This window comes from Rousettus aegyptiacus, unplaced genomic scaffold (assembly GCF_014176215.1).
Source record: "Rousettus aegyptiacus isolate mRouAeg1 unplaced genomic scaffold, mRouAeg1.p scaffold_m13_p_14, whole genome shotgun sequence".
NCBI lineage: Eukaryota > Metazoa > Chordata > Mammalia > Chiroptera > Pteropodidae > Rousettus > Rousettus aegyptiacus.
Genome location: NW_023416289.1, coordinates 57,387,282 through 57,675,639, shown reverse-complemented (window position 1 = coordinate 57,675,639; position 288,358 = coordinate 57,387,282).

Sequence of the window (288,358 nt, the reverse complement as noted above, 5' to 3'; positions counted from 1 at the left end):
ATTGTACTTAATCATAAAACTCTAATTGATGTTCTCTGCAGACAATGGTCGTGTGTGGGAACAAGCAATCAGGTATTTTATAGACTTTAGGCTCGCCGAAGGAATTTTTTTCCCTCTTTCTGAGAGGACCATTTCTGTACTGATGCCCTAGAGCAAGCCTAAGGCGTGAGGACACTTGCCATTTAATTTAGACTTTCTGTGACATTCCCAACACAGAACACTGATGTCAGACCAGGCCATTCTTGGACAGGCCCCAACGGTCACCAGCCACAAAAAGCCAATCGCTGGCATTTAAAAGCTAGTCAGAAAGCTTGATGTTCTAGACATGCTGGCTCCAGCTCCATCTACAAAACTTTAAGCACCACTTGCTGAAAGTATGGAAAAACCATCTCCAGTCTTTATCCATTCAGAAGGTTGTTACTTTTTTTTTTTTTTTTTTTAATAATAACTCACAAGCCAATCAACTGGAACCAGGCAAAGAGCCAGCATCCTCCATTCAGAGTCTGTCTTCAGAGGAAAAACAGTTAACTGGAATCCGGAGAAAAAATCAGTTTTTATGCAAGAGGGGCACATGAATATTGATTCGTTTGAACCAAAAAGAGAACTACTAAATGAGTCTTTTTTAAAAAAAACGCGCCCTGAGGTTTGGGGACCCGTTGCCACTTTGCAAAACTTAACACTTCTGAATGAGCGTTCACTTGGACGGGCAGAGGGCACAGAAAATAAATACACAAACAAAGGCCTATGGGGAAGCCACGAGCCCAACAGAAAGAAAGAAAGTCGATATCTGTTTTTGCTCCTTTCAAAGAAAATGCGAATAAAATTTACTCTAGCTGTAAATGTCCAAAATAATCAAAGGGCAACCCAATGGCTAAAGAGAACTCAGTTGACCCCGCTGCACGGATGGGGTGGTGTAAAAGGCTTTAGTTAAAACGGATGAATGTGTCAAAGTTCAGGTTTTTATCTGAGCTTGAGGGGCCTTGCGTCACGCAGGAACCGTCGAGAAGAAAGATGCGTCCTCAAGGCGGTCCACACTTCCTCTCCCATTTCTCTTAGCTTCGGAGCCAAGGACCTCCTTTCTCTCTGCTGTAAAACTCACGTCGGTAAAGAATCGTTTTTATTCTCACTCATTTGTAGTCGGCAGGGAATTTTGCGACTGAGCTTTGAGAGAACGAGTCTAGAAATGGAAGGAATTGTGACCCACTTAGCTTGAAAATAGTGAAATGATATTCTCAGTCACCTTCCCTCTGCCTCTCTCTCTCTCTGTCTCATTCTGTCTCTCTCTGTCTCTCTGTCTCTGTATGTCTCTCTCTCTGTCTCTCTCACTCTCTGTCTCTCTCTCTCTCTTTGTCTCTCTGTCTCTCTCTCCTATCTGCATTTCTGTCTCTCATTTTCTCTCCAGGATTTATCTTAGCTTTGGATGGCTAGCTGACCATGTCTCAGTCCTCCACCACATTTTAAAGGATGCTGTCGACCTTTTTGTCAGGGATTGGGGAAAACATTAGGAAGTTTCCAGAGAAACTGGACAACATGCAGGCCCCGCTTTCTGTGGGGGTCATGCCACAGACCAGACAGAAGGACAGCTCCAACCTAGCATGCCGATTCTGAGGTCGAGTCCACTCTTTGCTTATTGATCCCCTAAAATGTAAGCCTGTGAGGTTTAAATTGCTCTGTCGAGGGGAATTTGATTTTGTATAGTGTATCAACTTTAAAAATATATATATATATATATATATATATATATAATTCTTGTTCATTATAAAAGCAAAAGAACATTAAAGAAAATTTTAAAAACAAAGAGAAAATAAAGATCACTCATAATGCCATAGTACTTTATAATGAATGACAATAAAATGTGTATTTTTTTTTACATTTAGGCTTTTTCTTCATTTTGGAGTGTCCAGTTGCATTTTTCTCTAAATAAAATGATGCTCATTTTATATGATTTTTTAAAAATCCAGTAAAAACTAAAGGGATTTATAAATCTAGACATTGTTCCTTCCAAAATCATTCAGCCATGTAGCCAGAGACTTCGTTCAGGTTTCTCATTTGTCACTCTTCGAGAAGGTTCCTGACCAGTCGTAGGAAGCAGTAGACCTCTTAGCTCCCTGGACCCCACCCCACCGCCAACCCACTATTTTTTTTCTGACACTGGCCTCCCCCTGATACACCAAATGCACTACATGTTGGTTTGTTGTCTGTCTAATAGAATGTAAGCACACGCACTTTCACATTTCTAGTTAAAATTCAGATTCAAATTCAACAGTGGTTTCCAAATGCTGAGAACTCACAATTATCATCATCAGCAGCAGCATCTTCATCATCTTCATCATCATCATCATCACCTTCATCATCTTCATCATCTTCTTCATCATCATCATTTTTAAAGTCATTTTTCGAACATTTTTTAGATTCACAGCAAAATTGAGGGGAAAGTACAGAGATTTTCATAGACCCCGACCCCCTCCCACATCCGCAGCCTCCCCGATTTCAAACATCCCCCACCAGAGTGGCCCATTCGTTCCAAATGACAAACCTATATTGACACGTCACCCAGAGTACACAGTTTATATTAGTGTTCACTGTAGAGTGTTGTACATCCTATGGGTTGAGACAAATGTATAGTGATTTATAGCCTTCATTATGGTATACGGAGTATTTTCACTGCCCCAGAAATTCTCTCTGCCATCCTGTTCATTCATCCCTCACTCCTAACTCCTGGCAACCACTGATCTCTTAACTGTCTCTAGAATTTTTTCTTCTTCTTGTCATGTAGTTGGAATCATACAATTTGTAGCCTTTCCGGATCACCTTCTTTCAGTTAATAATATGCATTTACGCTTCCTCTACGTCTTTTTATGGCTAGATAGCTCATCTCTTTTCAGTGCTGAATAATATTCCACTATCTGGATGTACCACAGCTGATTTATCCATTCACCTACTGGAGGACATCTTGGCACCTTCCAAGTTTTGAAAATTACAAATAAAGCTGCTCCTAACAGCCAAGTGCAGATTTTTGTATGGACACAGTTTTCAACTCCTTTGGGTAAATACCAATGAGTGTGATAGTTGGACCATATGGTGAGAGTCTGTTTAGTTACATGAGAAACTACCATGGTATTGTGAGTGTGACAGACTTTGGCCATTCTAATAGTTGTGCGGCGGCATCTCATTTTGTTTTAATTTACATTTCTCTAATTGCATATGATATGGGGCATTTTTTCATATACTTATTTGCCATCTGTATCTTCTTTGGTGACTTGTCTGTTAAGATCATCTGCTTATTTTTTAACCAGATCATTTGTTTTCTTATTATTGAGTTGTGAGAATTCCTTGTGTAAAGTAACAGTCTTTTATCAAATGTGTCTTCTGTGGAGATTTTTCTCCAAGACTGTGGCTTGTCTCCTCATTCTCCTGACATTGTCTTTCCCAGAGCGAAAGTTTTTAATTTTAATGAAGTCCAGCTTATCAATTATTTCTTTCATGGACTGTGCCTTTGGTGTGGGATCTAAAAAATTCATCGCCATACCCAAGGTCATCTAGGTTTTCCCTTGTTATCTTCTGGGAGATTTATAGTTTTCCCTTTTACACTTAGGACGATGATCCATTTTGAGTTAATTTTTCGTAAAGGGTCACAGTTATTACTTTATCCAGTAGCTCCCTAAGAATACAATTGAGATATTAAAATTAAGAGATTCACGATTCCGTAGATTACCATGAAATGGAACACGTGTCGTTCATTTAGTTCACTCATTCCGCAGGCATTTTCTGAATACCTATCGGATGCTCGAGGCTTTCCAAATGAAAACAACCATTTTCTTTTTCTTCCTGAAGATGAGTGACCAGTACCGGTCAAAGGTGACAGAAAGGCCAGACAAGATGATGTGGCACCAGAAATTAACTTAGACAAAATGGTGGAGTGACGAGTTTCAGAATTGGCTGTAATTAGCCACAGCTGGGTCGTCACCTTTTTTCAGAGTATGTGAGAGGCACGTAACGAAGAAAGGAGGCAAGAAGTAGGCACCAGATAGACGAGAGCCAACTCTGAAGGATCGAGCAAACGAGGCAAGAATATTATCTAAACTCCTTGTCAGGCCGCCCCTCTGGGAAGTCTCCCTTAAGCCTCCTTCTGTCATAATCCGTCACGTGCCTCTGTAACAGTATCCCTGCCTCTGGTCCATACTCCATCACCGCATCTCTTTCCTGCCTGATAAGGATCAGCTTCCTGTTTTCTGCTGCCCACCATGCCTTCCGCCTAACTCTCAAAAGTCTGTGACATCAGGAATCCGTACAACATCTCTGGAGCCCAGCACCTGTCACAAGCAGAAGGCTTTATACCATCACGGGAGGAGTGGACAAACGAACTAACGATCAGTGAACATGGACCTAGAGGTCGGCAGCTCATGAGAGGAGGATGTCATCAGTGGCCACGTGATGGTTATAACTGAAACAGAACTCTGCCATGAATGTTTCAAAGCAGAATGTCATATTAGGATATATTAGGAGAAGCATAATGTCCAGAAATGTGGAGGTTATTATACATTGACCTCTGGTGGATGGCTGTCGGTTCCGAGTATCGTATTTCAGTTGGAATATCAATTAAGTAGAACATAAGCAGATTGAAAAGGACCTGGAAACATCCATCATATGGAGAGTTTTCTCACTGTACCTGTTTGACGTCTCATATGAGTAGAAGCATACAAGATCTGTCCTTTTGTGTCTGGCTTTCACCTAGAATAACGTTCATCCACGTTGTGGCATGTGTCAGGGAGATAGGCAGGTTTTTCTTTTTCCATTTTTATTTTTTTCCCTTTTTTAAAGGAAAATAGCAAAAGGGTTAGAATAAATCACTCCGTCCTCCAAAATAATGAGCTATGCCATCTGACCTGCTGCAATAACTAATGAGTACTTGGGGATAAGGTGTGTGACGGGAACAGGAGACTTATCTCATTGTCCCCAGGTGTCTATTCACCCTAAATGTCCATCTTCTGGTGGGCCTTTATTTTTTAAAAGCTACATCCCCTGCTGAGTCATTGACGTGGGCAAAAAGAGAGAAAGAGAGAGAGACTCTGGGGCTTGAAGAAGAGCGAGCATCCCGTTCAGACATCATTCTCCTCGGTGTTTGTGAGCGAGCGCGGCTGATACGCGAGGTCCACGCATCCATATGTCTCCAAATTTTGCTTGTGTGCTTGTTGAAAGCACGCAATTAGAGTCATGGCACTCCTTTTGAAATGGCCCGCTTCCCGAGGAGAAGAAGAAAGGGAAGAGAAGGGAAAAACCTTAATGAAGCAGGAGAGGGGCCAGACGCAAGGTGGGAGCTGGCCGTCGAGGTGGCATTCTCCCGTGCACACCCACAGGCAGGCCCCGTCGCCTGCCAAGTCCGCTTTCTCTCCTGGCGGGCCACCTGGAGAAAGGGGCAAGAAACGCTGGCACCAGGAAGAGTCTGCTCGCGTTTCCTCCTGCTCTCTCGGGCATCGTTTTCCCCAAGGTTTGGACACCAGGGAAATATGCCACATTGAGATGCAAAGCGCCAGGCAGAGCTGACATTTTTATCATCCCAAATTCCTAAATGACTTCTTCGGGAAGATAACAGCCAAATAAAGCAGCCAGTCACCTCTGAAATTATATTCTTTCTTCGTTATGCTGCCACGCGGAGTGAGCTCTTCTTGAAAGCAGGAGGGGAAGAGGCTTCGGCTTTATTCAGAAAGCGAAGATTGCTTTGGCATTTGCCCAGGTCAAAAGGGTTTCGTGCACGCCGCGCTTATCCGTCCTTCCGTCTTCTCCTTCCCATCCAGCTCCCGCCCTCCCATGGGAACTGGGTGGCCGATGGCTGGGGACATGGGGCAGGACACCTCAATCTTTCCAAGTCAAAGAGGCTTTCCCAGAGGAGCTGCCTTCTCACCTGAGACCTGAAAGATGAGAAGGAGGAATCTAGAAAAGAAGAATGGATGATGAAGACAAGAGATGGGGGGGAAAAAAGCCAAACAGACAAAAAAAAAAAAAACTGAAACAGCCCATAACAGGAGTGCTTGACGCACAGCTCGGGACATTTGGCAATTTCTGGGCTCATTTTTGGTTGTCTCGGCGGAAGAGGTGGTGTGGGTCAGAAGGCAGAGAGGCTAATAAACATCCCACAGTACACAGGGCAGTCCCACAGCAAAGAATCATCCAGAATTATCTAGCAACACAGAGGCTGAGAAATCCTGGGCTAAGAGCAAGACCGCGGGCTGGGTCTAGTCTCTACACTCTCTTTGTTACTCATTCATTCTTGGGTTTTAAAGGCTTTTAGGAAGTGTGTTTCATGTACCATTTCGGGGTATCAGGGTATTTTGTCATTCAATCTTCAAACCTTTTATTGGGGGGGGGGGGGGTGGACAGTTAAAGAGGGGGCTGAAATGAGAGACTCAGAGCCTCCCATGTCTTAGACCAAGCTATCGCTTCCCATATTTTCACTCCGAGAAACATAAACGAGACTGGAGATCTCATCAAAAATGATTAAAAGAAACCTCACAGATTACCAAGCTAGATAAATATGGGGTTATCCAAGTAAAGCAAATAAGGTTAAAACTCCTCAGATTTCGTTTGAGTATGGAGATTATTTTGGTTACATCATCCACACGAAGACACTGATACATAGTTCCTGGCTTATTCTTCAGCTCTCATCAGCATTAATATAAGAATAAGAGTGTCATCCAGATTCTAAGTCCACTAAGAACATTGGGACCGATGGCGGGAAGTAGTGACATGCGTGGTGTGGGCACTAAGATGTGACAGAAAATCCCCCTTGCTCTTTCCTATCTCGACAATCCATACAACCGTTTAACAAAGGGGGCCGAATCGCTTTTGGAAAATCTTCTTATAAAGTGTGAATATCTAATATCCCAGGCATGGGGTCAGTTAATATATTCTAGCATACGCGAAGGAATTTGCTAAATACTCACAGCACTGGGTAACACTTAATTTTACTATTGCATATTTATGAAATTAATGATGTCACACTCACCAACGCTCCTGAGTTTAACTCTGGATGATGGTATTTGATCCTGTGGGAACACGCAGTTAATAAGTCCAGAATTAAATGCGAGAGGAGTCTAAAATTTTGAGGCGGTGACAGAGAGAGAGACGAATATAGATAGAGACCAATTCGTTTATTCTACACGGGAGGTTAGTGAGAAGAAAGTAAAAAAGCATATTGGTGTTTTTTCTCAACGTGCCAGCTAAAGCTTCATTTTTATAGAAATGACCCATGGCCACCGTCATGATTAAGGAGTTACCAACTCCCAAATTCTCTAACTGCGAGGATTTCCGGTTTCCTTTACCTACTGTAGACTCCATAACACATTTTAGTATCTGAGATACAATTGTATGTATATTCAAAATAGGATAGAAAGAAAGAAAAAAATCCTTTGTAGCTTGTCCACGTTTTGTTAGCCAGAAAGAAGGATTTTAACATACTATTATTAAAAATATTACAATTGGTTACAGGTCACAGATCTGTAGTGTCATTAGCAGCCTGTTAGAAAACGTTAAAGTTTTTCTCATTTTAACGTGGATCAGGGATGGCAAATACAATTCATCAATGGATGGGCCCTGACTGCTGGGAGGTGGGCTGGAGAAGCTGTTGAGCTGGATACACATGGACCAGAAGTCCTTGTCCACCTCTGCCACAGGTATGGAAGAAAGAAATGGTGGCACAAATGTTACGTAATTGCTGTCAGCTCAGAATAATTTCTAGTGATTAAACAGCGAAGTTCTGCAAAAGAGCCTCAAGAACTATTCTTTAGCTATGTATAGTGCTTGTGAATATATCTTTGTGTGACATAGAAAACATAGTTTTCAATATTGTATGATACAGATAGGTCTTATGTAATACACATATAAGGTATGTTATGTAAAGTAGTATAATTTATTCGTTTGCTGCATTTACTTACATTTTAGTTGCAAAAAAAACACAAAACTTACTTTGAATTTTGACAAAACCCACATTTACTTCCCCGAACATGCACACACACACACGCACACACACACACGCACACGCACACGGGGATTTCTGTGCTATTATAAAGCGAGTTTGATTGGGACACTTCAGGTTTTTATAATAGGTAATTAACGCCCAAGAAACTTGCCGTGACCTTTCAGGATGTAATTGACTAACGCACATTCATAACGACTGTGCCTACACCAGGTAAAGGCAACGTGGCAGTGAATCTTCAAAAAACGCAGCCCGAAAGCTATCAATTCAGGGACAGGAGCCACACAGCAGAGCCGATGCAAACAGCCGGAGCACCAAGCACCGTGGACGAGCCTTTGATCAAAAACGACTTTGCAGAAATGTGTTACGCCAACAAAATTTCCACCGAAGCCAGTGCCTTAGGCTTTAGTAGAACTGTCAGGAAGCTTACTGACGCCTTGAGAGAGCTGGATGGGAGAGAAGGACTGAGAGCGAGGTCTTATCTGTCCTTCGTAATTCTGCGAACGAGACAATCCTTACCTGGAAAATCCACCGAAATACGGAGCCTTGCTCTGGGCTTATTCCGGCTGATACGCATTATACTATATATACAGAACCAAACTTCTCTACATTTGCATATACCGTGTGTTAACATTTTCATTTAAAAATGTGCTTTACTATTAGGGTAAAAGCTGCTGCATCTCAATTATTTGATAAACTTAAAAGGTATTCTTTAAAAGGCTTGTGTACACATATCCATACCAAAAAATAAAAAATAAATAAAAAAGTGCGGCTTGTAATTGTGTGGCTAACTTAGCACAGAGTTTAATATTTAAATTGTTAATCAAATCCTAAAATAATGACCATAATGCTAATTAATAAGAAGAATTCTGTAAAATATTTTAAGTCCTACAATGGGGTCCTTCATCTTATGCTGCTAATAGGTGACATTTGGGAGAGTGTGACCAAATTATGGCTCCGTCCCTGCCTTCCTATTTTGTATCTTTCAGTGCTAACATTTTCCCCTCGACTACTAATCTAGTTATTAAACAGACCCAGCCATCCCAGCTCTTCCAAAAAAAAAAAAAAAAGAAAAAAACAATGTGGCAGACGATCGAGGTGGTGCCGAGCGGGCTGATGACTTTATACGCCGCGTCCCCGCGTCCCTGCTCGGTGACCCACAAATCTCCTTTGATATGGCAGGCAGCAGAAAGCACTTGAAAGGATCAGAAGAGGGGCCGGATGAAGCCATCATGTGACAGGAATCCTAAGACTGCTGCGAAAGGGGAAAAAAAATAATAATAATAAACGAGGACAGGGAAGGAGCGCGCGTCGCGGGCGCGGCTGATGGAGACGTCGGGGGCGCCCGGGCGACCCGCACGGCCACCGAGGACGCGCGGGCCGGCGCGCGCCAGGCCCGGCCGGGACGCAATCTTCGAGAAATTAAAGAAATCTCCATGGAAATTAGCATGAAACATTTTCTAATCTGCCGCTTTTCACTGCCGACAAGGGTCACTGGTTTAGCTTCCCTCTTACTTTATTATTCCCCAGCCATCCCCCCTCCCGCTGGCTTCTTGATACCCTTCCATTCCGCCCTGTCCCTATTGTCGCCTTCCCGGGACTCTTACTTAACCCTTTTCGACCAACCGCCCCGAAAAAGGAATATTATTATTGCTGCTGTTGTTATTGTTCATATCACTACGGTCGCTGCTGCTGACGCCGGGACTGCCCCTGCTCTCACGCCACCGCGACTGTGACTCTTGCTGATGTCACCACCACCGGCAGGGGGCGGAGTGAGCCTCAGAGCTCGCGCGGGCCCAGGCCTTTCCGATCCCTGATCAATGGAGTCCCGCCTGATCAGTTTCCTTTCCAAATCCAGCTGCCGGGCGGGCCGTGGCGCGCTCCCCCGATGTCCTCGCGGTGTTCCGTGGGTCTGTCGCGTGCTGTCACCGTCTAACAGGGTGGGGTGTCCCATTAGTGTGTGGGGGCCCCCGGGTGGTTCGCAATTGGGCCGCAAGGGAGGACAGCGCGCTTAAGTGTGTGTGTGTGTGTGTGTGTGTGTGTGCGCGCGCGCGCATGCGCCACTTAATTTCTTAGCCACGTGGCTTGATGTCTTTGAGCCTCTTTACTCAGCTTGATGTATTTTTATAAGGTGTGAGGAGCATTAAGGGATGTGTTGGGGATGCAAGCTCATGGGCGCAAACGAACCCCCCCCCCCCCGAAAAGTACTGGCATTAGGAGTGAGACCCTCACCCGCCCCACAATTTAAAAAAAAAAAAAATTGGATGTAGACTATTAAGATGTGAAAATCACTTATTTAGGTCTCTTATTCATTAAACGTCTCTAAATGCAGCCTTTGAGCATCAGGACTCAACTTCCATAAAATAAACTTAAAAAGAACAAGGAAAAAGGAACATGTATTGAGTGCTCCAAGGTGCTGAGTATCTTTACAGATACTATCTCATTTAATCCCTGCCTGACTCAGTTACAACGAGTTATTCGCAGTCAGAGGCTTAGCCGTCATTTATTCATCTCTGTGTTACTGGTGTCTCAGATTTTTCCTAACACATAGTAGAAGCCTCCGTTACTAACAAGTGTCCCCTGGGTCTCAGTACCACACTAAGAAGCAAATGCGTCTTTTTTCTTTTCTCTTTTCTTTTCTTTCCTTTCCTTTCCTTTCCTTTTTTTTGATTTTTAAGTCTTTAATACTTTATTTTTTAAATTATAGTTAACATATGATACTATATTAATTTCAGGTGTACAACATAGGGATTAGACATTTACATTATTTACAAAGTGGTCACCCTGATAAATTCAGTACTTATCTGACACCTTACATTGTTATTACAATACTATTGACTATAGTCCTTATTCTACACTTTGTAACCCCAAAACTATTTTGTAGCTACCCATCTGTACTTCTTAATTCCTTCCCCTTTCCACCCCCTGCCCATGTGGCAACCATCAAAACGTTCTCTGCATCCATGAGTTTGTTTCTGTTTGTTGGTTTATTTTGTTCTTTAGATTCCACATATAAGTGAAATTACATGGTATTTGTCTTTCTCTGTCTGACTTATTTCACTCAGCGCAACACCCTCTAAGTCCATCCGTGTCGTTGCAGATGGCAAGATTTCATTCTTGTTTATGCCTGAGTAATATTCCATTGTATATACGCATCACCTCTTCTTCTCTATACTCATCCGTTGATGGACACCCAGGTGGCCTCCATACCTTGACTATTGTAAATAATGCATAATGAACATATGGATGCACATGTCCCTTCATAGTAGCGTTTTGGGTTTCTTCGAATAAATACCCCATGGGGATAACTGGGTCTCGTTGCCTCTTGTTAAAAAGAGACAAAGTCTTTGTTTTAAAGTCTATTTTGTCTGGTGTAAGTATTGCTACCTAGCTCTTTTGTTTGTTTCCCTTCTCATGAAACATCTTTTCCATTACTCTACTTTCCGTCTTTGTGTATCTTTCAATCTGAAGCGGGTCTCTTGCACGCAGCACATGTAAGGATCTTGTTTGCTTATCCATTCGGCTACCTTGTCTTTTGATTATAGCATCTAATCCATTTATACTTAGAGTAATTTTTGATAGATATGTAGTTATCATTTTATTATTCATATTTTGATCTTTTTTTCTTTTTTCTTCAAGAAGTGCCTCCAACATTTCCTGTAATATTGGTTTGGTGGTGATAAACTCCTTTAGCTTTTTCTTATCTGCGAAGTTCTTTTCTATCCTTCGATTTTAAATGAAAGCTTTGCTGGGTAGAGTAATCTTGGTTGTAGGTTCTTGCTTTTTCATACCTTTAAATATTTCGTGCCAATCCCTCCTTACCTGCAAAGTTTCTTTTAAGGAACCAGCTGACAATCTTATGGGCGATCCCTCGTAGGTAACTAATTGCTTTTCTCTTGTTGCTTTTAAGATTCTCTCTTTGTTTTTAGCTTCAACATTTTAATTAAAAATGTGTCTTTGGGTTCATCTTATTTGGGACTCTCTGCACTTCCTGGGACTGTACGTCTATTTCCTGAACCAGGATAGGGACGTTTTCAGTCATTATTTCTTGAAATAGGTTGTTGATTCCTTATTCTCTGTCTTCTCCTTCTTGTACCCCTTTGATGAAAGTGCTAGATGTTGTCCCAAAGGCCCCTTAGAGTAACTTCCTAATTTTCTCTACAGTGTATACCTTTCAATTTTGTGAATCTAATTCTGCTCTTAATCACTGCTTCTCTCTTTTTTTCTTTTTTGAGAGTTCAATTTGCAAATATATGCTTTCAAGAGCCACTTCCTTCTTTATGCTTTTTTTTGAGATGCATCTCACATGTCTTGAGATGGTGCATTTTATTATCATTCAGCAGAAAATATTTTCTGATATCCATCATGAATACCTTGAACCATGGTTTCAGTAGAAATGTATTGATAAATGTCAAGTATTAGAGCCTTTCCTGTTTTCCTTTTTATTGATTTTCAGTGTCATTATGCCGTGCTTAAAGAATATATTCTTTGTGATTTTAATCCTTAGAAATTTAAATCAAGACTTACTTTATGGCTCATAATACGGTCTGAAATCACGTGCAGATTTATATGTATGTAAATAAGGTCAATAATCATGTGATTAATATATTCTTTCTAATTTTGTCTGTTTTTTTTCTCAGTTGCTGGACAAAGCAGTTAAAAATCACACATTATAAATAATGTATTTCTCCTTTTAGTTTTATCAATTTCTTTCTTTCTTTCTTTCTTTCTTTCTTTCTTTCTTTCTTTCTTTTTTTTTTTATTGAGGCTACAGTTTTAGGTGGAAGTGATCAAGTCCAAACCTCACTTTAAGTCTTAGTTTAAGACTAGTCTATTTCTCATTCACCTTGACACAGTGCTAGTCAATAGAAATATAAATCCAATAGCACATTTACAAAGTACACAGAGAAAGGGCGAAATAGTTTTGTTATTTCCTTATTTATATATTTAAATATATTTCCTTAACACATCATGAATGTAAAATTTTTAATGAGCTATTTAATATTTCTTTTGTACTAAGACTTTAATATCTAAAGTGTATTTTACCTTTATATAGAACTCGACTTGGACTAGGTACACTTTATATGCGTGATAGCATTTTAGCTGTGGCTACTGTATTGAACGATGATGTTATAGCTCTTTGATGGTCCCAATGAAGCTTTGGAGTGTTCATCATGTCCCTTTTCCTCTGGAGGTTCCTGACTTCCGATTTCATCTTCTCAACTTACTGAAACTTCCATAAACTCTGTTTAGCTTTCTCGACTTTCAACTACTACTTTATGTTTGACTTTTAGCTTCCCAGTTGTGGATCATCAAATGCCTTGATGGGAAATGTGGAATAGAATTTCAAGTCCACCTGAACCTGCTTAATTCTTTCTGGCATCTTGGTCTCTCAAACCTTGGCTGCCTGGGCAGCATGGAATTCCGAGGTCCTGTGTCCTCTGTCTTATAAGACTACCAATCCTCAGCTCAGAGTTCTACCTTCTCCCCACTGCTTTCCACTTAATTTTTTAGTCTCTTGGACCTGTGTCGCTTACTGATTGGCAAATGACTTAAGTAGGAAACATCGTAGACGATCAGGCTCATCGCTATGCACTTTCTTCTTTTCCCAAAACCCAGCGTGAAACTGCTGTCTGCTTTGGTAACAGTCCAATGATGCGACAGATTTCTTGTCCTCATCGTTGTTATTGGTGGTGGTGGTGTATTTAATTCAGCTTTTCTAGTTATTTTTGGTATCGGGTTTCATCTGCACCCAGGTCATTCACCACCACTTTTCAGATTTTATTCTACATTGCTAACTTTTAAAACTGATTCAAATATGTCACGGTTAGCACAGTAGTAATTTTACTCTGTATTTAGAAATGTAGCAGGTATTACTTTGATCAATTTTTACAACGTGAGAAATTGTCATGCTTGCTGTTTTTTTCTTTGAAAAAGACAGATGCCTCTGGTGTAAAATGTACAGATATGTGAGTACATGCCACAGAACCAATACTTATTAAGACACACACACTTACGGAGGTAGATGTCACACTCATTGGTCCACCGAGATGAGAACAAGTGAATTTCAGGCTTGAATCAATACTGATATCCAGAATCCCGACAGGAAATCGCGAGAAAAAAAAATAAAAATAAAATAATTTCTAACATAAAGATAATTTATAGAAAATATTCTAAGGAAGGAAAGAATATTGGAATCTTCTTGCAGCTGATATCTGCTCTAAAATGTGAACAATTATATTTCATCCATACATAAGTCAACATGTTGTTTTAAATACACAAGACTAGTATATTCGAATTCGATGAGGGCTTCTCTGGGATAAAAATAAATCGACATGTCTAACACAAGAAAACATTTGAATTTTGTATTGATGGCACTGATGTGAATTCCTAGGTCAGGCAGGAGCTTCCCAGTATGGGTGTGAGTAGTTATTTAAACTTACCCATTGTCTTCCTAGTGTGTTAAAAGTATACATCAATAAATATCCTGCTTCTTCCTAAGATCGCCTTAGTTTATTTCATCGGGTCGTCTAGTCACTACCACACTAAAAATATATTCACTTGCCTAGAAAATATCTATCTGGACACCAGACAGTCCCTGAACTATTCCTCTTTATTCCGCTTTGATTTCTTCTGCCAAACTGGTGAACCTCACAGGTGAGGTCAGCAAGCCCCAGAAGGGAAGGTCTTACAGCTCTTACAAAGATAGATAGACTCTGCTCGAAGGATAATCGAGCACGTTTAGGAGAGGGGAGTGGGGACGTCTAGCGACATGAAAGCATAAGGCCCTCCCACTTTGTCTCTCATGCCCCAAAACGTAGTGACTGAGCATTGTCCTTATGACGCCATGTACGATCTTTAACTGTGTTCTTATCTCCTACATCTCTCCCCGCCGCCCTTCCGCTTCTCAGGTGTATTCAACTTCCACTCTATACTATAGATGCGCCATATTGTTCCCCCTTCCTAAATCCCCAAACCCCTCCAGTGAGTGAGCCCTGCCTACCTCCAAAACCCCAGCATCGAGTTAATTTCCCTGGGCATGTATTCTCAGACCCTTTGGATCACACCGAATGTTTATGTTTGTAATTATTTTTAAACGATTCTCGTTCATCGATCGGTGAGGGCATGGTTGACATCTTTGTCGCGTAACTTTTCATCCCCCAGAAAGGAAAGGAAGTCAGTGGAAAAAAAAAACCCTTCCCAAGGTTCTAGGAACTTTTGTAAATTATTTCTTACGAAAAATATATTCTGACTTCTAAATAAACAAATCTGGATAGGAATTTAGAGCAGGAAGGGATTTTTAAGAAACTAATTCATATAATCACTTCACCTTACTGATAATGAAATCAAGACCCCGAAAGCAGCAACCCTTCCTGCTAGAGCTAATATTATACGCTCTATATTATGTTAATGACGATGATGAAAATAACGTCAGTATCCAAGCCATCTCAGTCAATGGCAGGTTAGGCCATGACGCAGAATTCCCGTAGCATTCCAGAATGTTCTCAGTGGTTCTAGGCAATGCAAAAGTTCTCAGGTTTGAGGGGATTTGCTTTTCTATTAGAATAGAATCAATATGACTCCTATAACTGTATCACTTTAACTTACATACAGTGGAATAGAAATTTTAGTTTCTTTTGGCAAGGAAGACATTTATTAAATCAGTTAGGATGTTTTAGCCGCAAGTACTGAAAAACTAAGAAAATGTGGTTTACATAATAATGACTTTCATATATTACATAATAATCAGTCCAAGGGTGAGGCTGGTCCGGGATAATTCTCTGGCTTGATGACGTAATACGTGAGTGTTTTGTCTTCCTGCTTTGCAAGCTTGACTGACTGGCCCTTATCCTCGTGACCTATTTTTTTGGTTTTAATATGACCACAGCAGTTCCAAGCACCATATTCTCACACGCACACACAAAAACTCCCAAAGGCAGTAAACCTTTCTTCTGTTTTTAACAGCAAGAGAAACTGCCTCGGAATTTCTCCGGAAGTCACGTTGGCCAAAGCTGTGTCACAAGCTCACTTCTTAAACAGTTGTTGGCAAAAGGGTCATAGAATTACCGTGGCTAAGTCAGACCAATCAGCGTTTTCTTCCTTGCTTTGGAGCAGGGCACTGTTTCTAGTGAAGCAGGTGCGTCTGTGAAGATCAGGTGATTGTCTAATTGGAATTTAACAGGGACGATGTGACATATTTTCGACATCAAATTTTACACAAAGCTTGAACGATAGTATTTCAACTTCCTTCTGAAGTCTTCATTGCTGGTGGAGTACATCCAATTGCTAAACATTTTGTGAGATTGAACGCTAATTATTCAGAACTCGCAAACCGTATCTGTTAAACCATGTAAAATTAAATGCGATTTTTTGGCGTTACTCGCCCAACAGCTAGTTCTGGGATGCCGTGTTTGAAGGACAAAGACCAACTATTTATATGAAACTAATCAATACGGGAACACATCCAGAGAATCTGACTGTATCGCATCAGATGAAATTAGTATGCCAGGAGCACAAAATGTCATAAAAACAGAAGACTCAACTTCACGAGGGACTTATTAGCAGTCAGACATAGCACACCGCCCTGCACAGACATATGCTGTCTATGCCGAGAATTTGTGATGCTATCTTAATGAACAGAGGAAGAACTCACTTTGAATCTGTAAAGTTTGCCACCAAGTTGAATAATGACACTCACTATTAGGAGAGAAGAAAAAAAAAAAAGAACTCTGAAATTTTTCACGTTTCTTTCTCATATAAAAACATTATTTCTCTCCCCAATCTTCCTCCTGACACATAACCATTATACTCCCTATCAAATAAATAGATAAAAATATTAATTTCCTCCACGTCTGTTCTAGTCTATAAATGGCCGCGTCTATTTATAGTCCTGCTGGTTGGTCTCTTGGGCTGCAAGCCGACTCAGGGATGAGGTCCCACGTCGGTTTATTTAGTCTACATCACACTTAACACAGTGTCACGTGCAGAAAAGTGTTTTGTGATGAATACCAGGAACCTTATTGTGAAAGGTGAAATTAAAATGAATCGTAGACTGGTTTAAGTTAAATAAACATAGCTCCTCATTCAGGGGAAAAATACTATTACAGGAAAAATATGTTCTTGCCATTATCTTCTCATGAATGCCAGTAGTGGATATTGGGTTGAATAATGGAAATAAAAATGAAATATATATATATGTGTGTGTATATATATGTGTGTGTGTGTGTGTGTATGTATATGTGTGTGTATAAAATGATGACAGCAATAAGTTTATATTTTGTTATAAATATACATAAGACTGTACATCTAAATACACATGTATAACTGTACACACATATACATATATAAAAATATACAGGTGTTAACAAAATACAAGAAGTGTTTGAAATCTATATTAAATGTCTATTTTAGTAAGGAAAAGTGATGCAATGTATCTTAGAAGGGTTTCAATGTCAGTATCCAGTTACCAGATCCCTAGCTGGTCCTTCTAGGATGTTATATAGTTTTGTATTTTAAGGTCACTCTTAATGGTCGGTAACCGGACATCCGTTAGTGGGCGTGGCCCGAATGGTCTTAGCAGAGGGGAAGACCATGTTTTGAAGCCATCCTGGGCATTTAACCTTGTAAATGGCCACTTGAAATATATAACTCAAGCAAGAGAAGGATAGTATGAGAAAACTACTACTGATTATTATTAAAAGCCTCCTCTGCCCTGGGCATGACCTTCGATAAGCCTTCCAAAATAACCTCCCAAACTATGATTTTTTACTGAAGGGCACATGCCTACTCTGTAAATCCCCTTGATTGCCAGACTTGCCCTTCCAATCCCTTGATGCATGGACCAACTATTAAGCAGATCAGTGGATCCCGAGAAAATTCTCTGGTGGTAAGACCTTGGATTTTTGTGGGATTCGTCTCCAGACTTAGGACCTGCATGTGTCCTGCTGAGACATTCAAAATACCCGGTACCTCTTCCTCTCCGGGTGCTGACCATACAACGCCACCTAACAAAATGGCCTTCGGGATGCTGAGACAGTCCAGGGCCCCAGAAACTAACTTGGACACGGTTTGAACCAAGAGACAAGACAGTGAGGATATATAGCTGGCTGTCCTCTTTTTTTCAGGCAAACCTCTGCTGAGGATTTCTGCTTATTAGGAGAGAGAGAAAAACACATTCCCAAATCTACAAATGCACCGCAGCTACCAGCAAGTGTGCTCAGTTTCCCCCAGCTGAGAAACCACAGCAGTTGCCATTGGAGTCAAATCTATTTCATTGAAGATAATTAACGCTCATTCTGTGAGGTTCATCATTTCCTGCCCCTCCACGATTGGAGAGAGAAGCGGAGTTATATTAGAAATCACCACTCCTGCATTTCTCAGATCTTTGATGGGGGCAGTAATCACTCTTTGAAGGAAAAGATTCCTTAGGGATGGGATATTGCTTTTCATTTAGTATTTCATTAAGAGCAAAAAGTTCCACGATGGTGTCGTAATAACCTTTACTTTATGGGTCAGAAAAGCTAGTGGGGGTTTTGCCAGTACGTGTGTGAGTGTGAGTGTGTGTGTGTGTGTGTGTGTTGTATTTCAAATATAGAATTTAAATTTCAAATATATGCTACACAATTAGGAAAGAAAAAACAGAATGGTTTTGTGGTCCATTAAGCCAAATATTGATTTATTATCTGATATCCATAAGCCACCACTCCATCTAATGGACCACAGTGATAGTTTGGGGTTTTAGGAGCAATAGTATTTGCATTGAGTTAGTATCTGCTAACCCACAAAAGGTCTGGATGTCTCCCATTTTCCAGTGGTAAATGGCTCCATATCCCTTTGAGGAAGAAGTGGAGAAGAATCACACAGTACATACTTGGATGTTATTATAGGGTCCAACCATGATGCTATCTGCCTCCATGCCATTCAAGGAATAGTAGGTCCAGGACCTGATTTAGATATCGACATTTGGTTTACAATAACAAATCTATACCATAGTTTCTCAATTTTGGTCTAAGTTCCCCCAGACATGAAGCTCCACCCTCTCGCAACATACACGACCTATTATACAGATCTTTTAGGAAATTTCTAGTGACATCTGCTTTGTCCTAAAGGATCTCATGCTGATTAATTAAGGCCAAAGGTTCTTGAGGGTCTGTTTATCACACTGGCCTTTTTATTCTGGAGATTAAGTGAGAACATTTGCTTTTGTTCTTCTACGACCCTCCTAACCCCTGAAACTATGAATCTATTTCAAGTACAATTTCACAAGCATCTTGAATCTCAAACAAATGACCAATAAGCATGTTTCGTAGATGTTGGTGGTCTCGTAACAATATTTTTCTCGGCGTCTTAGTAGAGATTGTCTTCTGGTGTTTCTCGGGGGATACGGTCAGAAAGTGATTCTGGACTAACTCTGGTTTTCTCATCCCACAGTGTCAAGGTTTGTGTGGCTTTTCGTCTGTTTTCTGTCTTTTAAGTGCTGCTCACCTCTGAGTTCCAGGTTTTAGATTTTAGGCGCCCATCCAAGCCATCAATTAAAATCACTCCCAGGGAATCTAGCCAACATACTGGACTCCTATCAATCAATTTGCTCAAATCAAAAGTCATGATCTTCATTTTAAAAACAAGCTCAGATCTATTTCTACATGCATTTCCCAGATTTTGGTCAACATGAATTAGTAAAGCTATATATACATATATTTTAATGTGAAAGCGTTCTCATAAAGGTTTGATTTTGTAATTTTCTCCAGAAGTATTCTGGAATATAATGCTTGCTACCTCTGGGGAGGCAAGAAAGGTTTAGGAATACTCAGAATAAGTGTCTTAGAAGAATGAACTACTTTTAAGGAAAATGACTTAAGCAAGAGAGTTACGTAAAATGCTTTCATGCATCAGCGACAGTCTGATCAACAAGGAAAGAGGTTCTGAGGGAGTTGCAAGGTCTCTGAATCTCCTCACTTTTAATTTTATTTTTTACCAAGCTTTCCCAATTTTGCTGATCGTCGTACGGATCTAAGATCTGGTGAAGCTTTGCCTTTAACTGATACTATCATACAATGTCTGCAAATCAAACACTAAATTTAGGTTACGGCTACCTAAATTTATGTCAACACAAGATCAAACGAGAGATGAGGGATTCTTCTGGTCTCCATAGGTGAGAAATCGAGGCACAGTGTGGCTGAGCTGGTTCCCTGCTCTGATGTTCACGAGTCAAGGTGTCGCCATGGCTGCATTTATTTCTGGACGTTTTGAGGAGTAATCTGCTTTTAAGTTTATTCAGGTTATTGGGAGGATTCAGTTCTATTTGGTTTTAGGGCTGATGTTCCCATTTCCTCGTTGAAGTAATGTGGGTCATTCTCAGCTTCTTAAAGGTTACTAGCATTGTCTAGCTCATGGGCCCCTAGCTCCATCATTAAAGCTAAAAGTAGCAGTAGGGTCCTTATATGCTTAGAATCTCTGCCATCTCTTCTACCACATCTTGCCTCTGCTCCTCTTTTCTACCTTACTTATATGATTTTTCTGCCATCTTCTTCTGTTTTTTTAAGGAGTCACGTGATTTCACTGAGTCCATCCTGACAAATCGAGGTAATCTCTATACTCAAAGGTCAGTTCCTTAATTAGCACCTGCGTTCCGTCTGCAAACTCCCTCACAGTAACACCTATATATGAGTGTCTGAGTGTTTAACTAAGGGATGGAGATCTTGGAGAACGACTTTGAAATTCTGCCCATCAGTCATCCTTCCATCGGATACAAAATGCTGGGGAAGAGCATACGATGTAGCAAAGCGACATCTCGCATGCCTTGGCCTTAGCCCCCAGGGACTGGACAGAAATGGGATCCGGCGATGGGAACCTCTATAGTGAGGCCTTGTATTTTAGTTACTTTACCAGAACCAGGGTTATCAATGCAGGAAACAAATGGGTTCAAATGCCAAGTGCTCCTTCGTGGCGAAATGATGTCCATATTGGAAGCAAAATTCCTTTCGTTCTTTGAATTGATGCATTTATTATTTTAAGTATGTGAGTGAAATTAAACCATTAAATCTGCATCCTTCAAAGATACTTCTATTAATGCTAATCGACTAATCGAGGAACAATCTGCACAAATTTTCTTAATTAGCACTTAGCTCCCCAAATATTCTTTTTCGATGAATAATTTATCACTTAAATGTGTTTTAAAGTCAAACAAAGGCCTGAAACATAAAAGTTTGGTGCTTCTTTTACATTTCCTTTTGACTTGATCCTGCGTAAGTATGTGATACAATTGTCAGGCTCTCCAGGAAAATAATAATTTCTGCAGGAATCGCAATGGTAGAAAATTCTCATCAAGTACACTCACTTAAACAGGTAAATTCATAAGTCATTCAAAGAAAGCATGACAAATACAAAAACATCTTTTTTTTCTTTATTAGGATAATTGTACTTGACTGGAAGATGAAAGTCAGCTACTTGATGTTTGCTTTTTAGTTTAAGAGGGAGGGAGTGTGGACTGGAGTACCTCTAAGTCTACTTTGAAGTTCTATAAGGCCATTTCGCTGCCAGGAGTAGTCCTTGCCTAATGTGACAGTCACACCATGCGGTTGAATCTTGTCTAATATCTGGTGTAGGCATATATATGTATAATTCCTTCACCCAGCAATTGAAAAACAAAAACAAGAAGAATTTCACTGAGATGTCAGTAAAAACGGTGTAATAGAGACATCCAAAATTCTGTACCACTACAAAAGCAGCAAATAATCTGGCAAAAAAAAAAAATTGTCAAATCCATCTTTTCCGACTCTGGAATCCAATCAAAAGCTTAAAATAACCAGGGGGACTTTTAATCAAGAAAAACCAACCAATTCTTGGTCGTAGAGCTTTATGGCATCTTAGTGTACCTAGTGTTACCACCCGCCCCCGTTCCCAGCTTCATGGCACTCTTGAAAACAATCGTCCACATTCCTGGTATAGGCTCCTATGTTTTATTGTGTTATTTTATTTTTATAATTTAGAGACCTAAGGAAATGGCTCCTTCTTCTAAAGTAAACTCTTTAGACTCTTTCCGCTTCAAAAGACCAAAGGAATGTTTCATCTGCTTTGGTACCGCTTCCAATAATTTTGGGGGGTGGGAAATCAGACACCTGTTTTCAGAATAGAATAGTTTTAGAGGAGAAACTGATATCAATCCCTCACCACTTACAAAATCTATTAAATGTTTAATAAAATAGTTTAAACGATTTTTTAAAATAGATGCACCTGAAAGAAAGTTAAAGAAATCTGAGGTCGCGAGTGAGAAAGGAACATAGATTAATGACAGAAACTAGCAATAAAGCAAGCTGTTATCTTGAGGATATATAACGATGCCAGAGCATCAGTGGCAAGAAGTGACTGCAGACGATACCCTAAAATTATGCATTGACGGATTCTACATAAAGGGGGACCCCCAGCTCAGTCTCACCCTCAGAAAAAAAAAATCACTCTCTAGAATTATTTTGATTCTATAAGACCTCCAGTTGCGTAAGGAGTCTGATTTCTGAATCGCCATGCAAACATGCACAGAGGACCCCCTACCAGGATGACACCAGCTCAGGTCTGGGAAGAACACGAAGCTTCAGAAAAACCTAAGTTTTCTCAGGGAATTTACTTTGCCATGAGGAAACCACAAATCAATAACTAAAACAGAAGTTAAAATAAAATCTGGCTCACAAGAGACCACACATCTTACAGTCGAAGCAGAATAAGGAGGAATAGATCACAGCCACAGCAACCAGAGACTCCATAAGTCGATGGCAATTGCACCTGGGGATTTTAGGAACGCCGTGAGGACAGGCGTGGAGTTATGAGTGTGCATGTTAGACGACGGAGGTTGTAAGTGGTGGAATTGATCAAATTTGGTAGGCGATGAAGCCAGAGGAGTTAGGGACTGGATTGCAGGAGGCTCTGAATGTCATTTTAATGCATTTCAACTCAAATTCTGTGCCAGCCCCTGAAGGCTGTGATGATCAGCAAAATGTCAATTGACTTAGAGTTTAGGGAGAGAACTAGGGCAGCCCTGTGAATGGCGGACTTGAAGATCTGGTTAATGAAGAATAGTTAATAAGATACAGGTTTATTCATGTGATTGATTGGATATGGACTTCTTCGTGGGGAGCTTTTGAATGGCTTTTTCCCATTTCATTTCCCCAAAGTTCTGTTTTGGCTCAGAAACCTATTTGAATATCAATAGAGTTTATTTGTTTGTTTGTTTCAAAACTATAATGATTTTTCAGATAAATACATACAAAATTCAACAAGAATTCTAAGATAGTAAATAAGTGATATAATCTGGTTTCTTAATATTGGCTTCAGGTGACCAGAAAATGTGCTTCCCACTGATGACAATTTACATCTTAAGAAGTATTTGATTTTGGAGAAGGGGAGAGCTGGTTACAAAGAGCATGAACTGCAAGTTAATGATGAAAAATACCAAAAAAGAAAGAGAGAGAGAGAGACAGAGACAGAGACAGAGACAGAGAGACAGAGAGAGAGAGAGAGAGAGACAGAGAGACAGAGAGACAGAGAGACAGAGAGACAGAGAGACAGAGAAAAGGAGGGAGTGGGAGAGAGGGGAGGAGGGAGGGCCGGGGAGAGAGAGAGACAGAGACAGAGACAGAGACAGAGAGACAGAGAGAGAAAAGGAAGGAAGGAAGGAAGGAAGGAAGGAAGGAAGGAAGGAAGGAAGGAAGGAAGGAAGGAAGGAAGGAAAGAAAGAAAGAAAGAAAGAGAGAAAGAAAGAAAGAAAGAAAGAAAGAAAGAAAGAAAGAAAGAAAGAAAGAAAGAAAGAAAAGAGACATTTAAGAGTTTAAGTAATATGCACATTTTAGATATTAGGGTTTGTCATTTCTACAATGTATTTAATAGATTGGAAAGATCTAAAAACAAATTCCCCACGTTGAGCAGAAGAAGTCATAACAAAGCCTTTTCAAATAGAGAGCCAGCGTTAATCAGCTGTGACTTTGCTTAGTCGTTTAGAGTGCAGGTGGAGTGGGGATCGCAGCCCGTACAGAGACCAGCCAGTCAGGAACAACCTACTGAGCACATCGGCAGGAAGTGTCTTTCCCCAGAGACTCGTTATTTGATGATTGAAAAAGAATGTCTAGACATCAAATGGGTTTTGGACAGTTTAAGGTACTAAAGTATTTTCCTGGGGAAAAATTTGATATTAGAGACAGATCATAGAGTTATACAATGGTGGAACAGAATAAAAGATGAGTGATGCCCAGCTCCTAAGATATTATATGTCCCTTTAGCGATGTATATTTGCATTTTCCCCAATAGTCTCATAAATGGAATTTGGTAGCATGTTTGTCAGAGGTCTTTTCCGGGCAGTAGAATTACACTATTGCATTATCGTTACTGTTTATGCAAAGTAAGAGTCTCTGCAATCAAATCCCAATAAAAAGTTAAGGGAAATGTTCGCATGATTGGACCCAGTCATGCTCCTCTAATTGCCCATCTAATCATTCTTTAAAGGAAGAAGCCAGTTCAGTTCCTACAAGCTATGGGGTCAGGGATGAGACGCACCAGCAGAGGTTCAGACCCATGAGTTACCCTGACCAAGGGTCATGTGACATGCTGACATTGTCGTCCTCTCCCTCGGCCGTGCTGCCTCCCATCGTGGCTCTGGTTGTCAGGACAAAACGTCTGCCATGTCGATAAGACCGGAATGTCAAATAAACAAACGCCTAGTAAATCAGAAGACCTACCATTTTTCCGGCTTCACCAATACTTGTCACATTTGGGGGGAAAATAAATAATGTGTTTTGCATGCCCTGGTTGGGACTGAAACTATAATTTGGCTGCTTCAGTAGAATGAGTTCTCTTCCTCCGAAAATCTAAGGGCTTCCTGTGTTTTCGTTTTGTTTTGTTTTGTTTTTTCTTTTTGTTTTTATTAAATGGGAAGGGAGAGATTTTGTGGTACACGTGTGTTTGCAGGGCTAGGCTAATGAAGGAGGCAGGTATAAGTAATGGAGGGTCGACATGACGTTTGTCCCATCCCTTAATTTTCCCCTTTGTACGTCAGCCTGACAGAATGCTTCTGAGCTCTTATAAAGAGGTGCCTTGGGACAGATAGGAGAATTTGAGGAGTTACTTCCGTTGGGTGAATTCCGGCTACAAATAGTTCTTCCTCAAACATTTCAATGACGATGTGTGGTAGAAAGCTGAGGAAACCCATTTTCTCCAATCACCTTGCCAATGAGCGTGGTGAATGTTGACGCTTCAAGCTATCAGGTGGCCATTCTTGGCTTAGCAAGGTTCTCATGGGGCCCCTAAGACCAAAGACTGTGCAAGTAGCCAGGGAACAAGTATTCTCTCCCTAGACTTTGAAGGTTGGGAAAGATCTAAAAATGGTTTTACACTGACGAATCTTAATGGTTAAAAGTCAGGTGTAAATTTTAAAATTTTGATACCATGAGCCCTATTCAGCAGAAAAATGCATGTATTTTAAAAATATATTAGGAAGATGACTGAGATTTTGATTTTGCCGAAGAATGTTCATGAACTTACTTGAGGTAAATTAGAAATGGAAGCTATACCCAGAAAGCCACCGTAAGAGAGATGATTTGGGGAATAAAGAAATATAATGACTGTGAACTTCATCTGTATGTATTTTTATCTATGGCTTTTGATCTCTATGGCAGCTCAATTAAGCTGGCACAATTATCCCTGTTTTTGGTTAGTGAAACTAACGTGGAGAAAAGCAGAATTGACAATCTGGTCCCAAGTCCACGTTACGCCAAGGCGAGTGCCACTGAAGGTGACCACCACATCTCATATGAGGTTCCACGGTGACCACCAAAAGATCCAAGGGTTGGCTCCACGCTGGATATGACGTGTCACCGTCACACTGAATCAGAGTTGACCCCAGCTTGTCTCAGGGGATAGAGATGAGACGGGAAGTAGCCGAGTCATCTACAGCAATCGTTAAGAAAAATGTTCGTTGAAGATACTTCCTACAGGTCTGTGTCATTGGACTGCCTTCACACTTGCCAGGAGTTAGTTGTAATTTTTACTTTTGTTCCTCGATATGAAAAAAACAAAAACAAAAACACCTTACCTCGGAGTGAGGGGAGGATGGAATTATAACAGGTTTGCCAGACAAACACAGTTCCACATAACGCAGGACAAGCATTTTCATTCGAGATTGATCGCGTCTGCTTAACTCCAAACCTCTCCATCCCACAAACGATCAGATGATTTTACGCTTATTGCACTCACCAGAATTTCCGTGCTAGCCTCGAACTGGCCCACGTGCAAGTCAGCGATTTGATGTTTCGATTGTGCGTCTCACTCTGACATGTTTGTTCCCGTCCACGTGAAACCTGGGTAAATTCCAACTAGCCTAGAATTATCAAAAACCATCTCCTAATCTACTTACCGTTATTAATCATAAACCTTGCAAAAGATATAGTGTCACGAAAGCAAAAACTCCAGAATCCTTTATTAACTTTATAGTATTTTCTGAAATAATATTGAACTCTAACAAGCATCTGCATATGGGCCATATTAAATTCCAAATTGTAGCGTTCCTCTCAATATTTCAGAGTATTTCCGGTCTTTTTCCTTTGGATTCCCTCTGTGACGGCATTCACAGTTCATATCAACAGCGTTTTGAGATTCGATGCCATTCTCACTTTTGAAATGCCTTTTTTTTCCCTTTAAATCTCATCCATTTGATCCATAACCTTATCAAGCGAGAGCCGATTATCAAAATGATATTAATTACAGAGACCTAAACGAACAGTATTAGTACCGAGCATCCAACAGAGCCATCGACCTGCGGATTTCAAAGACTGCTCGTATAACTCATTGGTAAGTTCAGATTATATAAAGACGATAAAGAAATAAACGTAGAGGCACGTATACAATGCTCAGCAGCAAATATTCCTATGTCAATATAGACCTTGAAAATATAAACTCTTCTCAATGTTGCGTCCTAGAGCAATGTTTTCTATTTTTTCTACTTAGTTCCATTTCCCCCCACACCCCCGTCAAAAGGAAAAGAATCACAGGCAATGTCAGGAGACCTGACTTCTGGACTCAGCTTTATCTAAATACTTGCTGTTTCATCCGGGCTCTGCGGCTTAATCTCGCTGACCCTCAGTTTCTCAAGAAAAATGAGAAGGTTGCATAAGATCAGTGTTTCTTTAACTGTTATCAACAGAACCAAATGCATGGGTCTATTCCTGTCCCTCCAGAGTTGATGAAAAGAAGGAAATGAATCAAGAGCCTGAAGAGGTATGGGTTGAAAAAATCCTTTATTAACTTTCTTTAACAGCATTTATATTAAAGTTTAATATAAGATCCTACTGGAACATTGGGTTCCAACGCTAAAAAATTCTGTGATACTCTGAATTAGATGCCATCGAGTGACAAAATCCCTGTGGTCCCAATATCTTCTGGGTGTCGACACGTCAGTGCATGCATCCTAGTAGAGACGAAATTATAGAGAATGGAACACAGTCCTGCTCTTCAAGAACAATGTCACTTCATCAAAAAGGGCTGGGGACAGTGAGACTGTATGAGTGAGCTCGAAGCATCACGACTGTTTTCAGGTGTTGACAGATCCTAACCTGAAGTGAAACCGGCCAAGGAAGAAGCGATGTAAGATGGGGAGGACCTTTCTTGGAGACCCAAGCTGGGAACTAAGCATTAAGTACACTCAGTGGGATTTTTGTTCTTTTTCTGAAAGGCAATCTTGTAGCATTCTGAATTTTTCTTCAAGATTTTATGAGGCTGTTTCCTTCTCCCCAATATCAGGATTCCTTCGCGGGTCCAAAAATGGATTTTCCACACATTTCTAAGTATGTCCGACGCTCTCCACAAACAGCGTGACACCTAATTTGAGCTTCTTAGCACACTGCTGCCCGTTTCAGGCCGATGTAAACAGTCTAAGGTAATAACCGTGTTTCAGAATGTGAAGCACTAATCATTTTATTTTAATTTAATCCCGATTCTCCATTTTTCTTAGCTTTCACTCCGATTCATCTTCAACTGGCTGATGTGGAAGTAACTCTCATCTACCCATCTTCCTAACGTATCTCCTGCAGTCCCAGTAATGGCCATCGTCACCATATTGCTTAGCCCCGAAATCATCTCTCTCAGTGGCTTTCTGGGTAGAGCCCCCATTTTTAATTTACCCCAAGTTGCTACATTTAGAGTCACTTTGTCCCTTTGGGTAGCAATTTGGGGATTTATTTATTTATTTATCTATTTATTTATTTATTTCACTCTGAAAGAACTCAGAATAACCTGCAGTAGCTGAATGAGATATGAGTGCTTTCTCATCATATCTGTTCTGATGGTTCTCAGATTCCAGACTAGGGAGCGTCTTGAAAAGCAAAATATAGGGAGAGCGTAGAACAGGAATTTGATGTAGAGAGAGGTGGCGTTGGAGACCTGAGTGGGCTGAGGAACCATTGGAGAACTCAGCAGAATGAGTAAAGAACCTTCTAGAAAGATTTGGAAGACCAGTAAAAAGAGAACAGAGCTCTTAAGGTAACTACCAGAATGGTGAATTAAAGGTCCTGCAGCCCAGCGACACCAGCATGGGCTCCGGAGAGGTTTGTGTATCTTGGTTGGAAGGAGAGACAGGGCAGGTCACCAGGACTTTGCGTGTGACAAGGACTCACTGAAGACCGACATGTGAGAACATAGGCATGTGGGTCTTCGGAACTCGCATCAGGGGCAGAGGGGAGGGGAGGTTGGACTTCAGTTTCAGCTAAATGGTTTTCTCCTCATCTCTGTGGGTAGCTTCTAGAATGGCATGGAAGCTGAGGAGTAAGCACAGCTCTTGTCTCAGATGTCCCCATGGCCACAGACGTGACAGTAACTTCAGATAAGGAGAGGAGTTTTGCACCCTGAGTTTGATATGATACGGCGGGTTCCATATTCAAAATACTCTCAGATTTGCTGGGAGTCAGAAGCAATGCCCTCAATGATAGTTAATTACACAGAGGGATTCATGCAAGATTGCGTAGATTATAGTCATACTTGTAAATAAGCATTTAACTGCACGGCGTGAAGGGAGAATTCCTTCGCAAGTTTCTTTGCACATAATTGGAAGAAGACGAGATGATGTGGGGAACACTCAAGATATATTGTTAGGTGGGAAAACAGGTTATAAAAGAGTAACGTAGTATGAGCCCAAATTGTCCAAGAATGTAGGTTGTGCACACGTAAACACACACGATTCTATGCAGTTATTTACATTTATTAGCTGTGGATTCAAGAAAGAAACCCATGTCAGAGATGGTTCTTTCTTAGTGGTGAGATTATTCTATTATGGATATGTATTATTACTATTATTATTATTATTATTATTAGAAAACATAATGTGACATTTATGACATTTATATGTCGTAGATTCATGAGCTAGCTGTGCTGAGAAAGAAGTAGCTTAAAAATACTGTCACTTTCCCAACTCACTTCTTAAGAAGATTTTTCTGGATATGTTGAGGTTTATTTATTCAAATACTTCTACATTCACATCACTTCCTTCCCCCAGAGGACTGGAGATAGAAAAAATAAATTACCCACATAAACGTTAAAATCCCCCAAAACACACATAATCATTTATCAAGTGCTACTTGAGAAAAAAAAAAATACATAGCAAGTAGAAACAAAACTTAGTTCTGAGTTTCCTAGTAGCCACAGCAAACAGAGATAAGAGTGTCAGAGAACAGTTTTTTTGTATCAAGCAATATATCAATTCAAGAAACGTGAACCATTTCTCGCTCTGACTTTATCATGGAACAGGGGCTGGGGGAGGGAGAGACATTGTGAAAATGTGAATGGAATCTCTCGAATGAAGGGCGGATACAGAGAGAGAGAATGTCAGATGAACAATTCTGGAATGTCATCTATTTGAATTGACGTGCCAGTCCAACAAAGGGTTTTCTTGGCTGTTTACTAAGTGCATGGTTCTTTGTTACTCACCCACAATAAAAATGTATCTCTTTCCCTGATAGAGTGAGTACTGTGTCAAATGCTTAAATTAAGCATTTGTCTGTAGACCAGACTCCAGGGGTCTGAATCCCATTTCTATCATTCATTACCTTGGGTAACTTATCCAATGCCTCTGATTTCTGTGTCGTTACTTATGAAATGGCAACAGTAACAGAATCTTGATCACAGGGGTGAAACGTCATGGTTCACGTTATGTGTCAACTTGATTAGCCACAGAGTTGTCAGATTAAACGTTATTTTGGGGAGGGTCTATGAACGTTTTTCAGATGAGATTAGCATTGAATCGGTGGTCGCGGTAGAGTAGATCGCCTCCTCCAGTGTGGGTGGGCCTCGTCACATCAGTTGAAGGCTTGACTAGAATAAAAGGTGGGAAAAGCAGAAATTTGCCCGTGTCTGTTTCCCGAATGCCTGCGTGAGCTGGGGCATCTCATCTCATCTATGACCCTCCGCACTTGCACTGAATCGCACCCCAGCTTTTCTGGGTCTCCGGCTTGCCGACGGCCGGTTGTGGGACCTCTGCGTCTCCATAATCACATAAGCTGCTTTCGCATAATAAACCTCTTTTTTATGTCCTACTGTTTCTCTGGAGAACCCTAATTAAAAAATGATAATTTGCTTAGACTATAACAAGCGCTGTATAAATGACCTACACTCAATCTTGATTTCCCAGATATTTTGACCATGGGTTTTTTTTTTTTCCTAAAACCGACCCAACGGCAATTTAAGAAGTGTTTTAAAAGGTTATGTTGAACTTCCCTACACCTCCTGTCATTGTGGTCGACACACCTCCTTGCTGGGCTCCTTTCTCAAGGAGCCAATGGCCATCGCGACCATGTTTGTCTCCCAACACACACACACATGCACACATGTGTGCGCATGCTCTCTCTCTCTCCCTCTCTCTCTCTCGCTCTTTCTCTGCCTGTCTCCCTGTTTCTGTCTCTGTCTTTCTCTCTCTCTTCCTGATTCTCTGGAAAGAGGAGTCAAACATTTTGAGAATTCACCATGGAGGGTTTTTTGCGCCACTAAAAATCAGGGGTTCCAAAGGAAAGTATAGACTTTCATTTCTTTCCCATTGACCTGGGTTCTTGGCCTTTACGCCCCAAACTCTGATCCTAGCTAATGAAATTCAGAGTAGTTACACGGCAGAAGGATTCCTCTGAAAATGAATCCACAAGCCCGTGTGTGCGGAGTGTGGCTGTGGGTGGGTGTGTGTATTCATAGGTGAGATGGTGGATCATAATCACCCCATAATTTTTGCAAAGGGGCACTCTCAGCGTGATCGTCGTTCTGGTCAGTCTGCATTCCACCTCGGGTGGTCCACTAATGGATGAAAGAATCAACGTTTATCGTAAACGAGACCCCATCTGTTCTCTTGGGTTTTTTTCTCCCCATTCATCTACCGTTCAATTAAAATTCCAAAACACTGTTTCCAATGTTTAGAAGTAAAAGACAGTGAAATTGTCTCCATTTTCGAGATGCCAAAACTGAGGCTCAGTGGCGAGGTGATCGTCATTGCTCATCGTAGCTGCTATAATTGTACAGCCACAGGAACTGTCCCCAACATGCATATGTGGGAACCAAGCTGTTCTGAGAATCCACTGACCTGGGTCCTGGCCACTGATGTGACATAAATTACCCATGAGAGCTTGGGACCCTATTTTATTTTATCTTTGTAGATTTTAGCTTTCTTCTCTGTAATTATTGGGGAGAAAGTAGGACAACCGATTACTCAGATTTAGAACTTCCCATTTATATGATTTTTTACATCTGGGATATTCTTTCTACGTTCTTTTTTTTTTCTTTTTAAATTTGTTCTCTGACTTAATGTTTTGACCTTGATCCCAGTTTCGTTAATGGACATTTATATTAATACATTAACATTTTTTTATTAATTAGTTCAATATTTCAAATAACAGGAGAGACATTTCATGTAGGCTAAAAATATCATATTAATAAACAATTAACATCATCCATTACATCACCATTCAAGAATATCCACCCAACAACATGGACGTATTCTTGAAAGAAAACATATTAAGAGGAATTGGAGTTAAAAAAAAAAAAATGACTCGGTATTCAGCCAAGATTAAAGATAAACCCTGTTTTTTGTTTTCTGTTATTTTTTTTTTCTGAGTGATCCTACACGGGTGGCCTGCAGAAGCCATATTTCAAATCATAGGAAATTACAGCTTAGCAAGTGTTCTCGCCACATGGGCTCAAATAAAAATTTCCGAAGACTCCAGATCGACCCACAGGCAGGAAAGGAATTGGAAGTGCCCTGAAAGGGACACCTGTCCGTTACACCAGGATGACTTCCGTGGTCCTTCCTCCCTCCCCAGATCTCCACGCGATGTTTCATAATTGAGACACCACCCATTAAATCCACACGATCTGTGTGCGAGCCGTGAGTTCTGTCTGCTTCAGAACTCAGCGGACTGCCCACCTCAGGGGTCAGAACCAGCCTCCCTTTTGCACTTCTTTCTTTAGTGGACGAGGGAGAGGACGATGCGATATATTTCTGCGGTGGATTGAGACAAACCACCTTTTTTCCTTCCTAAAATATTTTTTTCCTAAATATTTTCAGTTTAAACTTTTTGATATTTCCCCCACTTCACTTGTTATGGTCACTATTTTTTTAAATCTTTGTGTTTTCCTGAATCAAATGGCTATGTAGGTCTTTTCTAAATTTATTTAAAATTTTTCATCCCTATTCTGAAATTCCTTTCTAAGTATGATACACACCAAAAATCATCATCATCATCACCATCACCATCTTCGTCATCATCATATCATCTCCTTATTTAAAGTCAAGGACCATGATAATATTTTATCTTTCACATAAAAAAAAAGCTGTTTTTAAATTGTTTTTTAATTTCTGTCAAATATAATTTAGGCTCAATCAGCACTCAGAATCTATGTCGCCAATTAGACTACAGAATGTTCTATAATGTGAAAAAAAAAAATTCACAGGCACAGAGACACACAACATGGAAGGACTCTGTGTAATAAAAGAAACGTAATTGATGCACCCTTCAATCTCTGGCATTGATTTCTATTTATTATTACAAACTCTTCAAAACACAAAGATGAGATGTCAACATATTATCCTGGAAGCACAGACTTGAAGAAAGCATTACCTGCATGACTTACTTCATAAAATTTGTTTATCAGAATCGGAGTTTCACATTCGTTTCAAAGGACTTTGAAGTCAGAGGGAAGAAAAGACGATTTAAGTTTTTTTTTGTCTTCTGTCCCCTTAACACTTTACTTTTGAGATTTACCAAACTTCAGTTCCATAGATACCTTCTTGACAACCAGGAGTCTTAGTGATACGAGTGAAGTGGAGAATCTGAGTTTTCCTTTACTTCCCCTTGGGCAGGGTAGAGCCGTGCGCCATACACTTTCATCAGGCACAACTAGCTGACTTTGAAAATTTCTCCTGAGGAACGATGATCAGCAAACCCTTCTTACATTCATCTAATTTCCAAGCCTTGATGTGACATGTGAAGTAAGAAGAAAGTGACAACAAAAATCAATGTGTCTAAATAGTCTCGCTTCGAAACCTACCTGTCACTGGCTTAACTCAGAAATTGGGTGGGATATTAGATCAGATATCTTTTTATTTTATTATTTTGATTTTGTGTGTGTGTGTGTGTGTGTGGTTGTTTTGATTTGTTTTTTTTCTTCAGAATTTCTTTTAGCACCTGCAGAGAGAAAAAGTCGAAAATACTCTCCTTAGCTTGCACAGAGGGGAATGTGCTTTATTGAAAAGAATTCGAAATTGTAAATAGCGTCTGCCCATCCTTGTACTGGGGGTTCATTCTCTTCTACGTTAACATACTTGTAGTTAAAAGGGGTCCCCACACCAGCGTGGGATCAAGGGTTTTAAAAAATATTAACTGAAAATAAACCTTGAGGAAGTTAAGATGTACTTTAAGTTATAAAAGTATCACCTTTTGGAGATTATGGCTCTATAACTGATAGTTTTACCATTGGAATTTAGAGATAGGAGAAAATTAATATTAAACTGAATTTCAAACACATTTATCTTCTATTTGATTTTTATAGAAAAATGATGTAAAAGTACATATTTCTGTAAACTGGCTATCAATTATTTCTCTATTTTACATAACATTTTCCTTGTCATTAAGTCTCTAAATAGAAAGATAATATATAATGCAAAGCTGAACTAGTTTTCAGAAAATTAATTACCTTGCTTCGATCTAAAACAGGAATTCAGATTTACTCTATATTATAAAGTTTAAAAAATACTTAAATGCTTTTCTGAATAAAAGACATCCTTTCACTAAAACAGCCACCATATCAAGAAAAAATTTGTAATCTTAACTATAAACATATTGTGATCTTTTATGGGTCCTTTTTGAAAAATATAGCACTTGCCAAAAAAAATTACAAAGATGATTGTCTATTTTTAAACAAAGCAATAAAAGCCATTCAGTCTCCTATTCACACATAAATGCATTTTCTTTTCAAAAGATATTTACCCTTTAAGGGGACATTTTTAACCTCGTGACACCATAAAATTCCATGCATGCAAAGTTATTTGTTTTTATTTTTCTGACATTCATTCTTGATCAGATATTTTCCATGGGCTTCATCGTGTTATTCAACTAAAGGCATAGTTTTAATAGTTTACTTTAATTCCTTGATTAATAGGAGACGTTCTGTTTTAAAATAATATTAGTGTTGGCGTTTGGTAATGAATTACAGAAGCTGAGCAGACAGGTTTTTTGTGTTGTTTTTTTTTTTTGGTGCCTTTTTGAATTTCAAAACGTGTTGGACTGCTAGTATTTGTTTCAGTCTACCAAGTTTTAACACTATCTAAACATTAAATGAACTTACGAGAAGGAGATATGGGGAGAAAGGGTTCAGGTGAAGACTCAAGATTTTCAGCCCTGTGATCATAAGTTCTGGAGTCAGAACCAAATGCATCTTGTGTGGGGGACCCGGGCCACAGCCAGGGCCGCTAACAGCTAATTTTAAAAGAATGAAGTGGCAATAGTTACAGATTTGCTACCTTTGCAATCTAACTAACAGTGGCATTCGCCCAATAAAGAGGTACTTACCATGAAATTTTTCTGTTACATCAGACCTATTACATTAAAAAACATAATTGGCCGTTGAAGATTTTTCCTTCAAAACTAATGACATAAATGGCTGACCTGTAAGTTGAAGTGCTTTCTTGGAAGAGAAAAATAAACCAATAGACTAATACTTCATATAATACTTGGAAAGTACTTCATAAAGTTGTTTTTTATTTTTTTATTTTTTTGAACTCTTGGATAGGTTCACGATTTACAATCTTTAAACTAAGAGAAAAAGGACGATGTGAATATTTAATATGAGAGTCGCATGATTTGTTTTATCACAGTTTGTAAACAACTAGACCCGTTAGAGTCTAATACCAGAGATAAAAAAGAAAAAAGTGTGTTTTTTGGGGAGGAGGGGAGCTGAAGATGCGCAACGTAGAACAAAGACAGATCAAAGTTTCTGCAACTTGAAAAAATACATTTCCACCATCAGCGATCAAACGACAATTAATATTTGAGAACTATCATCTGGAACACAATCTCGGTTGTTGTTGATTTTTGTGTGTGTGAAATTGACAGAATAACTTATTCTCCATCGCGGTCTAAGTGGTACTTATAAAACACACTGAGGCGTGGCACTGTTTTTGACATATTGAGGGTCAATTGTGTGAAGAACCAAGCAACGATCCCATCAAACAGCAGTAAATGGAGGTCTTTGTCTTTAAGTTATGAATAATGTGTACACATTTGATCTTGACAGCCAGAAATCCTGCAGGTTTCCTAGCACAAGACAGATGGCAGTGTAACCAAACTAGACTCTCCCTCCTTCCCTCTGGGCCTAACTCCTATTATCCACTTGTAAATTAACCTGTCAATTTATCAATCAACACCATCTTGATTCTCCCCTGTTCCACAGCCCAGTCTTGCAGTGAATTTACCTCGTAAAATAGCTGGGAGCCCGCGTTTGTTGGTATTGTGAATGAGTTTATTATCACTTTGATGGCTGCTATGAATCACAAATGCTGCTGAGAGGCTGATAAGAAAAAAGTACATGCACACATTAACAGGGCTGAAACTATTTTAGAGATAAAAGATGGAGTAACTGTGATAGCAAATCATTTAAATTGAAAAAAAAAAAGCCTAAAAATTGGATGTGTGTGTGTGTGTGTGTGTGTGTGCACGCGCACATGTGTGTTGAGCAAGCCCTTGCTTAAAGAAATACAACGGCCAGAAATAACTGGACTTTCATTTGTACTTTTCAAAAAAAAGAGGTGTCTGCGTAATGACATTGCGGGACAGCAGGGTGACTGGAATATCTTTTAGGACGACTGCTTTATTTAATGATCTAAGTGCAAACTAGAAAACCCCAGCCTCGTCCAAAATAACCAGTGGGCCAGGTTTACTTTTCAGATGTTTTCTTAAAGTTTCAGAACTTAAAAAAAAAAAAAGAAAAGGAAACCAAAATCCAAAGCGTATGTGTGTCTATTTACATATATACACATATCGCTTTTTTTGAGTAACATACAAAAGTATAGCAATATCTAGTACATAAATGAGGCTGTTTCGTAAATTTAACACATTAATAAACAATTAACGTTAAAATGCTGATTATTTTGCTTTCACCTCTTGTCATTGAAATAGTTACTTATTCAAAACCTAAAAACAATGAAGTCATTTTAACTTGGAAATTCTTTTACAAATGCTAAGTATAAAATATGTTCAGTTACAAAATTGTAAACCTTATTTTATGTTTTAAAATATCATCTTAATATTAATCAGTGTTTTTATAGAATACACAGTGTCCTCTTTTGATGATCAGCATCTATATTATTATATTATCTCAGATAATATTTATACATTAACTATAAAGTTAATCATATAGGTAACTTTACAACAATTTTCGTCATTTGTAACAAGTGAATAAAACATAATACTAAACTTTTTAGATTCACGTAGGTCTGTTTTCTTTAAAAACGACATGTGATATTTTATTAATGTATGTTTTATTTAAAGCACAGTTGGAATATTTCTTGCAATAGTTCCGATTCGGTGAATAGCTTTTGTTGGAAAAGTTTCTGTATATGCTTCTAAATACGAACAACAATCATATTACAAGAAAATAGAAAGTTACAAGTAATATCATTTTAATATATAACATGTAAGTCATTTGTAGGTGATTTTAAAATATGAAGATTTCTTGCTAATGTTATTTAGGCAAAACATCATGAAATATATTAGAATGCATGACATACAAAGTTCTCAAACTTATAAATCAGAAAAAAAAAGAAACCAGTTGTTGAATGGGAAACACTTTGGCAGAGTTAACACAATGCATAAAAAAAAGGAATATTCCCTGACCATTATTACACCGAATATGTCATCAGTAGAAAAGTGATAAAAACGAAACTATTTGTTAGAATGCAATTTAGAGATCCTGATACGTTGTCCATTTTATTCCGTTTATAATTAAGATAGTGTTTAAATCTGAAATGAATTCTATATATGCATGTTCAATAGGCTACGGCACAACAATAAGAAAAGAATCACGTCTCATTTTATCGTAAATTGTGTAATAAGCGATAAGGTAAAAACTAGGGCTAAAATCCTTCCAGCAAAAATGAAACAGAGCGACCTCAATTGCCCTAATTCATTCTGCTTTTCCCTCTCTTTTTTTTTTTAAGTCTCTTCATTTTCCCTCTGTTCACATTATTAGCTTACACATGAGTGCATTATTAGACAATAACAAAGCGAAACAGGGAGACTTCCAAGGAGAGGGAATATAGGTTCCTCGCACAGCTGAAAGGTATTCTCATTCCATTTGTTAGGAGTTGCAAAAATAGTTTTATAGCCAGCGAGGGACAATGACCTTCTCTTTCAACAAGCTTGGTGGTTGGTCTTTTGATGGAGAAACTGGGGGATACAACATCTGGTAATTTGTGTTACTGAGCTTAGCTGAGGTCTTAACGATGTAAGCAGATTATTCTCGAAGAAGAACAAAAAAAATTCCGGAAGACTCAATGGACTATTTAAAGTTATTAGGCAGTGCATTCTAGCACTTCAAAACTCTTTTCTGATTCATTTTCCCTTTAAAGCTATGCCTCTGAAGCATTTTTTTTTTTTTTTTGAGGTCTACCTCCTTGCAAGACCAGTTGACTTTTTTGGTGGTCTACAACTGTTTTGTCATTCACGCAGGCCTTCTTCTTTTTTTTTTTTTTTCCACCCCAGCAGAAATGATTCCTCTGCTGATCAAATTTTCTCTTTCAGAACATTAGGTAACCCTTTTCCACCCTCAGGAGTCGTTGCTGACCAGAGGGGTCGAGCTATGCCAAATAGCAACAGACAAGACAAAAAAAAAGGAAAAAATGTTAGCAGGAACGAGACGATAAGAAAATGATCCACCCATCCAGGGATCCAGGCAAAAAAATAAATAGAAGTTGGTACTGAGTAGACGCAGTGAGCTCTTTCTCCCACATGCATTGTATTAAAACCGAATCTGAAATTGTGTTTCTTACTCTGATAGAAATGATTCGGGGTCCGTGTAATACATTTGTGTCGCCCCTTGCAGGAAAAAAAAAAATGTGATTAATAGTGCAAGACTTATAAAGATTCTTAGGGCTCAAAATTTAATTTTCTAAACTGGAGTAAGCCCACAGATAAATATTAAGTCGAACATTCAAGTTTATCTGACTTAAGTCTAGCTAAGAAATATTACCGTGACTTTAAGTTTTATCTCAAACTAGGACCAAATCAAAGTCCAGAACACAAAAGGCAGACTCAGGCTGTAACCCACCTGGAAACTGGGGGTCTGGGACCCATTGGGCCTGCCTGTCCCTCTTCCGCCCACCCAATAAGAGGCTCATGTGCAAACACAGACTCTGTGATCAGAGCGTTGCTTTACAGTTAGGAAATAAATAACATTACACACCATCTTCAATCTCTCCCGTGCCCACAATTCTTCTGATTGGCAGCACCTCGGCTTAGAACACTATTTCTTCAAGTGAAAGGGCTCGCAGAGTATTAAATGCAGTACACTAAAGGGAGGGAGGAATTAAAAAAAAAGAAGGAGGGAAGGAAGGAAAAAGGGGAGGAAAGGAAAGGAAAGAGAAAGGAAAGGAAAGGAAAAAAAAAACTCACCAACATTTGCATACTTGGATTAAGTGTTTATCTTAGAAAAGAACACCAAACAATTTGTAATCTTAAAATATCTACTCAATAAAAACTAAAGTTAGCAGAATTTCCGTGATCATTTAGGCAAACGGCTGTTGACACTAAGTGTAACATCCCACATTGCAATACTTTCCACACGTCGTCTGGACTTTTTGGAGTTGCGAGGAACAGGAGAGGCCTGGGACACGTGCGTGGGACACGATTTCAGCCCAGATTCTTTTTAAGAACGTCATAGATTCGATATGTTCGCATTTTATATGTTACCTTCAGATTGCTGCATTCTCACTATGTCGTGTACGAACCATTTCGAACTAAGGGTCCCATTAAATAAAAGAGACATTATCTTCATTCTAACATGCTTTAAAGCCTTGCTCTTTTAATAAGACAAACACTTAGATAAATGTTTTTCAAATTGAGCTAAAAGCTATCCCGGTCATTTCAATTTGATCAGTTTTTTGTCCAGCATTGTGTTTGAACTGACACTATTTGAAATTCCCAGGAATGGTTGGCCTCTTCATATACTCAATTTACCTCCGTATTCAATAGTTTTTTTTTTTTAATTAACAGTGATTTACTGAAGTTCACTATTTTGTCCTCTCAGTACCAAAATTCATAATGCTTCACATTAACAAAGTCAAGTGTACTTTGAGCATTTCGTGCTTATTCTTCGATCACAACTGCCAGTGTCAAAGTCAGAGCACAAAAAAAAATATATTCGGTTGCAGTTATAAGGGCAACTATATAATCAGAGTATTGACAGATAAGCAATTGCAAAAAAAAAAAAAAACCCAAACAAAAAAAAAAACATTAAAACAAAGAAACCGATGAGATCACAAAAAGTGTCCTCTTCAAACTAAGCTAGCTCCGTTCACAAAAAGTTATGCTCACTTAGCAAATTAAAGTTTTTGCCTCACTTGGATTGATTTTTTTTTTGTATTAAAATTTGGAGCCCCTCCTCATCTTAATAGCCAATATCGTTATTTATTTCTTCATTTCTGAATCAGCAATGGGTCTCTGCTTCAGTGACAGAAGCCAGTTTGTGATCTGGTGAATTGTGCTAAACTAACATGGATTCCATCATGGGATGTTTACTTTTTTTTGTATGTTTTCCATCACTCTCTGCACATATCGGTTTCTTCACTAGACTCCTCTAGCCCAGGAACTTATCATCTTTGATTGATTTCTATCCTTGGCTCTATCAATAGCTACTTAGATCAGTGGTCACGTTCCTCTCCTGTTTTGTTCCATTCTGAATCCACCTTGCTACGTCTCTCCTGAGAATCCCACTTCTCAATTGTACCTACTTTCTTAACCATGTCTTTGCATTTCTAACGGGCCTGAGGTACCACTTGGATGTTATCAGTATCCTGCTCAATGTCTTCAACTAGCCAGTGAGAACAATCTAAATCCTTGGGCTAATCTTTAAGAGTATTTCCAATCCAGGTGTCTCTCTCAGTTTCTCTAGCAGGAAGATCAAATAGCGGAAAAGGCAGGGGACTGAGATTCAGAAAACCCAAATTTGAATCCTAGCCTATTATCAAGCCACTCTGTCCCATGGGGTAAGTCACTTAGCCTCACCGGACTTCAGTTTCCACACACCAAAAGTTGACAGCTAGTGGTCCAGACACCAGATGTCTCTTTTGCTCCAAATGATCTTCTTCACTCTTTTGCTTTATCTGTGTTTGGTTCTGTGGTCATCCAATGTGTACCTATATGTCATCTATAAAAGAGGGGTAATGGCACCCATCACACCATGTTCTCGGAGGGTTAAATTAGATGATATACATGAAAGCCCAAGGCTGGTGCTTGTCGAGGAGAAATTCTCCATAAAATTCAGTTAAATCTGAGACTGAATCACTTGACTACATCCGTCCTCTGAGTGTAGTTGTGTAGATAACTACAGATGAGTCTTGTCATTATTCACTTCTGGACTTTACTCCCACGTCTTCTTAGATTACTCTCCCTCCCTTCTCTGCCCAGAGAAATCTTATTTACTCATCCTTCAAGACCAAACCTAAATGTACTCTCTCTCCATAAATCATTTCCTGAACTCGCAAAGAGGCAGTGATCTCCAACAGGGCAGTAACCCTCTTGGGCATAGACTCTTCACATCCAACAGGAAACTTGAGATCTCAAAAATTCGAATCTCAGAAACAATGGTGGTACTAATCAGAGAATCAGAGAGAAATCTGAAATTCATGAATTCCCACTCTAATACATGGTTCTAACCATACTTTGGATTTCTATTTTACAGTATGTTTATAAGAGATGCCTTTTATCACACCTGGATTTTTTCTGTTGATGATCATGACAATTTGTATCTTCAGTATCAATAGCTTTTAACTCTCCTGTTTTATAGGTGAAAAAGGTGAAGCTTAGATGTGATTTTTTGCTAATAAGCAGCGAAGACAAAACTCGAACGTGGTTGCCAGACCATCGTTTTACTTTTTCTTCCATTAGTGCAGAGAGATTCCCGTCTGTCATCACCAGAAGCGAGGACACACTTACAGGGTTCGATTCAGCCAACCCCTGTTGAATCTTTGTGTGACAGGTACTGATCTAGAACTTGAAGGATGCATGTAAAGCCAGTAAACACTCGAGAAGCTATCTTCCAGGAAGTTTTGCCAAGCAAAGATTCTTTTCTGTGGGAGAAGCTCCAAGAGCACAGTGGTCCTTCAGTGATAAGGACAATAGTTTCCACATAAAACAAAGTATTCCACATCTAATTCAATTAGTCCAAAAATTTAAAGCTACAAGGCTGCCATGGTCCTTCAGTGCAAAGCCCAATAGTTTTTACATAAAACAAAGACGTATTACAAATCTAAGTCAATTAGTCCAAAAATTTCAGGCCATTAGCTGCAGAAACCTGATGTAGCTGTACTCTCAAGAGAATAATTTGGCAGTGAGATACCACCCACCATGAACCGAGATAATTATCCAGATCCCTGAACTGGAAAAAAAAAAAGTACTAGTGGATGCCAAAACTTATGAAGCAACTCTCATCAAGGGTATCTGAGCATTTGCATGCCTACATTCTACTACCCCAGGGATTGCAATTACAAACATCAAGGCATGGAAGAAATTCTCACTCACCATGCCAACTAGCAAAAGCAAGAACCGGGGCCACGAGTCTATCCAGGGCTAGATTCTTTCTTCCTTCTTCCCTTTGTCCTGTCAGCTCGCTCATCTCAAAGCAACAGGTCAGCGTTCAGAGGCCAGAGAAGGCCATGACATTGGCCTCTAAAGGATGCTGTTTGTTTGGACTCTGATTTGTTAGCAAATGCTAATCTCACATTTTCCAAAATTCGACAGCAACTAGGACTGCGTAAATAGAAAATGATTACAAATGGTTAGGAAAATTTATATTTTCATACATTTCATATATTAACAGACAATCAAGATTGTTATAAAACTCCACTTTTATAATATTTATTTGATACTATACAGTCCCTAAACAATATAATTTCCTAAATGCTGTACCATTCTTCTTGACTTTCAAGACGGAAGAACTCCTCGATTGAAAACTTACAGATTAGTTTTCATTTATTTTTTATCACAATATGCTTCCTTGAGCTTTTCAAAGGAAACTGTCAATTTTGGACAGGAACTAGATCATCTGCTCCCAGTACGGAAAGCATTTCTTAAATAATTCATGGCAAAAAAAAAAAAAAATTACCCTACTTTTGTGATATGAAAATGCCTTGTTCCTTTTCTTGGCTCGTAAGTAGATTCATCAGGTTGTCTGTTTTGGGTTTTGGTATTCAAAAGGAGGAAAGCCTTCTGAAATTTGAATCACAGTTCACATCCCTCCCGAGTACTTAAGTGCACACCCACACACACAACTTTTTCCATAAACACCACATGCTCAAGCACACATTCAAATGAGCTCTTTCCTACCAAGAGAGCAGGGCTATAGGATATGCATCACCACAGACAAGCACTGCTTGCTTTTTCGCAAGATGTGGTATACCACAGGGTTTCTTCAGCAGGTATCAGAAATAGAACGCCGGCTCTTTTAACTGCATAATTTGTCTTTCTTCATTCATACGCCCTCATTCTTCATTCCTAGGGCAATCTAAATCCTCCATTTTGCTTAGAAAACGCAGGTCCTAAATTTCAATCAGATAGTTGAATCTAACACTCATTAAGGACTCATCCGTGTTTCTTTCTGTCCAGCACTGGATGGCTTTTCATGGGTTGACCTCGATGTTCGTCAGCGATGATATATACGGTCTCGGGTTGGACTGGACGTATTGTTTGCTGCGAGAGTAGTGAGCTGAGTTTCTTTCGTTCAAAAATTCCTCTTCTCTACAAGTCAGAAAATTCTAAAATGATCAAGCATGCTACATTCATATTTCTTTAAACATAATTATGTATGTATTTATAATGGATAAAATTTCCTTTTGTTGACATTTGCTATATTCACGTCTAAAGATATCCAAAGCTTCGCATCCTAGGGCAATCAGTGATGGGGGAGAGATTACTATGATGATCTTCGTAGCTTCTCTGTTCTTCCCAACAGGGGCACACGTAATTGGTTCTGCTAAGAAAAAGGAGGAATGTGGGAAACTCATAATGAAACCGGAAGGGGATGTTTCCCCATGTAAATATCAGTAGGGAAAATCCGTCTACGTTCTAAAATGGAAAGTATAACTTGCTATGGAATCTTCACGGGGCCCTAAGACAGATGTTTCTCATCAGTAAACCCTTTCACTATTAGATTTGTGAGGACCTGTTAAGGACAGCTTTGGGAATTTCTGTGCGAGGGGTGGCGAGTGATCAAGTTTAAGTCAATTAAACTAAGTCCGCCAAAGCCGTCCTCTACGCGTAGTGCCAAACTCTCCTGTGAACAAGCAGACTTCGCTTTGTGTCTACACAGCAGGAAAAATATGCAAGCGCTTCCACAAACAACAATAAGAAAACCTTGGCTCTCGTTTACATCATAAGAAAGAAAACTCACTTCAAAATCAAGCGTGTGCCTTGAAATGAATTTCACTTCGCGTTCTGTAAGTGACCGCTCACTCGGGTTTGAAAATAGTTCAATAGCCTCTGAGAAATGATAGGAAGATTTGCTATCATGGTTTAATCCCTCACTTGCAAACAATTTTGAAAATGATAGGCCTGAAGAAATTGCCTGTTTGGCCTGTAAGACCAAAATTAGCTCAAAAATTTTTTGTGTTAGAGATCTTAAATATGAAGTTATACTAATTATTCTCTTTTAATATTTTTTTAATTTTTCTATCACAGTTGACATACAATACTAATTTAGTTCCATATGTACAACATAGGGACTAGACATTTACATAACTTATAAGGTGATCACCCCAATAAATCTACTACCCATCTGATACCATGCATATTTACTACAATATTATTGACTATATTCCCTGTCCTGTACTTTATATCCCACGACTGTATTGTAACCACCAATTTGTGTTTCTTAATCGCTTCTGCATTTTTATCATTCCTCCTCCCCACTTCCATCTGGCAAACTATCAAAACGTTCTCTGTATTTATGAGATTGTTTGTTTTGTTTGTTCATTAATTTTGTTTTTGTTTTTTTTTTTAGATTCCACATATAAATGAAATCGTATGGTATTTGTCTCTTCCTGTCTGACTTATTTCACTCAGCATAATATCCTCTAGGTCCATCCATGTCATTGCAGATGGCAAGATTTCATTCTTTTTTATGGCTGAGTAATATTCCGTTATACGTATGTACTACCTCTTCTTTACCCATCAATCCACTGATGGACACCCAGGTTGCCTCCATATCTTGGCTATTGTAAATAATGCTGCATTTAATCCATTTATATTTAGAGTAATTGTTAATAGATATGTAGTTATTGCCATTTTATTATTCGTACTTTTGATCTTTTGATTTTTTTCTTCTTTTTAAAGAAGTCCCTTTAACATTTTTTATAATACTGGTTTGGTGGAGATAAACTCCTTTAGCTTTTTCTTGTCTGGGAAGCTCTTTATCTGTCCTTCGATTCTCAATGATAGCTTTGCTGGGTAGAGTAATCTTGGTCGTAGGCCCTTGCTTTTTATTACTTCGAATATTACGTGCCAATTCCTTTGGCCTGCCAAGTTCTCTTGAGAAATCAGCTGACAGTCTATGGAAGCTCCCATGTAGGTAACTAATTGCGTTTCTCTTGCTGCTTTAAGATTCTCTGTTTGTCTTAAACCTTTGGCATTTTAATCTTGATGAGTCTTGGTGTGGGCCTGTTAGGTTCATCTCACTTGGGACTCTCTGAGCTTCCTGGTCTTCTACGTCTATTTTCTTCTCCAGGTGAGGGAAGTTTTCATCAGTATTTCTTCAAATGGGTTCTCATTATCTTGCTCTCTCTCTTCTCCTTCTGGTACCCTAATGATGCAAACAAATATCGATACCCATGATGTTGTCCTTTAAACTACTCTCAGTTTTTTAGATTCTTTTTTCTCGTTGCTGTTCTGATTGGGTGTTTTCTGCTACCTTATCTTCTGAATCTCTGATCCAATCCTCCGCTTCATCTAATCTACCGTGGATTCTCACTAATATAATTTTCATTTCATTTATTGCGTTTTCCATTTCTGACTGGTTCTTTTTTATCTTTTATATCTCCATGTTTTCTATATTTATGTTAAAGTTCTCATTGAGATCGTCGAGCATCCTTATAACTGGTGTTTTGAACTCTGCATCCGGTAGATTGCTTATCTCCATTTTGTTTAATTCTTTTTTCTAGAACTTTGTTCTGTTCTGTTATTTTGGACATGTTTTGTTTGTCTCATTTTGGCTGCCTCCCTGTGTTTATTTCTATGTATTAGGCAGAGTTACTGTATCTACCGGTCTTGGTAGCATGACCTTATGAAGTAGGTGTCCTGTGGGACCCAGTGGCACAGTCTCCCTGGTCACCTGGCTAGGTGCTACAGGTGTGTCCCTTGTGTGGGCTGTTTGTGCCCTCTTGTTGTAGTTGAGCCTTGATTGCAATTGGCATATCAATGGGAGGGATCGATCCTTGGGTCGATTGGTTGTTGATTGGTGAGGGGCTGACCAACTGCCCAAAATGCCCTCAGGGAGTGTTGTTCGTGGAGGTGGATGCTTGGTGCTCTGGTGTGGTGTGAAGCTGGCCACCAGGTGTGCTGCTTGTTCCCTGCCTGGGGCCGTTTGGTATGAGCTACAAAGTGATCTGTTAATGGCCGCCACTTGTGCTGGGCTTGGTGCCTGCAGGAGGCTAAGCTGCAAACCGAGGCTGGCTGCTGCTAATGCTGGGCTCAGGGCTGCTCAGCAAGAGGTACGGGGCACGCCGAGGCCAGATGCTGCTGGTTTGGCGTTTGTGAACCTTTGAGAGCATTTAGGAAAGTCCACAACATAAGCCAAGAAAAGCCATGGGAAGCGGCTTGGGTGGGCCAGCAGATTGGGTGGGGGGGGATCTCAGGGAATCACCTGGGCAGGGTGACCCGTGTTAGCCATGTTGATGGAGATTCACATGGCGCCACCTCCGTCTGTATGCTGGTCGGGTAGAGGGCTCAACGGAGGAACAATGGCTTCTACCAGCACTCCTGTGTGGAGAAAGCTGCCCCTCTAGCCCTCGCCCTGAAGCCAGACAACTCAGTTCCTCCCTGTGTGTGCCTGGCACCTTTTGAGCAGCTTCCCCGGCGCTGGAGCTCAGAGCGAGCGAATTCATCAACAGGTAAGCCTATGTGCGGGCCCTTTAAGAGCCCAACTGGGACTGTGGCTGCCCTTTGTGTCACTCGGCCACAATCTCTGCTGGATTTCATAGCCAGCGCTTGTGGGCTTGGGCCTCTTCCTGATGCTGGAACCCTGGGCTGTGTAACCCGATGTGGGACTGGGACCCCTCACTTCTCCAGGGGGACCTCCATAGCTGAGATTTCTCTCCAGATTTTTAACCGCCGCATGTGGGGTGGGACCTGCTCGTTCGGCGACTCCGCTCCCCCTACCAGTCTCATCGTGGCTTCTTCTGTATGTCCTTAGTTATAGCTCAGCTGAACTTCAGGTGGTTCTCAGTGTTGGTTGTTCTGTAGGTTTGATGTGGTCGTGGGAGGAGGCAAGCACAGCATCTACCTACTCCACCGTCTTGACTGGAAGCCAACTTATAACCGTTCTTAATAGGATTTTTTAACTAAGCACATACTCATTCTTTTAACTACCATTTACTGATCATCAGCCATGTGCCAGGCAGCAGTCTGAGTACTGACAATGCATGGCTGCTATCTCTGAGAGGCTTGCTATCTATCGTGGGAGACAAATGGAGATAGAATTAGTCCAGTGAAGAAGATCCAGATCATAAAGAACATTTTGTGATGGGTTAAGAGGATCTTGAGTCAAATGAATACATTCCAACAGTGGAGAAGTTACTCAGAATCATCTTTAGACAAATCGTTCTAGTTCCAGTGTGGGCAGTGGATCTCTAGATACCCAAGCTGAAGGCGGGAGGTCTATAAAAGGTGATGGCAGTTGCTGATCAAGGATGAGCTGTGACTTAAGGGGTGGGCAGTGAGAAGGAGAGGAAACAGTTTTGAGAGGAAAGAAAGGGGAAGGCTTAATGGTATGGTCAGAGATCACGCAGAAAGAGTTGAGAAGATGAGACTAGAATCATTTCTGCAATTAGGTGGAAGATGTCGTTTATCAAGATACAAAGTAAAGAGGGGAGACTCCTAGTTCAAATTGGGGCATGGGGGAGATTTCTAGTCCTGTATGTGGATGATAAGTTTGTCCTTAGCAGATCATTCCTGGGCAATGACACGGATGGGACTTCATCAGTGTCTTGTAGGGTGGCCGAAGCCGTGGGTGCAGATGAGTTCATTCAGGGATCCTATTTAGAATACTTTGTGGAGTATAATGGCGTAGGAGACAGACTCAGAATCAGATGGCCAGGGTTGATGTTAACATGTCTACTCCGACGTTTGCTTGTCGCAAAACTGGAAGCAGTCATTTGACATTCCAGAGCCTCAGTTTTCCTATCCATTAGGAGATATAATAATATCCATTCCTAGCATTCCAGGGAGAAATAATTCATATAAAATATCAGTGCATAGTGAGTGGTTAATGGATGTGAACTATTATTATTGTCGTTGTTGCTATTGTTATAATAATAATGACCAGAGAACAAAGGACGGAGCTTATATAATATTAACATTTAAAACACAAAGCGATGACCACAGGTTGAGGTTCAATATGAAGACAAATTTTGCTAAGTGAATAGAGTATATGATCGATCCTTTTTTGTACATTCAATTCTAGATCCGATTCAGCCATCCATCCCACGCCACCCAAATGCTCTGCTTTATTCTCGGGCAGATTAATTGTACAGTCATTTTGGCTTATTTCTTTGGCAATATAGAAACCACATTTAGCCTATCTCAGTTAAACGCCAGCTTATACAGAGATATCACCTTCTGGTGGTCGCACACAGTTTACTGTCACCACGATTTCCTGGCGTTCCTGGTGAGTGGCGAGCAGTTGTTTTGCTTGAGGGAGTGGGAAGAAAGATGGCCTTTTTCTAGCTCTGTAAACATGATTGCCTCAGTTTCCTCATCTGTAAACTTGGGACAGTAACAGCCGCCTACCTCGACAATCATCAATAGTAAATTAAGTAACACCTAAGTGACTAATAAATAACACATGTAGAGTGCTGGACTCAGAATGAATAGTCAAAAAATATTAGACCCATTTTTTTTTCAATAGCTATAATTGCAAGCATCTCTCAAAACCAACAATGTGTATGAAAACATGCTATACTCTATAGACATTCAAATGTTCAAACAGTTTTACACAGATTTAAGCTTCCTTGGTTTAAAATTTCCCAGTGACGTGAACTCCATTTTGCCAGGGGGAGTTCATTCGACCGTCTTCTTTCTGTCAATGGAAAGTTGTTCTTTCAAGAAAAAGAAATCTCCATTACCCTGCTCTTTTGGAAATAACTAGAGTAGCCCCCAAATGATGCAAGATGACAAATCTGGACCCATGGGTATGAGCCACTACTTGTGTCAACAAACACTGCCAGTTACGTGGCAAAGAAGGTTGGCACACTTGTGCTAAGGGCTAGTGGAGAAAGCGGCCATCATATTAAAAACCTTGGCTAAGCAGGGCCAGACTCTCTCTTGAGAAATGGATTGTGCAACAGAGAAAGGTATTTCTGTCGCGAAAGCAATTATATGCAACCTATTCCTTTAGAGAAATGGTTAACTTCTTTTCAAAAATGCCAGAAAGTCGAAGTAGAATAAAGTGGAGACAAAGAGAAGAGTAAAATGCGTTTGAAAAGCCTGCAGTTTGTTCACTAAGCAATTAAAATTCCTCTGCGATGTCCAGATGTAGAATAGCATAATGAGTGCACCTCAGAAATGACTTCCTGTGCATTGTCTCGCCGCTTTCTGGTCTCCATTTCCAGAGAGATGGACCTAAAGACGTTTATGAAATGTTTTTTTTTCTTTACAAAGAACATTCATTCAAAAGACACCCGTGTGATGAACATGGATTGAGTGGCAACTGTTTGACAGACGTGGCTGTAGTCGGGTTTCAAATAAGAAGGTGTCCTTCTCCTCAAGGATCACAATGTACCAGGAGAGACAGATGTGCGCAGAATCCTTAATTAAATAAAATTTAATTAAACACGTGCACACGCCGAGATGGTTTATCTCAATGTTTTTCTGCTAGAACATAAAAATCAGACTTCCAACAAAAGTGTATCTTATCTCACCACTGGTTGAAAAACAGAAGTTTGCATGTAATAAGGCAGACACCCTTCCATCTCCACATTCGGAAGGGTGTTGCGGCTCGAAACAGCAACCATCTTTTACATATGTTCCCTTAAAATAAAGACACGTTTGGCCCCGTCGTGTTCCATTTTCCACTTTGCTTCTTACAGATCGGAAAGCACTGGATTCGAACTAAAAAAACTGGTCCAAAAGTATCGCATTAGATAGAAAACTTTTGGAGCAGAAGAACACAGGCGCATTGGGGAAAAAATCAAAAAACAAAAACAAACAAACAAAAAACATAAAAAACACGGTCCCAGAAGCCAGAGGACGTGCTTTTATGTCACTCAGACTCCTCCAGTGTCTGGTCCATTGTTTTCAAAGTGCTGGAGAACAATAGTGAGGGTCCAGGGACCCAGAGCGTGTACTAAAAAGAATGTCCCTTGAACTATACTGACAAGCTGACCCCATGCCTCCAGCATCAGGCTTGGTGGCTCTCAGCCTAGGTCATAGGTAGTAAGTGCCCCCTCACCTGGACAGCCCCACCCCCCTAATAAGGAGAAGAAATCGATTTCTCCAAAAATAATTCATCATTACTCAGATGCTTACCAAATGTGCTTCTTCACCAAATCGATCGTATTGTTGCTAACTGCGATAAAAACTAGGGGTGCAGGGGTACCTCCAAAAGGGGGGTATCATTTGAAAATCCATTTTCACAGCTGTGAGTCTGAAACAGCCCTCCAGTGAATAAACATTCAGTATCATTGTATTCAAGGCGAGCATTCTTTTCTTGTGAAATATCTTATTGTGAGCTTCTTTGGACTTCAAGGCTAGAGCCTCTTAACTTTGAGAATTTGCACATCGTTTACTTTTTTTTTTTTTTCCAAACTAATGAAAAACAGAAACAAAAACAAAAAGCCGGAAGGCCACTCCGTTTTGATAGGTGTGCTCTGCTCACCCGTCCCCTCCCCCACCCCGACTCCCAATGCGGCAAACACAGGGGTGAAGACTGCTTTCTGGGGTATCTCGGGTACCTCTTAATTTTTATCATTTTTTTTTTTTTTTGGACAAAGAACACAAGGAAAATTGCATCTTTCATTTTCGAATAATGCTAGAAGGTTTCTGCGCATACCTCCGACGGGAGCCAATCAGGGCCTGTTAACAACAAGAAACCCAGTGATCTGGGGATATTTAACGCGCATTGGCCCTGGGAGAAGGAGGACTCTTTCATTTCGCATACTTTGTCACCGCCATGGAGCTGGCTGACATAATGGACTTTCACAAGGAGCTAGCTGAAGCAATTGGCAATTAAGTGGTTTGAAGGGGGTGCTTCTGGGCTGCCGTGAAAGGCTTCAGGTGTGAAACGCTTGTTTTCAAGAGCACTGAACAAAATGTCTGGTTGCTTTCAGCGCTCCCCTCGTCCTTCCAGAGGGAAAGGGGGGGACGCCAGGGGGGAGCAAGGACACTCAAGAGCAATTTGCCATTCAACGTCTGAATGGCAGGCGCTTTCTTCCCCCCCTACCCCCCCAAATCCTTGTGCGGCTGGCGAGGGGGGCAGATTGTAATGGCAAAAAACAGCTCTCGGTACAATGGTAGATGAAGAGAGAGGCAGGAAAAATGAGGCCAGGCAGAATAGACGCCTGAATGAAGGGAAGACAGCTTGATTGTTAATTGTGGGTAAATGTGTTGGGAGAGTATAAGGGTTCATGGACTACTTTAAAGCTATACCCAAGCAATAAGTACAGAGAGTAGGGACGTAAGGAGACGGTCCTGACCCTTTTAAGGGGCTATAGTCGTACATCTGGCCCACTTGAAAAAGTAAATTGAGAACTCTTCCAAAAGGTAGGCGAATGCATATGCGTGTTCGAATCCCATCGCTTACAAGGAATGAAAAAAAAAAAAATCTGGCAACTCCAATGCACACACAACGTGCACTAAAAAGTCGACACTGTTCTTTCAGAGTATTAGTCAATAGGACAAAGATAATATGCAATAAGGAGGCTGTCGAACAGATAAATATTTAAAATATGACTTTTCCTGAAGAATGCAGCCCTCTATTCTAAGATAAAATATATTTGCACTAAAGCTAGCACAAGGGGAAAAGAAACTTCAAACGTTCTTCATGAAGGATATTGTTCCCTTAGTTCTGTTTCATGTCACTTTTCCTAGTGTGACCTTTACTTCCAACATATTGATTTTTTCCTAACCCAGCCTCGCTTTGCAGAAAAAAGGGGTATTGAGTCTTTGAGCTGCTTACATATCACTATTGTACATGCATCTTTAAAGGTGAAGGAGCATCTTTCAGGAGATGACTGTCTGACTGACAATGTGATTAGGATTGTTTGAGGACTTTTCCTTTTAAATGTGGGAGGCCGCATGTATCAGTGTGGGAAAACAGACAGAGGCAGGCTCGAATCGCGTTGTCTTTTAAATGTTTCTCAAAGAGTTCCAGTTTTGCTCTAAGCGATGGTGTCTCAGATAAAGTATGTGCTACATAAAATTTAATTTCGTCGATCAAAACTGGAATTCAGTAATTTTCTGAGGATTTCTTTTCCAGAGACATACTTTTTTTTTTTTTTTTATCTGAAACGTAATATCAGAGTTCTCTAGGATAGGCTTTTTTATTTTATTTTTTCAGCATTCTGGTTTCCAAGTGGAGACATTCGTAAAATAGAATTTCACTAAATGCTATACCGTGAGGCTGAATTTTTGGCTCGTCCCATTGTAACCGTGTTATCACTGATGCACAAATATAGTAAGCAGTTAAAACTGGGTCTTCCATTCCCCTTCTCTCAATATAACTATTAAAATCATTTGAGATGCTGAAAAATTCTGGAAATTACTTGACAGGAGCTACTCAGTCCTTTCTGTGGCCAGATAAGACGTAAAAGGAAATGAGCCACCTCTCCTTTGTCCGATGCCATTCTAGAAAACTGTTATGACCACGTCAGTTCCAGAGCCCTCTTGTGCTGTGGATGGACTAAAAGATATTGCACAAAAGAAAAAAACATTGTTTTGTCTTTTTTTTTTCTCTGAGACCTTGTAAGAAACCTAATTCAAGCATTCAGTACAGATTCCCTTCATCCGAGATATTGTCCTTGGCAAGTTGGATGAATCGTTTGCGTCTAAGTTTTCAAACACACTCTGTGGTCTACTTATGGTACCGTTTTATTGTCTGGCCTTCCTCCCTGGTCCCACTTTAAGCCCTGTTCATTCATATTTGCCTCCTCATACTTTTTCCTCTCCATCATTTCATCTCCAGTACCTTGAACCGGGCCAATACATAATAAAAAGCCTCAATAAAAGATGGCAGACAGAAACTGATAGTTGCCAGAGAGGACGGGATGCAGGGTGGTTGAAAAAGGAGGGAACTATAGTCCCTAATAGTGTGATAAGTTTTCACGGTGACAGATGAGGATTAGCCTTAGTGTGGAGATCATGTCATAAGCTCTATAAATGTCAAATCACCATGTCGTGCACCTAAAACTAATATAATGTCATATATCAACTACACTTCAATTGAAAAATCAAATAAATACATAAAAATAAAGCAATGGTTAAAAAAAAAGATGACGAACAGAAAAGCTTTGGAACCCTGTTGACACTTAAGTCTCCTCATTTTGAGGAAAATGTAGTCTCAGACTCCCAGACCATGTAGATGTAAAGCCAACAGTTCTTCACAGTTGTTCCAGAGTCTGCCTTTTTTGAGTCAAAATTGAAGAGAGAAAAAAAAACGAAGCTTTTCTTTTCTTTCGTTTTAATTTTTTTCCATGTCACCCTCCACTCTAGACCCTAATGCCTTCCAGTTTACCCTAGGAGAAACAAAAACTGTAACTCCATTCTGGAAATTCAGTTTGCTTAGGGAAATTGTTCAAAACACGACTAAAATATCGCCCTGGGTCGAGCCAGAATCTCTGCGTGGAGAATTCCTCTTGGAACGAACGTTAAGACACTTTCTAAATAGTTTTCTTATTTCAATGGCACACCTGCTCTTCTGTCGTAATGCAGCTCATGCGTCTTTTACTTGTCTTTGTTTAGGCAATTACTAAAGTTTACAAATACTCCTTAAAATATAATTACTGTGGATTTGCCAAGGAAGTACCACGGGCTCTGTGCAACAGTTTTTGAATTGTGTTATTTTCATGGAACTGTATTAGTTTCATTTGAAATCATTATTCCTTGTTCCCACTGGAGCTCAGCAACAAAATTGGAAATGGTGGAAATTATGTCAATATTTTTTTTTCCTGAATTTACAATGACTTTTTTTTTTTTTACTTCCAAATCTCAACCCACGATCTTATTAGCGCTTAGTCACAGAAGAGTAGGAACAACCATGGCCTGTATTAGATGACAAAAAAGCATCATCTCAGGCATTGCCACTTGGTCTTGACGTCTGTGTCAAGTTGCCATTTACGCGTCCTATTAGTGACATTTCACTTCTCTTGTGTTATTATCTTTAGAAGTTCTGCGCCTTTGCTTCCTGTCGACACCTACCTATCAGATCAAAATCGATTATTTATCACTGTGGTCAGCACACAGGACGCCACACTTAATTTATCTTCAGCGTCCTTTTCCTCATGTATTAAATGGGTATAAAAGTGATTCACATAAAGTACTCAATGCACAAGAAGACTCTCCATACCCGTTAGCTATTTATAGTTTCACAGTCTCATCCTAGCTGACGATTTCAGCATTTCCTCTGCAGCATTCAGAACGCAGCAGAAGCAAATATCCCATTTTAATATTCATGTCAATAGAGTTTTCCATTTATAGTCTGAATATGAGATTATGAAATGGAAAATCCATTCAGAAGAGTGCATTACCAGAACCAACATTTTTAAACACCAACTCAACTATCAAAGTACTCTCACACTCGAGTTTCAGTAAAAAGGAGGAAGACGCCATCGCTCCCACAGGACTCTGAGCTCCAGTATTGTAACTTTGAAGCCAAGTACAAAGGCTTAGCGAAGGGTGACAGCGTATACCTCCCCACGTGGGGCCACACAGGGACAGATGCTTTGCATATCACACTTATTGCTTGCTTATTCTTACCCCTCTAGGCATTTAAATGTGTCAGGGAATTCTTTTTTTTTTTTTTTTACTAGCCTTTTATTTAAATGCATAATCAGAACAGTTACCAAGGAAGAGCTGGTGAGAGAGAGAAAAAAATAGTTCTAGAGTCTTTTATTGATCTAACAGCTGCTTCCTGAGCTCTGAAGTTTTCACCCCTCGGTGCCAAAGTGCCCGAGTCTATTATTTGCAAATTAATAAGCTGTAGAAAGCGAGGCAAGGCTGAAGCAAAAGGACTTGGGCAGTTTCAAATCTGGTACCCGATGCTGAGAATTTAATTCAAGAAACTTCAAAAGCATAAGAGATCCGAAACTTTCTTTGCATCTTCTCCTGGGCCCTGTGCATTTTCTCTCCACTTTTCACTCTACCCTCTAACTGAAATGACCCCCAAGTCTTTCGTTTCAATCCCAACCTCTCCTCCAAACTCGGACCCATATTTCCAGCTACCTTACATGTGGACAACCTTGAAACACATCAACTCATTTCTCCTCTTACATTTGCTCAGTGACCAAAATGGACGCAGACCACCAGTCTAGAAAACTCACTTGTCTTCGAAGTGTCTTTTTTCCTTCTCTGTGTATCACACGCTGACCCAACACTCACAGATGGCTTGAAATACCATGGAGTTGGGGAGGGAAGAAGTAAGGAAAGAAACAGGAGGGAGGGAGGAAGGAAGGGGAGAAATGGAGGAGGAAGAAAGGCAAGAAGGAAAGAAGGCAGGCATCGGAAGTGTTTTATGTACTCTGAATGTTGACCGTGGAATGCAAACGACGACCATTGCGACAGAAACACGTTTCCCTCTCCTGGAGCCTTCCGTCGCTCTCTCGTTCCCAGGGAGGCCACAAGCTGCTGCCTTACAGTGGTGTCCCCCAATTAATTAGCATTTTTGGCCCCACCATCATTCAGCTGGACGAGCATTCCCTTACAATTGATTGTCGCCTGGAAGTGGCTTTCACAGCTGGGCCACAGATCTCCCCGCCCAGGGATCCTGGAACCGGGCTGCTGGGCAGCCAGGTTCGGCCGTAATTAATATTTCTGGAACTGTAATTCAGCAGCCTCGGGAACTGTGCCGTACCAGCGGCGAACCAGGTGGAAGAGGATTTATCGCTGGAAAACGGGTGACCCAGCTGTACAGACCCGGGTGACAAGAGAGCTCAGAGACAGTCACCCTCCGCCACCCGTAATATGAGAGCAACGAAGGGCAGGGAAGACAGAGAAGGGACGAGGGGACACAGCCGTGACTTATGGTCTAAGGCCACGGAGGGCAGGAAGGCAGGACAGTCGCTGGCGTTTGGGGCTGGGCTCCCCGCTTTTCTCCCTGGCCACCTGCCCGTGCTCACCACCGGCCTTTCCCCTTGCAAGCCGGAGCTCCCCAACAGAACATGGACGGGTGTACAGATAGAAAGACCTCGTGACAGATTTCATGTGACGCCTTTGACCTACGGAGGAACAGAACGAGGCCCAGAGAGCGTCAATGGCTGGTGCTTGGGCCAGTGAGTGGAACGCATGTGACAGCTTTCCAGGGACACAGGCCTGGGCTGGAATCCCTTCTTCACCGCTCGGGGATTGTGACATGTTAGGGGAAGGGTGTTGACTCACTGTGTGGGGTTTTTTTTAGGAGAAACACACACACACACACACACACACACACACACACACACACACACACACAGGTCTGCCCATAATCATCGGCCGTTGTCAGAATTATTTGCTGACATTCTTCTGTGGGTCATTCTTGTTACCTTCCACGCTTACAAGCTATGTGAGCTGAATTATGGAACCTCTTTGAGCTTCCGTCTCACAGCAATTAAATGAAGACACAATTAAATGAAGAGTCACTGTCCTCCCAAAGTTACTGCGAAGCACGTGCGGCTTACTTCGGCCAGGCAAAGTACTCGTGACGGTGCCAGGCGCAGAGAAAGCTCTCACTGAATTTGCTTCTTCACGTCCTTTGCTAAACAGAGTTTCTCATTAGAGAAGTCCGACCTCATCCCTTGCAAATTTTGAATATTTCGAGCCCCCTTCAGGCCCAAGTCTGAGTCCTGAAGTGGACATCTGTGGTCCCTCATGACCTGACGCCCAGATCCTTCTGTAGCTTCATATTTTGACAGTCCTTTGGGGGCTTCTCACCGCCCCCCGCACACAGACTTACCTCTTGCCTTCTAGCCGGCCTCTCCCTCTGTACCATTTCTCCATACGTGGGTCCCGCTGTCTGAAATTCCTTTCTTTTCCTTTCCTCGGCGATCACCTACTTACCTACTTGACTGCCACTCACTTCCCACGTGTAGATGCCCCCACACCATTCGTGGGCTGTGCCCCCAGGACATGGCCCCATTGTAGGACTTCCAAGCCGGTGAGAACCCCGGCTTTCCCGCCAGTCACCTGCCCAAACTAGGGCCATTTCAGGACAGGAATGTGACATTTATCTTGGTGTCCCCAGTCCCTAGCCCAGCTTAGTGAAGATTGAATAACTCACATTGAATCATGAAAATAAGAACACGGCATATGCATTGAGCAGAAGCCTTGCACAATTTAAGGACTCAACAAATACGTTCAATGGGCGAGTGACTAAAGGAGTGAGCAACGAGATAGTATTTATTTTGAGCTCCCTACCTCCCACATGCCACGGCAACCATCTAAATCACCAGCCTTTTTTATTCTCCTGCGGCCCCAGCCTTCAAACCAAGCCACCCAGCTGGCTGCCAACCTGGGACATGTCACATTCTGCCCTCACTGCTCCTATAGCCACATGGACAGCCACTAGGCCGGTCTCTCGATACTTGCCACCGATTCCTGAACTTGTTTTGGATCAGTTCCTACCTCGTGCTCCATCTAGAACAGCCTGAACCTTCCCTAGCGTCATCAGGTCCCTTGACCCCACAGGGGGTATCGACACCTCCTTGGGCAACCATCTTTGATCTCCTGCACTATCTACAAACACACCTACAGCTATATCCATCCATCTCTGTCCATCTCTATATCCATCCACCTCCAGAGTATGGCTGACTCCTACATCTCCATTTCTGGTCCAAGACCTGCCCTCTGTTGGGAGGCTGAAATATCCAGCCATCAATTTCTCTACCAATCAGGCTGTCCGCAGACAATTCAGACAGCGCGGCAACAACCAAACTCGCCATTCTTTCCCCTAAGCCGCCTTCTTCTTATCTGATTACCGTCTCGGTGGCCCGAGGCAGCCGCTCTCTTGTGTATCTTTACAGAGCATCAATGGCTGGTTTCTGCCGACCTCACTTGCCAGACGTGTCTTGAATCGGGGGCCTCTTTCCGGTTCTTTATCGTTTCTCACAGGGACAGCTGCCAGAGGTTTTGTGGGTCTCCCCCCCAGTCTGTCCACCTCGATTTCGCCCTCCATCTCTCCCCACCAGAGCAAGGCATCTCCAGCTCAAACCTGACCACATTGCTCCATTTATAATCAATCCGGAAGTGGTTTCTCCAGGATCTGTAGGGCAGAGGGCTGAATCCTTCACGGGGCGCTCAGAACTTCCCGAGAGGAAGCCCTTTCTACTAATTCTCCTGCTCCGTTTGCCGAAGCATCCATCGTCCCTTCACAAGCCACGCTGCTGTCCTACCTGCCTGTGTCAGCCCAAGCTGTGCCTCAACTCTCCCCCCCACCCCCCGCCCAACTCCCAACTCCCCAGGTGTACCAGGAAGTAGATTTCTTACAATGGGTTCTTGACTCATCGCTTAGGCACACCCTCCCCTAGAAAAATCCTGAGTTCTCTCCAGATTTTTACCTTCCGTTTCCAGATGGTTTGGTTGCATATTCTCTGGTCCCATAATGCTTTGTGCACTGCTTTATTATTTTAAGTACCACATGGAACTTCTCCTTCTCTCTCTCTCTCTCTTTCTCTCTCTCTCTCACCTTCCATCTTTCCCCCCATCTGTAGCTCCTTGGGAACAGGAGCTGTTCTATTTGCATCTTTGTTCCCCTGCCACCTAGCGTAGCTCAATAAATGTCAGGAGACTGCAATGTTCCCGTAGTTTTTGATGACAATAGAGATGACGTGAAAATATTCGCACGATCTATGTGGCCCACTCAGTAGAGTCCGTCTCTATGGCGGAGTCATTGGTGGGGGTTTAAATGAAATCCACACCCTTCATCCTCCGTCATATCACGTGCCGGTTGGAATCCACCACATTTAAAGTGCTCGAGAGCCACACGTGTCCAGTGGCTATGACACTGGGTGGCGCAGTGCTCAGGGCCGTCATCAAAATGATGGGGAACAGCGTGTAAAGAAACACACGGGCACTCACACGTAAAGGCGCGTCAAACATTTGCTTATTTCTCCCCGCCTATCATACTAATATTAAAAAGTGATGATATTATTTTCCTCTTGGTAGAAAACTATGAAGGAGGAAGATATTTGTAAAATGTTTTAAACTGGAAGAAAAAAAAACATACAGTTAAAATGTGTGATGTTTGTCGCCTCGATGAATGAAACCAACAGGAAAAGAATGAAAGGAAATGCAGGTGTGATGACCATCCCCGCCCCTTACGTTCCTGGCATTGGTATGACACAGTGGAGGGAAGGGACAGTCCCCACTGAAGGAAGGAGCCAGCCTTCTGACGTGATGGCTCTGGCTGCACGGTGGCCCTCACGACTCTCTTCCTTCACTCCTAAAGGAATAAGGGGCATAAAAACCTCGGAGTGTTGTTTAAGCCACATAACAAATGTTTTCTTCCCACAAATCTTGTTTTCCTCGCAGCGAGGAAACGAGGTCTCTAACGCCAACCACAAATTGTAACCCAAGGTTGGGGAAAATATCCAGGAAGAAAAGCGGAAGGTCTCAAATAGGTTGAAACAAAGAGAGGCCAAGGGCAGGTGGGTAGAAATTAATCTTATTAGGATCGTATATCACGAGGGTGTCAGGTGTGAAAGCAAACGAATGGCCTGTGTTTATCTGAGCTAAACCTTGCGGTTCACCCAAACGCTCACTTCCCGGACCGTTTTTTTTTTTTACCTGTAATAAATCGCCCAAGTCTTCCTACGGCGTTGATAATAAAGTGCGTTTAGGTGCAGTTCGAGATTTCATGCCGGGTTTTCGATGCGACCAACCTCTCCCACTTTTTTTCTCTCTCTCTCCATTTTTCTCTCCCTCTCCTCTTTATCACAGCTGATTCGCAAAGCCTTTTGGAAAGATGAAGTAGGTAGAAATCAAAATAAATGGATTCTATTAAAACCGGCAATGCATCAACTGCTTGATAAAGTGATTAATAAACAGCTTAGGATGGTGATTGATTAAACTCTTTAATCAAAGTGCTAAAGTGACTTAATGTGGAGAGTTTCAACCTGTTCGAAGTATACATTTTCCTGGCCCGAGGTTCACAGTTGTTTATGTAACTTTTCTGAAGTGATGCCTTAGGTCTAACCTTTTGAGAGCCGGACTCTGGAATGTGTGAGGATTATAAAGTATCATCAACTACGTTAGCTGCTGAAATGTGGCCATGAATTACAGGAGCCTTTCACTAGGCAACAAGTCATTTTTCAGAATTTTGGACGTTGTGATCCAGAAGGTTCTTTGACTGCATCCCTTCATAACTCTTTAAGCCTTTGGATATAAAGCAAGAAGAAGCAGGTTTTCGAAGTCCCTGTCATTTATATTTCATTGTCTCTTTTTCTCCTTTATTGTGTAAGGGCAAAACGTTGATGATTTGGGAGGAAGTTTATTCTTACCCTGAAGAGAGTTTTAAATTCGTTACGATGGGTATATGTCATCCAATGCATATAATTCTCAGCATCGGGCGTCATTTTTGACACAATTGATCATCCGCTCATCAATTTAATAAGCCATTGGACTCTCGAAAGTTTGCAACACCCAAACAGACTTTTTCATGACATGGTCCCTAAAAATTATATAAAAACATTTAAAGAGTTGAGCTTGGGGAGTATATTAAGGGAGCAGACTGTGGCCATGCATTAATGGGGGGACATTCGTGACCCAGACTGTGTGTATGTAACAAAGGCAATTGAAGGAATTTATTTAATTCAAGACAAAAGATATATTACTTCATGTGATGCACAGTACTGAGCACTGTATGGTTGTCAAAACAAAAATAATAGTGAGGTTCTTATTATGTAATGAAGGAGATTATATGGATGGAGAAAGTGTTTGTTCGAATAACTTAGAAAGACAGTTCTTGTTTTGAAAGATTGGCGAAGGCAAAGAAGGGTAGGGAAGTTTGGGAAAGGTTCAAAAATACCATTGCAGTTGATCTGGTTTTGAAAGACGAACAGAAATCAGACAGGGAGCTAGGTGCCTGACAGCGGGGCTCTTAGATTTAAACATGATTCCTCAGAGGTGGGTAAGCATATTTAGGGGTCACTAAGTAGCCCCGTTTGTCTAGAATGCAGAGTTCAGTGGGACATGAGGTGGCAAGGGTGAGTTGACATCATTCTGGAAAGGTTCTCAAAGTGTCCACCAAAGGATTTTCAAAGAAGAATAGACGGTCCCCAAAGCAGAGGAATAGGCTGCTTAATGGTTAGATCACGATGCTAGGACGCCTAGACCTAAATCCGAAATGACCTTGGACGAGTCCTTAAGCTACACATGCCTTAGTTTTCTCATTTTTAATTGTCGATAATAAGAGTATCTGCTTCACAGAGCTGCTGTGTGATGATGAGGGTTTAAATTGTACAGAGCTTGACGAATACTGCCTAATAGTAAGTGCTCGATAATGATCTTATGGCTATTGCTAATGCAGATCTGAGAATTAGAAGTGCACTTGAGGAAATGTAAACGTATAGGCCTTTCTTTAAAGACCACTTGGGGAGAGGAAATACAGCTCGGTACTGTTAAGCGCATTTACATCGTTGTGCATTTTATCTCTTGAACTCTCACCATCTATCAAAACTAAAATCGTGTCCTTATCAAACACCAGCACCCCATTTTCTCCTCCTCTCGGCCCCTGACACCACGATTCTACTTTCTGTCTCTATGAATTTGACTCTTTCCGGTACATCCTAAAAGTGGAATCGTGCAATAATCTTAGTTTTGCGACTGGTTTATTTCACTGAGCCTAAGATCCTCTAAGTTCACCTCATCATAGCAGGTGTCAAGGTCGCTTTCCTTCTGAAGGTCCAGTAATAGTCCACTGTATGGATAGGATGTGAGTTTTCCCTCCGTCTATCTGTGGACACTGGAATCGCTTCTACCTTTCGGCTACCGTGAATAATGGTGCCATCCACACGAAGGTATAAATCTCTGTTTGCGTCACTGCCTTCAATCCCTTTGGGCATACGCCCAGGAGTGGAATTGCAGAGTCTTGTGGTAATTCTATTTATTTATTTATTTTTTTAGAAACTACCATATCGTTTTTCATACTATTTCACATTCCCACTGACATCTCATGGGAGTTCTAATTTCTCCACGTCCTCACCAACGCTCGTTATCTCCTGTCGTTTCTGTTCGTTTGTATTTTGTAGTAGACATCCTAATGGAAGTGAGGCGACATCTGTGTGTGATTTGACTTCCACCCCCCTAATGATAACTGATGATGAGCATCTTCCTATGTATGGGGACACTTTCACATTGTCCACCGATGGATGCTCTAAGAACCGCCAACACCCGTCCATTTGCCCTAGATTGAGAAATCTGATGCTGAGAGGCCGTTTAGAGAGGTCTCCACCATCGAGGGCTAAGCCACCTTTTCGCCTTTGCTGCAGTCTGGCCCTCACAGGCTGGACTCTGGGAATGTCTGACAGGGTCTTGTTCTATCCACATGCCCTATACTCCCTCGCCTCTCTCTCTTTCTACATAGTTTTCTTAGACTGAAATGCCTTTTGTCTAAATCTTACTGTGTCTTCAGACTCAAACATCCTCCCTACTCTCGTGTTAGTCTGGGTCCAAATTTTAGAGAGCTAAATCACCCTCGCCTCTGTTTCTCGTAGCATCAGTTCTGTTCTGAGACATTTGCCTCATGGGACTGTGAGCTCATTGGTGTCCCAGGGCCTGTCTGCTTCATGAGCAGAGGGACAAGGCTGTGTAGACGGGAAAGGCATGAGCCCAGGTACGGGACGAGGAGGGCGACTCGGTGTCAGTAAAAATAATGGCTGTGGGATTTACGTTCCTACAAAAGTAACGAGGCTTTGTAGAAATTTAAGAAACTGCACAGGGCTGGACTTCTGAATTCTTCAGAGGCTGGAAATCTCACCAGTGAGACCAGGCTTCGCATAAGAAATTTTCAATAGCTCAATTGAAACCCAGGAGTGAAGAGCGGAGGGACTCATGGCTTACAGAAAAAGCTTACAGCGCGCCTAGCAGTGTCTCAGAAGCGTCGATAAAACTTTAAAATCAATATGTTGATGAAGTGCCAGCCAGAAAACATCATGAAATCGGCTGACGTTGTCACAGGGCTCTATGTCCCCTCTCCCATCACTGTCCCCACGTATCTGGACAGCATCAAATCTTCAGAACCTCTGCAGTTCTTTATGGAAAAGGCAACAGAAATTCTATTTTTATAGATCGTATTTAAAAGTACAGGTGATGGGGTAATTAGGAGGAAAGTTTAGAAAACACAAGAAAACCTTAGGAACATCAGAAGCTGTCCAGAGGTTAGCACAAATAGCAATTAAGAGCGACCCAAGTGTTTTCTGTTCATATTATTTTGGCATAAGTGAGACAATTGTCAATATATACTTTGACATATTTCTTTATTAATGAAGCAACTGTATTGCCTCACGTTGATGAAAACGCTCTGCTAACACCACTTTTAATGGCTGCATAAGTTCCCTTTTAACGTAGCTTATTACAATCCCTCCTATTCTTGGACATTTGAATTGTTTCCTGTATTAAACTGAATATTCGTGTACATGAAACTTTTCAAAATGTTTTGGGTTGTTTCTTTATTACAGTGACATGAAGATAATTTGTGCCCACTTAACAGAACCATTTTGAGGATTCTGAGATCTGTGTAAAGATGCCTTCCGTACATTTTTATACATCCTGAAATCTGACAATAAAGAATAGAAATTTATTTTATTATTGATAGAATAATTAAAAAGTTGGTAATAACGGGGTCGAAATCAGGGAACCAAAGTTTATTCTGGCCACTGTATATGACTAAATTATCATAAAACCTACTTCAGCAAATTTTTTTTATACCACAAACCTTTTTAAAGTCTCTCTTTTTCTGGAATACTGTAAGGATATTATAATTAATTATAATTCTACTCATTATATGATATATGAAGGTGCGCACGCACATGTACTAGTAATTACCCCAAACCATACTGCCAATATTTCAATTTAAATATTATTAGACCATTCTAAATTCCACAAAATACTGATGTGACATATTACTTATGATCTGGAAGGACAAACCCAAATGACAGTCATCTAAAGTTTATACAAACGCAGAAAATTTTTTTTAATAATTGAAATACAGCCTTTTAGTTAAATTGAAAATGAGTTCTCAAAAATGTTTTGTCAACTCAATTTTAATAAATGTAATAAAGTACCCTTAAGTCATTAATTTTTATAAGTAATTTTATTATTTTATAAAATTACCTTCTTCAAGCCTCTAAATTTGAATGTGTATTCCTGCCAGTGTCTACAAAGAGGCTGTTTTTTAAAGATATTTTAACCCTTTTATTCGGAGTTTGGAAAGGCTATATTTTTAGCATCTTCAGCTCTTGAGTGTATTAGTTCATCCTGTTTTCCTCTAATGCACCATAGATGAAGCATGAAAATCACCTATTAGGCGGCTGTCATAACAATGAGTGATAGACAATTTCTAGTGGAAAGAATATTGTCTGTTTAATTGAAATGTAACAGCAAGTAAAACCACAACAAAGCGGACCCTTAAAATTCACCGATGATCCCCAGTGCTCAATGGTGAGGAACGGTTCTGAAAATAAAGAGATATTCAGAATTGTTTAGTCGAAGAGAGTGCCTTATGAGGCTTCTGCTTTTAGGCTGAGGTTACCAGAATGGGAATTACCTTTACTGAAAATAAATCACACTGTTTTCTTTGCAAGGCGGCTCAATTTAGCTGTTTAATCTGAGACAAATGACAGATTGAAGAGCAGAGGAAAAACTCTCCGGTTCATCAGGTTTAGAAAAGTAAGAAAGATATTTTATCCATGTTCAGTGTTTCTATCTGATAATCCGTTGTATACACTGTAATTTCAGAGTAATTTGAAGCATACAAAGTCTTACAAATAGGTGTTTCTTAAAGCAGCGTAGAGAAGGCAATGGCCTAAGGTATTTGTTTAGAAATAATACGTTTTTGTTTTTTGTTTTTACTGTCAGGTTTAATAACTTGACCAAAATATATATGTACATATTTTCTCAGACAGTTTTCCAAAGGAAAGGGTCATGCAATTTCAGTGACTGGCCACATAATGTATTCTGCTTGGTCAAGATAAAAAACTTGCTGAGGTAGAAAAAAAAAATAAGTCATTTAGAAAACCATGCGTACTTTAAACTAAGACTACCCAAAAGTAATAAAAATATAAATCTTTATTTTGTTTAACTCTTATCACATGTCTATAAACTCTAAACATAAATGGTACATAGATACAATTCAGAGAAATGTAACAACCGAAATATATTTAATTTAATAAAGAAATAACTAATGCTTAACAGAGAACAGTGAATCTTCCTATGATTAGAAAATCTACTAACACGTTTTAAAAATAGGTAATGCAATCGAATTATTATAACTCCCCACAGAGATATATTTTGGATGCAATACTATGATTTGAACTAGCAAAACACAAAAAAAAGGTATGTTGTTTTAACTGAAGTCTGTAATTCTGTGACATAAAGTTTAGTAATTGACACACAGGAAGGGTCCAATGGGGGAAATATGCTTCGAAGACGCATGAGAAATAGCCTGAGAAAACACTACACTAAGAATCAAAATTTTATAAACAAAATGTCACCCGGCTCCTCTTCATTAGTGACAATATTGCTGATTGGACCCGGTGAGCAGGAAGTAGCAAACACCCTAGATAACTTATTGAGATGTACAAACCAGAAAGGAAGAAAGGAAGATCATGAATATTCATGAGCCTTCCACCTTGGTGAAGTTTCTGGATGCATAATGATTTGGAACGTGATGGAACGCCTTGCTGAGTGGAAGGTAGTTGCTACATCTTACACGGCATGGCAGATTTCTTCGGGTTTTAAGGGCAATATTAGTGTGCTCCTGCAACCCATTTATTAAGTAATCTATAAAGTGGCCAGTTTTTAAAGAGACTCAGGAAAAAAGAAAACACTTCGTTGCCCTGTCTACAATACAGACTGCTCTGGTAAATCATTCTTGTGACCCAGAAAAGCCTTCAGTCTTCTGTGTATCTGAGACCACGGACCTCAGTAGTAAGCTTAACACAGATATTTGAATTAAACCTATTGGGATGATGTTGGTTAATAAAATGATGTGGTTTTCAAATGTACGATTCAATAATACATCATCTGTGTGTTGCATTGTGTATTATACAATAATCATGTTACATAATAATGTTAAAATGCAGTATATTTTATTGTATGAGAAATTATGTCAACATGTATAATTTCTGCATAATTTAATGAGCAAATATTTTACAAATGACCAATGCGTGCTGTCACGTAAAGTCACGTGTGAGTCAAGCATCCATTCTAAGTGCAAGACACATTGACTATTTTCAGGTAACAAGTATATTAATATGATTTAAATTCTACTTAGGTAGAATTTAATGGTAACTAATTAAATTAAAGTAGATGGTAATCTCTGCAGTATACATATGACGTTATTCTTGAATTGTACACTTCAAACCATTTTATTAACCAATGTTATCCCAGTAGGTTTAATTGTAGAAATGTGTATCTTATAAATAAGTTAATAATAAAAAATAAAAACTACCACTTGTCGAGATGGGGTGTAATATCAAAGAATATCCACCATTATCTAATAGAAATGCAAAAACTCCCTTCCCCTTCCAGCTAACTGCCATTGTAAAGCTAAGTATTCTTCATATACTTCAGCAATAGGAACATATTACAGCAGATAATCTCAAAGGCAGATATGAAGTCCCAGCCGTCTTCCGTTAAGACGAACACTAACCAAGATTTGCAAAAATGAGAAAACCAGTGTGACTCTTTCGATTTTTTGTTTTTCCATTAAAAATGTTAGATATGTTAGCATGTGATGAGTGCAATAGTGTTATTTTTAAATCATTTAATAAACATTTAAAAACAATTTCTAATGTAAATATTCGTAGATACACCCCTCACTGAACCTAAGCCCTCTGGAATGAATTTTCAATATGTTTTAAGAAGGAAACGGGCTGGGACATCAAAAATTTCAGAACCGCTGAGCTGCGCGATTGTAGCACCATAAAAATATAAATACTTATTTAAATCGGGCAGTAGTGCTATCAATCAACAGGAATCTTTTTTTTTATTGATTTCTCTGTCAAATTCAGAAGTAAACATTCAACTCGAAGTAGGAATGGTGTAAGACTCCATTGGTGTAAAGCTGAATTGTGATAATCTGGAAGTTTTGATGAGATTTTATTGCTCGTTGGTATGCATTTTAAAAATACGTGAGAGTTTTCTTTTTTTCAGAGGTTACCTTTAGAGGCTTTTGATGTTTTACCCAGCTTTTTTAGTCTGCATATGCATGTGCTTTCATCTGTACATTATTTCCACAAATGAGAAGTTCACACATAGCAACAGTGGCTCAGCACTTCTTAATTTATCTTTTGAGTTATTTAAAAATCAGACTGATTGCATTATAGGCTTATTACAATTCACCATTTCAGAGAGATCCACGCAAAGGGAAATTTCTTTCCCAATATCATGAAGTCACTCTACAGCCAGGAGTTCAAATAACTTCTTCATCTATCTTTAAAGAAATTCGACTAATTATTGCGATCCAACCAAACTGTGAATTCACCTCTAAAAATAGCCCTTTTGGTGGCTGTATTAGTTAAGATAAAGCAATCCTTGCACATGTATATGTTCAAGGCTAACGAGAAGTGCCATCTGCAGAACTGGGATATTTTCACACTTCTCTCTATTATACAAAACAATAAACCCTCTCCAGCTGATTTCTCTCATTGTGAAATGCAAATTGCCTATAAAAGTCCTCAGGGTGTGAGAAGACACTTATCAAACAGACATTACACATGCATTCATAGAAACTCTGCAGCCTCGCTCTATTTTAGCTGCAGTAAGGACCAAAAAACATAGGTGCGAGCCTGTTCTGTGTCGCTAGAATAATTATGGCCTGAAGTAGCTACTCTTGGCTAAGACAGCTAGATAACCCCTCTGCTCCCACTAACTTTGGACCTACTAGCAAGAGAAGTAAAATCTTCAGAACGGAAGAAAACAAAACACATTACTCGTGAGGTTTAAACGACTATTCTAAATCATTAATCTAGTCTTTACCTAAATCTAGTCTCTAGCTACATTTCACACGTGACACCCTCAACCTTACACACTCTCTGCCACTTATGCCTCACTGGAGATTTGCACATTCCCCCATGTGACAAATAGATGGGTGGTAAGAGGTAACGCGAGTTCCATGCCGTTAATGAACTTGAAGAATCCACATGAACTTTCATCTAGAAATTCACTGCTGCCCGTGGTGCATGAAGAGCCAAACAGGAAAAAAATAATAATAATCATAACGTTTTACAAAAATGTGTTCAAGCCTTGTATAGGGAGAAAAAATAATCTGCAAAGGCTTAGGATAAATTTTAAATGGAAAACACAACAAAGTTATTAAAATGTTGAAATAAAATTAGCCGAGGATGTTTTAGGAGATGAAATCTTAAAAACCAATAATTTAACATGTGACTCATTTTTATATTTTCCATGATGCTTAGGTCTTAGAGATTATAGGCAATGAAAATATACTTTGGTATGTTTTTACTAAATAAATACCATAAATAAAAATCTTTTGAAAAATACAATAGAAATGCTTTATTAAAACAAACTGGAAAAAAGTTATGGTTTAGATGAAACATTTGAATTCTGCTGAGGAAAATATTGGGCGTAATTACATCTCATCATGAGATTTCATTTGTTTTCAAAGGACCATTTGTAAAATTTGAATTTGCATACCAGCAAGCTACATTTTTACAAACCTTCCCCTGAAATTCAAGTCCCTTGTTCTACCAGAGAAGCAATTAGAACCAATCATTTTTAATGCATCATAAATAATCTTCACACTTGCTGTTAAGTTAATTAATATAATCGCTAAAGCCAAATGCAACAAAATGAAGCTTATTTTGCAAACATGCAAAACGTTCTGACTCACTGCCCCACCACCAAGATCAAGTGACATTTTACTAACTACGTTTTCAAAGTTGAGTCCAAATTTTATCTTTTAGAAAGAGTTACCAGAAGTAGCACAATGTTGATGGGTGTTCAAAATGATTCGCCATTAGAAGTGACGATGATGCGTCTTGTTACTCAGATAACATTCGGGGAACTGGTCCCAACGCAAAGTTAGAGGACTTGGTTCTTAAATATATAAATGATAACATAGTTAAGGCACTATAATGCATGTTCGTTTATACCTCATCTCTACCGATAAGGATTCGAGGCAGTTAACAAGCACTCATCTTAGCAAGATAAAGATAGATAAGTTAGAAAATCACGACAAAGGCAGAAAAAGTCCTACCACCACCGGGCTTCTTACACATCTGCAGACCGAAATGACACATTAGAGTGTGGCGTTTTCATACTCTGCCTCCCAACCAGGAAGTGCTTGCACCGATCAGTCTTCCCAATAGTTCCATCCTCTAGGTCAACACACTTTTCAGTGTTTGCCTGATTGGGAGACATCGCAAAGGGAGACAGACGACCTGAAACAACCAGGTCCCAGAAGTCACCCAGCTCACCCCATCTCTCAAGGTGCCTGTCCCCTCTTCATCCGCATGCTTCCTTTCTGATGTCCCATACCTGCCCGCTGGCCCAACCCCCCATCACTCCACTCACATTCCTTGTAAACCATTATGATTTCTTCAGTCTTGGGTCTTTTCCTTGGTTATCGCCCACTCAGACAGCTTGACCCGAGATGCCTATGCATTACCCCGGAACCGCTGAGCTGGTCCATACTTCATTTTCCAGTTTTTTCTATCCATTGATGTGGTAGCTGCAAATTAGTAGCCAAAGAACCATTTTACAGAAATCGTCAACGATGCCATTTTCTCCGACTCTGACACATGTTGAAACATGTCCTCTGACAAGATGCTTTTCCTTTCCATGGAGTAAAGGCAGACACAGAATTTCTGAGAATAGGTAGCAGTAGAAAGAAGGATAATCACATTTTTCACCTCCTAATGCCTAAATGATAGTAACAATAGACAGTAATAATAAGAAAACACTTCCCGAATATAGCCAAATCAGGAAAGGAACATATAGAAAGCTAAAAAGGTAAAGTGATGAATGAAACAGATGATTCTAGTGCAATTTGAGAAAGAGGAGTATGGTGCCTGTCTCCAACCCATCTCCCAGAAATGCTACCATTATATAGTGTTTTTGACTTTTGCAATCTGGACTTAAGCTAAAATTGAAGAAACTATGGACTGTGGGCAGGCCTTGAAAAAATTAGTTGCTTATCTGAATGGTACATTATCTCCTGCATATGAAATTATTTGCTCAGAAACAGAGCTTGGTTAAATATTAAACTTAAGGATCAAGAAAGAAATATTCAATTATCCAGGCAAAAATAGCGAAGCAATTATAAAAGGAAAACGATGGATCAGAATGGCCTTATACAGTTGATACACATACATACCCAGACACCTGTATGCATGTGTATATACTTATGTACATATGTGTATGTGTGTATATATGCATATATATTCAATGCCAGTTAATAATGGAGCAATGTCTACAAAGTCTTGAGAAAAAGTTTGCCCCCCCCCAATTTTAAAACCAAAGAAAGAATTTGCCTTTCAAATATAAAATATAAATATAATTATCTTTCAAATGTGAAAGCATCGATCAGATGAACTAGGTAGAAAAATATCACATCACTAACTCTTCCTTAAATAATTAGTCGACATTGAAAACCAAAGAAGAAATAAAACAACTTTGGAAGTTGTGATACAATTGCTACGGATGTGATTATCAGGACAATAGATAGTGCCTCAGATAATCCTGATGGAAGAAAAATTACCTTTAAAAAGTATATCTAGGTAAATTTCTCTTTGAGTATAAGGATTTTTGCAATTATGTGAAAGCTCAAGTAAACAGCCCCTGTGAGACCTCAACAACAACAAAATCGAACCTGCCAAGCGACAAAACTCAGTTAAGTACAAGATTAAGCAATAATCAAAAGTGAGCCTTGAACCAATTCATGGGTAGAATTAAGGTTAAACAACTGCGAATAGTATAGCTATAGAACAGAATCCAAATACTATTCATCTGGAAAATATAAAAATAATTCTGTAACTAATAGAAGCGAGAGATGAGGGAAGAAAACTTCTCTTAAATATGACAATATGAAAATGTTCCTTTCAGGACAGGAGACGAAGGGCCCATCATGGTATGAAACATGGTATGAAAATATGGCTTCAACCTCTTTTATGTTTTCTTTTCTCTGTGTGTTTCTTCTGTCTCCTTAGAGATTTCCTGTAAGAAGTAATGAAAATTATGAAATAGGGACATATAAAGTCTGCAAATTTCTTTAGTTTCTTCTTCTTCTGTTAACTTCAAGAAAAATGAAGTTTAATAATTTTTATTATAATGGAGAAGTAACGTGAAAACATTTTTATAAAATCATTTCTGTCTGTATACTACTGTATCTAAGAATCAACATATAAATACGTATGAAATAATATTTATCTAATTATGGCAATATCTAAAAGATGGGCTTTGGGGTGATTTCCTTTTTTTTTTGTTTTTATTATTTTTGGTACTTAGAAATATCATTTAAGCTTGAAGTGCTTTTCAAAATCAATGAAATAACTTTTTTAAAGAGAAGACAAATGTAAGAATTAAGGTAAAAGCTTTGGACTTTTGCAGTATGCCTTTATGTTGCTGGACTTTAGAGTTATTTTTTTAAAACCTGAATTTCTGCTAAGCTCTACTTAGGTATCCAGTGAAGCCTGAAAATAATAAAATTTAGTAGAGGAAACTTTTAGGCACCAGCCGCTGTTTCCGAAACAGATATGGTAACACACACACAAAAGGGCAGATTTTAGCTGTCAAAACAAGGCATTGTAATTACTTTCTCATGTTTTGATTCTCCCTTGTATTACGATCGTGCACCTCTGTGTTTCCTGTCATCTTAATGTTAACTGGTAACCTCCATCTTCTCAACCATTAGTCTGTCCTCCAACCCCCCTCATTCCCTCGTGACTTTCACATCTAGTGGTTTTATTTCCCTGACTCCGTGTAGGCAAGATTTACACTCACCGGCTAAGTTCTGCTTTTTGTTCCAAGCATTAGTTTTTCCTAAATCCTTTTTTTTTTTTTTTTTTTTTTTTTTGCGTCTAGTAATGCACAAAGCATACCAATGCTGCCTGCAAGGTAATTTGACCCATTGTCGTACTGGTTCTGAGCCCTGTGGAAAAAAGATACACACAAAGCGAATCGCATTTCTCAGATACAAGAACTTATCAGTCCTTGGAAATACATGTATTCTAAACAGTACAGTTTTATATATTTTTAAAACTCGGGAAGCCATTCTGGTTGTACAGAAAAGCATTTGACTATTAATTTTCCAAATGGTTTTCCGAAGACAGTTATCTGATGTTAAAACATTTGAAACGATACAACGAATAAATTGGGAGAGAGAGCTCATGCAGTAGAATATCAGATTGACCTGGGTTTGATTTGGGGCTTTGTCACTTGCTAATCTGGAATCTTGGAGAAATCATTTGAACGCCTCCGAGCCTCAGTTTCCCCACCTATAGAATGGAGACAATGACACAGTCACTCCTCGCATAATGACGTTTTGCTCAACAATGGACTGTATATACAACAGTGCTCCCACAAGCTTATAATGGAGCTGAAAAATTCCTATCGCCTCGCGACACCAAAATTTCATAGAGCAGCATGTTACAATTGCCCAGAGTGCCCAGAGCAGGGACATGCTATATTTGTTTGTGGCCCACGAGCGATAGGCTAGACCATGTAGCCTAGGCATATAGCAGGCTGTACCATCTAAGTCTGTGTGGCTGCGCTCTGCCATATTTGCACAATGATGACAATCACCTAAGGATACGTTTCTTGGGCCTGGGTAAGCAAGGCGTGGCTGCGCCCATCGGTGAGAACTATCATCGTGACTCCAGGTATCCGGTGCTCTGATCCTTAAGCTCGTGGAGTCTGTGTGTCTTCCTCCCTCAGAGCAAGATGCACCATGAATCTCCTGGTCCTCAACCATGCTCAAGCCATGGTTGTCTGAACAGAAAATAACAAATTATCACCAAGGAGAAAAATTTACTATTTTGGGGAGAAATGTTTAACGACGGCATGGCATCCGTTTTATAAAATTTCATTCAGATGGCAGGCGATGCGTCTCGTAACTGAAACATGACTTCTTGTTCTCCAGCTGCCTCGTCACTGTTTCTTTATTACTCCTTATCCTAAATTCGCTTCCACCACATCAGAAATAATTTCCCCCCGGCCAGGTTTTAAATCAAGAAGACGCATCAGTGCACACTGATCTGAGGTGATGATGTTATTTTAAATGCAGAGGACCGCAAATAAATGACTCGAAAATGTTAAATCCAGTTCAAGTTCTTGTCACATCGCAAGAAACACATCTTCCGAACCCAATTAATTTGGGAAGTAAGACATCATCCAGTCCACTACGGTGTGACGTGTCGTGACTGCCTTGATGAATAATGCAGGAAAACGCAAACTTCTCCAGGGCGTCCTTCGCTGAGGAGTCAAAAGAGAAGATAAGGTTTGAAACCCGTAGCTCGTCAGACTTTTTTCCCAAAGGAACGCAGTTTGCAACGAGGGCCTGGAGGGGCAGCCGGTCTCTGAGCTGGGCCATGGCAGGGCTGTCTTGCCGGTCATTCCCTATGTGTCGTAGTTTGTGCCTGTGGCCGGAGCCTGTCCCTTGGCTGGAATTCTTCTGTACTTTGGTTCCCTTTTGTTCCGATGGCACTTCGCCCAACGGTACTTGACAATGAGTGATGCTCTCAAACCCTGCTCTTTCACACCCTGTGGGTGACCTATAACTCTTCATGGGTAACCTCTGACCTGGGGACTGACAGTTTGATTTATTGTCCGGTGTTATGATTTATGAGTATCTTCTCAGAATAATTAACGGACAACAGGTGGCGGCATAATAATTTTGATTACCCAGCGGTTCATGAAACCACGACAAAGGTGACTTCATTTTCTGAATACGGGAGGGACAACAATTAGAAATTAGACAAAGAAGTGCTTTTATGCCAGAGTTTTTGGTCTTTTGTCTGTCACACAGAAGACTTATTTAGGAGGCCCGCATTCTTCTTAGACATCAGGCAGTAGTAGGAACTTCCATTCTGTGAATGTAAGAAGACACTTTTCATCGCCGTATGGGTAAAATTATTTTTCTTTCTTTGGTGAAGTCTTGATTAATTGAGTTATGTCAAACCTGTCACCCACGTCATCTTTCAGCATCCCGTTTTTGACAATGGCCATTGCCCAGAGAAGAATTGATGGTCAAAGGAAGTTTGGGAAAGCATTGAACGTTTTGTAAGGCATTTTAGCATAATCCAACCAACCGTCCTTCTAAATATTTCTTCCTAAGTACGCAAGGAAAACAACGAAAACGCTCAAAACTTATTTTTATTTTAAAGCCTACAATTAGGAATCTATGGGGGTGTTTTAAGTAGTGTATTATTATGGTCTGCATTTGTGTTTACTTCCTCCTCCGCCGTCGGTTTCGTGATATTTTTCTTTAACTGACACTTCATCCCTTTTCTTCGAGCCGAGGTGTCATTCTGACTATAGATCTTATTATAGACACCTCAGCGTCCTGAGGATTTACCTTTTTTCCCCCTCATAAACCTGTAGCACACTTAAGCAAGCACCTACCTCTAAGACGGCCTAATGCCATTTATATAATACTAAAGAAAAATCGAATCAGGTGAGATTTATTCCTCACGGTTCTCGATTTAATCTCTGCCAAAAATGGACCTAAGTGTGGCCAGTGGAACTGAAGTCCCCAGGCCTCTGAATATGTAACAATCCTGCCTCCCGCCCAGAAGCTGGGTGCTCAAAGCCCTCCCATGAAATACAGTTTCACGATAGCGATAGTACAGGCTTATCATTTTAATTGACTCTGTGACATATAAAAATATTCCTACGATCCTGCTTTACATTATAGTTTAATAACAGCTTAACACACATCTATGAAACATTCATTCCTGTTACATTCCAATTTTAAAATATCTGATGGAGAGCCCGGTTAATAGATCAAAGAGGGTTCCTGGAATATTAAAGGTCCTTCGATGAAGGTAGGATTCGCCAAAGTAAGACGCAATTACCATGAGCTTTGCAGATTTTTAGGGGTTTTATTGTTTGTTTGTTTGTTTGTTTTAATTCATAAAGATTCCTTGAACCAAGATATGGTCAATATAAGAGCGATTTTGTGGCTTTTTTTTTTTCCCCCTCCTCCTCCTGCTCTTGCAAGCTCCATGAACCACAATGGGAACACAGTCATATTTTTGAAGAAAAAGAACAGAAATAGCAGATTTCCATATTTACATTTAAAGGACTGTAGTGATAAAGCCTGCACGTTCAGGTAATAATACCCCAGTAAACTAAGTAAATGCCCCATTTGAGCAATAGGTCCCCCTGCCCCCCTCAGCTTTGGAGGGCAAGCTGGGGACAGAGTTTACTCCGAAAACATGACACATGCGCGAATCACGAGGGAACGTCGGCGTTTTGCTCCCCATCAATTTTTAAATTAATTATCTGGAAGCAAGCCGCGGTTAATTTTGGCCATAGACGTTCCGATGAGACGCTCCGACCCCTTTTGCCTTTTGGCTTCTTCTGTACAACCCCGGTGACACTCAGGGTCACCCTTGACACCAAGTCACAGCCCTGCTGGCCTGTCTTCCCTACTCAGCAATCCTTTTGTTGCGACGGGACGCTCGCCCACTTCCGTCCTCCTCTGAGAAACGCCGCCCTCCCCTTGCACCCCAAGCCGCCTCTGCACGAAACTTATTTCCCAGGGGGAAAAAAAAAAAAAGCAAAACTCCCCCTCCGTTTGGCGCCGTTACTCGTGTTTTCCAAACTTTACACCGCAGCATCGTCCCATATGTTTGTGCAGCGCCCGGGAAGATTTCTTTAGAAAGCGCTGATGCTAATTATAAATTTAATTTGCATTTTAATTAGAATGGTAGCAAATTAAAAGCGTGGCAGCTGGAGAATTTTGAACGCTTTGCGGAGATTTGGGGTCGGTATCTCTCGTTTTTGACTCTGCAGCCTTTCCATTTGTCTCTTGCTATCTTTCCTTCGCACGAGCACGCTGGTGATTTTTCTGCCCTCGTTCCTCAGTCTCTCTCTCTCTCTCTCTCTCTCTCTCTCTGTCTCTCTTTCTTTCTCTCTCTGTCTCTCTGTCTCTGTTTCTTTCTTTCTCTCTCTCCCTCTCTCTCTCTGTCTCTCTTTCTTTCTCTCTCTGTCTCTCTCTGTTTCTTTCTCTCTCTCTCTCTCTCTCTCTCTCTCTCTCTCTCTCTCTCTCTCTCTCTCTCTCATTCCTCTTCTTTATATATTTTTTCCAGTTGTCCACCCCTTCCCACCCAAGGATCAGGCTATGAATTGTTCCTCTTTTGCGCTGATAAACGGTGTGGGCTTGGGCTTCTCTGGTGACAGCGTACGGTGGGCAGCAGGGACAGAGTGGCCATTTAGAGTTTTTCAAAGTCCCTTCTAGGGTCGCTCTACATCCGTCATTACAGGTGGAAACCTAACATTTTCTCTCCTCGAATAAGGGGGGCTGTGTATAGTCCTTCGGCCTCTACGTACCCCACATTTTGGGGTGAATGACCGGAGGTTGTGACTGCAGGTCTTTGGCGCCTTGATAAAATAGCCATCAGGCATTCCGCCTCTCCGCCCGCACCGGGGAGAGGAAGCCACGTGGCGTTTCCCTTCGGGCCGGAGCCTCGTGCTGCGGGCCCGCGAGTCGGCGGGGCGGCGGGGGCTGCGGTCGCCGCGCCTCCCGATCGGGCTGCGCGCATGTCTGTTCCCGGCGCTCCCGCGAGCGCGGCCCGTCATGCCTGTCATCTTCCCTATGCTGCGTCTCCATGGTCACTTTCCCTCCTTCTGTTCGCTTCCCCCGCGGTGTCCTTGCTCGATAATTTTCATTAATTGATTGACAGCTCTGATAGACCCAACTAACCTCTAGCCCACTCTCATGTCTGTTTTTAAATAAGTACTTGTGCGTCCGATGACCTTGTCGCCTCATCAGCTATCAGAAAATGAGCATGCAGATATGGAAGAGGTTGATTAGCAAAATAAGCCATGGATCTCGTTTCTGGCTGACGCCCACGGCGGGCGGGCACAATGAAGCCGTGCCATTTTGCATGTCCCGGAGTAGCAAAAAAATAAAATCAAATAAAATAAGAAGTAAGCGAGAAGCAGGCGACGCTGAATCTCGCCAGGGTCCGTCGTGCTGTCACCTGGAAGGACGACGAGTAGGAAGGTGTCTCCTGTGTCCCTCAGCCTCTTGGGGAAAGGAAGGCTCCTTCCCATCACCCACATCGCTGGCCTCATTAAACCGTGAAAGCAAACAGTTAAGTTTGGGAGAATTATTCATCGTAATAGGAAGACACAAGCAGCTTGTTGCTAGTGAATTCTGTGTGTGTGTGTGTGTGTGTGTGTGTGTGTGTGTGTGTGTTACTTCCTTTCCCCTCTATATTCTTGATTTTGGGGTAAACTGGACATATCACCAGCCATTAAGACCTATGGTTAGCATGTAATTAGCTTCACGATGCTCATCTATATAATAAACAGAAAAAGACACTTCGATATCATCTAGATCCCAGCACTTTCATTATTAACTAAAATAATAGAAGACAAGGAAGCAAGCCATGTCTGATACTATCAAAATCCTCATTTTGATCTGTTTTAAATATGCTGAGTTTTACCTGAAAAGTCATATCTTGCGATCAGACCGAAATGGAATGAGATCGAATTGCTTAGTAATAAGAAATCACATTTTTTCACACTCACACACACACACACTCAAACTCATGCAAATGATTAAATGTATGTTTTAATTTCAAATAAAATTTAGTTGCTATTGCAACTCACTTTACTCAATTGGACAAATATTTATTTTATACCTTTCATGTAAAGGGCCTTGAACGTGATTTAAAAGCAACTTACATCACAGGTGCTAATAAAGGTGGAATTTCCCGAAGGAGGAATTATTATATAAATATCATATATAAGTTACACCAAGTTTTGGAAGCTGAAGAGAGTCGAAACACCAAACAATCTTATTTGTCGATTGGCTTGACTGAGGTAATTTTGAAGATAAGGCCAGCCACAAAATTCAGTTCTTTAAAATTTGCATCCAAGAGAGTTAGAGAAGGAGCTATAACTAACACTTTCTTTAAGTCGAGGGGCAAATTGATAGCTTATGCCAAAAGAAACATTTTAATAGTGATGTCAGAGGTGTCCTAGACTGCCACAGTTTGGTTTTCTAAAATCTAAACCACGTCGTAAAAAACAAAAACAAAAAAAAATGTATTCTATCTCTAAGTTAAACAGCTTTGATGAAAAATAATTTTGTTTCTTCAATTTGTAATTCTCACTTGTGGGAGAGTTAAACCTCAAACTTTAAAAAGCAGGAGTGTTTGTGCGAAGCTGGCATTTTTAAAATGTTAATAAGTATATTGCCATCAAAGAGTAATTGTTGAAAATAGTGGGTAATGGTATGCAAAACGGTGGCCGTGACTTACCCTAATTAAGGGACACCATTACAGGACAAAATAGTGAAAATAAAAGTTATAATTTTCGTGCCCCCAGAGCGTCCGCCACTTGCCTTGTTCTGAGCCAAAACGTGCCCACTGAGGTTCAAAAAACTGTACCTGTCAATTTCCTGGCTTTAAAAGGAAACGCACCTTTTCAGTGGCATTTCGAAATGGACAAAACAGTTTTCCGAGATAAATCTTTTTCATTGCCACTTGGAAAGGTTTAGTTTTCCTTTGCGTCATTTTCTCTTTCTTTCTTTTTCTTTCTTTTCTTTTTTTTTTTTTTTTGCAGCTGTACAAAAACACTTTCATTAACCCAAGAATGGATTATTTTGGAGTGCTAATTAATTGATTCTTCAAAAATGCCAATTGACACACTCGCAGGCAAAACCTGATCTAAGCAAGTATGTTAATGAAGCTATTGTACGTACGGTTCTGTGTGAATATCGGACCATCTGAGATGAGGGGAACTTTGCCATGACGCTCCTGGCCCTCTCGTGGGCAGCTAATTAATATGAGCAGAATATGACAGTTGTACTTGTACGTTCGTACCGCCTGACAATAACTCTATAAAATTACATTTCAGCTAAAGAATGGAAACAGTGTTAAATACCATTATTTGCCTTCCTTTGATGTCTCAGAGTCATTATAGAAGCAATTACAGCAGTTTCTCTGTCTTGTCTATGGGGTATTTATTATCTGTATCTGTCTGGATCCTTTGCCAGGCAGAGAGTATATGGCATATTAAAGACAAGGGAATTCAGCCACAATTATCAGGATGGGAACAGAGAAAGAAACAAAATCAGAGTTTTGCAGATGATTCTGCTGGAAAACAGTAATTTAATATTAAAGTCTCGTGATCTGGAGGGAACTTGCAGGCTCTTTTTTATTTAAATTAAAAAAAAAAATTCTCCAGGTTCACGAGACTCATGAATCTGAGCAAAATTAATTAAAAGCAATAGGGAAATGGAAAACACAAAAACAAAAGGAAAAAGGGAAGAAAAAAAAAACCACTCGGGGCAGCAGCAGAAAACATATTTTCCTTCTTAATTACAAGTGAACGGTCTGGTCTGCCTTTTCCACCGGCTCTGTGCTAACTGGTACAATGCACAAGATGGATTTTTCTTTCCCCACATTAAAAAAAAAGAAAAAATTACCCGTGGTGTTTTTTCACACACAGAGCGCCAGGCGCCAGTTTTCAGGTCCCCTCCAAGATTGTCCCCACATCACTGGAATCTGGTGTGACTCAGACGCATCCGTGTGTATCAGCTGAACTCTCTATCAGAGAAAGGTGTCTTTGGACTTCAAAGGACGTTTGTGATTGACAAGCAAGGTATGGACGCCGACTGCCCCGTGGAGGAGTTTTTTCTCCGGGGCAGTGTCTGAGGACCGGCCTCCATATGATTTAATTCAGAGGATATTGATTATGCGCGCTCCCTATGTGTTCAGCATTCTGCAAATGCAGCAGAGAATGAACTGGAAAAGACACGGGGGGCAAGGTCTCTGCCCGTGAGGAAAGAAGGAGAGGGAGCCCAGCCGTTTCTGAGCCAAGCAGTGGGCAAAGCCCCACGACCAGACAAGGTGGCTTCTGTTGTCACCGTTTAGAGATGGGCAGACCAGGAAGCCGGAAAGCGAGGTGATTTGTCCAATGTCACACAGTCGAACGGCGGAGTGAGGCGTCAGGCTCAGCTTCTGTCTGGCTCCAGTGTCTTTGTCTCCCCACTGGTTTATACCCTGCCCTCCAGAATTCTTCACTAAGACACGAAAATAATCTCCTATGTGATGAAGATGAAAGATAGACTTTGGGAATAGGAAATTACTACAGAGATATGTATTTATTAATACTGCTGATCCGAGGAAGAATGATACGTGTCAGGTTGAGACGGGATAAACAAGAACATTGAAGAGATTGGCCAGTTGGAATGAAGGGCCAGTATCCCTGGCACGCCGTGTCCCTAAAGCTTTGTCCGACAGGGCCGCGCGTGTCCCCAGGAGAGCACAACACCTTTGGGTGGGAGCAGCGCCCACAAAGATGCTGCCCGGAGAGAACCTAGAACACTCGACGTACAACGGTCAAGAGTTAGACAATCTCAGCTACAATGAATGGTTCTCTTTTTCTCCTCCTCCTCCTCCACCTGCTACTGCCTTTTTTTTTTTTTTTTGACAAGTGCATTGGAGAAGTCGATCCGCAGTCCACCCTAACTTCCGTCTCCACTGACAAACATAAACTCGTTACAAGTACTGCAAAAGTAGTCACCTGCCAAGACGTTTAACCGAGGGCTGAACTGGACGGGGGGCTGAGCGTGGACGTGAGATGACGTCACCTACTGTCCAGGAAAATACGTTTACTTGAAAGGAGGGTCCCTGGCAACATTTGTCCCGCTGTAACCGGGTCTTGGCGGAGTCCATGATGCTGATGATACTAATACGTACAAAAACTCCACATCTGAATTGAACCAGTCCACTCTTTTTTCTCTAGAATGGAAAAAAAGTGTATATTTTTCAAGTATGTGACTCAGATATTTGTGTTAATCCATATATCAAAGTCGTGACCACGTGTGAGGAGGGGACATCGTTTGTTTAGGCAGTAGAGTGAGACACACCTGAGTTCAAAATCAAATTCTTCCATCTCTGGGCATCTCGGGATTTCTTCCTTCTACGGAAATGTCACTTGCTGTCCCGGGTTACTAAGTAAAATAAAACCAATGAATTATCTATGGCCTGTATCTGTCCCATACAGGGCGCCAAATACACATTAGCGCTCTTTGTCACTTTTTAAGTTGGCATATTAATTTTTTTCTAGTAGAGGAAGAGGTGAGTGTAAAAGCTGCCAACGACAATAAGAGCTAGGAACTGCCTAAATAATTTTATTTTCTAAAGATGACTGTTATTTTTTTTATCAGAAATTCAATTCTTCCTATAACTCATGATGTTTTATATATATATATATATACAGTTTCTAGTCATCATTAAATGTTTATTAGGGGAAAACAAATGTCCTCCAAAATGTCTGTATCAGTAAGATGGGCTGGCGTGGGCTGTTGTCGCAAATTGTTACTGAAAATAATTATTCAGCGATCTCAGTGTCGCGAAGCGATGCCAGCTGATTTCTCAGACCCGCTTCACGTCCCGTGTGGCTCTCTGCTGGCTCTGCTCCTTGTCGTCCACACTTGGGGACTTGGAATACTTCTCGTCTCTGCGGGAGAGGAGAGAGGGTCACGTGCATGCAATTAGATGCTCCAGCCTGCAGATAACTCATGTCACCTCTTCTTGTAATTCATGGGCCAGGATAGTCACGTGGTGTCACCCAACCCCAAGACCCCGAGTTTAATCCATCCGTTCTCTCGAAAGAAGAGTTGGGAAACTCGGTAGCTACCTTACTCCAGTGGTCTTACAGGACACGCGTTGGCAGTACGTTCTTATAGATGGCATTCGTCGAAGTTCGAATTTAACAAGAGAGTGGAGTGGCCCCCAAATCAAATGACTCCAGCGTGACCGTACCCGTGTCTTATAACACTTTCCTGCAATTCATTAAGCACCAGGTTGTCCCGATTGTCCAGCTAAGATAAAAGACTTTTCCTTTGGGGTTAGTTTTGTCACATACACGAGGACCTGACATGATCTGAAGTGTGAGCAGACCCTCGGACCCTGGCTGCAAACTCAGGTATAAACACCTCTCCCGGTCATCGCTACCGCTGCTCTTGGCCCACCCGATCAATAACTCTAGCTACAAAAAGCATCAGACATCTCAAAGACATCCCGAAGGCGCGGGTCACCAAAGGGAATAAAAAGGCCGCATACATTAACGTTTTCTTTAGGCTTCGCAGACTTCCTTTTAGGCCGGAGGCCTACGAAAAGGCCAGGGGTGATTGAGATGCTTCAAATTACAGAGTTCCAACAACATTTCTTTGCAAAATGGCTTCGTGAACCTCGAGAGGAAGGGATTCTTGTTCAGCGTGACAGTTTCCAGTTTTGCAACCTGCATTTTCTCACCAAATAGGTGAGAAGGTACAAAAGAAGAAAAAGAAAAAAAAAAAAAGAATGATCCCAGGGATACTGAAATATACATAATAATAACAATAATATCTTATTAAGATTGAAAATAATGCAAATACTGGGTGTTGACAAAGGTGTGGGGGGGTCGGCACTCTCATCCAGGGCTGGTGATGGCGTAAATTGAAACGTTTTTCTTGAGGGCAATTTGGAAATATGTAGCAAAATCCTAAAATAAAAAATAATAATAATAAAAAAAAAGCATGCCCTTTCGCTCAGCAATTTCACTTTGGGGGCTGTATCTTGAGGAAATAATCAGAGATGTGTCTAAAGTACATTTACACAGATTATCATCATATCATTACTTATAACAGTGAAATAATAGAAATACGCTGAATATGTAATAGGAATTTGATTAAGTAAATTCGATATGTGAAATACTGATTAACTGTAGAAAATCACACGTGTGGGTATACTGCCGCATGAGCAGAGAAAACAGACTAGAAAAAAAACAAAGAATTCTAAAAACGGGCGATGTAAGATTAAGATAGGACTAATGTTACCCTTTTTTTTCTTTTTCTTTTTTTGGTTTATTTTTGGTGCATGTAAATCCTTTGAAAAAAGGTATGAGCGAATGAAATGAAAATAAACCTTTAGTATGACCGTGAGGGTAACCAAAGTGTCCATACGTGTGTTTTCTTATATGTTACGTACAAAAATGTGTGTGACAGATAACGTGTTGTTACCCCCATGTTCCAGCAGAAAAAAGTGAGGTCCAGAGATTTTAGACGATATCTTAAACTGAGTCTGTAACCGCGTCTGATCTGTGCAAAAACTTGCAATTAGAATTAGTATCAAATGATGTAAACTAGATAAACTAATCATCTGTAAATTAACGAGAACATACATCCAAGAGTGAATCGAAACAGCAAGATGCTCACATTTTTTTTTTGTTTGTTCGTATTAGGTTATGTGTACTTTAATTTTAAAACATCGAATTTCAGTTAGCAGAAGTCATGTTAGGATGTAAAATATGTCTTTTTTCATTAAGGGTTAAGATGCTTAGACTCAGAAGATGGGAACGAATTGTTAATATATCACTTTTTAGAAGAAACACATTCTGACATTTGTTAATTAAACTTTTCTTAAGGTTTAATGCATTGTCAAGATAGAATATATTTTCAAGAAAGCCTGTGATCTTACCAAGCTTTAAAATAATCCAAAAACTAGTTTTGACATTCTACCTAATGTAGATAAAAGGGTATTTTAAGCTCATGCAAATCTAAAGAAATGGGGAAATTTGATTCATCCCATTAATTAGTAGTAACAACATAACGAGAGAGAAACATCGCTTATTTTCTTCTAAAAGGATGATTAATGCAGGTTTAAAAGCCTGTATGGTTTTACAAAGTTAATACTGTTTAATTATATGAGATTAGAATTATATCATAACCACGTAGTTTATTTATTGGTGTAGATGAGGCCAAAAGTTACCCTGTTTAAGCGAGATCACCTTTCGCATGCTTTTCAATATTGAATAAACATGGCAATTTAAAATTATCGATACTAACAATATTTAAGGGGTTTCTCATATCTAATAATTTTAGTTTAACCAGTCGTTTCCTTCGGGTCCTCGTTCCGTACGATGGGATGAACCTCGCGAGACAAAAGCGCGTATAAAACCCACATACTGGACATTATCGGGTCATAGGAAAGGTGCTTTTTTTTTTTTTTGATTTTATTTTTGAACAAAAGCTTCCCGCAGGATGCAGAAACGTAATGAATATGAGTGGCTTGGTGGGGGAAGCGTTCAGCACGCTGTTGGGCTCAGCTTTGCAAAGAAGCATCTGCATCTGATCACTTTCCAGAAGGCACAGTGCGGGGGCGGATGGAAAGGCCGGGAGTGGATTCCCGGCGCGTCTTCTTGGCCGCGCGACCCGGCGTCTGGGTCTCCGAGGCTCCGTTCCTTCACCTGTGTGGGCGGCAGTGACATGGGCTACGCCAGGTCTTTACATGGGCGGCGCGTAGCGCGGACGACACATACGTATGACGTGCGTCGTGGCTACAGCTGTGCAGGAGCGAATCGGACCCCACGCGGTGTCCACAAAACCACACACCTGCGCGCGCACGCACACACACACACACCTGTGCGCACACACACAAGCGTGGCCCTTCACTCCCTTTGCCCTCGCGTTTTAAATCCGTGCAGTCGGAGGCCCGGGAAGAGTTTAAGGTCCCAGTTTCTGAAGCCATAACTAGAAACCCAAACTGGATACATCTCTATGCAAAACGAGACCGTTCGGGCCACAGAGACGGTGGCTTGGAAAATATGTTAGTCCCGCCTGCATGTCTGTGGCGTTTCCTTGAGCCTGACCTGGGCGGAGAAAGCGTTTCCTCTTCCGTCACAGCCAAAGGGGATTTGTCCTCTGCTGGTGTTTTAGTGACAATTCCTGCTCACAGCAGGTTGCGTGGAGATCTGTCTAAAAGTCCCCAGATCTGAAATTCACGAAGGGCCCTCAAGATCAGCCCTGCGTGGACTGAGGGTCGACGACTCGGCCCCGGGAAGCAGACTCGTCCCCTAAACCGCGCCCGTCCAACTGTCTCTTCAAATCCCTCACCTTCTTCCCTAAGTACATCATAACTGTCCCCAGCTCTCGTCCACCTCCTTTTTAAATTTCTTTTTTTTTTAAAAAAAAAATGACATTTCTATATGCCGGTTTGCAATCATTTTATTCCAAAGAGCACGAATTGAGCGTGCGCGCCCAGTTCTGAGCTAATCACCAGGAATCCTGAAATACAATGAGAAACGGTCTTGCCCTCCAGAGTACAAGAGATATTGGGGGGCATAGAAGAGCGTGGAAACTTTAATATGGGCTGGGGCTGGCCCTGAGCACACATCATGGATAGACCATTCCAGATCTGGAATCCCACACCGAGGGGCTGGCGAGGAGGGGTCTTTCGGGGGGGACCTGCTAGCTCAGTGCCACGGCACTGGTGGGACTCACACTGCCTCTGGGGACATGGCTGTCGTGTTCGATGTGGATACTTCTTGCCATTTCCAGTTAAGGGCCAGGTGGTAAGGGGAAAAGGATGAGAGGCCAGGGCCCGACACTGTTTGTTCCCTTTGTGATGGCCGATGGAAGAGCTTTGGGGTGCGGGCTCTCTAAGGACTGAGATTCCTGATGCTCAGGCATTGTAATGTGGGGGAAGCAAGGAGTTTCTTATGGCCGCCTGCCCTGGCGGGCTGCGACCTGTGGGGAGTCAGATGAGCTTCCCCCCCTTTGAGTCTTCTAGCTCCTTCCTTGAGTTGGGGTTCTCTGTGAACAAAAGGACAAGAGGGGTGATAAGAGACAGAAAGAGACGTACAACAAGACATACAGATGTTACAGGAGGATAGAGGAGGACAGCGATGCCTAAACTTTCTCGCCTCGTGGTGTGCCTGGGGGAGGTCGAGCGAAGAGCATGTTCGGGTCCAGGGGTGTTTGGCCGCGGCCACCCAGCTCCCCTGCAGACAGCGGGCTCCATCCCCTTTAAACCCCAGGGACCTGTAGCGAGTGGGAAGCTTTGGAGAAGCGGTTTCCGGCAAGAGAGACAAGGGAAGAGGAGAAGTTGAATCCAGAGGCAGAAATAAAAACAGAGGCAGGCCCCGGGGGACCAAATCGAGCTTGGTCTCAGCCGAAAAGTCCCCTCCGATTTTCTGCTTTCCAAGAGGAGCAGACACGTCATCTCGGGAAGAGCGGATTAGGAGTCAGGGGCAGCACTTGCGATTGAGGGAGCGGGACGTCTCGGGCCGGGGAGAAGCGCCGTTCTGGACTTCCTCATGAGGGATGTCCTCTGTCCCCCCCCCCCCCCGCCTCCCCCCCCGACACCCCAGAGAGCGACCGTGCGCATCTGAGAAATGGAGGAGGAGGAAGACCGGATCCCGCGGCGCCGACAAGAGCCGCCACCTACCTCTCTTTCTCTCCAGGCATGCTGAGCGTGGGAGGCCTCCAGCTACAGGGACATGTCATGGCTTCTGGGAACTGCTGTTGGGAGGGTCTGCGAGGGAGAAGACAGAAGTGTCAGGACATTGTCGCCTGGGCATCAGGGGCGTGTCCGGAGCCGGGGCCCGGGCCCAGCCTCACGCACGGGCCTCCTGTCGAGAAAACCTTTTCACTGGCCTGAGGGGGCAGCACTTCGGGCTACGGGGACCCAAGCCCGTTGCGGACAGCTGGGATGTGTGTCCCCGGGCTCTCTCCAGCCCTCCAGCCTGCTCGGGTGCCGCGGGCCGTGTCCCCGGGCCCTTCCCCTGCCCCTCTCCAACTTGACCCCAGCCTGAGGTCTCAAGGGGACCCTGACGACTCACATTAAAGGATCAAAGAATGCTAACAGCTGGAAGTGTGTCCTTCCCGTACGGAAGTGGACAGAAGCCAGTCCTTCATCCAGGGACGAAACGTCACCGGCGGGGCGTCAGTCGCCTAGGACATGGAAGTATCTGGAAGGAAGGAGGGCGTTTCTTGGCAAAGGCAGGCGTTTTCCTAGGTCCTTGAAATCCTAAGAAGGCAGAAACGTGGTTCCCTGGGCTTAACAGGGCAGAGGGGCCTGGTTCGAACAGGAGGCCCTGCCTACACCATCTCAGAGCCCCTGCTTCCAGAAAGTTCTGCCTGCACACAACAACTACGAGGAGCAAGCGGCCGCCCCCAGGCCAACTGCCACAACTCTCTCAGAACCCTGCGAGGCGGCCCCAACGGCCACAACTGCCACTGGGTGGGCGGGGGAGGGGCCGCAGCCTGAGGGGCCAGCGGCCGTTGTCCTGGCTCCAGTCGCTGTCCGGCCCTCCCGGAGGGTGGCAGTGGCTGCGGGAGTTCTCCCACTGGGGAACGAGGGCTCAGAGAGACCCCCGGGGGGGAGGCTCGAGGGGCTGTGCAGGCAAGCCTCCTCCACTCCTAGGCCGTTAAAAATGGATCGTATATATTCACAAATATATACCATTAAACGAGGGCCCGCGATCTACCAGGAGCAGGTGGCGGCCGTGCGGCGGTGGGCAGCCGGCTCGCTGAGGCGACTCGCAGCTTGACACTGCCCTCGGGCCCCGCGCACAGGGGAGGCCGGAGGAAGCAGGGCTGAAGCGGCAAGGACATCTGGCCTTTGTCTGCCCAGTCACGCCCTCCCTCCGACCCCGCACCCCCTGTCCCGCCCGAGCCCCTATCCTTAGGAAAAGAAAGAGGGCCACCGGGAGGCGGATACGCAGGAGGAAAGGAAAATTTCCAAGGGCGAAGCGTGTCCGGGGTGGGTGGAGGAGAAGGAGAAAGTTATGGAGAACTCTCGGCCGGCTGGGGCTGTGATGATAAGAGCGGGCAGACAGGAAGCAAAAGAAAAAAAATATATATCAAGGACCAGGCGAAGAAGGGAGAGAAATGACGGGGAGCCCTGGGGCGGCCGCGACAAGAGCACAGAAGCCAGGGCAGGGCCTGGGAGGACAGAAAGCCCCCAAATATCTTCTTCTCTTTTTTGTTCCGTCATCCACACTGGCCGGGGAGGCCCAGCTCCTGGGCGCAAAGGAAAGGGGACCAGGCAGAGGGGGCTGGGGGGCCGGGACCTGCGCGTCCAATGATGGCATCGGGGACTAGGACACGTCTTTCTAATGGTGGACAGTTAAGCATCCAGTATGGAGCTCTGGGGAAAGGGGTGGTCTTGAGCCCACCCCACCCCCCCAGCTTGAGGTCACGCCCCCAGGGGGCCCCAGGGGATGCGAGGTCTGGGAGAAGACCAGAAACGGTTCTAAGAAAAGTCTTATGCTGCGGCTCCAGGAAAGGATGAAGAATGTGGGTCTAGCCATGGCGGGGAGCAGGCGAGAGGGAAGGGCGCCCAGGCACGCCCCTCTTCCCTGAGAGCCCCTGCCACGTGGCTCAGAAGACCCCAGCAGAGGCCAAGAGGCCACTGCCTCTTTTCCTTCCCTCTCAAGGGGCCCTGTGGCCCCCCATGTCTCCTGCCCCAAGAGCCCAGTGTCCTGGCCAGAGACGGCCACGAACGGAAATGGAAACTGGAAGCAGAGGCCTGAGGAAGGGGTGTCGCGTCACCCCTCGTAGCTATTAAATGGCTGTCACCATTGCTCAATGACCGCCAGCCAAGGAGAAAGAGTCGGATTCAGGGATCTCTCCGGGCGAGGGGGTCGGGGACATTTAACTCTGGTGCTGCTATGGGAGAATGCTCGCCTGCATAGAGACCCAGCAGACCCAGGAGGAGGCGCCCGGTGGGACGGCCCCATCGGAAGGCAGTCCCAGTAAACCAACTCCCAAGGGCCCACGTGCCGACGATGTCCCGAAGGGCCCCTTAACCTCTGGCATTCCTTGGGGGATTCAGCCATCCATAAGCCCGTTGCTTTATCGAATATTTTTTGACCTTGTGCCCGGGCGGTGGGAGATACAAAGATGAATGAGACAAAGTTCCTGCATTCGAGAACCTTCCTCCGCAGTGAGAAAGGGCGTATTGACATGCTGAAAGTGGACACAGAACACAGGGCCCCCATCGTCCCGAGGAATAAGTCCACTCCAAGAAAGTCGGCATTCAGAAAGCGCGCTAGGAGAATCATATCAGGAAATAGCGTCCCCTGTGACCCGGCAGGAAGGTGGAAACTAGGATGTTCTTTGTCCACTCAAGAGTTGAGTGCCGAAGAGAAATGGGGATGGGGGGGCAGGGGGGGCAACGAAGCTACTTGGGGACTTGATAATCCACTGGGTGTATAGCCTCTAAGAAAAGCGCGTCCCCAAATGCTGGAGACCCAGCGTTTATAAGGGATTCTCAGTTTACCATGTGGGCCAGGCAGGGACAAGGGGCGGAAGCTTCCTGAGACCAGCCGTAGGACTGGCAAAAGGGGGAGCCGGGAGCCCCCAAGGGCCTGGGACTGGGTCTTGAACCTGCCGCCCCGTGTCTGCCAGGGGCTGGTCCCGAGAAGGTGGCCAGATGGTGGCCAGCGGGGAGTCTCGGCGACTCACAGGGGGGACCAGGATGCAGTGGGGTGACGTTGGGGTATCATCAAGATGGTGCTTTCTCGCAAATGAGGGGGGCAAAGCCTGTGAGAATGGGAGGGGGGGTGGGAGCTCAGGTGGGGGGCACGTCATCCCCGCTGCTCCCACCGTCATTTCTGGGGGAGAGGTTGGCGCACAGGGCCATCTGGTCCGCCTCAGAGGCCCAGACAACTGCGGACTGGGGGGAGGCAGGGACGGGCAGGGGAATGGGCCGGAGATGCTGAGGTGCCGCCCGGGGAAAGATGTTGGGGGGAGGGGGGGCGCACGGCCAGGAGGCGAGCGACAAAAGAGAGAAGAATCGGGAGGAGACGTATGGTCATATATGAAAGAGAAGACAGGGGAGGAGCGGGGAGGGGACCCCGCCGGGGACCAGAGTCAGAGGGACATTGGGGCGAGGAGAGAAGCTGGAAGCGAGGCCGGGAGGCCGGGCCGCGGGGCGGCCCGGATGCTGAGCGCGAACACGCGGTCCGGCCCTCGTCGCCTGAGGTCCCCCCTCCTCGGAGCACGAAGCAGAGGACGAGCCCGTGGGGGCGGCCGGAGCGGGCGGGGCGCCCAGGCTGGCGCCGGGCCGGCCTCCCGGGGGGGCGGAGGGGCGTGGTGAAAAGCTCATCCGGCCTGCGAGCGGCCCCCTCTGGGACCTGCTGGGACCTCGATTCTGAGCGAACCCCAAGCCGCACTGGGACAGCAGGGAGCGTCTTCGAGAGCCCCCCACGGCCCCCCGCCCCCGCCCCCGCCGTCTGGGGCCCCGCGTGGCGATGTCGGAGCGTCCCGGCCCCGAAATGGGGACCCCCGCCCCCCGCCACACCCCAGCCTCCCGGAGTCGTCCTTTTTTTTTTTTTTTTTTTTTTTTATTTTTAGCCTTGAAGGATCGCATCCTACCGATAACCGCCGAGGAGCGTAGCTAGCTAGTCCACGGAGGGAGGGCTGTTTGGGGGCGGGGGTAAAGCGGGGGACGCGGGCACTTTCCACAGAAGCAGGGTCCGCGATCGCCGGGCGCACGGGCAGCCTGGGGCTCTGCGCCCTGAGGGGGGCCCGGCGGGCGGGCCAGAGAGAGGCAGCCGCTGCCTGGGGTCGGCGCAGGGCTGGGGTGTCGCGTGTCTGGAACCACGCGCAACGGCAATGACAGAGGCTGCACAGCGAGGCTGGGCCCCGGGTGGCCCTGCCAGGCCACTCTGGAGCCCCTGCGGGGAGCCTTTGCCGCCTCATGGTCCTGCCTGCCTTCCGAAACACTCCTGAGACATCCCCCGCCCAAGAGAGCCATTCCGAGGCCAGCCCAGGGCACCCCTCAAGTGGGACAAGGCTCCCCAGTTCCTCGGGCCACAGAGCTCTGATGACGGCAGGCCCCTAAAATAGAGACCCTAGATAGGGACCTGAGCTGGGCGAAGGTCCAAGGTCCAAGGTCCCAGCTCCCAGCTCCCAGCGTGGCTGGGGGAAGAGCAGGGTGGCCGAGCGAGGTCCGGGCTCTTGGAAAACGGTCCAGGTCACAGTCCGGTTCATAAAGGGGGCGGCAGCCTGCGTCGGGCGGGGCACGCACCGTTTCTCGTCGCCGGGGTTCCCAAGGTGGTTTTCTCTGGATCAGCAGCTTTGAGTATTGGGGACGTGTGGGGGACACGCCCCTGGGGTCACCAGGTGACCCCACTGAGCCTGCTTTCTCTCTCTCTCTCTCTCATTCCTAAAGCACTCCACAGTTATTTCTTCATTCACTCATGTATTTTTCACCAAACAGCCATGAACTTGAACTTGGCCCCAGGGAAACAAGGGCGAGTGGGACCTTGCTGTCCAGTTAATTGCCCACTGCATCTAGGGGTCGGATAGAGAGAGCGCGGTGGTGATGAGCGTCCACCACCGCCTTTGCTAGACCTCCAATATTAATAGTCTTTCTCCTGTGTCGTACCTCACAGAGAACCACAACCACTTGACGTGGCAAAGGCAGGTCAAGTGTTCCTGGAAAAGTATCTCAGAAAATATTTTGGGGCTGGCAAACAGAGAGCTACGGCTCTGCTCGTGAAAATGTCATATTCTTGAAGGACGCCTCGGCTGTCCGAATTGCCTTCCTCTTTCTTTATGCGCTACTGTTATTTGGGGGGGGGCCAAGAAAAATTGTTGGGGTCACATGTCCAATGTGGAGACTGTACCCAAAAGACCTGGAGACGCCAGGTTTGCAAGCAAGGGATTTCTGAGGCTGCCGCACGGGCCGGGCAGGGACAAGCGTCAGATGCTTCCTGAGACCAGCCGTGGGACTGGCAGATGGGGAGCAGAGAAGCCCCCCAGAGCCAGGTTTTGGGGACATGATGCTTGGGGTTGTGTCTGGACACTGTCTCCCTGGGTCTCCAGTTAAAGAGCGGACGCCAGGGGCTGGTCCCGAGAGGGCGAGGACGCCCCGGATGACGGCCGGTGGGGAGTCTCACGGAGGGGACCAGGATGCGATGGGGTGGCATTTGGGGTATCATCGAGATGGTGCTTTCTCGCAAATGGGACTAGAGGGGTGGAAGGTGGGATCAGAGACGAGTCACAAGAGTCCAGGTGTGAACAAGGCACCCGGGTCATAGCGGGGGGGGAGGGCCGCAGACCGAGGCAGGAGACGGGTGGCCGCGCTCCGCCCCGGGCTACCGGCTCTCCAGGAGAATCATTGAATTCTCTGGGTCTCGCAGCTCAAAGAGATAAAAAAACGAAAATTCGGGAACTTTCAGAGTAGCGTGGAAAAGGGCCAGGGAGGGTTTTTCTGGGATGGGACCCGCCGGATCCTGCAGGGTGCAGAGACGCACCCCGGTCCCCGCCTTCTGCGGAGCGACTCATCTTCTTGGCTGCTAATTGCCCTGTGGCTCTCTGGCCCGAGGAGATCAGATGAACTTAAGGAGACTTAAAGAGGGGAAGGACAGACAGACAGACGGTCGGGACTGGAGGTTCCGAGCGGCCCGGAAACGACCTCTCGTCTTTCCCAATCAATCAAGCCGTGTCCCTGGTGCCTGGCTCAGCTGACCCTCTTGCCCCCGCCTGTGAAAATCATTTGTGGATGAAGCGCACAGGCGGGGGCGCCTCGTGGGATGCCCTGGGCCTCGGGAGGCCCGGCCCCCGTCGCTGCTCTCAGCAGCTGCCCGTCCCACCCAGTGACCCACAGCTGGGGCCCGCCCGTGGCGAAGGCGGCGCCTCCTGGCGCCAAGCAGCCCCAGATTCCTTCTCTGCCATTCGGCGAACGTTCGAACCCTCCTTTCCGGCTCCCCTTTCCTGATGAAGCCATACTCATGCTTTCACGGCTCCCTCTCAGCATCTCTTCTTCTCTGAAGCAGAAGGATAATAGAACCGCACTCGGGTGGGTTCTTTCTTCAGAGAAAGATCTACCCTAGTAGCAGGCGTTTCTTAACCTAAAATGGGGGGGGTGGGGGGTGGAGGACACGCGGGGTCAAGACCCGGCGGCTTTTAGTAAGTGGCTGGTTATTGCAGCAGAGTTGGGGTATTCTTCCTGGATTCTGTGAAAGCCCAGCCCAGGATGCCTCGCCTCTTCCTCTCTCCCCAAATCCAGGCAGCCTCGAGAAGCCAGGAGGTACAGGAGCCCTTGAAACGGGTCACAGGCGTGCTTCTCTCTGGGGACGGGGACGGGTGGTCCGGGCAATCCCCAAGTCACAGTTTCGTGAAATATGCGAGGTGTCTGGCCGGACCCGAGGTCTTAGGTCGAGAGCATCCTTCGGCTGAACGCTATTCAGCTTTTCCTTCAATGCAGGGAAGCTCAAGGCGACACGTCCCTCTAAGATATCCCATATGCCCTGTCAGTAAATTTTGCACAGAGTTAGAAAAGGATACAAGTCCTTCTCTTGCAAAAACTCCCCGCCTTCAATCAGCTCACAGTCTGAGCAGAGATAGCTAAGCATAGACACGGACGCTCCTGTGTTAAGTGCCATGGGGCGTCCCCGCAGTTAAAGATGGCAAAGCCTGGCGACTCCTCCCACAGACACGCTTTTCAGAGGCCATCGGACCAACACAGGGACAATGAGACGGAGGGAGGGAGGGCGGGAAGTCGTCCTAGGTCCCGCGGGGCTTGGGGGATCGAAGTTGGGGGTTCGACGTGAGAACTCTTTGCCATTTCCAGCTGAAGACTGGAGAACCCAGGAAGGATCTCGGCCCTTTTCAGACTGCGAAGCTTCGAGACATCCTAGATGAAAGGAAAGGGGGCATGAGGACGCTAGACGGGCCCGGGGGCGCGATGTGGTTCCGTCACCCTCGGAATCGGGGCCGGGGCCTTCGCTTGCCTCGTGGCTCCCGTTTTCTCTGCCTTCAGAAAGTTTTCGTTATTTTTTTAAGCCGGCCCACGTGGGCGGAAAATGTACGTCCTGGAACAAGACCGAATACAGAAAGAAACACCAGAGAGGAGCAGCGGAAAGGGTGGGTGACAGAGGACAGTGTGGACGCGGGGGGAGGGGGGGAGGCAGAGCAGGGCGCTGGGGACTTGGGGAGCCATGGTGCCGCGACTGAGCGTCGTAACGGGGACCCCGATGGACATGAACGGCGGGCCGCCGGGAACCAATCACTGTCTGGCTCATCTCTTCCTCCTCCCCATTCTCAGTATAAGTTTCTGAGGCAGAGAAAGAAGCTCCAGTCTTGCCCGGGAGGGGAGGGAGAGGAGCAGGGCCCTCCCCGCAAGGGACCGCCAGGCCGGCTCCTGTCCGGACGTCAGTCCGTCCGTCCGCACCGTGGGGTGAGGGTGTTTATAGGTTGAAGAGGGGCTGGTGGGGGAGGCCAGAAAGGGAGGGCTGTGTTTCGGGAGAGGTTAACTCTATACTTCCTTCCGGTCCTTCTAACTCCGGCTTCCAGCTGCCCTCCTTTCTGGGATATTCCGCAGGGGCCTTCGTCCTGACTCGGTTCTCAGCCACAATGGGTGTGGAAGAGAGTTAAATTCGCCCAAGACCCACAGATCCTCCCTTCAAAGTAGGTGTTCCCAGAGCGAGGGGACTTGGGCCTGGGCGATCAGCCGCGCCGTCTCCTCCACTCCTGGAAGGGACATGTATCCAGTCAGGACTGGGGCGAGCTGTCTGCCGTCTGACCTGAGCCGTGACGAAAGAATACGCCTTTCTGACCGTAGTGTGGGCTCGACCCTCTTCCCGGCCAGAGCGAACGCCCCGCTGGTCGACTGGTGGATCTCCTTCAGGAAAGACAAGGCCAGGTTCGGTCGTTGAGAAGACTGTATTGCTCCAATCGTCTGCCCCAGGAACCCCGCTTCTACCTCACGCTTCCCTTGGTTTGGTATTGCTTTCCCTGCCCTTGGCTTGGGCCATCGCCGCTCGCCGCTCGGTTCCCAGCGGATTTCTTGGGATCGGCTCTTGGGGCATGACTTTGCCCCGCCCCGACCCCCACCCTCAGCCTTGGGCCGCCGTCCCGCTGCTCTGCGGGCCTCTGGGTCTCCCACTGACTCGATCGCGGGGTGCGATGGGAGAGAACGCCTATTTTGAAGGGAGCATTTGTGGTCTCTGTTCCTCCCCCAGCGCGTCTATTAAACCCGCAAACGTAAATGTTCGCATTTCGTTTAGCCAAAGGCTGAAAGGGTTTGTCTTGATCTGTAGTTTTGGGTACACCTGCTCGGAAAGCCATGACCTTCTGGAACTCCTCCCTTTCCCCCGAGTCACCGCCTCCAGGTCACCTGGGGTCGGTTAGGGTGTCGGTCGCAAATGCCGTGGCTTGCCCGGCGAGCTGACATCCAATCCGTTCTCAAACTCGTGGATTCGCGTTCCTGCCTTCCCCTGGCTGCTTTACCGTTTCTGCCTTCCAGACGGCTGCGTGTTTTCTTCTATATATAAAACACTCCGAGAATTGGACACTAACATTTTAATGCCATTCAAAACACATCTACGGCAATTCGAGCATGAGTCAGATACTATTCACTTATCTTGGGGATACGGCAATGAATGAAAAAAAAAAAAGTCTTTTCCTCAAAAAAAAAAACACGTAATCATGGAAAATAACCCTTAGCACCTTTTGGGAAGTTTAAAGGCGGCTTGGAGTTTGTTAGTTCACATCGGGAGTCGGTCCGCTGGGTGGAAAATGAAAAAAGCCCTGGAAGACGCTATTCCAGGGATGGCCGGCTTTGGGGAGAAGGGGCCTCTGGGGGGACGTCTGCTGACAAAGTGGATATTCCCAGGCTGAAAGAAAGTGCGGACGTCTCAAAGGAGTCCGCCTTCCCGGGTGGGGGGACCCACGGTTGGAGAGGGCTCCTAGCTGGGAGGTGGGAAGCCAGCCAGGTGGGGAGAAGGTCAGAAAACGTGGTTTCATGGAAGATGTCAGTCCACCAAGTTATGACCGTGAGGCAAGAGAAAGGAAAGTGACCGCAGCGAAGGCAAGACCGGAAGGGCGGGGGACAGAGGCAGAACGCCCCTCGAGAGCAAACAGTGGCCCTTCGCTCGCCCTACGCTGGTTTGCCGGGGCGGACCCTGGGCCCCGGGGAGGCTCAGGGGGTGTCCGGCGCCGCCTCGGCCATCCCCATGCCCCATATTCCTGTGAAAGGAAAGGTACAGACGAATCAACTAGAACGTCCCCACCAAAGGAGGTTCAGAGACAGACAGCTATACAGAGAGATGCATAGAGATGCGGAAAAAAAATAATAATAATAAGATATGGAGATCCTATATCAAAAGAGGAAAAAAATGCGAAAATAAGTATCGGGAGCATCCACTGGAAAGTCTAAGGCAAAGAACAGTGAGTTAAAAAAAAAAGTAAAAAAGAAAGAACGGGTAGAGGGTGTCAGCAGAAGACAGGCGAAGGTGTCCCTGCCAGAGGCCTGACGCCATTCAAAGGGCGAATGGAGCGGCCTGCTCGCCACACCTGGCCCTCTGGGACCGGCCGCTTCCTCCTCACATAGCCACAGGCGAAGGGGCGGACGACAAATGAGGGAAGTGTTTGAAGAAATGGGGAAGGAAGAAAAGACCGTGGCCACTGGTATGGGGCGCAGGGTGCCACAAAGGCTGCAAGCCTGCCACCCCACCATCACGCGCCCCCACACCCGCGTGAGCCCCGGGGTGCGCATAGAGAGGCAAAGGGGAGAAGAAAATGAGCAAATCGGGGGTTCGGAGAGTGCGGAGCCACTAACGATGCCCCGGTTTATTTCTCTCTCCTACTTTTGAAATAAATTATTTGAAGTCCGTGCCGACGCATTGTCAGATGTGTTTGGGGGCCACCCCATGACCCAGGCCCGCGCCCGCCTCTTCACCCCCGCCTGAAGGCAAGAGGCGTCGTCGGTGGAGCTCAGTGCTGTGCTCCAGGGGACGCGGGGAACTGGTCCCGCTCTGGGACAGCGAGGGCACGATGTGCCGTCATTGGCAAACTCTGGTCTTTGGCCTCAAGGGACCTGGGTGTGAGTCCTGTGTCCTCACTGGTACCTGAGCACCGGAACTTTGTGCGTTTACTACCTGCTGAGCCTCCGATGAGGAGTCAGATTTAGGGGCGCCCTTGGAGTTTAGATCAAGTCTTCAAATCCCTGAAGTGCTGGGAACCGTTTGTCTTACACTGTTTCGTCTCGATACGATGCCATCTGGGACCCCCGTCCCAATAGATGCTGGTCGTGCTTGGTTTTGCTCCATCCCCAGTGGGGCCTAAATTATAATCCTCCCATTTCAACAAACATCTGTTGAGTACTTACTAAATCACACTGAGATGTCCGCTTTCTTGGCAATTTCACTGAAATATTGTTTGACCCTAAAACCCAATTCCAGAGACCATCGACTGTAGCCTGACCCAAATTTCCTGGTGGCCGGCCATGGGTTGGGGGACGGGGGAGGCACAGAAGGTCCTTGCATTGCTCGAAAAATGGTCCCATCACAATTCAGGTCAATAATCAAGAGCCCGTGCGAAAAGCTGGCCCCGATTTGACCTCAGCCGGGACCTGGGGTTTGTCTTCGTCCATTTGTTACAAGATGGACATCTTTGTAGGGTTCTTCCTGGGCAGGCGTAAGGTGAAAAAAGAGAGAGGGACAGTCCGAGGACCATTTGGGCGGCCTGCTCCAGCTTCAGGGTTTATGCCCTAAAAAACCGGCCCACGATTCATTTTTTTTTCTCTTCTTGCCCTTCAGATCCTCTCATCCTGCCTTCATGCTTTCGTACTAGACTAACGTACTAGACACCCCCACACACTTCAGAATCGTTTACCTACTACCCCTGACCAATGTTGTTTTGGTTAACAAACATTTATTGAGCTTTACTTTATGCCAGGCTTCCATTCCGGTAGTGTTGGGAATTCAAAGTCAACTGAGACTTGGTTTTCCTCCATTGAGAATGTCGCTATTGAGAAGGGAAGGTTGGATTGCAGAAAGGGAGGCTGGGTGTCCTCTGAGGCGTCACCCCATGGGAATTCACGGAAAAGACACTGGGTGATTTCTTGCTGTTCCCAGTCCGAGAATAAAGAGCCAGACGGTGAGGATGATGGAGGAGGAGTCTCATCTCTTCAGATGTCACAGGGAGTCACTGCAGGGCGAAGAAAGCCTGGGGCAGCTAAGAAAGAGTGTGGGACTGGGTTATTCGGGGGATCCCGGCTGAACCGATTGTCCCTTGGGTGGCGAGATGGCATCCCGCCCCGTCCATTCTCTTGCCTATTCTTGTCGTCCCCCTGGCCACTTGAGCTTCCAGCCATTCCTACTTGTCCAAACACACACACACACACACACACACACACACACACACACACACACACACAAAAACAAACAAACAAACAAAAAAACAGATAAGCAAGGTAGGAGACGAGCACTCGCATCCTGACTCTGGAAGACTGGAATGAAAGAAAGAGAGGAAGGAGTAAGTTTTCCAGCGTAGCGATATAGTGGCAGAAAGATAGAGACTTGGAAGAAGCAGGCTGAAGATGGAGCAGGAGCAAGAGGCAATGGAGGGAAACGTGGTCGGATGGGGGTCCGCAAAGAAGGGAGACCCTCAGCTAGGCGGAGCGGGAGCAGAGGGGGGTGGAGGCAGGAGGAGCTGTCAGCCGCGCTGGGCCGCTGTCTTCCCCGTGCCGTGGAGAGCCCCGGGCGGCTTCAGTTCGTGGTTCCCGAAGAGGTCAAAGAAATCGGTTTTCGGAAGGACGTCCAACCAGAGGCCACGTAGGGAGCAGCAGCTGAGGAAGCCGTGGCTGGAAAGTGGAAGATTCTAGGTGTCTGAAGAATGCCCCCCTCTCCCCAACTTATCCAGCCGATTCCCACATCCTCTCCACAGCTATATAGTTCACATGTCTGATCCAATTGGGCCAAAGAAAATAGAGAGAATACAGAAATAGGATAGAGTGGAGGGTCCAGACTATGGACATTTTATACGGCAGCCTCCGCCGAACCCAGTCTAATTTGATGCAAATAATCCTGCCCCTACTCCTTGGGCGGCCTTTGGGGATGCCGACAACCAGAAAGCACCCCCTTTTTTAAGGGTAGTTGCTGTGCAGGACTGTGGGGTTTGGGGGGGTATAACAGAAGGTACCAAAGCTGTGCCAGTTAGATTTCAGGATTCACGCCCTCACTACCAAGTTCAGGGCTAGTAAACGCATATAAGGCTTTGTCCCTTATCAAAATAAAGCCCCTGCTCTTTATATAAATATGAATACAATGTATCGCAAGATATTAAAACAGAACTCTTATTTTCGTTGAAGTTCTAAAAGCCACTCCCCGATACATACACCCCCCCCAAAAAAGGTGGACAATTTCTGCTGGTTTTTTAAAGTAAGGGGCTAAGACTTAAAAGAAGGCAGCAGAATTTCAAGCTGAACTGAACACCCACGAGAAGGGTTTAAAACTGTTTGGGGCTCGTAAAAGAAAAGGAGCTTCTCTGGAAAAGGGGGTAACTCTAAAGCGGGGGCTGGGCAGAGCTGGGGCAAGAGAGCGGGACCCAGCTCCCTTGGGAGGTGACCGCGGGACCACAGAAAGGAGGCGGAGCCAGGGTGATTCGCGGTGTCACGCTGACCCACGAGGAGACGAGCTGGCCAGGAACCGTTTGCAAAATCATGTCCGGGAGGGCTATGGTGGCGAGGAAGGGTATCTGTGTGAAAAGGAAGTTAGCTGCCGGCCTGGGGACGTGCTTTGCCCTTGGAGGGGCCGTTAGACAGGCTCGCTCTACGGGGACACCCGGGAGACACTCAATAGCACCACACAGAAGAGTCGGCCTTGAACGTGCGTGAAGCCCGGGGCATGCCAGCCTCCGGGTCCACGCAAAGCAGCCCCCTGCCCATTCCTGAATGCCGAGGCGGAGACCAAGGCCGGGAAGGGCGAACAGAATACGAAAAGTCCGAGACTGGGAATTAAAGAGAAGCTGTTCACACCCACTACTGAGAGAGAAAAGCTTTGAGGTCCACTGCTTTTTCGTTGCGGTTTTTGTTTTTTTCAAGTCCACCGTTTTGACTAGTAAACGTGAGTGGGTATTTTAGTTAGTGACATGGGTCTGTCTCATGACTCGAACTGGCTGGATGGCTGGTTATTTATTACCTGAGAGTTTCTGGGAAGATTAAGGAGCCCGCCTAAGCTTTTTCACTCCGACGGTGGTAGGCCCAAGGACCGGCTTCGCGAGATTTCCATTCAGCAGCTCTTGACTCTTAGGACACGTGGGTCTTGTAAGCTGTTAGAGGAACTTTCTTCATTCTTTCCCCTGATTGTCAGTCTCACAGGCTTCGCTCCAGCCTTGAGCTTGTCCGCCTTGCAGGACAAGTTCCAACCAGAGTGAAGCACTTTGAATTTTGTGGAAGGGGACTTTTTTCCTCTAGTTTCTTGATCCTGCTACTTATTGATGGCTCTACTGCAGTCCACGACCCGCCATCATTCTCTTCCTCCTCCGCCCCTAGGAACGTCGCTTAAATTTGGCTTCTTTCTGAAAGTTCTGGAATTGTCCCCAAGTGAGGAGAGGGGCTCAGCCCAAAGACTGCTCTGGCCACCCCCTGCTTATCTCTGTGGCTCAGAAGTGAGTGTTATCATTGACTCTTCACTTGTCTTTAGTCTCTCCACAAACACTGTAAATTCCTTGAGGACAGGGATTCCATCTCCCTCGCTCATTTATCTCCAAAGGTTAGCAAACTTCTTGGCGCATCGTAGATGCTCATTGAACGTCTGTCGAATAAATGCGTGATTCTTTGTCATGTTGATATATGCAGGTCTACCTCTCTGTATTTTCTGGGCAACTACGAGAGTTTGAATTTCAGGTTATGTGACTTGAAAGTTCCTTGTCTTGAGGAAACAAGACGTAGAAAATTAAGAATGGAGACAGGAATACAGAGAAGGAATAGATTTGTTTCCGGGGACTTGGGAAAGGTAAAGCAGAGGGAAATCAGACATCGAGGCATTGCGGCGTGAGGGGAAGAGTGAGGAAAAAAAGGCTATAATGGAAGAGTTCATATGAAATCTCGAGGTCGTGGCCTGTCACTGTCACGTGCCCCGGGGCAGTGGCTTCAGGATGCACCGCGATGAAGCCACTCCCGAGGGCCCAAGCTCTCGGCCCCTCTGCCTGCCATCGGGAGTCTGTGCCAGGAATAGCCATTAGTATCTCTGTTTACACTCTTACCCAAAGACCAAGGTTTGTAAACACAGTCCCTGGGGCATTTGCACAATGGGAACAAGAAAAAGATGCAGCCCCCAACTAAGCGATGCTACATTTTAAATTAAAGGCGTGAGAACTCAGAGACACACTTCATTTTAAAAATGGAAAAAAAGAGAGAAAAAAAAAAACAAGTAAATGAAGTAGCATTACTTGAACATAGATATTTTTATGGACAGAAAAAAATGTATAATAGCTCGTCCACCAGAATTAGAATATCTTCAGTTAGTAATTGCCCTTGGGATTTTAGAAATAAATGTGGAAAATGCTTATTCAGCTCTGTCGAGGAGATTAAATACAAAATCAAATTCTATTCAAGTTGGGGTTCCTCAAAATCCTCTGTGACTGGTTATTGAGTCAGGGCCCTGCAGGAAGAATGAGGAAATCAAGTCAGAGACAGGTCCATACGGGCTATGAAAATTTAGGTGACGGACCTGCCGCAGGCAGAATAAAAGGATGGCTTTAGTGGGCATCTTCTCTGGAAATAACTGCAGTTATTATAAACAGCTCTTTGAAGCTATATAGTTTAGGAAGTTTCAAGAAAGCGAAGCATGGCTCATGGGTGACATTCGGAGGAAAGATAATTATCATGGTCGTCACTGGACTTCCAAACAGTGAAGATACTAGCCCAGCTTAGCATAAACCGGGACCCCTAAGGGCACTGGGACCAGGAAAAGCATTCGATGAGGCTTTTAATAGACTACAAAGCACCCAACGCAGCCCCCATGTATGCGTAAGGTGGTTGTTGATACATTCAGGGGAAACTGGCCAGCGATATTTGACAGTGTTGACTTTCTGTTGCTCTGCTCTGGGTGACTTGTCGAAGCCGTCTCCTAGCCAGGTATGAGGCTGCACTTGATCGTACGTGATCATACCCTCTCCATGGAATATTTTAGCCCTTTTTCATTTTATTGCAGAATTCAGACTGTCAGTTTCTACCGTGAACCCAGAGGCCAGGCCAGTAACATGTTGTGCAAGGCTTCCCATTCACCATCCAATGGCCGCCGTCAAAATTGTCACATTTCCATAGCAAACGTCACTCGGTCATATTCAAAATGTCATTTGTAGTGTTTTAATTTGGAGATGCACTGGATGATGAACTTGGGAAGAGCGACACATCAAAAGAGACATGTAACAGATGGTCCAAACAGTCGTAAACTTAAATTTAATGAAAACACGCAAATGAATTTTGTACCAGGTTGCTGAAATGCAAATGGAACCAAATTAAAATCCGGCATTCATGTGTTTCGAATTATCATCATTGTCCTGGTTAAGATAATCAGTTCTCGGAAGTTTTAGAAATTTTTAAATAAATGTTTATTTTACCCAAAACCCTGAAGCACAAACGTTTTTCAAAATACGACAGTAAATATATCGAAAAGAGTTAGTTTATATAAGTGGTTAAAAAATTGGGCTATGTACCTCATGAATAATACATTAAAAATGTATTGCCCACTAAGCGTAAGCAACGTGAATGTTTACTCAGTCTTCTGAAACACGAGGACTAAGAATCTAAAATTCTAAGAGGATGATTGAATTTTGGATTTGTCAAATTCTCATAATTCTCCAGAACCTTCAAAATTTGCTTCTTGTTCTCTTAGGAACATGCAGACTTAGAAAGATGAGACTCTCGCTCCATGCTTCAGCTAATGCCGAATGCTGTCTCCGCTAGTTGAGAGTGGGTAGATTTCATAGGAGTTGATATTTCCTAGTCCAGACTAGTCTGTCAAGCATTTTTTTGACCTAAATGGACATGGGGAGGACTTGTTCCAGAGACGCTCATATCGTTTCACTGCGCGTTTTAAGAAAACTCGAGTCCAGATTCTGTGTCTGATGCCTGTCCCTCTCCAGCATTCAGCAACGGGCCGGGGACATAGTGACAAGCCAGAATGGATGGATGCCTTCTCGTGCCAGGCCCAGAGGGTCTGAGCCTGGACATATGCTGGTAGCTTTCTTTGCAACACTTCAACTATCAAAAATGCATCCTAATAAAAAAAATATCAGGCCTCGTGTCTCTTATACCTCTCACTTTTGGAAGCAAGTTTGGGCAGGGTCCAAGAGTAGACTGACCACCCTTTGCTCATCTCGGCGTTCGCACTGGCCCCGACTGAACGCGGTGGTGGACCCCACGAGAGGAGTGACAGTCGCTGAGCGGGACGATGGCCCTGGAGCTTCCCCAGCGCCGGGAGAACCTGGAGGGAATCTGATCAGAAGTTTCATGGGGCCTCCGAGCTTGAAAAGAAAAATATAGCCAGACATTTAATAAATCCCAGGGGATCACTTCGGAATTCGGATCTGTCATGCCTCTGCAGTGACAGTACAATGATTAGAAGAGGAGAGGTGGAAACTTAACATTTTGACACCTCTCCTAACGGCAGGATAAAAATGCGATGTTTAGATTCTATCAGGAAGGGAAAGATTTTAATCCCAACCTTTCCGTGTCCACAAAATCTTGGGTAACATAAAATTTTGTTAGAGGGTTAGTTTTTTTTTCTTTACCGTAATTATTTATTACATGTTGAGCTTCCTTGCTAGACGATGAGTATCTTAAGAGTAAGCACTAATGTCTTGTTTATCTTGCTACTTTTCTGTCTGTCACCTCACGAGTTTAGTTTTTAGTATAGCCGTAGAGCAGAAACTTAAGTAAATTTGTATTGAATCACCATATAGTCAAATCTGAGCTTGCCGTAATGTCAAATATTGACCCGTTATTTGCATGTCCAATAATCTTGGCCAGCATTCTCGTCGACGGCAGTATGTCAATTGTTCAGGTGCATCAATTAAGACTTAAGGCAATTAGAGATGTCTGCATAAATGCCTGAAATAGCAAATTTGCTGCTAATAAAGTTTGCAGCAGTATTGTGGTAGAGAGTTAGCCAGAATCTTTAAAACAAGAAAATACCCAGTTTTTAAATTGAACGAAATATTTAAGGAGTGTTAATTATTTTTGAGAAACAGAGTACTAAAAGTATATATATATAGATGACTATATAACTATATGACCTCAGCTTGGATAAGTTTTTCCGTGCATAAAACAGCTGAAGACATCGTAAAGGAAAATCTTGATAAATTTGATTCCACAAAACTTACTGGAAATAGTTATAAAAACCAAATTTGAATTTAAAAAATCACAAAAATACATATTAAATTTTTCTTACCAATACCATTCTATTGAAGGGATTTGAACAAATGTGATTTAAAAAAAAAATTTATAAGAGCATAAAATCTTAACTCGATTAAGGATCAATTTTAAAAAGGAATTGACATCTATAATACTTTAGAATGAGAACAAAAAATGACTCCTCGAATCCATGTTTCCTAATGTTGAATCTCATTGAGATTTAAGACAGCAAAATAATACTTTTAGATTGATGCAGATTTAATTAAACTAGTATTTACTGTTCTGGCGCATTTAAGAGAGCCTGTCACTATGGGGTTTTTTAATGTATATTTATATTTCACAACCAAGTTAAAACAAGTAGATGACTGATTTTCTTACAAAGGAGGAAGATGAGGCCTAATATAAAAATGCATTTCTCCAGGGATCCACTTTAGAAAACGTGAAAAAGTAATTTCTATTCTGCCATGTCTAGAATCCTCTCTGCATACAATTTTTTTTTTTCTCACGTGTAAATACAAACCCCAAAGTCTTATATAATGAGGCTAATACACTTTCAAAATGAAAGTTCGGCTGAAAATGCCCCGTTGAAATGTTTTGTGTTTCGAAGGGTAGTTCTCTTCTTCTCTGCATGGTGGATTCACTTATCGGAATGCGGACTGTTTGATTCAAACCAGAGGCTTATCCCAGAAACAAGAGGTTCCTGGTTAGAACACTTCATTATAAAAAAAAAAAAAAAAAAAAAAAAAAAAAAAAAAAACGACAAGAAAAGCAGTCACTTTAGCTACTTTCATCTTTGCTTCCTAATTGGCCATCCGGGCTTGCCAGGTGTAGCAGAAACAAATCAGACTTTCTTCTTACAGGATGTTAAAAATGGGAAAGACCTTAGAGATGATCAGATCTGATCCCTTCATTTTGCCAAAACGAAACAAACCAAAACAAAAAAAATGGAGGCTAAGGGTAATTGACCTGACGGATAGTAAATGATTGAAAGTTTTTGTTCCGTTAGCTACTTTGCTAAGAGGCTATTTTAAAAATAGGCACTATATCCTATTTAAATTACTCTGGATTTCAGAGACGATTGTTTCATGATAAATCCATCTGTATCTTGGGTGAAAAAGACTTTACTCAAAATAACGCAAGTGCTGGCATTAAGCTAGTCAAAGGCGAGATGGTTAATGCTAACAAATATATATATTTGTTAATACAGGTATATAGAGATTATATATATAGATACATAATCTATGTGTATCACGCCTTTTGTTTGACACTGACTAATTATCACAGGATAAAAACAAGAATATAAGCTTTGAATCCAGGCGGATGAGAATTTAAACTTGGTTCTGTAAGTCTCTAGGTCGAAACTGTTATATTGGGTATTATTGAACCTCTCTGGACCTCAGTTTCCTCATCTGTAAAATATATACGTAGAGAATATTTTGAGAATTGTTGTAAAGAGAGAATGAGACAACCTATGAAAAAACCTCAATAGATATTAGTTCTCCTCTCTGGTGAAAGGGTAACAAAACCCCCTCTCTCTTACTCTACGGGCTCGTTTGTCACTGGACTAACTTGTTCCCTTTGTTTTGCTGGGGTATCTGATAAAGACAGGATTGCTTATGGTTAAAATAAATGATCCTTAACTGGAGAATCATTTCCCTACTAAGAGGAAATACAAACGAACGAGGCGTCTTGAGTCTTATAAGAGGACACGGCCCTTGCGGGGCTAACCCAGAGACTGTTCTAGAAGATATTGATTACCAGTTGGAAACTGGGGCTTCTAAGCCAGGAGAGTTCCCTCCCACGCTTGCCAGGACTGAATCTCCTTCTGTCGCCCAAGAGCTCTCACTGGGGGGACCACGGAGAAGAGACCTTGGACTGAGATGAGTGGACTTTGTGAGGATTATTTCTACTGCAGACGGACGCCTGAGGCCGCTCGCTCTGTGGCTGGCGCTCAGTTTGCTTCCTGTATCCTTCTGAGTGCCAGGTCTGGTCTGCTGGTCGCTCTGTGGGTCTTTTTCTCTTAGATCAGAAAGACCGAGGTTGGGCACCGCGTCTCGCCACAGGCGTGCTGGGGATGTAAAGGAGAATAAGACTTGGAATATACCTCAGGGTCGATTATCCTGGGATATAGGGTGAGCCAGAAAGTGGTATTAGCTGAAACGATCCACAAAGAGGAGAGAAATGGCATCTGGCTTAAGGACAGAGAGAAGACGTCTTTTATAAGATGGCATTTAAGCCAGGGAGGAATAACACACCGGTGGAGGGCAAAGCTAGCCAAACTGAGCCTGCACTGAGCAGGGAGGTGAGAAGGCCAGCGAGGGAGGAGCAGGGAGGGCCAAGGCTGCCGAGCCATTCACGGGGATTTTATTATGTAAATCATAAAAAAAAAAAATTAGTCTCTGAAGTGGCATGCGATCGCTCAGGGAGGAAGAAGATGCCAGTGAGTCACAGGACAGCGTCAAAAGGTAGCAGAAGTGACTTAAGAAGGTAAGAGTCCTTTCCACTGGATGGAAAAGGGCCAAATATGATTTGGAAAAAATATAGAGAATGCTGGGACAGCTGAGACGGGGACTGAGCTCGTCAACTAGCTGTAAAAAAAAGTCGTCAGCTATAATAGGAATGTGTAAAGTGGAAGCTGTAATCTTAGTCACAGAACTTTCTACAGCAATTGCTTTTACACGTATCTTCAACCCATACATGCATACATGCGTTGTACATTACCGTCCACGCCTACATGCGTTTCCCCAAAATGTCCCGATGAAACGTTCAGCCCCGCTACACGCAACGCGGCCTAGGTTCTGTTGGCATTTTGAATGCATCTTCCAACGCAGCGAATGGATTTTACAACCCAGAGTCTTGAAACGCAATCTGAAAACCATACGGCAGCGTTGACCAGCAGCCGTCAATGGAGAAATCAGAGGCAGATTTATTGGGGAAGGGAGATGGACAGTCACCGGAAGTCGAAGAAGAAGCAAACTCTTCCTCACCGGCAAGAACAGAATGAAAGTTCCCGGCCGTTTGGGGGAAGGCAGAGCAATAACAATAGGACTATGAGTTGAGAGGACGTGATGCAGCAGAACACGAATATAAATTATATTTGGAGTTCGAGAAACCTGGGTTCAAACCCCAGCTCTGTCTGCCTGTGAACTGGATGGGAAAGGGTTGCGAAGGTCCCATGAGACAGTTCGTAAAGAGCTTAGACCAGCGCAAAGGAAGCACCGATCGATTCAGTGCTAGCTGCTCTTAAGTTATGTTTAAAAAAAAAAAGAATAGTCCCAGTCGGTAGACGACTGTAAGAAAAGTAACCTATAAAGACATAGGAAAGTCTGGATCTAAGATGTAGAAGTTGGTTGGGAACAGTTTTGGACATTTAAAGTTGGTCTAACCAGGCCCAGATGCCTTATGGGGTGGTGGCAAATCCTTAGGGATGAAGAAGTTGAGGCTTTGAGCCCAAGCCGTGGGAGGATGGCGTGGGTGTGGAAAAACCCAGAAAGGAAATATCACGTGGCGGAGGGAGCCGGGATCCAACCCTAAAGTAACTAAAGAAAGTTGGAGATCGGTGAGTATTTTAAGGATGTAGGGGAGTCCTAGAAAAAAACTATTAACCTGTTACTTTGGGGCCAGAAATATCTGAACCACATTTTCTTGCTTCCAATGTGTGTATCGGGGCAAAATAGTTTGACACGTACTGAAACGCATGTAATTCATGTCTATAAAACTTGATGTCACAGGTACGTAACGTGTCCTGGTTCTACATGGTCATATCCCTAAGAGCTAGACGTTCAAAAATGTTTGTTGAATAAATGGAAACCCCCAGCTTTGCACGTGGCCATACGAACTGCAGGGACCTCAGCTGTATCATCGGGAAAATGGGTATGCTAACACCTCATGGCGCGAGATGATCGGTGTGAGTTACCTGGCACTTATGAAGCGATCAATAAATGATGACTGCTGGTGTTATTTTTAGTGCGCGTCAAGCACTGTTTTTTAAATGCTTCGTAAGCTTAAGTCTGCGTATTTCTTCCTTTTTGTCTTCTATTTGCTGCCATTTCTGCTTCTACCTGCTTTTTCCTTTTCCAAACACTTATCTCTGTCCAGTGCATTTTGGAAGAGGTACCGGACCACGTCACTCATACCTCTAATTGATTTTAGACTGTGTCTCTTTTGTTATCCCACCAATTAATGGTGATCTGCACAATTATTTTGGGTAACTAATATCTGCAACCGGTTCTTCTATATGTTGCTACTTTTCAGAAATCGTAGTTCTTGTAACACTCCTTTATTTATCCCAGGGTGTTTATTATGCCTATGAGGGAAAAGCAAGAAAGGGACAGTCCAGATCGCTATGGCGGAATTATTCTGCCTGGATGAAGCCTTTACTGAGTCCACTCCTGGCAGTGCATGGTCCTCAGGGTATAAAAATGACGTCATAGACATAGGATATAGAAGAGCACAAGTCTCAATAGATAAAGGATAACCGATACAGAAGCTGTAATATTTGGGCAGAAATGACAAATAAGCAATGTCTCATATATGCAGAAACGCTGGTGGTTTATAGCAAAGGAGAATTGCCTACACAATGAACACATGGTTAGTCTTCACGAAACATTTAGTATTGTTTTATTTTTTGTAGAAAATTATATATTCTGGGTATAAAAAAGTATTTTGGAAAAGAATAAAATATTAATCCTGCTAGACCTAAGGGTTTCTTTCAAGTGGATATCTTCAGATTTAAAACTTATTTTGTTTCAGACTTGAAAATAATCTTCCATCTCATACCCACTCATTGCTAGCTGTAACAAATGCATTCCCTTGCCAATAATTCTAATAGCATGCCCTAATTAACTCATTTTATCTTTTGGTATAAATCAATTACAATTAAAATAGAGTCTGTTAAATCTCAGTAGAGTATTGTTTCACGTTAAAAACATTTTTACTCAAGAGATCAAGTGTGATTAACTTCAGTAAGAGGCTGAAAGTTCAAATTATTCTGGGGAGAAAGAAATAGTCACTGGTTCTTTTTTTAGAGAAAATTGTATTTCATTTGTACATGCAGGATGATAAATCTCCATTAGTCATATTAATCCAAAGTAAATTGTGTTTTTCTCAAGCATGGATCTACGGGTAAATCCAGTGTGTGTGTGTGTGTGTGTGTGTGTAACAATCCTCCCAACAGAGTGTCCTGACAGGGGTGTGAATGGGGTCCTTCTGTGGCTGCCACCTTGCCCTTTGCCCTCTTGGTTTGATTGGCACATCCCACAGTGATTTTGACATAGGTCCGTGTTGTTGTATGTATCGGTCCTTCTTTTTTCTTGCTGAATAATATTCCACCGGGTGTATTTAAATACCATGATTTTTATCCGTTTGCCAATTAATGGATATCTGGACTGCTTCTACACTTGGTGACTATGAGTAAATGTGTCATGACCATTCAAATACAGGTAGTTGTATGTACCTGTGCTTTCATATGCTCTTGGGTAAATCCCAGGAGTGCTAATTATCTGTCTAACTTTCTGAGAAATAGACTTTTTTCCCACCATCCTCACTGGTAGAAAGCCAAAGCAGTTTCTTTAATAAAGTTGCATCGCAAATATAGCATTAACGAAATATTTATGAGATTGCCAGCATCCGGCTCTCTGCCAATACTTGGTATTGTCAAAATTTTTGCTGGATTATATGACTTAGGTTCATTCTTTTAGCAATTAAAAAATATCGAAGCATTTTCTTCTGGAATCCAGTTTCTGATGAGAAATATCTTGATCTGTATTTATTGTAAATAATCATTTTAATTTAAATTTACCTTTTAATAATATATATATGTACCTTTTAATAGTATATATATTTATAAATATATGTATACGAAAAGAGAGAGAAGTTAATACTTTAAAATGTGGTCAAATCGTGGTTTCTTTTTTTGTTCTTATTTCTGAAGACTTATTCCTGGCCAAAGATCTTTACATGTATTTTTCTCTTTTTCCTCTTAAATTTTATAATAATTCATTCATAAGGCTTTTCATTGAATAGTTTAGTTTTTTAATTATATAAGGAATATATTTGTGTTTAGACTAAAAACAGAAATAATAGGTACCGTTCCTAAAGTTTACTGTGTTTCACGGCGTGAATACTGGCTCGGAAAAATTTTATGAAGTTTAGAATTGACATACTCTTATTCCCGTTTTCTTATTTCCATCATATTTGAATTAAGATTATAGTTGTTTGCCACAAAATATTTTAATTTGTCTAGTCTACTCTTTTCATAGAGCTACTACCAATTTATTTTATTAATAATTGACAGACTCTTAATTATATGTGTACATAAAAGTAATATCTTTCACAATAGTTACTATAGCATTCAAATCTTATTATTTTATACGCAACTAATGCACTTTAACATGTTAAATATAATATAAAATACAAAATAAAAACGTGTTTTGCTTAAAATTACATGCAGAACACTTACCTTTTTTAAAAAAAAAAAAGTGAATATTACGATATCCAGTATGTGCAAAAGATACATCTCATTTGTATTATAACTATTACACTGTGTAACTTAACCTTATTAGACATGATAGTAATCAACATGATCATTTGATGATTGATCCTACCCTAAGACCAGAAAGTAGCCATTCCAAAGGACTCAGCCTTCCAGAGGCCAAGGTCAAAGCAAAGCCCATTTGTCGATATGGGTAGACTATCAAAACTGTGGCTGACTTTTGTGCGGCCCGAATGTGTGTGTGTGTGTGTGTGTGTGTGTGTGTGTGTGTGTGTGTATGCGACAACAGATAGATGATAGGCATGCCGAAAGACAAACTGTACAATCCATAAACACTAATAATGGTTTAATATTGTCATTCTCTCCTTTGAACATCTGCTTAAATGTTTAATTAGAGCTATTATGCCTAAACAAAAGCCAATATCGTGTTCAAAAACGAAACACAAGAAGTCGTCCCAAAAAAGCCAAGACTCATTCAGAGATGTCCACTCGCCAGTGTTGTTTTAACCAGTGACCTTGTTTAAGCAGCCAGGAGAGTAACGGCCAAGGACTCGCTTGGGCGTATCTGTGTCCCACGCTATTACGGCGCACACATATCCAAAAAGTGTAAATCTTCATGGATTTCCTTCCACATCTTTTCGTGTTTATCATTGCGAGTACTGTTTTATCCTTCAACTTTATTACGCAAGGAATAGCATTTACAGGTTCACATTGACTCTGAAATATACGGATGCAAATTTCCAGCTGCCCCATTGCATAAAGTAGTGACTGACATTTGTACCGAAGACTCTATTTCTCAGAGAAATATCATACACGGTATGAATCGGTAGGTCCGTTTAATACATAAGGAAATCGAAGCTATAATTTGCATCCCACAATGGTGAAATTCAAGGCCATTGAAATCCACTCTCTGCGCTACCCTAATACCTGTCGGTCATGTCAACACCTGTTTTCCTTGGCATCAGGTCTGAACAGCTTAATACAGAGAAGAGAGGTTCCTATAAGTTAGAGGGTTTGCAGCAGTTTGTGCCAGAGCAAAGTCCCATGCATTTCCCAAGACCCTCACTCAGCGTAGCCCCTGAATTTATTCTAAAGTAGGGGCTACGGCTCCGGGCAGCCAGGCACCCCACGCTCAGATCAGCCTCTGAATGCCACTGGACTTCCGCCACCCTCTCTCCATTCTGTAATTACCTCTAAATTTAACACACGGCCGTTAATGACGCTGTTATGAGGCTGTGATAATATTTCCCTTCCTTTATTGGATAAGTGTATTCGCCCGCTTTCCCCCGCGATTTTAACAAGTGCAGCCTTAGATTAGCAAACCACGGGGTAGTTTTTTTTTCCCCTGACCCCCGCTTCCATGCAAAGCTTCTAGCTTTCTCTATTCTAAAGTTCACTGAAGTATTTTTCTGCTTTCCTGCAGTTTTTAAGTAGATAATAAGTTCCAAAATTCACCAGCCCTGCGCTGAAAGCAGCTTGTCACGGTGGTTAGTAACTAATGAAGGCCCCTTTAGTTTATCTTCATCAATTGTCAAATATTTGAGTCTGTGAAGGGGTGTGATGAGGTACAAAGACAGATATTTGAAGGGATTTTAACTCATTTGAGCAATTACATGCTTAACTGCCCTGCGATAATCTGGCGGTCTGAGTCTTTTCTACACAGCACAAGTGGGGAGCATTAGAATAGCTGGATTTAGGACATAAAGGCTTAGTCTGAATGAGAGAAAGGCACCAGAGAGATTAATTGCCAGTAACAAACAGCGGGGCTGCTTGCAAGTTATATATCACATAGTTACCTACCAGCAGCGATGGGGGCCGGCTCCAGGCAATGGCACGTTGGAACAAAACAGGCCGTGAACAGAATCCTGGGTACCAAAGATGCTCAACGTACAAGGAGATGGAGAATTCATTTTCTAAAGAGTATATACCTACATGCAATATATACACACACACACACAATGTACACATGCAATATATACAGACATGCACACATGTAATATCTACGTATTACTGAAAATATATATGTATCGTTGAAAATTTGTCAACAAACCCGTGTGCGTGGAGGATCTTCCGACAGTAAGCCAAGTTGACTCACGCCTACTCCTTATGCTCTAAAAGTGTGATGTCTTCAAGTGTTGGAAATTAAAATAAATGTAAGAGCTGCAGAGCCAAAATAATTTTGTAAAAGATGAACAAATCAAATTACCTGATCTCAGAATTTATCAGAAAGCCAGGGCAAGCAAGACAAGGGCCCTTGGTGTAAAGACCGATATACACATCAATGCAACAGAGTAAAATCTTATCATGATGGAAATAATTTAAAGAATGAATATCCAGTCATTCATTACAAACAGACTTCTGAGAGAACAAATATCAGGAAAACGGATTTTTGTTACTGTTGGCACTGTGGTTACTGGATTAGCAACTAATTTTCCTGTGTCGTCATTTGGTTTTTTGCTTTTCTGGCAGGAGATATCTAGAGTGATACCATGTTGATTACATTCCAAAATTGATCTATGCTGAGATATTTTTCTACTTACTCAGTAGCTCATTCACTAATGCACTTATTTATTAATATGCCTAGTATTTCGCAAGCACCCTTTGAAGTCTGCGAATTGGGTATCCAAAGCCAAATATATATATTTGCAAGAGAGAGAGAGAGAGAGAGAGAGAACAAGAGAGAGAGAGAGAGAGAGAGAAAGTTCGAGGGCATGCATAGGACCCAAGAAGAAATTAAGATCAGTAATTGGAGTGGACAGTGGACAGTGTCTTCGCATAACATTGCAACCTGCTCTCAGTCTTCTCAGGAAGGGGCAGGATGAAGGACGAGCGGGTGGCCAGGGATTTCTAACTTCTAGGGAACAAGTGAAAAATCTGCATTTGGAATGAAAGATCAGTCGTGAGGAACTAAATATTGCGAGGATTTAGCCGGCAAGTGTGCACAATAAAGCTATCCCCAAGGTTTTCGTCTGAGGGGATTTGGTACCCTTTATGTGGGAGACAAAGTGAGGTCCCTAAGCACGCCTCTGGCTTCGTTTACGCACGAGAGGGACACATTAGTGCTTCTCCATGCATGATTTTCACCCGGCCTTTTTGCAGTCGGTATATCTGGAGTTGTTTGCCATCGTTAAGGTGAAGTTTCTAACACTGAATGATAACTGGCCAACTGGCCCGTCTGGACGTTGATCGTTTACTTGATGAATGACTTTGCCTAATGGACATGTGTTTCATGCATCATGTAGCAATGATTCCCCGAAAATCACTGGGGGTGGCCAACCTGTTCCCTCCGCCCTCCCTCCGTCCCACAAGCAAGTGCTACATGACTGACAGCTGCTTCTAGAACTAGGAAGAAACTCTCCAGTGCAGAGGACGCGATGGGTCTCCCGCTGCCCCAGCCGGGTCTACGGGATTAGCCCAAGGCGGCCCGACCCAAGTGACAAAAACATTTAGAAATGTCTGTTTCATCTCAGCATGTCGTTAGCTGTCACTCTGTGCCCCTTAATGCATATAAACATTTCCACGTGAAGTGCTTCATTTCCAAAATCTGGGGGGAAGATGGAGTTCCCTCTTTGGCAGGAAAAACTACACGCCACCAGACCCCCCTCGACCTCATTTGAGAAACGCAATTATTGGAAAAAGAGATGAAAAGTAAAGTTTTCACCCTCACGTACCTGACAACCGAGCAGAGATGACAAAATGAGGAGCATTTTGAGTGGGAGCCGTGTGCTGGGGGCCGGCGGGCTGGGACCGGAGCTGGTCTCCCCCGACCCTTTCCGGTTCTTAGCACACAGAGGACCCAATGGCCTACCTGAGCACCTGTCAGAGACGTTGCAAACAGACGGAGAGGGTCTTTGACCCGCAATGACGGCGCGTCACCTCATTTCGGGAAGCGATGCCCGTGGCATTTAGTTTTGAGCAGCACCGCGCTGCTCGGGGCCACTCGCGGGCGCTGTTTGCCCGCCGCCTGCATCCCAAATGCCGATGCCCAGGCCCCGCATCCTCAGGCCGGTCTCCTCGGCTCCGTCAACCCGCGGGGCGCTTCTCTCCCCACGCGGGGGTGTTTCCGCCGCCTTCCACCCGCCCGAGCCACGTGACTCCTGCGCTAAGTGTCATTTCTCGGGAGGGTCGGGCCTGCAAACAGAATCCTCCTGCCTCCGGGCCATCTCTGCTGAGTTTCCGTTTGCAGCGATCGCCTCCAGCTGAATTTCAGAGTGATCTGCAAGCAGTAATGAGATGCCCGGATGCTCTTGGGGACCCAACCGATTGTCTTGGCGGTGACGCCACGTGATCTCTGTATTCCTGTCATTCAAGTGGTGGCGGACGGTGATGGGAAAGAGAGTACCCGGGCGTCGTTGCTGTGTATCGCCACCGTTGGCGGTCGCCCAAAGCGCTCTGGTAGCTATATGTGGATGTGACTTCCAGAGTCACGCGGAACACCAGCGCCGGTGCCTTACTGCCAACCCGCAGGCCAGACTTCTTTCCTATCGTTGGCACCGCGCGCCACTTGCAAAACCTGCATTTTAACGACGGGGCGGAGACTTCTTTCTAAAGGGTAAACCTGGTGGGTGACCGCTCTGCTTGTCATCCCCGAGGTCCTTCGCTGCCCCGCCGTTTCGCAGATGGTAAGGGCCAGACTCCACGGCATGGCCTGGCCCATGAGTCGTTTCCCACCGTCTTTCCAGCCTCTGTCCTGTTCATCGGCCCCCAATACGCTGTTGGCTTGTGCCCCTCTTTGCTTCTACTTGTGGTGCGTGTACCCCTGGATCGTCATCCTTCCTCCTCCCGCGGAGAAGACACTTGGTCGTTCTTCGAGGCCCAGTTTAGATGTCCCCTCTCGTTGGTAGCATGGTGAGCATGCTCCCACTGCAAAACATCTGCCGCTGTCCTATCCTGATTCGCCTGTATATCTGACTCTCGAGAAAGGTCACAGCTTTCTATTCTTCCCTCTGGTCCCTAGCAGAGTGTGTGGCACACAGTAGACGCTCTGTCGCAGTACCATGAACTTGGGCTTTATTTGGATGTGTGAAGCGTGGACTTTCTTTAGAATCCAAGTCAAATGCAAACGCAATTTGCACGTGGGGGCCCGGTGAGCAGCAGAAACAAAACGAGTCCTGTGCATTCAGTAGAGACCGCGATGAACTTGTCACAGTCCTAGAAGTGGTCGCATCTCTGTTCCAGCGAATCGTGGCCTCACAGGGCTGTGGACTCGGTATCATCAGATCTTTTGATCCCTACCCCTACCGTCACCCCCCGAACCAAGAGAATCCAGAAATCCAGATGTTTTGTTTGAATTTTTCTGATTTTTTTTTTAGGTGAGAGAAACTGCCCTTCGAACTTCTAAAATATTGTGGAGACCAAATATAACACACCTGTGTGATTTCGACCTCAGCCTTATCTAAGCTCTGTTTCATCTTGCTCCAGCGTGGGTCAGGAAAAAGGAACTTTGTCTTTCCCTCCCCTGACCATGTGCCTCTAACGTTCAGAGAGGAGCTCGGAGCTGATTAATTATGAGTGTTAATAGCCTGACACTTTTTAAGTGTGGAAAAGAAGCTATGGCGTCAAAGGGGTGGTTTAATACACCAGTCTAAACGTTACCTTTTCCCCACCTACCGCACCCTTAAATTGTCACCTCTAAATATGGAAGCGTAAGTGTGCTTCGAATTCATAATCCTGAACACAGTGGAACGGGGTCAAACCATAAGTCTAACATTTCATATGTTTGAGTTTCCTCACTGACATCCCCATTCTCCTGGGGCACAACTTTTTAATTATTATTTGTAGATCATCTTTTTCTTAACCACCTGAGAAGTGCAATTATCACCCTGAAATGCAATGTCTGAGGTATCATTTTTTTCTGAAATGGAAATTTTATATCCAAGTAGAGACCTGGGCATACAATTTATTACTATAGCATCCTTGACAGCCAGTCAGAACTATGTGTGTACAGAATGTGAGAACTAATTCATAATTAACGGTGAAACTCAGATTGTCTTATAAAGAGAAAAAAAACAGACCCGGACTCTTTCAGCTTCTCTAAGATTACTCTTTCCCACTCATCCGCTCATCATAGTAGTTATTCCGACTGTCAATGCCAGTCTTCACCCTTTCTACCATCTTGATCCCGCTCGTGAAGTATTAGGATAAGTAATTTTTATGAAATTTAATGAATGTAAGGGACATATTTATTTTTCCATTCCACGTTTTGCAGACTGACTATTCTCCAGCATGCTGGCGTGTTACCCAAATAGTCAGCCAGGGCGTGAAGGGACCCCAGCTAATACCTGAAGGGACGATGACACTAAGTGGGTTTTAAATCCGAGAGCTCAGGGCCAGCTGTCGAGACACTTCACACTCATTCCTGGTTCCCCACGAGGAAAGATGTTCAAAATTCCGTTAGCAACTCGGGAATTTTGAATGGATGGATCTAAGCTCACAGGGCATTGGCGGTGGAGTGGAGGGCATGGCACTGAGAAAAAGAGACTTAGCCAAAACTACGATGACAGAAACCTGGCCAACGGACATGTCTGCCATTGTGGTCCTTGGGCTCTGGCTAACTTGCCTGTGAAGTGTAGGCATATTATTCTACTTCCAGTGAATTCCTTTCTTGAGTAGTCAGCTTGGTTTGCACTTTCATGGAAATAACTCCTACCAAAACACTCATGATTTTAGAGTTAAAGTCGTAAGGGTAGAGTTAAAATCATGAGTGCGCCCAGCAGCTAAATTAATATCATCTGTTCTCACCGATGGGTAGGAAAGGGACTTTTGCACTCCAGCTAGTAACTTCCACCATTTAAATAGTGCCCGGATCTCCCATATGGCAGGTCGACAAAAGGTCATCCATTCTGTATTTCTGTACCTCCTACAATGGGAAACACTTGCAAATATCTTTCTATACCGAGTCTTCCCCTTTCAAGCTTGCGTGCATTGATGTACATATGTGCTGTCGAGGACATACCAAAGTCAATAAATTTCTCATGTATATGACATCTCTATGACCTTTCTTTAAACAGCTGAAGACAGCACTCTTGACCTTCAAAGTCTTTTCAGTTCCCAGTTAAACGACCCCAGTTTCTTCACTTACTCTGCATAGGATGTGGGTTCTTGACCTTTGCTTGAAATAATAACTCCACCCTGGACAGTAGTTTGTAATCTCAGATCTAATCCCAGCTAGCCGGCTTGCTCTGACTTCTACTTCTGAAAGTAATTTATAATGGTGACTTCTTTCCTTTCTTTTTTTTTTTTTTGCCAAGCCATACTAGTTGTATGAATCACAATATCCAACAGCATTTCGATCATCCATTCACTTGCCCCAGATTTATTAAACGTCTATTCTGTGCCGGGCACAGATACATTGGCGCTGGGGTTATAGCTGGCGATCGTCCCTGCCCTCGTGGAGCTGTCATTTCTAGTTAGGTTATCAACCCCAACCAATTCCCTTGCGGTTGTCACCTTCATGTCTCAGGAATGATGAAAGACTGGAGAGAGAAGTTGCCCCTTCAAAAAAAACCCGTCACCCCCTCCTGGTGTGGCCCTTGCCATTTTGTAAAATAATTGCTCGTTCCCATATCTGACTCCCCTGTTACACCCTCAGACTCTTGAGACTGTTGCTTTCACCCATCTCTGCTTAGAGTATGGAATCCAGTCGACATGCATGAGATATTTGTTAGACATGTAACTGAACTCTCATCTCACTCAACGTAATTCATTGGCTAAGGTCGTTCATTGTTCCGGGTTATCGTCTCCTGTTGCCATTGTGACAATTAAGTCTAAATACTTCACTGGTGGGGAAGGAAGCTCTGGAAATAAGGGTTTGCTTTGTGTCCCCTTTATTATGCCATTTTCATAATTGTCATACCTTGTGACCCGTCAAGACCGTATTAGATTCATAATTAAAAGAACACACGGTATGCAATAATTTTCAAAGTCTTCGTCTACCTAGCCTCTTTGATTTTTCTTGGTTGGAAATGCACAAAATGCAAAGCAGGAAATAATATATTGAAAAGATATCGTATAGTTTTTAAGTACCTGATGGAGTCACTTAATGGATTATATTATTATATACATTTTAAATGAGCTTTAAAAAATCAATCATGTGAGGTAGCTTTCTAGTGGGTATACTTATGAACATACAAATGCGTTTTATATGACACATTAAATTAAAAAAGGGATAAAGATGTTTCCTGCATCTGTGGACAAATCCTACTGATACAATTGGTTCAATGAAGTTGTCAAAATTTACTGAGAAAAAACAAATGACCTCTACATTTACCATGGCTAAAGGTTCCCGCTAATTAGCTTCTAGAGATATCACATTATAGATGCTTCTTTAAAAGCTATCAGCCCTCCGACGCTGCTCGGTGACATGGTATCTATCAAAGTCTCATGGTGCCTGCAATTCTGACAAAAGGCACTCCAAAGAACTGGCACGTACCTCCATATTTGCATTTTTGCATCTCATTATGAACATAATTGCATACCAACACAGCGATTCTTCTTGACTCTCTCAAAAAACATTATCAGCAACGTCTGAAAGAAACGCTTAAATGTCAGCTATTGACAAGCAAGAAAAGCTGACCTTTGAAGGATCTCGTTCTTCTGAGATGCTCCCTGTCATGACTCACTTCCCAACTTTCTGTCTGTGTTTGATAACAGAAAGGGAACACAGTGGCTCTAAGGATTGGGGCTATGTGTGGCAAACCAGAAGGGAACCAAGAAATGGCAAAACTGGAACCAATTTATCATTCCTACCAGGCGTCGTCTGGGATCGGTCGAATATTTGCCATCGCAATTCTTAAAACCACCAAAACTTCAAAGGGAGTGGACGCGAAGGTGTTTACCATGGAATTTCTAGAAAATCGTGTAGTGCCTCCCCGTTAATAACTAAAATGAGTTTCTCCTTGATTCTTGTTGTGACAAGGAACCCGACCACCTTTGTCCTCCAAGCGTGCAGCCCATTTTACACATTGTCACAAGTAGAGTCTAAGTGTTGGACAAATACCAACAGCTAATGCGAAACTGGACAGGACCATTTACACCCTCTCGCTTCCAAGATCGCGTCTCACTAGCGTGACCTCCAGCCATGTGGGTCTCACGTCCTATCGAGGGCTTTTCTTCCCTCGTCATCCCGTGTTCGGAGCCATCTCAGCGATTTGGTGTACGGTTTTCCAGAAGCACTAATCAATTTTAACTCGCGTTGAAACGCCGTAGAAATGGCTGCCAATATCCAGAAAACGCTAATCAATTTTGAAAATCTACTTCATGGCTCGCATCCCAGATTTTCCACCCAATCCGCGTCAAACAGAAATGATAGAAAATTATGTTAACATGTTCAGCCGCTTGTTTGCTTGTCGTAGCCGAGTCATTGGTCATGCTTCGATGGCGAGCTAACCGCCTGTTTGGAGGCACATCGAGTTTACACTGCTCCGGGTGCCTGTGTGGCAACCGCGTAAAGTGACTGTCACACTTCACGTTCCAAGCCTGGGATTTCCAGAGGAGTCCTCGCCCCTGTTTGCTTTTGAAGAACACGAGGGATTTCTCTCTCTCTCTTTCTCTCTCTCTCTCTCTCTCTCTCTCTCTCTCTCTCTCTCTCTCTCATGGAGATATATGCATTTTTAATGCTTCTAATTCTCCGAAGAACATCCTCTCGCGGACAAGGCCTGTATATACTTTGACAGGCGTGACACATAAATTTGTATTTCAGACCCACTAGATTCTAGATTCTGTGGAAGAGAGAGGAAAGTCAAATGCCACGAAGCCCATGTGAAGAAAGCTCTCCCTGCAATAAGTGAACAGCAACAACAAAAATATCTCTCAGGTTTTGGACTTGGAAGGGATCTTAGAAGCCACCCAGTTCTGATGTCCCCATGATGAAGACAACCTTCTATACCATCCCAAAAAGACAGCCCTTTCCATGAACAGAATCCTGCTACTCCCAGGAAGGAAAATTTCACTAAGTGGCCAAACTGTCGATTCAAGACTTAATTATAAATGTGGCTCGGCGCCTGCTCTTTGAACCCTCTCCTGACTGGTGCCCGGCTTTTCCTGACGCCACTCGTTTTGGCCCTGTGTAGTCTCGCTCAGTCTCTCACGTCTCGCGTGACGTGACGCCCTGATGCCCCCTCGCTCTCCCGTGCAGCTTTCCCTGCTCACTCCGTAGTTTCTCAATAGCCCTTGTGAAACACCCAGAACTGGACCCACTACTCCCAGTGGGACCATTGCTTCCAGGATCTCGGTGTGACAGTTCCACAAAAACAATCTGAGAACACCGTGGCACGTGCAGGAGTCAGAACATCCTCACGGACGCTTAAGAAGTTTGTAATCTGCCTTATTCCTTCAACTAAAGTCAGTTGGATTCACAATTTTTATATCCTACCTTCTTCTCTTTCTTATTTCTTTCTTTCTTTCGCTTTCTTTCTTTCTTTCTTTCTTCTTCTCTCTTCTCTTCTCTTCTCTCGCATCTCTCTCTCTCTCTCTCTCTCTTTTCTCTTCTCTCTATCTCTTCTCTTCTCTACTCCGTCCTCCCTCTCCTACCTCCTCCTCCTCCTCCCCCTCTCTTCCTCCCCCCACCTCCTCCTCCTCGTCCCAGACCTAGCAAAGTGCTGGCCTGTCTTATCACAGCAGCAGAATCAGCATCTAGCCATTATTAAGCACTTACTGAAGAGCGAAGGTCCATGGCTACCTATGGCTATTCGTCTCCCTTCGTCTTCCATACGAGCCTATCTGAGGTGAGGCCACTGAGATCTCTAGAGAGAGGTCAAGTGACTTTCCCAAAGCCATGGTGGGCCTGAACCCAACTCTCACATTAACAGTGCAGAAAATGGCCTCCCTAGCGGAAGCTCGAAACCCGTTTGTGACCCTGAGCTAAGTGACTTCTCTTTTGTTACACGTCTGTTTCCTCACTGAACTGGGAGGGTAACGCCAGCCCTCAAATGACTCGAGAGGACTTGCGGCCTCCACGTCTAACTCTGCATTCTCCAGGGACACCCTTGGAAACACGAGACGGCTTAGGGTGCGCCCACGAGATGCCCACACAGTTCCTGTGCCCATCACAGAGTTGGCAGTCATGAACCCGGGGCTCATCGTCATCACTCCCCAGACTTGAACTTCCTGGCCAGAAACACCGGTGAATACTGCCTGCCAGGTCACGGTGCTGTCCCCGTCCCCAAGCCACACAGTGACAGGCGCATCCAACGAACACCAAGGCCGGTGTGACTTCAGAGCACCGGGCTCAAGCGACCGCTTTTGGTGTGATCTTGTGTCCTTCCAGAATGTCATCTAGAATTTCCCTGCATGGTCGTATTATTTATGGGAGAAAATTATGGCCGGCAGGTAAAAAGAGAAGAACTGGAAAGAAGCCCTGCATTCAATTCTACCTAATTTATGCTGCTGTGGGTGGGAATCGAAGTTCATCTCCCAGACGTTAATTAAAGCAGAAATGCAGCGAAATGTCAGTCCTCTGGCTGTAATGGCCCTTTTCGGGGGGATGCTGGGAATGGAAGCCTGGTATTTCCCTGCTGTCACGGGGCTTATAATAGAGGACAGCAAGCTGCACGGGGCCTCAGAAACCGCCCTGTCGCCCAGGCAAGAGCCTTCGAGCAAAGAAAGAGTGGACCTTGGGTCCGTAGCCTGGGAGCCGTATCCATGGGGATCCCCCCACCGCAGAGAAGACAGAGAGCACCGTGCAATTATGGCTCTCAAGTCGGCGCCATACTTCCGCTCACATCCCTAAGCATCCCCCCGCAAAGCCATGTCACGCCCACCCACACCCTTCACACAAACGCTGTGCTCTACTGTTTTAATGAATTATCAGTGGATGAGCTTTAAAGAGAGAGGAGCAGGAAGATGTGGGCTTCAAATTAGGGGAAAGGAAAAGAAAAGAAGAAAGTTAAGACAGAGTAAGGCGACGTACTTTTCCTAAATTGAGCAGGACTTGACGTCTCTGGAAAAAGCACACTTGGAGGATGCTATGCACAACTGTGAAGCCAGGGAGAGTAATTAGAATAAATAATTCTGAAAAAGCACTCAGGGTTGAGGCCAAATTTTACCTAGATGTAGGGCACAGGGCCACGCTCGAGGGCAGTGTGAGATAAAGAACCAACCAATCGGCCCATTTTGAGCCTTTCTCTAAGGAAGACTTGAAATGTCCTCCACCATTTTGTTCAAGAGATGAGGATATGAAAGAAAGTCCGAGAGATAAATGACGTGAAGTATTTCTGTGAATATCTTTCTGCGTGGACGCACCTAATGAGAAATAATTCAGAGAGATATTTTTATGGGACTCTCCCCACCTCGCCTGCTTTTTGCTCCACTCAAAACAATAGAAACGAAATCAGGTTTACCGTGAAATTGAGGTAGTGGATTGTGTGAGATTTGCGGTCAGCCAACTTCTTTCGTAATGTAGAAAGGAAAAAAAAATGGTAGGTTTTGTGGGCAATGTATTCTCTCTCAACTACTCAATCCTATATTCGTGACCTAAGATGTGTATTTTGTAAAGTTTATACGGGTCATAAAATATTATTTTTATTGTTTTGATTTTCTTCAACCACTTAAAAATGCAAAAAAAAATTCGTAACTCTCAGAACATGGTTGGGATTTGATCTGTGGGTTGCAGGGTGTCAACCCCTGTCTTAAGCCACATAGGGTGGGTGGGGTCTTGTCCCACCTATTTGTGTAATCTGGGTTCGAGCGTCTAAAACTACAGTATGACAGTGAAATTTAATTTTATTATCCTAAATACTGATGCTGGCTAGAGACTGTTTCTTAAAGTTCAACTGTGGGATCCAGGTGGTGTTTAAACATGTGCAGTGATCATGGTCACTATAACTCTGCAACTTATGACGTAGCAAGCATTATGCAAGATAATGTACTCATGGTCTTAAATCATATATGATGCGCAGGATATAGCCTGTCCTTACTGTGAGCTCAGGGGTCACCATGACAGGTGCATCCTCATGGGTTTTACATATGATTTGACATAATCTCCTGTAATCCACACGGCGAATCTGGGGGAGAGTGTCATTGCAAGAGTCCATTTTACAAATGAGAATGCCAACGTCATCAAACCTGGTCATTTACACACAACCCCTCAACGTGTATGTAGCAGAGCTAGAATTCGAACCCGCCTGTTCTCTCTCTCTTGAGGGTGCTTTTTGTTTCAAGTCTTCTGAACTCAAGGTCAAGACCTTAATTCTATCAGTCATGACTGGCACGCCACTGAGCCTGAACTCACATGAGGCTACTTCCGGTCCCTTAATTTGTCACACAGCTCATTCATATGTTTCATTTAATAAATATTCATGAGTGGAGGCAATCGTGTGAGGCCTGAGGCTTATACATTCTAGGGGAAACTTTGTAAGCAGCAGGACATGGCTACATAATGATTGACATCTCACAAGCAGTTAAAGGCATTCATCATTTCAACTGCCAAACAATTTATCTTTGAAGATCTACCCCGTGCTCAACATTTTTCTAGCCACCGAGGATGCAGCGGTAAACAAAGCAGACAGAATGCCCTGCTCTTGGAGATTTATGTCATACTGGGGGGAGACAAGAAGTAAACAACGAAATAAGTAAAACATATGCTACGTCAGAGGGTGATAAGTGCCGTGGGAATGAAATAGGCAGCGAAGGGTGATTGGCGTGTCAGAATGGTACAGGAGCAGGAACGGGAGAGACGGAGACACGACTGTGAGGAGCTCCTTCTCAGTCCTGGTCATCTTGCAGACTGAGAACGCATCTCGTACAATCTCCATTACATCTGTTAGCTTTTATTTTTCTTCAGTACCTTGGAAGTTTGGCCTGAGTCCACCCGTTTGAGTACGACACTGTCCGGAAATTATCTGCATTCCTACTAAAACGTTTGATGTGATGAACTGGAGAATTTGTACTTAATTTTATGAGCTGGAGATTCGAGATTCTTTGCTGTTGACACACTGTAACTTTCTCCTGGGTTACTAAACTCAGCAGTGGTCTTTTTTTGAATCCTGATATTTAATATTTACGTGATCTCCGGCATGAGCAGTACTTCAGATATTGATGAAATTGCTAAATCCATCCAAAGTCTTAAACATGAAAGAAAAAAATCTTTTTAAGATGATGCCTGAAATCAGGTGGGATGATTTTACATTTTCTTTTATATGAAAAATATAAAACGATCCCAGCTGTTATTATCATGTTGCTTTGCATCTTCACGTTGAGATCTACGTTGTCAGAAGGAATCTATTGCGTGGATGGTTGCAATTTCCTTTACACGCTAACGCTTTCGAGATGGCAAAATCAACGTCAACCATTGCTTCCAACTCAAGGGATCACACTCTGCTGCCTGTTCACCTCTCATAAATTCTAAACACTCCTTTGCAAAATCTCATTGGAGATGATAATCACAGAATCTCTTCCTCTCTCTTTTTTTTTTTAACCATCTTCTTCCCTCACTTTATGGAAATAAAGGCAAACACCTCCTAATCAGAATTCACCATTTCTTCATGCCTGCCAAATTGAATATTAGAAAATGGTCTTCAGAGAACTATGATTGGGGATAAAGCTTAAGTTTCAGGAATAGCCTTTAGAGAGCACACGCAAAAAAGGCAAGAATGTAAAACATGGCAATATGTATTAAATACAATCGGCTGCTCGCTGTTTCTCTTGTCAGTTGCAAATGTAAAAAAAATATATCAAGATTGGGGATGATTGGCGATGGGAAAAGTGAGAGTTTTTTTTTTTTTTTTAACATGATTGTTCTTCAGGGGAAAGGAAATAAATTCCCAAAGGATATAATTTGTTGGTTTTTCTCCTCCTTGCGTTGAAGCGAACGTTAAGTCCCATCACCTGAACCTCGGCTATGTTGCTTATTTCATGGCAGAGAAAATGACTCTGGGAGAGAAAACTTACTGGACAATTTCTCATGCACTGAGTTGGACTGGAAGCCTCTTGCTGCAAAAAGGAATAAATAGAGGGGAGCTAAAGACAGCAGTCGTGGCCGTGTGAGCCACACAGGGTGCCAGCCACCTGGGTCGACAGTCTCAGCGTGTTTGCAAGCCTTGATCTCGGCTTCGGTGGAAGACGGTCCTGTTACCCGCTCTGCCCCGGCTTGAGATTTAAATAAAAACAAATTACAGGTCTTAACAGTGATAGATGGACTGCTCTTACATTTGTGTAGAGTATTTCTACTCCGAGATTAAAGGCTTACGCATTTATCTGCATAAACTAACCCCTGGAGTAGGGTACGGCTGACATTTTCCAAGAAAAATGAATATCCTAACTTATTCCAAAGAGAAGACTTGGTATTTGTATGGCCAGAGTGACCTTTGCAAGTGCCTTTTAGATTAGGTGCACTACACAGAAAATTGTGCTCTTACAGTACTCCATAAATCATACCTACCAATTTTCTTTAAAGGGGTGTATGTAAATATCAGTGTACCAGGTGGGTAAACAATACTAACCTCGAACAAATGGCTTGAAAATTGAAGAAAAGCACCTTATTTTGCTGCCGAAATTGCTTTTGAAGCCCGACATCGGGGCTCGCTTTGGAGAATGCATGAAATGATTTGTGTACAGGGAATAGAAAATGAGATGACGATAACCGCTTTCGACACCGTTCCCGTATTTCTGGGTCCTTTCCATGATCAAAGATATCATCGCTAGAGATTACTTTTCTTTACACATCCCAAATGTGTGTGCATTTTAAGCGACATCTCCATTACCCGCATATTTCCAAAACGGTCGAGCATCTCTTTTTGCTGGTTGATATTTGTAGAAAAGATTTTCCAGGAATAATTCTTGTTTTGATCATCTAATACTTCATTTGAAGAGAAGGAAAAAGAAAAGTTTAGAGAGAAAACTAAGGAGAAAAGCTATAGCTTTCACACCTTCCAAGATCTTAATACAAAGGAAAACTATTTTTGTGACTTAGTGAATTACGTTAATTGAATTTTTTAATTTTGTAATAGATAAATGGAGAGGGGAGAGTCCTGTTGTTGAGACATTTTAGAGGAATGTTTGTGGCATGAGATACACCTTGTACTGCCCCTAGTCCACAGGAATATTTTGAAACTCCGTTTTTGTAGGGTTTTTGTTCATGAAATAGAAATTGTTGACGCTGATGCGTTTGGAAGTTTGTAGCAAGAATCATGGTGGATATCGTAAGGACAACTTTATATATCTAGTAAAAATTGCTTCTTGTAATCAGATAACTTGCCGAAGGGGTAAGATTTTTATGACACACAGGGTTTAGGTAAACAACTATTCCTGTGTATTATAAACAGATAGGAATGTTCCAAAACCATTTCAACTCATTAAATATACTTTATTTACCATTCAGTTTGCCAGCTGCTTTTCATGCAAGGCTTATCTTAAAGGGGACAGGTGCATTATGGAAAATATTTTGCCTTCACAATTATTTTTATTTTCTATTTTCCTTCCACCGAAGAAAATTTGCCAGGACGAAGCTTTGGTTTTCTAGCCCTCAAACAATGAAAAAAACGAGTTTCTGCGTTTCTTAACGAAATGCATTTATAAAAATTATTTTTAAAAAAGTAACGTGGGCATCTAAGTTGCTTTTCTAGTTCTTCCTTCTTTAGTTAGTAGCAGTTGCTATGTGTGAGCACCTTTCATTCCTTTATCCTTAGTAGCCGTAAAGAAGCAGCAGAGGTGCCTAGGCAGTCATCATGGGTGGGTGGGCGAGGAAGGTACACTCGGCGCACCGCATTCGTTTTCAGAATTGGGTTCTGTTCTCTATTTATCCCTGTGCGTTGCCTTTTCCAATCTACACTTTTCCACTTTGCTTCATCGATTTCCAGTTTGCTTCATCAACCTCCTTCTTAAAAAGTGACCGTGAAAGACCAATTTCATATTTTTGTAAGCAAAGCTTATGATAGAGCGGATGCGATTTCGAAACTTAACCCTGTTCGTTATTTTTACTTTTCGTTGTTAACGAAGTCAACAAAAGTCTCAGATTTCAAGGCAAAAAAAAATTTTTGGCCACAGAATTTCCCAGCATGAAAATTCATCACTGAGAACTGTTGTTGAGTAATATATAGGCGTCTGGATTATGCATCCAATGAAAAACAGGGAATTTATGGCCATCGGCCCTCAACTTTTTAAAGTGTTTACAAGGCAGTGGGTAATACCTCCTCCAGCCTACACCAATATATGCTACTTGTCTGAAAAAAAAAAAAAATGGGATAATTAGAAAGAAGGATGTTTTCATCAAGAAAGGGGACCGCCCATCTGCCTTCATTGTCAATCTGCATTTCTATGGCAACTTGTATTCATATTACTTTTTTTTATACTCCCTCCCACCTCTGTTCATTCAACAAATATTTATTGAGTGTCTTCTTCTCTGTGCCAGAGGGCGGTCTAGGCCCCGAGCATACAGATGCGAACAAAACAAAACAACAGTAAAATCCATGACACAAACTGCAGAATTAGGAAGACCCTGAAAGGAAATCAGCCACATATTAGTACAGCATATCGCCTAAAATACGACCTTGTTTTTCATACCATCATATGTTCTAATAGACCTCAGAGAATCAAAGGGATTGTCTCTTCTGTTGAAAAATTGAACGTGTAAAAGAATATTTGGTATTTTGCTCTTTACCATGTTTCCAAATTGTCTTCATTAATAAAACATTTTTGAGAAATATGATATTTATTATTTATTTCTAAAAGGTTTATCCCTTTTCCTACAATGAGTAGATTAATATTCTAATTATTAATATTAATATTCTAATCATTCATATTCACCTCTTATTAGTATATTTCTCTTATTAATCACGGTGCTCAGCCTTGAGTCCCCCATAAATTTTTTCCAACTGATTTATTCTATATCAATTTCTACCATATAGGTTTTCTACTGAACTTATAGTTGGTGTTAGGTGTTGCACAATTCGGCAATCACTGATATTTAGTTTTAGTTTCATTGGCCTGGTTTCCCTTAATTGCTCAGTTCTAAATTTATTAAAACTGCAGAAGGATTTTTGATAATAAGTGTTAAAAAAATGTTGATAATTTTCAAAAAGGAAGATTTTTATATTAGGGAAAAAATCCATTTCGATAAGAAGTTTTGTTAAGCAAAGTGTACCATGCCCTTAAAATTCAGAATACACACCCTCGAATTGAAATTTTTCTCCCTCTCTAATTAAATATAGAAAGTGATCTTGTATATTTCACACATTTTAAATCAATTGAGTATGGAGGCCCAAAAGGTTTCAAATAGAGAGAGAGAGAATTTTCTAAAAAATACAGTTGACTTTTCTTTTTTTTTTTTTTTTTGAGAAGAAAAACACTGGACCCCAAATTTTCAAAGTTTAAAGCATATATAAAAGTAAGTAGAAAAGACCCATAGGTCTTATATTTTCAATTTCATTTGCCTTTTCTGTGAACTTCAGAAATACATGGCAGGCAAGAGGATTAGGCCTGGCCTAAAATAAAAATAGATAATAATGCTCTAATTCCACTGACATTTGGGGGTAAATTATATACATATGTATTTTTTTTTAAATCAGCAGAATGTAATCTACAAGTGCTTGTTGAACCCTAAAACCGCCACATGCATTATTAGCTCCCGATATCAGTTCATCCTGGTTCTCTTTGGGCAGCCTCCCGTGAATGGACCGCTAACGATCAGGCTATCCTGTGCTACTCGCGGAAGCGATAGAAGATTCAGAGATAAAATTTGGAAAGGCAGTGCCTCTTTGTTCCTTTTTCCCGTGGCCTCCAAAGCATCCCTCACCTTTCCATTCACCCCAGTGCCATTGATTACCCCCATCACAGGGTGGCCTTAGCCAAGGTTATCTACCCTAACAATACCTCATGCCCTCCACCGTTCTTTCTTTTTACTGTCTTCCTAAACAAAACTTACCTGTCCTCCATTCTCTTTATTCCGTTAGCTGGCATACATAGATATTTAAATAAAGATTTATTTATACAAAGTTCTCTAATGGCCGCTGCTGATGTAACAGCTCAGCTCTTCCAGGATAACTGAATAGAAGCAGGTAATTCTCGGTTTTAAGGACCTATTTTTCAGGTGTTTCTCTAGACCGGGGGTTGGTAATCTTTTCCGATAAAGGGCCAAGTTGTAAATACCTTAGACTTGCAGGTAATGTGGTCACTTTCGCTCAGCTGTGACATTGTAGCTTGGAAGCGGCCATGACTATATAGAAATAGACCATGTTCCCATCAGAACAGGAGGCGGGCAGGAATCGGGCCGGAGGCTGTAGTTGGCCAACAGCGTCTAGATCAACCGAATAATGGTGGGGCATGTGTGGGGAGGACGGGAAGTTGTCCCAACTCCCATAAATCCATACGCATAGCTAACGGTTCTCACTGAAAAGTCAGCCCTGAGTAAGTGGGATGCCAGTTTCTAGTAGCAATTCTTTAAGTTATGTTGACGACATGATCTGTCCAGTGTCTCTGGGTACTTCGTCTTTCACTTCCTTTATACTTTTTTTTTTTAATGGAATGCAGTCAGGGATACAGTGTTTCTCGCATCATGAGGAAATAGGCTTGCTTTCAATGGAGGTCGGTCGAGTTTCTCTCTTTGCCGTGGCCGTTAGGAAGCTCACAGGGAAGTTTTGTGTTCTTTCACTGTAGTTTTCCTCGATCTTGACAAAACTTTCTCTTCTCCCCCATTGACTTAGTTTCTTTAACTTGCTATTAATGGTTTATTGCTGGCATACTATGTTCACTGTAGTCACTGCTAATTCTTTCGGGAAATATTGAGAAAGAAAAATACAGGCCAAAGAGAAATACACGAGAAATATTTAGGAAGGAAGAAGGGTTTTCCTCTCCGGTGAAACTGGAGTCACTTTGTCAACCATGTCAGCCGAACATATGCTGCAGACCGGTATGTCTGGCCTCACTGCAAGGTTGAAAAACGTTTCCCCATATTCGCGCCAACAGACAAAATAGTCTGTTAGTCCAGACTCCTTATGGAAGGTGTATCACATTCCGTGTTTGTAAGTGACCCGCCTCTGGCCACTCAGAGATCACATCTGACCTCTGCAGGGCAGGCTGCCTGCCAGGGGTGGGGCTCTGTCATCTGTCATCCGTGGGGGGTCAGTGAGGAATTCCCGTCGACGGCACAGGAAACCGAAGGGCACAGCCTTGCTGTTCCCCGGGGTCATTAAATTCAGCGGGCCCTCTGATGGCAGCCCACGTGCTGGGAGGGGAGAAGAGGCGGGGAGCTCAGAATGTCGGCAGCCTTTGCCGAGCTACCTGCGTGATACCTGCCCCCCTTCTATCTCATCACAAAGAACGAAGGGAGCAGGGACAGCCCCGGACTGGCAGCTAGAAGACGTGTAAATAAGCTGGTCTCTGCCTATACCGTGGTCATTGGTCCCACCACCGTGCAGGCAGAGATCATTTAAAACGGAACCAAACACTCCTCCCACAGTAGAAAGTCAACACTCAGCAGGAGAGACGCATCCTAGAATGACCGGATGACTCTCACCTGCCTTCCCCTGCATCCTTACCTCCTGCCGGCCTCGGATCCTGGTTACGCAGCTGTCCTCTCTCTGGAGTTGTTAACTATCGCACCGTAAACTTCCTCATTGGATGAGAACAACTTTTTTCCCCGGCATTGGGGGGAAATTGTGGATAAAAAAATCAACGATGTTTATAAATACAAATAGGTATATTTACCGATATGAATATATATATTTATATATATATTATCTTTATCTTTTTTATATTTATATATGTTATATATATAAAATATTTATTATATAAATATATATTTTATATATATTGTACATATGTAAATATATATTTACATATATTTATATTTATATGTAAAATATTAATATATATTTATATGTAAAATATATAAATATAAAATACATATATTTATATTTATATATGTAAAATATATATATAAATATGAAATATATATATATTTACTGATACCAGTACATAAATGTTTGCGTGTGTTATGTCTAACTACTTAGCAGTTAAACCCAGTAAAGCACTTTATGCAAACAGATAAGTGGCCAATGGCCTTGACTTCCGATTTCTGCAAGTTTCTCTGGGTTTAGGGCCTCAGGCCTTGCATGTCGGTGATGACTTGTGTCCCTTCGCAAAACCCTGCTTTTATATGCCGTGCAAATCCACACAGAAGGCGCTCGTGCCTGGCTGCAGACGGGGCCGCGAGGCACTTCTAGGAAGCCGCCAAGCCTCTAAAGGCCCTCCACACCCCCCGAGACGTAGCCGCAGCACCGGGGTCCACTTTAAACCCACGGTGACAGTGGTCAGACTGTGTCGCACCGGCAGCAGCACTCCCAGTCATCGAGTGGACGCCTGTTGCCTTTGCCTGAAACATGATGTCCCCGGAACGTACGGCAGAGACTTCATTGTCCCAAGTCCGTGACATGCCGTTTCACTACGACACAGACAAAGCAACCACAGTGAAGCGAATGGTCTGGACCACGCCACTGCGAGGCAAACAAGCTACAGTCTCTGTGAGGCTTTGAAAATAAGAATGATGCAGCCTAAAAAACAAATGAACAAAAAAAAACCCAAAAAAGCGTTTTTATTATTTTTTTCAATCCCTAAGGGTCAGAGGTGCCTGGGTTTAGCACCGTGAACCAAAGCAGAGTTCTTCGTTCTGACGTGTCTTGTGATGAGGTGAGGAGAACTGACCAGGAGGGACCATCAGGTGCTGCGGTGACAGTGTGGCTCTAATGTGGCATTGTGTTGTCAGGCTCGGCTGAGCCTCGGATCAAAAGAGCCATCAATCTTCCCTAGATCTATACAGATCTGTCGTGGGTCAGGAGAATAATCAATAACCCTTAGTTCTCACTTCACAGAAACAAAGGAGCCATTGGTTTGTTTACCTTTCAGATTGTGTCTTGATTAGGGACCATTAGTGGCCTCGGCGGAATGAAACTCTATGTGTATTGCTAACTCGGTCAGTTTACAGTTCAGGACTCTGCCTGTGGCACGCGAACAAACCCAGGAAGCCAAGGGAGCTCACACCGGGGCCGGGACAGTGGGACATCATGAAAAAGCCAGCAAGCATCAGAGATGAAAGGACTTTAGATACCATTTAAGGCAAACCCACAATTTTACAGACGAGGAAATTGGGGTTTGGAAAGAGCATCCACCCGTTCAACGTCACTTACCTGGATAAAGATAATATGAGTTAGCGATAATACACCCGCTGTCTACCTACCTATCAATCTATATCTATCCATCTCTCTATCATCTATCTATCTGTCTATCTAACTATCTGTCATCTAGCCATCATTTATCATCGGCTTCTTTCTTACCTGCTACAGACCTTGTTAGGGTTTATCACTATGTATTGGGGTTTTGCACATCTCTGGCCATTTGTTTTGAGTCTAAGCTAAATAACCCTCCGTGAGTTACTTACCTCCAAGAACCTGCATCCTCATTGCTGTCCTGAAGGTCATGATATCTTCTTCTTGTGGCTATTGTAAGAATTAAGGAGAAATGATATAAATGAAATTGTCTTGCATGATACATGGCACATAGTAGGTGTTTGATGACCAATATTTGCTTCCTACCCTCTCCTTCTCCTTCCTCGACTGTGGTACAAATTGGTTCCAGCTTTTTGAGGAGAACTTAGTTCCTTTGACATGTAGATAACAGAATTTCTGTCTGTCTAAAATCCTCTATAGATGACACTTAGGTAGGTAGGTAGATAGGTAGATGATGATTTATAGATGATAGATAAATAGTAGATGATGGATGATAAACAGAGAGATGCACGTATGTGTAAAATCAAATAGTTTATGTCTATAAATACATGTGTTCATATATGTTACGTTTGATCAATATATCCATATATCCAAATGGCGTTTGGTCACCAAAAAACAATGATAAAATTAAATACTCAGATGTACTTCGTCTCTATCAGCATTTCTGTTTCTCCTGTCTATCAAATAGATATTTCAGACGACAAAATAAGGGTGATCATCATGAGGAACAAAATAACAATAATAACAAAATCTCACTGAGTCAAAAACCATAAAAAAATACAGCGTTCGTTAGCGTAACATGCCATTGTTATTTTATGAATCAGAGACTATGACAGCTAGTTTTCCTGCATATTGAAGTAGGAGACTTCGGGCTATTTCAAATATCCCAACTGGAGAAGTGTCCAAAACGGAGCCTGGCCAATTGAGTTGGGGTGGCGGTCAGTTATCAGCTCACGTTGGTTTATAATTTTAATTTCCATTTTAGTTTCATTTTCCTGCATCACATTTCCCATGGAGGGGAAGCAGTAAGGTCGGTCAATCAACAGAGAATGAGAAGAAACCCAGACAGGCCTGTGAGGGCCCCCAGCACACAAAGCCCCAGTCGGTGACCCTACCTGCTACCTGGGCTCCCTATAAATGGCTTCTGCAGTCACCTTCCTAACCTCATAAAAATTTCTCCAGTCCGTGTGTCCTCTGAGTCCTACCCGCGACAATCTGCCTGTCCAGGTTTCTTTCCCATTGAGTCACTTATTTCCAGATTTCCAGGGCTCTGGCTAACGGCTTAACTGGACAGTCAACCGAGATTGGATTTTGTTTTCTCCATCAAATGCTGCCTTTATATGGCCTTGGTCAGCAACCTCGAGATGCTTCCTTTCTTAATCTGGGTCAGGCCCAAGATGCGGTGTGTAGAATCCTTCTCTGCATAAAAGCTGACCTAGAGTTTCTGCTGTTTTTCACCCATTCTCCCATGTGCTATATTCAACGGTCAACATCTTTTGAGCTAAGAGCCAATTCACACTATATGCATCCTGTTATTGACGCACAAAGAGGAGAACCTCTTTCAGAAATGATGGAAAAGAGAATCGAGCCCTAAAAGATGAAAACCTGTGACTCAGAAGAATGGTCCTCACTCACTCATCTCCCGGCTTTTTACTCAAATATTCCTCCGTCCATCCTCATGGCAAGCCACCAAGGATGCAAGCAAGCATCAGCTCTACTTTACAGACGCTGAGCGTGGTTCTCGGAATGTCTCCCCACGTGCTTAAGTCACGCAGCTGGGAAATGGCGAGGGCGAGACTCGAACCCAGCTCTCTCTGCCTGCAGAGCCTGAGCCATCACCTCTACGCTATTCAGGCTCCTCTGCTAGAGACAGCTGAGTTTGTAGGAAAAGTGTGGGCCATTGAAGAGAGTAAGGCTGGCCGGGAGGCTCTGACCGGTGGGGAATTCTAATAAGGAAGAGGGTATTTAAAGCAGCAGGACTCGGAGGAATAGATCCCATGCTTTGAGCCCCTGTTACCTTCCTTGTGGGGATTCTGCCAGAAGCAACATTCGCTTGGTTCTCTGGGATGACAAGGACAGAACGGGGTGAAGGATGAGACAGACAATAAACACATGAGAGTACTTTATGGAGCTTTCTGAGTAAAAGTGTGCAAGAGGTTACCCGCAGGAGCTAGTGAGGCCACAGTATGGAGGAGCAGAGGCTTGGAAAACCACTTGATGACATTGTCGGAAGACAACCAAGTGCCTAAAAGCTAGCCAACGTGACTGAGTGGCTACTACATGCCGGGTGTTCTTCTCGAGACTTTCCACATATTATCTCAATCTTTCCGACAATATCTAAAGCTGGACACTACCCATTGTAAAGATGAGAAAACTGATGACTGGAAGGGTTAAGTAATTTGCTCAAAATTCTGCAGCTAATTGACCCAGCCCAGGTTGTAAGCATCGGGGGTCATGTCTTTACCCAAGGGACCTCACATGGCCCCGCCAACCATGAGTCTATATGAACACTTCCTTCCCTTTCAAGATGACAGCTAATAATGACCCCATCTCCTCGCACCCACAAATATTGTCCATTTATCATCAAGGAGCGACACTCGGATTTCATTATTTTTTTTTTTACCATGTTAATGCATAACACATTAAAATGAACAATAGCCGAGCGTAATGATGAACGTCCATTAAAAGAGACCAAATTAAAACCGGATGACCCATCTTTACCAACATCTTGGCGATGCACATGACAGGTCTCAGATACTTAAGGACATACTCGAAGAAAATGGCACTTTGAACTATAAATTTATTTGCACCGTAGAAGCGAAGCTCCACATGCCCTTGTATCTCTGTCACAGGAGATTCAGAACCCAGTTGTGACAGCTCGTTCTAATAATAAAAAGGCTTTAAATGTAAGGTAGGACAGCGTTCCAATCAGTGCCCAATCAAGGTGACGCTTTCAAATTATATCGCGTCTGCTTTTACCTCCTGCCTTTTAATCTGTAATAAAAACAGAAGCGCTTAAGAAAATCCTTCATCTGTGTACGTATATTTTTAATCTGAATATGTCAGACCAGTGGCAATAAGGATACCAGGGACATGGCGGAATTCTCCCCCCAGCTGGACATGTTAATTGAGAAGCCAAGTTTTGGAGGCAAAGTTCACTTTTGGGCAGATGGCAAGACAATGGCGGGTGTCGGCACGGGTCAGCGTCAGCCCCAGCTCCGGCTTAATGGCTCAAGTCTCTGCTTTCTCAGCGCCCGCTGGTCCCTGCGGGCTGTGTAGGTTAGGGAAGTCTGTCTCTCCATTTTTTTTCTGCCCTTGACTCTGGGGTACTAATTTCTCTCGAGATGTCAACATGCTTTCTTTAAAAAAAAAAAAAGAAAAGAGAGGAAAAAAAAAAAAAAAGCAGGGTAGACGGAGGGAAAGTTTAATCGTTTTTGGTGGGAGGAAATATAAATTACATCTCGCCCTCCCTTCCCCCCCTCCCGAACCTGTCATCAAAGATAAAAAGAGTAACCACCCGATGCGTATCAACTTATTTATCTGGTTAGCTTTAGAATTTATCCACATTCATCGCCAATTTTCCCCTACCCCTTATTGCCTTTGATATGATTTGTATATCAACTATCCATCTTTCAAGTACAGTAGTACAGTAGCGGCCTTTTTAATGGTTTCAGTTTCCTAAGTGATATAATTATTTATTATCCCTAATTAAAATTCCGAGTTTGGCTTTTGCAGTGCGCGTCTGGATGTGAAGCCCGCCTTAATGAAAAGAGCAACTGTAAGCTCTAAATTTCTTTATGAAGGAGATAACTTATGTAATCATGAGTAACCTTTTTCCAGAATATTATCTCACTATTTATAAAACAATGCCTTCTTTACTTTAGAGATTTTTCATTTGCATATGAAAAGGCTGTATTTATTGATGCTTTTGATGGGTGTCCATTTTTTCATTCAGGAATGCTTTTTGCAGATCATTCATATACCACTGAATTTCTCTTTGAAAACTCGAAGCTATAGTCCTTTAAAACACATTTTTGTGTCTCTGTCCACGGGCTTTCGATTATTGGTTTCTTTCACCAATTTCTAGTTTGAAAACCCAGAACTCTGTGATTTTAAAATCACTTGTAATAAGGAATGACTCTATACTTTCTTTAGCTCTTTTATAACTGTGATAAGTTCTAGCTAAAGATATTTCAGGCTCCTTCCACAGTATTAACGCCAGACACTTTCGCTGAATTCACAAAATTTTTTAAGTCATTTCGATCATTTCACTAATAAACACGTTTGAAGAAAAGAGGACACGCTGTGTAATATTTGGTTCAGAAATTGCTTGTGAAATTTTTCTCATGAGGCGAATATGACAGCATTTACATACACGCGTGTGTGTGTTTTAACCTTCAGCCATGTCTCATTCCAAACCTTGATTTGGCCGGACGATCAGTTTATAATGAAACAGACACTATGGTTTAACCACAAAGGAAAATAAACAAATCAAAGTCTTTTTCCTCCCTCCCCTCCCCTTGCTCAAACCTCCAATAATTTCCACATTACTTCTAGGACTTCTTTTTTTTTAATTTGAAATATTAAAATTTGGTTGAGCTTCCAAAATAAAGTGAGCAAGTTGAAACTTTTTTTTTCCCCAGAGTGCTCTGAAAATCTGTCAGAAAACCATTTTTTTTTTTTGCTGTGCCATCCAAGCACACACCCATGTGTGCCTTCTCTTCATAATTAAGCAAGTTAACTTCCTTGGCATTTATGTTTTATGCATGAGAACCCGCAGCTTACAGATTACTTCTTTCTTGGGCAGCAAAAAGAGCCATCGAAACATCTTCATCCACCTTGCATTAGACAATATTATTGTTGGAAGAAGGCTAACACATAAGCATGCCCAAAGGATCTGTCCAAATTAATCGAGATCAAGATTTGGCATCTTCTTGACTTTTTGGTCAAGACGCCCATGATGTTTTCCATCAGGGGAAAGGCTTTTAATTAACTGAATTTCCTCTGTCGACCCAGACAGCAAAATAATGAGAGATACTTGTTGTAAGGGAGTTGCGTTGGGTACGAGAAATTTAGTTTTAACAGTTTATATACACTTCCGTTGTCATTTGATTTCTTTATACAAATTTTAAGATGTCATCTGAGTGCCAGACACGATGCTACGTGCGTGCGGAGGGGGTGGCCAACCCCGCAGGGGGGAGGGGCGGTGGTGGGGGGGGGTGGGGGGCAGGGGAGTAAAGATGAGCGAGGCTCAGTTTCAGGTCACAGGAGGTCGTAGCAGGAGCTGCTACCTGCTCCGCTAAACCTATAGCCATGTCAAAAAAAGGTTTTGTGGCAGAGGTAGAAATCCAGGCGCGTGGCTTGCTTGGCGACGTTATTACTTGGGTTGTAGAGCAGTCGGCATTGTGATTGGGAGGAAGATGCTATCGGTCAGGTTGTCTGAGTTCGCATCCTGGCTTTTCAGTTACTGCCTGTGTGACTTCCCTTTCAGTGACTTCGTCTGTAAAATGGAGATGCAAATAGTACCCGCCTGGCCTAGTCTAGCCATGGAGTGATGAGTCTCACTTAGATTGGGGAGGCTGTGAGAGTGGCCGAAAGGAGCTACAGCGAACAATACTGCAAAGAAGGACAAGGTAGAGACAGGTGACAAAATTGTGGCTCTGCTTCCTGACACATATTTAAATTTTTTTTTAAAAAGGCAAATTCTGCCCAAATCAAAGGGAAAATGAGATAAAACAGACTTCAATACATCTCGATTTAAAACCAAACCAAACAAAACAAAACACTATTGGTATTAATTCAGACAAAAAAAAAAAAAAACCCTCCATTTTTTCTGCAAAACTAGCAATTATTTTTTTCAAAGTTGCAAATTTTATAATATAAAGAAAAAAAACCCACGAATATGGGGAAATCGATGCTTTCTGGGAGTGGAGGTGTACATATTCACTTGTTAAAACTGAACTGTAAATTAAGAAAAGTAGAAAGGAAATGTCACGGGTCATAAACATATTATTTACTTCTAAAACATGTGGCTAAGCAAGAGTTAAATTTCGACTACTTGGTTTAATTTATTTTTTAATTTATTTCATTTTATTTTGATTTCTAATGAGGAGCCTTAACAATTTACACCAGTAATGAAGACTAGTAAATATATCTTTGTTTTTTTCCCAATAACACATTACTCTTCATAATGAAAGAAACTCTCAATTTTTTGCAGTAACGTTCATTGATATTTAATATTTTAGGACAATGTATTACATCATAGCAGATGAAACTGTTTTTACAAAAATATGGTGGCGGAATAATTCAGGGCTTCATAATGTACTCTGCTTCTTTAAGTTCTCAGAGTCCTTTTTGATATAATAGTCCTCCCTCTCTCCCTCCAAACACGAAATTCATCTCAGCTGACCTCACCAAATATTTTTTTTCCATCTAATCCTTGAAAGGATTCCTGGTACCTCTGTTAAACATTAATGCAGTTTGCATTATTGTCGATGGTAAATCTAAAGCATTCTAATATTAATTTTCGACTCGGTCTCTTTCAGTAAGAGGGAATAAATATTGCTATATCGTGCGCACTAATGCAAATAACCGAAGCCTTAGTGTACCCACCGACAATTCATTAATACTTCTGGTCGCCTTGATTAAAATTGATTCACCGTATACACGGGTTGTTACAGACACTACATGGTATGCGGTCAGTAAAAATGTAATTACTTACCGTAAGCATGTCGACGGATCTGCTCTGCGTTTTATGATGATTACCACCGCTTATTCACATGAAATTATGGGAGATGCTCTGAGTGTCCACAGTCTCTGACCACAGACCCAAGCAGGTGTTTGCTTAATATTTTGGTCAAAGATCAGTGAGTTAAAGGTTAGGCCAGGGAGAGTGAGAATAAAGGGGTCATTGCACTTGAAGGAGGAGGGTGAGATTTGATCTTCTAGGGTCTGGAACGGTCGAACCCCAAGGTCACCCATTAGTGATCCTGCCTTGAAGGATTGTAAGATGTCAACAATAAATTCACTATGCCAGAACCTTTAACCCTCTCAATGCTGTGAACACCGGGAGCCAAGGCCAGAAACCAAAGGAAGGGACCTATGGAGAATTATTCACACAGTTGTCTGAGGCATGTGGCATTTACGTCCTTTAGTCTTGCCTCTGTTAGCGCAGACAGTGAAGCAAAAATGAGAAAGGTGTTTAATGTCCAAACTTACCTTGCAATCTATGCACGGGACGTAGATGTTATATAAATATGATGCAAATAGCACTGTCGAATTGTCACATTTTCATGCTGTCACGAGTGTATCCAAGTAATGATGCTTAATGTAAGCTGAGTCCCGCCCCCACCACCACGTTTAGAAACAATCAATCCATTAAAGATAATGGGATTAACATGTGACATTGGAACTTTTCTGAGTGAGATTAACATAGGAAAGACTACATAGATTTTAAGAAAGCCTAACGCTCGAATCTCAAACTTGATTTTGTTTAACATACCAGTCACTCCATCAAGTAGTCAACTCCAAATTTACGGCCAAGACTTAATACGGACAAAGACAGTTTATTATTAAGTGATGCCATGAACATTATTAAAGGAAATACGGTAGTTCCCCCCACCCCACCCCCTCAGTGGCTCTTATGTCATAAATTGAAGTATTCTAGGAGCAATGAGCCCCGCTAAAGATCTTGTATGCATGCCATAATCATTTCTAAAATCGAATCATTTATCATACATGCCACCAAATGCTTTTCAATGTCAACCCCGCTCCCAACAGGTACAATTTGTACCGTGAATATGCTTAACATGAAAATCAGCTCTGAGAACACCAAGGCTGCTGATCCAACTTTTTAAACCCTTAAAGGGGTCAGTTACTCCCTCCCTATAAGTTCAACAGGTTTAAGTTCAACCCACTGTTGGAAAGCAGGTGTTTGTCAGCATACGTCTAGCGGGTCTCCCGAGGGACTAAGAAAAAATAAGGAAAAATCACTCACCCTCTACAGACTCGGAGCCATGTTTGTGGTCCCAGAATCAGCAGCCCAAAAAGAGGCAAACCTAAAACCGAGAAGCGAGGGACTCTCCCCCCGCCCACCACTCTTTTGCAGGCCGATTCGTTCGATAGCGAATCCATCGGTTTTTGAAATCTGTTGGGATAGCGCCTGGCCATATTTATTCCTTGTCATTCTTCTTACCACCTGCGAGTTATGAACCACCTCACCTGGTTTGCCCGTGGTCTCAGCATTCATCAAGTCTAACGTTTTTCTTGAACCAGCGTCCCAGTTTAGAAGATAAATTATATGGTCGCTCTACCTAGAGTTCTATTTGAGTAGTCACAGTGTGACAGCGATGATGTAACATGCTTGGCACTGAGCAGCTCTAGTCAAAAGACTGACACTCTGCCACCGGCGTAAGGAATTTACAGTGCAGCTGGCCGGGGAGACAGGGGAGAAGATTTTAGGTGCAAAACGCAAAATTCAGGAGCAGAGAGAAGAGACTGTTAACCCTGACTCAGGCACTTCCCAAAGGAACTGAAGCAGAATGAGGATACTGGGAGGGGAAGAAACGGTGTTGATTGGTCCAGGACACAAGGTCCATGAGCGACAGAGAGAGACAAACCAGGACCGAAGACGTCGTGGGAACTTACAATATGGATCAGGGTGTTTAGACCTGTTCCGTGAGTAACTGGGAGTCTGAGAGATTCTTGGGAGGGAAGTCACATGGTCACATATCTGTTTCAGGAAGATGCCGTTGGTCATGGCTACAGACGAGGGTGCGGCTCTCCTGTACCAGGTCGTATCTGTGCTCTCGTTCATTTGATCTTCGGAACAACTTTATGAGGCAGGCGTTAATTACCGTCGCTCATGCTGGTAGTCCTGAAATTCTTTCACAAACGAAGACACGGTATTAAGGCAGTTAAGTGAGATGCTTGGGTAGTGGTCTACCAGTACAAAGCCCGAATTTGAACCCAACACAGCTCTGACTCTGAAACCATCACGCCCGCTGAGATAGCACCGGAGTCTGGTCTTTGGGACACAGAGGTGAATTTTAGAGGCAACACACATCCGGCTAGAATTCCTGTTTTGCGATTTCAGGAAAACGCTTCATGGCACTTTAGTTTTATAGTCTATCATTTCAGTCGAAACTTCTGATTTTCTTTTTTTTTTTTGTTTTCTTTCCCCCTTGAAAAGTTATTTACCAAAATAGAAAAATGGTCATACATGCTTGCTAGATTTTAGAAGACGCATGCATTCTGTCTGCTTGTGAACAAATGTCACAAGTCACTGGTGTATACAGCACAGATGATGAGTCCGAGGGACTAAATGAAATGAAAGTTCTAGAATACGGTGTAAAAACCCACAACCATCAAGTCATCTGAAAGTGACAAGTTCACACTCAATAAATGGTCTTTTCCTTATCTTCTTTTCCAATCTAAAAAATTTTAAAACGAACAACGAAAATCAATGTATCTGAGACAATAAGCTCAATAAGGGAGAATCAAGCAAACAAACACTAAAATAAAGTAAACAAAATAAAATAAATAAAATAAAATAAATAAAATAAAATAAGTTAAATTAAATAAATTAAATTAATAAAATAAAATAAATAAAATAAAATATATAAAATAAAATAAAATAAAATCCTTTTATCTAAACAGATTCAGAGCCCACAAAAAAGCCTAATAATCTCACAGCCAACGGCTTCTCAAAGAAAAGTCTCTATGAATATTTCACATTCCTTTCTATGAATCTGTGTCTAGAGGAACAGAGAAAAGAAAAAAAAAATAGAAAGACACTTTGACCCCTTGTGAAAATATTGATAGATAATTCCAAAAAAACACCCAGAGTCGTGATCAATTAAAGCCCAACTCCTGGTGAGGTTTGAGAATACTCTGTGTGTCTTCCAGACAAGCTACCCGTGTGTCACGCATACTGTGACGGACGCTGGGCACAACTGTTTATTTTCCTCTCATTACACAAGAGTATATTTTTGGTTGGAACCATTAGTTCCAACAAATAAAAACCCCTATTTTGATTCAAGTGAACATAAGAGATGTTTAAATGATTCTGCAAAATGAAAATGAGCACCAAAGACAACAAAATTATGACAATAAATTATACACACTTTAAAAAAATGTTTCAAGTTATATTTCCCCAAAGCTAGATCATCTACGATATGTTTCCATTCTGAAAATGTATGTATCATTGAGATTATTTTCCCTCAACCTCAAACATCTTTTGAAAATAGCACACCTTTTGCTCTAAAAATAAGAACAGCTCTAAAATGACAGAGAAAAAACAAATCTGCTTGCCTACCCATAATTTTTTAGAGGGAAAAAAAAAATCAAGCTGCTTTAAAAACCGAAAGACAAAGAAAGTATATTTCACGATAAATTATTCATTACACTCATTTTAGATCAATATTTATAGATATTCACATGCTTTTTATAAAGCTGGGGAGATTCTCTTAAATGTCATAATTTCCTCCTCAAAGCCAATGTCAGAAAAACAGCTCAGTGCTGGCAATTAATGAACTTGTGCCCTATTTTTTCCCCCTTTTTGCACCTGGGCAGCTGGGTACACGGTGGATTTCTGCCCCTGTTCTACCAAAACACCCCCTCACTGACCTACTACCTCCTTCCAAGTGGCTGCATTTTATAAGAAAAAGATAAATGCAGAAACTGGTCACCTTTGCTCATTAAATAAGAATAGAAATATGGCCGCTACTCTCAGTAGTAGAATGTGGGGTAAGTAGGATTTACATCTGATCCCATAAATCCACATTCATCAAGCAATAAGCCTTCCTAGAAAACCTGAGTCTTTAGAGTTTTCTGGAAAACTGCTTCTGGCCTGTGGTTTGTTGGGGACGAGTCTAAAGATGAGGTTCAGGAGAAGAAGGGGTCTAATCAGAGAACACCCTGCCCATATCCAGTATTACTGCATCACCCCTTCAAAAATAAGATGAAAACGCATGTTCTTTTTTTCTTTTTCTTTTTTTTTTTTTTTTTTTTTGATTGTCTAGAGCTAAGTAAGTTGGGTAAGTAAAAGGACTTTGGAAATTCAAAGCATAGTGAAAAATGAGAGGTCACCACCGTTGTCATTATTGACTGCACAAATAAATTTCTTTTCAAAATCTTGGAAATCTCAGCGGACCCAGGTCCTGTCACTTGGGTCTTGTCACACTTGACTTCCTGTGCCACAAACGGGGGCCCGCAACATACTGGTTGGGCTTTCGAAGGACAAGAAACTTCAGCCACAAGCCCAGCGTCAACACCGAACGGTGCCGTGAACAACTCGTGTGCTTAGTCTTAAAACAATCATTTCATTTAAACGGTACTTGTCGATAAATGCATTGTTCTTCCAAGTAGCAACAGCGGTTCATTCCCTGACTGTATTAGAGGATGTCATCTAGAATATTCTTTTAAAATGATTCGAGCTGTAAAATACTTTGGCAATCTTCAGTTTGAAGGGTGTTGCACCATTGCGCGCAATCACAAATATCAAACAATACCTTGAGACAAAAAGCACTTATATGCAAACCTTGATGTAATATCACAAAGGTGATCACAGCCCTTCTAGAAAATGACTGATGGTAATTCAAGCAGGGTTTTTCGCGAGCAGGGCACAGGTCATACTGTAATAAATAAAGAACAAAGCCTTTCAGTTATATTTATTTTTCCAATATACAGATCCATCCCCAATTTTAGCTGCACGCGCTCTCTCTCTCTCTCTCTCTCTCTCTCTCTCTCTCTCTCTCTCTCTCTCTCTTTCTCTCCCTCTCTCTCTCCCCCTGCATCTCATGAGACTGGCAATATAGTTTGGCATCTTGCTTGAAGCCTCAAATCATTTCCTCAGAATCTTCCTTACAAGACTCCAATGCCTCAGTGACTTTCTGCATGAGCGGTTCCATCCTTGGGGCACGAAGATTGATTTTCTTTCTTCTTCCAAGTGAAATTCTGGCGTGTGTGCCCCGCTCCCCACGCCACCCACTACCCAGAGGGGCCAACGACGCAACAACCATCAGGATCAACTTGAAAAACTGGTCTGTAAGGAGCCTTCCCACCCATCTCTCTGCTCCTCACCAGGCAAAGCGTTTTCCCATTTATCAGGGAGGGTCGGCCTGCTAAGCCGCCTTCCCAAACCAGCTGGATGCAGGAGTAGTTATCTGGACCAGATTTTTGTGACCCTTCACGTCCCTGGCACAGAAAGGCTAAAGTCCAAGGCTGCAGAAAAAAAAAGAACGAGGTGTTTGATTGGTTAGAAAATCAATACCATGGCCATCCACATGTATGCGCCTGACAAGTGTCATTTCTGGTTCTCCTTAGCGCTCGAACTGCATGGATAATAGGACTTAGGAAAATATTTGGATTTTGGTCGACAGACTCAGGAAGATACTGCGATTTGTTGGGGAAAAGGAAAGGCACGTTTTTATAAACATCAACAATATATCTATTTGCAAGTTGATTACTATCTGTTTTAAGAAAGTACTTTTCTGTTTTCTGTGATAGATATATATAATCTGAATGCACGTGAAGCGCATCAACTAGATTCCACAAAAGCCAAGAACACATGCCTCCAAACTCAGTTAAAGGGCGACCACACTATTTTCTTATGTATGAAATAATGTCATGTTGTTTATTTCTGTCAAAAGTATGAGAATAATAATGTGGCATATCTCCTAAGCTCTACCCCTATCCAAATAAAATAAATAGTAATAATTAGAAGAACTCAAACTAGAAAAGCACTCAAGTTTTGTTTTGTTTTGTTTTGTTTTTTAGTTACACTGTGGTCTTGGCCAGAAAGGGCATTTGTCATTTTCTCATTACCATTGGACTACTGACGTTTTCTAGAAGAAAAAAAAAATCGCAAAAAGCATCACCTTAGATTTTGAGAAACAAATCAAGCGAATAACTATTGCCTTGAACCAAGGCATGAAAATTGCGTTTCGAAATAATCCATAGAATGATTTGAAACTTGATTATACTGGCATGATATCTGAAATTTAAAAAATTATTGTTACAATGTGGTCTGTCTTTAAAACGATCATCCATAACACATATCTTTAGGAAAATAAATGTTTTATCTTCTGCTGATATATTAATATGAAATGTGATACGTTTCATTCATAAAATGATGTATTTTATTCTATATTTTGTTTTCTGTGTTGTAACCTCCCTCACGCTTTTTTGGTACAAGTTACTAAATAAATATTCTTTATCATGTCCAAGTGCCAAGCAATCATTTGCATACCACTTATCAAAACATCCTTTACAAAATCCTTCACATTTTCAAAAGAACTTATCGAAATAAAATTTGAAGAAAATGTTCATAAACGAGGAAGGACAGAAACTCTTCAACGTCTGGAGTTTTAAATGTCAAATTCCTATCAAAATGTATCATAGTTCCAGGGAGGCACATAATCTTATAAAGAAAAGTAAGTACATTTATTTTTAATAATAAAAATAAATGAAAGAACAGAGAGAGTCACTCACCCTCTACACCGTCATTTGTAAAAACCTGGCAAGCAAACCAATGTGACAAATGTTGAGTTAACGTGTTTTTTTTTTTTTTTTTTTTTTTTGGTGGTCAGAAGTGCTGATGAAAAGGGCAAATTAAAATGATAGATGTCAAATATTAGTAAGCCTTTTAAGAAGCCATCGCCCATAACCCCTTAACCCCTTGCAGATGACAAAATCAGGTGCAGAACAAACGGAATTAAGATGATAGTGTGTTGATAGGAACGAGCAGGCGCCCAATTTTTTTTCTTTTTTACAGAAAACAAAAATGACATCACATCTTTTCGAGCTGATACATTAATGAACTTAGCAACACCTGAACTTTTCTGGCATGGGACACCTTTGACACCAGTAGGTTCTTTTGTGTCAGTAATAATAGGATTCCCTATCATTTCTTGACTCCATTTTTTTTTTTTTTTTTTTTTTTATGGCAGAATTACCTTTGGGGCCCTAACAAGCTGACAGGGTTTCATTTTGCTTCCTCTTTTAATGACATCCTCTTTGCAGGTGAACTAGAAATGTAATGACTTCCTTTTTTTGTCTTGGAGGGCCCCTAAATGTCATCAGGAGACCCAAGACGTCTCAATCTCACTAGATGCAAATGGGAAGCCGAGAGTTTTTAATGATATAATGGAGCTTGCTAACGAAGAAGCATCGCTCTTCGTGGGGGTACGTGGCTTCTTAGGTCGAGTTAGGTGAGTGTCACAGGTTAAGGGTTCAAGCATGACACAGGGTGTGACTCAAGATGTCATCTTTTATTTATTGGGCTTTTAAAAAACATAATTGAATGGTTGGGCAATAAAACAGGAAACTCTTTCTGCATTTGGGAGCGATCCAAAGAGAAAGGTAATGAGCTCTTGCCTCAGAAATTTGCAGCGAAGGGGGTGACAATTATGATAAAGTTCAAATATGTGAACTTTAAACATGTGAACAGTCAAGCCACACTGTAAATACAACTGCCTATTCATGGGGACCAGAAACTCAAGTTTTCTGTTTATCTGGGTTCTTCGGTCATTTTATTTTTCCCATGAGTGTGACTCAATAGTCACATAGATCTCTCTTTGTTTCATTTCCTTGCTCATACACAATAAAAAGGCAAGAAATACAATACTTGTGGTTATCATTAATTTGCAAAACGGTCAAGGGGGGAGGAGTGAGCTTCTTCCAGATTTCAAAATTTGGCCATATTAGAACTTCCTACGCCTTGAAATCATTTAGATGTTCTCTGTTCGCTGTCTTTTTTTTTTGTTGTTCTGAAATTACTCATTCAGCTGGTCATCATTTGGGGGAAATATAAGAATGGAAAAAACGATTCACACAATGACATAAAAATCCACTGTGGGTGAATAAAGCCAAACCCACTGAAATATGGACGTGCCTGAGCAGATATGAAAGGGTCAAAGGGCCCCCCATCTCAGCTGGTGGTTCACGGCCACCCCTCAAATCACAGAGACATGCCAATAATAATGTCCCAAATTATTAAACAATGATGTTTCCGACCCATCTAAACTAATGAGCAGACCGTTTCTTGTGTGCCTCCTGACGCCATTCTCCCTGACCCTCAAATCTCTAACTGCCAGGACCAAAACTTTTCAGATCCAACAGCTTCATTTGTTTAAAAGAGGGCTCACCTAGCAAAGCCCTTCCTGCATTCCTGTTCTGCATTTTAGAATCCACATAACTCTTAACTGTTAGGTTTGCCCCATTTCTCTTTATGGGACAAAGATTATTCGTTAAAAGACAAGGATGGTTTCTCAGTTAAAACATCTTTGAGTCACGGCCCGTGTGTCGTTTCAGAAAAAAAAAAAACCCACACAATTACATTGGGTTATAACAGGTAAAATAATGACTTTTTCACCTGTCAACGGCTAGCTTCAAATTCCCACACATGGAGGCCATTTTGTTTTATCTGTTCTTTGAGCTTCGGCTGCTTTGCTTTTCAATGGCTCTATTTCACTGGTGTCTCTTTTGTGTCTGAAGCTTCTCACACTGGGTTCTCCCTCTCTGGTGCTGGCTTTCTTTTCACAGTGACATTTAAACATAAACAGTCAATATTCATTACCTCAAAGGAGACTTCCCTCCTATTGCCGACCAATTAAATACCAGCCGAGATAGGCAGACAAAGGTAACACAAGACAGGCTTCCAGCATACTTTCTGCTCCCTTCAAGGAAGAAAAATTGTCATCAAAACAAAGAAAGCTGGGGACTTAGGGAATATCTCTATCCAAAAGACACAATTCTGTGGGATATGACGGTTCCTTATCTTTTCATCTGGCATACTGCAGAGTGTGGTGTGTTTTTTTATTGCTGTTGGTTTTTTTTTTTTTTTTGTATGTGTTGTTTTTAATAATTCAGGACCATGCATTTTTGAGATTTCACCGAGCAGGACAATCAGCTCTTAATTTTCTCCTGATGGAGGACGACTATATTGGCATAGGCTGTTTATTCAGATGCTGGTCTTTATTTTCTTACATGGCTGACAAATTTGATTGAGCTCAATTTCTATATTTCTCCACCACACGAGCGTGACTCAGGAGGTGCCACTTAAGGACATCAGTTGAGACTGAGCCCTTAGGGGTGAACCGTGCTCTGGATAGGGGATTACTGGGAAAGACTGTGACACTTGTCAACTAAGTCCTCTGAGCTGCGCGTCCACTTCCGGGGGTGGGATGGGGGGGTCAGAAATGGTTCCTGTACATTTCCTTGAATCATTAAACACCTCAACTTCCTTCCCACCCCATTCACTCTGTCTCCCACACTCATATTCTCCAAGGTCTGCTGAAAACTCTAGGGGAGCTCAGAAAACCATTTTCTTGGGAAACCTGGAGAGGTTTTTTGGTTTTTGGTTTTTGGTTTTTGGGTCTTTTTTTGGTTAACTATTTCCACACACTTCAAACTATTTCTCTTTTTCTTTTCCCCAATTCTGGGTGGCATGCATGTACTGAGCTACAAGACTCTTCCTCCCCATAAAGGAATCGGGCAATAAATTGGGAATCGGGAACTTTCTTTTGTAGAATCATCCCATGAGTAAGTCACGTATTTCTTTACAAAATGTTCTTCCCTTCAGTGGCAAGTGAGCCACACAGGATGCTGGTTTTTATATTTAAAATGTAGCTTAGATTTGGAGAGTGGCAACCCAAACTGCTATCAGGAGGGCTGTCCCCAAATTTCTTAAGGACTGATTTTGAGAACATTCTCGGGCAAAGAATGACCTTGAAGGCAAAAGGCTTACCTATTAATAAAGTATGCACGCCCCTTTCATTCTCATAAACATGCACATACACCCTAGTTTTGACTTCACCTCCAAAAGCCATTACAGCATTCCCAAACAAACCAAAGTCACTCTAGGTTTCCATCTCTTCAACTTCCTTTAGGAATAGAATTAAAATCAATGATCGATACTCAAAGCAGTGTATAGTCCAACATTTGCGTGTTGTATTAATCAGCTGCTTGACAGACACGATGTTCCATTTTAATTTTCTAAAAGTCCCTCCTGAATTATTACTCTGCCTTGTCTTGTGCAAAAGTAAGTGCAATTAATTCAAGAAGGTAAACTTTTTTTTACAAAGAAAGAAAGAGCTTTAGCTCATAGAAACAGTGGGTTTTATACCCCCCGGCACCCCCAAGCCGATTAGGTGAATCTAATCATCAGAGAATTTTATTTTCCATTTGAGCTTCCGGCAGCTAGAGGGCACAAAAGAATGCTTTTACCTTGCCTTGTCTTTTTTTTTTTTTTTTTTCTTTTTTTGAATCTCTGAGCGGAACTACCTAGACTCAAAAATATACAAAAAGAGAGAGAAGACTGGTGGATTTTATTGCAACTTGCTTTCTCAGATGTCAATTTTTCATATTCCCTTTCCAACAGAAATCTCAATTTCAGATGACGAGAATATGTGAACGTAAAACACAAGAACTTCATCTTCCTAAAATAAAGAATAAATCTCAAAGAATCAGACACAGGGATCTGGGTGCGATTATTCCAAGTTTGGCCCATCTCACTGTTTCTGAACTATTTTGTAAAGCCCTTTGTTTGAAAGCAATACGAACACATGTTTAACCTTTATCATTCTAACACCTTAAATATTAATGTTGCTTGTGATTCTGCATTAACAACATCTATTATTTTTGCACTAATAAGAGGCTTACAAGAATAAACATGAAAGGCTTGGAGCACCCTTCCTGTCAATTAAGAAACAGTCAGTAATATTTCAAAGGAACATTTCTAGCAGATATGAGCAAGGAGAATTGGGGTGGAGACGCACATCTCAAGAGCCACAAAAGACGCCCCAACTCATGACTATATGTCCTTCTCCTCCCCATCTTGTAAAACCATCCACTAACGCTCAGTGGTAAAAGGCGTTCTTTTTGGGACCGTTTCTTTGAAAGCCTAATAGTTTGGCATTTTTTTCTGCAAGAAACACCACTAAACCTCAGGAGAAGTCGCATCTCTTGCTAGAGTACAAAAATGGGCTGGGCCTCAACAGCATAATATATATAAACACTTTTTTCCCCCTAATGAACTGTAACACCCCCTTAGGCATAAATGAGTTGGATCTGGATAGACTGCCATTTGCCAAATTGTAAATTGCCTACATTTATTTTGGGAATGCACTAAACAGAGTGCTAATTGCCTTGTTTAGCACTTTGCTTTCTTTCATTTGAACTGGTGTAAAATCTTAGTAAATTAACTCAAGGCTTTTATTATGTAGGTAGCATTTGAACAACCAAGAATTAGTGAGGAGAAAGAATGAAAGGACTGATAAAAAAGAGGAGTTGGCTCTACCCATAATGCCATTTATATGTCCCTTGAAATAAAAGGATGGAATTAACTTTTAATCCTTGGGCTTTTTAAATAGCCGATGTTAACGCAGATTGTATTACGCGGACATTTTATTCAAATTTGCTCACTTAAAATGGGTAGAATGTTAACCATCATGATGGTACAGAGGAAGTACGGCTAGCTGGATTCACGGACACAAGTGTATGTATTAAGATTCATTCCAAGTAGCAATTTATGTAGTTGCAGTCAATTGCATAGTCAAGAGTCCGGCTTATTGTCAAAGACAAAACACTCCAAAAGTCATTCACATCCACTGCTGTGAGGTAGGCTATGAGAAATGAGTTGAGCATCTCATTGCCATTTCTAAAGGACAGGTGTGCGCTTCAGAAAAAGCATCGCTAGATTTAGCTCTGCACTGAACGCGGGCTGGCTATTTGACTGCAGCGCCCCTAGAGGCTGGAGGTCTTGGACTCTCACAGGTGGCCTCCCTGGGGGGAGATAGGTCATCCAGGAAACTGTGGAATCTAGCAGACTGTGGACAGAGATTTTTTTTTTTTTCCTATTCTCATTATTATTGTGTCAACTGTTTTCATTAGGTTTTCTAGATCCTTTCAACACCGGGGATGCACCCTCAAAAAGTTCCCTTCGAACGAAAAGAAAATCGGTCACAGATGATTCGAAATGAAAAGCAATAAATAAATCCACTATCTTTGTTTTTTCTTCTAACGTTTTCCTTTTAAAAGCCTGAAAGTTGTGGATAATAGTCTGCCAACGTGAAAAACTGAATGATAAAATAAATTATGTTTTGGTTCCTTCTTATCTTTTGCATTAACCTCCCATACATAGCTAAAGGCAGATAATTCTGGGGAGACCAGAGAGGATACTTTATAAGATGACAAATTCTCTGGCTGTCGGGAGGTGCTCCTGAGCCTTTATTTTGGTCTGCTCTAACTCTAAAGGTGTTTTTTGAGGGGAGGCATTATTCGTGTAATGGGGGACGCAGAGGACAGAGTTTTACTGGTCCAAGATGATGGCAGTGGGGGACTATTTTGGAATACAGGAAGGCAGTTGGTATCTGCTATGGCGAATGTCACCGTGAGTTCATTTAGGAAGAGGAACGTACATCTTGATGATCTTATTAGAGTCTGTGTATTTCCTAGAGATATTTTCTAGAAATCCCAGCAGTGTTACTATAACTTTTGAATAGGTAACACGCTAATGGCAAAAAGGATTTGAAAAACAGACAGACGCATGTGGATCCCAACTGGTCCACTGGACTTCTGATCTCTGGCAAATGACCTCACCTTTTTGAGTATCTGTTTCTTCACCTCTAAAATGGGATGACAAAGTCAATGAATAAGTGCCGCTTTGAGCATCCCCTGAAAATACACGTGAAGTTTCTAGAACATTCTATGCTCTCAAGAAATGTTAATTCCCTTTGTAATCCTCTTTCTATTTTTATTCACGTCTAATCCCAGCTAATGAAGCAAAATTCCTGCTTGAATATTAGAAGATACAGTAATAAAATTACTTTTGTTTTCCTAAGGTAGAATTTGATAATGAAACTCCCTTATGATAAATACCCGATGAAAGAATAAATGAATGAACAAAGAACTCAGATAATGTTTTATGATTGCATCTGGAATAATAGCAGATTCAATGGGTTATTAGTTGCTGCTATTAATCCCTCCTTCTCCCATTCACTTAAAAGCAGCTACTAGATTTAAGTATGTATTTAATTATAGCAGATGCTTGTGATATATCTATCTATATACATATATATATATATAATACTAGAGGCTTCTTGATAAAACATATTTGTGAAATTTCCAGGCCAGAATGGTTTGGAGCCATGTCAAATTGCTGTAATTCCAACATACTTCTCTGGATGTCCTGAGATCTCCCTATCGCCCGACACCAAATTGTGATTATGTATAAGTTTTGCATGAAATAAGATAGGATTTAATGTATTTCTGAAACTAATTTATTTGCCGAGAGAACAAATTGGCGGCTCAAAGGCCAAGCTTTATCTGATCGCCCATTTTGATAGGAAGCATACGGGTAAAGGAAGACTGGGGAAGAATGAAACGAGAGAAAGCTGAGAAAGGACATTTTAACTCATGTGGTTTGTGTTCTTCATATTACAAAGTGTTTCCTAATTCGAGGCGGTTGTCATTTGTCATGGGATGAATGGATGAGTAGTTCCACGAAATAGTTCCTTATGAAATAACGTAGATTTCTCTCAGGTCATATGCGAATTCATGTATTGACTAATTCTTGATCAGAGCTAACATTTGCTGAATAGTAATTGGTCTTTAGATCCCTGCCCTGTGTCCCAAATAAATAAACTGAGTCCTTGGTTTCAGATGTCAGTGTTTACTGGAAGATTTGACCGAAGCATTCAGAAATGCTTCGGTCAAATCTTCCATGAGACTTTCACCGGGGGCAGTAGCAAAAGACTGCCATCTAGTCTTTCATTAAAGAAACGTAGAGTCTGACGAACGATAGATGTTTCCACCATTTTGCTCCAATGTGTTCTTCTTCAATCATTTGCCTAAAAATCAACCTTTTTATGCTTCAACTTATTATTTTAACAAACCTATAACTTTTATGGGTTTGCATGTTAGTCTCCCAAAAAGGTGATGGTAATCTTGATTCTCTACTTGCTAGTTTTTCTCCCCATCCTTTTTCCTTTTCTTTGATCTAATCTGAGACGTTTTCATCTATTTAATCAGATACTCTTAAAGAGAGCTTTTAAAGGAAATCATTCAAACAGATGAGCTATGATTCTTTTCGATGGAAGGAAAAGATGCTCTTTATAGGTTCTTTTTCTATCATACTGCATCTTATGACTCTTGGGGTTCAGTCCTTTGTGTTTTAGGGTATTTATAACTCTGATGACCCATCATCAGCTGCCATCTTGAATAAACTTGCCAAATGTTTAATGAGGATATAATTTAATTTTACCTGGCCTCAAGCCATGGAGTTTTTCAAAATCCAAAACTAGCTCAGATGATCAAAATGTGGGGAAACCCAAATGGGAAAATGTTTATTTTTGTTAAGAAGGAATTCATCAAAATGACAGTGCTGGATTGGAATACAACAACTCTGCGCATAAGTTTTCTCAAATATGCCAGTTTTCCTACAAAATAAATGTAGCACAAGTTTGTTGAGAAAAACTTGGCTGCACTTATCTAACTTGCTATGGCCTAGGTTTTTTGTGTGACACAGGGGTCATTTGCATCCATGGGGAACTTTCCAGACTTGACACGTTAGCAGAAGAGTAGATGCTAACCCGGAGTTGAGCCCGAAGGACAGAAAATGTACTACATATTAAGGCAAAGTCTTGTCTATTATGTCATCAGGTTAGAATCACAGAACCCAAAACAAATACGCTCTTATATACAACCCTGTGGGTCAGAGTCAATAAATCTTAAAGTCCCTCGCAATCCTAGAAGTTTTCTGAGACATATCTAACCATGCGTTTGAGAGAAGAGATTCTTATATCAGAGTTTCATTAAATATTACATCTATTATGCCAATAAAATAAGGCCCAGAGACAGAGCTAAGTTAGCAGTTTGGCCAAAATTGTTTCTTATACTGAGGCAAAGCATTTGCCCGCAGCCTGATTTCTGTCTGTGTGTAATACATTGCCTATTCTGACTTCTCGGTACAAAAACTCTGTTTAAATATGTTTTTAAGGTATTATATCTTCCTTTCTATCCTTGGAGCTAGAGCAAAAATTACTTGCGTTTTTAATAAGTTAACAAGCATTATAAAGATGCTCTTTAACTAAGTCTGTTGCTTTTAAAGAGTTTATTCTGCCCTTCTAGCAGAGATTTATATTAAGAAAAAAAAATCTTAAATGACAGAAGGCCTTAAACAAAATGATGTAACAGAATCATGAGTATAATTTAAATATGAAATAAGATATTCGATGTAACTGAAAATGTTCAACTCGGAAGATTAAAAATCAGGCAGCCCCCGTAAAGTATGTTTATAAACATTCTAGTAATATGTAGTAATATTGACTGGGAGAAAGAGTATAACACAATTTATATATGACACGATCTTCACTCTATAAAGAAGAAAAGTAGAAAGATAATTAGAAAAGAATAAACTGTGTCAAAACAGTTGTTCTGTTTGAGCTGGAAGCTAAGATTATGTAAACTTTTTTCTACTCCAAGTGTTTTTTTCTCTGTAGTAAGTACTTGTACAATTAAACCAAAGTAAATAACTGGGGAGAGGAGAAAGAATTCTCCACACCGATTGCTCAGAGCAGTCCTTGTGTGGAGATGGGACCAGTTAACGACATAAAAAATGGTATAACCTGTAGGAAAACCTGTCTTCGGCCCACCACCTCTATATTGGTCCAGAAAAACAGAAGACTCAATGAAGCTGCAGCTTTGGGACCTACGAACAGGCTCCTTTGCTGAACTAGAAGCACTTTTGAAATCTCTTTTTCTACTTTTTCGAAGTAAAAATGTGAATTAGTATATTTGAAATTTGCCAAGTTCTCTGTCCTCATATTTTATTACCGGTAGAAAGATGAGGCAGAAAATCTTAAAACAATTACAAAAACAAAAACGAACAAACGAATAAACAAAAACAAGCTAAAAACTCAATCTTCCTCCTGAGAAATTCCAGTCCCACTTTCTTGAAACCTTTAGTTCACAGATTTCTTTGCAGCCTACATCCGGCCTGATCCGCCTCACCTTCTAGAATGCACGTCCTCATGCACACACTCACTCACACAGAGTTGCCTCTGTATTTGAGTGTGTAATCGGTGACTCCGATTGCACACGAAATGATGTAATGGAATCATTAGTATAATTTAAATACGAAATAAGATATTCATAGCGTGCAGACAGCTCTGTGTATTTAAAGCAACGTCTCCAACGAGATTGGTGTGCGAGGCTTACTGAATTCCCAACTTTCTTCATTCCCACTGTTCTGCAAGTGAAGGAGTTCCAAAGCCAAGAGATTAAGCCACTTTCTGTGATCACAAAGTCAGCAAGTAGATGCCGGGCCGCGATAAATTCCAACGGTCTTTCCTTTAAGAGACGCCTGTCACTTCGAATCCCCACGGTTAGAATCCCTCCCCAGCCCCAAGCTGTAAGACTCAGCAATACATATTAAATGAATATTGGACTGTAAACTCATTGGCCGAAGGTGTCGGGGCGCTCTGCCCACTAGTCTAAAGAAAATTAAGCTGATTTGAAGGCAATGGGGTCTCCATTAGTAAAGGGTTAAACATAGATTATGCAAATGAAGATATTGTCATGTGTCCCCCCCCCCAACCCCGTTCATTCCGAGGGCTGCTTCGCCCTTGTTTTTCTTCTCTTCCAATTGAGAGATTAACCTGGTCCCAATTGAAATGGCAGTCCATGTCATACCTTTTCTTGATCTCACAGCATGGCTAATAACAGCTGGGGCCTGCCGAGCAGGCGTCTTTATTTTTTCTTTTATTGTTCCAGGCTACACATCCGTGAACCTTCAGCATGTTATGTACTTAAGCATGGTCAGGTTGATGTCATTATTTTCTGATTGTCCGGGAGCTCCCGGGGTAGTGGCCCATATTGATGGGGAATGGCTGGCATGTTCTTTGTAGGGTAACCTTGCAGAAAGACGCGCCTTGACCACCTGCACGCAGAGCACAGTCCGCCGATCGGTATGCTTCAAAACACGTATTAGCACCAATTGTGCAAGTTCATCTTGCTTCTTAATTTTCCCTTGGTCTTGTTAGATAAACCTTATCTGTGCCACCAGCAAATGCGTCACGGAGCAGGTTTTTAGAAAGATCTTTGCAAGAAGATCTGGCGTGTAGGGGTCACTGCGTGCTTTGTCTAAGTCGAAGCATAGCTATTTGTTTGCTAGCAGATGCTTACGTTCCGTCCCTTTTTGGGTTTTTTTTTTTTTCTGTTGCCCGTCCATATGTCTAGCTAAGTAGCCAGGCTAGGCTAAAGCAGACAAAACCAGGGACATGAGCACAGAGTGACAAGAACAGTAGAGCAAAATGCCACTCTGCGTGAACCATCTCCACGCTTACCTCTTATAATCCTATAAAAATCGGTCTACTTGTTATCAGTTTAGACTGGAAAAGCAAGCAGCAGCCTTCAATTGCCTGGGGCTTTGATGTAAGCACCTCTGACTACTTCTGCTTAAACTCCAGTGGATGGAAGACACCTATAAAGATATTAATTAGCCCCAGTTGTCACCAGATGTATTTTATATTCTCTGAGCCAGCTCTGAAATCTCAGAATTTTTATTAGGCAACGAAATGTTTATGGCTCTCATTAAAATCTGAGTCATAGAAGGCTGAAGATGAGATTGGGGGGTGTCGGGAGGGATGGTGGGAGATAGTTTTTTCTTTGTTTATTAACTTTGAAAAAGCTGAAAGACCTGTGTTTTCAGTTTGAGTGGCAGGGTAACTTTGGAGGATGTGTCAAGAATCTTACGGCATTTCCACTTGGAAGAAACATTTGAGTTTTATGACATAAAATGACTAGTTTTTCATCAGAATTAAGAGTTACATTTACGTGCCTAATTATAATAATGTCAGCTTCGTCGCATTGCACCATGCAAAAGAATTCAGTACTAATTGTTATTGGACTGGATACTTACTTACGGGGTAGGATACGATGGCAAAAGGAATTAATTGTTTATGCCAAACGGGGGGACAGTACTTAACTGTCAAGGTGGGGTGGAAAATAGAGGAAGAACGTCCAAAAATATCTTCTGAACATTTTTCTCTACCGCTCCCCTCCACACCCAGTTACGGCCATGCCTTTTGGACTCTTAGAAAATTCTTTTGCTAATTTTTCTCTTGGATTTAAAAAAAAAAAAAAGTAATAGCTAAAACATACTCGAAAAAAATATATATCTGAATTTGAGAAAGATCTGCAGGCCGACCTCCTTTCGAGGTTACAACCCCATCAAACCTCCACACATAATAAGACCTCCCCAGTTCTTCTGATGGTCCACAGGAGAAGCATGGCCCAGGGGTCCCCAAAAAAGGGGGGAGGATACATCATCTTCAGCTTGCTGTAGCCTAATGACTACATCAGCGTATCTGATTTACAGTTTCATAAGATCTTTGGAGATTTTAAATGATATTCAGAAATATGCCAATGCATTTCTCAAAGATTCCTTTTTCTCCCATCTGAACTCTTTTTACAAAGGTATTACACTAAGTACAAAAGCTGTTCAATTTTTTCCAACCTTTTGGTTCTTTCTAAAACACAGTCATTTTGTTAGACATTGAAAATGTCTTGATTTAGTTGTCTTGCTATTTTGGGCCTGTCCTGCCCCCCGCAGTGGTGAATAAGGACGAGAGTTCCAGCTGAGCCTTGAAAAATAACATTTCACGGCAGCCACAGAGCTGGCAGCTTTTATTTATGGAGCCAAGAAAATGAATGGGTATTAGTGTCCAAACATTTCAACATGCTCCCGCGGCCATGCACAAAAGGGACTGATTTGCAGCAAATTTCCACTTATTTTCCAAAAGTATTTACCTTACCGAGGCTTGGCTGATCACTATAATGGCATAACTGAGGGAGGAAAAAAAAAAAAATGACCATTTCAGAAACCCAATTTTTATATATATATATATATATATATATATATATAATTTATATATATATATATAAATATATATATATTTCTGAACCTTAGAAGTGCTTTACTTCTTCCGAATAAAGATAATACCTTCGGTTGCTAGGCTTTTATGGGTATGTGGATACTTGGAAGGTGCCGGCCTTGTACTTCTGATTGTTATTTTAAAGAACAGACTGAATGGCTCAGAGGAAGATGGTTCGTGTCCACAGATAGAGGCTAGCGACCGTCCTCTAAGTGCCCAAGGTCATTCTTGAACACTCCCGAAGAATAAGTCCAGCGTTTTCAAGGTCTCAAATTTGATCCAGGAATTGAAAGCTAAGCATGTCCTATAGCGACATTTATTTTACTATTTGCCGTCCCGCTAGTGTATTGGGAGGCGATTCTGAGATGCTGCGAAATCGTTTCCCCTTTCCGCATTGCGCGATTCACTCATCGTGTCAGCAGATGTTAGGTGAGCACCTACTGTGTGCGAGGCATCTGGAAACTGTCTCCTGGAGAAGTCACAAATGGCCTTAAGGGTGCTTTCCCACCCTTTTGAAGCTTCTCCTCGGGAGACCACCTGCTTCTCCATCGTTCGCCAAGTGCCGTCTTTGAACAGGGAGGCTGTCCATGCTCTAAATATTTTATTTTGTTTTCTCACCTTGGTTCACTCTGCTCAGTGCACGAGAGATAGCTTTTGTCCCAAATCAAAGTTCCCGCTCCTCAAACTCCAGCCGATAAGATCCATTCGTCCACGACAAGTCCCCAGGTCTCTAAGGTGGATGTAAAGGTCTTCTTTCTCTGAACTCCTCCATAATGTTCTACTATTTCTGTGTGTATTTCTGTGCGTGGATTTCTGGATAACGAACCATCTGAGGGATGGACCAACACCGGTCACGTTCACTAAGCCTCTTACGTTCTTTGCACGTAGTAGGTGTTTTCTCAAGGACAAAGGGGAAGACCTTGATGAAAGGTTGAGTTTCCATGGAAATGTATATATTTCCATCCCATCGCCTTTTCCCTGTTCGACCCTGTCCTACTCCACAAGAGCCAAAAACTCCTGTAGATTTTCTCTTCTTCCTGTTCCTCCCGTTTTTACTTTCCTAATAGAGAGGGCTATAAAGCTCTTAGCTAATCTTCCCAATTGTCACCCTCTTATTGATCAAAATTCTCTGCAGATTAGCAGGACAATCTCAAACTACTTACGTAAGTCTAGCTCTGAACCGCTTAAACGTTGCTCATGATGTAAATAGAATTTATTATAGTGTAGGAAATATGCCATAAATGAAAAAAAAAAAAACAAAAAAAAAACAAAAAAACAAAAACAAAAAAAAAGCTAGCAAGTTATTTCATCCTGACCCCATCAACGACTAGTTGGGCTGGTTACTTAATCTGCCATACCTCAGGTCATCTGTCAAATAGAGAAAACAGTCATAGCTACCTCATAAAGTCACTGTGTGGATTCAGCGAGTTAACCTAAATCAAGTGCTTCGACTCTAGAAATTGCTCAACTCTTGAGTTAGTCCTCCCGGTAGAAGGGGCAGAGATAACGGATAGGGGCAGCAGCATAAGCAAAGATCCACAGGCTTAAAGCAAAGGGAAGACACCACCCTGTTCATTTAGAATTGAATATGAGGATGGAGTGGGTATCCACCGTCGTACTGCATCCCCCGCCCCTTTCCAAAACTCTCCAGTAAACAAGCTACTTCCATTTTGAGCATCACCGCTCAACGACCATGATTAAATACTATTCGGTAGTGCCGTTTCAAATTGAATTTAGCCATTATTTACTACAGTATCTCTTTTCCAAATTTCCAAATAGCACCCAGTCATCGAGCTATTATTACCGCATTACCAGATTCACCGTCCTAACACATCTTGTGTGATGAATAGTTTTTTTTTTTCATTTTGTACTGTAGGGCCTTTCAGATTAAAAAAAAATAAAGTCAAAAATCAGCATTGAGAGAGAGAGACTGAAAGAGAGAGAGAGAGAGAGAGAAGGCTCCATGCAATAGCCTTTCATTGTGACTTTCATATCATTATGGTATGATATTGATATATTTCATATCAATAGCCTTTCATATCATTATGACTTAATTCTGGCATCCTTGCCAAGTGTTTTCTGGGCATGTAACAGAAGCATACAGACCACCTCGAAGCCCCTCTTCCGAGAGAATTATTTACCTATCACTAAGGACAGCAAGCGATGTGGATTTTCCTTTTAGTCATCAAACAATTACTGAGATTCTGCTCTGTGCCTGGCAGGACAGCACATGTCGGAGACACCAAGATGTCACGGAGGAGTTCACAAACGAGTGGTGGCCCCAGACAAGGGTCAAGAGCACAGGGGACTAGGAAACCAGTTAGCTATTGGCAGCGAACCCAGCCTATGGGGGTGGGGGGCGACGGTGGCTGAGGAGTGTCAGAAATAATATGTGATAACGCGTTATGGGACTAATTCTAAGTGCGAACTCTAAACTACTCTTCCTTCTCCTTTTCTATGTCCTGCTCCTGCGTTTTCAATGGACAGCAGCTCAGTGAGCCCTATACGAATGTTTTGAATATTACTTTAAAACACCAGGAAAAAAAAAAGTTTCGAGGATATCTAGCTAGGTACCCACTGCTGAAAGACTTGAACTTTCTATTTAAATGGGTTTAATACATTTCTGATAATTGGGCTTTGCTTGCTGACAGGTATGGGAACTGCTAGCTTGCTTTACGATTTTACTTCGCACATGACAGTCGACTAATTACATCGTAACACATCAACATTTTTGCTCACAAATGTGAATTTCTCAGAGTGAGCTTCCGGCCACTGTACCCTTTATGCTGACTTTCACTTTCTACAACGTAAGAAAAAAAAAATATCTGATCAGACAGGGAGCTACCTTTATGGAATCCCAGCTTTGCCATTCACTGGGAGTATCGCCTAGAGACAGTGACTTCTCTGGGCTTTGGGTTCTTCATCTAATCCAGAATAAGTGGCAATAAGAGCTAATAACAACAGCAATAATAATAAAGATAGCTGAGATAAAATTATGCCACGATAGTAAATTATGCGATAAGCCCAGCTAAAAAGAGTTTCTTCAAGGAAGTTTTTATTCAAAATTTAATTTATACTTTTTTTAAAAAAAAAATCTCCTAGTTCAGAATCTACACCTTTCAAATTAGAAGAAATACTGCAAAAAAATACTGAAAGATTTCTCCATTTATCACCATAAAACGCAACTTCTAAATCCATTTAATTTCATATTTGGTTGTCCCGCAGATGCGAATCAAAGTATGATGCTAAGGCTGGTGGTTTAGGGTGGTTTATAACTGACTTTAAATTTGTGAGAACTAAGAATGGACTGAGACTTTAAGCCAATGCATTCGCTTTGCATCATTATGCAAATGAGTGTGCTTAGAATATGAGGAAGGGCGGGTTTCAGAGGGGTTGGCATCCAGGTGTTTGAGACAGCTTTAGCACGGGCAGCCTGGTGAGGGGTGGGTTGGGGAACGGGGCTTGGTGCTGCAGAGTTCGAGTCTCTATTCCAGGTGAATCTGCCTTAAAGTTCTTCGATGCATTTCAAAAATTTAAATGATCCTGTTTCACTCTCCTGCTTTGATTCCATATTTTCTCCGTCTACTTCAGCACATTCCTTCAAGAATCACCTCGGAGATTCTACCACTCATGCCAGTGATCACCCCATGACTGTTACCTACTTCTCTCCTGTCTGTGCTATCACTCTGCCTTTGCATGTCGTGTTGGCCGCAACACCCCACAGATGAGCCACCTTCCCCTGGCTCGGTCTTCACGCACTGCATGCTCCCATCTTTGGTTGCTACTTCCCTATTCCTGGTAGTTCTGAATGACAAGAGCTTTGGTCACTGGGGGCAGGTGTCCATGTTTAGTGATCTGGCGTCGCCCTGGCCAATGAAGAAATGAGAAAGGAAAGGAAGGGACATTGTAGCTTGTGAACTCAATGATGAAAAGGATGGGCACCTCCTAAAGCTTAAACCAACAGCAGAAAGAGATGCTCCATGGAAAGCCATGTTTAAATCTGCAGCCACATCATTCTATTGCCAATTGCTGTGCACACTCATGGCTCCTTTATTCTAGATCATTCTTCTTTAGCGCATTACCAGATTCACCGTCCTAACACTCCAGTAATAACTTTCTGTCCAATTACTGGATGCAATTTTCTATGTAAGATCATTCTCAACTTTTAAAGCATTGTTATCTTTGCTAAATGGCAGGAATTTCTCTTTTACGCCTGGTGCTTTCCTGGGATACAATCCACACTTATTAAATATATGTTGTTCAAGTGCTTTTGTACAATTTTTTTTTTTTTTTGCAAAGGTCTAAGGTGTTACTTTTCTAAGTTTGGGTCTATACAAATAGGAGACGAGACTATGTTGGTAGGAAGCCCAAAGTTTTCTAAATGTAGATGAGCACAGATTAAGAAAGCAGTAATTAATTTCCTTTGACCTTGAGCTGAATTTCCTTTCTAAAGCTGTCATAAAGAGAAAGAGGCCAGAGAGGAGAAGTGAGACTGTGTAACAATGCAATTAAACCCTTGTAATGAGGTCAGGCCTTGGACTTGTTGCAACTGATATCATTATAGCAACGAGAAGACCCTATATGGATGGTCGGATTTTTTTTTTTTTAATTCATGCTTTTTTCGTTTAACTCTTTACCACCATATATGTAGTTCTTTGTAAGAGAAATATGTAGGCATTTAGATAAAGACACTTAAATTACACAGTTGTTGTTTGTTTGTTTGTTTGTTTTCTCAGAAGAAACATTCAGGGGACTCAGGCAAGTTTTTTTGCTTGTTTGTTTTTTTGTTTTCTATTTTTAATGCAGAGCAAAAGACCAGCAGGAATTGCTCTGAATTAAGAGTTAAGACAGTTACCTTGTCTCTCAGAGGATGGGTCTTAATTTATAGGTGTCTCCAATGATCTGAGGCCACGTACTAGACAGTAGGACTCTGGTCTTGAATGTCCAGCTAAATGACTGGTTGACCCGAAGCAGACAATGCATATCTCTGAGCCTCAGCTCTCTCATTTCATCAAGTAAATAGAAGAGCATTTATGGAATATCTGATAACTAACAGGAAAAATTTCATCTAAGTCATCCTATTATGAGTGCATCAGATTTGTTCTCTCTGCAAATATTTATATCTATTTAAGGCCAACCACATCTGCCTAAGATTTCTACAAGTTCTCTTAGGTGACACATTGCTGTGACTGAGAGCATGGATTCTGAAGTCTGATTGCCGTGGTTCAAAACCTTCTTTGAAAAGAAACCCTGATAATTGGTACAGCCGCTATGGAAAAGAGGATGGAGGTTCCTCAAAAAATTAAGAATTGATCTGCTATATGATCCAACAATCCTTCTACTGGGTATTTACCCCAAAGACTTGAAAACCCATATTCGAAAAAGGTATTTGCACACCGATGTTCATAGCAGCGTTATTCACAGTGGCCAGGACATGGAAGCAAACGAAGCCTCCTATGATAGATGATTGGATAAAGAATCTGTGGTACATATATACAATGGAATATTCCTCAGCCACAAGAAGAGATGAAATACTGCCATTTGCCACAACATGGACGGACCTCGAGATAACCATGCTAAGCAAAATAAGCCAGATAGAAAAAGTGGAAAATCACATGATATCACTTATATGTGGGATGTAAACCTAAAAGCAACAAACGAACAGGACAAACAAACAGAGACTCATGGACATGGACAATGGACTAGTGGTTACCAGAGCGGAAGGGGGAGGTGGATGGGGTAAAGGGGGTCAAATATGTGGTGACAGAAAGAAATCTAACTATGGGAGGTGAACACACAGTGTAAATATACATATTCCTTACTGTTAAAGTGTACAGCTGAAACTTATTGAATTTCTTTAACCAACGTCACCATAATAAATAAATAAATAAATAAATAGTAATTTCCTTTTGTTGAAAAAATAAGTAAATAAAACCTTCTTTGCCATTAATTGGTATGAACTAGGCAAGTTACTTAATCTTTCTCTGCTTATTTTCTTATCTATAAAATGGGCGAATTAATACAAGTGCTTATTGAGTACATACCATACACTCCATGGTGTGCTTCCTAGGTGAGCCTGAAGAGTCAATAAACTAAGGGATAAAAAGTGCTTTGGAGAGAGCAAGGGCTCATAGGAGGGGCTTGATAATTATTACTGCATTATTATTTATCTAAACAATTTCATTCTTAAAGAACTGAAGAGTGACAGATTTCAGTGAATTCTTCCTGTTTCTGGAGTTAAGACTCATGGAAAATAATCCTTTAGATGAGGAAAGAAAATGCTTTAATATCTACCTTGGATAATCAAGTTGCAAACTCTCTTGTCTATAAAAACAGAATAGTCAAGATTTAAAAGTACATATGACCTCACTAGAAAAAGGAAAATGAATGAAAAGAATGATTTTATTGACATTCTATAAGTCAATAAGCATTACGGAACACAGGGAGCAAAGAAACATAAGTGAATAAATAATAATAAACATGATTTCATTCTTTCCAATAATACCCACTGTCTCTTGTTGCTTACTATCTATCCAATGAGTTTTCCAGATTCGTTGACATCCTCATTTATGAAGGATTCATGACGGATGTGAGGGAGCTCACAAACAAACAAACAAACAAAAGATCCTGAACGTTATTAGAACAGAAAGGGGGTCAAATATATTATGACAGAAGGAAATTCAACTTTGGGTGTTTAATGCACATACGATATACATATGATGCAGTATTGAACTGTACACCTGAAACCTGTCTAATTTTATTAGCCAACACCTCCCATCACGTAGGAAGGCCACCGCATCCTCCAGGCAGCCTGGATTCACGGAGCACAAAGTGGAGGAGGGTACGATGCCGGCAGAGGTGGAGGACAGAGACACAGACACTCGACTGTGTCTGTGGCCCCATGGTTGTGACAGGGGCCAGAATGGTCCACTCGGAGCTTGCACTTAAGTCACTGCTTTCTGAAAGCTCCCCCGGCCCATTTCAGTCACCGCGTTCTCCAAAAGCCCATCCATCCCATAATCTCCAGTTGGGTCATTTGAGTCCTTTTTTTTCCAACTCCATCCTCTCTTTTTCCTACTGATATTATGACTGTATGACGCTCCCGTGGTCGAATCCTACGGTATAGTCAACGCATCATATCACAACCCACATTTACCAAGCGCCCCGGGTGCCAAGTCACTCAGCAGGACTGAGAAGAGAACAGAGAGCAAGACTGACATGGTCTGTGCTCACAGGAAGCTTCCAGTCCACTGGGGAAAGTAAACAAACAAACAAACAAACAAACAAAAAGTAAACAAGCAAACAGATCAAATAATTACCAACTAGCTCTGGCTGGTATAACATGCAGCGTTCTAACCGACAGCAACAGTAACGAATAAAACATGAATGAACATGCAATTAAAAAACCCATCGTTTTATACAGCCTAGTCAATGAAAACAGTGATCAGATGCCAAAGATCTAACTGCTGACTTCGTATCAGCCCCATTGAACTGGGTAGCATTTCTAGATTGCGTTATATATTCACTGGCGGGTTTCTTGTGTCTTAGCTCGTATTCAGCTGTGAGCCATTCTCATGATGGGGGGCGGGGAGGAACTCCGACTGCGACCCCTCCACCGGAATAGCAGTTGGTGTATTATTTGATGGGTTTAACTCTTGCCCTCAAGAGGTCACAGTGCCCCCGGCTGTAATTCATATTTCCTATGACTTGCTTGTCCACGTTGATTTCCCCGATTCATTATTCGAACCCAGTACTTTTCAATTCATATTCATTCCAACAGCATTTTCCACCCCGTCTCATTTCCAATTGTTTTTCTTTCTTTTTTTTTTTTTTTCCAATAGTCTCTTTCCGTTTTCATCTAGGAATTTCATTTCCATCTCAGAGTCTATTTGAACTCTACTCTTAACATTTCATTAGCATTTCATCTCTGCTTTCTGTGAGTTTTCTCATGTGATTGAGGCATTTTGAGATGATGTCTCAAAACTTTCGAAACTCTAAGTTAATAAGTGCTCGCGATGCGTACAGTTCTTCAATTAAGAAAATGAACTCTCATAAATGCATAAAAACGGTAGTGTGTTGCATTAGGTACAAAAGAGGATATCTCTTCAATGTTACCTTAAGTTTAATTTTAGAATACAGTAAATAAACGTTCTTATATCCATACAATTTATGTCAATAGTCACTTTCTCTTTGCCTGTCCCTGAGTTAATGTCAATATTTAGAAATTACCATGACTGGTTTCTCCCAATCATTAGATGCTTTGCATTTATTGGCTGGGCAATGATTTTCAACTCGGGCTGTACCTTAGACTCATTTAATTTAAAACACGGCCATCATACTCCACTCCAGAGAAATCAAATAAGAATATTTCTACGTGGGTCCCAGCAATGGTATTTTATAAAAGTTCCCCAGGTGATCTTGATGTGAAAGCAAAAACAAATGAACAAACAAAAAAAAAAAAAAAAAAAACACACACACAACAACAACAACAAAACAGCAAAAAACAAACAAAAAAAAACACCCAGCTACATCTTGGAGACGCACATAGAAGTGTTTTGAATATACGGCATATGAGACGTGCTAGGAAGAAAATTAAAACCATCGTGAGATGCGTCTTCATCGTGACTTTTTTACTTTATGTATTTCCGGACACTTTAACATCCGGGGCCTTGCTGACCTCGGAGAGACCAAAGCCCATTTCTCCGAGTGATCTCCATTATCCAGGCCCACGTCCATCCACACTGAGTACCCGAGGACCAGATCCCAGACAGCCATAGAAAACCACCATGCTCCAGAGTCCAGCAAAATTATCCAGACCAACCTAGCTGTGAGCCTTGGTGGCCTGCCTTGTCCACTTTTTTCCCTTTGGTCCCTCCGCCTCCTGACCCATCCTGGTGCCCCTCCAGGTGGCCCTGCATGCTGTGACATGCCTCCTGTTTTCCAGCATCTCTGTGTACAGACTTCTTCCTTCATGAGCATCATTTTCATGTTCGCGTGTCTTACTGTACCCAGTAAAAACAAATCCCGGATGCACGTTCAGACAAAAGAGAAGGCTTCTCAGAAAAGGTGGTATTTATGCCAACACCCAAACACCGAAAGGGAGATAGCTTTGAAAGAAAAGAAACAAGAATGTCCAGCAAGACAGATCCTCACACGGCAATATCCTGAAAATGGACAAGAAGTTCCCTGACCTGAAACAAGTAGGGAGACTCGCAGCGAATCGGGACATGGAGTGGAAGATGAATCACTGGGGAGATGTGTGACCTCCGTCGAAGACGGGTAAGGACAGAGAGGTGCAGAGCAGATGCACTGTTTACATGCTGTTCCTGACAAGTGGGTTCACAGCAGCTCGAATTTCTATTATTTAAATAACACTTCCCCATTCCTTCGGAGTTAGGTGCCACAAGAAGCCAGAAATAAAATGACATAATTGTTCTCTCCATTTTTTTTTAAGTTGTTAAATCTAGTAAGAGAGATAACTAAACAATGAATTCTGATTTAAGGGGAAGGCGAGGCCAATCTCTTTGATGAGAATGCGTGGACTTCAAAATTTCTTCGGCATGAGTGTGCAAAGCCTGCTTTAACAGTCGTGCATTATTCTATTACGTCGTTTTGGTATTTCAAACCCATGTTCATTTTTGCTTATTTTTCCAGTGTATTTTGGCCTCCCCTTTTTTCGCTATCGTTACCATGATGTTTGTGTGGACCTGGTAAACAGCTCACAGTCGAATTTTGTTTTTAATCTAACCCGAGCCTGTTTTGTATAAAAGATTACAATCTATTTTGGAGTAGAGCCTTGTAGCCTGTGTTTGGTCTTATTTCTGTCGGTGGATGTGGTCCATCTATCACTTGAAAGAGTCTCTGTCTTATACCACCTCAGGCTCTCAAGATAAAATCGCGGGCCATTCCTCCACATTGGAGCTCACTCCCAGGAGAGAGAAACAGAGAAGAAAGGGTACAATTACGATCAGGCAAACATAATATCTGGAACCAGCGCCTCCCCCATGCCATTTACGGGGGCGGGGGGGGTCTTCCTTCTTTCCTCTGCGTCTCTGATTGTACAGCTGCCACTCCCTCCCCTGACCCCGCCCCCACCTGCCAACTACCTTCCCGCGCGCTAACCATCTCTTCTCCTCATGGTTCTCACAATGAACCGAAGTCTAAAGCGAGTGAAGCCTCGCTGACGGGTTCACGAGCTTAAGCTTCCCAGGTAACAGGTCATCGATCACGGGGACCACGTCACGTGGTCTAAGATATTTCTCACTCAAAGGTCTTTGCTGCTGGAAAAATGGGAAGATGGGAGTCAAAATCTGGGGGGACTCAAAAAACTCTTGAAGACCTTAGAAAAATCTCATGTTACATCCTAGCCCCCCCCCCATTTCTCTCCCTGGAGATTGCCCCCACAAATGCTTTCTCTGAAACATCAGGCCTGTTCTGGTGGGTGAGGGATCTTCAGCATTTTATTATTTATTTAGCACTTTTGTGCTTCTTAAGGGACATTGCAGCCCCTAGCCTCATCCCAGGGGGGTCCAGCTCAAGGAAGTATTCGTCCATTAGCACCTGGCCTGTCCCAGGAACTGAACCTCCGAAGTCCTCGGCTTATGATACCTGTCACGGGATGTCACCATGGGCTGCAGACTCTGGGCTTTACCCAGACTTGAGTTCAAAGCCACACACCTTACCATTTATGATCTCTGCGACCTTGTGCGTTTCCTTTAAAGCTACAGGTCTCATACCCTAAAAGAAAGCATGTGCCCTATTGGGTTGTTTTGAGATGAAATGAAATAATACAGGCCTCCTCCATGCTGACCGCGATTGCAGTCTTGATCATTATAACGCGATAATACTCAGTTTTCTATAGCAACCAAACGACTGTGCTATCTAAACAATCTTCACACCAAAGATATCTAAGGAAATGATTATTTTAATTTTTGTATTATTATTTATTGTTATTTATGCCTACAGCACCTGGTCTTCCTAGGTGCTGTAGGCATAAATAACAATAAATAATAATTTAAAAATTTAAAATAATCAAGTACTAACCAAGCCCGCCCCTGCTTAGCTTCCAAAATCAGACATTGGGCTTGTTCAAGGCATCATGGCCATAGTCCATGGACTGTGGTTCCACTGCGGCACGAACCCAGGACCTTCTGCGTGTAAAGCTGATGTGCTGACTGCCACACTGTGAAACCACGTCCTTGATTTTTAAAATGAAGTTTATTCACTTAAAAACATTTAAAATAGGTATTACATCACGTTGCAGAGTACCACAGAGCCAAGAGAATCAGCTAAGACCTTGAAGAATAGCATTGGATACTACAGCCTACTTACTACACAGGCCTCTGTCCGAAAACTTATTTTTAAAACCAGCCAAAGTACAAAGAGAAATAGTTCAATGACTTTTAAGCAGCGTGATAAAATGGGAAGTAAATTCAGTAGATATGAACTTTCGAGAGACTCTATCAGGACAAGGCAGAGAGCATTTTGGGGGGGAAAAACTCGAATTTCTAGGAACTTTAATCTCAAGTCAGATATATAGACAGAGAATGACTAAAGCTGAGAAGGAAGCTCACCTGGCCTGAAGGGCTAAGGGACGAAAAGGGGTCGCTCGAGGGTGTGTTCAGATCTGAAGCACATAAAGAAACAGGATCAGAGATTTCTCCCCAATAGGAATACATCTCTTTCTCGCTTTACAGCTCAATTTAAAGCCGCTCCTCCAAATCTAAACTTTTGATGAAAACAAATCTTTTTTGTCTGGCGTCTTAGTCTAAATCTTACGTTTAAATCGATAGGCAAACATAAGAGACTTCGCGCAGGAAGGCAGGTTGTCATTTCTCACCTGACCGAGGGGAAGGAACGGTGACTGGGAGAGACGGTTTATTTTTTTAATGCTCACAATATTCTCATGCTGACCTTTTGGCCATCCCAACGTTCAGTTACGTCATTCAGAAAGCATCATCTTACCGGATTGGTTTAAACCAAAACAATGAACTGACAGCTGCCACTCAAACGCTTCGCAAGTTATAATCAGTACAGAAGTTAAATAATATATCAAAGGATGCTCTGTCTTTTTATGACCATAAAAAGAGGAGAGCGTGAACATCTCGGTGTCCACAATACTTTGGATATGATAAGACCGAACACACCCCCCGCCCATCCCAACCATTTTTTTCCAATTTCCATTTCGAAGGTAGTACGTGGATGCTTTGTAATCGGTGCTGGGATGTGTTTTTTTTGTTGTTTTTTTTTTCCTCCCTGACGTTCACTTGCCAAGAATATCATTATGAGATTCTGCAGTAACAAGCATTCTTCTGTTCAAATTTATATCAATTAGTTTAGGACAGTAATTCAATTGGATGGCCCACTGGATTTTTGAAAGACTCACGACCATGTCAGACCTTTTTCCTTCTCTTTCAGCCACAAGCAATTTTTTTTTTCACAGGGAGCCTTAGGAAGAATTGCTGGTTGAATAATTAGTTATTGATCACGGCCAATGCCATGGTAAGCACCATCGGCTTAGGCAGAGACCAGCAAATCGGGAAGTAGGGGTCCCTTTGTCAAGATTATGGGGTGCCGGAGGGCGTTGGCAGGGGGAAAGGGAAGCAGATCGCTGACGAAATAAGACATCAAAAGTAGCTTAATTAGAGATGTTTTCATCTCTGATGGGGATTCTTCTCATTTGCGGAAGTAGAAGTCAATTTTTTACCCTGGATAGATTCAACACCGAATTATCTGAAACACCTGAACTAAGGTAAAGCAACTTAATCTTATATCTCCATTTAAAAACACTGCAAAAGAGCAGATAGGAGTTAAGTAGACTCGGAGACCACAAAAATAGCTTTAAAACAACACCATACAAAGTTATTTTGATAAATTAACCCTGCTTTGGCCAGCATTTTTGCCTTACTGCCATTAACCCCCATGCCCTGAAATGCCCATTAGAAACCATTTGGACAGAAGCACGAAGAGACCATAACAATTATAGACAGTAGCTTTAAAAGTATAATTGACTTTTCTGAGTGCTAATTTAAGCATCACTTTAGGGCTGCATAAAAATCTCCACAATATGAGCCACTTAATGGAAGGAGAAACTTAAAAGAATGATTTGATTGTATTTTGGGGGTGAGGGGGAGAAATGTTTCCATTAGTTGTACGATTTCTTCCTAGAATAGGAGGAAAAAAAGGCACTGATAATGTACAGCAAAGTGACAGCGAAGTCACTCACAACTTCTGGTGAGTTTGAAGGTGGGTACACCCCATTCTTACACCAACAAAGTGAGACGTTTTCAAGTTGAAACCAACCAGATCTGTGACAGAGTGACGATGGTGTAGAACTACTTTTTAAAATAACATTATTTTGAAAATGAATGTGTGGATACAGAGATGAATTAAGTCACTTGACTCTAACGGGGTCACCCCAGGCCTGGTTGTGGGGAACACATCTCCGCTAATTTTGCATTGAATTGCAGACAGTTCTGATGGTTCAAAAGAGTAGAATCACGTTCAAATGCTGAGACTGTGCTGGGGTCCATCGAAAAAAGAGATATACGACATTTAACTTGCTGTCACGAAAAGCCTCCCAAGAATCACTTACTTCCATCTTTACGGAAGACGCTCCAACCAAATCTGAACAATGATTTCATTGGGATGTTGAAGAAACGAACAAATAAATCTCGGATTCTTCGCAGCCCTGATTCAAGGCATCTCCTGGCTGCTTGCTGATGTCTGGTACTCTGCCCTAAGAACTGCCAGTCTCTAGCGGTATGACAATATATCCTGGAATTCTTAGATAGTAAAACAGCTGTAACGATCACATTTACTGCCTCATTTTTTTAATGTCAACCTGAACTTACAGGTTGCAAAGAAATTGTTGGTCATCGAGAGACTGACGTGTATTGCTCTATATACTAATTACGTACTTCTCAAGAAAAACAGCTCAGCACTATCTGTTCATGTGTAAGAGTTGTTATTTGTTTTTTTAAAATTTTAAACAGAAAACATCCATGTGTGAAAAGCCTCAGACTTCAACTAAAGTGAGTGTAGAGGCCTGGGTGACCTTTAACGAGCCGGCTAACCTTGGACTTGTCACGTCAGCTCCCTGGTCTTCGTTCATGTCTATAAAACAACTGTGTTTTCTCAACTCGCACTAGGCAGCCTGAGCCTCACCAGAGAGCATTGAGAAATGCAGAGTCTTAGGCCCCTGCCAGGACCGATGGACCCCGAATCTGCATTTTAGGGGAGAAGCTGGACTTTTACAATCACTTCTAGCTCTGTTTTTTTTTTGGGGGGGGGGAATAAAATTGCTTAAATTTAACAGAACAGCCCAACACGTCTGTATTATGTGTGCGTGCGTGTGCGCGTGTGTGTGCGTGAGTACTCGCTTCTAAATGCCTCCTATGTGCAGGGTCCATGTTGACTCTCATGTTTAGCTAAACAAATGTGCCCTGAGATGGCGCGAGACAGGACGAGGACCCCCGTTGTGCTGTGTCGTGGGCGTGACCCAGAAATTTCCCAGCGGCGTCACGATGCAAAGAATTCGAAAACCTCTTTATCGCTAGAGTTCATCTAAGCTCACATCCAAATTAGGAAAGTACCAGAAATAAATGATCTTATCTGTCTTTTTTTTTTTTTTCCTTCTTGCACCATCTGATCTGTCAAGTCTGTCTTTAGTAACCCTGTGGCGAGCTGACAGCTCCCCGCACCCCGTATCTGGATGGGTGGGGACGGTCACCCCCACCCCTCGGAAGATTCACGTACGGTGACTGCTGGGGGTGTGAGCAGAGAATAAACAATAGACAATTGTCAAGCCCGACAGCCGGGCCTGGATGGATGAGCGCCGGGCTGACAGCAAGGGCCTCAGAGGCTAAACTGCTTTGCTAGAACTAATTAAACAGATGAAATTATTACATGAATATGCAGATGTTGTTTATATTTTACCATATGGTATTATTTCAGGTAATAACTCGCAGGAGAATCCCTTCGTCTCATCAAGAGGAAATGGGTTGAAAAGAAAGCCCCCATGTGTCACCTTTTGGTTGCTAGGCAGACACTGATAACACAAGTTCCGTCTCCGAGTGGTGGGGAGCGTTCGGGCTGGATCCCCCTGGCTCGCGGGAAGTAGTGGAGGGTGTGGGGGTGACGGGGACTGCGTTAGGGGACCCGAAATGGCTACAGCTGCTGTAAAATCCATCCTCGTGTGGAAGCGCGTCCGACAGTGGACTTCCCGCCCGCCCGTCTAGAAGATGCAGACTCGCGGCACGCACCTGCTGCCGCATTCCGTCCAACGCCTGGGAGTGCGACCGTCAAGCCAGGCGACCGATCCGCAGAGTCACGCATCAGAACAGAACCTCCCGAATGAGGATCTCGCGCCCTCCGAAGCTGCCGCAGCGAGGGGCGGGCGACGAGGCACTCAGGCCAAGGCGTCAAACGAGTGAACATAAGCGAGTCAGAGCAGCACGCCCGGACAGTGCGCGCCTGTCCCTACTCGACCCAACCCTTCCACACCCCCAGGGATGCTTCCCATCCAGCCGCGCGGCCCACGTAACTCCCTTCCCTTCTTATCCCTCATCACCCTGCTCATCACGAAAACCTGCAGCTTCTGCCCGAGGCTTCAGCATCTCTAACTCTCTCTGTCACTCACCTTCGGGCCACCCTGGGCTCCACTGTCAACGATGAGGTCTGAATCCAGATCTGAGCAAGCCTCTCCCTGGCTTACGAGCTGCCAACCTCTCACCACGGGTTCAGTAACGAACCCGACTCGCCCACCTGCTCTGCCTGGCTATTTCTCATCTACATTCTCCCGAAAACCAAATGTGTTTCAAGTCACGGCTGTGCCTCTCACCTGGAATGTTTCTCCACTTCCTCCTGCTCCTGGCCCACAGCTAATCACTCTCACCTTGGCATCGCCATCAGGCGTAATGCTTGTTACGATTTTAAAGGAAACGTAACCATCTTACCTGCACCCTCACCCCCTCCCAAAAAAATCCTGCATTATTGACTTCTTTGAGATAATTGGGCTCCCGACTCTTTTCTGAATTTTTGCAACCCCTTCTCCATGCGAACACACACCTACCCATGGAAAAGCCTTTTTTACAGACGTGGGGTCCTGTTATTCATTCTGCTTGGCAGCTGGCGCTTGTCACTTATTGTCATGGTCATTATCTAGATCAAAAGATAGAAATAGAACACATTCTTTTCCATGCTGCAGAGTTAATATTTCACACTGCATCCTTTACTAAACTATTTTGCTAGTACTGAAGACTCAGGGTTTTTTTTTTCTTTTGTTTTGTTTTTGTTTATTTCTTTGTTTTGTTTTGTTTCCTTGTATTTTTCTTTCTTTGCAAGTGAAAATAACGCGGTTGCAAATTTTCTCCTACGGAAGTCCTTACATACTGTCATTTCACGAGGAACAATCACTTCCCCAAAGTGAAACTGCTGAATTTAAAGGAACATGTACCTTTAAATTTAATCGCTATTTCCATATTATTTCCCCAAAAAGGTAATAATAATCTATACTTCCATCAATATTACATGAGAGCATCGTTTGCCCACATCCTTTGTAATGTTATACTTGCCCGTAAGAATGATAAAAATGTCTCATTTTTGTTTGTCGTTCCTTGGCCGTGAGAGGGAAGTTTATTGTCTCAGGATTTCACTAAGATTTTGCTGAAATTTTACAAACGATTTCCTCCTCCTTGAACGCTATGCTAATATTCATTCCCGTTTTTCCATGAAGTTGTTTGTCTCCCCTATAAATTTGTAGGACTTTGTAGACGAAGTCTTCGTTTGTCACATGTATGGCAAATGTCTCTTCCCAGACAATGTCTGTTTTTCTTCAGAGTTTCTTGGTTCCTTAAATCTTTTGAAAGGGACTTTTCCCATGCTTAAGTAATTCAACTATCCATTGAATGTTTAATGTGTTTATTTTTATACTTCCTTTTCTTTTGGAAAATTTTCTTGGCTAGGTTCAATATTTATTTTTCCATGCGAAATTCAAATTTCTTCTGTCAAAATCCTTCCTCATCCTCCAAAAAATGGATTGACATTCTAATTAAAATTATATCAGTGTTATATATTAACTTGGAAACATTTGCTACTCTGTGATCTTGTATAATAAAAGCATTCCTAACTATTCTTTCTAACTTGTTTTTTTGTTTTTGATCTTTGATAAAATTTTGAAATTTCTTCACTTAAATCCTATGACTTCTTGTTAAAATTTTTCTTGGAATTTTACTTTCTATTGTATTATTGTGACTGCATTTGTTGGCACATTTCATAGTGACTAGCATCTCACCTTCTTCTGGGCCCATGGAGGGTACTTGAATAGCCTTTTAAAATATATTGTGCTTTGTAAACTGTAAAGTGATTTAATGAAGGTGCTTGGGAATACGATGATACATAAAAAAGACATAGTTTCTGGATAAACCTAATTACCATCTAATAACTCATTTCAGTTTTGTTTTAATTCGCTTAGTCATGTAATTTAGAGAATTCGGGAACTCCTTCTGTGTTCTCGGCCTTCCTACCAGGTTTTGAAAATCCTCAGGGCCAGGAAATTATTATATGAAAGAATCGTTTTTATTTTTGGAATCAGACAATGTGGATTTGATAGTCGAGTTCGACAAAACAAGTTCAAGTAAAAAACAAACAAACAAACAAACAATGTGTCAATGAAATGGGAAGGCCAACTTTCTAACGGCACACCACGCAGAAACCAAAGTCCCTGAGCAAATAGGAATCTTCTCGGATGTGTCGGAGGATGGAGCAAGAGGCTGGTCCCAGAGAGGCATGCGTGGGGGGCTACGCTCAGTCACCAGCGAACATCTAGTTTTCATATTCTCTCATTTATCCTTTCTAGGGGTCCCCAGAACGGTATTCAGATTATTTCCAAATGGTGGTTTAAAAAAGGTCGTTTATAGTTCACGACATTACTCCTTTGAGGGACATGTCGTGAGGTCAGGACAGACCCCAAGAAGCTGTTGGGCGAACGCGTAACAGAGTCGCGACGCCAAGACAGCTAGCCACGTGGCGTACGCGGGGACCTGTTTTCTGGTCGTATGGGACCCCAGAACAAATATTGGGGTACACACCTGTGTCAGTCCAACAAAACCAAGAGGACAGATGCGTTCGTGTATGTTGGGAAGGTGGGGATGTATTTATGTTGGTTTATGGGATTGCAAGGCTGGCCCAGCCGATATCCTTAGGGCAGGGCGGTGGGCCGGAATCTCAGACAAGAGCCGGCTTTGTGGACCTGAATCCAACATCGCTAGGACAGGCCAGCAGGCCGGAGACACAGGCGGGTTCTTACATCGCACTGTGCAGCCAGGGGCCCTTCTCCCCCCTGAGAACCTCACGCAGGCTTTGCTCTTAAGGCCTTGAAATGATTAGATGAGTCCCTCCCACATTATCCACATCAGCCTCCTTTACATAAAGTCTACTAATCGTTAGTCACATCTAGAAAATACCTTGTTGGCAATATCTATGCTTCTTATTTGACCGAACAGCTGGTCTGGTCCCTGTGGCCTCGCCAAGTTGACAAGTAAAATCAAACCTTCACACAATGTTAGTCTCCCACCCCTAGCCACAGTCTCTGACCATCTTACCCAGGTCCCAATGTTGCCACGTAGTCTACTTTTTTAAGGAAAAGCTAGAATTTCAGATGTTTATGGGAAATTTCCCAATAATGAAACACCCTGGAAGGTGCCCGTTCGAGACTGCTTTCCTAACTTTTTTCTTTGCCATCTCGTCTTTTTTTCTGTAATTCTGAGTTCTCACATCGTCTAAAAGTTTAGCGTCTGCACAGTGTAATCCGCCAGCCTCCGGGGGGACAGTCTGGGGAGAAGCGGAAGATGGGAAGGGGCTTTATACCAACGGCTCATTTGTGCAAAGGCAGGTGTTTCTAAGTTAGGGATTGTTTGCAAAATCTTTCCCCTTATACCAGGGCCTGGTGGTCTTTGCCACACCTGTAGGCTTTGTACAGTAGGCATGTTTTTTTTTTTTTTAAAGGCCTCATTCATGTTAAAACATCTGCTAAGTGCTCCTGGAGGCATACATTGTCTCCGGACCACAAACTCACGAATCAGTGATGACGGAGGTCTTCCAGCACCACGTCGCATGGCACAGGAGGCCCTCAGGGAATAATCACAGAATCCTAACCAGACCAGCTTTCGAAAGGGTGCCGGAACGGGAGGCCGTTGTCCACTCGTTATTTCTACAATAATGCAGAGATGTCTCTATATTTATGTTTAGTAAAGAAAACAGCCAAGCCATGCAAGATGGAGAGCATCTTAGCAACTCTGGGGAGTGAGAAGGATGCCCGCCCCATCCCAGTGGTCTTACATGACCCTCAAGGCAGTGCGTCCCTCCCTGTGTGAGATTCACCTGACGGCCCAGTTAAGAATGCACATCCCTTACCCTCACACACTGTTGGGGGGATTGCAAATCGCTACAGCTGCTATGGAAAACAGTCTGGAAGTTTCTCAAAAAGTGTAAAGTGGATCTACCTTTTGATCCAGCAATTGTACTTCTGGGTATTTATCCAAAGAAAACCCAAACAATAATTCATAAAGATCTATGCACCCCAATATTCATGGCAGCACAATTTATAATAAATCGCCAAAATATGGAAGCAACTTAATGCCCATCACCAGACGATTGGGTAAAGAAATTATGGTTCATATATGCAGTGGAATATTACTCAGCCATTAAAAAACAATGAAATCCTACCATTTGCAGTGACGTGGATGGACCTAGAGGTTCTTAAGCTGAGTGAAATAAGTCAGACAGAGAAAGATAAATACCATATGATTTCCCATATATGCGGAATCTAAGGAACAAAAAGAACAAATTAATCAAAAACAGACTCACAAATATAGTGGACAATTTGATGACGGACAGAGGGGAGGGGTTTGGGGGAGCTGGGAGAATGGGGTGAAGGGTTAATTAAGCACAAATCAGTAGTCGATAGTTGGTCACGGGCATGCGGAGCAGGGCAGAGGGAATGCGGTCAGCATTAATTTGATGGCTAGTTGGAGGGCCAGGGGAAGGAGGCAGCAATTGGGGGGATCGTTTTACGAACCAGATAGATGTCTAACCAATGTACCGTATACTTGAAACTAATTTAAATAAATAAATTTTAAAAAATAAAAAATAAATTTAAAAAATTGTTTTAAAAGAGTGCATATCCCCAGGCCTCATTCCTCAGAGTCCATTTCAACACAGTTAAGGAATCTCTTTTAAAAGCACCCCCAAGGAGGTGACCTCGAGAGCAGGGGACAAAGCACCTTGTCCTAGGAAAAGGAAAACAGTAGGTTAGGGGAACAATATAGGAGACCTTTCTAAGCCAGAAACTTTAACTCAGTATTAATAAACGGTGCTTGGCATTTATCTAAGAGTCACGAATAAACCGTGTATAAAAACTCAAAGTTTTTACTTAAGACGGACCTAGCTGTGTTCTCTTAATTGAGGAGCCAGGGGTGGATTTCCATAGCAATTGGATTTCACACGTTCGGTTCACTCTGAACACTTGCGTAAAACATCACGATGGGAACATTTGCCCGGCACTGGCCCATTATCCATGGGATGTCCGCTGCACGGTCCAGCAGAGAGGTTCACACACTATTGTTATCGCCTTCCACACCTAAATTTATTTTCCAAAGAACTGAAAAAGTCTCGCCAGGCCCTAAGATAAGAACAGTGATGCAGCATTTGAGGAGGATTTGAATGTCATACGGAGAGTCTTCGCAGATAAGTGATTAAAATACATACTGTCCTCTGTTACTGTAGATAAACGGCCAAATGCACCTAATAGTACTTCAGCTCTTGGTGCAAATACAGAGCAGCCTGTGTGTCTCTCTCTGCGGGATTTTTACGTCGCCGACAGTCAAATACAGTGTCGTTACCTGCAACGACGTTAGGTAAACGGTTAGTTTACAATCTCAGAAACTCTTCGGTGTACGCACTGCAAAATTCATTTTTCCTTTCCTTATCTGAGAGCTTGCGATATTAAAGGCCCTCAGAGTTCTGCTAAAATGAGAGACTTGGTTTATTTTTTGGAGGAAAAAAAAAAAAGGATTTGAGGCAATTCAGATTAGCAGTTTACTGTGCCTGGAAGGAACTGTTTTTAACACGCTCTTCTGAGTGTTTATATATTGCGTGCTTGATGCGATAACCTATTAGATTTTTAAAAATGCCATTTTAAGTCAAGGAAATGAGAGAAGAAGAAGAAGAAGAAGCCTTGTTAATGCTTTCGGTTTTTTAAAAATGTTTTCATGCAGAGATTCCCAACCTAAGGTATATTGGAATAATCTAGAATGCTTTTTTAAAATATTAATCATTTCACTCCAGACCACAAAAACCAATACCTGGGACAGACATGTCACTTAAACCTCCCCAGCTTAGCCCAGGGTGGCCTTGGCTCGGAGCCACCAGGAGTCCTACTTATTAAGAATCGTACCCGTGGGTTGCCTCGAAGATGAGAACACCTTTAAGGTGACACCAATTTGGTAGGGACCTCAATAACTAAAACCCCTAACAGGGCATGTAGCAACACTTCATATTAAATTCCAGGCCATATTGAAATCAAAGCGAGGTTCCATTAACAGAAGCATAAACGTCAAATAGTAGGAGGTGATTCTGAAGGATAGCAAACAATGGCACTTTTATTTAAACGGTGTTTATTCCAGAGACCGTTTTTAAATATAAGAATCCATAGATTTCATTTGAGTCTTGTTGGGGGGAACCTATGCCGAGTCTCAGTTGCAAGTTCAACAAATGTCACATATGTCTCTAAATAGTGACCCCGCCACCGCTCAGTCGCTAAATAGACAAGAGGCAAAGTACGCAGGAAAAGAGAGAGTGCATTGTATGAAACGCACTCGGCAGCAAAATTCTCCACTTCCTAAAATCAAAATCGATATTGCAATGTGTTTTACTCTTAAGGATGTAGTTCCATTTTTAGATACATCTCTTAAAATAGGGTGCTTCTTAGGTCAATATATTTGGGGCAGGGGAGGGGGAGGTCGTTACTCGAGTTAGAATTTAAAAGTTTTTGTAGTTTCCTAAGATGATTCTGCTGTTTTGAAAGCAATAGAACGTTTGCTGGATTTCTAGTAACTAGATTCTGTTCTGATGGCTTAATTCTCCCAATTTTGCAGTCCACATCTGATTCTGAAAGTTGTTTAATTTTACATTTGAAGTAAAGACTTCAAAACGGGTCTGTCTCAGATGCATCAAAGGTCCATTTAATGCAAGGAAGCCGGACCACGCAACCTAATTTTGTTCCAAATTATAGGATGATCCCAGCAGAAGTAGTATTGAGAAACATACCGCCTTTCACCTGGCCATTCAGAATCCCATGCTGGAAACTCCAGGTATGAAGAAAATCACGTCTGATTTCTTGGCTTCTCACGCATCAGTCTATTAATATACCAACTGTTTTAATGTCTGTGTGAATCAGATGCTACAATTTGCATTCGTGGTTTTGCTATGGGAAGAGAACCCAGTGAACTTTTTCTTTAGCTCTGAAGCATTTTTGACAATACAGATGACGCTGTTCCTCCTAAAAGTGAACCATATTTTAAATGAATTAAATATGCATTTAAGTTCTAGATTGAATAAAGTGATATGCTATATTGCACGAACTTCTCATTCACGTATTTCCACAGCGGTCGGGTCATTCTGCTGTGCTACAGAACGAGATATTATTTCAGCCTCTGCAGGGGTATAGAAAGCTTTTCATCTTAAAGCGCTTTCTGTCACTCGGCACCCAGACACCGGGCACCCGTTGCAACAGGCAGAGGAGGTGACTTAGAAGACAGTTTCGATAATTTAGAACGATGAGGTGATACGACAGGCATCATGATCTAAAGGCCCTTCTCACGTTACAAAAACTCCCTAATGCCAACTGCTTTGGCCTTTCTCCAATGAAGAGAAAGAGACTTAGACGGCATTCTTAACTGTTTGGATTGTGCATGTCTAGACCCATCCTTGAGCACTCTGGACAGAGGGGTTAATATGGCGCGTGACTGTTGGATTCGGACCCTGGCTCTGCCACTTTCCGGTTTGGCCAACGTCTCAACTTCTCCGTGACTCAATCTCCACATCTACAAAATGGGACTAACATAGGTACCTATCTCACAAAGGTGGTCGTAAGGATTAATGTACGTAAGGGCTTAAAAAGAGCGCTGGGCGTACAATCAGTGACATAAGTACCAGATTTTTTTTTTTTCTACTCAGTAAATATTTGTTTAGTGAATCAATGCACGAACTGATTTATATAGTCCCTTCTTGGGATCCTGTAGAGTTAGCTGTGGCAAATAACGTTCTGCAAAGAGAAACAAGTGAATCAAGGGGTACTTCAGGGTGTTTGTCGATTTCATTTCTTTTAAAGGTTAGAGCTTATGAAATTTGTCCGTCTTATTTCGTGGGGAGCACGACCCCATGAGGAAGGAATTATGATTGCTAGTTTATCGTTTTATGAATGAGGAAACAGCCTCCGGGAGGCTAAGAAACTTGGGTGAGGTCACAGAGCTAGTAAGTGTTAGAGCCAGAATTCAGGCCCGAGTCCCTCTGCCCCAACCCTCCAGAAAAAGACCTTGCTTGCTTCCAGATGGAAATCCTTGCAGAGGGTCAGAAAAATAAATGGGGGGGGGGGGGGAGGCAGAACCCAAAACTCTGCATTGACAGTAATTTCGCCCAGATCAAGCATTCTGTTTTCCTACTCTAAATTTCCTTCTCTGCTCATGAATAATCCTGTTTGCTGACCAAGTTCCTCTATATAATTCAACCAAACGGATTTGGAATTTTTCATGAATTGGATTCGTTTCTGAAGATGTACAGCCATGAATAGATCATAATTTCGTTGAGTTGCATGCTTGCCTTCCAAGCTTGACTTTTCAAAACAGAGGGCATTAGAGCTTTAAAATAATGTCCCGTAATTGACTCAGAATAGATCGATTAATGCCTACACTGAAGCTTTAAGGAAATAATTGTTGAAATAATCCACAACCAAACAGCACAATAACCCAATGACTATTTTTCCAAGCGAGAAACTCCTGATATATAAAAAGATAAACATATAACCATTTTTTAAAAATCATCTCATTACATAATTTAGAAACCAAATTAAATTTTTTTGAAATCCAAGGGTGATTATCTACTGTTTGTAGATTCTTGCTTATTTGGGGATGAAGGTAGACGGTTTATTTGGAAGCGGTATATTAAGGTAATCATATCATTGGCTTTCATTCTGAGCCATATTAGATTTCTGTGCTACTCAGAGGGGGAATATATATTTCAGGAAGTTGAAAAAGTTAAGAATCACCCACGGGTGCCTGATATTTTAAGTCTGTACATGTGGAAGATACTAGAATCTATTAGGAATTCCAGAAACGCCTATGAAATATTGCTGATGCAAGGTCAAGAAAGAAACACGGAAATTTAACAATAAGATTTTTAAGTATATGTTGTGGCTTTGATCTTATTTTAAAACGTGTTTTAAAATACAGCGTAACTTAAAATATTAGTGAATTATCCTCAGAAAGTAGAAAGGAAACTTGTACATTTAAGCCTTTTCTAACGCTATATGTCTCTAATGCTTCAAATATTTTCAGAGCATATGAAGTAATTTAATTACAATTTTTTCCGAGCGTAAAAATAAATTAAACACAGTTTTAAAGTTGATGTTTTGGCGTCTCGAATTCTGGATCTCTCTGGTTATTTTTCTGTCCAGGTGAATGAACGGAGAAACCTATATCCACAGGGCTACTAGCATTTTGAAAGAGAACATTTCTGACGGCCTGTGAGGTTTTGTACCTGTAATTATTTGGGGGTACAGAATCGGCTACATCAATAATTGCTCCTATAAACAGCTAATTGTAGCTGCTGTTAGCCACTTGTGGGTGTAATTAGCTGCTTGCCCTTAATCTTCATGGAATGCCGGATTCTCCATGTAATTAGTTAATCCTCGATGCCGTTACTTTCATAAGAGAGGAAAGGCTGGATTATCTCCCTTAAAGAATTATTAGATCAAACCTTTAAATCTGAATCTCAATTTATAGAAAGTGCGAAGAGAAAGGATTCCATGTATCAAATGGATTGGAAATGGTTTTGCTTTTCCCTCTCTGTATCTTAGAGACTAAGTGCCAGACAGATGCTATTGCGACGTCTTTACAATAACATCCATCATTTTCGTCTATGTATTGTTAACTGGCATTATTATTTTTATTTTTAAAAATCATACTCTTTGGGGAATATAGTCAAAATATTGTAATATCTTCACACGGTGACAGATGGTTGCTATACTTACTGCAGCGATCACATTGTAAGGTGTATAAATGTTGAATCGCTGAGTGGTACACCTGAAACTTATATACGATAGTATGCCAACTATCATTTAATAAAAAAAAAAAAAATTAAGTGCTTTGGAAAAAAAATATTATACTTCTACTAGCAGTGTATCTAAAATATTTAAGATTACCTTCAGGTGCTTACTTAACAAAACCCTGCTGTAAATGGCCGCAACTTTTAAGAATAAAATTAGAGTCGGCACATCTGAAGCGTTGAGCTAAAATTTTAGCTTTTCCGAAGTCTGGCTGTGTGCCTTTGAGCATCTGTTTAGATACATCGCCCTCAGTCTTCTCCTCCATAAAATGGGACCAGTGATCTCTGCCTTTACGTGTCGTTATGAGAACTTCACAAACGCAGGAGCATTCTAAGCACTTGTTAAACGTCCTTTGCTCTTCTCGCGGAAAGTCAAATTCAGTTCTTCACGTTTGCCATAAAGCATAGTGTCCTTCTCACTACAATGTTGAAATGCGGTTCTGATATTTGCTCCTCACATGGAGGCTCCCCGAAAAAATACAAAATTCTCCCCGGCCATTACCTGTTTCTTCTCCTACAAAGTGTCAGAATGTGAGTATTTTTATTTTTTTATTTTGGAAAAGCAGGAATATATTTAAATGGCAAATTTTAAGAGCGTGTCATTAACGCGAAGCCACCATGGTGACATTATTTAACTCCAGAAGGAAAATACTCCAGTGTTCCACCATTCCTGGGGTAATTTGAATTTTAGCTTTAGACTGTAACGTTTCTGGTTTGGGAAGCGATCATTCTGTGCCCCAAAGATATTATAATATGTGTGTGTGTGTGTGTGTGTGTGTGTGTGTGTGTGTGTGTGTGTACATATATATACACACATATATATTATATCGTATGAGCATCCATATGTCTGCACGTGCATCTGTGTGTGTGTGTGTGTGCGCGTGTGTGAGTAACATTGTCATAAAATAGACTGGAGGCCTTGGGAGCATGGAGCAATATCTTCCTCCAGTAAACTGCTTTATTGCCGCCATTCCCTCCCTCCTGGGCATGCAGTCAGCTGAGACACGGCCAAATTGGCAGTCACATTCAGAAAGGCTGGCAGCCGGGTGATCTTGGGGAGTTCCCAGCCAGCGTTTCTCTCTCGACCCGTCATCCCAAGGGTCATCAGCAGCTCTGGCTGGCTCCTGGGCCGAAGTTTGCCCGGGATGGATCAGGAATCAGGATCAGTATCAATTTCTATCTTAAAGTCACGCCATTCTCCACCACCCCTTTGCCCTCAGAGTATTTTCCTAGTGACAGCTTTCTTTCTGATTCTCCTGATTTCTCCCTGACTTCACAGTGCAGTCTGCCAGAATTCTTCTGAGAGGCTGAAAGGAAGGAGCTCTTTGGTGACCAAGGGGTTACACTGATAACGTAGTTGTTCTAAAAAGAATAATTTGGGGAGACGGGCTGACTGTTGATAAGCGGATCTGAAATAATGGTAACAGAAGCAGACAATAGTCCTATGACAATGTTCCCGCTGACGAAAAAAATGGAAACAAAAATTGATGGTGACAGTAGTGGTAGAAACAAGCTGTAAATTCGATACTAAGTCATAAAATACGGACTAACTCAATAAACACATGCTACCGTTATTATATTAATATTGTTAAAAATATCATAACATTTTAAAAAATGGAATGAAGGTAGAGGAACACTTTTTTTAGCGGTAATTTTCACTCAGTATGGCTTAGAGGCAGATGATTCTTTCCCACCCGCCCCCCCCCAAGCTAAAACCACTCAGACTCTAACTCGGCACAGGGAAACACCAGGCTTGGAGAAAAACGAGCCTAAGAGTGATCACGTTTCTATTCTCTGCAAAGAGAGCGGATAGGAGGCGATGGAACTCACATTTATTTGAAAGTTGTTGTTGTTCGTTTGTTTGTTTTTGTTGTTCGTTTGTTTGTTTTATGAGCCAAACATTTTCATTCGTAACGTCAGTTCATCATGAAAATACCAATCGAGGTGGGGTTTACCGTTAACATTTTGGAACCGAGAAAACCAGGGACAGTTAAGTAAGTTGCCTGAGGCGACATGGCCAGTCGGTAGCAGAGGTAACATCCAAACACAAGGCTGCTGGACTTCAAATTAGGGGTGTGTGTGTGTGTGTGTGTTTAATTGGGTGCAGCAGTAGTCAGACCCTAAGGATAAAGGGGACAAAAATTAGTGTGGCCCCCAGAGTCTGCAGGGCTAGTATTACGAAGGCCACTGCGACTCAGAGCCCGCAGACTGTTACCATTCCACAGTGGCTGATTTTTCCCAGAGAGGCCAAAACTTTGCATTTTAACATGAAATCTTACTTTTTAAACATTAGCACGACGAATCAGGCTCTGGCCCACACATCCACCCAAGGCTGACACTCAGACGCCAGTCCTGCCCAAGCTGTATTCTCTCCCCAACTTCATACTTCCGTACCCCACCCCCAAAAAAAACAAAAACACAAAACAAACAAAAGAAAACAATCCATTTTTCAATGGGATTGTTTGTTTTTTCGGTTGTTGAGTCGTATGAATCATTTGTATATTTTGAATATTATAGCCCCTTATTGGAGGCGTCGTTGGCAAATGTAAAAAGTTGAGAAGCACATTGTTTCGCTCCTACGTGGGATATAAAACTGAAAATAACGAATGATCAAGACAAACAGAGACACAGACGACAGTTTAGTGGTCACCAGAGGGAAAATGGGGAGGAGGGGGAGGTAAAGGGGGTCAAATATTTGGTGACGGAAGGAAATTTAACTTTGGGTGGTGAACGCACAATGCAATGTACATATGACTTATTACAGAATTGTGCGCTTGAAACCTATATAACTTTATTAACCAATATCATCCCGATAAGTTTAGTTTTAAAAACTGAAAGAAAAAAAAAAAAGAAAACCAATTCTCCTGAAAATTTTGTTTGAGATTCTTTGATTAATGCCTGTTCTCATTTGGATATTTATCTTTCGAGAACATTTTTCATTCTTGATGCTCTTGGCATAATATTATAATTTCTGGGTTTTTTCCCCCTAGAAATCCTTCATTATAGCATAAATATTAATTACAGGCCAGGGGTACATTGTAATGTCCAAAAGAAAAACGTTAGGCACAGAAATTTTGAAATCTGGTCTTTATCATCAGAGCCTTATTGGCTTATTGAGAAATTCGCGCTAATTGCATTGCTTAGCTTTTAAAATCCGAAAGACCAATAATGAAATGCCGCCCTCCTTCCTAGTAATAAGACTTCGGCGTTCTTATTTTAAATTGGAGAAACAGACACAAAGAGGTCATTTGACTAGATCGAGTGTGTACGGCTTGCCAGCCAGACACACACACACACACACACACACACAAATTGTGCATGTCACACACAAAGTTTCTGGGGATGAATTTGATGATGGCCTTTGAAGACACGTGCTGACGTGGAGTGAATAAAATGCCTTTGGTTTCCAGAAATGCTCTTTGTTCGCCTCGTTTGAACAAGCTGCGAGAAATCACAATATGAGTTACAAAGAATAACTCCCTAATAATGTTTAATCTCCGCGCGGCCGGCTTTGTAGGTAACAGAAATGAGTTCGTCATCAGCTACGTGTTTTATTTTTCTTTCTGTCTGTCGCCCGCCGCCCCCTTTATCCCGCTCTGTAAGCTTTCATTCTCGACAAGTCATCAGAACTTCATAGGCGGCTGAGTAAAATCGCCAGCTCGTTACACGTAAGGGAGCTCGAGATGCATCCAAGCCTCGTTCTGAGATTTGATAACGTAATTTAAAGCCAGGCCTAGCCTGTCAGTTCAGGTCTAAAGGGATTTGATTCGGTGTCAGAACCTTTGGCTCACGGGGTCACTCTCTGTTCTTGCTTTTCTTATGACAAAAGGGGACGGGGGTAGGGGGGTGGACTGTGGGGGGGTGTGTGTGTGTGTGTGTGTGTGCGCGCGCGCGCGCACACACACGTGTTTTTCAAGCCTTGTGAATTCTTCAGCTTCTGTTTGTGGAGCACAGGGCCTTTATTTCAGCCTCCTAAAATATTTTTTATTAGACAGAGGCCTCTGAAGTATGCTGCAGGCGCGGATTATGCAACTAAAAATCTCAGGCCTCTCCAGAAGCAGTCTGATTGAAATCAGCACTATGTCAGAGCCCGTCATATCTCAGAAAAGACATAAAACACACGGAAACATCAATAAGCAACAAGCTTCTGACAGCTCTGAGACATTCCAGCTGACAAGAAGAGAAAGGGGGTGAGGTTAGGGCTCGGGGGGGACATTTAAAATGCCTAACAGCCAGACGGAAGCGTTGGCAGGCTTCAGGGAGGCCGAGAGAAGACAAGATAAAGTGTATCAGGTTATCACCTGGTTGGAGGTGGGTTCCTCTTTGCAAGGCCGTGGGGATGTGACAATGACATGACTGTTTGCTAGCTGCTCCACCTCCCTCCATTTTTAAATGATTCCAAGAATCAAGTCGCATTTATAGTGTTGCCCAGACAACGTTTGTGCAAGAAAAGATTAAAAAAAAAAAAAAAAAACACGTTAAAAAGAAAAAAAAAAAAAGGAGAAACCCGTGAGTTAAAGAATTCTGCTTCTAGCTACAGCATACAAAAATCAAAAAGGATTAACAAGGTTTTTTTTTTTTTCATTTAATTTCCTGTACACCAGAAGCTTTTGTTAAGAGATCAGAGATATTGCTATTTATTGAATTTTTAATATGATCTTTATTAAAAGGCAGCACACATGTTTGGTTTTCTCTCTCTTTCTCTCTCTCTCTCTCTTTTTTTTTTTTAACATGCATGGATATAAAAATCAAAGGCCATGAATGAAACGTGATTGTTTGATTTCAATGTTTTTAGAATATGTGTGAGGATTCAGTATATATTCAGATATAGTGCCTATTTAAAATTTTAAAGAGGAAACATAAATGGCCCTCCCTTCTTTTTAACAGTTATTGGTCTTACAATGAAAGAATCGGTCATTATGCATTGTGCGTTAACCCCTCGAGTGTTTTAGCCAGGTGGGAGAAGCTTGAAAAATGTCGTCTAGTCTAGTATGACCTAATACAAGGAGGTAAATGAAAGAAACTGGCAGTAATTTGGGCTCCGGAGTATTCCTCATGGTGGGCTGTGCAGAGCGTGTGTTTTCTTGTGTACAGACTCTTGGTTGATTTTCAAGGACGTCTCTCTTCATTAAAAGGCTGAAATGCATCTGTGGGGGATGAAAATGGCTAATGGCTAATGGATTCCAGATACGTAGGTCACAGATATAAATGGAGGAACTCCTACAGCCCTGTGAACTCGAAGGCCAAGCCAATCCTCTAGATTCTAGAAAATACTTCAGGAGACCCCCCCCCCAACTCTATATTCCCATTCTGCTTTTTGCACACTCAGATCTTACTCATTTTAGGTCACTTATCTCGTGCTCAGTTATGCTCTCGCGTAAAACCAACCAACTTCAGAACAAATGTGAAAGAGATATGATCAACAGTGGCGTGTGGAAAATTAAATAATACAGCCTCACTGCCCGACTTACTGGGGCCATTTTCCTGTCGTCGCCCAGCTTTAGTTATCCATCAATGGAGTAAAAATATTGGCACCAGGGGCATTGAGGGTGACGTGTCTTGTACCACGTATGACGCTATTTGTTTTGGGGATCATTTTGATAAAAGTCAAAGGAAGGAGAAAGGACCCATTAATGAAGAAGAGGAAATTAAAGGCACGAAAACGTAGGCTGGAATTAACAACTGCTATTGAACAAAAATGGGATTCGGAGCCTGCACTCTGGGTCACTAGACAGGCGAGTCCCCAGGTGCCCCTCCGGCCACCGGGGTTCAGTCAACAGTTAAAGGGAGAGGCATTATAGATGCTCCGTTATAGATGACTAATTATAACAATAGGAAAAATGACACCTAGCTCCCTTTACATTTATTAGGTTCGCTAACTCTTAAAACAGTCAATCGAAAAAAAATGTATTTTTATAACCCCGTTTTACAGATAAAAAACTCAGATACAGAGAGTTTACGTCGCCCCTCCAATGTCCCAGAGCAGGAGTTCCGTTTCATTGGGAAGTACATCTTCTTTGCACCGTTCCTCACTTTCGTCACACAACGAATCATGCAGGGAATAGAAAGAAACCTGGAAGGAAGCCAGGCCTAGGCCCAGTGACAGGGGCCGAGGACACAGGACAGAAGGAGGTCTCAGCCAAGAACTCCCGCGGCCGTCAGCGCTCACGGCTTGTCCTTTCGACCTGGCCCCGGACCCTGGAGGAGCCGAGAGTCCTCGCTTTCTGGATACTTCTCACTCGGAAGGTTCCTGGTTCGGCAGTCAAACCGCAACCAAACTGTCCCCCTGCAGCGTGAGAAAACAGGGAGGCACGGGAAAGTGCGTCCTGAATCACCGGGGCCATTTTCTCATCGTCACCCAGCTTTGCTTTTTCATCGACAGGGGCTTTGAGGGTGACACGAGAGTCCGCGTGTAAAATTGCTTTGTTTGCTTTCTTTTCTTATGTCCCCTCCGTGGGTTAGGTGAGGCCTCAGTGAAAGCCACCTGGAACTTGACATGAGAAGTTGACATGCTGGACCAACGTTCTGCGACCTGGCTTCGTGCGATTCTCCCCACGCTCAGAACTGCTTACGCTTTGGGTTTAAAGAGTGTCTAGAAACCATGTTAGCCACACGGACTGACATGATCGAATCCTGCTGTCTTGTCATTTGACAGGTTGCAGGTGTGAAGCCCAGCTCAAGCTCTGTGTTGTGTCCTGTTGTAGGCGGCGTGACCAGAAGTTCACCGAGTCAGGCCCTGTGCTCATTCATCCAGAAACTGCCAACATCTGGAACAGCACCCAGCCTGAAGCCAAAGTGAAATAATGAAAACAATGTCCTTTTTTGAAGACCCTCTTGCCCTTTTGATATACAAAAGCATCCTCAAATAAGAAAGTAATATGCATGACTTATTTTATGTTGACAATATATCCTGCAGGGTTTTTTTAATGTCTATCAGTCGTTCTTTCATTAAAAAAATAAAATAAAAATAAAAAAAGTTTAGTGAGCACCTATTATGTGATGGGTAAGAAACTGGCTTGAAGCAAGCAATTTGCCCGTAATGATACCTACTAACTAATTCTTAACGTTCACGTTGTAGGCCCATGGGCAGATAATCACTCAGTTTTCTTGGTTTCTTTAAAAGTCTTCTTCTTCCAATATTGAGGAAATTAGGAATTTGCATAGAAGGAGAAATTATGGGGAGCTTGATATTTATTAGCGCAGAAAATATCATCCCGGAAAAAAAATCATAGTTTTCAACACTTTTCGAAAGGAAAGAAACTGGTAAGATGGCTAACGTAGAAAGACGCTGTGTTTCTGTATTATCTGAGCCAAAATTTCAGATACTAAACGTATTAAGTGCTTCCTATGACTTTTCATTATTCTATAAAGTTTAATGATAATTTTTCGTGTCTTAAATGCTGATTTAAGAGTGTTAAACGTTTAACACTCTTTTCTCTTGATTTCGATAAATGTACAATTGCACATCGTCGGTCTGGAGCTGTAAATGTGTGTTTAAATGTATGATGGTACAGTTAGTTCATTTCATGGCTGAGTAAGAAAATAAAGTCTGGGAAACTTCAGACAAACAAATATTAAAATTCAATAATTCAATCACAATGGAAACTCAAGAAAGAATGATGTGCGGTGAATGTTAGGTACTATCTCTTCTTTATCAAACGCGGTTGCTTTCGCTCTACACATTTTGTCCCTAAGGAGCATTTATTGCGTTTGTCCTTGGAAAACTGGTGACTTTTGCACCTGCCCGTTGTCTCCCTTTCTCCAGAAATGAATAACCTGCCTAGAAGAATGTATCTTAATTGTATATAGTTTTAGCCATTACTGAGACCCTTCAGACAGTTTAGGGGTTAATGAAATTCATGATTAAAATACACGAATGTTAAAAAATCAGCTCTTTCAAAAAATAAACGTGCTAATTAAGTCCTGAATAAATGATTTTTGGACTATGCTAGTTGCCATAATGTGTCGTGAGTCAGAGAACTGAGTCGTTGTATTTCTAGGTGGATGCTTAGTGAAATCAGGCTGGGGGAAAAAGTCAATGTGTTTTCAGAACTTGGATTTGAGAGTGTTTTCGAAAAATATCTAAAGTCAAGAACACCTATTCCCAGAGGGGAATAATATATTTCTTTGGTAAATACCCCATAGATAATAACATTGGTATAAACTTTTTGCTGGTTTTTAAAAGAGTATTTAATTTTTAAATGGCTTTAAAGCTCTTATCTAATTATAATCGTACGGTCTGCCGTTAATATCGGTTTAAAAAAAAAAAAAGCTTATTAAATTCTGCCCCAGAAAAAAATAATAAATCTCTCTGACTTTTTTCACATACTTACACGAAAATCTGAGAGATTGAGAAGATGATTGACACCTGGATCACAAACCCATTTTCATCATTATTTTGGAATGATGATCAGAGGGATAATATAGAAGAGCGACTCATAACTTTCTACGGGGATGAGGACAATGAAAATGCTCTCAAATTATTATAATATATTAGCATATATTCATGCTGGACCAGGAGCATTATTCGGAAACAAAGCAAACCACTAAACACTGACTCTTCCATCTCACTTTTTTTTTATTAAAGGATGTTATGAGCAAAAATTTGTATTCATCCGTACAGTATTGAAAGCAAGAGAACGGGGAAGGAAATGTTGAAATAAGCCTGCCTTTTAATTCACCTGTCCCTTTGAGAACGTTTATGAGCTCTAGGAAGGATGACAATATAATGCCATAGTGCCAGGAAAACCTTAATTCAGCTTTCTTACCATTTTATTCGCCATCGGAGCAACTACTTAAATTGATACCTTAGTCTCTAAATCACTCATTGCTGGTTGGAAGAAAAAAAAAAAAAAAACAGCCCATCTAAGGAAAAGGAGACTCTTTTTCCGATGAGTCAAAAAGATCGGAATTGGAAACAAGCAGATAAATCCAAAAGCAGGACATTCTGCAGAAAAATGGGCCCATTCTCTCCAACAAGTCGCAGTCATGGGAAACGGAACGTGCTGAGTCGAGAAAGCTTCGTAACAGCCAAGTCCAACATGTGTCCTGTAGGGCACCAACCACCCTGCAAAAGATATTTGGGGTCAGTTATGTCATCCGAGCACAGCCTGAGTTATCGATAATGAACATTTACTGAAATGGAATCGAACGTGCAAATCATTGACTAGAAGACGCGGATTGCAGAGCAGCGTCTATAGTATAATGTTATTTTGCTGAAAAAGCTACCTGCATGCAGAAAGATCCACACGCATGTGCCTGAACTGTTACCAGTAGTAAAGTCTTTAATAATATGAGTTTAAAAAAAAAAAAAAAGAACGCTACTGATTTTTTATTTATCCTGCTATAAGAGCACTGAGAATTGCCTTTTTTGTATCTTATAACTAAATGGACTCAAATATCAAGTGACAAAAGTAGACACAGGAAGGTAGACCCTTGAAGCAGAAACATCCAAGGTAACGTGTAATCATTCTCACACGTGTTAACTGAAGAACGCTTTCTGTTGGTTACAGGTTCACTGATCACTTCTTTTTCTGTTTATCTGACAATCAGCGCTATTTGTGTGAGTTAGAGGCAAGCAAACTCATTTCTCCTTTGCCTGTAGTTATTAGAAGATGCACTTAAAACCCCTGATTTAAAACCTCCTGTGTCATGAGACACTGAGTTGCTGCTGAGCAAACTAATAAAAGCCTCTTCGGAGACACTTGGTTCTCAGAATTTTGAGTAGCACTTTGCTGGAATGTTACTGCAGCTCGCCTTCCTAAGCATGCCTTTACTTATAAAGACAATTACTGGGGGAAAAAAATCATCGACATTCATAAACAATACGCGAATGTCCTTGTGCCCCGCCCCCCTTAAGAACTATTTTTATAAAAGGTGATCGAAACCTAAGTCTAGTTCATTCTCCTGTTGATTTTATTAAATCACACGTACCCATTTTTAATTAAAGCACCCTGCGTTATAATGAGTTTCAATTTGCATTTAATTAATGAGCTTTGGAAAAGAACCATATCTATACATCCCCCTCTACACTTTCTCTTTAAAAATGATACAAAGATAATTATTTGGGAAAGAGCAACTTCAAAACCGGGGCTGTCCAAACCATTTAAATTGCATTTTTAAAAAATCGCTAAATCTTTGAGGTTGTGTTTGTCACAGGTACGGACCGGAACCCAAGAGATGAAATCTGGACAGATGCCATGAGGCACAGTTGGTGAATGACTCGTCTTTTGGCAAATCCATAAAGTTACAGCCTAGATTAGTGGGTCACAACCAAATTCCTCCTGAAATAGAGACCACACAACCTTTCAAAAATGACAGTTCCACGTCATTTGGGGATTGTTCAGTTCGAAAAGCTGAGGTTCTTCTGGAAATTTAAAAATTTTGCAATCTACCCCCTATGATAACTTGGTATTAATTCTATTTTTTGATTTTTGCATTGAATCAGGTCAACTGAATTTTCTTGCCTTTTCACTGGGGTACCTGGAATTTTAAACGAACCCAGACTGAGGTTTCTCTTTTATGAATTTGGAATATTTTACATTATCCCAATTTTCTCTTGTTCTCTCTGTCTCATGAGAGGCGAAATCATCTCAATATTCTCTTTTCCGTTTCGATTCTTTGATGTAGCGTTATCTTTTTCCCCTCATGATGAATATCCTCTAAGGCAATAATCCCTTTTTCCCTGTAACAAAAGAATCTGGACTTTTTCATTAAAGTCCAGTTCAGCAAAATACAGCCATCTGTTTGACTCTGTGTCTTAAATGTCACATTGCTTTGATGAGTGAACAGATACCCAGCTGACAGCTATACAGATATAATTGGTTGGGTACCGAATGTGTACCTCAGGGCCACTTCATAGGTAGGTATTTGGACCTCGCCCAGTTTCTCTTTAATTGATGAAAACAAGTCCGCCCCTCCCCTCACTTGGAATCCCGCCTCTTTCACAAAGTTCCCTTTATGTGTCTTGTAGTATTGGGAGTGGTTTGGGGAAGTGGGTAATGAATGTATTCACGTACGTCGCTGAGGGTGAGAAAATAGAATGGATAATTGGATTTTGAGCAAACAGGCTCATTATCCAAACTCAAGACACCAAAACATGAAATTAAAGTAAAGGGTCTATGTATCACTCGAGTCTGTAATATATTGCAAATTCCACAAAGGGAGGGGGGGTCGGATATTTTGTTTCATTTGTGTTTGGCCTCTGTCACCGCGGATTAAACAAAATAACTCAGAACGCAGCAAATGTCCGTGACCTCTGCAGGAGAGAGATGCAAAGCGACAGTATTTTTGAGTTAGATGAGACTTTGGAGGACACTGGAAGAGCCTCCCGTTGGGTCAGAGGAGGGTAATTGAGCAAGACCTGGAAGCTTTTCCACGCCCACTCGGGATCAGAGGCTGTTTGTACCAGAACTGGGCTCAGTATTCTGTACTCTTGGCTCTTCAATGTATTCAGGAGCATTGTGCTTTAACAGAAATCACTGGGGAAGCTAAGATTTATCCTATGGTTTATCCATAATCTACTGTCAGTCTTTGGGTTAACCACCGATCTTCTGGTCAACCATTAAGCTTTCATTATGTTCGACAAGAGCCTAAATTGTGCGTCTGGGTGGTTGGAGGGGCAATGTATTAGTGTTTTATGTACTCTAGCACAGTATAAATTAACTAGAAAGTCAACGGACAACGTATAGGCATTCTACCGTAGTTATCTACACCATATTTCTGTGCGGTAACCAAAGGGCCATGAAATTTGGGGTGAGAACAATATCTGTGCATCTATTTAACCCGTGTCTTCCAAGCAGATGGAATCTGGACACTCGCCAGATGCCAGGACACTTTTCAAAGCTCCCTAAAGATGATCAGATTCTGGGAGACAATTTAAGCAACGAAACGACAAATATTTATCCAGTAAGGGTTGAGACCAGAGCTCAGAATCTTCAGAAGGAATGGTCTCTGCTTTAAACTTTAAAAATTGAAGGAAAGAGTGTGAAAGGGAGAGAGAGGCTGAAAGAAATGATGGATCATTAGAGGAAAGATGTCACCAGTCACCGGCACACTAACAAGGGACCCGATTCTAACCGCGTCCAGGAGTCTAGATCCGGTCTCGAGGGCATCGTGGAACCATTAAGGGTGACGATATGATGAGATCTACATGTTAGGGCGATCCCTGTGACTGCAGAGAAGTCCAGTGCTGGGGAGACCAGAAGCAGGAGAGCCAGTTGAATTCTGGGGCAGCCTCTGGTGGGGAGAGGCTTTGAGAAGCGCCCCGAAGGCAGTAGCCAAATTACTTCTCGTGTTTCAACAGCTTTTTATGGCCGAATCCCATTCCGCTTCTTCCCTCCGAGGGTCCCAACCTCATACACCAGCCCGAATCCACTCCTTCTGCCTTGGCCTCGGTCACAGAGACGGAAGACAAGGAGGAAGTCAGGTGCGCGCCTAAACCACTTGCATTATCTACACTGGATCTCAAATCGGATCCTCAAAAAAATGAATAACGATAGCAAATATTTATTTGGTACTTCCCAAATAAATATTTTGGGGTACTTCCCAAATAAATATTTTGCTCAATGTCACACAGCTGGGAGAAGGTCCCCAGGTCTGGGAACCAACCACCATTTATTATATAATTTCTATGGAAAATCGGGTTCCTGGTCCCCAAAGCTGGCAATCAAATGTGCATTTGAAACAGGTCATACTATGAGAAATTCATAAGAACTGTACGAAGGAAGCTACACAAGTAGACACAGGGCCATAAAAGAAGTTTCAAATAAATAAAGAGGCATCCTGTGTTCTCAGATGGCAATGCCGAAAACTATAATTATGGCAATACTCTACCAAATTGATTAATAAATGTAATAAAATCCAAAACAGTATAGCAACAGGAGTTTGTTGGAACTTAAATAAATTCTAATATTTATCTCAAAGCAATATGATATTTAATGATGTCTAAGAATGGCCAAGGACATATAGACAAAGGTGGTAGGTATATCCATATAATGGAATATTATACAGTCATCAAAAGGAATGAAGTACTGATACGTTCTGCAACATAGAGATCACTTTGAGAAGTGAAAGAAGCCAGACACTAAATGCCACATATTGAATGATTCCACATGTATGAAATGTTCAGAAGAAGGCAAATCCTTAGAGGCAAACAGTGGGTCAGTGGCTTTCAGGATAACAGCGAGTGACTGCTAATGGGATTGACATCTCTTTTGAAAACGATCGATGTACAACTTTTTAAATACAGAAAAACCACTGAACTATACATCTTAAAGGAGCGACCTTTCAAGTTTGTGAGTTATGTCTCAAATAAGCTGCTATATTTTTTTAAGGGGCAAAGATTAAACAGAAAATACGCAAGTCAACATATAAATGAATCTAGACTTAATTTCATTGGGAATCAGAGAAATACGATGAAAATCTCAATGAGATATCAAACTATTGGAAACCATTTACTTTTTTATCGAGGAAGGAATATTTAAATAAACTATCTCTGTACTGTGGGATATTACGCAGCAAGTTAAAAGAATTAGGCAGATCTCTATGTACTAATATGTCAAGTTCTTTAAGCTTGAGAAACTTACAAATAATAGTTTGACCTCGTTTGTGATTTAAAACATGCCATTTCTATTCTTATACATGTAGATGCATTGGTATGTACTTATATAGAAAAAGACCCACAAAGATGCAAAAGGTATCGCTTATAATACTTGCCTTTGAGAAAGGCGCAGCGGAGGGCTTCGATTTTAAATGCATTTTTTGCACGTTTATTTTTAATGAGAATCGTTTCTCTTGCATAAACAAGGACATTCGAAAGGGGTTTGGGAATGATGAAGGAAGGAGGAAGAGACGCTGGTGGACAGGCAAATGGCGACTTATGAGGTGGGGAGCGGGATTGCCTGTCTCCGAGTTTGCATCTTGGAACCCCATAGGGTCTACAGCTGGGCGACAGTTAAACTCACAGCTACGGGTTATCTTGACTGAATTCTAATTTATAATTTTGCTCTCCGAAGAGAGCAAAAACCTCCAAGTGGGCATCCACAGAAATGACTATTAAAATACTCTGCTTTTGAAAATTATGAATAACAACTCTTTCATCATCAGCTGAGCAAACCCGTCGGATTGAAGCCATTGAACGTTGCTCACCGAGCAGTCAGACCACACAATACATGTGCTCTGTTCACAGCTACCTCTGCGACGTTTTGAAGAGCATTAGGAAATTGTGTAATTTTTTTTGGTCCTCTTTTGATTTCCATGGTAATTTATGTCTGTGGGTAAGCATTTTATTTTATCAGAGACATGGGGCTAGAGTTATTTTCCGAGGCGCTTGAGTTTTCTTTTGATGCTACTGAAATTAAAGGCAGAGCGGCGGAGAGTACCCATGCTGTTTGTCCCAGAGTCAGAGGTTAGAATTACATTTGCTGTCATTTACTGGGACTATTCCATGCCAGTAGTTAGGATAGCACTTCTCGTGGGCAATGCTGTGTTTTTAATAATGCAGGCACCAAAACATTTGTGAATGGGATATAATTGAATTGTAAATCACTTAACAATGAACCCTGTAGAATATCATCCGACAGTGACCATGCAGAATATTCTTCGGGTTATTTACATCTGACTCTTTAAGTATTAAACCTTTGAAAAATTCCAAACGTTTATTTCAGCTTTAACGCATTGTTCAGATGCGACGTTTCTGTGTGTGTCGTGTGAGAACGTCGATAGCAAAACTTACAGTCGAAGCCACTAATAAATACATCTGAAAGCAAAAGATTGTTTTAATCGATAAGAAACTAAACATGTGAAAATATGGCCCAAAATTTTAAGATGATTTTTTAAAAAAGAATTAGTCTTCTCATGTTACAGGATTATAATAAAAATCCACAAATGTTTAATTATTAACTTTTGAGTAGAGAAATAAAATAAATCCTTAAAATTTTAACTAAATTTGGCTTAAAAGATTTTATAAAGTGCCAATACATAAAAATCTCATGTTAAATATATACTTTGAAGAAAAGACAAAGCATTATTTAAAATGTGAAATTTGAATGTGATTTAAAATTCTACATTCATATTGGTAGGTTAAAATTAATTTTATCTTACAATGGATTCTGAGGAAGGAGCAATTCTCTAGCTAAAAATAAAATTTAAGGCTTCCACTGATTCCAATGTAAAATTAATAAGAGTTAGTAATATATATGTAAATACTTAAATATCTAGAGCACAGAAACACTCAGAGGTATTATTAGAAAGTCAGTTTTTAAATGGTATAAAACATTTGTTTTACAAGCACACTGGTTATTTTAAATTAGAATTGCATTGATGTTTGAGGAAAGGAAACATTCAATAGAGTCAAGCCTTTTTCCAGTTAATATACCTGTGTGGGTTTTTTTTTACAATGAGACATGCTGTTTTGTTATTCAAATTTTTATAGTAATAGCTAATAAGGAATTACTGACAAGCCATTTTATTTACATAAGAGCCTTCTGCTTTTTATTTTGCCCATATTATTTTCCCAGCTCAGAAAGGATTCTCAGCTCTCGTGGACTGAATTTTTTTATGCACTTAAATAAACGTACGAAAAGTTGCCTGACGTTTTACAGACTGTAACAAATCCTGCTCCGAGACCTATGGGTTTTCCCGAAGCCTCCTTCCTCTTGCGTCTAAATCAGTGTAATAGACAAAATAATATTTTTAAAAATCTTTGAAGATATGGTCCGCAAAATTGAGGTGCCATCATTAGGCTAAAATTAACTAACTAGCTCACCTCTGGGTTGGGGGATCTTGAACAATCCACTGGCCTGAAGTCAGTTCTACAAGAAAACATTCGAATTATTTCACGGACCCTTTGATTCACGCAACAGGCGTTTATTGAGCCCCTACTGGGGGAAGGTCATTCTCATAATCTCATCGGGCAGATACACAGTTACAAGCCTTACGAAGACCGTGAAGAAGGGGAACCTGGGACGGTCTAAGGACTTTTTGCTGAGCATCAGGGAAGTGATATTTCAGTCCAGGAAGTGACATTGGGAGTGGTTAGCAAGCCCAGCCCATCCCCCATTTCTTTCAAGCCCCTGACTTGCGCTATTGCTTATAACGACTCTCGTAAAAGGGCTACGCAAACTGAATCCATCAGGAAAACTGGACTCTTTGGGACGTGCTGAGCTTAGCTTTTGACCCCGATGATGGCTGCAGGATCGGCCCTGTGGGTCACATCCTGGTGTTCAAAATTGAGGTGGCCTAACCAAGTTGTAAGATGACGGTTCTTAAATTTTTTTCAGCTGCACAAGTGAAGAATCACACAGTGAATATTTACAGAGACTGAGAAACATATTGCCATACGATTTCTCCAGTTTGGGATTTTTTTTCTCTGTAGAAAATCTAAGAATTCTGTTTTGTTTTGCTTTTTTTAATATCTATAACTGTAATACACTACGTCCAATCGAGTTGCCGAAATAAAAATGCTAAAAGTGTACTGCTGACTTCCCCAGATAGCCATTTCAAAATTGCGACATGACAAACCATTTTTTCTTGTCAGCCTAGATTATTTCAAGTTGGAACAAGATAAATTTTAAAAATATCAGTGGAGAGAGAAATGACAAGCTAGGAAATTTTACTTCTGAAATTTACTAATAATGAGACAAGATTTCCTCAGAAATAAATGTATACATATATGTATGTATGTATGTATGTATGCATATGTAATTGGGTCACCAGTGCTAAACAAAGACTTTAAAATAACCTGTGATTGTCTGTTGATAATTTTTCATAAGCTCCACGCCTATTTTTTATTTTCCTTAGAAACTCTTTCAAAATCTAAATTAATGTTCTGAATCTCCCAGTACTTAGCTTATCTGTATAATGACCCTTTATAGAATAACTCCTGAAAAAAATAATTCCCAGTAAAACTAAATGTGTGAAAATCGCTCAAAGGTGAAAAATGTTAATTTTAAGGAAGAGCAGGGCTCCAAAGTTTTAGCCTACGATATTTTTAAGTAGGCCGAGATCGATAACTCCAATAATATCTGCTGCCAAAGCTAGACCTTTTCATCGTTTCTTTATAAAGGAGACGCCCCAGAATTATCAGGTACTTTTGGGGGCAGACTTGACCAACAACCTGTGTTGAACCGAATAATACCCAAGCTCCGAGCGAATGCAATTTCGTTTAGCCAGCTTTGCCAATGCCAAACAGTCACTTTTCGTAAGGTTATTATAATGGCTTAATTTAATCTTACCATATGCACACATGGATATGGTTACTGACTGATAAAAAAAACTAATTGTATTCATTAAATATTGCTGTAAATCTCTCTCCTGAAATAGCTATAATCGAGCCTCCCAGCACAATACTGTAATTCTTTGTCTTGCTCCGTGATATTATAAAACTGTAGCTTGCGGCTAACTTGCACTGTAGGTGTTGAGGTCAGGTGAAATCTCGGAGGACCTCAGGGTGGTGGTGAGGTTAGAGGCCTAAGGGTCTTCGAGTGAAACTTTAGAAATTTAGAAAAACTCAGAAGTGAGCAAATCTGTCCTCCCCTGCGGATGAAGAAATCAGACAGCTCAAAACACTTAAAATACATTTGAAATCTCTTCTGCCAAAGTGTTTCCCTGTATTTTCGTCAATCCGCTCTTTTTTTTCTGAGAGCAAACCCCTGTGTTCTCTCTTCGCGGGGAGCAATGAAATGTGCAGACATGTGATTCCCACAGCGTTTATTTTACAGTTTAAACAGTAAGTGGTGAAGAGAAAGACAGTTCTTAAGGCATTTGCAATGTCACTCAGAGTTTCATCTGGCTGAACCCGGCACAATCGTTAAAAAGTACACACATCGAAATATATTTTACCCAAACTAGCATCCTTCTAAGGAATTCGCAGCGTCCTAATCTTTGCAAGCACATAAAAGTTTCAGATAATCGAGTCACATTTTGTGTTTTTTTTTTAATTTGAGAGCGCCTGCTTCACTTTAAAAAAACAAAACAAAACAAAACAAAAAAAACTCCCTTTTGCTGCAAGCCATCCCTATAAGGAGAATTAAAAGAAAAAGGAAAAGGAAACCGTTTCAAAGATCTGACACGTGGACAGGGGGTACTTACTGCTCTACACTGGCAGTTTTAAGATTAAAATCCTCTGTAGGCTCCTCAGAGTTATCAACCTTGTCCAGTGACTGCATAGTCTCTGCAGAATTCGTTCTACGGAAATTTTCTCAGCACAGACCTGTCTCCGCTCTGATTTCTATGGCCGCGAGCATTTTGAAGCCTCTCGCAATTACTAGTGTCCTGATTATTTTTCCCTTTTGAGTGGTGACCGACAGCACGTAGCTTAGGTGAGCACTCCGTGTGCACAAAACATCCAAGCCGGTCACAACGGCAAAGCGCTTTCATGAACTTGAACCCCGGATGCTGTGGCGCTAGCGTTTAGGAAGAGAAAAGCACAGGTATTTTTAATCTCCATGCCTTTCTTTTCCTTTCATCGCATTTCATGTCATTTGTGGGAGACAGCCTCGAGACCAGAAGCCACTAGTTTTCTCTGTCCCTCTGACTAAAAGCGGCTTCTAACCAGTAAAATCAAATCGAATCTTTATAAAAAGAAAACTAGTTTATGATGCTGGAGGCTGACCTCGAGGGCTTAGACTTGCTAGAGTCAACCACAAATCAATCAGCGCTAGTGCACCTGGTGAGCCCTCGCGGCAGGCCGGGGGGCCGCGTCGAAATGGGATGTCATCGACAGAAACTAAAAGGGTCTCTCCGGTGGCAGCCGCCCTCTTAGCATTCCTCAGAAAGAAGCGAAAGCATCCCTCACTGTCACCTGTTAATATCCCTCAAAGGCGACTTGCTTCTGGAAAATCCGTTATGCAAAAAACACAGGAAGTTACGGATAGTCAACCAGGATGCTGATTGGCATCGCTCCGCGGGGATCACTCGCTATTGGGGCGCCGGCACATCCTTCTGATGGCCAAGGCGTCCCCCCACGAACGCGCAAAACAGGTCATCGATAAACGGGCAAACGAAACGCTTGTATTTTAAAAGGTTGACATTCTTATACGTTTGCCTTGGGGTCCAGTCCTTCTTACACCTCCCAGCAGGAAGGCGGCTTGGAATAACTTTTATGGCTGCCTCGAAGCCACATTCATTCACCGTGCCTTCAGCCCGGCCATCCTTGTCCACTGCTCACGTGGAAAGCCTTCCCGCTCAGTGCCCTCGCCATCCTGCTCCGTGCCGCCTGGCCCCTGGTCCAGACCGCCACTTCCCCTTCCGGTCAAATATTTCCCCTGTGCTTTCTGGGGCCCTGTTCCAGATGAGTTATCTGATTTCCTACATCCAGATGAGTTATCTCTTCTAGATGCTCTCCCATGACACTTTTCTTTATTTCCATCATTGCACGTGTCGCGTTACTAATAGCTGTCCCTTTGTATCCGCCAGAGAACAGGGACCACATCTGTCTTTTTTTTTTTTTTCCAGAAGTAGCCGCAGCACCTAAGGAGGTAACTTGGCTTAGAGAAGTGGTGATAACATAGAAATCCAGTCCTCAGCATTCCAGAACCAAGAAGGTGAATCTCACCGACTGAATCCAACTTTAATCCACTTAGCAAAATATATATGTAAATATATATTCAATATACAGAAGCGTCTTCAAAAAAGATAGTTATTGTGCAAAGGCAAACTCTTAACCAAAAGAAAAAGAAAACAAACAAAAAACACGAAATCATATGAATGGTGAGTCTTGAGTGTAGCAAACTTTCTGGAATGTGGGCTTATCAAATCTTAATGTCATTTAAGATGTGTGATTCCGACCTTGCTCAGAATGGAAATTAAAGGAGTCACATCAGAATATGCATACGACGCATTTTTTTCCATGCATTTCCCTCTCAGAGCTTAACTGAAACTTGTATCTCCTTGACATTGTCTACGGAATAATATGTTAGCAACACAAATAAACACACACACGCAGTCTTAAAAAAAAAAAAGCAACTGTAAGAAACGGTAATTGTAAAAATTACTCTCTGGTCTTCATTATACAAAACTCCTATTCATTTGATCAATATGTTTAGAATAGCTTGATGCTCGTGCAATGCCTAACATCTGTAAGGTGACATACATTTTCAGTATAAAGAAAACGTGACTTGGACACAGACTTTGGTTATAATTCTGGTAACTTATCCTCTGAGAGTTTAACTTAAACTTAAGCATACCAAATGTGTATTGAATGTTTCGTGATCGCTCAGGGCACCAAAAAATCTCACCATTAGGAAAAGTTTGTGAAGCGCTTCATCTCTCCGAGAGCGCTACTATTTTGAAGGGCGTGAGAAAAGTGAAGAATGTAATATACGTCTAAATGCCTGTAAAGCAGTTCACAAAGTTAAGAATATAGTCGAGAAAGAATATGATAGAGACAATGAATGCAAAGCATGGATTTCGGTACATAATAAGTGCTTAAGAAACTGGTTGAGCCCAGAGCTAATATTGAATCCATGCACGAAGGGAGTGGCAGTTTGTTTGTAACCCGCCTTACTGCTCTGTACCCAAGTCGATTGTCAAATATTTTCAACATCACACCAGTTGAATGAAAGAATAGCTATGTACCTATTTCTTTCTGTGCCTATAACTTGATGCAGACCCGAATATTTTACAATTTCAATTTCTAATTTCAGGATATAAAAGAGATTCAAATTCATGTCACCCGTGATCGGAACTTCGAAATTTAAATGCCCACCTCCAGGATAGATAACCAAACAAAAATCCGTGATTTGCCTTCATAAATTTCTCTAAACCATTTCTTTCTTAATCATGCATTAAAATGGCGACAATCCCATGAAGTAGTTAACGCTTGTTCTGAAATTTGATCAGATGATTTGAGGGAAAGGTTTTGAATCTATCGGTATTGGATAATGTAATTTATCAGTCCGGAGCCAATGCTTTTCCCAAGTGGAGTTTATTATAAAGGTGGTTTTTTTATAAAAGCATTTCTTAGAAAGTTGAGTGGGGGAGTTCAACTTTCTGAACCTTGATTACAGATAATGACAACTACTTAAACTGCGTTTATTAAAAGTACTGAGTAGTTGGTCCCAGTACCTAATGATATTTCTCGTCTCGTCAGAGTGTGATTGACACTAAAAATAATAAATTAGAACAGAAAATGATTTTACGGGATCTGTGGGCTGCCAGGCAGGCTAAGTGTCGTATCCTCCATTACACTTGTCATTGAATTCTATATGGTTTGGCTATGAAAAGGAAGACGAGTTTGGACAATGACTTTATGATTTTTATCTTCGATCATCTATCTTTTAAATATATAGAATTAATCCGCCTACTTCCAAATGCAATTAAAAATGAGGACCGAAAAACACTTTCTCTGCGGTGAAACAAACATTGCTGTAGGCAGCCCACCGCCCAGAGAGGAGTGAAATAATAAATTAAAAACCGTCATTCCTGGATTATCTGGGATATCTCCTCTGAGACATCTATTTCCTTCATCTGATCTGGTAAATGTATAAATTCAAAATCAATAGCCGTACCTGCTGTATCACTGGGATTCATTTGGGAAATTATTTTAGAAGTGCTGTATTTGAAAGTATAACACAATGGAGCTGTCTATTTGCGTTAAGCAGTTGGCAAACCAAAATTAATCCTTGTAGTTTTTTTACAAGACGGTTGTGGGATGGTGACATTTATGGCACACTTGTTTTGTTTGGTTTTGTGCTTTCGTTTTTGTAAATCCTGATAGTTTTTTTTTTTCTTTGAGTTTTGGGGAAGAGGAGAAAAGAAAGTTTGGAAAAGGAAGTTTAAAACGTTCCTCCATTTCATTTTAAGTAATGTCTGTGAATCATTGCGGATGATTTTTAATTTTGATTCATGCAATGAGTTCCTCTAATGCAATGATTTTCTCCTTAACCATAGTGGCCATTTGCAGCTGATGATTTTTTTTTTTATAAATAATTTATAAAGCCACTACACACTTATACTTTTACACTGAAAGAGAGAGAGAGAGAACAGAATTGCATCTTAAACTCTATTTACAAATTTACCTTGGCAGGCCCTCTTACTGCCAATAGGAAACGATGTTGCATATTTAATTTGCTCTTTTGTTACTGAGGGGCTTAGGTTAGTTAATTTCAATTTTCGATTTCAAAAGCTATCAAATATGGCTCAGATGAGAAATCAATTTTTCTCAGCTGCCTCTGTTTTTGTGATGGGAGGCCCCTTATTGGCTGAAGGCGAGTCACGTGACATGGCAAGAGATTAGTTCACCAGACTCATGTTACTGCCACCTCAATTACTGGCTGCCTCTTGTAATTTAGCCTTATAACACCTAATTTCAAGACAGAACTCATATTTAATTCATGAAAGCTTCCACAAGAGTAATTGTGAAATAAATTGCCATAGAAGATATCCATTTGTGACTCATTTTAATTTCGTATGCCAGTAGTGTGCTATTTATTCTACTTGTTTAACACTTTAGCACAAACATTCTTTTTTTTTTTTTTTAATATCGAACTTTACGCGCGGATAGCTTCGTACGTTCCGCCATTGTCCCGCATTGCATCATCTCCTCCCTTACTGGGAATGTCCTTTCGCAAAACTTCCACCCAGTTTGACAACCTTCCCCAAGGTTGTTAAAATCGAGAACTTACAATCTCCTAATTATCGAACGTGTTGTTATGATCCGCGCAGAACTTTCAAAGTAGCAACCGAAATCACGAATGATAGCAAATAAATGGAGCTTCGATGACAAGAACCATGCAAAGGGCCGAGAAATAAATAGAGTTTAATTTAAATAATATCTGAAACAAAGGCGTTATACACCGATGTTGAAATGCATTTTGACATTTGCATTTCAACATCGGTATATATTTTTAAATTCTTGAACCAAAACAGATATATTTCCTGTGTATACACACCATTTCGTCCTTTTCCCCCTGTTACTATGCCAACAAGGTGGGTGAGGCCTTCTCGACTGCCAAACTCAGCTGTCAGCCCTTCACCCTAAAAGCCTTATAATTGCTTTTATTTGCATACGACAATTAGGCAGGATGGCTCACAGCGAGAAAAACCAACCTTTGTCTCCCCAAGTGCACACAACGCCAGCCTGTAATTTATAAAAGATACGCGCCATGTGGCGGAGCGTTAAAATAGAGTGATGAGTCCTTTCATCAAATTGTAAGCCACAACAAAAGAAAACATCCCTTTTCAGGCTATAAAAAAATGCCTATCTGGTGTGAACCTGCAAAATCACCAAGACCCCCCTCCCACCCCACCCCCCCAAACCGACTCCCACCGCCCAAACCCCTCACATTCATTATCACATTGAACTCAAAAAGGAATCTAGTTGAGTTACATTTGGGTGTTTATGAGTAATGAAGTGCAAATAAAATCCACACCGGGCTAAAATTACAACCAGAGCAGTTGGCGTTTGGGGTTAGTTTTCTTTTTCTTTTCCTTTTTTTTTTTTTTTTTTTTTTTTAACCTTGTTTTGCTTCGCCTCGCGTGTTGAAATGTCATATTAATATAGTCGTTATTACCCGTTTTCTTCGGGGAAAGGATCGCAGAATTTTTCAATCAGCACGCGGGTCTGTGAAAACTCAAGGCACGAGGGATGTGGACGTGGTTTAAATCATCCTCCGTTTCGGCTTTCAAAAGGTCTTCAAAAATTAGTGTCTAGTGTAAAAGGTCACAACGTGGTTGGAAATCATTTTAGCGATTTATTGTCATTTTTTTTTTCTGGTGCCTTGAATTCAAATTATTAAGATAGTTTTATTTTATTCTTAGAGGCTGTATAGAAGCTACGATAAAATTTTAAACAGATTTCTTTGGAAGCAATATTTTAAGTAACCAATAATTAGGCTGAAGGGTTTTTGTTTTTTATTTAATTTTTTTTTTTTTGGCATTGTCTTAAAGTTCGGTCCATTATCGACCTTTACTTTGCAGAATGAGCATCAGATTTGAACTTCATTTCCTCTAAATTGTCCCAGCCTTAAAACTATTATGCAGAACACTAAAACTGTGACCTATTTCTTCCTCTAAGACTCTCTTAAAAGGCAGTCAGCGCTACATTTTTATTCGCCATTTACTGAATAAATATTGATCAGATAGGCAATTTGGGCCCAGGATCTTCAAATGGATAAAACTAATCACAAATCACACAGTCACGTGTGTGTCTCTATGCTTCAGAGGGGACTGTAATTACTGTATCTCGAAATGATTTCTCTGGATCAAATTCTGTATCGGAGTTTGATTCAGATATCCACAAGTGAATTACAATAAAGAATTTGCTAAGGCGACCAAACAAAAAAAGTAAAGAGAAAAGTAAAGGATTCATTTTGAAAAGCAAGGATGAAATTAAAACCAAAGCATTAATTATCTGGTGGGAAATTGCATATTTCTTCAGAAAATTATGAAAGCTAGCACAAGAATCAAGGTACGAGGTTCACAACAAACTCACACAAACGGAAGAGAAGACACGAACAGCAGTTCGCACACAAAAAAAGAAATTAAAATGCCAATAAATAATCTGAACAATGCTGAACCTCGCCAATAAAAAAATGCGAGTTTTAGAAAACACGCAATCTACGTTTTCGCACGTTCGAATGTAAAGATTCAAACTGCAATAATGGCATTTTGGCCAGGACACAACCCATCAACGCATAGATTGTGATCCCTTTTCCAGAGGACGCTTTGGCAGTGTGCGGTGAAGTTTTAAGTGGCTGTGTCATTTGACCCTTTAGAATTCCATTTCTAAAGTTTTTTTCAATAAAATATTCGGAGAAGAATGAACGAACATATTTAAGGGTGTTTTTGCGTGCTATGCGCTATCTCATTAATACCAAAAATTTGTAACAAGCTAAATACAAACTATCATGTAACCATAAAAATGTCTACAGAGATCTGTTTCATGAATATTCATCCATTTGCGCATAAATATGTATATATATATATTATTTCATTCTTTTGCATGTTTGTAGATAATACACACACATACATACCCACACGCACAATAAAAGGATGTACACATCTATTAAGAATGGTGTCGCGGCGAGAAAGTTAAACCATAAGAAGGATCTGTAAATTTTCGCGTGTTGTTTTAATTCACAACGAGCACGATTTTAGGGAAACATTACGTTACCAGTAGATTTTAAACCAGCAGCGCTTTATTTTTTAGGACAATACGTATTGAAACTCTCCCAACATTGCTGTTTTATGTTTCTGGTTTCTGTTTTTTTCTTCTCAAACCACTATGTACTTTCTCGCCCTCTTCCTAAACTCCATCTTTGTCCACTGTCCACCCGCCCCTTACCTGTCATACTATGCTGCCAAGATTCCCATTTTAATAAAACAGACTAGCGTATTACTGGTTGGTCCAAAAAAGGGTAAAATAGTACCATAATGATCTAGAATCAAACTTAATACTTTTCCCGCCAGAGTTCGCGATATGACTTGAGAAATAAGAAAAATAAGAAACGTTCATATGACTTGAGAAAAAAGAAAAATAAGAAACGTTCGTTTCCCAGCAGAGGACTTCCCACGTGAAAATAAAAACTAGCAACGCCTGATGAACGGCCTATGGGCAAAGTTGGGCTCCACCTCTGAGCCACGGAGCCTGTTGACTGACGGGTTTCCCGCGTGTTTACAGTAAGTGTGGAATAAATTATCGTGGAATGAAACTGTAAGCATTAGAGCAAGAAACTTTCCAGCATACACAATACATTCACGTCGGCCTGTAGTACAGGTATGGGTAAGCTTTAAGAACTAACCTACAATGCAAAGGTGAGAATTCACGCATGTTTCTGGATAAATCGGCGTACAGAGACGCCACATTTTACACAGAAATACCCAGATGTTTGAAGCAAATCTATTTTACAAATGCTTTGGTTGTCTTCTGTCGGTTTTCCTTCATTTTTTTAAATTCACTGTTTCACTTGGCTACTACTTAGTACTTTCTGAGAGGCCACAAATTTTGAGGACCCTCAAAAATCCCAAGAAAACTTAATAGTTAGAAAGTCACCGTTATCAGAAATGGGGGATAAAAACTTCAACACTAATTAGTGCTTGAAAAATATATTCTCCCTTTTATTGACATTATATACAGATGAAATTCTTTAAGATCAAAGAAAGCCTAATGTCACGATTGATTACAAATGTGTGTGGCTTTTAAGATCTTCCTTTCCCTCCTAATTTTGCAAGACACATAGCTCCGTGTAGCAAATATACATTTATTGAGGGAAAATGTCAACCAAAAGAAAATTTGGTAACAGAAAAATATGAAGGATAAAGTTTGCTAGGATTATTCCAAACTTATACTTTGACAAATCAATAGATTTATGCCACTCTAGGCTCCATCGTTCCATTAAAAAATAGATATCTTTAAAAACAGTGCTATGCTGTGGTTTTAATATATAACTGAGAGAAAAAGGAAATCGTTTTTTTTTTAAATATTAGAAATACGATCAATGAATTTTGGAAGTATCTGAAAAACAAGGGAGTTCTTTATTTGCATTCCTCATAAATTATTACCCTTTTTCAAAAAAAGAGTTTTCGAAATTATAAGCCTTATTTTAAGAAAGTACGCACGCATTTTGTAATTTTTCTTTATCCATTATCGTATTGTTCTTGAGGTGCAAGCTACATTATTGTGCTAGAGATGCAAACGACGAATGGATAGCATCATGAGAAAAACGTCACATGATGCAGCTGAATTTTGTCTATTGTCTGCTCCTTCTCGGCTGCCTTTATTATTAGCTGGGACACCGGAAGGTGACTATAGTGACTCAGGGAATATTTACTGCCTCGGAAATATAAAAATCCGATCATTTTCCATCCACAGAGCAGTAGAGAGCCACTTCACATTATTAAGCATCTCCTTTCCAGACTAGATCTACAAAATATACTCCAGGATAGCGGGTGTAGAATTACAAAGAATCACTACGCATTCTTATTTTTCATCATTTCTGTGGTTCAAATCAGATCATACCAAAAGAGAAATAGCCGACACTTTTTTTTTTCAAGAATAGACTTCAGGTGATCATCTGATGAGATTTCTACTGTAGTATTTGTGCGGAGAATGCCCTACTTAAATCATAATTCTTCGGAGAAAACGTCGAAGCGTTGTACTTTGTGGCAGTCGTCCCCTTAACAGAGCCTTCTCTGATCTCTTTTTTATTTTCTCCTCACATCTGTAATAAAAAGGAATCCACGGGTAAGAACTCTAAGACTTAAACAAAACCTCGTGTGGAGTGAATATTCGTGAGGCATTAATAATAAATTTGAGGATGGGCAAGCAGGGGCTCGTTTTTGTTGTTGTTGTTGTTATTCGTTTTTTGTGGGGTTTTTTTGTTTTTTTTTTTTTGCTTTCTTTTGTACCTTGTCCCCTGGTCCGTGAACTGCAGAGTTGATCTGACACTTTTAGGGAACAAAGTGTCCCCAGCTCTACCTCTCCCCCCGCCCCCACCCCCTTGATTCAAACCTCATCTGAGAACTCCTGAAATGAAGCTGTCACTCAGGGCTGCTTGGGGACTTGTCACCACATCGAGCCTTTTCATTTTGATGGGTCAGCTTGCAATCCCTTGAAAGAGAAGTCCATGTCACCGTGGTTTCTCTTTCCACAGGAATTCTGAATTCTAATGAAACTCCAAATCACTCAATAAAGGCAGGGGCACGGGGAAGTAATCCAACGCAGATCTGAGCGAAATTTGTAGTGTGTGTGTGTGTGTGTGTGTGTGTGTGTGTGTGTGTACATAGATATAAATTTCCCCCCCCCAGACATTATTCTAATCACTGAAGTGAGTCACAAAGTGTCGGCTGGTGGTTCAAGCACAAGAGAAATGAGGTGTCCTTTGTCCCCATGCAAGAGTGAGATTAGGTAGTTGCTCTCTAAAAATGAAAGGTCGTGGCTCAAATTTCCTCAAGTAAATATCCAACCACCTACTGGAGTTCGCACCCCTGAGTCTCCACGTGTATCCCTAATGGGTGCCGTGCATTTTTGCGTTTTCGTGTGCTCATGACAAACCTCATGTGAGCATTTCGCCATAAAACAGAGGGGACAGCATTGTTATTCTTTAGTTCGTGATCAGAAAGTGCGCATGTCTCAGATATGTCTTCTGGAGAGCGCCACACAAATTATTTTTCATTATGTTCTTTCAATAATGTTCACATTCTACTGTTTTTTCCTTTTTTTTTCTTTTTTTGGAAATAATTGATAAAACTTCTACCAGCAAGGCACTGATGTGAATGCCCATGAAACCCTATTTCTTAGCAAATTTATATGGTATATGGTAAAATTATATGTTTTGATTCCCATGAAAAAAAAATCACTCAAAAGTTTACAAATGAATTTTTTACCTTTTCCCAGTGTGTTGATAAATAGAGCATATATTGTATTCCTAGGATAGAAAGAGGAAGGAAGGAAGGAAGGAAGGAAGGAAGGAAGGAAGGAAGGAAGGAAGGAAGGAAGGGAGTATACATTATATATTTATAGATATGGATATAATAAAGTTGACTTTATTGTTTTGTTAACAAGCTGAACCTTTATTTTCTTATTTAACGTTCATGAAAGCTAATAACCAATATTTTCAAATTCCTTGTTCTTCCAACCGTGACAATTCCACAATCATATTTGCATTACTTAAAACCAAGAGCCGCCAATCCCCATTTTTGGCCTCCACAATTGCCCTAAATATGTCAACTTCTTTACTTTTAACTGTGTCAGGAACATCTGGTATAACTCCAGGAGCCTCGTTCCGTCCAGACATTTGTTGTAATTTTTTTTTTCCCAGTTGATACAGAGACTTCAACAGACCATTGCATATAAAACAACTCTCCCATACCCAATCTGGCTGTTAGGGGTGTGTATTAAGAGGAATAATTGAAAAGAATACCACCAAAATTAAGTTAAGTTTTCTCTAGTTGCTGTTTTCATGATGTGTTTTATTCTTTGGGCGGCCGGGAGTGTGTGTGTGAGAACGAGAGAGAGACAGACAGACAGACAGACAGACAGAGAGAAGGAAAGAGAGAATTGTTAGTTACAGCTTCTTTTTCTTTCCCTTTCTTTGTATAATACATGGAAATACTAGAAAGAATATTGTTCTCAATTGTAACTCCTCATTTTGGATCAGATTTATTTAGACTTAGGTTAAGTCAATGAACTTAAACTTTACTGTGTCCTTCTTAGAGTTAATTATTTCTCCTTTCTGCTTTTTTCCCCTGTGAGTGCTAAATGCACACACACACACACACACACACACACACACACACTCACACACACACACACACTCTCTCAAGAAGAACTTTAAAATTAAGCATTGTAGATTTTTCCAAACTGTCTGGAACAATAGACATTTGTTCTGTCTAAAACCATAGGAGCCACTCACATCACTTGAGGCTTGATTTTGTTATTTTGTGATATTTCCTAGACCCAGTCAGGAAGTTCGTATGAAATTTTAGTTATTCCTCATGACCAGAGGGCGGACTTAGAATGTCCCCTCTAAAACTCAACATTCCTTATTAGAGAAATTATGGACTGTTTTTCTTCGTTTTCGGGATACATGCCTGAGTTTAAGAAGCTAAATAGTCAAATGTGACTAGCAATGACTGGTTAGCTGTCACTCAGAGCCTGTCTAATTCTCTCTGTTACCCTCTTCAGTGTTGAGACAAATTACAGTGTCCATTTTAAATCTTTTTTTCCCCACAGAACTGTACTTGCCTTTTGTTATATTCAATGTGCTCTGATATTCTCTATTCTGTTTTGTATTCTATTGAGATATAATTGACATAAGATACTATATTAGTTTTGAGTATACAAGATTTAATATTTGTATATATTTTGAAATGGCTGCTACCACAAGTCCAGTTAATATCCATCACCATGCATATTAGCTACAAATTTTTGTGTGTGTGACGAGAATTTTTAAGATCTCTCTACTCTTAGCAACTTTAAACTGTACAATACAGTATTGTTAGCTGTAGTCGGCACACTGTGCTGTATATTACATCCCAGATCTCATTTATTTTATGACTAGAAGTTTATACATTTTGACTCCCTTCGCCCATTTCATCCACCCCAACCTCCAATCTGTTTAAATCTTATTTCTTACAGCAGAGACAGACCAACGATGAGAAATTATACTCTGATACAAACTTTAAAAAAAAAGTTTACTTGAAATGTTGACCACCAGTTCATAACACCTGTGTTTGTGTGTATAGAAAAGTATAACAACTCAATTTTTCGCTCCTCATAGAAAAGTGTTTGTCTCCCACCTAGGAATTCACTTCTTAAAACGAATCGAAAACATTTCAAAAGCAGAGAAACGTTGCTATTTACTGATGCAAAACGACAGCAGTTCATAAAACAAAAATCGCACACATTAACGAAGCCAAACGTATAGCTATGTTTGCATTCGGCTTGGGTAAGTCTTCAGATCAATGTTTTAATGGTCAGTGTTCATGCCACCGAAACACAGACCGGCCTGAAAACAACGTTTAATAGAAAAAGCTTGCATTTTATAAGCCCGCTTGCTCCCGAGTGTTTATTTTTTAGCGTAAAGTTAAAATGACTTGTCAGCTCCCCATCAACAGTCATTCTGGATTTTCCAGTGAAGTGGAGATTAGCTCATCCACTTCTGGGCCAGTAAAACCTGGACCTACGTCTGAATTTCATTCATACTGTTGGCCAAAGTCATGTTATCTCACAGGGGCAGGCTTGGAGTTTTGAACGACGTCTCCCGTGATGAATTCATGGAGGCGGTCAGACACCTGTACGCACCTGGCCAGAGGAGGAGCTCATATTGTTCGTGAAACAGCCTGCCATTTCCAGCATCATTATTTCTGTCTCCTCTCATTGGTACGTCACTCAAAATTTTGTTGAGTTTTGAGTGAAAACAACTTGTCAACTCCTCATCAACAGTCATTCTGGATTTTCCAGTTACAACCGGAAGCCAAAATTCCAGACGAAAATACAATGAATTCTGACCCCGAAATACGCACACTGCACCTTGACAGGTAGGTCTCCCGAATACGCTCCGCCCCGTGTGCCTTAAAAACCCAGCAGGGAGGACTCTGTACCTTCATTTCTTCATTCTCGAAACAAAATAAACACATCTCTCCCCCACCCAGCGCGCCCCTAGGAAAAAGAAATGAGAAAGTGCTGAGAAACTGGAAGTAAACAATAATTTTATTAATTGCCTCCAAATAGAAAACGTTGAGTTTAAATGAAGGCTACTTTCTTCGGAGTAAACACTAAATATAACAGCCAAAGTGATCCAGTTAAAATTAACGTGCGCTTGCTTTTCAAGCTGGTGAGCTACAATCAAAAAAATGGGAGACCTTGCCAAATCTCATTTACTGCTTTCTTTCCTGTGAATACTATCTGTGTGCGTTCAGGTCTTCGTTCCACTTCTCAATGGCACAGGAATCCCACCGCATCTGCTTATTCTTGATTTTTATCAATGGAAGAAATTATTAAATTCCCACGCGACACTGAGTACCATGATGATACTTGCCAGGCCTGCTGCAAGCAACCAAGAACTGTGTTGCCATCCTCCTCCTCTGCCATCCTGCCCTCCCTCCCTCCACTTCTACGTGGGTGTGTGTGTGTGTGTGTGCACGTGTGTGTGTGTGTGTGTGTGTGTCCGCTAGCGTACTCTGCGTGAGTTTCTTACTCTCTGGCAATAGTGTGCAAAATGACTGTTCCTGACTGCTCACAGTATGCCAAACGGTACTGAATGGGTTAATTGGCATTTTAAAAAGGTAATTGTAAAGTGTGATGGCAGGGTTATCCCCAGCATCGGAAGACGGGAGGTGGGCCTCCCACCCGCTGGAGACTCTTCTATCTCAAAGAGCTGGCTAAAGACAAAAGCGATACCTCTCCTGTGTCTTGATTTTCCTTTTCAGCTGAAACTGCTCAACCCCCAACACTCTCTTTTGAATTCACTGTATCGAGCCGGTAGTTATAGTACTAGTCACCTGTGCTACTCCGTCCTGACTATAGAATTACCTTGAGATTTGATTGTAGCATAAATACACAGCAAATCATTATATGTGTGGGTTTGTCTTAAATCATGCATAATGTATACACACAGGATTTGTTTAGGAAAGAGCGACAAAATGACTCGGGTCACAAAGAGACCCATGTATTTTAACATGTTTCCGTGACTTCGAGCTTGAGATCTCAAATTTGTAAGTGGGGTTTAAGAGAGGTAATTGTCAAGCCTACATAAATGCCGTTTACCTCGGATCGTGATTCTCGCAAAATAGAGAGACAATCTCCATGGCAAGTGGTTTTTACTGACACCCAATATAACTTCTTGGGTCGGTATCAAAAGGAAGTGTTTTATTTGGTAGCAAGAGTAGCTTCCATTACGTTTAAGTAAAAGAGAAGCCAAAAGAGGGAATTATCGAACGGCGATTTCTCGACAGCACGGCCAGCTAAGGGAGTGACTCGTACTGGAACGTCTCTCAACACTGAAGGCACGCTTGTTCGAGGTCACACACGAACACGCACGTACTCACCCGGCTGGGGACTTTGTGACGTTGAGGACCAGGTCTTCGTCATCTTTCTGACCCCGTAGTTCTCTGCATAGTACTATAAACATAACAGATGTTTAGTAAATATTGTCAAGTTCACTAACCGTGTGAGATGGAACAGAATTAGATCATTTACTTAAAATCAAATATTAAAGATTGTAAACTTTGGCCGCAGCAGATTAGGCCAGAATTCAGGCCGCTCAACCACTAAGAAAAAATAACAAAACTATAGTAATTCAAACTGCAGGAGACTAAAACTAACTATATATTAAGAATATAATTTCTTATGATCATAGTTTTCTGTCAGGGGTTCTAATCTTCTTTGATGTGGAAAAAAAGGATCATTGTAAAGATATACAAACCTCTCAAATGATGGACCTTTGCCATAAAAAGAAGACACGGTGACAACTCTGTCCCCAAGGCTTGCCCCTCGCACAAACACACCCCGTTCAATTCTCCTCTCTGCCCTTTCGCCCGGCGGCCCAGCCCTAAGATTCTCGGCTCCAGACGGCCCATCATCCTAAACATTCTCAGAGTCTTGGCATCACGTAAGTACAGCCGAGGGGTCTGGCAGTCAGAGTTGCGAAATGTGGGCAACGTCTCAGATACACACACATGCACGCGAACATGGTGCCCCACTGGGAGATGCTGAGTTGGCCACAGTGGCGCAGGAATGCCAACCAGCTCAGCCTTCCCTCTTGCAGGCGTCTTCCAGAGAACAAAGTCGGGGGCCACGACAAAGGATCACTCCCTCTCCCCGTGCAAACAGAAGGATGAACAGAACCGTATTCGCCTCGGACTATGCAGACTGCTTCTTTGTGCCTCACCTCCTCTCTATTTATAAAAAGAAATCTCCATTAATACTCAATTAGGGTAATTAGCACCAATGTACTGTGATTTTTTAATAACTTGGGATAATTTCATTTAGGCGACTGCATATCCGCAGCCAAGATTACCACGGTGAACAGTGTAAACTTATCTATCTGCCCGCTTCCCTGAATGGAAATTCCGTTACGAGCAGCGCCTCGCCTGCCCCTAAGAGGCACGCACCGAAATGGTCTCTGGTGGGATTCCGCTGACAGCATCCTGGAACACGCTGACAACGGATCCCCCCTTTGCCTTCTGCATCTATTTTTACTTACTTGTGCCCGAGCCTAATGCAGTATAATTGAAACAATTTTATTGTCTGGAGCTATTCATTCTAATGTTTCAATGACAGAAAATACTGGTCAATTTGACAAGTTAATATGACTTCGGTGGTCATTTGAACTTCTTTAAGCCATCGGGTGTTAAAATTGCTTTTCACCTCTCTTCACCTGCGCACGGAATTCAACTCGTCTGTAAGATGGGGGGCAGAGGGGAGATGGGGAAAGTTTTTCACTAAAAAGTACCTCTGTCAGGAGTAATTGCAAGTTTTGATAATTGATAGGACACCACCCTGTTTTTGATGGTAAGATTCCTCACAAAAACCACTTGACGACCCCCCCCAATTCATCACCACTATAAAAAAAACCCTAAAGTTCATGCGTCTGGTCTCATAAGCTAAAGGGCTGCCCAGTCTCATCTCTCCTTAAAAATACTGACTTAGTCATTGAGGGATCAAAAAAAGGTGAATCGTGATTCAGGATGGCGGTTAAGGATCACTCTCTAAAACTGAAAGGCCTCGTGTTTTCCGGCGGTGGCCAACGGTGGTGTCTCTCAGCACCTCGCCGTCCAAAACGATCTCACCTAACGAGATTGTGACAGGAACTGCTTTGCGGGTAAACTGTAAAAAAAAAAAAAAAAAAAAAAAAATGGAATTAAATTTTTTGTGCATTTCTGAGCCATTCCTCAGAAATGTTTTAAGCAAGTTTACATAGAAGGAAAACCCCACTTTATAAACGAATAGCTTATGGGTTTATTTTGTCTAAGGAGTTTGGAATGCATTGTGGGGTGCCGTGACACTCTTTCTGGATTGTTTCTAAGAAAACCCTTTATTCTGATGTCACTCGGGAGGACCTGACCAATGTACGTCGACTCCTCCTTACGACGGCAAAAACTTTCTGTACAATTTTCGGTATGATTGCGTCTTGAGACATATCTTTAAAAATGTCCCATTCTTTCTTGACGGATCAGAATGTAGCTTTGTTTTTTGAGTAGCCGGTACCTGGTCGTCTAAGTACAGCTTCTCGCTACTTCTGTGCTTGTGTGACCACAAACATGCCTGTCCGCTTCTTTTCCATATTTCACGGGCCGGGCCCTGTGGTGGTGTTGGCCATGGCTTAGCACTTTGTTTTTGCAAGATTTACCATCTTTTTTTGAAAATTTCCTTGCTTCACAGCGATAACGCACGGTATCTTGCCCACTCGAGACAAAAGCACATTACTAAGTTGGGAAAAGCCCGGTATTCACCTGGAAAGGTCAAAACGTTCTTCGAACCCTTCAAATGCTTTTCCTGCGCCTCTGAGGTTGCTCTGAAAAGGTAAAACTCAGTTTCAATCTGGACGAGGAAATAAGTAAGATAGATCGATCAGTCCCTCGCCCCACAAACGGCCGCGATGTGGGTGGATGTCTTAGAATATGCATTTTAAGATTCTTTTCAATGAAAAGCAATTTCGTGAGTCTCTTCTTGCTCGGATCTGGGCCCGGATGAAGGCTAATGTTTTCCCCTTTCCCATTTTTTTGTTTTTGTTTTTTTGTTTTTAGTGCTTGAACTTTCAACACAGGAGCATATATGACCAAAATAGCTCCTCGGAATAGAAGCTGGCCTAATTATTAAAAGAAATAGCCTTCCCGCCTCGATCTGTCTAGTTGTATATAAAACCGTACAGCTGTGAGGGGCTTCATGCCCTGTGAAAAGAATGAGTGGGGGCCAGGAAAGAAAAAAAAAATCAAACCTCTCAGTTGAGGTACATCAGAGAGATTAAACAAGAAGAAAAGCATCGTTTCCAAGCCCCCAGAATTCTTGACCAAAGAAATAGTTAGTCCGGGGTCTACATCAAAAGAAAGTGATGTTCTGTGTCGTGGGTAGACTTTCCTGTGATGTTTTGCCCTTAACCTTGGAGCAATCAAAAGTCACATTAAAAAAAAAAAAAAAAAGATAAGCTATCCCTTTAAAATTAGCTCATCGCTTTGTATTAATATGCAGAATGGGTTGCCAATGGACCAAGCAACAAATGTACTTCTTCATATCCTCATTTTCACTTCTATCTATGAATATTTTAAAACCCTGATGTGCGCTTGGCCATTTGGGTTTCTAAACGAAGGCTGATCACAGTGTAAAACCCTTCATTTTTAGCCTTTAGCTGAGGGCTCCTTTTTCCCTTTTCCAGGGTGTCATTAAAAATCTGATGCCAAGAAGCCAGGATTTGGCAAGGTTTGCAATATAATTTGCAATCTGCAGTGTTTGCTGGCTAGCCCCCCACCTGCCCCCCCTTTTTTTTTATCCCCTTACCAGCCTGCTTGCTAGTCAATAGGGGGCATCGCTCATCTGTCTAAAAGAAAAATCATGGCATACTAATTAGAATTCTATTTGCCAGAAGCCTCGGAGTTGCTGTGCTTATAGATTTCAAGCTTCTTTTGTTTGAATTAAATTGCCAACTTTTTTTTTTCTCCCCTTCCTTCTTTGCAGTAGTATGAGAGAGCGGGTCCCCTATTTGATCGAAGGGAGTTGGGGGGTGGGGCTGATGAGCGAGAAGACTCGTAGCCGCTACGTAAAGGCTGAAGAAATGTCAGGATCTTTCAGGGTCTTTCGGAGGAGTCGTTGTTTTGGGGGAACTGGTGGGAAGGACAGAGGAGAGTTCTCTCGGAGCCCCCCAGCCCGTGTCTCTTGCCTGAGGCTGAAATTCTGGGGCAGAGTAATACACTTTCACCCTCCCCAAAGCTGGATGCTTCCTGCTCGGGCTGGGATCACAGAGCTGGTTCATAATGGAACACACGCATTCTCTCATGCTCTGCGAGAGATTTCATCCCAAAGGCTAGGGGGATGAAGCTCGCAGGCCCAAGACACAAGAAAGGGCCATAATAATATTAGCCTGTGTTTATGACCCTCTCGTGAAGTTCTCGCGATGCCTTATTAACATGTCAGAATTTCTCATGAAGAATTTGAAGATAATATCCACGTTCTATTTCAAAAATAACACACCAGCAAAAAAAAAAAAAAAGGGGGTGGGTGGATTCCAGTAAAAGAGCCAATGTTCTTCTGCTGAGGAATCTTACAATCGTTTAGCATAATTCACTGTCAGGGATACGTGTGTGTATATCTGGATTTTGTAAAGACCTAGAACTAAGCAAAGGGAAGGCTTAACCTGTGAATCCAGCCTCACAGATACTTTGCAATTTGCCTCTGAACCCAGCTAATAGAAAGGCTCATCGCAGCTCATTATTAAGTTAATTGTCCTTTGAAACACAAGAAACAGGAAACATGGGCCCTATCGGAGGCTTAAGTACACGACAATGAAATTTGCAGTCCAAATGCAATTGCCCACAAAATAACGAGCTCTTTTATATGTGAACGCGTCAAGACGAAGTTGTATTAAATATAATAAAATCGTATTGACGGATGCAACACAGAGATGAGGGCTCCTGTTTCTGAGGTAATTTTATTAGGAGGGAAATACTTTGCTGCAAAGCAAAAAGATTCATTCTTTCCTGTTGTGGCATAGACATTGGGGATAGTCCTGAGGGACTATCCAGTACCTCCCAAGGAAATAAGTCTTCTCCTGCCCGTTTCTAGAGTCATAGCCTGTAAGAGCTCTAAAAGCCAAAAGAAACCGTCATGAATGAAAAAAGAAAAAAGAAAGAAAGATAATGAACCATAACCTCTATGGCTAATGCTAACCTCTTATCTCCTTAGTGTATTTCTTTCTTTATGATTAGACAGTCCAATTGAAGAGAAAAGAATGAAATCTCATTTTGGTGCATCTATTACACGAGAGCCAGTTCAAAGGTAATTTCCCAAAGAAATTTGCTAAACGGAAGATCTTACAGATGTTAGCGAAACATCCCTCGAAAGTGACATATTTTTTTTAATTGAAATAGTTTGGGGGTCTGAGTGTTGCCTGAGCAAGAACTTACTTTGTCTCTGTCTCTAAAGAAGCAAACATTTTAGGATGTTTAAAAATTATTTCCTGTACTTAAAAATGTCGAGTAATTCAAGCACTTCTCTTTTTATCTACTCCTTTTAAATTTCTTAATAGTACTCCAAGCTGAAAAGCAAAATACGTAACATTCACAGTATCATGTGAAGCCCAAAAAATAACTTTGCTCACTTCTCTGTAAATTTATTTTCCAGTTCTACGCCTCTAAGAATCTCGTCTTCCTTTATCTATTCTTGGTATAAAAAGTGGCAGGAGGCAGGGCGGCAGAATGACCCACAAGATGGCACCTGTCACCAGGGGATTTTTCCTGCATTCTGCAGGCCGAATTTTGTTTGAACTCGCCGTGGCCTCTGCCATATCCTTAATTTCCCTCTGTTCCGGCCTCTCTGTCTTTATACCCTTCGCGCGGGCCAAGGCTATTTACCCGCTTTTTTCCAGAAGCCAAAGTAAAACTTTGATTTGAAATCTGGACTCAGAATTCAGGAGCGGCAAGTGACAGGGACCGCCACCGCATCCTTCTTGATGGAAATGAATGTTGTAAGACTTTGATTTTTCTTGAGGCACTGCCCTAACTCACCCAGACTCTACACCTACGGTTTGATGAGGCTGTAGGGTTTGTTTTTTTTTTCTTTTTCTTTCTTTCTTCTTCCTCGTCTTCTTTTTTTTTTTTTTTTTAAAGCATGACAAATGGCTGAACTAGAATTGTTCTCAGACTGGCCAGCTGCATTTTAACCCTGGCTGGAGTTAAACACGCATCTGTGTGTATCACATCCAGGTTCTGAGCTTGTGAAGGAGTTTGATAAAGGCAAAGAATGTGGTAATGTCTTCGAAAAACCAACCGGTATTTTTTTTTAAGGGGGGGGGGGGACTCATTTCTCAAGAGAGCAAGGACACAGAGAATTTTACAGTGTGTTTGGCAAGAAACAGTTTGTTTCTCTGGCCACTAAAACTGTGCGATTTGAGGGAATTCGGATATCCAGGAATTCATAAAGGAAATGGTTAGATTGCAACATACAAAATCAGTCAATAGAAGCAAAAAAAGACTGCGACAAGGCAGGCCGAAGGTTAGTTTTATTATCAGAGCCACGAAACATCTTTAAATGTTAAAGTCATTAACTTATTAATAAGAGGATGAGGATGAATATAACTTCATCAATATTCTTTGAAATGAGCTCAATTCGAATGATGGAATTGGCTGTTTTCATTTTGTTTTTTGTTTTTCTTTTTTTTTGTTTTTTGTTTCTTTTGTCTCATATTAATTAACTACAGCATTTAAAATAATTAAAAGCCAGGCTGAAAAAGGTGGTGCAGGCGGGAGCTGGGGTGGGAGACACTCATCCTTACCGGATGTGTCTTCTCCTGTGGTGGCCAGGGACGCTGAAAACTTCTAGAAACGGACAGCCTTGGCCTCCCGACTCTTTCTTCCGTGCCCTGGCCTTCTGGAGTTAGACATGCAACAGAGGGAGCCTGTCACCGGCAAGACACAGTGACCCGTTGTGTGATCTCTGTGGTGATATTCCTCCCTGCTCCCCGTCGGCCCCTCATCCGGGGCTCTGTGGCTTCTCAGCATCTCCCGTGGATCCACCGAGTTTTCTCAGCATTCCAGTGATGGTGTGAGACAGGGCCTCGAAGCATTGTGGGTAAACTCACCCACAGCTGGTGTAATAAAACAAATCAGAGAAACAAACAGCATTGCGTGTCAAGGAAAGGTTCCTTGTGCTTTTTTTTTTATCATTCTTTTTTTGAAAAGTCATTATTTTTCCCCCCGTGTTGCTTGTGTGTGCATGCCATTCCTTTCGCTTTTTTTTTTTCTTTTTTTAATATCATCTCTCTCACATGGCAGCCATTTTTAAGGTCAGCCAAGATACATTAATCCTGCCTCATGTAAAAAAAATTTACTCCTCGAGATAAAATGACAGGCCTGTACAATAACGCATGAAAAAAAAAAAAAAGTCATTCGGTATTTATTTTTAAAAAGGAAAGGTGATGGGCTGTCTTTATGTACATTATACAAGTACTAGATGAAAGTGTGTGTGTGTGTGTGTGTGTGTGTGTGTGTTATCACAGAAATACTCTCCCTTATCTTGTCTCCTTGTTTTTCTAATTATTCTGGGCTTTCTGCACTGAAAGACGAAAAAAAATAGCAATGTCATAGCAGGCCAATGGAATCCCATCGGAACCTTCCTTCAAACTTGCCTCCTCCTTCCTTCTTGCTTTTGATGCTGCTTGTGATGAGTCTTTTCTTCTCTTCCTGAAAGATTGAACCGCATAAGGACGGAGAAGCTGACATTCTCACCGCACGTGCGTTGATCTGTCTGCCAGCAGGGCTCGAATATAATTCAGTGAGACATTTCTTTTCCCTTTGGAGCCGGGCACAAAAACCAGCTCCCGAAATCAAACAGGAGAGCAAAAAAGCTTATCTCCCCCCTCAACCAATGTATCGCGAGAGACTTCGTGGAGGGCCTACGAAATCATCACGAAGGGGCCAGGTGGAAATCAAACATAATGCTGAGTAAGGAAACAGAAGCACAAACGTTGCCCAAAGCTTGGGGACCATGATGCTCAAAGATTAACCCACCCTCTCAATTAACACCTCACGTGAAAATCCCCGCGGGGTCACGGGATCTGGGGCTTCGGTGCGGTCGATCGGGGTGTCGTGGGCCTCCAGACAAACCGAGATCGAAGGCAGAATTAACACCGGTCCCCCAAGCCCTCGCTCACAGACTCATGTCAGATTAAGCCCTTGCACAGAGAAGATAGGAAAAGCATTTCTAATTAGGGTCTGAGGTTACTGGTTAAAATGCAGTCAAGCGGTCTACCAACCATTCTTTTTCTTGTTCATAATTTTAATTAAACTCAGATACTATTTAATTCCTACCTGCTCAGACGTAGCGCGACTTGAGTGCAAACCTTGATAAAGAATATTTCTGATCCCCACTTAGTGGTCACAAGGACTTATGAAAGAGGAGGTGACCGTCTCTGAGACTTCCCGGAGTCCCTTGCAGTAATTACTTTTCTATCAAATGAAAAGCATAATATTTTTCTATAAATAGGTTTTTTTTTTCCTCCTGTGAAACTTTGACTCCCCTCCTCTCTTGACAAAATCGTAATTATAATTTCACTGTAGGGGTGACTGTATCATCAGGCGGGCCATTAGGATGCTTTTTCTTACTCACCAAAGCTCTGTCCTCATGGCTTTCAGAAACTTGAGAGGGATGCTGGAGAATTTTTTGCACCAATGTATCCCTAATTAGGTGTGGATGTGTTGCTTCTGCATTTAAAAACGCTATTGGCCAGCGCCTCTATGCATTGGAAGAATTCTGCAGTGTATCCGAGGCCTTCTGTGACTGAACCTAAGATGTGGAAAAGTCTGGAATCTTAGAATTAAAAAAGAGCTTTAGGGATCATGGATTCTAGAATTTTAGGGGACTAGACTAACTCGTTGTTCCTCCCTTATGCTTTTCCTCATAAGCCGCAGAACTCAGAAATACCCCCCCAAAAAAGCTAAGCTCTCAAGAAGTCACCTTGCATCCCGGGACTGTGGCTTTAACGAAGCTGTGTTCAGTGCGGGTTACTAAAGTGTTCTAGAAGTCGCTTTCAACTGTGCTACGAAGGGCTAAGTCGTAGAACAAGCATTTTTACCCGAGACCCCTGACACGGAGCTGTTGGTTCGGCACATTTGGTCAACAACACGTTTTGGTCTCCCTCATCTAGACAGCAAGCGCGAAACTCTTCGCGGGACAAGGGAGGGGGCCGTTATAGCGTCACACTCAGCCCTCTCGGGGTCTGCTTGGTCCATTCTTTTTATTCCTCTGCCATAGGTGTGAGTCTCTCGTTACCCATCTGTCATAAGAGACTGATAATTGACCCCTCTTATTTGAACATCTCTCTCCTTTATTGCATTCCATGTTACGCTGAGAATGTTTACTCCCTAAAAGAGACTTTACCTGTCCCTAACTATTTGTACTTTCCATTTTCTACAGGCCGTCTTCAACATTTGTTCCCTCCCTATTTTTTAAATCATACCTTTTATAAAACTCCACGAAGCTACCGTCCAACCCTGCCAATAAACGCACAGAGACTTGAATATATCCCACCTCAAGGTTTTGAGAAGCGCAGTAACGTGATAAAGAAAAGCTTAGCATCTTGTTCCCCTACATCCTAGCTGGGCGACCACAGGCAAGTTACTTAACATCTCTGTGTCTCTGTGCGTCACTGTCCTCATCTGCAAAATGGAGGTTGTTTGCATAGCTATTCACAGATTTGGTGCGAGAAAGATGTAGGCTGGTCCACGTAAAGACCTTAGAACCATGCCTGGCACAGAGTAAGACTTCATCATTGCTATTTTTTTTAATCTTTTTCTATTTCCTTTGCCTTGAAAGTATCTGCCTGTCGATGATGGCCATTTAAGGTCCACATTAGCCAGAACTTTTCTCTCCCACACGTTCTTTGCAGCACTTAAAATATTCTGGCATGGATTCCCGTTGTGCAGACGGGTCATGGTTCTCCAGCTGTATGCCAAGCACTCTTAACAACTTGCTCCAAGTGGGTAAAATATTCTCATGCTATGACTGAACACACATACTCTTCCTGGGGGTTTGGGGGGCTCAGAACCCCAGCGTGAGCCTCTGGAATGCAGGCTGCCTCTGTTTTATCTTTGCACTCCCCATAGCTCTGAGCACAGGGCTGCGAGCAGATGCTCGGTAAATGTTTGTTAAATTAAATCTCAGGCAATTTGCTTCGACTTACTTAGAACTCCCTGGGTAAGTAATCAGTTCCTATACAATCCAATGAGTTTTTAATAGCATTTACAGTGGACTTCCCTTCTACGTTAATCAAAACCAGCTCTCCCAAGTCCCAGGCTTCAAACTCAGGGACTTCAGGCAAACAGACTTAGGCCAGGGCCTTTGCCCATCTCTAGAGAGGCTGAAAACAAGCGAAGGAAGCCATGCCGCTCCACGAATTTCTCTCCCATTTGCAAAATAGATATTGAAGAAAAGCACTCTTTAACAAGCCAATCGAGACACCGATTTTGCTTACCTGGGACCCTGTTTCCAATGAGTGATCAGCTGCCTGAATCGTTGAGATGAACCGATTGTTTTGTAGCATGCCTCACGCCCTCAGAATTTAGATGATAACATTTCAGGAGTGGCTGAAAATTTCACAGTACTTAAAATGCAGGAAAAAGGGCCAAAACTGTAAACACAAAGATTCTCATGAATGCTCTTATTTCTGCCCTGTGGACATTCTATCCGACCTAAAAATTAATAAAATTTATTCTTGATTTCAACTCCTTTTCCTGTTATTTTTCTCTTTTACTGTTTCCATTAAGCTCCGCAGTAGGACAAGTATGAGAAAGAACAAAATCAGAGATGAACAGAAAAAACAAATGGAAACTTAAATGACAGCTAAACAAAGAGAAACATGTTTTGAGGATCGAACGCTGACAATGAGATGGATCCCTCTGTCACCTGACTAGATCCCTCTGGAACATTCGTCACAAGAGAGAATGGGCAATTTTCAAGCAGCTACATATCCAAGACACAGAAGAATAACACCTGACATTTCTGTCACCTATGCATTGTGCAGGTACCTTTAATGACTCCGGGACTTCTGCAAGATTGTGTGCTAAGTATGATTGTCCTCACCTTTTACATAAGTGGACATCGAGCCTGTGGGGAATAAGAAAGCGGCAGACCTCGGAGAAGGTCTAGTTCCTCCCGGGACTCTAGATCTTGGTCATGGTGACAGACTAGACTTTTCTTTACCACTGTCACTTTGCTCCCCCGGTATTGAATCTCTAATCTCGGAATCATAATGACAAGCGTGCTTTGCCTCTTACTAGATGAGACGTGGAGAACTAAGTTTTTGGGGTACGGTTTTGATTGAACCGACCCATAATATTGTCCACCGCGATTTTTATTTGGGTCACAGCAGCTTCAGACACAGAGGAATTTGCAATGATAGAACCGAGGCCTCAGCAGTGAGCATCAGAGACGCGTGAAATCATCTCTATGTTTATGTACGTGGTCACCAGTGATTAACTTAATCAAGGGACCGCCTAAAATGAGTGTCCCACATGTTTACCATTCACGTATCCATTTGACTTAAGGACACGTGTCACATGGCCCCACATCTCAGATTAATGAGCATAGACCTACAGCAAAGCCAGGTGAATATGTTTCCTGGTCGCTGAATCTGGTCATCGACATCTCATAGAGCATCGTGCATTCCTGTCCCAAGGAGCTTAAAATGCTGAACGGCAAAATCCAAACATCACAAAAGACGTTATTTCTCTGAAAGGCTCTAGAAAGTAAAATCTGCATAAAGCAATATTCGGCCACATAACAATAACGATAATGTAATAATGATAGCTAATGCTCTATGCAGTGAGTAATTAATATTTTAATTATTTTTCTCAGTGCCGTCTGCAGCCCACTGTGCAAAGTAACTTCTCATAATTTTCAGAGATGACAAGATTACTGTTCTTAATGTGCTTAGGTCCACACGTATTTATTTTTTAATGTTATCGATGCTAGAAACAGTGATGAATGTGACAGTCATCATGAGGTAAGGGGTTGGGGTCATTCTGATGACTCCACGTGGCTCTCCGGAATTTCACATTCTATATTGATTAATAATTTTATCTGTGGTTGACGCCGTGTGTGTGCGTGTGTGTGTGTGTGTGTGTGTGTGTGTGTGTGTTATTCTGGGTTACATAGCCACATGTCTATTTATGACGACTAAATTATTTTAAAGGGCTCTCAAAATAATTGGCCGATTATCTCACACAGATAATTTTGATTGAGCTGGAAAGAACTTTAGAAATGCTAAACATCGGTTTTTAAATTTTGTGGGTTTTTTTTTTTTTAAAGAATGTTGCTTTTCCTGGCAGAGGAAATGATAAAGGTTCACCTTCTCAGTCTGAGATTTCAGGGAGATCACCTGTTCAATTTATGGAACATTCTAAAACAAGTCAGTTTTCAAAAATTCTGGATTGTAAATAACGTTCTGTCGATCACGGTGAAGAGATGTGCTGTTTAATACTACAGCCCCTGGCCACACATGTGGCTTGAACTGCAGCTTGTCCCAATTGAGATGTGCCTTAAATATAAAATAATCTCTGGAATTTGAAGACGTACTCCCAAAAAACCAGATCTCTTTAGCAATGTCTTAGTATTAATCGCATGTCTCAATGACAACATTTTGGACATATCGGGCTAAATAAAATACTATTTAAATGTCACATGCTTTTCTTTTCTTTTTTAAATGTGAAGTACAGGAAAATTACACCGTGTGGCTCACGTACTATGTCTACTGGGTGTCATCGTAGTAGAAAGTTATCGACCCATTTTACAGACGAGAAAACCGAGCTCACGGATCCTGTTCGATTCCGTTCTAGAAGCCAGGCTCTGAAGCCCGGGGCATATTCCCTTAGAAACAAGCTCCTGAGACCCCAGTGGTTTAACTCCTGCCTGTGGATGCCTCGGGCTCAGCTACCGATGAGGAAACCTGGCACCATCAAGGCTCCGGGGCCTGAAGCACTGTCCCCAATTGGCCTAAACAACCCCGCTTTAGGGTAGCAACAGTCTTTGTCATAAAAAAAAAAGTATTCTCAGCTGCAGCTTGTTCCTAAGAGAGGACAAGGGCCAACTTTCGCTGAGGTCCTTCTGCAGGGAAGACAGGACCCGACATCATACTACCTGGTCCCATACTTGCCTCAGTGACTGGCGCCCTAAGGGGGTCGCATCCTGATTTGCCTGGGTTTGGGCCTTTCGCGTCTTCTGATTGACAGCTCCTAGTTGTAAAGCACTCGTCACACACACAGCCGTCTCCTGACCCCATCCGCCTTTCGATAGCAGTTGGTGTCATTCTGGTTTCATTCACCGGCCCCTCCTTGAACAGCGACTTCCTCCAGTTGGAGGAAACCCTGATGCCACCCCCCAGGTCCCTCAGGCACTGTCCTGCCCGCCGCCGTGCGGCACTGTGGTCGGCCAAATGACAGTCCGTCCACGCATCCCATCCCTGAGAAGTTTCTAGTCGCTCAAATTATCTGTTCGACTTTACTTTCATGCTCGACACATAACAAACGTCTTTGATATGTTTCTGCATGCTGCAGAATGCCGACGGCATCCGTTGAACTGTGTCTCGCCGTGAAAGAAAGCTGTTTTGCAGAGGCTCGATTGGCCGTCGGCTGTAAGTATCTGCTGTTTCATGATGTCTTTGATGGCTACGTAAACTCTGATCAGTAAACGCTGATCAAAGATGGCTTGGGATCAAATGGCATTATGCTATGATGACATGGTTATAATAAGGGACGGTTAGAATTAGGTGTTCAGGGTATGCCCGGACTCTCCCTCAGGACAAGCTACCAGGGGATCCAGCTTATACCCTTCAGGGTAATTTTAATGAAATGCATGATGCTAGAACATTCAAGGCTTGTAACATAGTCATTTAGAAGCTTAAGGGTTTTTTGTGACTACTTCTGCTTTTTAGAAACATTGTAAATATGGAAAAATCAGAAGTCAAAAAATAAATAAATAGGTAAGCAGATAGGAACTCAACAAAAATGATAACTAGATAGGTAGATAAATATGAGAGAGAGAGAGAGAGAGAGAGAGAGAGAGAGAGAGAGAGATTAGTGTATGTATTTCCTTCGGCAGCACCCCAATAGAACCCACCTCCCGACATCCATGTCTTTCTTCCTTAAAAACTGAGCTGGCCCCGTGACCTTCTTTAACCAAGGCAACACGGAGGCAATGGGGTTGCCTGGAGTGGTGTTTCATACCAAAGCCTTGGTAAGTCCTAGAAGCATCTGCCTTTTCTCTCGTAGAAGCCAGCTGCCCTCAGTCAGCCATGGCTGAGGAAGCATCGGCAGCTCGTTTGTGTGCCTGGAGGAGAAATGAGGGCACAGCCACCAGCCTCAGGGGAGGCCCCAGCTCACACTCACTGCCGACCCCATGGACGGGGCCATTTTGGATCCCTCAGGTGGCTCACCACCTGAGTTACACTGCGCGTGGAAGACAAAATGTCTGGTCCACTCAAACAATTATGAGAAATAATAGTTGTCATCGTGTTAGTTTTATGGGGCGAAAGAGAATGGTATTTAGTCTGCCATGAGGACTACAGAATAGAATAAGATGTTATTTTTTTGCCAATCTGCAAAATGACTCACAGATACATGTACATTCTCACCGCAATAGTAATGAAAATCACTTTTTTGTTTTTTGGGGGGTTTTTTTTGGACTCAACTTAAAAACAAAATCCCATAGGTTGACTTGAGACAAATTTCTTTCACTCTTTACCATTGGGGAGAGGATGGAAGTTATTAAAGTCTTGAATGAAGGTGAGGAATATTGTTTCTAGGATAGGTTCCCATCAACGGATTCATGAGTATACTTTTCCCTCTAGGTCAGAAGAAATTGTATTCCAAAGCAACACAGTAAAATTGAGTGGAATTAGTGCTCACTAACTTTCAGGATACATAATATGTGAGGTAGCCATGTCTGATGTGACAAGACCTGATGTGCCTCTGGGCAAAAATAAATAAAGCTGGCAGGTCCTAGGTCCTGTCCTATCCCATATGCGTCCTTACGTGCCAGACCAGGAAAGAGACTTTTTGGCTTAGCGTTATGTAGCGTTAACCTCAGTCTCTCGCTTATACACAAACACCAATCGTGTGCAATTAGAAACACCCCCTCTCCTTGTCAATGCGAAGATCGATCTCATTGTCACAGCTCTTCTTTCTCCACATTACTAGAATCTTCCATCAATAAAACCTCACCCGCTGACATGTTATAATCCCCCAAATAATAGCGCATCTGATATTAGTTCTAATCCGGGCGGCGTCTTACAGATTCAATATAAGAAGCATTCATATCGGAATAAGGAGCCTGCTTTGAAGTCGCAATGGAGGTCGGGCTAAAACGCCTACAGTTAAGTAGATTTTAGGGTCAGATACAAAGTCGACTATGTGCTTGGGACTGGGCGGGACTAGGGAATGGGGACTCATTGCACCTGTGACAGGTGTCGTTTCCTTCCCACCTGCGGCATAGATTTGCTTCACGTCGGAAATGTCGCCGTGTTATCTTCCTGGATATTGATCCTGAAGATACCAGAGCAGCTGTCTGGGTTGTTTGTTCTCCTCAGGCCCCTCACTCTTGACGGCCAAGCCCCCCTCCCACCCCTCCACAGACATCGCACTCGGCTCACGCTCTAAAAGACTCTCCAAGCTCAGACAAAACTCCAGGGTGGTACCAAACTAAGACGCGTATCCATGAAGAGCCGCAAATCCAGCGCAGGTCATCGAACGGTTGGCTCTGTTTCCCATTTTGAATTACGGTTTCCAAGAAGAGAGAGAGAGAGAACAGTGAGAAGAGGGTGAAGAAGAGGAAGGAAAAAATGACAATTAGCTGATGAAGAAAGATAACTACCTTTACGTTGTTGTTATTTGTTGAGGCCTGTGGTTGGCTTAGAAGAAAATACAATCCTACTGAGGTAGGACTGAACTAAATCTGCTTCGTGTCTGAAAGTCCTTTATACATAACAGTACCTCGCGTTTCGGAGTGAAAAATTTAGTAGCGCCCAGTTAGACATCTGATTAACGGCTCATGATTTACATGCTTTAAGCATCTATTCCTGCGAGTTAACTTACTATTCGTATGCTCAACATTCTACATGTCTGTCTACATCTGATTTGCCACAGTTTACACCAGATTGGTAAAAAAACAAACAAACAAACAGACAAAGCGTACGTTTCTCTGCAGAATTTCATGTGAACGAGCTGTGTATCTATAAAATTGTGTGTGGGCGTGGGTCCAATAAGATGTCGAGCAGTTATTTATAGAAGGAAGATTGTATTTACCCTCGATTCTAGGGGACAGTCTGTGACTCTGTACTTTCCCAGGATTAAGAGAAGTTTTCTAAATCAAATGATATTGATTAAGAGAAGTTTTCTAAATCAAATGATATTGAAACGCAACATAAGCTGTATGTAAAAAGCTCTCTTCCCCAAACTGAGTTTTATTTGGTTTTGTTTTGTTTTTGACATCAGGAATTCTTAAAGGTTCAAAACCTTATTATTTGCATAACGAGGTTTAAAACATTTCTTTATAGCACAAGCAAGTATTTACCCATCCTGCCGTACAAGACCACTTTAAAATTACAAAACAGCTGTATTGAAAGTTAGTCATCACATAACTTAAGGGTTTGTGCCCACTTTAAGCATTGCAATAGATTTTTAAACTTTGCCATGCTCAAGGAGAATATTCGCTCATGTTATTGGCAATAATCATTCCTTTTCTAAAATGATTTTTAAGCTGTTTAATAAAAGCCAAAACCTCGTTTACAATTAATCTTGAATGATGAAAGACTATCAAAATCTTAAGATTGTCTCAAAATCCATATATCTCTTTTGAAACATCAAGAAATGGGGTAGGGGCATTAAACGAGGAATAGTTAACAAGAGCTTTGGGCATAGTATTTAAAAGATGTTATAAGGTCCCCTTGGGCCACCATGCTTTTCTCCTCCTGTCCTGGCATGTTTTCTTGAACATGCCACCCTTAGAGTTGTTATTTATTGTGCAGAAGTGTCTAGAAGGCCAGTGTTAGAACCCACCCGTTTTCCCAGAAGGGCGAGACACACATTAGCAAAACTCTATTTGGAGAGAGAAGAGGCAATGGATGGGGACAGATATGTAATAGTCTGACAAGATGGGACTACGAGTTAAGACACACTCTTACCTGTCACTCTTCCCGGAGACCCGTCTCCCACACAGCTGCCGGGTACCAGCGTAGCCGTCACCTTGGCCATGAGCTGTGTGTTCCAAAGACTGACAGCGTTTCTGTTCTTGGGAAAATCTCCAAATCTCCGGTGTGACAGCATCCATTTAATTGAAGTTGATGACTCCCAAGAAATAGCGGCATCGTTTAAAACCTCAGAACTGCCTCTACTTTTTTTTTTTTTTAGTGGGGGGGAGGGGTTGGAGGGGTTCTTTTTTAGGAAATAGTCTTGACATCAGATGTCTGAAAATGAAGTAACGCCCCAGTTAGTTCTTTTCCATTTATTTACATTTGCAAGAGATGGCTGCCAAGCTAAAAGGCACTGATGTATTCTTACTCCAAATACATCAAAGAAAGAATGAGAAAATTTTGCAAGTAAAGTTTTCAAAGCTTTTCTCTCTTTCTTCCTCTTTTTTTAAAGCTGGCTTTTTAATGGAAATGGCTACTATGCAGTCTACAGATTATCCTCATTTAAAAAAAAAATGGAAATCCATTTGATGCTTTGCGAAGAGTAACTCTGTGACTTCTAAGTACTTTTAATCCAGGTCTTTCATAAAGGTGGTACTCCAGAGGACTGCATTTAAGGCCGCAAGTCCGTACCTGGATGTAGGACGGGATGAGAACCATGCTAAGGTGAGCAGGGGTAACTTCCCCTGAGACGCTGCTGAAAAACATCTTAACCTTTTTTAGCAGACAACGGTGGTCCCCGTTACTCGTCACATGTCCATCTTTTTAATGTGCCCCACCTTTAAACTTGCTTATCTAAATTTTGGAGAAAACTCACATCTACGCAGACAGTCTTTATCTGTGGAGAAGACGTCCTTCCTTTCTTCGCCATGAACTGACATTCACCTGAGTGACACCTCGCACTTTGTCCGGACAGCTAGTGGACATTTGCTGTCTTCCTAAGGAACTATCCAAACTTTCACGCTGTCCTGCTGGTGGTGACAACTTAAATGAGAACGTTCCAGCTGGCTTAGGGTCCACCTCAGGCTCCCTTTGCTTGCTTCATGCCACAGATATTTAGCAGATGAAATCGTGTGAGTATGAGGATGACTTCTAGCTGTTTAGATTGCGTAACTAACTGGTAGGGCCGTGGTAGCATGTACTGTAGGCGGACAAGCGTTGTTTAGTTTTGTTATGTGTGGGAAGGAGGTTACACATTATGTTTTGAACGTGTTGAATTTTACACGTCCTGGGAAACACCCAAGTGAAGAAGGTAAACAGAGAGTCGTAACCAGATACCGGTTGGCGAGGGCAAAATGTGAGGTGACTGGTCGACCCACGCTCTTTATTCTCTCTTTATCCTTTAAGCAATAGATAAAAATAAATAGCCACGTATTTTTTTCTTTCCTGTCCAGAGGTAGCGTGTAGTTCTCCATCCTCTTAATCAGGCTAGCCGCTTTGGCCAAAGGAACACACCAGCAGGTATGATCCAAACGGAAGTGTGAAATGCCTACACAGGAGGGCTTGCCCCTTTTTGCTGCGTGCGCTACCCTGATGCCATCGTATGAGTCCTAGGTATCCAGGTAGAGGCTGAGAACCACGCTGAGGTGTTCAAAGTCGACCCCCGCCAGCTGCCACATGCCCTCCCAAAGCTACCCTGCCAACTTAAGTCTGTCATACCGATCTAAAGCGGTACACCCACTTGGCCGACCCAGAGAATGGCGTGCTAAAGAAAAGAGCTGTTGTTTAAGCGACTAAATTTGGGAGTGATTAGTTTTTCAGGAAAAGCTAAGCAATATAGGGAGTAATAACATTTCTTATTTTAAGCTGGGCACTTTTTTCAGGCTTCTTCGTGGCCTTTTGACCGCAGGCTGGCCTTACAAGATAGACAGGAGCGTGGCGGGTTCTGGGAAACTTTCTTAAAAGTTGGTTGGTGTGATCGTCTGCTTTCACCTGTTTGAACTGCCGCCTAAATAGCGATTGTGATGACTGAGGTTCTTGCCATCCATCATCCCGGACCACGAAAATCAGGGCCCATTCTAGGCGTGTAGCAAGTGGGAAGAAATGTAGGTCCCCAAAGACTTCAGCAGGAAGAACCCTACACCAGCTCTGGGCTGCCGGCCTCCACGCATTCGTGTGAGGGAGAAATAATTAATTTCTATGTTATTTAAGCCACTATTATTTCAGACCCATTTTATTTACAGGTGAACTGGAAGCCTAAGAATCTAGCCATCAGCAAAATTCTAGACACAGCGAGTAAAAAGGCACTGTGGTCTTTGGTCTCTGTTCGAGGCCAAGTTTTCTAAATCACTCGTTTTTATTCTCATGTTGCAATCACTGCAATCAAATCATTCCCATTTTCTTCCCACGTGTGTATTCCCAGGCTTCCTTGCAGTTATATGAAGGTCACGTGATGACATTCTTGCTGACAGAATGAGGACAAGGCTTGGCCCATAAAAGCCTCCTGTGGAATCTTCCATGGGCTCTCGCCCTGGCCGGATGTACACAGCGGGGACTCAGGACAGAAGAAGCCTGGGATTTTGAGCAGAACAGAGCTTCCCTGCTGACCGCATTGGATTGTAAGATGAACGGGAAATAACATTATTTTGTATTAAGCCGCTGAGAATTGGCAGCTGCTTGTCATGCGGAGCGTTTGACCAATACGCCTGCCCAACCACAAGCCTGTATCGGGACCGCATCCTGGGTGGGATTCCTTCTCCTATTTTTCTTTGTGGCCGGGGGCCCAAGGGGGCATCGCCCCGCTCCCCCTGATCAGAGTGTGTTAATACCAGCCGACTGGTGTTAACAGGATGAGCGCTCACCGTGAGCCAGGTGTTCATTCCTAATAAGCACCTTTGCGGAAGATGCTATCACAGTTTCAGAGATAAAAACGCTGAAGTTCAGAAAGGGTGAGCGACTTGTCCAAAATCACACAGCCAGCCCGCCAAGGGCAGAGCCTGGTCCAGAGCCCAGGTCTGCCTGGCCTCCTCTCTCTCTCTCTCTCTCTCTCTCTCTCCCCCCCCCCTCCCTCCCTCTATCTCTCTCTCTCTCCAGTTTCTTCAGACCCCTTCTGGAAGGCTGAGGAGCTAATCACAACGCGATTCTGTAACAGCTGCTGCTTACAATGTGCGACTAGCATTTCAAACCAAACTTTAGATTTCTCAGGTACTTTCATTTGGAAACATATTTAATACTCTTTCTGTCACTACAGTGAGAAAGCAACAGAAAGAGCTATATCGTGACAGCAAAGTGCATTGAGGTTCTTCTCTCTGCCCTGGACACTGGGCACCCTTTGCCCATGACGCCAGAAACGCCACCAGGGATGAGCGTCGGCGATCAGATCCCGTCGCAGGCTCCCTCTTAAACAACGAATCGTCTCTAAATGTTCTAATTTCAAATATCACGTGACCTGGCTCCAAGATTTTTTTTTTCCACCTCTACAATGGAGATACAGACTGTAGCAAGGAACGAAGAAGACAAAACGGTGTGAGTTATCAATTGCTGCGTAACGATTTATTCCAAAACTCAGTGACCTAAAGCCTTTATTTTCTCACAGTTTCTGAGGGTCAGGAAGCCAGGTGCGGTATAGCCGAGTCTTCTGGCTCCGCGGCACCCACAAAACTGGAGCCAAGGTCTTGGCTTGAGCCGCGGTCATCATAAGGTGTGATTTCCTAGCTCATCTCTGTGGTCGTCGGCGGGATTCAGCTCCTCGTCGTTTGCTGGACTGAAGCCTGGCCCAGTTAAGAGCTGCCGGCTGAAGGTTTCCACCAGCTCCTTACGGGGGAGCCTCTGCACACAACAACTCACAACACAGAGGTGGCTTCATCAGAACGACAAAGCCAAGGAGAATCAAAGGGTGAGACAGAGTTCAAGCGAGACAGAAGTCTTGCTCTTCTAAGAGTCTCAGTCTCATTTGGTCACCTTTCCCATATTCTAGCTGTGAGAAGCAAGTCACTAAGGGGAGAGCGTTCCGTAAGGTATGAAGACCCGTGAGCAGCCCCCCACGCTGCGGGACACGTCCAGCCCAATCCACGGCGCACAGCAGCCACTCGAAAAATAGTAATGGCAATTATTATTATTTCCATGACTGCCGTTATGACAGTATGATTATTATTGATGACGATGATGACGGTGGTGGTGACGATGATAAAAGAAAGGTCACCGGATTCCAAGATCTTTTTTTTTTTTTGGAAATGGACTAGACTGCCCGGGGGTTTAAATTTCCGCTTAGCCTCTCCCTAGCTGTGTGGCCCAAGTTACGTAACCCCTCTCCCCCTTAGTTTCTCATTGTTCAAAGGGGGATTTATCTCCTAGGGTTTTTGTGAAGGTTAAATGGCATGTAAAGTATTTTACCCCCAAAGCTAGACCACGGTATATATTTAATGTGTGTCAGCGAACACTGGGGTCACTGTTCTCACTATTTCTCTGCCTCGTGTCCAGAGCTACTTGTCACCTACTGCCATAATAACGATACACAAAAGGCATGCACCGAGCCTCAGTGGCTCGGCTCAACAACCATTTCTCTGTGGCTCATGAGTTTGCACGCCGGCGAGGCGACTCTGCCCCCTGGGTCTCTCGTGGGCCTGTCGGACCCGGTGGTTAGCTGGGACGTGGTCTTTTGATGACATGGGGAGAAGTCCGAGAGGACAGGCCCTCTTCAGAGTCTCTTCAAGCGTTTGCTCAACTCACAGCTGCTACCCTCCCAAACCAAGTCACGCGCCACATCCCAAACCAAGGGCAAAAAATAATAATAATAATAATACACTCTGCCTTTTTTTGTTGGAGAAACAGCAAAATTACATCGCTTTAGGGAGCGGAATACAGATGAGAGAGGTGTGGAAAACAGGACCAGCAATTCGACCTTCTGTGGCTTACTTCGCGGGGAAGGGAATGGCAGAGAGGACGATACAGTGGCGGAGGACAGAGCGATGGAACCTTTTTCCTAAAGGAAATTCCTATTTCTCAAGTACCTTTTATGCCGAACAGTGTGTGGACTGACTCACCGTTTTATCACAGCCCCTTAATGAGCTAGCTACCACGGTCCCGATTTTAGAACTCAAGACACTGAGGCCTGTGCTTCGCCTGAACCCTTTTTCTCGATACTACCCACACACAGCGCAGGGTGCTCCACCATCGTAGCTAAGGTCACGGGAGACGCAGCTTGGGGCCGGGACCGGCCTTGAGGACGCCGCCGGTCTTCGTTCCTGGTACACAAGGGAGGTCATTATTTCCAGATGGCCAGATTTTCAGAGGTAGAAGGATGGGAGAGGATGGCCGTTCACCCCTTCAGCGAGGGAAGAAGAGAAGTAAGTGGCAAAACCAGAGACAGAAACTGGTTTCTGGGGCTCCGGGGCCTTTTGCGCCTCCCCCAGCGACCACCTAGCTTAGGGCGTTGATCCCCGTCTACATGCAAATTTGCCCAGGAAGATGCTTTTATACCTAAGGCGATGGACGGACGGTGGGAAGCAGAGTTTGTAAGCATTTCAAGTGCCTGATGAGTAAAAGTTGGCCAGACCACGCCGGGCCTGGTTGCCCTAAATGACCCACCTGTATCTTGATCACGGCTCAGGTACAGATATGACCACGGACGGCTTTGGTCTGAGTTAAGTACAGATGGGTAGCCCTGAAGGCCTTGCATCAGGGACAGAGGTTTAAGAGGCTGGCCGCTAATTAGGGAGAAGGGAAAAATTAGACTTAGTTTCTCTGGTCCTGGGGCTCACGACAGATCTCCGTATGGGGTCAGCCAGTATTAGCACCACGCTTTCCCAAATGCCCACGACAGTCACTGTCTTGCCTGTCTACCTCCTCCTGATGAGCCTTGAAAAACAGCCACACATGCTCTTAATAAAATAGATTAAGGAAGCTACCTAGACACACCGCCCTGTGATTCATTGATTTTTGTCTTCCAATTTAATTACACTGGCGAAAAATTTGGCAAAGACATGACTGTTTATGATATTTATATTAATTCCAGAATCGGGGCAGTTTCAGGTTGTTGTTTTGTTTGTTTGTTTGTTTTTTATTCTACTTTTGCTTCGAGAATAATATCGCTCTTTTCGTCTCATTTGTAAAACGAGCGATAAGGTCGAATTGTCTCTGGAAGAAAAGCTTTAAAACTGTATTCTGTGCTACGTGGCATATTCAGAGCTTATGAGAAGCAATTTCTCTCGGGAGGAAGTTTTCGAAGGGGAAAAAAAGTGAGTATAACAGGAATTTAGGCAGCAAAGCAGATGAAATATCCACCATGTTAGTCACAGAGCATTAGATGGGATTGGATCAACTGAGCAGAGTTCAAACAGTGGCTGAAGGTTTTAGCTCACCAGAGGAGAAACAAAATCCAGCCATACTTAAAATCATTAACTTTAAACCTTTTGATATGAGATCCACACCCTTGACGCTCCTAGCGAGAACATCCAGACACCAAGCCTGGCAAAACGAACAAATCTCTTTCAAGAGCTGTACGTTTCATGGAGTACTTTAAATGGAGTCGAAGGCAGTGGGAAAAAACTAGACTTTCCAGGTTCCTCTGAAGAAAACATATTTCTACAAGGCTTAGTGAAGCAAACTTCTGGTCCACCCTCCAAAACATTCTCAGGCACATCTGGTCCAGAGACTGGATGTCATGGGTCAGAAGACTGGAAGTCGATTTCTAGAACGAGAGGCAAAACTCAAAGCTGTGAACTTTTCTCATTTCCATTCTTTTAGCCTCACAGCCGTGGCTCGCGGCTCGAATGCTCATCACTACCCCTGGAGAGGCCTTTAACCCTTACCTTTGGAGTGTTGGCTTCAGAGCTGTTTTGTTTTGTCGTATTATTTTATTCTGTGTTTGATGACAGATGAAGCTACAGGTCGCCCAAGGTGAGGAATCTGAGCATTTCTATCTGTAGGAGAAATGACTCTCAGTGGATTTACTGTGGCAAAGGATATGTACGTGCTTAATTTTGACATAGTTGCCCAATTGTCAAAAAAAAAAAAAATTCTGATTCAAATATACATATCCTGTTAAAGGCATATTACAAACAAAAGGTAATATTTTATATTTTATATCGATTTTCAAAAGGAAGAATTCTTCGCCATCCAGTGTCGTGTGATACAAAATGCTGTATCATTTTTTTAAAAAAATGCGTTTATAATTATTTTTACTATGTCATCCCTTCCTCCAAAGTTGTAGACTTAATTAAATAAGTTCGTTCAACCTGAGTATCTAAGGCAGGCTGTATGTATGGCCACTTTCCCCGAATCACGTTATAAAAATAGAATTGGGAGGCTGGGAGTCAAGGTAGAAAATGTTTGACATACGAGGATGTAGATGACCCGTGATTATACATCCGTGGATATAGGTGACAAGAGGAGGCCTAGAACAATTCGGGGTCCCTATCCAGGGTCAGGCGTCTCTCTTCACCTAAGATGGCCTTACCCCCAATCTGGGAACCCCATGAAGCCCACATGAGAGGATGGGAAGCAAAGTATAAACTTAAGTAGGAGTGACTTTAAATGGCTTATAATTGGAGGGATTGGCCACAAGGGTGGGAAAGACCATCGTTATATATTTACGAGCATATTGGTCAAATTAATAAATTATCCTAATTAAGCATTTAAGGTATCAAAACTTATGTCAATAATATCAACACTAATAGGTATCCTCTAACGAGATACATAAGACTATCTTTTTGTCTCTTTCTTATTTTTAGACAAAAATAAAACTGTGTTTTCAGAGAAATTGAGCATGCATTTTTCTGAAGAATAAAACTTTTTTTCAGCAAAACTCATTAAAATAAATATAATAGAACTTTTACTATACTGAGGATTATCGCACAGGTTAACGATGGGAAAACAGATATCTCTCCCAATTTAGAAGTTCTCCCTCAAAATATAACTCCCTTCAAGGTGTAGTTCTCCCCATGGTAATCAATAGCCATTAATTGAGTATCACTCATTTTAATGTCCTACATAGGTAGCATGCTTTGAGTTTTAATTGCAAATTGAGAAACTCATTTTCAGCACTGTCACGAAATATAAATAGTATCACTCTATGTATTATACATAAATAATTTCAATTCAGAACTAGACCAGTTTACATAATATAAATTTATATCTGATGAAAGAAAAAACAAAAAACACAGCATCCTTTAAGGGAAGTTTAAGAACAATGTTTAATAAATACTGTGTGGGCTGACTAATGAGATAGCAACATCATTTCGTTTCCAACGATATAGAATTCCCTGCAGAACGTCATTTATTTACCCCAAACACAAAACACCAAAGTTGGGCACTGACGTGGCCTCACGTAAAATTAAGCTCTGCTACAAATCCCAAACGCTGTACATTAAAAGACTAATTATTTCCCCGTTTGTTTGGCTGGTATCATTAGAGTACATCTCGTTTTACTGTTTTTGTATGTGCTTTTACATGTTTCTCCAATTTGATATTATCTCTTACAAACAGTCAGCTACTTACGGGCTGCTCCCAAAGTTATTTTATAACAAGACCAGGCGGATGCTTAATGAGCCTATTACAAGGGCTTCGGGAAGAAGAGGCCTTTGTGAGTCCCCATCTGAATTCTTTTGAGTTTACAAGGTGGGAGAGAGCGATTGAGAGGAGAGTTTAAATGAGCCTTCGCTGATCCATCCACCTGTGAATAGAACCAGTGAGTTGCGATTGTGAAGGGGGGAGGTCAGAGAAAAGTGAGAGCTCTGGGGGGGGAATTTGGGGGGGGACCAACTTAGCAGCCACTTGGGGCCATGTTAGAGTCTGGGCAGATGGATTCTCACCCTCACACCAGCCTAAATTTGGGTAAGTAACTCTCCTCCAGGCTCTGACATTAGTACCATCCTGCCTTTAAAGAACAGAATTTAACTCTGTGAATGTACATCGATGGAAATAATCAGATCAGAGTCAGAATGATGAGAAAATTCCCAGGAAATGCGCTCAGAACAACAAGCTACTTATTCCTGCCCCTGCCCTTTACCAGCTCTGTGACCTTGAGCGAGCTACCTGCTAAACCTATTTGTGCCTCAGTTTCCTCAGCTGTGAAATGGGCGTGATAGATAACCCTGCCTCCCTCGATTGTTTTTGAGGATTAAGTGTTGCATGTAAATTGCTCATTTTGTTCAGGTTTCTTACTAGATTAGCTATGCATCAGAAGGGCTCCCTAAGAATGCAGCCTGCCTGGAGACCTAGGTAAATAGCAGTCATCAGAATGCATGTTGAATAAAATTTCTCAACATTAACACACCTTAGGTGGTTAGAAAAAAAATTAACATAAAAATGTGGCTATTACTATTTTGCTCGCTTAACGATTTACTGAAATAACGTTTTGTGCATTTCCATTGAATTTCTCTTATGCCGTGACCCAGTCAGAGCAGGAGGCCCAGGCCTATGGGTGTTTTTGTATTTCTCTGCCTCGGGGAGTTTTTTTGAATCAAAAGTATGCGTTCAAGAGCTCTTTCGATATTTTGTAAAAGATTAAATAAAAGGTTCCAAAAAGAAAACAAAAAGTTGCAAACTGGGATTCTCTCATGGAAATGTGTGTGTGTGTGTGTGTGTGTGTGTGTGTGTGTGTGTGTTAAGTTGAATTTGAGATGCTTTAGACATCAATTACTCTGAAGTCCCCGCCCCTTTTTTTGTTTTACCCCAACCTTCTCCGTTTATTTATTGTCACCCTCTTGCTCCTAAAGGTATTCGACTCAGCAACTCTGGGAGCTCATGAAAAAAATCATGCCGCATATCCTCGAGGTCGAGGGACGGGGACAGAGGAGAGTGCCTTTTGGCAAAGATGACGCAAAGATCTCCCTACGGCTGAAAGAGACCAAATGTTGGGGACGGTGCCTCTGACGGAAGAGACCGTGTCCTATCTGACGACAGCAAGAGCTCGGAGGGGAAACCTTCTCAAGGGACTCCCAGCACCATCCACGATCACTCATGTCCCAAACCTGACATAAAAGCCACCGGACTGAAGGGACCGCTACAAGGCCCATGGATGTGTCAACATTCGACAGTGACCCAATGATCGGTGATGGGTGGTTCAAGGGACACGTCCGATACCTGGTGCTGTGTCACCCTCCAGGACCTTGGGCACCCCTGGAAAATGGAGAGGAGGTTGGAGAGAGAACGCACGATCCCTGAGATTACCTGACCATCTGCCCGGAAAGATGGCCTCCAGCGTCGGACCAAATTAGCACAAAGACAGTAAAAGGAATCAAATCTGCGTTACAGAGCTGCTCAGCTATAAGTCGTAGCTCGCTCCGTCATTATCTTTATAATGCGATATATTTTATGCTGAATTAAAGAAAACAAATACTACATTTTAACGAGAACACATAATTACGCTACTATTTTAAGTGTGTGTGTCAGAGACCACTTGATACGTGAAAGCCTTCAATAATATCAGACATTTTAAAGGTTCACCCTGACCACAGGTGCTGTCCTCTGGCCCAATTGGGCCATGGCCTTATTTCTTTGAGGAGAAAAATGACAACAAATTATATATACAATTTAAATTAAAATGTGTGTGTGTGTATACACATTTTTTTTTTTCCTTAAGCAAGGTGTGTATTCTCCAGTTTGCCCTAGGCCCAACCAGAAGCTCCAGGTTCTTATATAATCTCTCAGCCAATGAAGGCATTTGAGTTTCAGATACCCCAACTCCCCGTATGTGACTCCATCTCGCTAGGTAAATGGAACCGGCGAGGGTTATCTGAAAGAAAAACAATCTTTAAAAACAAAGTAACTCAAAATCGCCATTTGTGTTCCTAACGATTCTCTCTAATAGATGTTAGTGACTAAACGCTTGGTTCTAGTTTTGTCTTTAAATGCAGTTTTCTTTCCTTCCTTCCTTCTTTTCTTCTTTGGGGAAGACAATGCTTCATTCAGATTTTTGGCCCAAGTAATGAAAATCTCAATCTTGATATATAACCCAAGTGATCAACCACTCCAGGTCAGATTCAACTGTGATTTTTGCATTAGGCCGCATGTTACCATTTGTTACAAACCAAAAACTTTTTTTTATCATGCCAAAAGAGTGTCATTTCATATTGTTTGCTATTGAGTTACATCGCCACTATTTTTTAGGAGAAATTGTGATTCCCATCAACCCTTCCTAGCAGACGAGATTAGGCCGCATTCAGCACTGTATGGCTTTGTCTTCATAAATGACCTCATGAGGCAAAAAGGGAAATCCATCCCAATCCACTCAGGCCTTTGGCCTGTCTACAGAGAAGGCCCGCAAGGATGGGAACCATGCTAATGACATAAATGACTTAATTTTGCTAATGCGAGAGCGTACCAGATTCAGCAGAAATTGTTTTGCTTCATAATGTCCAAATATATCACCATTTAACTGTTTCATGCAGATTTTTTTTTTTTTTTTTGCTAGCCAAACATATTTGAAAATAATTTCAAAGATACAGATCATCGGGAAATCTTAAAAGTAGTAAGTGTACGTGGTTCTTACACTTGAATAAATATATGATCTCAGGAGTCAGAGAATTGGTCCCGGCTCTTCAAGTATGATTGATTTAAGTTCTGAGAAATCACCGACTTGATCGTTTTCTTCTTACTCAAAGTCATCATAGGAAATGTCTTTTTCCAACCACTTGGCATTTAGTTCAGAATGCCTTAGTTGATCCAGATATAATCGTCTAATTAAAGAAAGACACTATTTCTAACATGTGGCATGATTTGCTCAAAAAACTACCCGATAGTGCTATAGGTTAATCTTACACTACGTAACAATATTCTCTTGCCGCAAAGATTTGTGTCTTTAAGGTACATCATCTAGCATCAAATGATTCTCGTTTTCTATTGTAGAAGCTACTGGATATAGAGTAATATTTTTCAAACAAATACACAATTCCAGACACACGAATTGCAATCTGATCACCAGAATTTCTTCTCATGGGGTTTACGGCAATGCAGAAACCTTCAAAAGGAGCCAATCAGAGCTTGTTGGGTTCGACATCATGGATAGAAATCGATACCAATGAGATATCGCGTTCTCTAATTGGAACGCTCAATTCCGTGTGGTTGGATTTTTGGTGACACCAATTGCCAAAGCACATCCCTTCTCGTTTTGGCTTCCTAATCCCACCTGCGTCATTCACTTCTGGGGCACAATCATGGCCATTTGTAATTGCATCTACGGTTACTTAATTACTAGAGTAATTGGTCACTTGTGCACTCACAATCAGAGGCAAATGGCTGATGTCCACTGCCAACGGCAAGTGTAATTATTTGCTAGCAGAATCTCCACTAGAAATTAGAAGGGACCCCCAAAATTACAGGTGTGACAAATAAGAGGCCTAACGCTGGAACCGAATCCATTTCTCCTTTTGATAAAGGCGATTAGTAACTGGGAAAAAAATAAATAATGAGAATTGTCTATATGATCTTAGGACATCTCTGCAGGAAATAATGAAAGACTATTGTGTTGGGTATTGTGGGAGTGGGGGGGGGCACAGAGAAAGGAAGGTATAGAGAGAGAGGGAGGGAAGGGAAGAGAGAGAGAGAGAGAGAGAGAGAGAGAGAGAGAGAGAGAGAGAGAGAGAGAGAGAACCGAACGGTCTCGGAGAAAAATAATACCATCTTATCAAAATGTGCCTGTACCCAATCTAAACAAGCCTTCCTTCTATTATCTGAATCAAAAGCACAAGAATACGTCCCTGGCCCTCAATTTCTTTTCACGGACAACAAGGAGGGGAGAATTTCTAACACCCCAGTATATTTTTCATCCTTCAACACCAGCCTCTCCGTGTCCGAAGGAATTTTTTCCCCCCTAAAGGCATCCATCGTGGGGCCTGGGGATCCACTTTAAGTTCCTCGCCATGCTCGCCCAAGAAACACAAAGTGTTGGCCAAGTATAAACAGAGAGCTTTTTCTTTGACCCACTCTGCAGTGTGATGGGCTACTGTTGTTAGTTTATGTGAGAGAAAAAAGCATAGGCTCTCTGAAAAAAAGTGGCATTGGATTAAAGCCTTTGTGCTGGCCTCAATGCTGAGGGGAATTAGGAAGCCTTGTAGGCACTTAAGGGGCCCTCACTCTGAAGCTTATCCCAGATTTTGCACAATAAACATTTGAATATCAACAGTGTTTTGCAACTTGCAGCGCTAATGTATAAACTTCTCTCTTTTGAAACTCCCAAATCCTTCCAAATGATTGTAAGTGCCTCTATATCCACATATAGGAGCTAGAGTAGAAATCACCTAGCCAGGAATGTAAGTTTGCTTTTTAAATAGCTCTTTCTCATTTTTTCTTATCTTCGGGATCTAGAATGTTTTACAACGGCTAGCTGGTCTAGGGAGTTTAGATGCTCTGTTTAATTTTAATCATTCACATTTCTTTCAGGCTTTGTATTCTGATATGGGGGCAGGGGCGTCCCAAGAATGGGCGAGGATGCTTGGTTGAGTTCAGAACTGTTTGGACCAACATTCGCGGCCATGTTTTCAGCATCAGAATCCAAAAGGGCGTTTTCTTGTGGAAGGACGCCTTATGAAGTTTTCAAAAAGTAACTCGACTTTAGAAGAAAAGAAAGATTGTGTCTCTTAGAGCCTGCTGCCTGCCTCAGGGAGAGACCCCAAGCACACTAATCTGATACTCACTTATCCTGACAGAAAACTGTAGTCTGATTTTGAAGCAAGAGTGTCCAATACCTAAACATTATTTGATGTTCCTGACAGGAAGCAAATTCCATTTTTCTCTTTAAGAATTCTAAACTCCCTCAAAGTGAAATCAAACTGCTATTATCGCTTAGGGGGAGAAAAAAAAGCCTTTCGTTCCTCAATCTTCCAAAATCGATCAGAAGTCAGACACAATATTTTGTTTACTGAAGACAGGATATTTGCTTTTCGTGGCTAAGATAACAGAATTCCTTTTTTTTTTTTTTTATTTGTATTTATTTTTTCAGTTGGTTGTGTAATGTATGCAACGGTATTGCTTTCTAAGGTTTGAGGCTCTGAGTTTCGTGCCAGAGGAGAGAGACCCTGAGAACTCAGGCACATTTTTTCATCCGAATCGACATGAGCAGTTTATGAAACCCGATACATAAACGAATCCTCTCCTTCATTTCCAGCATGTATCATCCAAAGATGATTCTCAGCACATCAGCCCGGAGTTGATTGATGTATCCCGTCCAACAGCAGAGTTTCCCCAGAAAATATATCTCTTAGTAACAAAGGAGTAGTAAAACGCTTGTTAGAAATTATTTTTTGTAACTATGTTCATTTCACACCCGAAAAGATGGTGGTAAAAAAAAAAATCTCATGGCGCTGGGGGCTGGGTGGAGGGCAAAGGAGAAATGAAGACGTAACTGTCCTGTCCAGCTCTGTGGCATTCGCCTATTGAATCCGATACAATGATGTATACATGAATAAAGTTATCTCCAGGTCTGAATAGGATGGTGTCAGTGGGAGGGTAGGAAAGGGGGAACTTGGAATCTGAAAAGAATTCTTTTTCTTAAAAAAAAAAAAAAAAAAAAACTTGAAGGTCAGAGTCCAGCTGCCAGCCAAGAGCTTCTACGACAGAAAACTGGACAGGCCTAAATAAAGACACCATATCGCAAAAGTTGCTTTGCTTCAACTAACTGATGAATTCACGTATATTTCTATAGGCAAAGAGTTATTTCTTCCCTTTAGGCTGTCTTAGACACTGATGAAAATATAGGACCATCAAGAGCATCTGTAAAAATTACAGCTTTAATGAAACAGATGAAACAGGCCATCAAAGGTAGGAGAAAAGAAGACATTCTAATGATTATGGCTTAATTCTAATAGATTATAATTATTATGATTGGTATGAGCCAGTTTCTGACTGACGTTCCATTTTCTACCATTTAAGCTTTCATTTAAAAAAGGGAGGGGGAAGAAAAAAACCCAACAGCTACTAATTATTCTTCCAGATTTGCCGCTTAACTCAATACAAGGCCTTTAATCAAATACAGTAAAGAGATAAAACCTTTAAATGCGAATCATCACACAGAGACATACTTTTCCTTATCCTGTTTTTTTGTGTGTGTGGCTTTTGTTTGTTTGTTTGTTTGTTTGTTTGTTTTTTGGTGTGTCGCTTTGCAAAGTTAACGGTTTGGTTTTGAATAACTCTGAGTTCTGTGGTTCTAAGATAAAACAAGATGATCTAAAGAATTTGCAGGTGGTCAGACGGATTACAGCAAAAAGGTTAGGAAGTTTGTAACAGATCAGCTTGATCTCATAAATGCTATCTGTTCTCAATCCTGATCATTGCTTTTATGTTTTTACTCAAATGCAGTAGTATATTCCATGAGGTGTGATGATTGTTAAACACTTATTTTGGCTAGATGTTGCCCCCCCAGACTCTGATAAGTTTTTAGAAGACAGAGAATGAGAAAAAGAGATTTGGGTAGGATTAGAGCAAAGTACAGTTTGCTCAAAGGGTCCGAAAATAATGTCCTTTTCTGCCACATTACAGCTGTTTTCTCTCTATGGAGATATGTCTGCAAAAAAGTAACCACAGAAATCAAAATTTTAGATTACCGATATACATAGATATTCATTTTTACTTCCGTTTATTCAGATTGGAGCCATGCTCCATGAGAATTTTGCTTCTCTGTACTCTGGACAAATGCACAATAGTGAATTAGTCAACCGTGATAAAGCCAAATTATAAAAATTCAAAATGAGCAAAAAAATCCCATTTCTCTGTATTTTGGCCTCAGAATGTTTTCAATCCTGAGTAGAAACGTGAACTTACAATCACAAACGTTAATACAGATTTTTAAAAGAACATTTTTATGAAACCAAAATTATATTCGGTGTTTGCAATAAATCCAAAAGTATCTTACAAGTTGAAAAGTAGTTAACGTTAATGAAAAACTATGAGAACATTAATAAGACACTTAATCACCTAAATTATCTCCCCAGTTTACATAACATATATATATATACACTTGCACATTTTGTCAACATTACTTAGACCAGAGCCTTTGTCTCTGTCCTGTAATGAAAAAGCCCCAAATGGTCCATAGATATAACTGCTTTAAAGTTACAGAGTGGCACAGGTTTTAATCACGACAGTGATCTCTCTCTCTCTCTCTCTCTCTCTCTCTCTCACACACACACACACACACACCAAAAATTGGATGAGTTTCTGCCTCATGCATGTCGCTATTAGGCTAGTGACACCCTATTGTGTGGTTGAGAGAGGTAAAATCACCCAGGAGATTATTCAGAATGGGAGATTGCAAACGTTACTTAAAGATGTCGTAACAGAAAGTGTAGCTTCTCTCGTGGGGTCTGCCAGGCTGCAGCTATTAAAGACGGGATTGGTGGCATGCTGCGTTTACTGCAACTCTCACTAACAACTTGTGAGACTAGGGGGCTGGTGTAAACGATGTCAATGAAGGTTTAAGGGCTCTGTTTTCTGACGTTGTTCAGAGTTAATAATTAATGGATATCTTTCTTTGATGGCTCTTTTATATTTAGATGCAGCTGCCTGAAAATCAGCCACAAAGGAAACTCGATTTTGTTTGTCATTAATTTTGACTTTGCTTAACCAAAGTGTTTAAAAAAAACACACACACACACACACACACACACACACACTTTAAAAAGGCGCTTACTATCAGAGCCTTCCTAATGGGACTTTGGTTTAACATAGAGATGAAAACTTTGATTAACGAAACTGTTGGTAATTTTCAGGAGTTAGGGATGGTGTTTTTTAGGGAGTTCAGTCCTTCTAAGTAGTTTTCAAATCTTTCAGAAGGGCTTAATCTGAGTAACAGTTCAGTGGTGATGCTAATTTTGATAGAATGTGATCACAGAGGAATTCCTGTTCTAGTGTAATGTCATAATTTATTCTGAGTTCCTCTAGCATATGACTATCCTGATATTCTCTTCTATGCTATATGTTTAAAAGGAAGAGGAAGAATTGTGTAATTGCCCACAAAAAAACACATCCTATATATCTTTTTTTGTACATGAGTTCTGTCACATAATATGTGACAATTGACCAAAAGGATATGGGAAATCCTAAAAGGGGGGAAAATAAACTTTGAAATGTATCCGGCTTTGAAGATATTCAAATAAACTTTTGCCACGAGATACATATATTTTACCAGCATTTTTATTTGCGCCAAATCCAGACTGTCTCCAAGATCTTAGAAATAAAACAACAAATTTAATGTTTCTATTATGTGTGTTGCATAGATTTCGGTAGAAGCGTACTTAAAGTCACTTCAAATGTCTTTTTTTATGCCCAAACTATTCCTGTTGACTCATTTCCAATTTCTAATTATATGAATAATTATTTCTGAATCCCACAGTTCCTCTAAATAGCATCTATTTTAATAACTGCAATTGATACTTCCATCAGTTAATATACTGTCTTGTTGCAGCAAATAACTCAACATCTGTTCGTTGTATGTACTGTCACCGAGTAAATGATTTTATTTAAATCATGTAAATGAGAGAAAAGGACAGACTACACAAATTTCTCTTTTTCATTAGCAGAAGTTTCTTTTCCCTTAAGAAGTGTTTTTGTACCTGAAGTAAATGATTTGCTTGACTACCTTTCTATAACGAGATTAGGGAATAAAATTTGATTCTAGAAAAATAATCTAAAAATAAATTCTATTGGAGTCAGGATGTTTCTTAACATCCTAACCGTTGATATTTAATTAGCTAACTGAGAGAGTTGAGATCTTTAATACTTGTTGGTATTGATGCTTAATTTTGCTCTCTCTCTCTCTCTCTATATATATATATATAATTTTGCTCTGTGTGTGTGTGTGTATATATATATATATATATATATATCTGATATAATGAAAGATTTTGGTCTCTAATCGCTATTTGATATAGAAAGGGGAACTCGATGCTTTCAACACTGTTTTTCTTAGAATTGTATTTTTTTCCTGTTAGCATTTAAAAGTCTTTTTCTCAGTCCCTTCTAATAGCCTATAGATGTCACCTTTTCAAGAAAAAAAAAAGGAAGGAAGGAAGCTTTCTTCCATCATTTGAACATCTCAGTGCTATCTGCGAGCTCCTATAATTGATAAGAGGACATCCCTAGCTTGTTTCTATCTGATAGGTGTCAGACTCAAAAGCTACCGACACACTAGGGTCATCATATACTCGTTCATGCCCCTACCTGTTTTCATTGAGAGGGTTAGAAAAAGAAACAGCTACCATCTTCCCGGATGCGTGATTCCTCCTTGGGTTGCACCTGACAATAAATCTGAATGATAAGTCAAAAAGTATACTTACAAACACTTACAAACTGAAATGCTAAAAGGGAATAAGGTAATGAAGACAAAGAGAGCAGGGAAAATATGTAAGGAATTCTTTTCGTCAGTACAATCAATAATACCGTTGGGTTTTTTGTTTGTTTCTTTGTTTGTTTTTAAAGAAAAATCTTTATTTAGAAAAGAGAAAGCAAAGTTATAGATTTGGGGGGTGAAAATGTTGTGTTTTCACGATTTGGCAATTGTATCAAACTTACCTAGTATGGAAAGGCTTTTTTAGTGACACATGTTGCAAACATTTTCTTTGGATGACATCTCACACATTAAAAGATACATTTTTGTCCTCAAAGAGGTAATTACAAGATCGATATCGCACGAATGATCATCACCCTTTTTTATGATTGGTTTCATATTTCGAATATTAAAGATTTTTAGTACCCTATTTAGGAAAGGTAAAAAATAAGAACGCTCACAGAATTTAGAGTGATGTTCATCATTCCAGGTTTAATTCTGTTAAAGTTCCTCTTTTAGCTAAACATAGAAATCGCCTTCTGTTTTCATCAAGATGCATAATTTACTTCATAATCAGTTTCCGAATTGTCATACATTTTCCAAGACTAGAAAAAAATTATTTAAAAGCAACGTTAGACATTCAGGATTTTTCAGAAGGGAAAAAAGCATCAATTTCACAACATGTATGTCTTTTAAAAGACATTATGTAAGTATTTAAGGAGCAAGAAAACTCAAGTGCTACTAGATTTTTATGATTTTTAATCTCGAGAAAGCTTATTATAACACGGAACGTTCTTCTTGCTGTCGATTATAACTTTACTTAAAGTGTACAAGCATCTTTGAAATGTGTTACCTCTCTCCCAGCCAGATCAAAATTCAAATCTGAACCTTGTTACCTTTAATCATAAAATACACTTTCAAAGGCACACACCCAAACTGAGAATACATTCCTCGTAAAAAATGAAAGGCAAATTCACTGCATTATCTTCAAACTATGCCAAGATTAAATATTGTTTTTCTTAAGTTGGTTTTATGTATTCCTGCTGTTTTTACTGAGTCCTTTGCTTTGTACTTTGGTTACGTTATCCTTGCTGGCACACAAGAAAATGGAAAAGCAAAAAAAAAAAAAAAAAAAAGCATCCTTGTTCCAGTGTAATAGATATTGTTTTAGAATGTTTGTCCTTGAGTTTTAAAATAAAAGATATGTTAATAAGTGCCCTATTCAAGACTTTACTCTCCTACACTAAGAAGCTTGTTTTCATTTGATGAAAAGTATTAATGCTACAACAAAAATTGTTTTTGAATTCATTTATAAGGGATACCCACCTACCTCTTTAGTTAAAATCAGCGATCCATTAAGGCTTTCTAGCTTTTTTCCAAGCTGGGAGCATACTGAGTATTTAAGTATGAATGAAAGCGAAAGTAGGGGGTAGGGTTAGCTAAATAAAAGATTGCTTGATATCTTGGGGTTCTTTGAAGAGTTTTATAGGCTTAGCGCTCACAGTTTGAATGAAGGACATTTTTAAAAACTTTTATATAGAGAAGTTTGTTAACCTGCATTTCAATTATTGAATAATTAATTAATTACACTAATTGCCTTAATGAAAAAATTTACACTGTGAGCAACCTAAGCTTAAGTCTTAAACTGAAGAGAGAGACTCGATGGTGAAATAATTAAAATTGTCTTAGGAAGTCGACAATTTTTTATTTTTCAGTGTAGAATATTTACATGAAAAATATTCAGGTGTTTGTCCTAGAATATTAGTTTAGTATTTATCAATGTATCTAAATTTTAAACTGTGAAAATCTTTTATGAAAAAAAGACCAGATATTTACATGCTGCAGTGGTTTTGCTTTGGGGATTTGTAAATATTGGTATAAATAAATTTTTCTGAGGAGACCAGATTCTTATGTGCCAAGAGATTAAAATTTGGAAACAGAAAAGAGTCAATGGCCAATATATATATGTATTTTTTATCTTTGGAAATTTTGCCTTTAAAAAAAGGATTTTAATGCAATTAACACGTGCCAAACATCCTATAAATTGAAGAAAGGAAAAATTTGTCATTCTTTACTGAATGTTTACTACCTTTTTTAAAAAAAAAAAAATCTTATTCTTTATTTACCTGAGAATACTTAAGAAGTCTTCAAGAGCACAAAGCAAATAAAAGGAATTGAATCTTGCAGACTTCCGTGAAATACTTTTTATGAATAAAAACAAACAGAAGGCAAACAGAGTCCACTTGTTCCAATACTGACACAAAACGATGGGATGCAGAAAATTCACTTTCCTTCTGCTCAGAGTTTTTCCTCTCCTAGCAAAACTCTCTGCAACAGTATTATTATTATTATTTTTTTTTTTTTTTGAGAATAACTGAGTCTAAGATGGCAAGCTTTTTGCTAGTTTCTCTATCTCTCTCTCTCTTGTTTTTTTTTGTTTGTTTGGTTGGGTTTTTTTTGGTACCCCAGGAGAGACCCAAATGATTTATTTCTTAACCATAACATTAACTTAGAATTTTCATTAAATTATTGAAATAATTTAAATTTGAAATATCTTTTGATCTTTTCAAACTACCACTGGTGTCTGCGATTTGTATAAATGATCCAGATTATGAAAATGAGGTCAGAAAAACAGATCCAGACATATCAGAATCTTTGCTGGATTTTATTTATTATAACTATAGAAACCAAAATATTTATAATTTCCTATAATAGATAAAAAAACTTTAAAATCATAAGTGACTTAAAAGTCATAAATTATAAAATCAAACCTGTAAATCATTACTTTCTCTGTAATTCCCAATATTGCCTTTTAAAATGACTGTTATATTAAATATATTGAAGTAAAAACATTTCTAAAATATTACAAGTTACCTCCCCATTCGTACTGCCCTTGATACCACAGTTGAATTTTATTACGTGGAATTATAATTAAGGAAGAGACTTTTTTGCATAAATTATGAGAGAATGAAAAAGATACATTATCACTGAAAAAGTCTCTGATTTTAACAGTCCATGTCAGATGTGTCTAAAATTCGTCTTCTCTAAATATCAAAATATTGACAATACTGACGGGAAAAAACAAACTTCTACTATATTAACATGAATAAGCAATGAAGTTAAACTCTACTTATTATAACTTAATACTATTAAAATAAATTTTAAATGTCTAAATAATTCCTTTGATTCAATTAATTCAGTAAAATTGTTTGAATGACTCACGAGAACTTAGATTCTGAAAAGTATTAGATGCAATGTTCTGAATTCTATTTCATTTTGGTATGCAACTTAAAGAAAAGGCATTTCTAAAACATAAATTTAAATAAATATCAGCGCGTGATCATTTAAATTAGTATTTGATTTAATGAAAAATTACCTGACAAACGGCAATGGTAGCAGGCAAAACCAAAAAAATATCTATTTCTTCTCGAAATTTAAATTATTAAAATAGAGACTATACTGTTTATAGTGAAACATTGTAACACTTTCAACTTTTAAATTGAGAAACTTTTTAAAAATACCATTCATAGTTTTTTTCATGAATGAAACTTTTTTGGTATTAAACTATAAAAAATACTTTTTTATGTCATGTGTTCAAACATAAACTGAGATAAACTGCTTTATATTTAAAAAAACTTAAGGCTTAGCCAGCACAATATAATTCGAAGAAAAATATAAATGTGGATTTTTTAGTCTTCATATTTTTAATCATTTGAATGCAGATTATATTGTCATCCGTAAAGTTCAATCTTTAAAGAAATTTAAATCAATATTTAAATGAGTCTGTATTAAAATGTGAATCACTTTTCCTCATTTTGTAGTCTGTGTTACATCACTATTAATTTATAAACCTTTTGAAAACCTGATGAACTGTTAACCAGAATCAGTTACAGGAAATTATTGACTAGTATTTTGTTGTATTAACTTAAAGAAGAGAGTGTCAAAATATAATTTTTTACTATAATTCATGTTGGGTTTATTTTAATACTTTTCATATACTGCACATAACACTGCAAATTGAGATCATTTACATGGCCCTTTAAACTCTATTTTTAAGAATTATTAAAGATGTGAATTATGATTCATGAACGTTTCTAGATTTGTCAAAAGTTAACATAATAAATTTTAACCAAAAATCATCTCATGTATTTGCGAAGATTCCAGTTAAAATTTTTTTTAAATTAAAATCAATTTTCTTAACTTTTTCTCATGTTAGAAAATCTGTATTATAAACTGGCTTGTTTTATTATAATCAGGAACAGATGTATAGTAATGAATGAAAAAATTCTAGAATAAAAAATAGAGTCTTCCAGAAATACGAAGACGCATTTAAACGTATAGGAAGCTTTCAGAGATAATAAAAGATATTATTGGGTTATAATATAGCTTTTTTAAAAAACAGTGACTAACATATATTTACATAATATATGATATACTTAATATTATAAATATTTACAAAAGAAACAGTTGAAATCTCCAGCTTTTAAAGTGTGACAATATTTTACATTCAACCAAGTAAGCCTGGATGAAATAAATTTTCTCAGACATTTTGTTGAGCTGAAGTTAAATGACCTGATTGTCACTGCATCTTCCTTTGGAGCACGTGGTGAATAGAATAGTAAAAATTTAAATCAGAAACACATCATTATTTGAGCTGAAGACTTTTCTGATTAATTTCGTTTCCTGATATGGACTCTATTAAATGAGGAGAAAATTTGGCTGTTTTCAAAGTACTGAATTAAGGATTATCATTATTTTGATGAGGTCACCCTACTACGATACGGCAATGTAATCAGAACAGTGAATTAAGTCAAGCTCTAGTCTGAAAAGAATAAACTGTATTCACCACTAAATATTCTTAATGGGAATTCTGAAAATATTTCATTATTCCTAATTTAATTAAGAGGCCCCGAACGGTTAACTACGGGCCTACATTCCTATTCAAGAATATATTCTCAGGAAAAGCATAAAAGATGGTATGCTTTTTTTTTAAATAAAAATTTTTTGCCAATGAAAAATAGGCTTATTAACTTTCCATTTTTTTTTTCACGTGAAAAATAGGCTGATTAACTTTATAAACGCTCGTTTCGTGTTTTTTTCCGAATGAAAAATAGGCTTATTAACTTTACGAACGCTCATTTCGTACACAGGTCTGAAACTTTACAGTACCATTGGCCACACATTTTCAATGGAAACCTGCTTAAACCAACATGTTAATTAAATATTAATTTATAAATATTTATACCGTGCGGATGCTGATATGAAGTTCAATTATGTTGGCCTTATTGGTAGAAAGCGTGGATTGTGGAGCTATCAATAAGTTCAATTATATCGGTCTTATTGGCATAAAGCATGGATTGTGGCACTGTCAGTAAGTGTATAACATTCAGGAAATGTTTCCGGACAAGCATAGCTCTGCATCATTTTCACTGATGCGCAGAATCACTGAATTGGGGGAAAATAAAATGCCTATTCCTTTGGTTTTCAACATTAGGGAGAATGCGGTCGAACCCCTAACACAATCCCAGACGCACTGGAGGCAGTGCAGAAAGGCAAGGAGTCGTTGGCATCAGTACCAGGGGGTCTCATCCCTTAATGGCACCTCTATGTCATTAGCACTCAGAGGAAGCTGAGTGACTCACATCTTCAAAGCAAGCCGTCGGCGTCAAGCCACATTTTACCAGTATAACATAAATTCCCGTCTAGGGCTACGCGTAGCGTGGGAGAGAAAATGCTGGAGCGTGGATACGTTTCAGATGAGATCTATAATGATCCTGTAGCAGAAAAGTCCCCATAGCGGGAAACCCAAACTTGCGCCTTACCATCCACAAACTCGATTTATTCATGGTGCCAACGAACCCTGGCTCGTGTGAAGTCATACTGTGAGCCGCTCCCTGTTGCGCGTCTTGTTTTACTTAACTTCGACTTGATTTGCTGCTTTTCTCTCTCTCTCTCTCTGATAAATGGCAAGGGGACTTCGACAGACACTTAGGCAAAGGGTGTGGGGCCACGCGATCCATTTGGTGGCCTTTCTGATACGATTGCTCTGAGTAGCAGTGCGCGGTGAAGGGAGAGGCCCTGTGTATGATCTGATGAGTTTGGCTCAGCTGGGGGCGACGCCTCTAGGCAGCTAAATTAAAAACCTCCCTGCAATTTCGATCTTAATCACCCCCTCCAAGGCTGTAATTGGTGGTCACTTAACTCTTTCTCTCCTTCTACATTTAAATGTGCAGAGTCGCTTTACGCCATGCTTTGAATTCTTCTCGGAGAATTCGAATTGCAGAGGAGAACACGGCCTCGCCACCGGTTTGCTGGTCTAACGCATTTTTTTTTTTCATTCTTATTTTGAGCACGAGGAAAGAAAGGACACCTCTAAAGAAAACTGCGATCGTTTTTGACTTTTTCTGATATTTATAATAAAAGCACATACTTAGAAAATAACAAAGGATTATTTTGCATCCGTTGGACCTACAATCTGTCGAATAAATGAAGCCCTTTAAAAATTGAAGAACACTCTAAAATACCATTTAGAAAAGCTAATCTTTAAAATATTTTACATATGAGAACATCTGCATGTAACCAAAGTGAATGAATGTGTCTGACAATGAAGAGTGCTTATTGCATCGCTATTTTTTGTGTGTGTGTTTCTTTTTTTAACAGTTGTAAACAAACTAGGGTGATCTTAGAAGGTGCCCAAATTCCAGTGCAGTCCGGGGGGGAAATTATAGGGGTGGGATAGAAAATTAACTGAGTTTGATAAACGCTCACCGAGCTGGGGCAGGCCTGGGAAATGCACAGTGAGCGGTGTGCTTACAAGGAGTTTGCTGTCCCATGAGAAAGAGGGTGGACGGTCAAAGCAACATCATGCAAATACCGACTGAAGCAGACAGTCCCAGCAATATGGGCGAGATACACCAGAGGACCCAGGGAGGACCAGAAGGCAGGCAAGGAGCGGAGGAGAAGTCCGTATTTTACCCAGTAAAGACATCTTTGAAATAAGAAGCAGCCTCTCTCACCGAGCTGCGCTTTAATTGATACAACTGAGACTTCGAAAGTCATCTCCAGGGCCGAAAGGGTGACCCACGCCGGGCTGGGCCACGCAGTGGGGTCGTGTGAGCCTGTGGTTTTCTCTGGCTGAAATCCCCATGGCAGGGTAGAAAGCAGCCGGGTCGAAGGGGTAGGAGAGAGAGCAAGCAGCTTTGGAGGAGGTGGTCCGTGTCTCTGTCCGGGAAACACGGTTCCCTCCATCGGGGCTGACACACTTGCTTATGTGACAAGCAGATTGTGAACGCCAAACCTCGGCCAATTCTGCTTCTGCAAGAGAGGAATGAGAAAGTAGTTTTCCAATTCACTCTGAAGACGGTCCTCGGTCACACTCTGCCCACGAGCTGATCCAAATGGAGGGGAAGTTAGAAGCCGAAGTCAGACCTGTGCTGGGGACAGGCATGGAGGTTGGTCCCAAAGGCTGGAAGCTGAGGACAGCCGTTATCTTGACCAACTACTGACTTTGGAGAAAGAAAGTGTCACCCTGCACCTGCCCGTTGGGTCTACCGTGTGAATTTCGATCGTGGATGCTCTTCACTTCTTTCTCTGATTTTTCGGGCTGAGAACTACAGGTGCCCGAGGTAGTTAAGAATTCACACCAGGACCTGCGGGAGTCTCAGGAGAGGAAACCGAGGCCTTAGAAGAAGTGAGTGATTTGCCCACGTTAGCAGCTCGTGACCAGTGCTAGTGTTTGGTGAACTTTGCGCGTGCACGCACACACACACACACACAGAAATGATCTAGGTGCCGTCCTGGTAATTGCTTCTAACCCACTCACTTAGCCCGCTCAGAGCCAGACGCTCTCTGTAGATATGAAAGTAAACCTGCGGCAATTCCAGCTGTCACAGAACCTGTCGCCCGGTGAGGTGACAGAGAAATAACTGGAAATTGCAGTGGAGTGTCTGGCTGTGTGTGGCAGAGGCTGGGGCCCGAGTAAGCAAAGGACAAGGGCTGTGTCCATTACCATTTCTCAGTTCCTAGTCTCTACTCTTTTTTTCAACCTGAAATCGTGCCTGGAGATCTGTGATTTCTTCCACACGGGGCACTAGGAATTCCTCAGTGACGCAGACAATCGATGACCACGGGTGTAGCCTCTGAGCGGGGACAGAGGGATGTAGGCGCAGACACACCCCATCCTCCGATGTGGGCAGAGACCCAGACCCAGGAGCCATGTGCGGATGGCTGTGTCGGCGGGATGCGTGAGCACGGATCGTGGCTTCTCGCGGGCTGTTCAGTCGTGGAGAAAGCTCTGAGGACACATGAGAGCGAAGTGTGTCTCCCTCTTCCTTCCCATCACCCTGGGTCCCTCGCCCTGGAAAACTCAAGGCGACAGCTGCCTAGCCACGCAGAGCCAGAGCCCCGAGCGAAACCACTCTTTGTTCTTCATCCCGCCTCAGATTCTCGATGCCAAGTACTTTGCTTCGGGAATTTGAAATGTCCTCCCGCTGAGCAACAAATCGCGTGTCGTCCAGAGTGCTGCTGTGGGCCGCCTGAGCTTCCTGGGGGCTTTGCAGGAAACCTGTGAAGTTACTTCCTTCCCGAGCCGCCAGCCCAAACACACGGGCCATTTCTTCCTTCGAGGGGTATATGCTTCTCTTCCAAAGCATTGCTTTATGACAGTGATCTCGCAGGGCGCGGTGATGGGTCAGTAACTTGGCTACCAGGGTCTGTGGGGAGGAAGGGAAGACTATCCAGATGGGACACCCCCCTTTCAGACTGACAATGGGGTATCTATCTGTACCCAATTCTCCTGGCTCAATCAATGATGGATGACCCTTTCACCTACAGCGAGATGCCTTGGAAGTAGACAATAAGAACTGCATTTTTTATTTTATCGAATATTTGCAATTTTTTTTCTAACATCCCCACCTCATTAAGGGCCTCAGTTAAGCTTAAAATAAACTAAAGCCTCCGTGTCCTTTCTGACAGTTTACTGCTTGGTGACTTCACCCACCTGTTTCAACACGTCAGTTGACGTTTTAATTTTTTTACGGTCAGCTCGCCTTCCCACGTTTTCCTTATAGAACATGGTCTTGGAAGCTTCGACCCATCACCCCGACCAGCCACGATCAGCCGCTGTCTTGACCTCCTGAGTTTTAGATCATACTCATACTCGATAAGGTCCCCACATATCCTCAGTGATAAAATGAACATTTTTTTCAAGGGCAGAACCAGGTGGCCAGCCATTCAAGGCTTCTCTTTGGGTGGGTGGACCCAGAAGCATTCATTCGGTTTAAAAACATACTCCGCCCCAGTGGTTGCCAAGCAGGAAAGCCCTTTAAAAGTTGATTTGGCAAAGGGGCGTGTCACCTAATTAGGTCCCAAGCCACATTTCTATTCAGCTATATCATTCTCTCTGTTCAACAGCCCAAGTCGGGGTGGCGTACTGGCCTGTTCTTTTCTTCCAGATTATTGCCTGTAAGACTAATCTTTCAGCATTTTTCCCTCTTGCTCCCTCTCTATCAGAGCAGAATAAAGAGATCTCCCGCCTCGTATGGGAAGATACTTTAGACGTCTATGCTACTAGCTCACGTCTCATGACATGACACATAAACGCCCCCTACCTCTGAGATAGCCCCAGGGCCGGCGTTGGCTTGGCTTGACTTCTTGCTCTTGTCCGCATACCCACCATAGTGAGGCAGCATGGCATAATAGGTAAGAAGACAGATCTCTAAATCAGAGGACCTGAGTTCAAATCCTGGCTGTATTCTTTATTGGCTTCACAACTACTTGCTGGCTCTGTACCTTCTTTGTGCCTCAGGAATGTTGCAAGACACTTAGGATTATCTTCTAACTGGTTCATCGTCACCATCTCTGGGCATTTTAGAAGCATCAGATCTTTTCTGGGTGTATAGGGCGGTGGCGATGATGGCATTTTGAAGGGGTTTTGCTTTCCCCATCCTCTGCCCTATTATCTAAATCATTTCTCCAACCCGGTCTATGTAAATGATCAACCTATGTAAAAATCAGATTCTTGCCAAGCAAATGCATATTTACATCATCTCCATGTCCTTCTTACCAGCCGGATCCTGTCCCTAAATCCCCCTTTTTATGGAAATTGGGGAGTCACCGCCAATCGGTGAAAAGTGCTTTGAAATCAGAGAGACCCGTGTTCGGATCTTCACATTTTTGAGGCAGAGAATGATCCGATTCATGTGCACAGCAACTTGTTGGAGTGAAACAAGGTCCGTTTTATTTTCCGAAGCATGAAAGGAACCGTAAAACTTCAATCGACTATATGAAAAACACGAGACATTTCTGCGTGAAAGGACAAAAAAGGCGACAGGAGCACCAGTGAGGTTCCAACACCTATGACAATAGCAACAGTGAGCCCGAGTTGTAAAACTCTTCCGGAACCAGGAAGGAAATGTTCTATTGGGACAGCTGAGCCTCTGAGGGACCCCGATAGGCTCAAATAAAAGTGCATCAAATAAAAGAAGTTATTATCCCCACAACATCAAACAGCTGTTTGCCATTTCCCATAAAAGCAGCGGGAAATTGGCTTAAACTGCAAGGATTTGAGTTAGACATAAGGAAAAAAATTCCTGACGGTAGGGGTTTTTAAACAACGGAACGAGTTAGCAATATAATAATTGCAGGATGGGTTTCCTAAGGCCCTTGGGACGTTGCGCCCCGTTTGCCTGGAAGGTTTTGATAGAATCTTGTCTGTTGAAGACCTCTTAGCATTTTTTTCCACTTCTCTGGTTCTTAATTAGTTCAGCATGCTTTCGCATTAATGGCATTCTAATTCTGGTCACAAGTGATTAAAAGACAAAAATCAATTTCCCACTCCAGCCCCCCAAACAAGAAAGCGTTTTGGTTTTTTTGTTTGTTTGTTTGTTTGTTTTATTTTTTGGTTTTTTGGGTTTTTTTTTTTTTGCTCCCCATGCACAAGAAACAGGATGATCTGCACGTTTTCACTCGTCTGTTTTTCATTTCTTTGGGGAAGTGTTAAAGCTGAGATTTTCATAAACCAAAGTCGAGCTCAGGAATGCATTGAATTGTAAACTGGTGGAAATGCTGAATTATATACATATATTATGGAAACATTACCTGGGCTCTAGCAATGATGACAATAGCGTGTCAATACAATGCAGGGGAATCGTGTTAAAATAACTGTTGTTGGAGATAAGGGAGGTGTCGCTTTTAATAATGGATTTTTCATGCATTACTTCTATGCTTTTAACATTTTTTCCATCATGAATAGTGACCTTGGAATAATGCTGAGAACCGTATTTTGTATTTAACCTAAATACCAAATTTAAAGACTTAACTAGATAATGCGGAGGGCTTGCTTCCACACTGCGGAAGATTGTGCGAGGTCGCGGGATGCAGAGACAAATTCGTATGTGATAGAAGTAAATCTTTTTCTTTTATTGGAAATATGCGGCGTGTAGCTACTCCTCTCCAACAGAGCCAGAAATAGTTCGCGGGAAGGCAAGAAAATTGAAACCGAATTGACAGGTGGATACCGTGTCGCTTCGAAGAGAGATGGGAGGGGGTTCGACCTCTACACAACGATCCCCATCGCCCCCGTTATCCTAAAAGGGTTGAATGCAAAAATAATGTCTCTGCAATCACAGCTTTTCTCCAACCAGACTGCTGTCCTAAGACCGTCCTCCGTCTAAATTCTAGAACTCCAGGACGTATCAAATATATATTTATCCTAGTCTTAGGAAAAACTAAAAAGTGTGGATTTAAGGTGTGTTGCCCCATCTCGCTCCCCTTAAAACACTCAGCCATTCTCCCTTCTGGTATCTCTTCCTGTCCCTGTGGCCACAACGCTCACGTCACCCTCCATATCTGTCCCTGCCCTGATCCTGCTCGTTTGTAAGATGGAGATGATGATCGTACCTATTTCTTAGGGGTGTGGGAAGGTTACACGAGTTAACACACATAAAACGTGGACAGTGATTGACACGGGTAAACACATAATAAATATGAGCTCACTCTTTGGCATTCGAGAGATAAGACCTTGGTTTCTCCACAATCTGGGATTGCATTGGTCAGCATTTCCCCTATAGCAAGCAAGTACACGGAATCTTTGAGACAATGGATTCCGGAATGTAGGTCACCAGTTTCTCTGCCCATGACAGGCGATTGGAGAAACATATTTTGTGAATAATAGTGCCAGTCAGGGTGTAAAAGAAAAGCCACCAAAAAAAAAAACCCCACGAGCCAAACTACTTTCAGAATAACTGTAGTTCTGGGGTCCCCTCCCTTCAAATGTGTGTGGCTTTGGGCAAGTCCTCTATGAACTTCATTTTTCTTATTTGTAAAAGAGAGACCACAATGATCTCACAGGAGTTTTAGCAAGTGCAATGGAGGCAGTATAAGTGAAAGAAGTTTTTATCAAAGAAAATTATAGATAATGATGTAATTTGGTATATCATTACTTTTTGTTGAATTTTCTCTCAGAGTTTCTGCTTGCTCTAATTCTCGTCTCAGAGCGAGTCGTCTCTTACAAAAACTTGGTGTTCTTTCCTTGGTCTGCTCATCTCTGAATCTATCTCAGAAAAAAAAAATCTTTTCTGTTTCAAAAAACTGTACTTGGAAAGCGTTTCTGTCTGCTGGGGGATTCGGGGTTAACCAGATTTTTGTCTGTGCATTTCCTTTCACCCTTCCCAGTTAAGGAGAGACTGTTTCTCATCCAGTCTGACCCTTTGTGTGTCATTAGTAATTCGGTTCCCTTAAAAAAAAAAAAAAAGAAAGAAAGAAAGAAAGAAAGAAAAGAAACACATCACCAAACACCTTTATCTGAGGAAATGGTTAAAAAAGCTTTCACCTTTTTTATAAAATACGACTTCTTCCTCCTCTTTGGTTGACACAAATTATTGCGTTAAAAAAATAATAATAACTTACACATATTTTTTAAAACCAAACTTCAAACGAAAAGAATGAGAAACACTGAGAGCATACACTTTATTTTTCAAAGTTTGCCTTCGTCTCCTTCTCCCGAGCCATCCAATGAACACTTCCTAATCTGGCTCATGATGTTGAGGCTTAAAGTAGATATTTGTATTCTTCGTTCTTCCCTAATGCTTCCCAAACTCAAAGTTTTCTCTGCCTAGAGGTGTTTCTCTTCTTGTTTAAATTCAGTCAACACGTCTAGGTTCCAACACCGACTCCTCCTTCGAGCTCCTGACAACTTGTCCCCAGACCTGGCTAGGACGTTCCTTGCCTTAATCACCCCATGCTACCGGGATGCGTGAGTGTGGTACCATAGATACAAAACCGTGGCGAACTGGAGGGTGACGAGTTTGCCAGCATCACTGTCGTCATCTCTTGGCTTCTTCCACTATTTCTCTACTTCTCTATTTTTCTTCCTTCAGAAAATATTGGCATTTTGCTTATAGGGAACACTTACATTTACAAAGGTTTACGGGAAAATAAATAAATAAATAAACACAAAAGTAAATGGACCAGAGAAGGGCCTGTGTTCCCATTACATCCTCTCTCTGATCTTATTTCCATCCTAGACACGTTTTCCATTGTTATTCGCCTGGCTCTATTAGGTTCCTGAAATTCCAAGGTGAAGATCATGGTCATGGAGTCCAGTGCCCGTGAGTTCATATGCGATTAAGATGGTGCCAGAAATTTCTCTTACCTGCGGTACTGATGCGATTAGCACGGAGGAGCATTCGCTAGATAAACAGATACTCATTCCTGTGATTCATCTTCTTGTCGCCTAAAACATCACATAATTCGGGAGATGCTTCAGTGGTGACTCAATCAGCAAAGGCCAGCAAACCCAGGTAGTATGTTTTCTCTAATTTCCCTAATTGCTCCCTCTTTTCCAGACGCCTGTACACTACAGCAGTAGAGTGTTTCGACTAGAAAAAAAAAAAAAGAGGTCAAAGGGCGAAGTATTAATGCAGGTGTCTCGTAAGTGCATTAGCTCGGTGGACCAAATAAAGGGAAATATTTTGATGAGAAAATGGCACTGAGAAGCGTTAGTGCATTTAAAACATTTTCACAGGGTGCTGATGCTGGCAGACCTAAACAGTCAGGGGCCAAGAGGCGTTGTCATAGGGAGGGACCATGAGCTTAAAAAGTTAGCCTCATTCTGACATGCATTAATAACCACCTTTGAAGAATTACAAGGCACAGTGAAAAGAGAATTTTTCATCTCTGTACCGGCCAATATGCCATCAAGGAGACTTGCACAGGCCGAAAAAAAAAAATCTATACAGTATGATATGTATTTATTCTCTGCCGACTAAGAGGCTTTGGCATTTAAAAATCTATTATATGTCATTCTAGGTACCAGTGACACTTGGAACTGTTCCCTACTTAAGGATCAGATTGGTTACAAATGAACCGTGTTCACCAGCAAAATTCGGAATGCATCAGCTTATTCTACCCTTGAAGGAACCTCCACTCTCTGGGCTAAAGAAAGCCTTAAGACGTGAGGAAGAGAAAACTTTTCTCATCTTCAACCTTTGGATTCGACTGTCTCCCGCAGCAAGTTCTGGAAAGGCCTCTATCGACTGCTTGCATTTTTTGCCGGAGGAGGATGATTATGGGAAAGCGTGGAAATGTTATATTTGAGGTCATACGATCAGATGTCAAATGCCGGCTGGTTTGACGGAGTTAATTTTAAAGGATCATGCTGTATGATGCAAAGATGGTTTAATTAACCTCCCGTCTATTTCCACTGATATTGCTAAATTGGAGTGCCTTGAAATCTCCAGCCACTGTTGTGGGGCTTAAATATGGCTAAAGAAATCTCGATCTGTCCCCCGCCTCATTTATAGTGTCCGTTCTCAAATACAGAGCTTCCAGACAGAGCTCGGATTCTAACCAGTTCGGATGTAGATTTACTTCTGAATTTACGGCTCCCGTGATGTGATCAGGGCTTGCCTTCTCTCCATCTCTCAGGCTATATCTATGTTGGGCACTGAGGCCGCCAGAGTCACATTACTGGAACATTTAAGCATATTCTGGGGCAGAGGGAGTAGTCAGTCTTACACGCTCAATCTAAAGTACTGAATACGTGTCACCTTGTTTCTGACGAACCAGCCCAACCAGCTACACGCTCCTGGAACAGTCACCATCTCTCGCGAGATCTGCTTCTTTGATTAGCCAGACCTGGGTGGCATGATATTCCTTGGAGCCAGACATAGGGCACTGTAGCAGCCATGGGACTTAAAAAATATATATGGTGGCTCCTCAGATGAAAACTCGATCTGTTTCAGATGCCATGCCCTCGGCCTGCTGACCTGCTCCTCTCCCAGCTTGCTGAGACCTGCCCTCGTCTCTGTAGTAGGTTTAGTTCTTGATCAAATAGCTGCTCAGTCTAGTCATTCTCAACAGTAAAAACTAGTCACGCCTAATCTGTTGCCTGACGATGACAAAGAATTGTAAAGAGCTTTAGGTGTCGCACTCCTAAGAGGCCACTTTCAAGGCAAATACGATATTTCTTTTCTTAAGACTCAAGACACCGATCAATCCTTCGGCCTCCAATTTGATTACCGTGCAATTTGCATTTCTCTACCTTATTTCAGAACACTCTGGTGAGAGACTTCTGAATTCCATACACACCTCATGTCCCTGACTTGTAAGTGTGTCCAAAGAGGAAATGAAATTATTAATCTGGCAAGATTTATTCTCATTCAATCCATTTTCGTTTCTAAGGCCTCTACTTCCTTTTCCCAAGGGCTGACAAACAGTCCTCTTAATAATCCATCCTAGAACTTCGCTCAGGATTGACATGAAGCTCTCAGGTCTATAGTTTTGCTGAATCCTCCTTTCTCCCTTTTCAAAGGCCCGGGCTGTGCACATCAGCCTCTTGTCTCTGGGCGCCTCGTCCTCTTTACGAGAAGCCAGTAATGGAGGTCATCGTCATTGCTATAACTGATCAATCTCCCTTTGGTTCATTTCTGAATTGAAACGATGTCACCTAGAGGTCCTCTGAATCTGAATGTGAAAGAAATGGGGGACTCGAGGTTGCTTCTGTGCAAATAGCAGGTTTGAATTGCCCAGGAATTTCTACCATCCACATTTTTTTTCAGAAAATCTGTAACTTTCGAGTTGGTCTAATTGGGAGGGGCTGCCTTCCTTTTAAATTTCTTTCCATTTCTCTCTACAGAAACCTTCACCTTTAAGATTCAGCTCAATTCCTATCTCCGATTTTCCAATCTCAACTAACTTAGCATGAGCTAATTAGGAAATTCATATTATGCCACCTTTTAGGGCCCAATTATACAAAATCAGAGTGGCGTTGAACATATATCTGGGTAAAATAAATTTCCAAATTGGTGTAAAGTGTACTTAAAATTGATAGCTCCATAATTTCCAGAAGAGTTCAGCATCCGAGTGATGTAATTAGGTTTTATTTGAAGTATTTCTTTAGAATTAAAAGGGAAGAGAGAGGAAAAATCGATATATTATCTTGCCATGAAGCAAAAGTAAGTGAATCATCCATCTGCCTTAATTTATTCCATGAAACGAGGAGAATAATATTCACCTCTCTAATGACATTTTACACCGTGAATAGACGCTGTTAATTTTTTAGGCTAAATTCAACATTTTCACAAAATAAGAGAGTCTTTTTTTCACTCCTGACTCACAACATAATTGAACGGAGAAATGACACATATAATTTGTAGGTGACCTTTTATATACTGATCTACGCACTTAGTATTTTCTCCGCTTTGTGTGGATCTTATAAGAAAAAAATACATATGTGTTTATATATAAAAAAAGATACACACGCAAACACATACCTTAGGAGAAATAGCACCGGCAATGAAGAAACATAACGGACCCAATGATAAATGGCCTGACCCTTTTCACATAGGGAAAGAAAAACAGCACCGTTTGTTGAGGAAACGGGACACGGAATTTGAGGAGAACGAATTGACCTGAGCCACATCCCGGGAGTGAGAGGCGGGCCATTAACGTCTCCAAGACTCAGGCGTCACCGCGTGTAACAAGGGAGTAACGACGCACACTTCATGCATTAGTCAGCTGTTGCCGTGATAGCGTTCTGTAACGAACATCCCCTACATTTCAGCAGCGCGCGGCACAATCATTTATTTCATACTCACGAGTCTGTACGTTAGCTGAGGTCCGGCTGATCTCAGCTACACTACAGGCTCAAGGTGATGTGGAGGTTTGCTCTCCACGTTTTTGGTGGGGACCCGGTCACACTCTTCTCTGGTGAAAGAGATCAGAAACTCAAGCACAACAAACAGAAGCCTCTTAAGGCTTAGTTCTTGAGGGAAACATGACACTTCTACCCACATCCCATGGAGCGAAGGAAGTTTCTTGGCTGGCCCCCACATCAGCAGGATGGGGAACTCTATTCCACCCAAAATGAACATGGCAAGGTTGTGATAATAAAACCTTGTCAAATGGTAAAGATATTCAAATGAGTTAAGTTCTATAATGCATATAGCAGGCAATCAAAATGTGGTAGCTATTCTTGGCCATCTAATTATGTGATTAAGGGATCTTAAAACCATCAACGCATTTCTTAACCCCAATTCTAATGAGCCCTTACAGAGCAGGATTTTAATCACTAAATTCTTAACCATGAAGTGAGCGACTCCTTGCCAAAGTAGTGCTTTGCCCATTTGAAGTTCTTCAGCTCAATACTCTGGATTTGGCTGAAATTGGCATAGCTTGGTTACAAGTGGGAGCAATTTGTTTCCTCCACGTATGTGGACTGATAAGCTGTCCTGTTGTTGGTGAAACTGCTATGAGCTGTGTTACTTAGTAAAGGAATCAATGCAAATTATTATGATTTTTAGAGTGTCCGTCAGAGATATTACTGGGTGAGATTTCCCAAGGTTCGGAACACACGATTTTTTCTGAGCTGGTGTTTCTCACTATGTTTTTAAAATCTCAGCATTGTTTCCTGCTTGGGAACAGGGACTGGTTTAGAAAATAGATCTTTATGTTTTTGTGTTTTAAATCCCCATAGAATATTCTGGGCAGGCAAAAGCAAGCCTGAGATACTGTCTGATACTGAGTCATTTCTCCTGCAATTCTTAATCTGTCTGCACCTCCTTCTTCTCGACTGTAAAGTAAGAGTGTTAAAGTAGACAATCTCTGTGATCTTTTCTACTATAGAGATGAGGGCAGGTCCCAGCAAGCTGGGAGAGGAGCAGGTCAGCGGGCCAAGGGCATGGCATCTAAAACAGCCCATGTTTTCATCTGAGGGGCCACCATGTCTCTTTTAAGTCCTGCGGCTGCTACAGCATCCTACGTCTGGCTCCAGGGAATATCACATGACCCAAGTCTGGCCAATCGAAGAAGCCAGTCAAATAAGTCCTCCCTTATTTCCCATCCACAGGCTCCTCTCATCGCCGCCAGCGTCGTGAGGAGGGTTCCGCGATCCGGTGCCGGTGGCTGGCATCCTCTCCCATCCTCCCTGGGACTCCTTAGAAGCGGTTTCTTGCTGTTCGCCATCACAACCACAATACCTTCTGGCACGTCATGGACCCCAAGAGTTCCTGCTGGCTGGCAGAAAACCAGAAGCAGGACCTCCTGGCCGTCCCTTCTCCCCTACCCTGCCTGTGGACATGTGTCTTCTCTTGGTAAAGAGCAGGAGCGCCCTCGAGACAGACAGCGTTGGCTGCCAACCTGTAAACCAACCCATGGTGGTTATTTCAAAATGTCAGATGCTTGCTGTCGCAGGCTCCATTGTGTGGTCCAACCCCAGAGAGTGTGAGCTGCAGGAAAGTGAGTTGTTGTTTTCTTTCTTTCTTTTTTTTTTTTTTTTTGGCGGGGATTGAGGGGGAGGATGCGTGTTGAGGATACAGGAAGAAGGATGAAGAGTTGGACAGCTTCTGAGAAAGGTTTTTTCCCTGTACCAGTCAGGAGCCCAGCAGGAAACAGATGGCTCACTCAGACAGGATAATTAAGGAGAATTTAATAAAGTGACTATTTACAGAGGTCTGAGCGGGGTTAAGAGAAGCTCGTGGGGGGTGGATAAGGAGGTTCTACTGTGGGGCTCGTCAGCGGGGTGGGTCGTTACCTCTCTAGGACAGGAAGGGCACATTCCTAGAACCCAGGGACACCAGCTCTCCCTGCAGGAAGAGCCACCAAAGTCGTGGCCTTTGGTGGAGGCAGACCCAGTAGGAGGGAGCCGGAAGCCAGAGGCCCAGGTGGGCCACCTGTCTGGGAAGGTCGGCCTCCAGGGCACGGAGGAGGCGTAGGAGGGTGGAGGGTGGACATCGAAGGGTCAAAAAATACATATATCCAAGCTTTTGCTGGAGAGAGTGAGACAGACAGACAGACAGACAGACAGACAAAGAAAACTAAACCAAGTCTCTTCCCCTTCCTTTATCCTTCATCTCTTGTCCTGGGAGACCTGATGTCGGGAGCCACGGTGGTGACAGAGACAATGTCACGCCAGAGATCGCTGGGCTGTTGGGCCCTGGGGCCGCCTCTTCTGGCCTCATGTCGTATGAGGAAAACGCATTTTAGTTAGGGGTTTACTTGCTGCCGTAAGCACCTTAATTGATGTAATTCCTTACAAGGAAATAAGGAGACTATGATTTTCTGAGCGCATATTATTTATTAAAGCCTCTTCTCATACTTTTGATTTAGTTTTCTCAATAAGCCCGCCAGGTGACGATCCTTGTGATTATTCCCATTTCCTGGACAAGGAACTCAAGGAACCGAAGAGAGAAATTCAGGGGTTCGAGGCGAAGCTGTGTTTATGCCCAGGGTTAGTTCATGATTTTTCTGATATCTGCTGCCTAGATCTTTTGGGTCCCTGGGCCATTCCCTTCCTTGGGTCGAGAAAGCCATTGAATGGTTGAATGTCGACCTCGGTGCCGTCTACCTGGACCCCGCTTTTCTCTCATGGAATCTTCTGGAGTCTTCACTCACTTCATGAGATAGAGATACCCCTCAGGACAGGAATGAGATTAAATGTCCACTCCCGGTACTTCTAATCCAGCATTCTACTAGAGATTCTAGCTAGCTCGATAAGGCAATAAAAAAAAAAAGAAAGAAAAGGTATATATATTGAAAAAGAAACAGCAATTTTTTCTTTATTCATAAACAACATGATCGCATATGTAGAATATTAAGAGAAACCTCTATTTTTAAAAGCTGTTAGAACTAATTGTGAGGTTAGTGAAGTTATAGACTACAAGGTCAATATTTTAAAAGTCAATTCTATTTCTACATATTAAGAAAAAACCATTGCAAATGGAAATATAAAAGCTGTAACCTTTGCAAGAGCATAAAAACATAAGATACTTTGGGAACAATTTAGCAAAATATGTATAAAACCTTGCTGAGAGAAATTAAAGAATACCGAAATAAATAAAGCTGTACTCTACATTCATATACTCAATATTATTAGGACACCAATTCTTCCTAAATTAATCCATAGGTTCAATGAGATTTTAATCAAAATCTTGAGAAGGCATGTTTGTAAAAACAGACCACAAATTCTAAAATTCATATGAAAAGTCAAATAACCAAGAATACCCAAAATGATTTTGGAAAAAAAAAATTGGAAAACTTATATTGTCTCTTTTCAAGACTTATTATAAAGCAACAATAGTCATAACAGCATGATACATAATAATATAAGGCTATACCAATAGCTCAATAGAATAGCAATGAATTTTCAGAAACAGACCCAGACATATATAATGAATTAATTTTCAAGACAATTCAATGGAAGGACTGTACTATCCGCAACAAATGACATTGAAACAATCACACAACCACAAGTGAAAAATGAATTTCCATGCTTTTCTCATAATTAACAAAAGTAACAAAGCAGATCACAGTAGCTCTAAATGTAATGGCTGAAACTATTAAACTTCTAGAAGAAAACATAAGAGAAAAAGTTTGTGATATTGGGTTAGGTTAAAATTTTTAGATAGGAAAAAAAAAAGGATTAGCTTTAAAAATAGTGATTTCATCAAAAATTTTAAACTGTTACTCTCCAAATGACTCAAAAAATCACAGATCAGGGTAAAGTGTGTCCAAAATATGTATCCGACAAAGAGAACGTTTATGCAAAATATGTAAGAACTTTTATAACTCAGCGAGAAGATAAAAATCTAACTTAAAAAAATACACAGTAAAAAACCGAAGAAGCTATATGACAAATTAGCACGGAAAAGATGCTCAGTATCATTAGTGATGAGAAAATGTAAATCAAAACCACCATGAGATATCACTGCACACTCATTAAAATGACTAAAATTAAGAAGACTGACACTAACAATAGCAGGTATATGAAATAACCAGAAATGTCTTAAATTGCTGATGGAATATAAAATAGGAGAGCCATTTTGGAAAAGATTGTAGCAGTTTTTTATAAATTTATGTATACATCTCCCCTATGACCCAGCAAGCAGACTCTTTGGTATTTATCCAAGAGAGTAAAACATATTTCCGCACAAAGGCTGGTTCACAGAAATTTCATGTCTAGTAGCCAAAACCTGAAAACAATCCGAGTATTCATCAATTGGAGAATCGATAAATTTTGACACATCCGTACAATAGCGTACTACTCAGAAATTAAAAAAGAAAAATGCTGATAAACAGAATAGCATGGATTAATCCCAAAAACATTACACTGAGTGGAAAAAGCCAAAGACGAAAGACTATATAAGGTACAATTCCATTTATATCCAATTCTAGAAAAGGCAAAATTATAGTGACAGAAAATAAATTGTGATTGTCATGGGCTAGATTAATGACATCAGAGCTTGAGGGACATTTGGCCGTGATGGAAAGGCACATGGTTATGGTAGTGGTCACGTGACTCTGCATTCGTCATAACTTACCAAATTATCTTTGAAAATTAGTGATTTTTATTGCCTGTCCATTATATTTCAATAAAGGTGATTAAAAAGTCTTCGAAGAGAAAAAAATTATACATATGCCACACATACCTAACTGTACTTTTTGCATTAAACCTTTACATCCACGCAAAATAAAGTGCCAATAAGAAAACGGCCATAAAATAATGTTTTTGATAAAATTTTTATAGATTTGTTTGTCTCCTTCACACTCAGAAGAATATAATACCTACAAATATTCCATACGCCAATACTATATGCAAATATACTGTCGATTTCCTTAAAGACTCACCCTAAAACACTTATTAGCGGTATCCCCTGACATAAACCATACTGAAAAAACTTTTCACTTCTTAGAGATGAGACTATGGTTGATGAAAAACTAATTTTCAACCCATATCGAGATATGTTTTATCAGACATTCATTTAACGTTTGTAAAAAGGTTTTCCGTTGGTTTGCATAACCATTTCCCAGAGAAAAACTCAAAGCCATGATGACTCCATCCTCATCTTGTGACAAGCGTTTGCTATTTTTCTTACAACGTCCAGGGCAGGATTCAAGGTTAAGGGTAGATTACCAAAGATTTGCTCCATGAGCAATTTTAATGGCAAAGGAATCTTGACTTTTGCTTATTACATTACTTCAGCTAAAACTGACCTTCAGCGTATGAAGATTTCATTTTCGCTAATAGATGGTTGGACTGATGTCTTTTATTAGACTCACAAACGGTAATCAGCGTAAATGCTTTCAAGGCCGTAATCTTTCTTTTAATTCAAACTACAGATTACAGAAATCGTGGGAAGCACTAAAAGCTAAAGTCATCTTTGTTTCTTAAGGATACATAACTATTTACTCAGGGATGACATGCTGCTGCTCCCCCGCATTACCAACAGTTATCATATTTATCCTGTTAACGGGATGGATTTATTGTTTGTGCATAATAATTTGGGCCCGAGTTGATGTGTTTTATGGCGTGTAGTCAATGTCAATAGATTGCGGTTCTGTAATCATTCCATAAACTCTAGATGCCATCGACGAAATGAATGAGCCCGAGTATCTACTGGGCTGTTTTTAATTATATGTTTATCTTTCCTCATTCCTTTGAGTCGCATTTTATTTATACCACATGTGGTTACATGTGGTATAGAAGCAATTTTAGGGGTTTTTGGAAAACCCTAAGCAATCATGTCATTGCACTCAACAAAGCCACATTGCTTATACTGATGGCAATTACGTCTCTATACGTTACAACATTCTTCCGAGTTCTGGTCCCTCCCAACCACACTATTTCCATCTGAACTCTCCTGAAGACGGAGACTTTCAGAATGAAGTTTCTGTATTATTCTTGAAATTCGTAATGATTCTCTGAATTGTGTCCGTAGTTAGAACCATGACTAAACATGTAATGCCTAAACATGGTTATTTAATTATTCTGTGTCGTCCTGCACTTTGGAAAAAAAAAAAATCGCTGACTGTTTACTGAATATTTTTAAATCATCATAGGAAGTAATTACCTATAGACCCAATTTAAGTGGCTGTTTTGATGAGTAGAGTTTATCATACATGAGGTACCTTTGCTTTGACCTGACGGAGCCGTGACGAAAATTATCCTGATGCCCAGAGCCAAGGGTTCCCGCTCGCCAGCCATGACAACAATACTGGCCCTTTTCCTCGACTCTCGTCCAGCCTCCTCTGTATGGAAACTTGCCTGCCCACACCTGAATTTGCAATATCCTTAAGACATTTTGTATTTCTGCCACGTCCCTGGACTGCCTGGTTCTAGCTTCCTACTTTTCCCAGAGTCCCCTGGGTCTGAGCCCACCCAAATTATGACAGGCGCTTCGAAGCATTCAACTGCCCTGTATTTTCATTTTTCTCTGCACGGTTAAATTCCGAGTATAAATAATTACTGTTTTATCTACATTTGTTTCGTGCTGTTCTACTGTTTAGTATCGAAAAATCACCGGATGAACTGTAAGTCGGCATCCTCTAACTAAGCAGAATATTTGACTTAAGAGAACTTTGGAACTGTGAGTTTTATCAACAGTCCAGGGCTTTTGGAAGACGCTACCAGGTTGCCGAGAGCTGGCAGAGATTACGAAAGGGTATGGAGGCCTTCACAATAATTACCATTACCAACTCACATCCACACTTACCACTCTGGATAGGGGTCAGGGGCTTACCAAACAATTATATCCAATGCATCCAGACAGCTGGATATAGACAGGCTCACAAGCACGATGCGATCTCCATCAGAACCGACTGTCACTTATACTGACAATGCTAGGTCAGGATCTGTCTCCTCCAGCTAACTTGCTATAAACCAGATACACACATCCAGCAGAGCCCAGGGAGAGAACCCTCTGGGACCTATTGCATCACAGAATGGAAGCCACGCATGCCTTCTGAAAAACATTCTTGATTCTTCGAAGAAAGGCCCTCAAAAGGCCGATGGTTTGTCTCAAAGCGGAGGATAGGGACAGCGAAACCATTAGTCTTGTTTCATTCTGTTTTTAAGAACTCAGCGTGTGCCTGAATCTGTGTTTATAATTCTGGGGCGTGGGTTTTAGAGTTTAGAAGTGTGTGTAGTGGCTTTCGTTGGCTCAAGCATTTCTGAGAGCTCATTTTAATCTTAGAAAAGATTGAAACGTTTAAGCTTCGAAGTTCATTTATTCATGCGTTCGATTGTTCATTGAACGAGTATTTGTTGCTACATTTTCTGTGCCAGATATTGTTTTAGGTGTCAGAGAAACTACTAGGGAGAAAGAAACAGGTAAGAAACACGGGCTTATGCTCTGATGGGGGAGACTAGCCAGAAAACAATTAATACGTGACAGAATGTCAAGCAATAATAGGTATTATTAAGAAATAAAAAGACAGTACAGGCTAGAGATCAAAGTGGGGGACAATTTTCTAACTAGGACAGTCAGGAAAGGCCTCTCTGAGGAGGTGACAATTGAACAGAGATCTACATGCCTGGGAAGGACAGCCCAGATGAACGTCAGGGATGAGTCTTCCAACAAAACGGAATAGAAGGTTCAAAGGCCCTGAGGCAGAGAAACGCAGCGTCAGTCTGTTCAAGGACCAGCAGGAGGCAGTGTTCCTGGCGCTAAGTAAGCAAGAGAGATGGGTTAATATTCTCCATCACGGCCACTTCATAGCATGTTAAATAATTTTTTTCCATAGCAGGCTGAGTCAATGCTGCTTTAAATCAAGACTTTTTTTTTCCCCTGACTCTCAACCTGACTCAGAATTCACCTCTGTTCGCATTAATCATTTAATGACTTTCATCACGCGCGACTTCAAGAGTGGCCTTGTGTTTAATTCGAGACCGTTGGCTTTCTCTTTGAAGACAGATTAAAAACGGAGTGGCAGAGTAGAGAGAGGTGGCATCGTAAGCCCACGGCCACTTCAGACCGAGCGCAGGAAATCGGGGCGGTTGCGCCGTTTTCCTTTGATTCGCGAGAGCCGTTTAGATTTTAGCAGTGACGAGCTCCAGATTTACCCAAAGTGACGATGTTCACTTCGCAGAAACAGAGCACACGAGCTACTACAATAAATAAATAACCTGAGTGTATGAGCCACACCAGCCCAAATCCCGTCATTATGTGACCAAAGGGTTCTGGAGAAAAGAGAATGTGCCAGGGGTCAAGTGGGGTTAGAAAGAGGGCGAACCCCATCAGACCGAGCCCCCACCACAGGCCGGTGTGTGACTTCCTGGCTGCTACATGGTCTGCTTAACCTGACATTTATTATTATTATTATTATTATTATTATTATTATTATTATTAGACAGCTGTGATCCCTCCGCCATCAAATCCTCGTCAATGCCTTTCACAGGAATGTAAGTGATATGATTAGGGAACACGATGGCCTCTGTTAGAATCAATCATAATCGCCATCTGAGGGTTTCATGACACACGCTTCTTCCAGGGCTGCCTGGGAGGTGGCACGCAGGGTGACAAGTGCCCACTCAGCATCTCTACCTCGTACATCGCCTCTCGGCCAATGCATAGAACGTCTCGCCCTCATTTCCCTGATGAGAAAATAGGGGAACTAAATTTTCCTCCCTCTCGCAGGATGGAAAGGTCAGAGCTAGGACGGGGGCCGGGGTCTCCTCTGCCTCCCACGAGTGGTTCGTTTGTTTGTTTATTTGTTTGTTCGTTTGTTTGTTCAGTTAGCTCACGGAATCTTGAACAAACCAAGCCCACCACCCACCTGACCTCATGCTGGTCTTGTCCGTTAATAAACCTTTTATTTTCCTTCTTTTTGACCCAAGTCCCAGCCCTTCCTCCAAAGCCACCTAGAATGTTCTTCTCCAGGCACATCGAGATCTGCCGGTTCTTCCCGGTTTCCATCCTGCTGATATTTCCATCATCCCACCACGTTTCCTCCGGTACCGTTTCCGAGTTGTTGCTCACGAAGGCCCCGTCTGCCTAGCGAGATTTTACAGGTTTTCTGCAGAAACCGTCTGATTTTTTTTTTTTTTTTGAAGTTCTCTACATCTCAAAGGCTTTCTAAGGGACGAAATAGGTGCTCAATAAATACACATTAGATGGAGTTAAATGTCTATAGTACGAACAGGCCCTGATCATCAATAATACATCATTCAACTTCCTGCGTTTATTTTTTGAGTTACTTTTACATGTGGGCGTTTCTCAGTATATTCGATAAAGACAAAAGACTGAGGTCAAGAGTTTGTGTTCTCAGCAGTGTTGGGTGACCAATGGGCAAGGGAGAGACGACAGGTCTGTTCTCTTAAGTCTTCTTCTTACGACTGCCTTAAAATATTAATGTTGTTTTATTTTCAAATATAAGCGAGCCAATGTTTTTGTATCAGTTCAAAGAGGATGGTTTAAAATACACTTTTCTAAATTGGGTTAATTCAGGTCAAGGCTTAAAAGGAGAATGCACGTATAGCTAAGTAGTCAAGATCCAATCCGTAAATAGCCTCCATTTACTAATATTATTTTGTCCTCTGTGGTTTGCTATTTGCAATGAAATAACTTGAAGAATGTGTTGGTTTGTAAATATATAAGTGCAACCTATAAAATTGATTTAAGTGAAAAAAAATGTGTTTTAGGGTAACAATTAAGGTAAGAGTCAACAGACAATGTGGAGAATGTAAGGGAAAAGACATAAACCTTACGATAAAATTCTACAAATTTCAGCATCTACATTTTTCTCTACACACTTCCTCTTTCTATTTAGACAAATGTCGGCCTCTCCTCCCTGTGTGCGTCTCTAGCTTTTCGCAAAAAGCATTAACTACCCGCCTGGAGCTTGTACTAGGAAATTAACATAAGATACTTTCACTTGACCGTGATCACGTGGAGCCCTCTCCAATCTCACTTGGCACATTACCTATCAGATTTATGGAAATTCTCAATGACCTCTGACACCGACGTGTAACAGTCTCATAAACTGTACGTGACATGGGGCCGTGGCGTTCACAAGGTGTACCCTTGACCCGGCTACTGGCTGAGCCTTTGCCAAGGTCAACTGGTCACCCTGGAATTCAAAACGAAATATACAGTAAAAACAGGCTTCCCGATGCATGCATTGGGACTAATTAGAGAGAGAGGAGTGAAAGGGATTAATAATGAGAATAGAGACAGCCAGAAATTGCAAACAGTAAGGACATTATTTCCACAGGACTTGAAAATAAACCAACACTAAAAAGGGTAGTGGTCTAATTAAATAATAATTTTTTCCTTTTAATGGTGTCCATGTTATTTAGTGCTCGGACTTCTTCGATCATTCGAACCATAATTTTAACATAATTCTCAAAAAAGAAAGTTGTCAAACTTTTAACAAGCTCGCGATCTGACCGTAGGAAGTAATATGTCACAGATGGGAAAAAAAATTCATGGAAGTCACTCGACATCAAGGTGCGGTAGAATGAGATTGATATTTGAACCCACGTTAGTAAGCGTCAAACGAGGCATGTTTTCAAACCGTACCATCTCTCACAGCTCTCAGGTATTTGGCCATGGGGACAGGAGAAATTACAGAAAAAATAATTATCGATTTCCTTCAAAATAAGCAGTGTTATCATCGGAAGGAAGCACAGGCCGGTGTCTGTAGTTATCTGTTGACTCGAATCTGTATCGTCAAATGTATGTATTTTTTTGACGCCAAAAAATAATGCCGTTCAGACGGCAAAGTCGGCCTTCATGGTTTGAATTCCCACTCTGCCACTCATTAGCACGTAGCTTTAGGAAAATACCTTAACCTTGCTATTCATTTTATAGACCCACCTAACCTTGTAGGGTTTGCATGGGGATTAGAATTAAGTAATTTATACAAAGTGACCTGGCAGGTCACACTCAAGGTATTGTTAGTGGCCCTCCTCCGATTCCTGAGGCATCGTCTTGTCAGAATAAGAATATCTTCTCCTGACTCCCTTGCACGATGGGCCTGGGTCAAAGCAGCCGATCCTTTGTATTTTTCCTTCGTTTGAAAAATGCTTTATCCTAGATTCCTGGAATCATTGTGGGTGGGTGTCAGAAAAACTACCTCTTTCCAATAGATGAAGAAAATGGGGCTCGAAATTAAATTAAATTAAATTAAAATGGTAAAATAAAATAAATAATAAAATAAATCAAATAAAATAAATAATAAAATAAATCAAATAAAATAAATAATAAAATAATAACATAAATAATAAAATAAATAAAATAAAATAAATCATAAAATAAATCATAAAATGAATAAAATAAATGATTAAATAAAATAATAAAATAAAATAATTAAATAAAATAATTAACAAATAAAATAAATGTGTACTCAACTATTTAACACTTTCTTAAATAATAAAACACGACAACTCATGTCACTCATACCAAGTGTACTTTCGCTGGTCACTGCGAATTCCTACTCTGCTCGTCTGAGAGTCTCCTGCAGCGGGAGTTCTAACCAATCCGAAGTCTTTTGTCAAACAAACATAACTCCCCATCTTTCTTATGAAACTGCTTGGCTTGGATTCTTTTTGGTTTCTGTTTTTGAATTTTCCGATGGCAAGTGGTAAGGCCCGGAATTGTCGCACCCAAATTGCACATCAAAAACATCATTCTGAGAACGTTCTAGAATCATCCCTGATTCCCAGTTTCATTCTATCTACTGAGTCAAGATTTCTAGGACACGTGGTGCCTGTGACTCTGAGTCTTTAGAACATTCCTGATCTTGGGAAATCTTTGGGAATCCATATTACTATAAAACATCATTTTTTAAGCATGGTATCAGGCAAATGCAAAGTAGAGGATTTTGTAGACTCTAAATAGTTTTTCTTTATGGTTTTAGCTCCCTTGTCAATAAATATTTTAAGGATACATCTTCTTTTCATAGCACACAATATAGGCATACAGGTCTAAGTAGTATTTTTCCACTCACGGTATTTTTAATTCCATATTTACACCATTCCATAGCACCATTTAAGCCTATAATTTCCTACTGAGATTATGGTTCTATCATCATTTCAATAATCACCCTATAAAAGGATCACTCAACTTTTTTGATGCCGCCACGACTTATTACATTTCTTTAAACAAATATCTTCTAATAAAGAGTCCAAATGGACATATACACATTATTTACATAATCAATTAAAGGTAATGTGAATTTAAGAATTACACAGCATCCTTGCGATAAATAAAGACAATTTAGGGTATCACAAAGCCAGACTCTGAACGAGAGATCACGGGTGTTTAAGGGAATTTCCAAAAACACACTTTTATCGAGATATTTAGAGCATCAAAAAATCCGCAGTCAGACTTCCTGTGGCTTGTGACCCTTTGAACCACCTTGTTCCTTTTTTCCCTTTTAATCTTGATCGTAACCTTTTTTCTACTGAGTCTCCATATAACTGAAAAAAAATCTCCCTCCCCACCCCCCACCTGATGCTCCAGTTTAATGAGAAGATTCAAGATTCTTGGCGGCCAAACTAGAAATCGATGCTACGGTGAATAAATGGACCTGTGTGTGTGAGCTGAGCGGTATCAGTTCCGAAGGACACTAAGAGCCTTCTAGAAGTAACCTCTCGCTCCCCACAATGGAAATCCAGGGTGAACTGAATACATCTCACCCAGGTGTATTACTAAAATAGCTTTAGAGGCGAGACAACCTCCTCACTATTCCGCTGAAATCATTGATGGAGATAAAGTAATTCCACGTGCTAAAAAGCACCCGCATAGAAACTCGATTGTCCAAGGGAGATACTAAATCAAAGCTTCGGTTCGTACTTTGCCTTAGCCATTTGTTATTCGTCTTTTAACATAATGAAACAAAGAAACGCGGATGGGACCTGGTAATGGAGTTTGAGGGAGTGTCCTGGGAATAAAAGGTTTCTTTTCTCCTATAATTGCATTACTGGTGCTGTTCCATTCAGCATAAATGTGGCTACTAGTTTTCATCTAAAAGATGCCCTAAGGCTTAAACCTTCCCCAAACGGCCAGTAAGGATGGTGGGAACGTGATTGGGGAATTTAAAACGCGCTCAAACATCATTAATTAGAAACTCCCTGATGAAATTAAAGCTTTGTATTTTGTTGGGATCATTTCTCGACATTGCCAGTGATTTTTTTTTTTTAATTGCAATGTACTCAGAGCTATGCTTTTAAGTCTACTGAATTTCTAAGAAATCAGTAATGTTTTTCCCAACACCTAACTCTAATGAGTAAACAGGTTGAAAGATTTTAAAGAATGTCGTACTCAGGTGACTTTCATCTACCTAATTCCAGGGCCTGAGGCAAGATTTTCAACCTCCGCATCCAATATCACTAAATGTCCTCACCAGATGGTCGGGTAGAACCACGAATCAGAGGCAATCATGGCTGGATGGATCAAGGGGCAGTCACGCCTCGAAAAGAATAAGAATTATTTTAACTAATTTTGATTCTATTTTAGCTTCTGTAAATACCAAGCACAGAAATAAAGGGCGATTAGAGACTGAAACACAGACTATTTCATTGGAAGGAGGGAAGCATTCTGTCATAATCGTCGACAGGAAGTGGAGCCTTGTGATTCGTTTTCTACCTAAAGCATTTTTCCACTAGTGTCTATGTCGTAAGTTACAGTCTGGATTGTCTCCTATACCCTAACTCTTCATTTTATCAATACAAGCCATTCGCTATATAGAGCTGTCCGTTGTTCTTTATTAGCAGCTACTGTTTGCTGAGTGAATAACAGACCGAAAAAACTATACTAAGCATTTTATCCACCATATCTCACTTAATCTTCACTATAACTCACTGAAAAGGGTATTGTTACACTCCCATGTTACAGATGAGGAACTCGAGACTCAGGGTGTCTGAATAACTCTCTCAGGTGACAGAGAGTAAGAGAAAAGAAGGCACTGTAACAGACTCGTCTCGCATCTCCTGACGTGGTTCAAACCGTTTTGTTCAAAACCAGGCTGTCACTTTCTAGTTTCTCAGCGATTTCTTTTGAATTAAATTTTGTATTTGAGTCTGCCAATGTACACGAATGCATTAGGGAAGATTATACATTACTTACTTTAATATTATCGAATTGGGGTTCGTATGGAGGTCGATGAGGCCAGCGTTAAAGGAAGGTCATTTCCCAGCTTACCTAATAAACTACAGCTACTGATGACAAAAAAGGTCCGATCTGTTGCTTATTGATGTCTACACACACACACACACACACACACACACACACACACACACACACACAATGTAGAATGAATGTAAGAAAGGGAGTATCTTCTTCGACAGCTTTAAACTCATCAGGCAGTTTAATCCTTCTTCTCCCCAAATGATTTTGTGATTACAGCCTGCATTAGAGACCATACCGATGGATCCGGGAATTTTCAAGGCGTAGTTATCAAACATTACCAATGCAGACAGTCCAATGGTACAGTTAGAAGTGTGACCGTCTGGGAGCCAAGAGAATTGGGTTCTAATTGGGTAACTTTCCACAAATTTAGCCCCTCGAGGTTGTGGAAGATCGCATAGCTTTATTTTCCAGGTAGATGTGTCTTGATGAGGCAATTTAAATCATTCCTTCTTTTCTGCAACTGATCATTCAATAAAATAGTAATTAGCAAAGGAGGTTTTTCTGTATCCACCTCCGACACCAGAGCCTGAAAATAAGCTTGCTGTCTTTATTAGGTAACTAATTAGAGAGGCAAGCTAATTTCAAGTGTCAGGGTATTGTACGTATGTGTTCAAGTTTGCATAATACATAGAGAACCCGGGTATAACTTACATCACAAAAAGTACTTATTTCGACCTAACAAAAATAAAAAAAAAGATGTATCAATGTAAAATACAAGAACCACCAAAATGATTCTGGCAATTGGATTTTATGTCTTTTTTTAAAAAAAATCTGCGTTTTTTCCAGAGAAACACATCAATTGAAAAGGATGTGTTTTTCTTTAGTAGAAAGGGAGTATTTGTGCGAGTGAAAAAATTAGGGTCAGAGAAAGCAAAGGGAGATGTTGAGCTGTGTGTCTTTAGGCCAAGCAACTGGACCAGACGCTTCTCGGCTGCTTCGGCAGCGAGCTGACCTCTGACCCCTAGACCCGAGGTGGGATGCAAAGGTCAGTGGGTTCATCCGAAAGTCCTGCTGGTGAACCTGGGTAGCTGTGGCTGCTATTGCCTTAAAGTACTCGATTTTTTTTAACTTTTATAAAATAGGACACATCTTATAATTCTCTTCAAAATCTATGCCTAAAAAAACCCTACAATGGCTTGGGGTAATGTGCCAAGAGAATAATTAGACCAAAAAAAAAAATTATTTTCCTCACCACAAAATAGAGTTACCTGCAAGATAGAGCATGTTTGATCTTACTGCCAAGGAATTCAAGTAATGATTTTTCTACGGTGTTAGATGTCATAGTGTACAGACATTTCATTAGTTGTGTTTGTCTTTTAATAAGATAAATAAACCATCTATGGCAAATATTTTTGCTATTTAGCCCTTCCCCGTATAATTTGAGCAGGACTCATGGATTTTGCTTAAGTATAAAATTCACATATATGGTATACTCTCCTTTAGAGCTCAAATATACTGTCTACATAAAATGTCCAGAATGGCATATATCAAACGTAAATAATTATTTTAAGTAGAGCTCTAGATGGCTTTTATGCTTGTTTTTATAGAATAGTCTGATCTTCCATGATGATTATGTGTAATTCACAATTAAAAACATAAATTTATAGCTTCTGTCACTTTCAAATTTTATAGTTATGAATTATTTTTATAATCAGAAAAAGTACACATTATTTTTTATTTATATAATATATTCTCATAAAATCACAGTTATGTTTCAAATACTTAGCAAAATTAAGAATGGACATATACATATTTATTAATAGTGATTATCTACATACTGTGAGACTAAGTGAAACCGATCTTTCTATTTCCTGCTTTTTTCTTATTTTCTAAAATAACCATGTATTGATTACATAATGAAACATGAATTTTATTTTTTTAAATGCGAGTCAAAAGAGAAATACCTAATCGAACTAATTAAAATATATTGGTTTTTATTTTCTTTTAATCCATGAAAAGTTATGACCTTTTACTTGTAATTAAAATATGCTTTAAGGCTGATGGACAAAGTTTCAGAGAGTAAAAAAAAAGAATAATAATATATTTTCTGATAGGTCCCTACGCACAAGAAAGAAAAACCGGGCAGTAAGTATTGTAAATGGATCCCATAGCATGACTGCGTAACCATCGATTAAAGCTAACCTGGGAGGTAAAAAATCTAAGTGTGTTTTCACATTTCTCTAACTCAACGGAAGGAAGATCCGTCAGCATAAAGGTCTAACCATATAGAAATGTAAATGCAAAAAAAGACACACAAAATGACAAAGTCTAATGAATCTGAACTGATTTCCTGAGTGTGGGCATCTGAGCAGGCGAGAAAGAGAAGCTAGGTTCAGAGCATCACAAATGCAAGAGGGTTGGAAATGGCTGAGGAGAAGGTCCCCAGGGCCCCTGTGAAGGCGGTGACAGAGTCTCGGTCGCTGTGCCCAGGCCTGAGAGGGAGCCCTTCAATACAGAAGAGGCAGGTCCGCAGTTAGCTTCTCCACAGAGCAAAAACTTTAGAGAGGCCTCATCTCTAACTTCATCATCTCTAACTTGGCCATCCTTCAGTTACTCATGGAACGCGTATTTATTTAGCACATACTATGTGCAAGATACTATTCTAGGTACTAGAGGCATAACGGTAAACAGAGAACTAACGGAGTGATAGATACCACGAAGAAAAGAAAGCACAATTATAAGGGCAAAAGAAGAAATGGCCTGGCCTCGTGCACTGTTGATGGGAATGTAAATTAGTGTGGCCGCTGTGAAGAACAGTTTGAAGGGTACTCGAGGAATTCTAAACAGAACGACCGGAGGATCCAGCACCCCCTCTTCCGGGTTTGCATCGAACCCAGGGAAAATGAAAACAAGATCTCGAAGAGATACGAACACTCCTATGTTCGTGGCAGCATTTTTCCCAATAGCCAAGATAAGGAAAAAAACTTAAGTGTCTGTCAAGAGATGAATGAGTAAAGAAAATGTGATTTTATATATATAATATAATATATCATCTATTATAATAATATATATTATATAATATATAAAATAATACATAATATATATATAAAATGGAATATTATTTGCCCTTGAGAAAGAAAGAAATCCTGCCATTTGCAACAACATGAATGAAACGCGACGTCATTGTATTGAGTGAGACAAGTCAGACAGGGAAAGATAAATACTATTATAGCACTTATATGCGGGATCTAAAAAAATCAGACTCGGAAAAACAGAGCAGAATGGTGATTGCCAGGCACTGGGAGTGGGGAAATGAGGAGATGCTGGAAAAAGGTACGAATTCCCAATTGTAAGATGAATACATTTCGGGGATCTAATGCATAGCGCGATGATTATAGCTAATCTACCTGTATCTTATACTTGAGAGTGGCTAAGAGAGTAGATCTTAAACGTTCTCACGACAAAAAGGAGATGGGAATCACGTGACGTGGTGGAGGTGTTAGCTAACGCTCTCTCTATGGTGGTCATCGTTTTGCAAGATGTAAGTCTGTCCAATCGACGGGTTGTACATCTTAATGTCATACGGCAATTATATCTCAGTAAAGCTGGGGGACGAGTAGAGGAAACGGTCCGGCGAGTCTCTGAGGAAGTGAGCAGATTTCTGAATGGTAGGAAAGAGTGAGGAAAGAGAGTCCAAAAACGTTTGAATTCTACCTGAAACATTTATCATCATGTCGACGTGTACTTTCTCCCGTAAGTTGTAAAAAAAACCAATTAGTTTCCACTTTTATCAAAATATTGGGGGAGGGACCTCTCTTGACAAATTTAGTATACCTCTCCATGTACAGGGACATAAAATGCGTCGCTTGTGCAAAGGGATGCATCTCCGCGACGCTTGTCTATGACGATACAGATGTGTGTGCGTCGCGATGCATCCGGAGAAGGTGTCTAGTCTTGAAAAGACACAGTCAGAGTTTCGAAACACTTTCCGGACCCACCTCACACATAAAACCTTGCGTTACGTCTGCACTAGGTAAAGTTAACTTTGAATTAATTAAAAACCTGGCTGCATATTAAAACGCCTCGCTCTTTGATTAATGGAAATAAATGAGGAGGCAACGTTTTGTCAAACTAAAGGTGCGTTCGATGGCACAACCGGAGGGAACGAATGACGTGGGACACTATCTAAAGAAAACCCAGCGGCCACTAATGAGGCTCGTTAGTGGTGCTAATCTATGTAAATGTTATTAATTGAGAACATCTATCTTTTATCTCCCACGTTTGGTAATCAGGCAATTAAAAAACAATGACATTGCCCGTGGTTGTTCTTCCTGGGTTGTTGTATTTTTTTTTTTTTTTTAAGTGATCAAAGAGTTCAGAATAAGAAGGAAAAAAAAAAAAAGTCCCTTATCAAGAGGTAGGCCTTGCCTTGGGCAACCAGGCCTCATTAAAAGCAGAAAAAGCTGTGTTGATCACCAATTAACCTGATTTGTAAGAACTCTGATAAAGGCCCCGAACAACAGGAGTTTTCTGAGGATGGTAAATGACACAGTTTGTTGACAAAAATAAAAATGATGCATTGAAAGGAATAAAGGAAGGCGAGAAAGGAGTCACTGGCAGCGAATGTCATTCGACACCGGGACCTGTGGGTAGAGGAGAGAGAAGGTTCGGCCCCTTCGGTGGCCTAAAACCCGCCCGAAGTGACTCAGTGCCACCGTTAGTCAGGTGGATCCAGAACACAAAGATGCCTTTTGCTTTCCACCATCCGGTAAAACCTCCACCTCACTCCTCCAGTTCCGGCGGACGACGGATTGATTGTATGTTAGGTGCTGCTGGCCGGGCCCTGCAGAGAACGGATTCTTCCCCGGATGACGCAGCTCAAATGCAGAAGCCGCCTAGAGAGAGAGACAATCGTTGAAGTTTTGGGGGAAGTCCGCTTTGAAATCTAGCATGGTGCTGAATCGCACTGGGCGATTTACGTCGTGTG